The sequence below is a fragment of the Amblyomma americanum genome, chromosome 3 (assembly GCF_052857255.1).
Source record: "Amblyomma americanum isolate KBUSLIRL-KWMA chromosome 3, ASM5285725v1, whole genome shotgun sequence".
NCBI classification, from domain to species: Eukaryota; Metazoa; Arthropoda; class Arachnida; order Ixodida; family Ixodidae; genus Amblyomma; species Amblyomma americanum.
Genome location: NC_135499.1, coordinates 226,413,384 through 226,654,388, shown reverse-complemented (window position 1 = coordinate 226,654,388; position 241,005 = coordinate 226,413,384). Strand labels below are relative to the sequence as shown.

Below are 241,005 nucleotides of genomic sequence, written 5' to 3'. Positions count from 1 at the left end.
GTCAATGCGGCTCTCATTGCTACTTTTACTAAGGACTAGAAGAACTAGGACTAGAAATAAGAACTCCCAGAAAACAACGTTATGCAATTTCTTGACTTTAGCCTTTCTAGGCGCTCACATATGCTGGCGGTACGTTCACGAAGCTAGAAGGGACCGCTCCCCTACACACCTGCGCACTCCACGATCATCAAGCGGGGGTAGAAAAAACAGTGAGAGCCGCATTGCCGAGATCCTGTCATCATGAGGTTCAAAGCAGTTTTGACACCCAGAACCGTCGGCTGAAAGCAGCAGGTTGCCCGACGAGACTGCTATCCAGTGTTGCAGAAGGGATTCTGCAACACAGAGGCAGAAAATATGTCACAACCACACCAGAGTAAAGGAAGCCGTACGCGGTCATTCCTTGCATTAATGGCATTTCCCACAGGCTCAAAACGGTAGGAGCAAGAGCTGGTGTAAAAGTGCTTATTTCGGCACCCAACAAGTTTAGAAGCCTGTGCGCCAAAGTCAACAGCGAGCAAAGGGAAAAAAGATCAATGCAAAAAAAAAACATGTGAAATGTGTGAAAAGCGGGGTTTATGAAATACCTCTGTCATGCGGACGCACCTACATTGGTCAAACAGGGCGCTGTTTGAATAAACGGCTTCGAGAGCACAAAAGTTCCCTAAAGGGCGCCATAAGCAGTGAATTAGCAAAACATTGCAGAGAGCATGAATGCGCTCCGCAGCTTATCAACACAATGGTCATCCCGTCGTATTTTGATCAACGGACCAGGGAGACTGAAGAAGCCTTCAACATCCGACCAAAGAGCGACGTATGTGTCTGCATACCTTCAGTAACGCTTCGTGGCAGAGAAATTGATTATCTGCGTGCGATGTCTTAATATTTGACCACGTGTACATCGTGTGCGTTTTTCATGCTTTTTTCTTTTCCTTCTTATACGAGCGAAATGTATATATTCAACGAACGTGCATTAAAAATATGGTTGTTATTCAGCGTCGTGTCCCGCCTCTCTTTTGTTTCGTGCTGCGCTGCTCCTGTCACAAGATCATGCACCAACCAGCCCAAATTTTCACCTTGTTAAAGCGCATTTCATGTAAACAGGTAAGTCTGAATGGCCTAGCCAGCAAGCATATTCACGCGAGTGGACTGATGTATTACACCACCTGTAACGTAAGCATGTGCCTGAAATTTGGCACATATGTGCGCTTAGATGCCTGAAGTCTGCATGAAAAAGAATAATTTTATTGAGCCAGAGCCGAGAAATCTAGAATTAACCTTTTGCGGCCGTCCCTGGCACGCACAACTTTTTTACACGGCTAGTTGTGGGGACGTTTTTTGGATGTCTTCGGGAAAAATGACCTCCTGGGGACATTCCAAATGCCTTTACGGGATATTTCTGGGAGATTTTGAGGAGGTTTTGTGTTTGTTGGGTTAGGTGTCGCTGTAATCAGTTGCGAGCTACTGCGAGCAGCGATATTATAGGGTTCACGCAGGACTTTTAAATTTGACTCGAATACTCGCAAAGCCCACCTCTACAGATCTGCTGCATTAGAATTGATCATCTAATTTCAGGGTCCCTTTGAGGAGCTTGCGTCGAAGAAAATCCGGCGTCGTCGTTGTTGACCGTGAGCAAAGAATTCACGAAAAATGCCGAGACAAGCAGCCTAGGACGCAGATGGGCTACTTCGGTCACGTGACCTTGTGGCGTCGTCACAACCTGCGCAGGTGGCAGTTAAAAGTGATGATTGGCCATGTGAAGTTGCTTGGTCTCCGCAACCTGGGTCGCACAAGCCCTACGGGTGGCAGCGCCTGCCATCGCGGGGCATCGCTTAACCGCTGCACGAGGAAGTGGTACGTATGGGAACCCCCGGGAATCTATGAATGTTAGAGCATGTCTATTTCTGCATATATGGAATTAACGCTATCGTGCAATATAGCGACCGGCACCTCCAGGTGACGGGTGAGAACGCACAGAGTGTTCTAGTTCACAGACCTGGAAGGGTCCACACGGAGCGCTGCGACGTAATCCTTCCCCTAGAGTGGAGGGCTTTCGTTTGGGGAGGCTAGTCACCCGAAGTGCGAGGAAAATCGTATCGGAGGGGCTCGCCTCAGAGATACGTGCCTAAACATTACTTGCTAACTCCGCTATTAATGCATGCAAAAAAAATAACCCGGAAGATGTGCAGTGACTAAACCGTCGGAGTAATTATTTCCAACATTGGGCGGTCAGGCGTCCTTCGGGAAGGAAATTCATGACTGTTCCCTACGATTTTTTTTTACCGGATCGAGTACTGCTGTGGGCCGATGAAGATCTTCCTTATGAAAACCGATGGCTACAGCTGAATCGCGGCGTTTTATAATTCTCCACGCCGCCATTCCTACTGCTAGTTCGATGACGTCTTCGTCTGGGATGTCCCTCGGGATTGCCATAGAATCGCTGCGGGTCACCTTGATGATGGGGCTCTCCAAGGAAACTGTTCTGCTCCTCCTGTCATTTAACCATGCCAAAAGCGCAGTCTGGAGCGTCGTATTATGGCGTAACCGAAACATCCTGTGTTCACCTTCTGGCCGGGGGGGGGGGGGGGGGGTGCTATCCGGGTGGGTCTGAGCCACGTAGAAACGTGATGTATACCAGGAAGGGGACACAGTCGCGAATAGGCTATCCGCGTAGTCGCATGCTCCACACAAGTCGGTGGGTGGGAGAGAAGGACGGGTGCGGCAAAGCTTTTGATACCATTTCTTCGCCGTTCGTAGTAATCATCAGCCCGACTTCATTCAACTGCAGGACAAAGGTCTTTCTGCTGCGGCCACCTTATCCCCGCCAACTTCCTAATCTCATCGGCTCACCTGACCTCTGCTGTCCCCTGCCCCGCTTGCTTTCTGTACGTTGCCCTCCGGCTGTTACCCTCTAAGGGACCATTAGTTGTCTCTCCGAGACCTGCCTATATTTATTTTCTCATCTTGATTTCGGCTCGATATCAATAACTAGCGTTTGCGCGACCGGAAGAGAGCAAAGTGGGTCAGCTGACCCACTTTGCTTTTCCTGTTTCTGCTCCCTGTCTTCGCCTTCGGCGAGGGAAAAAGTTGGGCGTTTTCCCTTTAGCTGCTTTGCGGTATACTAAGCTTCACCATGATCTCATGCTTGCTCGTCTTCCAACGAAATGGTGAACTTGAAGAGCTGTTTGGCGCGGTACTTCCCTCGGTCGCGCGCCAGATATGATTGCTCAGGCCAACAGATGAAACCTTTATGCCAGCAGCCAATGGCATATGCATGGCAATCAAAGACCGAAGAAGTGGCGTACACCTCCGCGCGCTGTTTGCTCTGGTGTTCCTGCGTATTCAATTCCTCCTATTTCCTTAAATACATTTTCCTTCATTGTCAATCTCGAGGTAGCCTTAGCGGCTTCTACTCCGTCTCTCAAATATCTTGAGCCTTCCTCACGGGCAGTTGTTCCCACTGTGCCTCGAAGAAGTCTCGGACATCTTCCACGTGGTGTGGGCGGGCTCATCCAACTCGGCTATTCCCCCTCGCCCCAAACCCACTCTGGAGGACTGGGAGGCGACCGTGCTCGGCTGCTATGACCTGCAGACCCAAAAGGTCCTGGTCGAGTGGGCCCGGGCAGCTGCCGACGCCAGTGGCGTCCCGTATTAGGGTCCCCTCTTGGTATTGGTGCATACCTCCATGTACATCTCTTTTGAGAACAATAAAAGTTTTTCACCACCACCTGCAGCGCGCCAGGTGAGCGGAAAGCCGTACTGGTTTCAATTTCGGCGTGGTGACTCGGTAACACGCCGCTCCTAAATTTTACTCTGGCGCCACGAACTGGTTGGGTCGTGAAGTAAACTGCGTTGGTGGCAGAACAAGTCCATGCATACTGGCGGCAATGTTGCGGTTTGAGTTATGCGAACGTTTGGATTCGGTGAGGTTTAAACAAATTACTATCTGTCAACACATTCACCGTATGCAACTGTAAGCTGAATCTTGCACGATTGCGTAATACATAACACTGCTGCAGTGATTTGTTATAACGTATACTACTTGGCCTATTGGAATTTCTGCCAGATGAAAAATCTGGTGTTCCTGGTCGTTGATCATGTAAGTTTGTGAAGAACAGGGGCTAAAACAATGCTTAATAAAGCAGTCGTCACATGTACTCAGCTTGTTATGTTAATCGCATCTGCGCCCACTCTGGATAGCCTTTGATAGGCACAGCAAACAACTACGTGGTGTGAAGCAAGGTATAGTACACTATTAGTCGTTGAGAGCAAGGAATACTATACTCACTTTGGAAAACTGGCTTTTGAGGAAATAAAATGGCGCAGTAATTGTCACGCATCTCAGCAGTCGAATATTAGTCAAATGGAAATTTGGAGCTGATAGGAACTGCGAGTTTAAACTCAGAAAACAAAAAGAGTAAAGCATCCCCTGGCCAAACCCGACCTGTAGACTAGATCCACGCGTTTAAAAATACAAAATTATGAATGAAGCCCTTGAAAGAGGCTAGCTCGAAGCCTCGATCTCCCAAGCGTCGTCATCACTCAGCGTTAAGTCACCCGCAGCTTCTCCATGTGTTACAGCTACTCTATCATGCTGCCGAGAGATCCGTGAGCGGGCTTGGGGGTATAGAGCCTCTCGATAATTCGAAAGTACCGCCACGCTTTGAACTCGTTCGCTGCTGTGCAACCTCCTCGCCTCCTTTTCGCCTCGCGCGCGCCCTTTCCGCGCGGTTTCTTGCGTTGGTTTCTTGCTCGTTTTTCTGGACGATGATTGGTTCTCCCCCTCCATTGCCCTTGAAAACGCGCGGGACTTGCGTTTTAATTCGTTTTCCTTTTCGTTGGCGCCATTTTTCTCAACTGCGCCGCAGCGAACGTTCCGCCCGTAAAGCCCGCCCGCGCGGTGCTTTTTGGCTGTGCGCTACCACTATGCCGTGTTTTTGCGCGTTTAACTGCAGCAAATGGTCTGACAATGGCTACACAGGTCTTATGACAGCACAAAGAAAGCGTGGCAGCTTGAGCAAGAAGCAGTGGCTCCGCAACATTGGAAGCAAGAATTTTGTTCCGACCAGCAAAAGGTGGTTGGCGAGGTAATGCACGCGTATTGTTCGTGTTTAACGTATCGCAATTTAACGTTTTTCGTACTTCCTGCTAGCTCCTCATTCTTTCTGTGTTGTCGCTGGTGCCCGCTGTGCCAGCTGGCGGTGCGGGCAGGACACTTTCTGTTAATCTAACGTGTGTTTTGTTGCTGGGGTAAAGTGTACATTGCGTATAAAAGATCTCTTGCGCTCAGCGGGCCAAGTCTCATACTGGACTGCCCCACTTCGCAAGTTGTAGACTTTTGATAAATTCTGCCTTCTAATTTACGCGCAGATGCCTCATGTCGATCGCACCTTTCATGATTTGGAGAAGATTCGTTGCAAAGAAGCTCTTCTTTCCAGCTTGCGCTGCGATGCGCTCACTGGTAAACGTTGCCCAAGAAACTCGGGCTCTGAGAAAGCGTTTCTCTGCGGGGGTGTATTGGCACAAGGGACAAGTTTTTGCATCGTTGTGATATGAAGCGAGATCCTTACAGCAATACGATATGATTACAAAGCCTAAGCAGTGGATAATGATTGTGTAGATGAATTCCAAATCCTGGGGTTTAACGTACCAAAGTGACACACGGCTTATAAGAGACACCATTGAGGGGAACTTCGGGATAATTTAGACCACTTGGTATTCTTTGATGTGCGCTGGGATCGCAGAGCCTAGAGGAGTTTATATATTTCGCCTCCACCGAAATATAGCCGTCGCGACCGGGATCGAACCCGCTACTTAGAGATCAGCAGTCTAACGACAAAGCCACTCAGCACCGCGGCGGCCCTGTATTGATTATGGTGTAAAAATGCAAGGATTTTGTGCAGGTAATACATTCTGAGCATCTTGTGTATATGCATGCAACACATTAGCGACTTGTCATTATATGCAAGATTTTTTTATTCATCGCGATATAGAATGGCGGCTTCTCCCGTAGGTCTTCACTGTATTTTGTTTAAAAAGCTTCCTTCACACCAATGTCTGAACGAATATTAACCAAATCCCGTGTTTCAGTTGTGACCAATGTGTGGTTGCAGGTACTGCTGGGTCGTCCTGAAATTACGGAGCTATCCTAGTCGCTTCAGATACAATTTCAGCGCAAAAATCACCTTCACACCAGGAAGCCACACTCGCGAACAGACGTTGCACTCACAGGGAATGTATTGCAAGAACTCATGCTGCAAAAAAATCTACGTAGCATATGCGCGGACAGCCTAAGCAAAGCAAAACGCAGTTGAACTTGTGGCCAATACAACAATAGATCCGATACACGCCGTAAAACATCTTGCGACGGAGAAAGGGGTAGAAGTATCAAAGCAGCTCGGTCAAAAGCTTTTACTTGTGGGGTTTCTTGAGCGACTATAGCAACTCGCTTTCAGGGCCAAAACTGCCCCGCTACCTCAAACTACAGTTGTGGCTGTGAACAACAGCACACTGAGGAATAGTCCGCAGGCAAACTGTTTAGGGATCTCGCAAATAGTCGTTGGCCTCCCTCGCTCGCTCGCTCGCGCACAGGCAGGCCGGCAGGCACGAGACAGGCTCATGTGACCTGGGGCAAGCAGTCGTTCTTCGCGTGGCTCCGTTCACTCGCTTCGGCGTCTCTCTCCAGACTCTGCGGTAGGGTGAGCCGTTCTTCGTGAGTTAGCCTCGTCAACTGGACTTCCAGAGGGGCCCCACGTTGAGCGCCAAAATGTGGGGTCTCTACTGCGGTTAGCGACAAGACAGCTTCACTATCTCCGCCCAAACCTGTGGCCGCGAAGAGCAGTACACGGAGGAGTAGCCAGCAGGCAGAACTGGGATCTCCCAAATGTCGGCCTCCTTCGATGACGCAACGATGGCGATACATGCAGAAGGACATGGACCACGATGGGAGCCACAGCTATCGAGGTGACGTCACTCCATTTACGTAGCTCGCCGGCAGGTCTTCCGAACGAGACCAGCATTTGGGACATCCCAAGAAACCTCCTGGCTCTTCCTCTGAGTATTTTTTCTTCACGGCCACAGGTGTGGTCGGAGCTAGCGGAGCGGTTCGTCGCTGAACCGCACACAGTGCTTCATTATCTCCTATTCAGACGGCCTAAGAAAAAATGTACGCATAAACGTTACCTTCAGTGTTCTTGATACTGTTATCGCCCTCTTTTAAAATCTTATACACTGTCGAGGCGCTGAACTGGCCCAAAAACGCCCCATCCACTGACTGCTGCGGCTGGCTATAGCGGGCACTTAGCAGAAAATGCGCGCTGTGTGTATCGCTGGCAGCCGGCAGGCTAGGAGAATCTGGGAGGGAAGCGCTGTGGGGTGGGCTGTGTAGCTGCTTTAAAGTGATGCAGGGGCTTTATGCAGGCTCCAATAATAGCACGGGCTCTCGAAACCTTCCCGAGCATATGTGGTGGACAGGTCACCCACTTCGCATGCACTGTTGGCTAGGTAAATAGTGACGACGGTCGTGAGGCTTTTCACTGAAATTTACAGCGCAGCTGTTAAGTGCCCGTTCTCTTGGTTTCGGGGCGTTGTCGTCGTCGTTACCTGCTAGATGATAAAATTTCAAAGGGGAGGACATGGAGAGAGTGAAAGAGTTTCGAAGGTGGAGGAGCAGTCGAGAAGAGGTCACGGGGCGCTGCGGGTATGTGCTGTAAGATGAGAAGGAGAGATCAAAGGGGGAGGGCGTGGAGAGAGTGATGGCGTTTCGAATGAGAAGGAGGAGGAGCAGGTGAGAACAGGCGAGAAGAGGTCCATGGGGCGCAACGAGCAAGTCTTTTAAGATAATGAGGAAGGGTCTAAGCGGGAGCGCGATGGCGTCTTCTGGAAAAGATGGTTTTGATGGAAGGATATGTGTTGCTGCTATCTCACTTCTCGATGGACACCTCAACGGCGCCATAAGGAAAGGGAGGCAGCGGAAGAAGGAAGCGAGGAATGCGCCGTAGTGGAGGACTCCAGATAAATTTAATCCACCTGGGGTTCTTTAACGTGCTCTGACGTCGCACAGTACACGGTCGTCAGAAGGTCAAATTGGGTGATTGTTGGATCAGTGTAATGTTTGCATTGTATTGTTGAGAACCCTCTGTCTTGAATAAAATAAATATTTTGCTGACAATGTATAAATAATTTAGCTATCCGCCTTTGATTGTAAGCTCAGTCGCAGAAGTCTTACTTAAAAGTGAAAAAAAAGGACTAGAAAAGGCACACAAGGTGATGTTACCAAAAAAAAAGAAAGAAAATTAAGCCACTTGCGATTCCTCATATCGGTAAGGTAGATCATAATTTGAAGCATGTGGCAGCGAAGTACGAAGTACCTATGGTTCCCCCACTCCCCTTAAAAAAAAAGAAAATCTTTCTTCCTTGTGCTGCAAAACTGATCCCACCAAGTCAAAGAAAATAGACAGCTTAGACAACTTAACCCGTGCGTAAGGTGTGCCGTGGGCGTCGTTTGTCATAACATCGCGCTGACGTGTGGAAAATCACGCATTGGTCAAACTGGACGTGTATTAGTGATCGTCCAGCAGACCATATATAATCTCGCGTTAAAAAACAGCACGGGTTCTCGTACCACATCATTGTAAAAGCCTGCGATGAAGAAGAAGAAAAGAAAATATTGTGAAGCGAGACTGGTAATTCATATTTCTTTATTTCATTCACTGTTCCAATTTTTATATTGATTTAGTCTTCTAACGCCTATTTTTCCCCGCGCAAATACCTCATTGGTATTATCTACTGAACCTTGGCCAATCCCCCTGCGTGGGTATGTGCCATGCTTACTAAGGAGGAGAAGAAGAAGAAGAAGCGAGACTGCAAGAAACAATGATCTTAAACTAGAGCAAAATCAGGACAGCTCGTGAGCTGGTCGAAGCATTCCACGTCAAAAGAAGTGGGAGTGATTGTATTATTTCCGTTTTCAAATTATGAATATACGTTTTTAGAAAAAATGTGGTGATACACGTATTTGGATGCCCTTTCAGATTTGTTTGCATTCTTGTTGCGTGACTCCCAGGGTTCTATGAATGTAAAGCAGAGAGCGACCTTCTGCATATATGAGAATTAACCCATTGCGCTATCGTGTCATACCCCTCAAATTTTTGCTATATATTCATTCACTCGCATCTGCTGTGAATAAACTGCTGCAAGTTGCGCACGTGTGGTCTCTCTTCCTTGTGTGCTCTTTTTCGTGCTCCGCCTTTTTCGAAAACCCGCCGCGGTGGCTCAGTGGTTAGGGTTCTCGACTACTGATCCGGAGTTCCCGGGTTCGAACCCGGCCGCGGCGGCTGCGTTTTTATGGAGGAAAAACGCTAAGACGCCCGTGTGCTGTGCGATGTCAGTGCACGTTAAAGATCCCCAGGAGGTCGAAATTATTCCGGAGCCCTCCACTACGGCACCTCTTTCTTCCTTTCTTCTTTCACTCCCTCCTTTATCCCTTCCCTTACGGCGCGGTTCAGGTGTCCAACGATATATGAGACAGATACTGCGCCATTTTCTTTCCCCCAAAAACCAAAAACCAAACCCCCCCCCCCCCTCCCCTCCGCGTTTATTACTAAGCCTAGACGAGCTAACTGGGCTGGTTAACTAATGCTGAATAATTAACTTTTTAACCATTATTTGGCTCCTTATTCATTGAGAGGCTTGTAGCCCGCCGTAAGTAATATCCATATCAGTTTTGGGAATTCCGAGAATGCCATTCTCGTCGCTGCTACAGCCGCCGCAGTGGCTTAGGGGTTATGGCGCTGGGCTGCCGACCCGCAGGATGCGGGTTCGATCCCAGCCGCGACGGTCGCACTTGGATGGAAGCGAAAAGATAGAGGCCTGATTACTGTGCGATGTCAGTGCATGTTGAAGAACCCCTGGTGGTTGTAATTACCTGGAGCTCTCCACTACGGCGTCCCTCATAACCTGAGTCGCTTTGGGACTTTAAACCCCATAGCCGAAATCAAACCGTCGCCGCTGCAGCGCAAGGAATTTTGGGCCGCACGCTGGCGGAAGCGAAACCGCGTGGCCAGAAAGAGTACTGGAGAGCGCTAGGCTAGGCACGCCTACGAGCTCGTGTCACACAGCGGTGTCACGTGCTCCTTTCGCAGTGCTCGATTGGGCAGAGAGCACGTGACGCACGCTCGTAAGCGCCGTTTTAATCGTTGACTCAAAACCGAGAAAAGCGTTTAAATTTTCTATTCACAGTAGCGCATTGGAAACTGTAAGATGGTACGCTTTAAAATGCAAGTGAAATGGCCCGTTTAATTTTAATATATTTTTTTTCAAAGGAAAGATTTATAGGCGAACCTACAATTTCAGCTGAATTCGGCTGATTTCGAAAAAAAAAGTCCTCACTTGCGGTGAGCTACAAGCCTATCAAAAGGAACCTAAAAGTAACAGTTTACTATTATATGTTAGTTAACCATCCTTCTAGTTAGCACGCCTCAGCTGCAGTCTGGTGAACTAAGCCGCTGACAATGCTATGCCTATAAATACGGTCTTCTAACTGAAAAAAGCCCATTAAAAAAATTGCTGAGAGACTTAGGTGAAGCACCCTGTATACGTGCGCCATCTTTCTATCGCACTTAGGCCACATGAAACAATCTTTTGACGGCGTATGTGCTATACATACGACAACGTGAGTGTAATTTGGTCTGTTGATGTCATTGATTATAAACTCCTATGTAGAACGAACACTTCAGAATACCGGGTGTTTCAGCTACGATATTGTGCAGTTTTTAAAAATTAAATTAAAAATTTTTTTTTGTGCATAGCATTGTCAGCGGTGTAGCGCATCAGAATACAGCTAAGGAATGTTACTAGTAGGCACTGTGGCCCAGCAAATTTTGCCTACATCATGCCAAAATGCATGCGCTTTCGAGAAGCATGCGGGCAAAGCAATGCCTCCTGTCCGTGTAAATCGTCCCAGATGGCAAAATTCGTTGGGCCAGAGCGCAGACGGTAACTCCGTTTTCAGAATTATAAAAAGTGACATGGATATTGCTCACAGTGGGCTACACGCCTCTCATAAGTAAGGATACTAACAGCAATGCTTAAAATGCTAACTATTCAGTATCAGTTTACCAGCTTACTATAAGGACACTAACAGCACTACTTAAAATGTTAACTATTCAATATCAGTTTACCAGCTTACTAGTTAGCATGTCTTAGCTGTATTCTGCTTGATGCGCTATGCCGCTGACAACGCTATACCAGAACTGCTCGCCTAACTCAAATATCCAGTCCAAAAAAAAAAAAAAAGCGGAACATCTTAGGTGAAACACCCGGTATACTTGAGGAACCATCGTCCAGTGAATTGTACGAAATAAAGGAGCTATAATATTATCGATCACTATGAAAATAACTGATTGTATTTGAGAGGGCACAAGCCAACAATCCAGTTAAGACTATATATCTCGGTCAGAAATAGTTGACGCTGTAACACAAGTAAAACAGGTAAAAAAAAATAGTGCCTGCTCCATTCATTGAAAAAAATTACAATCGACTGGCTAGCTATGCGACGCGTGAATTCTTTTCCGCGAATCCCCATAATTTTGTCCATGACTGTGAATGGGCATTCAGCATTGTAGATAACAAAACACGACGCTGCTATGAGACTTTCAAGGTAGCGGTGTTGTAATGAACGGCAATTGAGAGCGGAGCCCTTATATTCGACGCTAAGTGATCGAAACCGTTCTGACTCGAGCAAATTTCGCTTTTCTCATTTGTAACGGAACGAAAAAGTTAGTTTTTCCCTTTCCCTTCTGCGTTTCTTCACACGTTTGCACGAGCCGTTTATGTATAACGCACAATCACCTGTACTCCGAACCCCAACGCAAACGTGCCATAATTTTGTGCGCACTATAACACGAAAACTGCAGTGCTTTAAATACGTTCGGCCAGCATAAATCGGCTCAGGGACAGACGAAGCTAGTGCGCAAGGCACGCCGCTCTTTGAGCCCTGTGCGTCAACCGGCGCTCACCTGCTGAGGCAGACAGCTTACGCATAGAAGCGCCTCCCGCGGGAAGCCCGGGAGATGGGAGAGAAGGACGAGACACCGGAGGGTCGTGTGGGGGGGCGGCTGCCACATTTGCGGCCAACGGGTTGCTCACGGAACACCGCATCCCGCTGGCGCTTGTACACCGTTCGCTGGGCGAGAGACAGCGGCTGACGGGCTCGCGCTAACTGCGGAGAGCTCCCTCGACAACGTAAGACGCTGCGTACAGAGTGGCGAGACTTTCTGTTGCTCGGCAGCGCGCGTGTGGTGCCTGACCCCCTCTAACCGCGTGCAATAAATGCTTCAGTCTTTGACGTGTGTGTGCGCGCATAAACGCTTCAAAAATAACACAGTAGCAACGCATCGGTGACGCGCAGTCAGCGCGAGGCTTGGCGGGGCCCAAAATAGGACTGCTCCAGACGCCGTCTGACGTTGCCCGCAGCATTTGCGCGGCGGCGGCGATGGCGGTGGCTTTTCTGCGCGACATATTGCTCGCGACTGCTGGCTGTTTCTTCTGTCCGTCTGACCTAACCACGTTATTTTCACGGACTCCGGACAGGTCTAACGAGCGTGTCGCGAGCGGCGATCGCGTGTGCGTCACAAGCGGAGGAAAATGGATCTGCCCGCATCGCTCCGCCTGCTTCGCTGCCTGCATGAACGACTGGGAGAGTTGAAGAGTACACGCTGTGCTGTTTCACCCCGTGTGCAGCTGTGGTGAATTTATTTCCCCCTTTTTCTTCGAGAACCTCACAATTCTGCTGTTTTCTCCGCTCGAAACACCAGTCATCTGGTTTTCTATGCACATACAACACGAATGGCTTATGCACACAAATTATTTGCACGGCGGCGAGTCCTGTTCTATTCTTTGCTCGTTGCGAGTTTTTGGCTAGCGATTCAATTGTTTTCTTTTATATTTATCCACAGAATGGCCTTTATCTGTTTTGAACGAATTTCAATGTAATGAATTGCGCCAAGGCTATTTCGCATACATCGACGTTCAATGCATAACATCGTCTGCATGTTACCGCATGTCCGTTCGCCACTCATAACGGACCTGTTTGCTGGTCGCACTAAGACAAGCACCTTCTGAACCGTTAAAACCCTGCAACACCGTTTTGCAGTGATACGGTGAAAAGGCAGTGCAAGGCTGCGTCTTCGAAGAATGAAGGGTATTGCATGCTTTATTAACAACGTTGTTTTTTTGATGCACCGTAGCACGTCCAAGCAAGTACTCCCAAGCATGCCATTTTTGAGGAGCAAGTATAATAAGTCTTCTGTCACGCATTTTCTGCATCGCTTCTTATTTACTTGTATAATGCAGTTATGCATGGATATGAAGTGTACGTGTATTGATACTGTCCATGCTGTTATAAATAATTGCAATAAGCGGCCAGAGACCCCATGACGCCTGAACACGGGTTTGAATCGAGGCCGGCCATCTCCGCACTTTACAAGTCTGCATGTTGAAGTGGTTCGCAATGAAGAGAAAATTCTGGCGAAATGAAAATAAGCTCGTTTAACTGGCGTAAAATTTGGACAGCAGATAACTCTGTCAATGTCCACGTTTAACTGAGCATCAGCGAAAATTACACTTAACGTCATCGGAATCGACAGCCTATGAAAAATAACCCGTGAAAAATGGGCAATGTCCGCAAGACGTTAGCGCTGATGAGCGGTGCTCGTCTGGCGGGAGTTTGCAGGGCGCTCTTGGAATTTTTGTGAAAAGGGGGGAAAAGCTAGTCAGCTAGTAACGATTGAAGAAGCCATTTAAGAGAATGAAGCCTCCACTTCGTCGTGTTATCTTATGTTCTTGCAGCTATAAAAAATGTTTGCTTTCTGTTACGGCACTAAACAAACAATTTTAGTCTGCGTTTGCAAAAATAGATCAATGCATACTCGGTGCCTTCGACGACAAGTCGACTTGGCAAACTGGCCATTTAAACTCGTTTTCCTGGCTAGAATAAAAAAAGAGAACTGGGACGTTTAGAGCTAAACAGAATAGCAATATCGCAGCGGCTTGGCAGTGCGGCACTTTATAGTTTGTAGCTTTTTTGAACAGAGGCACTTTCGTGGTGAGGTTTCGAGTGGTTAACGTCCCCTCACGAGTTCGAGCCGTCGAAATCCGCAGACACTGCATGTTTAGCAGCCGTCAGTTAATTGCATCGGCCTTCGGGCAGTCTATTATATATGCCTTGTTTAGACTATACGTATATGTGGATCTCTGTGAAGCTGACGTCGGCATATAGCTGCTGGCTTATAGCTTCAGAGCGTGGCGGAAATTCTTCAAGCGCCGACCAATCGTTAAAAAGGATGACGTTTCGGCCCCGGCTTACGGGGGCCTTGTTTTTAACGTAAACGCAATTTTTAAACGATTGGTCGGCGCTTGAAGAATTTCCGCCATGAACATACCCGACCAGACGGGTTTCCGTCGAACCCTGGATTTTAGCCTCAGAGCGTATGTGGTGAGTATCGAAAGCTGTTCTAGCCATACTAAATTGGCCATGGAAAAGCAGTGACATTACTAGGGAAGCGTTACCAGACGTAGAGTGGCAACTGGAACAACACTGTGGAATTAGGACAGTGGAGACGACAGTTTTCACGCTGGACGAAGGAACAGGCTCGTTTCTCTCTTTCTGGTGATTCGCCCGAAAACGATTCTGAACTAGTCTGGGAAATGCCCTCTGCAGCTGCTGAGTTTCTCGGTTAGTTACGTAACCTCTGTAAGCACGGGAGCAAAAACCGGTGGGAAAGCGCGAAAACTAGCGAAAAACGAGAAAATGTTACGCCGCCGTCTGCGTGAACACGAAGGGCCCGTCAAGTGGATGCTGGATTCTTTCCAGAAGCTCCGTTTTGAAACTGAAGGGACAGGGTTAGCCATATATTGCACGCCTTGAAATAGCGAACGGTATTACTAAGGCAAGCGGCATGCGCTTATTTTTTTTTCTATTTCCTCATGGATGGCGTTGCAGTGCTTTCGATTCTAAATTAGGCGATGTATGGATAGACATAATTGCACCCCTTTTGAACCGGGGTAGTGCCAAGCACCACCCTGCCTAGAGAATTAAAGCGGCTGTTTTATATATTTTTACTGCTTTCCCCATTTTTTTTTGTACTCTGATTTCCATCCTTTTTTTTTCACACTATGCTATTTTGTAAATTCTAAGTTATATTATTTTATTTCTGTGACGGTTCGTGCAATTTCTCCATTCTGCTTTTACGCCACCAGTGCTTTTGTCTTCCCTTGCTCGTCTCAACCGCTGACGTGTTAATCTTGCTTTCACTATCACTAAAACCCAAAGGTACTGAAATTCTTACCATGGCGTCCTTGATATGTGGACATTTTTAGCTTGACAGTCTATCGTAACATGTTCAGTGTTTTCTACACTGCTTCCGCATGCTATACGAATATCATTTCCCTGTTCATACTTGGTTCTTTCGTCCCCATTTTTTGCTTGTCTCCAATCACCAGTCTTGATTTCGCAAACTTTCTTCTTGATGTTCGTAATAATTTCCATGTTGCCGCTTGTGTAGTCTGTCGTAAGCTTTGTAGTCTTTTTTTTTCTTCCATCGCGTGTCTGTACTTTTACTGTACCACTACCTGAACACTCTGGTTGGCCAACTTTTCTCATACATTTTTTTTAGTCTCTTCTCAAACGATTTTCACAAAATCAATGCTGCACATTAGTCCGAGAAGGATCGGTACGCGCGGAGTTCTCTGAGTGGCTTGCTAACACTCTCAGTCGCAGTCGTCAGAGTTTTGCTGTAAAAATATATCTCAGGAACGCTGGTACATGGATGCTCGTACTCTGTAACGAGATAATCGCTAAGCCTCACTCCGTGAGTTTTTCTACGCCAGCAATGGAGGAGCATGAAAGCAGGATGTTTCCACGCTGCAGTGGAACGCTTGCAGGACCCTGACAGCGCAGTTCTTATCGGGCACCGCGCCTATATTTCTAAAAAAAAAAAGATGATTTCCCTTGACTAGAAGGGCTTATGCAAATGCGCGGCGCTGTCTGTGTGTTATGAAACATCGTTGAATACACATGACTAAAACCACATTTCAAAGGTGATTAGTTTTGTACTCGACAGTTCTCTGTAATTGGGGCCTTATTATGGCATGCCTGCATGGTGATATGTTGCTTTGTTATTCACGAATAAGGTGGGAGGGGGGTGATGTATTATATCATTATAATTCTGATTATTTTTCTGATCCTCGCTGTTGCTGGAATCAGGCATACGAGTGGATGCCAAGATGAGAATGGAACTGGAGGAAAAGAATTGCATCATAGTGGCATTACATTCATCGCATGCCCTCCGTACACTGCTTACGAACACATTCACACTACAAGACACGGTTAGTTGTATCGAGAAGGCAGTGCGCGGAAAGTGTAGCCGTTATTGTTTTCACTTTCCGCCTCTACACATGATTGTGAATATGTATTTATATTCGAAGTAGCAAATGATTAGTAAAATTTATGAGCATGCAACGCACAAAAGGCGCGGCGCTGTCAGTTAAAGCTCTAGCAACAGTTACTGGCAAACTTCTTTCGCTTGTTTTTTTGTGCAAGGAACATGACAAATTGTCAATCGGCGGGTCTTGCTTACCTCGCCTTCCGGTTTCGTCATTCACGTGTTGTGCAAGAGGGTTTTTTTTAAAGCGATGTTTATTGCATCGGGGCATAAAAACTATGAAGTGAGAGATGAGTAAGATGATTAAATAAATGAAAAAAAAGTGGGCTGATTTGATGAAATGGAGAAGTGAACGATGATATGGACCCTGTGTGGTTCATTGTCGATGTCGTGAATTTTCAGTTTTCTCCAAAGCGGTAGTCGACCGCATACTGCACCGCTTTTAAGCCGCCTGTTCTCAAACGCGAGAGAGCGATTTTGTCCCCGGTATCTCGTAATTTCTTTTTCACTCTCGAGAAAGGAGACCGTTTGGCTCATGTGACGATGCCACCATCGACAAACATGCGCGAGTGTATAGTAAAAATTTCAAACAACCGCGATACTACCTATGCTGTTTCCGGAAGTAGTCCTCCGTAACGCCGCCATATTGATTAGTTGAGGCGGCCCCGATATATGTTGTGAAAATGGCCAATACCCTGCGGCAGGGCAGACCGCATTTCGTCTCTCCTCTTCCTCCCACTGTGCAGGAGGTTACGAAAGATGTCCAGTCTGTGTGTTCAGCGACAGGTTCCATCATCTGGCACGAAGGGAAGGGGAAATTTTAAACCTCTTTTGCAGGAACGTGACCCGCACTTAACTGCTGCCGTCGCCTATAGCAAGGCTGCTTCCTTCCTTCCTTCTCCGTGATCATTGCGGTCGGATGAAGGGCGCTACGAAGACCTACGGGGCAGAGACCTGGGGGTTTGAGCCGTGGAAGGGAGAACGGTTGGGGGCAGAGGGGGAACGATAGCGGCGTCGGCCAGAGAACAAACTGAAGCTCATGGTATATGCCTTGGCAGAAATAAAGAGTAGGAGACGGCGTATAAATGCGGGAAGCAGATTACCCATGGGGAAAGTTGATCCCGCTGGAAAGGAGATTTAACCAAGGTCGGCAGACACTCAGGTGGGGAGAAATGATATTAGATCTGCAGGGATACGAGGGCTGAGGCTGACGCAGGACAGGAAAGATCCGACATGTGTGGAAAAAGTCGACCTTTGTCGTGCTGATGGCGACGATGATGATAGTGGTGGTGACCGGATGGATGTGCAGGAATATGTCAGAGCATACTGAAGAAGTTGGCGCGGAACAACGAGGACAAGCGAGACAAACAAAGACGAGCGCTACTCACAACTGAAGGTTTATTCCAGACTATGCTCGAAGAAATGGTGAAACCATCAAGAACAAAAACAAACAAACGTCATGAACACCACAAGTTACCCCGTGAATCCCAATGATTTGGTTAGGAACAGATACTCCCTATCAGATAAGCGGACGGAAGTCTGACTAATGCACTTATCGCCACTGATGCGCATATGAAAGGCTTCCATGAGCTCACGCGTGAGTTGCTCCCTGTGCCTGAATAGGATCGCCGTTTTTTCAAAAAGCGGTTTACACTGGATTTTCTTTTCCTTGTCGTTTGTAATGCACGTGCGGCAATGTTTAGGGAGGTTATCAAGAGAATCTCCCTCGAGCAATCTTCGGTGTTCTCCTAATCTCTCGTTGACGCATCGTCCAGTTTGGCCGATGTATAGTGCGCCACACGACAACGGCAATCTGCACACAACCCCCCTGGCACAGGTAACGAACGGGGCCTTGTGTTTGATGCTGCATTCGTTTCTTGTTTTTCGTACCGTTCTTTCGCCCCCTTCTTCCACCCGGTGGTGCACCTGTGAACAGATTGCTCCCAACTTCCGAGAGGCGGAAAACACAATCGGAATTCGATAACGCCCGGCAACTTTTTTCAGTCCATGCGCCAATCTGTGCACGTATGGTATGAATTTCGACGCTCTGTTTCCCGGAGTTTAGATTGCGACCTACCCTTGATCCACCTTACCATTCTTCCACAAGCTTCCACGATTATATGCGGAGGGTACGCGCGCTTTCTTTCAGCCTCTTCACCTGGGACTCGACGCTTTCCTTGATGGCATGTGAGCAAGCCTTGGTGATGGCCGCTTTCAGGCAGTAAGTCTGAAAGCGTCTGAAGTCTAGCGGCCATCACAAAGTCTTGCTCACATGCTAATAATAATAATAATAATAATAATAATAATAATAATAATAATAATAATAATAATAATAATAATAATAATAATAATAATAATAATAATAATAATAATAATAATAATAATAATAATAACAACAACAACAATAATAATAAATTGTTTTTTTGGGGAAGGAAATGGCGCAGTATCTCGTATATCGTTGGACACCTGAACCGCGTCATAAGGGAAGGAATAAAGGAGGGGGTGAAAGAAGAAAGGAATAGGTGCCGTAGTGGAGGACTCCGGAATAATTTCGACCACCTGGGGATCTTTAACGTGCACTGACATCGCACAGCACACGGGCGCATTAGCGTTTTCCCTTCGTAAAAACGCAGCCGCCGCGTTCTTCTTCTATGATACTTCTATGTATCATAAGCATTTTACGCATTATAAGCGTTCAACTCAAGATCGCTGGCCGTCTTTTGCATGCGACATTCTGCTCTTATTTTTCATAGCGTATATAAGAAATTGGAGGATGCTTAAACTTCGCCCTTAAGAGTGGATCGCGACAGCGTGCTGCAGCACTGCCAGGGAGTCTACGGAACGCCATCGCCCGTTCGGCTCGACGCCTTGCCCGTTCGACAAATCGCTCTGTTACGCACGGTGAAACGGACGCGCGGAGCGGCAAACCACGTAGAAGCGCTGCCAGGCGCCTTGCCGAAACGCGCGGGACTCAAGTTGCAGTCGTAGTTCGTCAGCACATCGTTCTCGACAAACCAGATGCCATGAACCAGATGCGCCGAACGAACGAGCAGCAAGCCGCAAGCTTAATAATAATATAATAATAATAATTGGTTTTGGGGGAAAGGAAACGGCGCAGTATCTGTCTCATATATCGTTAGACACCTGAACCGCGCCGTAAGGGAAGGGCTATAGGGGGGAGTGAAAGAAGAAAGGAAGAAAGAGGTGCCGTAGTGGAGGGCTCCGGAATAATTTCGACCACCTGGAGATCTTCAACGTGCACTGACATCGCACAACACAAGGGTACCTTAGCGTTTTGCCTCCATAAAAACGCAGCCGCCGCGTTCGGGTTCGAACCCGGGAACTCCGGACCAGTCGCCGAGCGCCCTAAACGCGCTTTGGATGTCCGCTGCGTTGTTCGCCGCTCCCCGTGTGATTCTCGCGTGCCCGCGCGGCCCCACTGCGCCCGAACTAGAGATATTTATTTATTTATTTATTTATTTATTTATTTATTTATTTATTTATTTATTTATTTATTTATTTATTACAACCTCAAAGGCCCCATTAAAGGGGCATTACATGAGGGAGTGGAATTCAGGGCACATGGTTGATTCGATGGATTTTTTGAATGATGATGGGTCGGAGTGAAGTACGACGGTGTTGGGCGGTATGTCAGACGCGTTACTTCCTTTCCTTAAAATCAATTGTCATTTCATTTTCCTTTCCTTACGGCGCGCTTCGAGTGCCCACAGATATATGTGAGACAGGCCGCACTTCGTTTCCATAAAACCAATTTTGATTTCATTTTCCTTTCCTTGCGGCGCGCTTCGAGTGCCCACAGATATATGTGAGACAGGCCGCACTTCCTTTCCATAAAACCAATTTTGATTTCATTTTCCTTTCCTTGCGGCGCGCTTCGAGTGCCCACAGATATATGTGAGACAGGCCGCACTTCCTTTCCATAAAACCAATTTTGATTTCATTTTCCTTTCCTTACGGCGCGCTTCGAGTGCCCACAGATATATGTGAGACAGGCCGCACTTCCTTTCCATAAAACCAATTTTGATTTCATTTTCCTTTCCTTGCGGCGCGGTCCGGGTTGCCCACCGAGATATGTGACAGGCGTCCCTTTCTTTCCTTGCGCTGCCGTCGCGCGCTATCTGCTGGGGCAGTGGCGTACATTGCGAGGAAGAGGGATTTTTCGCTCACGGCCGACGACACCGACTTTTCTGCGACACGAGCTCCTTAACGCTGTCGTGTGAAAACAGGCAAAAAAAAAGAAAGCCTAAATACGATCCTCAAGTGCAGAATCTCTCGTCATTCCCGAGCCACACGGGCAGCCATTGACGTCCGGTATGTGTTCGCGATCTACAAGTGCTTCCCATGCTTGAAACACGGGGAAAACTGCCTCTCACTGCAACACGCACTAATCTGCCAGGCAAAGCGATACGGGAGTTCTTATTCCAATGTGGTCGCAACGACATGAAGGTATATACGAGGTTGCAACTCCTTGCGTCTAACTTTAATCTTTTTTAAATTCAAGTTTTCCTCGCCTCTTTCTAATAAAGCTTATGGTGAATTCCAACCGCAGGCCCGGAGCGGCCTGCACGCTCTGTGACAGCGCACCTGAATCCGGCGCAGAGCGCGCGACCTGAAATTGCGATTGGAGTACACTTGCCCCGCCGCGGTGGCTCAGTGGTTAGGGCGCTCGACTACTGATCCGGAGTTCCCGGGTTCGAACCCGACCGCGGCGGCTGCGTTTTTATGGAGGAAAAACGCTAAAGCGCCCGTGTGCTGTGCGATGTCAGTGCACGTTAAAGATCCCCAGGTGGTTGAAATTATTCCGGAGCCCTCCACTACGACACCTCATTCTTCCTTTCTTCTTTCACTCCCTCCCTTATCCCTTCCATTACGGCGCGGTTCAGGTGTCCAAAGATATATGAGACAAATACTGCGCCATTTCCTTTCCCGCAAAAACCAATTACACTTGCTCTGGCCAGAGCATGTAGGCGGCGCTCGCGAACTGCTGGAGGAGGAAACGGCTGAACACTTGATACTTTCCTGTAAAGGGCTTCACCCTACAGTGGAAAGCAGCGGGGCTGACTTACCCAACACATTGGGGTTTAGGGATAGTGAAGGGAAAGTGGATTTTAAGAGGTTAGAAGTAATCAAGCGAAGGTTATCTAATTGGTGGCTAAAAGCAAGACAGGAGTAAAATTTCACAAGACATGGCTAGGTGGCTTGAGCCACCGCCCGATGTAAAGGGTTCAGCCGTATCCATCCATCCATCCATCCAGGAAGTACCCGTCATTCCGTGCGCTTGCCCGCGCTTTTCGCGCGCGTCGTCGTCTGCTTTTCCACCGTTGCTGCAAGAGGTGAAGACTACACCCGCTGCCTTTTAGATGGAGATGACGCCTGAAGTTTATGACAAGCTACCGCTTTCCGACTCGCTGTCGTCAAGCAAAGCGAGCGCTAGTGCGCGATTCACTTTCGAGTCCATAGCGGCGGGCGAAGGTGATCGTCTGCTACGCAGCGCGGAGAGGAGCCGGCGCGGCGGACGCGACAAGCCGCCGGAAATGGGGGCGCTTCTAGGGCCGCTGAAAAAGTACGTCACGCAAACTTCCGGTCGGATCCGCCGATTTCGGCGGAGCAGTCCCGACTGCTCCGCGGAGCAATCCCGGCTCGGCAACCGCTCCCTGTCTACGATTGGAAGACTCGATCCGTGGCTCAGATCTGCGCTTGGAATACAGTTGCTCCGAAAAGAGCAGAAAGCGTTGCTCTCGAAGTGCTCCAACTCTGCGATTGGAAGTCACCGTTAGTCTTTTGTGGAGCGAGAGAGGAGGCTTTAAGGAAAGGGTGAAGTCCCGCCGGAAGAATGTGTCTCCGACCTTGTGCTGTGAGATGTAAGCGCACGTTAAAGATCCCCAAATGGTCTAAATTATTCTGGAGCCCTCCACTACGCACTTCTTTCTTCCTTTCTTCTTTCGCTCCCCCTTTATCCCTTCCCTTATGGCGCGGTTCAGGTGTCCACCGAGATGTGACACATGCTGCGCCATTTCCTTTCCATAAAAACCGCTAATGACTTAGTGGTAATTGTAATCCACACTAGGGAAAAAAGGGGAAATTAAGGAAAGAAAGTAATAAGGAGTACAGATAGGACATGATGATAAACAAGCTGGTGTCAGTTGTACAACGTTTATGGCCTATTCTTGGCACTGCCCTGCAAGCTCTCTGTTGGCGTAGGCTGGCCCACATATGCACTTTGATTGCTATGCATTGAAATTAACGTTATAATTACTAATGATATTATGCGGTGAGCTCCATGCAGCGTCCAAGACGTACCACATGTCCACATACAAGTAGTCTAAAACGTTTATAAAGGGTACACGTCACGTCCTGGTGGTGTTTCACTCGTCCGCTGTGGAACGTCCGGCACTTTCACAGTAACTCTATTCGGATGTGATGACACCTTCCTCTTTGTGATCGCTTGCACTTTTCATGATGCCGTTAGTGCGCTCGTGCTTTTCTGTCCATCCTCAAATATGTACTCTTTTTTGTTTGCTAGCGTGACTACGGCAATCAGGCACTCATATCGCACTGATCTTCTAGCAAAATGGGGGGCACTGTCGTACCTTGCTCGATGCTCATATGGTCGTTGCTATATTTCTAACTCTATGCTTTGGTGAACTGAGTGTTTCGAATGATATTTTTCAATGATGAATTATTGTCACATGTTCTGTCAGCTCCGAACCGGGGATGACCGAACCCCGATGCCACCAGCAGTCAACACCGGCACCGCAGGAGTATAATACTGTGCAGGATGTCAGGGTAGCGGCACAACTGCATTCGTCATGTGCATTCTTACATTGCAGGTGAAATTGGGTGTCGTCGCAGAGAAGGAAAAAAATTCGGGCGGCCTTTACACTAAGCCGATCAGTAGAACACAAATTGCTGTAGCATTTATATGCAGGGAAGTTTCTTCTCTGTACCGCGTGAGAGCCCTGCGTAACAAGGACCGTTCTCTTTTTAGCTTACTACCTCTCCAGTCTTGAAGACGTGCATTACTCATTGCTAGCTCTCAAACAATATACTTCTGAGACACTACTCATCACTAGCACCGGACTGTACTTGCTGACTGCTCGAAACGCGAAATTATAGTAACTGGTGCGAAATGTGAAGTTTAGGCTTACGTCGTTTCTTTTTTCTTTTTTTTCTTTTTTGTGGAGTTTGACGTGCAGAAAGCATCCAGGTCCCAAACCTGGCACTCGGGAAAGCTGATACGCTCAGCGGGAGGCCTTGGGCGTTCGCACGGGGAGTCAGACGTGCTGGTCGTCGGCTTCGGCGATTTTCAGCCGGAGCAGCGGAAGTTTCCGCCTGACCCTAGCAAGATCATCCCCAACGTGCACCGAAAGCTGTCGGGAACATCTGGACACCAGTTTTTTCCAAGGTGGGCCCGGTTAAACCCCCTTTTCGGGCAACACATGGCCCGATCGGGCCGGTGGCGCGGCTAGGCCTAACAGCCGAACCGGTACCCGGCACATCGGGGCCTCTGGCCACTGACGCCAGTATGGCTGCTACGCAAATCTCCTGCCGAGGCTACGACCCCGAGAACATGCACTGGACGACGGTTCACCCAGCGGAAACCGCAGGCCCAGTTTCGGCAACGGTTACCCCAGCGGCAACCGGAGGCCCAGATTCGGCAAGATTTCGCAGCGCCGCGTTGAACGCCGCAGTGCTGCGCCGAGCGCAAGACCAAGCCTTAAAGCCGGCGTCCGTAGACGCGGCCGGCGTTCACGCCGGAAACCAGCAGTCACCCGCCCCGCGCGCGGCGGGCCGCAGTCGGCGACTGCTCACGAAGTGGAAACCGCCTGTTATTCCCAAGCCTGCTCCAGACGACTACGTCGTCGTCATCAAGCCCCGGACCCGCGTCTCGTTGTACGAGACTTTCCAGGAGACCGGCTACGGCCGGGCGTTCACGGCTCTCCTGGGCGCGCAACCCGCAACAGATCTTACCATAATACCGGTAAGAGAACAAAACCTCATTATTGTTCACACTGCGAAACCTGAGCTAGCCGACCGTATCATCGGCGAATTTGAACTTAATGGACCCGACGGGAAGGTCCCCCTTGTGGGGCACCTGCGCCAAGACGACAAGGACGTCTGCTACGGCGTCATTACCGTCCGTAACTCTGAAACTACGGACTCGCTCCGTACTAGGCTCCAATGGCGCTTCGGCACCATCGTGGAAGTGCGAAAATTTGGGACATCCAACAAAGCGAGACTGACTTTCGCCGGAACAGAGAAGCCACGTTTCGTGCACTACGACTCGGAGCTTGTACAAGTTAGGCCTTACCAGCGAACCATTCAGCCTGCCGACATTGCGGTGTGGTCGGCCACCGCGTGGACGCCTGCCCCGGCCAGAGGCTGGACCGGTGCGGCCTGTGCGGACAGCAGGCTCTACTCGTTGAGGGGGAGCGGGCCCCTCACCAGTGCAACCCAAAGTGTTCAGTGTGCGGCGCGGCCCATGCCACGGGGGGCCCAGCGTGTACTGCTAAATATCGCGCTATCCAGCCCACGCAGGCGGAGCGCGGGCGTAAATCGAAGCGAAACCGACGCAAGCGTGGGCAGCGTCGCCCGGACAAGCTGAAGGCCAAGGCTGCCGACCAAGCCATGGACCAGCCTGTGAATTCCTCTACTGGGAGCCAAGGGAAACCTCCAGCTGCGCCACCGCCGCCTCAAGCCGGTGCAGCGAAGCCCCTCGGACCTCCACAAAACGGCGGCTCCAAGACGTGGGCAACCGTTGTCAAGCAACACTCCCAGGTGAGCGGCGCCGGCAGGGCAGCTTCTCCCTTCGCTCCCCCTTCCCAATCCCAACAACGGCAGATCTCTGCCGAACAAAAAGAAATATCTGCTCTCCGCGAGCAGGTTGCAAATTTTCAAAAGCGCCTCGCAATAGCGGAGGCCCGCCAAAATTCCCCCAACCACACCTCTGCCTCACCCGCCGCAGAGGCAATGGAAAGCGACGCAACCCCTTCAGGACAGGCTGCGCATGCCCTCACGGCACTCGAGGCGAGAGTGAGCGCGCTCGAAACTCAAGTTAACAACAGAATATCCGCATTGGAAACGCAAATCAATGCCACACTTACGGCGGCACTCAACAAAATTAGCCACCTTGCGGCATCTATCCCGATTCATCTATCCCGCGGATTCAAGGCACGCACAAAGCGAGCCGATCTACGCCTTTTCCTTACAACGTTCCCAGAATTACCTGCTGTGGTGGCCCTTCAGGAGCCAGGAAATGGCGCCACCCTTGCCAGTTACACGGTGTACCAGCAGGATGCGCATAGCTGCCTCTGCGTACATAAAAATTACACGGCCTCCCAGGTTGACCTGGATCTTAGCGCTACTTTCTCCTATGTAATGGTGACGATCCTTCCGCTACGCAAACAGGACCCCCCATTGCACATACTCAACATTTACTGTCCCCCAAAGCTACCAAATGTTACATTCGCAGATATCTTCAGCCGGGCTTTGAAGGTCGCGAGTCGGGATCCCCTCATAATCGTTGGGGACTTTAATGCTCCCAGCACCTTATGGGGGTACACACGTGAAGAGAAACGCGGACGCAAGTTGGCGGAGCTTGTTTCCACACTGGGCCTTACTCTTCACACGGATCCCGCGCAACCCACTCGTATAGGTAACTCCGTTACACGCGATACGTGTCCGGACCTCACCTTTACGAAAAATATTCGCTATGCAGATTGGAGGAACACCGAGGAATCCCTCGGTAGTGACCACTGCATAATTACCACTACAATCCATACCAAGCCACTCACAAGACCACAGGCCAATGCAAAACTACCAGACTGGACCAATTTAGGAACAGTTACACCAATCCTCAATCGATAATGGACCAAGGATACTCAACGTGGTCCCAACACCTAGTATCCCACTTGAAATCAGTCGAGCAAAATGTTCAACTCTCAGAGGCGAGCCCGGCGGTGGATAACCACCTCCTCCACCTCTGGGAGGCACGACACAGCCTAGTCCGCCGCTGGCGTCGTCAAAAACACAATCGGAAACTCAAAATTCGAATTGCGGATATCACCCAACAGGCGGCACAATACGCGGCCCAACTCGCCGACTCCAATTGGGTGCACCGATGCAACACTGCAGCTCGGCAAATGTCGAGTCGGAGTACGTGGCGCCTCTTCCGCGCTCTTATTGATCCGGCACAAACCCGTACTGAGACACAAAAACAGCTTCAAAGGGCTATACATAACTTCACTGGAGACACGGCCAAACTGGCCGATGCGCTCCGCGACCAATATTTGAGTATACACCAGGATCCCCGTGGTCAGGCGTACTCGTATGCAGGTTCCGAGAACGCGGATTTGGATCAACCGTTCCAGCTCCATGACCTAAAAGCGGCCCTGGCTAAAATGAAGCGAGGTACAGCACCAGGCCGGGACAAGGTGACGGTAAAGCTTATTGCCAACCTCCCAGATCCCGCCTACGAAACTCTCCTCGATTACTTCAACACTATCTGGATTGGAGGCACACCACTCCCCATAGATTGGAAAACGGCACTAGTAACTTTCATTCCCAAGCCAGGTAAAGCCATTAACACCGACAACCTCCGGCCCATCTCCCTCACTTCGTGTGTGGGGAAGCTGATGGAGACTATGGTCCGCGACAGATTGTCGGCTTTCCTGGAACAACAAAACATTTTCGCAGACACCATGTACGGTTTCCGCCCACACCGGTCCGCACAAGATGTCCTGTTGCAACTTCACAAGGAGATTCTCGACCCCGTCGAGCACCCCAGCAATGATGAAGTAGTCGTCGCACTTGACCTGCGGGGGGCTTTCGACAATGTGACCCACGAGATCATCCTATCCCACTTGTCGCAAACACATTGTGGGCGCAATACTTTCAATTATATCAAACAATTCCTTACAGATCGCCAATCCTATATCCGGCTACAAGACACAGAATATGGCCCATATCAACTTGGTACACGAGGGACCCCACAGGGAGCTGTCCTCTCGCCATTACTATTTAATCTGGCCATGATGAAGCTCCCTACCCAGCTGGCGGAGGTCGCCGGTGTGCAGCACGCTCTGTATGCGGACGACATCACCCTCTGGGCAACACAACAATCGGTTGGAGACATCGAGACCAACCTGCAACAAGCGGCAGCTATAGTGGACGAATACGCTCGTCGCTGTGGTCTTGAATGCTCCCCGAGCAAATCTGAATTTGTGCACATACGCCCCAACTCAAAGTGCACAACCAAAATTGCCCTTTCCCTACTTAGCGGACCGATACCTGAACACGCGGAGATCCGGGTACTGGGGCTTTTCATTCATCATAGGCGCAAGATAGACACTACCCTAAACAAGTTACGTAAGGTGGGGGACCAGGTGGGTCGGATGCTCCGCCGGGTGTCCAATAAAAGGGGGGGACTACGATGCAAAGATGCCCTGCGGCTGGCCAATGCATTCGTGACCAGCCGGATTTTATATTCGGCTCCCTACCTCCACCTACGCAAATGCGATGAGAATGCCTTAGAGGTAGTTCTCCGCAAGATTTATAAGAGAGCGCTCGACCTCCCCATAACGACGTCCAACAAGCGTCTCCTCGGTCTGGGGATGACCAACACCTTTGGGGAGTTACGAGAAGCTCATCTTAACAATCAATACTTGCGCCTAAGCAAAACACCTGCGGGGAGCCGCCTTCTAACCCGCTTACACATTTCCTACGCAACACATACAGAAGAACGGGTCCGCATCCCTGAAGCCTGGCGCTTTGCACTCCAGGTGCGACCCCTTCCGAAGAACATGACTGCAGACACCCATGATGGTCGCCGTCTCGCGCGGGCGGAGGCTATTTCTCAACAATATGGCCACAAGCCAGGTGTCTTCTATGTGGATGCGGCCGGCCCGCACCATGGGGGTTGGTACACGGCGGCCGTCATCCACCAAAACACTACAGTTCAGGGCCTTACTTTCCGTGCCCCAAACATTACATTTGCGGAAGAGATCGCCATTGCACTGGCCGCCGCAGATCCAGAGTCCCGAGTCATTATTACGGACTCCAGGGGCGCCTGCCGCAATATTGAGCAAGGGTACATTCCAGACCGTGCTTTCAAAATTCTCCACGCATGCGATTACACAGGGTTTCCGACCCATCGTACCATCGTGTGGGCTCCGGCTCATGCGGGTCTTGAGGGGAACGAGGCAGCCGACGCTGCCGCCCGCGCGCTTACTCACCGGGCGTCGCCTCATCCGCAGCCTGATCCGGAATTCAATTTCAATCCGGCCATCACCTTTAAAGAGATCACCTCTCTTTATCAAAATTTTCATGGTCTCTATCCCCCTCCCTGTAAAGGCCTCACCAGGGTGGAGGAGCGCTGGCTTCTCCGCCTCTATACCAATACTGTACTGTGCCCGGCAGTACTTAAGCACTTCAATTCTTCTTTCTCGGGCGCGTGCCCACACTGTGAGGAGGAGTTTTCGGACACCTACCACATGGTGTGGGCATGCCCTTCCAATCCTGCCTACCCACCCCACCTCCACCCCACTTGAGAGGCCTGGGAAGCTGCCCTGCGCGGCTGCTCCGAACTCCATGCCCAACAGGCATTGGTAGCTAGAGCCCGAGCCGCTGCGGAAGCTACAGGGATCCCGGACTAGGGCTCCCTCCTAGTGTTTGTAAGGGACGGGCCCTTCCGGCTCGCCCCATCGACCTCTCACTGCAAATAGAAATAAAAGTTTTTCTCCTCCTCCTCCAGCGGGAGTGCGACGGGGAGCTGACGATAGCTTCATATTTATGGTTTCCTGCTTTTCTTGAGCGCCTCTCTTTTGGGCGAAGTGCTCTTAAAATAGGCGCCGAAGGACAGTTCTTCGCAGGCAAAGTAGGGCGAACTCTGTGGTCTGCCCATAGAGTTCGGAACTGGCGCACTAGAAGAGGAAGAGCGGCTCCTGTGAGATGAGAGTGGCGAAATATGCCGGTGTGCAGAGTCAAGAACACGGAAGCACTGCGTTTTACGACGGTGTCGCGCTAGAGAATGGAATAAAAGAGCAGGCGGTGCCAGACTAGCGAACAGGTTCCGCCTTTAAATAAGTGCCACCCGATGTGCGTTCGACGGCGTAAGCATAAAAGAAAGAATATGCTACAGACACACTACTTCAATGTTTATTACTTATTATCTATGCAATGCGTAACCCTATAGTAACCAGGGAGAATGTATAGTACAAACGGAACAAGGCACAAGTGAACAGGACAAAATCGCCATGGACACTAATAATCACCACAGTACACTCTGTAGCTGCAGAAAATCAGGTGGAATGTGGAAGGTGGAATCGAGTCAGTGACGCGTAACCGGCTAAGGTAGTAAAATTTGAGAAAGTGCGGTCAATATATACGTGGGACACGCTCTGTCTTTTTTTTTCAATTATTATTGGGGCGCATTGTGCTTGAGTTTTCTACTCTGTCCACTTCGGCCCCAGTTACCCTCCTCCTAGTATCCAGCTGTAAATTATGCCTAGTTCACCTCTTCGTCTTATCTGCTGTTCACGTGCGACGAGAGAAACCAAACTGAAGCTGCCTTCGACATGGCTCAGTTGCAACGCGACCATGTTTCGCGACGCCCGAATGACGCTGGATGTCGTCACAAAAGAAAATAAAAGGAAAACGCTGTGAGCATTGATTCACGCAACTCGCGACCCTGGCATGATGTCATGGCTTCCTTTACCTTGTTTCCCACGAAGGACCGCTTGAGGAGAACCGGCGGCACCACGCATCACGATAGAGAGCTGCAACTTTGACCCGCTGCTGGGGGACAATTACGCCTTATCTGGTGAGCAAAGCAGCAATCGGAAAACCCAGAGGTGCGCCTACAGAGGAGATTCAAACGGAAGTTTATAAACTCGGTAGCATCCAGTTGTGCTTCTGTATTCGAGGCTGGCTGTTTCCTGGGGGTAGATGGCAACACCGCGGACGACCGCTTCAGCCCGACTCTACCGGGGCGACGAAGCAGCTGACGCGACAGCCTTAATGAAGTCCTTTCCTCGACGGTTCTGCTCGACTCTGCGGTCACGGGTTGGTGCAGCGGGTGACGGTAGCGCCGTGCTCGGCCTACGCTTGCGATAGGACGAGGGGGGGGGGGGGGGGTGCTGTTAAGCGTTCACACGTGACAATGGGCGGAGGGCGGTTAGGTGCCCCGGCTCAGAGTTTTCCAGCCCTGATCATTACAGTCGGCGGCTGCAGCCTATTCGACAGCAGTAAGGAGGCCATGCACGTGCTTTTTAATCCAGTCCGTACCAGAAACCCTGCACATGGCTTTATATTAGTTCTGAAGCGCGTAACTGTGCGTACTTCCAGTGGCTGCTTAGTGTGAGGATTTAGATGAGCGCTCGGGGATGTGTTAACTGCGTTTCTTTCTTGTGCTTGCAGTAGCGATAAAGTGGTGTGTTTTGCGCACGCGGCCTGTGCTTATTCCTTGTCGCGGCCTGCAAGATAAGGTCGAGTGTAAATGATAAGGCTACGTAGTTCCTTCAGCATTTAACAACTCTTTGTTCAGCGACGTATTTGCGCCGTTCTGCTTGAGGCGTTCGTCTGCGACCGTTTCTCTGCTTTATTTTGTGCTTTATTTTAAAACATTTTTTTGCTAACAAGCCTGCTTTACACGCTTCTGTAACACTAATTGCCTCATCATTCTGATACAACGGACGCGAAGGCCACGTGTAAAAATTTCATTGATCTATGTGCAAGTCCGTGCGCCGCTTTTGTGACGCGTAACGTTTGAAAGATTTGCTTCGAAGATCACAATGACGGCCGCAAAACTTAAAGAAACCTCTGCGGTGTCTACGACTTGATTGCCACTCAGTTTTCTTTCCCATGGAAAAACTTAATTTCTTGCCCTGGAGAAGACCGCTTACTCTTTACTTGCGGTCCCATGCTGGTTCCATGCGTCCTCTCCGCAGAGCGCGGCGGCAGCATGGCGGACCAGGAGGAACCCAAGAAGGAGGTGCGCGTGTTCGGCCGTCCCGAGCTGGCCTCCAAGGTGGCCATGTTCCAGAAGAAGGCCGAGGAGCACGACCGCCGCCAGAAGGACAACCCTTTCTCGGCGCGCTGGGACGGCGCCGCCTCAGCCGCGATGTCCAAGGATGACCCCAGGTGAGACCGCGACTGGATGCAGAAAGAAAGCTTTTTATACACCTCGTATGGTTGCGGCGTCCTAGTCGCAATGTATATTGAAGGCGGTGTGGCAACGTCTCCACCTGAACGCGCCCTCATCCCCGGATATTCGTCCTATTTTGGCCATCGTGGTTTCGTCGTCAGTTCGCGGAATTAGCAAGGAGCTCTATCTCTGGAGGCTCATGAGAACACGCAGTAGCAACATCCTCGCGACTTTCATGAACGACGCATCCCCCTCCCCGAGCCCACACACACGCGTGGATTCCATTCGTGGCACGCAGGTACGGCCACCCCGAGGAAGGCTCCAAGACCGACAAGCGGGGAAAGCAGGCCGGCAATCTCATCAGCAGCGAGGTGCGCGTGCTGTGCGAGAACCTGCACGAGTTCGGCGTCGAGTTGCCGGACGGCACGCGCGCCATCACCTTCGGGGAGCTCTTCCAGGTGTGCTCTTCTCTGTTCCTTTGCTGCACGCGCGAGCGACAGCGCTTCTCTGCTGTATCGACCAGCATAGCGCATGCGTGCGCCGCGGTTATGTTCAGTGCAGAAATAGTCACTCTTCCTCATGCTGGAACACAGAAACCCCCTGGAATTGCAGCTGTTTGTGTACAGGTTCAAGCAGTATGAAAACAGGGCGCACTTAACTCGTTGCACAAGGGCCTGCAAATGCAATAATGGCTTTGCGGAGCGAAAGAAAGCTGCCTAGAGGAAAAAAAAAGTGCACTTTTCACTCAAACTAATTGCGGAGTACAACCATTGAGTAAAGTTACTGTTCTTACTTGTACCCGCGCAAATGTCGCCAGAGCGACCAGTCCCATCTCTGGTCACACTCGTCCCATTACCTGTGCACAGCTGTACACGAGCATCTCCAACAAGGTGGTGGGCATCCTCCTGCGTGCGCGCAAGCACGGCCTGGTGGACTTCGAGGGCGAGATGCTGTACCAGCGGCGGGACGACGGCGTCGTCATCCGACTGCTGCGCCCCATCGCGGACATCCACCGCGAGATGGGCTACGACCCGGCGCTGGCCCAGCTGCCCAAAAGCACGCCCGTGCTGCTCAGTGGCAAAAAGGAATAGCCGCTGCGGCCGCGGCTGGTATACGCACGGGGCCGACTGCTTTTTACGGCGCGCTATGTTCGGAGAAGACTGGCCGTGAATTTTCTTCGAGCAGTAAAATAAAAGGTGAAGCGCGCTCTGCGAGCTCCCCACGCTGAGTTTTCACATTGCCACCGTGTTTTGTCAGTTGAACACAAAAAGTGCTTTCCTGTCGCGGTAGTCTTTGATGCACTTGGCGTGACTGTCATGCAAGGGCATTTTAGCTTCTCTACTCAGGCTGCATTTGGGTAGAATCATCTTCTTCGCAAAGCAGTAGAAGAGAGAGTGGGGGCAGGGAAAAGGTGGGGAAGTCGGCGATAAGAAGGTTCCGATTGGCTGCCCTACTTTGAATGAAGGAAAATGGGTGTGCAAAGAGGAAAAAACACAGGAAACATTAGAATGAAGTAAGGACGTACTTACCTAACTGACGGAAGCAGAAAGCGCGCGGTGCCCTGCCGTGGAAATGCTAGCCCTATATGGAAGCGATGTAGTTCTTGGCAATTTTTCAGCGCTTACTGTCACTGGGGCCAACATACGAGGATTTTTAATACTCCTCGGGGGGCGAGAATCAAGGTGGTCATTGAATAACACTTAGGTTGCCTTTCCACATTAAAGGGACAATTAAAATTGATGGGTAATACTAACTCGGGCTAGACTGATAGAGTAGGCTTACCTGATACCAGATGTGTTATCTTCACCGAAAGCTTCGCTTTTATAACCTAGTAAATTGCATAAAAGCGAGGTACATGTGGCAACGCCACTGGAACATTCGTGCAGCAGCGGCGAGTGACGTATTCATGAGCGAAACTATTTCACCGTCTCGATGGGCTATTACCGTCGAGATACGAGGAAAGCAGCACGGCGAGCTTTGCCGACCGAGTGCGAAGGGTCTCGTGATTAAAAGCGCGAAACAGCCGCCGGAGAGAAGGTCGGTCGCAAACACGAGCGCTGAAGCTTATGCCTTGCATTCTGTGCACTCAGGCTGCGTGTGGCCGTTGCGCGCAGCAAGTTCAGAACCGCGAACTCATTACGGCATTCATGCTGCGTGTGCTTGCTACGCGGGCGGCGAAGCGGTTTCGTACGCACTTCAGCCATCGAATCGGCTACTGTGCAGGCGTTACAAAATTGCAAAGTCTTCATCTTTAGTACGCGCGCATGCATGTCGTGAAGCGCTGTCGCCGCGTGGTCTTGCATGCTTTCTGCGCAGTGGAAAGGAGAATATGCTTTTAGATGCGGTGAAAAATGCCTGAGAAGTATGCCACACGCATGCACCATCATCACGTCATTTGGTTCATTAAAGAAAAAGGCTTCTCAGCGCGGTACGGGAGGCGCCGACACGCGAGGCAGGGCTTTCAGCGAGAAAAATTAGCTTACGATTACTCTTCTCGGTAGTGCGATTTGTGAGCGCAGCTGCTGCGGTGCTCGAACCGTATTCGAGCGCATACGAAACACGCTGTTCCGATAGGAGGGGGCTGTGGGTTTAGACTCGGGTAGCCTCGGGCGAACGGCCAGCGCGTTTACAGCGACCGCTGCGGTGGCTCAGTGCTTATAGCGCTCGGCTGCTGACCCGAAGAACGCGGGTTCGATCCCGGCCGTGGTGGTTGCATTTCGACGGAGGCGAAATGCTAGGGGCCCGTCTACTGTGCGCATGTCAAATAACCCCAGGCGGTCGAAAAAGTTGCGGAGCCCTCCACTCTATTACGTTTCGGTAAAGATTATGCGTGTACACCCTGCCGACAGCGTGTCAACCTGCAATGACGTTTACTAAGTCGATCGTAGCGCTGTAGCACACAGCCCAGCGAGGCGTGCTTTTCCACACCCTTGCCTGCGCTTACAGGCATGCGCTTCCGCGCTCTGTCGAAGGCGTGGGTGAGCTATCTGCAACGCCGAGATAACCTAAACAAGGAGTGTTATCAGCCAAACGCGTCCCTCCAGTCGTTCCAAACGTGATCTCGCGTCATTTTCGGCACCAGCGGCTGACGGCAGCAGTTTTTTGGCGCGCATTGGAACAATTGCAGCGCCGCCTGGGCACTGCAGGTTGCTTACAGTGCAAGGCGACAGACTGCAGCTGGGCGCAACGTACCCTGATTCACTTCTGCTTACAGCTCGAAGGAAGCAATTCACGAACGTAGAAATCGCAACTACAGCAGAGTAAATCGCAAGTTTTGTCTGCAGTCATACTTACTGCGTAGTTAGTCAAAAAACGCGCGGTAATCTACAGCACAGTGCGCCGTTTGGGGAGTAATGCGCGTTCAATTTTTCACTCAGATGTGGTTTTCAACGGATGTGTTACAGCGCGTCTGCTGCTAGCATTCTTTTGAGGACCTCTCGAAGCAAACGTGTACACTTCAGGACGGCACACAACGCACCCACATGTTCTGCTGTCGTTATCACCGTGATCAGCAGTCCTGCAGCTGCTGCCCTCTGTTTTGCACCCACGGAGCGTACAACGAGACGCTGCCGAAAGCTCTTTTGAAATAGTGCACTTGCACGTCGCCGCCATGAACACTGGTTATTTAACGTTGGGCTTTTTGCTTTCCAGCCGAGTTTTCCGGTATTTGAAACTCGCACCTCTTCGGGTTGCAAAGACGTCGCAAGGTATACTTTATTTTTCTCAGGCGTTTTGAATCTGGAAAGATTTTGACACATTTATTTGCGTTTTTTTTTTTAGAAACGCAGCCGCCCTTCCGCGTAGAAAAAAAAAAACGTTAATAGTGTTATCGAAGAATAATCTATCCGTCTTGCTTAGTTTGATAGTTCCCTTTAGTGTCCCTTTAAACACAAGACATAACACACATGTTTTGCCGTCTAATCATAGCCACAAGTGCCAAAACCAGGGTTCTTGTGTTGGCAACGGTCTTCTGAAATCTCTGTGGACCAAAGCATCGCCAAAAAAAAAAGGGAGACTGCAGGTTCCCAATCGGTTTAGCGCTAACAAGTGTGGCTCCTAACTGCTAAGGCTCTAAGTTGGGCTAGTTGGTTGTCGTAATCACACGCGTTAACTATCGCATATACACAGACGTGGACAGAGAGAGGGAACAGGACGCACGCACGCTATACTTTAAACTGAAACTTTACTGACCGAATGAAGTAGTTATACATTCTTTTTTTTTCCTGCACCGCTGGTACCACGTACCGCTTTCACCGGCCCCTATTCTCTTCATAAGACGCGATAGCAGCGGGTAAGTGGCACCAGCGGACAAGAGACGAAAAAAAAATAAGAAAAAAATGTATAAATACATACTTCGGTCAGTACAATTTCAGTTATAGCGAGCGTCCTCTTCCCTCTCTCTGTCCGTGTCTGTGCATATGCACTAGTTAACATGTGTGATGGTTCCTAATCTTGTTTGTGTGCTTGCGTTCTTCTGAATCACCGAAATGCGAAACTGTGTGGGCCTCCGAATTTATTGCGGCATTTCGGTGCTTGATTGGTACGTTGAGAGAGGATTGCTGCTGCCTGAATGCCTTTGAACGCGGCTGGATTGAAGTTATTGACAAATTTTAATGCAGATGTTCAGATGAGGCTGACTTTCCCTAATGCCCGGTCTGAAAGTACTTTTGAAGCCTAATTCCAGCTTGAAGTGTAAATAAAAAAAAGTGCGAGTAAACTGGACTTTTATTAACGAAATTTGAAGCATACTGCTGTGTCGGGGAGGGAGTGCTGAATAAGCCTTTTGTAAGCAGCTCATTGTCGGTTTGTAGAGTAAATTTTATGAGGTTTTTGAAGAATTTTTCTAAGCCGCCTGGAAGAATTGATAGTGCACATAAAGTTTGAATCGTCATTGATAGACTGAGTCGCTTTGGGACGTTAAACCTTATAAACCAAGCAAATTTTGAATCTAATTCTTTAGTTTGACGCTGTATAGCAGCTAAAGTAGACTAAACTGGGCAATGCATCAGCCTTGTGTTTCGGGGTACATTGTACGAGGTCAAAGAGAAAATAACGAAACGATCCCTAACCCACGCCTAACACGATTTGGTAGCACTTTGAATAATCAAAATTTGTTGTTTTTTTTTCTCTGCAACTGCCGGTTATTTTCCAGAATGATTTTCATGACACTCAGTAAGTGAGATGGCAGTATAGCTCTTGAAATCTTAGAACTGACCAAGTTCCTGAATATCACCCAGACCGAGTAAGTTGGGACGACAGCGTTTGCTGATGTGAAACCTAAACTTGGCAGCAGATCGACGTGATTTATCTTTTACTTACTTTGCGAATGTGTTTTCTGGAGTGCTGTATTGCTTTCAGTAAGACAGTCCGTTCGCTTATCCTTGGCCCGCATCCTCCACCATAGTCGAATTCCGGGCAGAGCCGTTCTCACTGCTTCAGCTTGAGACCGAGGCGAGAAAGTCCCTTCCGCTATTTTTAGCTGACCGATGCCCCCACCAGCTTGTATTTCCGCTCTGAATGATGACCTCGGCGCTAGTGGAAACGTGGCCTCAATGGCCACGCTTTATGGTGTCAATGAGTGGAAGCGTGGTGGAACCGAGGGCTGGCCATCGCTGCAAATACGTGGCTCAGGAGCACGAAAACACGTTCTAGAGCTCCAGGGATTTCTGTGAGCTACACTCTTTGCGATCAGCACGGCGTCGTCTACGAAGTTTCGGCGCTAATGCAGGAAGCGCACGTATTTGAAATCAATCTCAGAATGTTGTCTACTGCGGCATCGATCCGATGGTGAAGTTCCAGATGCTTCTTTCAGAAATAGAGCCCCGAATAATTTCAATTATAATGTTTGGTTAATGAATTAATTGACTGACTAACAATTTTATAGACTGGTTGACCGGCCGATCTTGTCCCGACATAGTTTTTCGATTTATGGCTTTGCTGCAGTGCAACGTTGCACATAATGGTGCACCCTTTACAGGGAAGAAAGGCGTGGTTAGATGGTTTATGGTGGCAAGAACGAAGACGGAAGAAAAAAAAATGACAGAGAAATAGGAACGACGCTTTATGCGGTCGTGTCGCTAAAGAGAAATTTCGCGCGTTAAATAAATTATTGTAACAAAGTGATGAAGATGAAAGGTGAGACATTCACATAGAGTAAATCAACTGCAGAGTTGCAGACAAAGGAAGGGAAAAGAGGGGCTCTTTCTGGCATAGATGCAGGAAGCCAACAGTCACTGAAAGCGAGGGGCATAGGGGATGTTTCTTTTTTTAAATTTGTGGTTTTGATGGCTGGGAGAGTAATAGCGTAATTATTTTATCGCTTAAAACTAATTGATAAGAAAACAGAATTAAAAAAAACACATGCACCCGGTGGGATCCGAACCCACGAGTTTCGAATTTCGCGTCCGGTGCTTTGCGTGTGAAATGGCACGTAGCATGAGCTTGTTACTTGAAACAGGTTCCATATTTGACCATGACACGGGGGGCGTAATGAAGATGACGTTTGAATCTTCGGCCTCCAATGCTCCGTATCAATTTCTCCCAGTGAAGTGAGAGTTACCAGCGCGAGGCGATGCCTTTGAGAAGTACGCGGAGAAACTGCAATATCCAGGCATCGCCATAACATCGAAGACGTGAGCCCCTGTAATGAGTATCCCTCGACTGGCGGCACGTGTTTGGTTGCCCCTGCCGTGGCGCTTTCCTGCAGTGAGAGCTGGCAGCGACTGCAATTTGTGGCGCTTGCGGGGCTTCGCGTTATTTGTTGAATGGGCGAAAAAAAGTTCACAAATTACGTGGTAACTTGGCGGAAATTGCATTGTTTAGCATTTATTTTAACGCTGTAAGATTCTTCGCATTATTATACGACGGCACGCAGATACTAATGCACTGGCGGTGCAAACGCATGAGCGCTGATGGAAAATTGACCAGCCGCTGGGAACGATAAATTACGGAGTTTAATTTAAATGTAACATCTTTCAATTCTATGAGCAATTAAAACTGCTACAGTACGATGCAAAGATTATTCAACACGCCTCGTAACATGCTTTGTTATACCTCCAAGGGTTCACAAGTTTGTTAGCCAATTTTACGTTAACATTTACTTCATACGGAAATTAAATGGGATTCTAAGTGCTCAACGTTCTCGCTGAGGGTATCGTAGTTTCATGTTCTTAAAATGAGCCGGTATACTTTCGAACTTAAGTTTATGTAAGGGAAAGCTTTGGAAAAGATGTTTCGCCATGATGATTCGCATGTATGCCGCTGTTGAAGGACCGGAGTCCTCACAAACGAAGTATGCCCTTAAGCCGAAGCCTACAACAGCCAATGGCGCAGAACTGACTCAATGTCCTCGTTGGTCGTTTCCGACGGAGCCTGTTGCCTCGCGACGCTTCAGCAGCCATGGAAATTGTTGCCATGGCTACCGAGCTGCCTCTGACAAAAAGCATGCGCTTTTTAACAACGCGAAGCTCTTCCTTTTCTGCTGTTTCGGAAAAGAAAAAATATGCAGTAAGGGGAGGGGGGGGGGGGCGTAATGGTCGATGTCCTGAAAGGACCGACTCTTTTTTCTGGGCTGAGTGCGGACGCAACAGTAGCTTCAGACGGCGCCCGCTTCCAAAGAACCAACACAGACAGTCCTCTTTAGAAACGCCGCGTGGGTGTGCGCGTTTGTGTCCGAATTTTCGTGCGACAATAGTGACGTCAGACCACGGCAGAGAGCAAACTCTCGTTACATGCGCTCTGCCCCGATGTCAAATCGGTGGCCCACCCTCTAGCGGTCATCACGGAGACAATAAAGCGAGCCCTTCTTTTGTGCACAACACCGCGTTGTATGCATTCGCCACAGCGTACGCGATTTTGTGGTTGCTAGCAGCGGCGCCACGAGGCGAACGCTCGTGGTCATTGCGACACAAGAGCAGGGAGAAAACCATTTGCAGCCACGAAGGGGCCGAGCGCCAAAAAGCTCGGCCGCGGCGCAGTGCGGGCACCAAGCGGGCGTTCAGCGACGAATCCTGCTGCCGGGAGGAGGGCGTGAGTCGGGACGAAAAAAAGACACATATGCGCGTTGATGCTCAATGCTGGCTGGAACGAGTAGAAGCGAAAGTCCAAAGACGACCGCCAAGACAAAAACATTGGATTGAAGGCGAGGAAGCTTAAAAGAAATTAGAGAAAAGCAAGTGGAGGAAGTGGAGTCATCAAGTTTTTATCTTTGTTTTGTACTGGCTGGTGCAAAAAAAAAAAAATGAAGACACTACCCCGACATGCTGGGTGAAACTCGACCAGGGATGTATTCTCATCTATAGCGTTGCTGGCCTCTTTTGAGATGGCGCATATCCACGACGGGGTTTGGTGATGAGAGTAAAACAAAATTATTGCCGAGAAGTTAAAGGGGAGGCTGTACGAATACATGCACAAAATAAAAAAAATAATGGAATGCCAGAAGATATAGAGAATGAAGAGAATTGTTTGGCCAGAAATTGCTGATAGTCTGCTAGTTTTGCTTCCTCAACTCCAGCTTTTTCTTTCGTCTTGCCTTCTTTTTATTGCGGTTGAAAATAAAACCACGAGCAGGAAGGATTACCATATACCTCTCATCTGCTTTTCTTCTAATCCAGGCTATATTTTCCTTCGTGTGCCACTCTTTTTTTCTAAGCTTACCTCACTAACACGGACAACTTACAACCTGCACGGCCATGCACGCAGTTAACGCTCACTAAGCCGTGAATGCTGTTTATTGTTATCTGGGTCATCTCGGACCCGGGTTGCCCATTTTTCGTGGGCTTAGTGCTGAAAAAGTGGACCTGCGATAGATCTGACGGCCGGTCGTTGAAATACATTTCTGTGTTAAAAAGAAGCCCAGTGTGTTCCAGTGCTCAGGGAATTCGAGTGTCAAGGTATAGTGGCAGGCTGAACGGGCTCGCCGGAACTTGGAGGGATGCACCCGAAACGGGCGACGACCCCGTCCACAACGGCTGGCGACGGAGTTAATCTTGAGGAGTGGTGCCGTGCGTTTGTACACGTAGCCTGAGCACTTGTTTCACCATAAATACTGTGCGTATTGTACAGCCTACGATGGCTTTGCCAATTTCACTTGTGGATATTTCTCACCTGTTCTGTTAAAGCCAGATATTTTGCTGATTATTACACGTATACTCAGTGGCACCTTGTTGCGCGAGCTTAAGTCTGTTTGTGGTATTTTAATAATGGCAACAATCAAGACGAGAGTCAAACTGGAGACAAGCACAATATTTGCGATTTGTCTTGAACACATTTACTGTTTCACGACTAATTTCCGCCAGCTTGTCCAACTAGCGATTTTGGTGGCATTGTCTCAGAAAGTGTAGTTACTCCCAAGCTGACCACGCAAGCTCGGCATGTACTCATTACTAGCTGCTGGCTATGAGTACAGTCAGTGTTTGCGTAAGTCCTGTAGCGCAATCCTGCAGTAATTTTGCTGCGGCTCTTGTTTGGTCACTAAATGCCGTTTTCATTCAAGAACAAAGCACTATGTGAATAAAAGGGAGTACCATTGGAAAGAGCGCACCACTCTTTCATGTCTGTTTTCCCCTCAGCTGAAAACAAAAAAAAAAGAGGAAATACAGGGAGTTGTGTAAAAAACAGGAGGCGTTCCGAAAGACCTCGCAGGCTGCGACAACTTCGTGGTGCAGCCACAGTTTCCGTGTCGGCTCTGTGAGGGCGCCGTTTCGATCCCAGCGGCCAACTACATAGAGCGGATTGCGAAATCGGATGGCGCCGGAATAAACGGAAAACGGATGAAGCAGCACGTGCGTTTATACAAAGATAACAGCTTCCCCCGAAGACTTCGTAAGTAATTCATCCCAATGTAATATCTCGGGGCTGACGACGGGGGTGTGGAGCATTTCTTCCGTGCTCAGAGTGACAGGTCGGCGACGATCAAAGACAACTGGTCAGTGTGGTCCGACCACACCTACACAATAGAGCAAGCATGCCTGGAAACTCTGCGGGGCTACGGTGCGCTGTCATATGGCGCCGTCGTGAGCTTCGGAGCATGTCGAGTCGCTCCTGCACCTGCGGCGCACACTCTCTGTTCGCGAAGAGCCGTGGACGGGGATAGCAGGAGCGCGCGTCATAGCGCATTCATGACGCTCCGCAAACTGCGGCCAGTGGTCGCGAGGCAGCGGACGACGAAATGAAAGACCTAGGGTGCGAACCACGCTTTCTTGCATAAGGAATCAGCTGTCGACGTGGCTGACGCTGATGCGAGCGCGCATTTGTTGCATTGGGCGCAATGAGGCAGGCAATGCGACAAGAAAAAAAGCAGGAAACAAAATGAAGAAGAAAATAAAGCAATCGAGAAAGGAAGAAAAGAGAATAAGAGAGATAGAAAGCAAAAAAGGAGAGGCGGGAACGAGGGGAGTGGGCAAGAAAATTGCAAAGTAATGACAGCGGCTTCGCTTGCGACTATACATGTTGCTACCGAGTGAATATGTCTAGAGAGGCGAGTTCGCAGATGACGATGCTTGCCGAGACAAGACTCGAATTTACAAAGAAGGAAACGGCTCGGGGATGTCGAGGAACCTCGGTGCCAAGCAGAACAATGTCTTATGGTGTCTTCGGCTGAGCCGCACTGCCTCCGTGCCGGTGCTTAGGAAGTGACGTCAAATACTGCACGAGTGGCACGTCCACTTGCACCTCAGCCGAACGTGCAAAACATTCTCATCGTGCTGTTGCTCTTTCTGCCCTCTGTTCACGATGGCCTCCGAAATTCTCAAAAATCTCAGAGGCCATTCTTACGAGCGGCCGACGCCAACGACTGCAGTCAGCAATTTGTACAGCTAGCAACAACCTCTTCAGTAACAGTGCGCAGGACCGGCGTTCATAGCGACGGTGGACAATGCGGGAACCACGATCATGCTCATGAAATACTGTGACTGTGCTTGTGCAGGTTTGTCAGACACACCGCGGCGTTATGCTTGCCGGTTTTGATGCATACACTTTAGAGCAGCTAGAGGGACTTCCGAAAATATCTGCCGACGATTCTCAATCCAATCTCAGCTCCCCACATTGTCACTGTACTGATATATCTTTTATCCTATGCTCACGTTGACAAAAAGTATGATGTCATAAAGTGCAGGCGTGCCAGATGAACCGCATTTGCCGTCCGCCGCACTAAAAATATTGACGAACCTTTTATTTTTTCAAACGGTCAAGGCACAGCGCTCACCGGCCGTTGGCTGCATGATTGCAGCGCGAATAAATGCATTGCAGCCGCTACAATATTCAACATTTCTTTAAAGTATGCCCACTTGTAATGCTTCGTGTTTTTTCCTCTTCGTCGATGCTTCCTATTGGCCACTGTGTAGTGATATTGTCTGCGCCAACAGCGTCGTCTGCCCGCGACGTCTGCTAGCGCGAGCTGCACGACGGGATTGCACCGCGCTCCACGGTGGCGCGGTGGCGCGCACTCGTGTAGTGCTCGTCCCAGCCGAACGTACGGCACTACACGAGTGGCATCCAGCCGAACGTGGGGCACCGCACGAGTGCGCGGAAAACTCCACGAGTGCCGTCAGCCGAAGACACCATTAGAATCAGACTCGCCGAAATGCTTTCTCATTGGTTGGAAGTGCGAGATCGCAGTTTTTTTTTTTGTAGCGGTGAACACCAAGCGAGTTAGTGAAGAGTACAGGTGATAACATTTTTTTTGCCACTGCGGGAATTGGCATGGCCCTGATATCTCGCCGGAAACAACTCGTCGTCGCGTGGTGCATTGTCAGACCGACGTAAACGCCGCAGCGTCTAGTGACGCGCTTGAGGTGGTCAGTGAACGCTATTCGGACATACGTGAACATTTGTCTTTCCGGGATGAACGACGTGTGACATCATCTCGTTGAAGTTGTGCGTTGCAGTTGTATAGCCAACCTGCTGGGAGATAGCTCGTATGCATTACTTATATTTTTCTACGTGATTGCATTAGACTGGGGCTGATGTTTGAAGGTTTCAGTCCGAAAATTGGCTTGGTGCAATATTGCGTAATTATTACACTACTTAAGTGATTTCCTAAGGAGTAATGTGTAAATTATTGTTTTCCAAACGGAAAAAGTGCATTCGGCGTCGCCGGTGCGAACTACGTACAGTTCACGCAACATTGGTTTTCTTTTAAAAAAAGAAACGAATTGCTGGCATTTTTCATCGTTTGCGTGCATTTTTCTTAATTTATCTAAAGCCGTTCATTGTAAGAGATTTTTCTTTCCACTTTTTCGACTACGAGCTGCACACGAAAATGGAAGCTTATGCAGGCAGACAGACATTCGCTTTGTTTCTTTTTTATATATTACGAGTAAGCAGTGAGTGAGAGCGGAGCGTATGCACCAGAGCATGCTCGACGGCAGCGAAGGCAGAAAAAACGCCCTATTTTTGCAGGTTTACGACATATTGCTAGGGCACTCTATCGACTAAATCAATATCTTCGGCATCATGCTTGTCGCATTCACGCTGTGGCTGGCGCCAGTTGTGGCGCAATGTGCATGTGTGTGTAAATGTGGGTCTGAACCCTCATTTGTGCTTCAGATAGCAACAGGACAGACGTAGTCTCGCATGTTGCTGGAAATAGCCTCGACTAAGCGACGATTTCCATTCACAGAGCGCTTGTTGCTGCTACCTCTTTACAGCAGTGCCACCGCGTTTAGAGCAACCTCGCTTCCTCCCATCGAGACTCAAAGTGAGCGAATGATAGTTTACAGCTTGCGTCAGGGTACGCTCATTTCCTTAGGAATAGCGCGATGCCATAGGGGGCATTGCGCAACGCCTCATTTCTTTGAACCAAGCACAGCTGATCTCGGGCAGCGAATAGTGGAGACCGAGAAGCACGGACCAAAGAAGAAAAAAGGCCGGGATGGATGAGATAGCGCGTAAACATCAACTAGGAGCTTTCTCTTAAGAAACTACAACTGGAAACCGCTTTGTGCGCATGCGCGTACTCTCGTCCGTTTCGCCACTGTGATCCTGCGTGGGAGTCTGAACGACCGTCTGGTCGACACTGCCGTGATATTACTAAAAAAAAATGGAGCTGCACTTTCGTGCTACATCGCGAGCAACCCATCTTTCCCATTTATGCTGCACTTTCTTAAGAGAAATCTTCCAGCTGACATTTTCTGGACACCGGCGTCACAGTGGGCCCAAAAGTCGCCAGTTAACTACTCCGGAAACTTGCTGATATCAGGCGACCAGTGCGAGGTAAATGTCTTAGCCGTAAAGTCCACCTCACCGAAGAGGAAATAAATAGGAGCAAATAGGAGAAAAGCGCGTCTGCTGAGATTTTTTCACGAATTCACTCACTCACTGAGAATGCGGAAAAGGAAGGTGGCTGCAAATGACAAAAAAGTGTGGTAAGAAGACATTTGGCATGCGGCAGGTCCTAACGCGCGTGAGTTGATTCGTTTATTATTTCTCGCTGATGCATGTAGCATCTCGAAGCGCGGATGACCAGAGTGATCTTGTAGTGCAGAGGCGAGAGATGGTTTGGACGACTCCGTTTTCTGACGAAGCCTGGACCAATAAGCTCACGTGCAGAAGAAAATAGTTTAAACGGTGTGGTTGGCCCTAATCACTACTGTCACTATGACTGTCGTCATCTGCCTAAATAGATCAGCTGTGGGGCACATGTGCCTTCCCAAAGTTGTGCAGCTACAGCTTCTGGCGTCTACTGTAGGCTTTTCTTCCATTAGCATCGATTTTGCAACTTTAGCATAGTGACGTGACCTGGCCAACTATGCCCCTTTTAGCTGCATCATAGCTTTGCGCTCGTCTAGCCCTCTCTTTTAATCTCTAAGCGTTAGTTTTCTGCGCTTTTGTTTTGTTCTAAATTTCTATTCCCTCACGATTCGCGTTTTGATCCCTTGGGCGAGTGTTTCAACAATAGACTGAGCGCATCATTTTCTTTTACCCCACATCCGCGTCTGTTCATAGTTCGCTAAGGAAAAGCGAGCAGGTCACTGGTTTGGCCAAAAGTAAATTAGCAGCACGGGAAATACTGCCTGTGAGTTCGACTTCTCCCCACATGGAAACACGGGAAATGAGAATTTATATGTATATAATAAATAAAAAGCTTGTTACTTGATCCTCATCGCCAATTCGGATTGTAGCCGTGCCGTAATGACGCTACATGGCGGATACCTTCGACATTTCGCCCCTCGAGAACAAAGCACGGCAGAAATAACTCAAGCGAAACAAACTCAAGATTTGCGTAATGAGTTGGTTTCTAGCCACTCGAGCATCATACATTCACCTTCACGTACATTCACAAAGATCAATTACGAATTTCCCGAAGAAAAAAAAAAGAAAAACGAAAGAGAATAGGACGATGCACACTGAACTTTTCCTTTCCGCGTAATCACGATGGCGTTGTTTTACCTGCGGTTACGTCTTGTGTAGCGTAGAGGCAAAGTCACGCTTCCTTTGTCACCGCCTGTCATTATGCAAGCAAACGTCGCTTCAAGGGGGACTTGGGGCGGAATGATCAGTTGTTACTCCCTTTGAGGTTCGCGCCCCCGGGCGGCACTCGTTAACGACACGGCAGCCACACCATCGAAAATTCTTTATCTAATTATGTCTGCGCGTGGACAGGCGTCACAAGAGGAATACAGCGCGTGACCATATATGTGGAATGAAGGCAACGAGTGATATTAAGTTTGGCAGTATAAGCACCCTAAGGCCGCCCTCAACGAAAGTGTATTTGCTGAATTTCAAAACACCGGCGTGTGAAGACGTACAGAGCAGGCTGCGCGATCCCAAACGAGGTGGCGAAACACGACAATTTACTGTTTATTTTAAACGTTTGTAACCTATCAGTTTTTGCATCACGCGAATTTCTAGTGAAGTCGCTCGTCTTTACTTAGGTGAGCGCTCAAGAGTTTAGAGCATTATTGTTGTTGTTGTTGTTGACCTCACACAATGGCACATACCCACAAGGGGGATTGGCCATAACCGGACGGTGACTATTTAAATGACCTCTTGCATGTGGCAAGCATGGGATGACCTACCAAAATTTGGATTGCACAGTTTTCGTAGCCGAGGTGGTTGCAGGAGGTTAGGGGGCTCATACAAACTAAAATTTAGGCAAAGAAGGGGTAGGGATTACTATAAGTGGTTGTAAAAACCGAAATACAGAAGCTGATAATGGGATGGGCAGGACAAAAGCTCATGAAGGTAGACGTTTTGATTCTAGGAGATAATTTTGAACGGCAGAGCAAACATTCCCATTGGTATGGCCAAGCATAGAAGCGCCAAGAGACAGAACAACCGCAGAAGACAGGCGCAAACTGAGATTCTGTATTGGAACTTCTAATAGTCGCCTCCTAATCGATGAGTAGCGACGGCAAAAAAGAAGAAAGTGCTCTATTGTTTCCGGCTCCGCACAATACGGACACAATGGGGAGATCGCCAGACCAGGCCTGTATAGGTAAAAATTTAGTTGCGGCACTCGGCAACGAAGCCTCGTGAAGGAAACTTCAAGATTGCGCGATCGCCAGGCTGAGCTTCTCCATGGGAACAGTAGGTGCTGGAAGTCGTCCAAGGAAGTCAGCGCTGATGCGCCCAATTCGTTCATTACAGTGTACCGTCGAAAGCGTGCCGCCGTGATATAAGCAGTTGTTGGAAGCGGGTCAACGGTCCACTCAGGGCTGTCTTCGCTAAAGCATCAGCTGATTCATTTAATAGAAGACCCCTGTGCCCAGGAACCCAAAGAAATTGAATTGATGTGATGTGTGGAGGGATCAGGAATTTTAGAATCCGAAAGAGCTGCGATTCAGTGGACGCCGAGAGGGAAGTGCATAAAGATAACGAGTCTGTAATTATTATTACTGCTGATAAAGAAATTGGTACCTTGCGCAGAGCGAGAACCACTGCTAGAAACTCAGCCAGATAGATAGGAGTGAAATCTTGGAGACGGATCGAGAAAAAGACCAGTCAAGGGACTGGGAGTAAATACCTACACCTGCCTTTTCTGCACACACCGAGCCATCAGTCGCAATTGCAACATATGAGCTGAAGGTCGACAAATAATCCTGCAACATACCATTTAACCATGAGAAAGGCAGTAATTTTGAATTACGTGGATAAATGTCATCGTAGATGATAGACACATTTGCAGGGATGGACCGCACCGGGACAATTTCAGGTATTCTCACGTTGAGTGGGCCCAGCAAAGATTCAACGAAACAGATTTGGGGAGTTTGAAGGCGAGACCATCCGACACCCAAGAACTCCGCTCGCTGCCCTAGGAAGATCAACTCGGATGCATGCTGCTCCAAGTCGCAAAATTCTGAAAACGTCTGTACCGTCAACAGGCGAAACCTTGCAGTAAGAGACGGCACCCGCGCTTCCAGATACAAAACATTGTTTGCCACGTATTTAGGGAGACCCAAACACAGGCGCAGAGCTTCTCGCTCTAAGAGCAGAAGTGGGCGCAGTTTGTATGCAGCTGCTCCAGAAAACAAAACGCAACCGAATTCCAAGATTGGCCGGTTATAAATTTTATAAATCAGCAGCAGAGCATGTCTGCGCATACCGCAGCGAGGGCTACTCATCCTTCGCAGAAGGCCTACCGCCCGAATCCCTTTCGCAGCAACCTGATCTATATGTGACCGCCAAGAGAGAGAGGAGTCATAAGTTACCCCGAGATACTTTAGGGAACATACCTGAGGAATGACATGATGACGATAAGACAATGAAATGTGTACCTGTTGAGTAACCGGAAAAGGTAGCAAAGCGCACTTGTTTACATTAAGACTTAAGTGTAATTCAGATAACCATCGGTCAAGGGAATTTAAATATGACTGTAAAACCATATACACAGAATGTAAATCACTCGCAGCAGCAAAGAAAGCTATATCGTCTGCATACACGTACGTAGTCACGTCAGGGGAAGTTGGAATCGAACTGAGTAAGAGGTTGAATAGAACAGGGGAGAGAACTGCACCTTGAGGCACACCTCTAGATTGATGAAATTTCCGTGTAGAAATTCCGCGTTGACAACAATAAAATTCTCTGTCAGCCAGGAAAGCTGACACCCATTCCACAAAATAACTTGGCAAGCCCAGAGCACGTAGTCTGTACATCAGAGGCCCATGTTCGACACTGTCATATGCTTTCGAGATGTCTAGAGTTACCAGCGCAGCATACTGTCGACGCCGACGCGCTAGGCGGACACGGCTTTCGAGGTCAGTATGCGCACACCATATAGAGCACCCAGGCTTGAAACCAATCTGACAGGGATTAAGTAGTCCCTTTTCAGTAATAATGGGCATTATTCGTCCATACAGCACGCGTTCAACCAATTTCACCAAATTCGATGTCAATGAAATTGGTCGAATGTTGCCTAAGACCAACCCTTCGCCTGGGTTTTTAAGCACCGGAATAATTTTGGAAACACGCCATACATCCGGGATCCATGGGGTTCTAATAGAGTAATTTACCAGCTCCAATATAGCATTGGGGGATTCGTCGAACAGTATTTTAATCATCGCAGAGGTGACACGGTCAGGACCAGGAGCTGCAGAAGGTAACCGATTTATCACCTGGGAGAGCTCAGAAGCCGAGACATTAAGGAAATCATCATAGTGATTCCCAAGCAGTTGTGGGCGAGAGAGCGCAGCCGAAAAACGGTGTTCCAAGCCTTTGCCAATTTCTTCTAATGACCTGGCAAGCTCTACTGGAGTCAGCATATTAGAGGAAATGTTTTTAGGCGGTGGCAGCCTGTTCCTTGACCTCAGAAAGCGAAACAAGGCTTGTCTGTTATTAGATTTTGATAGATGGTCATAATTCTCTTCATCATATTTTTCTTTTGCCCTAGCGACTGTGCGCTTGAAGGTAGCTGCAAGAAACTTATAATCGATCCAATTCGGGGACATTGATTGCTGTTTACTACCAGTTACGTATTTCCTGTCTCCCATAAGGCCCTAGTGTACAAGAGCAGTGCAACAGAAATTGATGGCAGCGTAATGCGATAAAGTGAGTGAAAGCGCTCCGGATGCCGTCGAGATGATGGCGCTGTTTGTTTAGTTGTGGCAGATGCGCCGGGATTGGTGGCTTAGTGTACCCGTCGGACGGGACAGGTGCAGCACCTTGACGTTCCGCACATTTGTTGGCCGTGGTACGCAGCTTAAACGCGTTCAAATCCGCCGTCAGCAAATGCTGAGAACGGACAGGGGCACCAAATCTGGCTATAGCTACGGTATGTCGCATCCTGAGCACGACTGACCGAAAGAATTCGCGCGCGTCTCAAATTCGCATTCACATGTCGCGCTGTGTTGCACTGCACACCTTGGCTTATTTACCGACGGCATCGTTGGCGGCGGCGCGTCGCTCGTTCCACCATCTTTCGTCAACGGCGCTTCTTGCTGTCGCCTTCGACGCTCCCGCGAAGTCTTGAGGTGACGCGGCCTGCGCTTACCAGGCTACTCGGCATCAGTCGTCGAGGGTCCGAGCATGGCAAGCGACGAAGTCTTCCGCTATCGCTTTCGACGGTCACGCGCAGCGGCAACTAGCGACGACGCTCTGTCTTACCCCCAAGTCGGTCATCGTTACGTTCTCGAGCGCCCTCAATGGAATCTTCCCCATGCCGACGCGGTGAGTGTCGCTGTTGGCCTCTGGTGAAGTGGCACATACACGCTGTTGACGGCGGCGATGATGATGATGTCATCAGGCTTAATGACACGCAGGGCAGGGAGAGCCGCTGCTGCTGCTTCTTCCTTTTTCTTCAGTTGCTCCAGCTGCGCCTGTGCGTCTGCCATAGCACTGTTGGAAAAAAACTTATGCTTGCATCTGTTTTGAGGTCTACGGACACAAGGCCCCTCTCGGAGGATTTGATCCTCGGCGCTTGGCCAGATAGTTTGAAAACTGTACAGGCAACGCGAGCGCTCTCACGCTTTTTAAGAGACACGGACCTTGCCTCGCGTTTGTGATGTTAGAAAGTGTGCATTTTTAATGTATTTTTTCATCTGCCTCCTCCCATCATCACTCCCCCCCCATCGTGACCCTCTTTTTTCTCTTCTTCCCGTTCCCCTGTGCAGAGTAGCAGGCCAGATATCTTTCAGGCCAACCTCTCTGCCTTTCGAGTCAATAAGCCCTCTCTCTGTCGCTACAACCGACAGCGCATCGCTCTACCTTCGTGGATCGCGTGCTCACGAGTGATAACGCGCGCACACGCACCACCCGTGGTTTTAAGTATGCGAGAGAGTGTGATGGAGATGCACGCTTCTCCATCGCGGAATGCGTTCCTAAAAGAGCTATCGCTCTGAAACATATAGGCACTGATACGACTCGCCGTGCTAGCAGCGTGTTTCGTCAGTCATCGGGTTCAGGAACACCACCGCTGTGTCGAAAGAGGAAGGAAGAGGGGGGTAGAGGACACAACGGCACGAACAAGACATCGCGGACTTGGCGCCATTCAAGCTTGTCCAGAATTCGAAGCGTAACCGGTGGCCTATCTCGTAATCGTACTCGTCCGGCAGCACTAATGTTCGGTGCTTGAAGCCACCGGTACAAGGCCTTATCTCTTTGTCAGTCACGCGAGAGGCGACCAGATTTTCCTGCAATAACTGCAGCCGTGCGAAGCTGTTTCTACGATGTGCGAGATTGTCGCAGGCCCTTTGGGCGCCTTGCCTTGAAAGTTCGTCGTCACCTCGAAACTAAGCGTGGTATCGTCGTCAGCTTTAAACTGAGCACGTCCGGTAGCGATCATCATTCTGTACTTCGACGCCGCTGTATGCATTTGCTCCATGTCGAGCTTCTGAATTTGTTGTTGGCACGTTCAGTGGCTGCAGCGGAAGCTACGTGCGCAAGGCAGCGGCTTCCAAAAGTGCTCCCTTCACTTTATCGCCAGTCAGTCACACAGATGCGGGCGCCATCGGCGAGCATGAGGAAGAGGCGCGGTCACTGTCTCGCTCTATAGGCGGGAACCTAAACCGTGCTACGTGGAAAAGGCTCTTCTATACGGGTGTGTACCTACACGGGTAATAGACTCGAGGAGGAAGGGGGTCAGAAAAGGGGGTCTGAATGTACTGAGGAGAGGGGAGGTTCTGCCGAGAGGAATGTCGCCGTAAGAGCGGCAATCCAAGTCCGAACCACACAACGGAAGATGGGGTGATCGGGATGAAAGGAAAGAGACAAAGAAGCGTGCGCTGTGTTCTCTTTCTTCAACATTGCTGTTTTGGAGTGCGAGACATGAAGAGTGGTGGTTAGAGGCCAATCAAGGCCCACGGCTTGCATGAGTTGGTTTGCCCCCCATGTCTTCCAGTCCATGGCTCATGAGCCCACCAAGCGCCTTGGCGTCGCTGCAGGCGCCCTTGCTGTGGTATTCGGTTCGGCGCTGAAGAACAGCCTCGCATCGAAGAGGTGAGTTGCGAAATCTACCTTCGTTGAAACGGGAATAGTGAAAAAGTTACGCGTCTCTTAAGCAGAAAAAGTTAATCGACTGGAAGCTCGTCGAGATGGGGCAAAGCTGCGCACTGTCGCTCAAGGAGCGAAGTTTCGTTGGTTGTTGGGGAGAGGAAATGGCGCAGTGTCTGTCTCACATCTCGGCGGAAACCTGAACCGCGCCGCACGGGAAGGGATAAAGGAGGGACTGAGAGAAGAAAGGAAGGAAGAGGCCGTAGTGGAGGGCTCCGGAATAATTTAGACCACCCGGGGATCTTTAACGAGCGAAGGCTCGTGAACTGGACAGTGGTCACAAATTGAAACGTAGCCGAAATATGAGACAAGAAAGACGCATAGTGGCCATTGCCGCATTTGATGCGCAGTTCGCGAATATCTAGAAAGATGCCAACTTGGTGGTGCTGTTACATTCGGTAATAATTTTCAATTTCTCTATTTTTTTGTAACTCTCGGGTCTTCATCTTTTTTTGACGAAAAATTATAGCAAAATATTCAGTACGAATTCATGTAATGACCTTTTTTTTATGCATGGTCGTCGAAAATTGTGAGCGATCGCGCTTCTGATGGCCCCGGCGCATCGCGAATTCCGCGGGTTTTCGATGATCTGCGAGAGCAGAGGTCAGGAGATCAGAGCTTTAATTGATTACGCTCATGCGTTTATAATTATTTAACGCCCTGGCAATGACTTTACGGGGGTGTCAATTCTAGTTATTCAACAATTATATGATCTAGCTTAAAATACAATGAAATTCTGAAATCAGCCTAAAAAGTGACATCTCTGCCAGATGTGGTTGCCTTTCATGTTTAATCGTCCTTTTTTCATTGCTATTTTTATATGGGGCTCCTCCATGGAAGCGTATAAAAATCTGGCTTGCATTATAGAAATCAAGGTCTGCATTGCATGGAATTCTGACAGTGAGCAACGACCCTCAGCGAGACCCAAAATGTGTAACAAATCAACGCTAATTTCTGTAGTTGGCGTGGGGCATCTTTGCTGTTAGACGCAGGAGACCCCGAGCTCTGTACACATTGTGTAAGAAACGGGGAAGCATTTCGAAAAAAAAAAAAGAATGACGCCTTCAGTTTTTTTCACTGTTACGTGGCGCCAAGGCGTTGAAGACAAAATCACTCGACGGGTGATGATGGAATGATTAAATGGTTTCTGGACTAGAGTGAGCGCTCCATCCTGCGCCGCAGCTCGCTTAATCGTCGGCGACTCCGACAAAATACGTGGCATTTTCCGACATTGTTTAGGCTTGGTGCACAAGCGCGAGGCAGAGAGCGGAGGAAGAAGAAAAACGCGCCGCATCTGGTCTTTAACCTGGGCCGCCACTCAGTACGTGGAATAGGGGCCAGCGTGGCCGCTGCAAGTCTTCCAAAGCGCCTTCCTTCGCGCAGGTCCTCAACCGTCCTGCAAACGCGTACCGTTGCACTCTCCCACCCGAGGCCCCGTGCTCGGCATTCCGATGGCCAACAGCTTACCACCACGTTTGCGGGAGAACGTGCACGCTGTTAAAAAGCGGCCAGCGCAGCCGATTTGTAGAATGAGTGAAGCACGCGTGCTTCCAGTCCTGAAGGGAGAGATTGAACATGGTTCCCAACCACTCTTGGACGACGAGTGTTCGACTGGTAACTGCTCAAGATGTTCTGACGGTAGCCACGCTTCCCAGACCGACGTGACGGCCGCCACGCTACCAACCGAGAGCGCAAGTCGTGGTGCAACCAGCAAGAGGGAGCTGCGCGGCCAGAAGGCAGACGCTGTGCCGCATCCTGTGATTGAAGAGACCAAGAGGACAACTCTCCTCTCCAGCAACCCGACGGAGTCAACTGACAGATCCCGCAGCCCGGTCCATAGGTCGGGTGTCTCAAAACCAAAGCCGCCTGCCGAGTTCGCGGAACGCACACCCTCTAAGCGGCAGAGCCGCGATGCCAGGTGCGCGTTTAGGGCACGAAGCGTGTCTTCCGGACTCTGCGGCGCACGCCTTCGCAGCCCGAGTGCTCATCGCAAACGCCACCTCCAAGAGTCTTACAGCACGGTTAGCTGTGGTACCCTGAGCCGCACCGAAGACTTTTCTTCTTCCAACAGTGGATCGGAATCCACAGAAGCGATAAACACTTCGCGAAACACGCTTCGATATTTGCGAAGAACGTCGTCGACGCCTCTGGAGACATCTCTAGGAATCGAGGAGTGCGAATCTACACACAAAGATGTGCATTTGCAGAGCCGCAGCAATCTCCAGAGTGCGTCGGGATCTAGTCCGGGCTCCACGCATGCCGAGAGCATAGTTGACGCGGCGTCATTGTGCGCAGGTTTCACGGACGAGCTTTCAGCGCAGCTCCTCGATATCGGTGACCCATGGGAATCCACCAGCACGCAGCAGTGTGCTGGGGGCACGAAACTCTGTCAGATCTGGCCGACCCTCGAACTGGGCGACAAGCAGTCAAGGACAGAAACGAGAGGTGAGTCCGATTTGGACGAAAGGGTATCCGCCTGGGATCCTTCGCAGGAGGACAGCTACGCACTCTCCGCTCCTGGACAGCTGGAGTTGCTCGAGCTGGAGCCGTTCGATCCGCGGTGTCCACCGATCCCGTCCTCACCCGAGAGCAAGCCGTCGTCGGCCTACGATCCAACTGACACTGGAACGCGCTCCAACCTACCTCGCTTCAGGAGAGCCCTGCCCGCGGTCAGTCCGGACCCCAGCTGGTACGAAGACCTGGAGTGGATCACCGAAGTCTCCGGGAAGCACACTTCAGGATGGGTGGCGTCAGTTGGAGACACCGTTGCCGACAGGACCTCCACTGGCCCGCTGCCGACGGTGGACGCTGAGGCGCGACAACCCGGTGCGACGCAAGCGGGTCGACCAGCGCCCGCGGCGTTCGGTGCGAGCGGAACGCCTGGAGCTGAAAATGGCGCCGGGATTCTACTGACCCAGAACACCGAAACGCCGTCGCTCGCTACAGGCGCATTAATTGAACACGTCCCTCTGACAGGGTGCAAGTGCGAAGATGCACTCACTGAGCTCAGCACCAGCATGTCGCTGGGTGCCCCAGAGATGAGGAAGACGTCACAGTTGCAGTGCGAGAGCTTCGCTCTCGAAGATGACGTCTCATGTGACAGCGCTGGGTTGCAGTCTTGTGGCGACGACAGCCGCGGTCCACACTGCACAGACAACTCGCGCTCTCCCGGTAGCCGGCTGCAGTTGATGGCAGTTCTGGACGACGTGGCAGACGATAAAAATGCCGGCAGATGTCGTCGTCGAAGCGAATCTGCGCACTGGAAGGCGCCTTGAGAATTCGCTCGTCGTGATCGAGAATGCCTGGCTAAGGCAGGCCAAGTGCCAATGGTGGACGGCGTTTCGGGTAGCTCCAACCATGCTCCTGAGTCCAAAGAGTGCCAGGATGGGAAGGATGACGCGTAAGACTTGGTCCCGCTTCTAGCGTCTGCGCCCACACTTGAAATGTCTCAATTGCCGTAGAGTGGCCGATAGACCTAGGTCTAGATGGCTTTGTGGACGAACTCTCAGCACACTGCTAGCCGTGAACCGCACTTTTTGGTCTCAAAACGTTGTATCTTTTCAAAGCGTAAGATCTTCAAATCTTCAGTGAGATCACATCCGTCAATAGCTCTTCCGATATGAATCTAACAATTATTCGACGCCGTAATGCGTCGAGCTGCTTCAGCCATGTTGCATCTGTTACGGCGCTCTTCCAGAGAGTAAAACGAACGCTTTTTCGCCTACTTCGTTACATTCGGGAACTAGGCTGAACCAATGCCGCTGCTTTTGTCGCCGTAGTATCCTTATAAAATATTGTGCTGCTAGCTCTTCTCATCGACAGATTAAGTAGCCGTCACTGATGGCTTCTTTTTGAAACTATTGCGTAGGCGACTAAGGCGAGGTGGCATCTGAGGATAGTGGCACTTTCCCACTGCGGCAGGTGAATGTCCTCGAAATTCGTCGCTGAAGGGGCTCAACGTGACGGAGGCCTTTCCGAGCTCTCAGTTCTTTGCCTAGGCTGCTTGTAAATCTCAACCCACGAACGACGTTTCCCGTTCCGAAAAAGTATTTGGGGGTGAATCCACCGATAGCTGTGTCGTTCGTTTGACTTGGAGGAGGTCAGCAGCGCAGCACCAGAATTTTTCTCGTAATGGTTCTGCTGCACGAAACGTTGCCGTTAGACGACACTGTGCAGCAGTGTCTCCTGTATAGATGAGCAGCGACCCTGAATGCAGAGTAAAGTTCTTATGTCATTATGTACGACCGGACAGGGTTTAAACCAGAACATGTTTCTCCTCTACGCGGAGCGTCCTCGATGTGCAACGGGTTGATGATTAAACAGTCTACAGGAGCCGTTGCGTAATAGACGTGGACCGTACTAGTTACTCACTACACTGCTTTGTGTCAGCAGGCGAAATATACTTTTGAATGCACTGTTCGCATTGGATTGCGAGATTTTTCAGCACATTATACCGCACGCTTGCAAATGAAAATAATAGGAGTAACTTTAAGAGACGAGAGGAGAGCAGAGTGGGTCAGTAAATAAACGTGTGTTAATGATATTCTAGTCGAAATCAAGAAGAAATGGGCATGGCCAGAGCATGCAATGCGAAGCAAGATATCCGGTGGTTCCTTAGGGTAACGGAATGGACTAGAAACGAGGGAAGGCGTAGAAAGGGGCGGAATAAATTCATGTAGACGGATGGAAGTTTTCGCAGAAAAGGTCTGGCACAGAACGAGGTTAATTGACGGGGTGTGGGAGAAGCCTTTGTCCTGCAGTGGACGTATTTAGGCTGATGCTGGCGATGCTGCGTGCTGCGAGTGGCGCTGTAAGCTCGCTTCACTGCTCTGCAGGAGACTTGCTTCTGCACGCTTTGCCTTGCGGGAGGAGTCAACCTTTAGCAAGCAGGCAAGACTTCTTTAGGTGTCCACGAGGCGTGGCCCGCGTGGCAAAACCGTTTAAAGGAGAGTGCGCCGCTGCGCGCGTTGCAACTACGCTGAGGTGGTGGGATCAGGAATTCTCGCGACAACTTCTTCACGGCATGGCTTTGACAAACCTAACGTGTATCCCTAAAAACAAGAAGCCTCTTTTTGGAGTTAACTTTATTAGACCTTGAGAAAAGCTTTCTTCGTCTTGCCCGGTGGGTCTTGCTTTGTTCCACCATTCCTCTCCCTACCCGTTGAGGAAGAGCCGCACCTGTTGTAAATCGACGAGGGGAGTGAGCAACTAAATATATCAAGTTATGGTTGATAATATTGGTGATAGAGAGTTTCTCGACGGTGGTTTGCACAGCGACATAATTACAAGGTGTGCAACATCAGTTACACTGCGGCATTTGCTAATTTCGCGTATATCTCGGCCGTATGGAATGGGTGCTGTCGAGGACCGAGACGCGTACGAGAAAAGAATTTCCACACTCCCACGTCCACAGGATCCTCTTGAGGGATGGCATGGCGTGCATACCAGGAGTACGGCGTCGTCTCTAAGTTTGATTAACATCCGCTTGTTTTTTGCAGAAAATCCGGCGTCGGCGTTGCGAGCGAAAAAGCATGTAGCTCTCTGCCACATAGGTCACGTCACAGTTTGGCGTCATCACAAACTGCCAACCAGCCGCCGCGGTGGCTGAGTGGTTATGGCGCTCGGCTGCTGGCCCGAAAGACTCGGGTTCGATCCCGGCCGCGGTGGTCGAATTTAGATGGAGGCGAAATTCTAGAGGCCCGTGTGCTGTGCGATGTCAGTGCATGTTAAAGAACCTTAGGTGGTCGAAATTTCCGGAGCCCTTCACTACGGCGTCTCTCATAGCCTGAGTAGCTTTGGGACGTTAAATTCCCATAAACCATAAACCAAACAAACTGCCAACCGTGGCAGGTGGTAACCCGCCGACCTGATTGTGAGCAAATTGCCCGCCGGGGCAGGTGGCAATTAAATTAATGTTTGGTAGAGAGAGATTGCTCGAGGGCAGTAACCTGGGTCTCACAAGCACCAGCGGAGGCTGTGTTTGAAAGAGCCACGTGTGGGGGCCGTGGCGTATCGCTTAACCCTGAACCACTGCGCCAGGAGTGGTATTAGAGCTCCCGCAATCTATGAATGTAGAGTAGGGAATGACCAATACCGCATATATGCTCATGAATGCAAAATATGGGCGAAGTGATATGAAAAGAGGACCCCGGGATGCTGAACACACCCATTAACGTGATCACGTCATACCCTTAAGGAGGAGTTTGAGTGGCCGCTCAAGTTTTTGTCTTATCGAAGGCCTTGCGCTGCTGTTTATGAGCCTGCCCATAGCGGGACTAGGGTGGAACTTGGACGTTGCAGAGGGCGTGCGTCCTGAGCTTAAGCTATGCCCTGCCGACCACGGCTACCCGGAGTATTGCAAACGTAAATTTGGGGCGTTTCGGTGTAAGGTCTTCTAGTGAGCGGAACTCCGAGTTAAATGCACTGCACAAAAACATTCTTTGACGCCTGACCAAGTGGTTATGCAACATAGGTCAACGACGTAACCTCGCAGACTGCGCAGCTTGCTGGCACGTTGCTGACGCAGTTTACTGCTAATAGCGCATACTGCAGACAGTGCGCCCGCGTGGGAGGCTCGTTCCGAGCAGCGTATAGCACACTTTTTCTGACAGCGTTAAGAAACAGAAACTGAGGAGGCCGGGAGCAGAGGGCTGCCCGGATTCCCTTCTTTAGTTTCAATAAGATGTGCCGGCCACATTATCGGCTGCGACTGCGTCACGCGGGCGACGGTCGTCTGTTTGACAAAGTGCGCGCGACCATCTTCGCGGAAAAAGACGACGTCCCCTGACGAGGCTTTGTTTATCGTCCCTTCTGCGAGACATCGGCAGCGCGCGCTTTGGCAAACAGCGCCCTGTGTTTCGAGCTCGCAAACAGCCTCGCGCCGTCGCGTTCTCTCTCTGCTTTCGCGCGTTCGCGCGCTACCGTGATTGGATTACAGCCGTGCACTGCCGTCATCGAACACGCCCTTCTTAACTCGCGTCCAAACAGCGCGCCGGCACGCCTTGTGTCGTCCATCTGGCACCACGGTCTTCGTCCTCGTCGGCGAAAAACGTGAAAAACTCTTGCTCACTGCCGCTGCGGGATCTTGGACACCCGCCAGTGTCTGGACGCCACGTTGTGGACTCGGACATGAATCTCTCGAGTAAAGTTCCTTTCGAGGGTGGCCTGTACAATGCGTCAATACTTTCCGAAGGATTCGCGGTGCGCGTCGTTTCTAGGCGTCGCATCGGTGAATAGCCGGACAGTAGAGCTGGAAAGCTGTCCTCGTAACGGCAGCCAGCATACGTGCTGAAGGCAACCTCGCATGGATGCATGGTATGGGATAGGCAACACGCAGACGGAGGCCTATCTTGAGCTCCGGCGTCATCGTTAGATGGCTTCTGGGACTTTTAAGCAACTCTGGGCAGCTTGCTGTATTGCCCCACAGGTGGTGGATCAAAAACTGGAGGAGACACTTAAGCTCCGCCTTAACGGTTTGACGCGATAGCATTAATTCCTCTAGTCATGACGTCTACGCCGAATAGGACACCGTGATCATCATTTTGAAGTCAATGGAGGTTTAGCCTAGCCTCTGAGATCCACACAAAAACTGTCTCCACGCACCGCTGTGCGCTTGCGAAATCGGCCGCTGGTGGCGACACCTGCATTTGATTTTTTTTTTACTTTTCGATAGCTTGAGAAATCTGCGTTTTAATTTCATTTTTCTTGATTGTGTTAGGATATGATAACCTGTCGATACAGGCCAACTTTAATTAGTCCTCAGTGCATCGTAGCGCTTTGGTGTAAAAGCAAACTGTAGCCTTAAACTGCGCACCTAATGAAGTTGCCTTGCCAGACTTCTGAGAAGCAGTTAAGGCTACCGTCAGGGAAGGTTCACGGTGGCTTGTCGGGAGGAAACCTCAGCCATGTATTCCGAGAGCTGCGGATGCATAGAGGTCATTTTTTTTATTCTACAAATGTATCAGAAGACACAGTAAGTCACAAAGACGGATGGACTCCGCCAAATCCCCTGGGAGCTCTGCTCCGTTAGGGACGGCATGATCACCTTCCATATAATGTCACCCAGTACTATCGCCTGTCGAAAACGGTGTTCCCTCCGGGACAAAATCCCTCGCCTGCTAACAGGAGGTCCTATGAAGGCAGTCACAGATCTACTCACCTCTTTAACCTCGCCCAGTGTGCAGCCATGTATACCCAGCTACACATTCTACCCTGCGCAAACGGTGTGGCGCCCTAGCCACCATACCACATTATGCCACAGCATATTAGCACTACTCCAGACGCACAACCACGACCGACAATCCTGTCTTGTTTGAAGAAGCATTGGAGTAACTCGGGTAAGCTCGGGTTGGTTCGGAGGAGCGTGGCGCCAGCTGCCTCCGAGTGGAGAGAGGGTGTGGCGATGAAGAGCGAGAAACATGGATGCGTGCACACGCAGACGCCGGAAAGAAGAGGGGAAGAATGAACGCATGCTTGCGCATATATATTCGGTTTCACTACGTTAAAGCTCTATACCAGGCGATAGATTTAAAGGCCCCTTTCTCCAGAAAATCTGGTGTCGGCCTTGACGGCGTCGGCGCTGTGAGCAAAAAATCACGAGCATGGCTCTGCCAGGTAGTCGCCAGCGAGCAACCTGGGAGGCAGGTGGGCCGCCTTGTCACGTGACCTTGCGGCGTCATCACAACCTTCCCCCCGTGGCAAGTGGCAGTTAATGACCGGTCGCTCGGGAAGAGCAACCTGGGCCGCACAAGCCCCACCGCTGAACGGAGCACTTGCCATCGCAGCTGGGCAGTGGCGCATCGCTTAACCGCTGCGCCGGGAGGGTGGTGAGTGCTCCCAGGGATCTGTGAATATGAAGTAGAGAGTGACCTTCTGCATATATGGCAATTAACCCATTAACGCTATCGCGTCGTACTCTTAAGGCGGAGCTTAGGCGTCCTCTGCAATCTTTTCGCGGTCCTGCCCGGCATATCCCGCACTTGAAGTGAAGTGAGACTCCGCGTAGCTTAGCTCGATCAGATCCGATCGTGCAACGCCGGCCCACGGAGTGAGCCACTGAGGTCGTCAAGGCCCAAGAGGTCCGACCACCTCACGCCACGAGGACCTCCTTTCCTGAACAAAAGTTCAACCATCCATTAGAGCCCAGGATGGTTTGCTTTTGAGCCACAGTGTTGCCTGTAATGAATCCTTAGCTTTCCAAATCTCTGGAAGGTGACAGCAACTGCCGACCTCACCCTTCCAAAGGTTTTTACTTTCATGGATGCTACCACATTCCTAACGCATGGCTTAGAACCCCTGGCCTTCACATTTCTTACAAAGGTTGTGCCTTCAACGTTCTCCACACCATTAGCATAGAGTGGAGCAAAACGCGACATCGGTCACCACGCGACATTTTGTTACTTAGCGCCTACTTACTCTTAAATGGGCTGTCATACTAGTTTTTGCCTGCCACATGTGCACTATGGGTGAGTTGAAAGTTGACTGGATTGAGCCTGTGTAATAATAATAATAATAATAATAATAATAATAATAATAATAATAATAATAATAATAATAATGGGTTTTTTGGGGAAAGGAAATGGCGCAGTATCTGTCTCATATATCTTTGGACACCTGAACCGCGCCGTAAGGGAAGGGATAAAGGAGGGAGTGAAAGAAGAAAGGAAGAATAGGTGCCGTAGTGGAGGGCTCCGGCATAATTTAGACCACCTGGGGATCTTTAACGTGCACTGACATCGCACAGCACACGGGCGCCTTAGCATTTTTCCTCCATAAAAACGCAGCCGCCGCGGTCGGGTTCGAACCCGGGAACTCCGGATCAGTAGTCGAGCGCCCTAACCACTGAGCCACCGCGGCGGGGCAACCTGTGTAAGCAGAGAAAAGAATTTGGAGGGCGCTTAAGCTTCTTACCCGCCGCGGTGGCTTAGTGGTTAGGGCGCTCGACTACTGATCCGGAGTTCCCGGGTTCGAACCCGACCGCGGCGGCTGCGTTTTTATGGAGGAAAAACGCTAAGGCGCCCGTGTGCTGTGCGATGTCAGTGCACGTTAAAGATCCCCAGGTGGTCGAAATTATTCCGGAGCCCTCCACTACGGCACCTCTCTTCCTTTCTCCTTTCACTCCCTCCTTTATCCCTTCCCTTACGGCGCGGTTCAGGTGTCCAAAGATATATGAGACAAATACTGCGCCATTTCCTTTCCCCAAAAAACCAATTATTATTATTATTATTATTAAGCTTCTTCTTTAAGAGTGAGACGCGACAGCGTGTTGCAGCATTGCCAAGGAGTCCACGGAAAGCCTTCGCTCGTTCGGCGCGACGCGTGGCCCGTTGGAAAATTGAAGGAAAGGACGCCTGTCTCGCATATCTCGGTGGACACCCTAACCGGGCCGTAAGGAAAGGAAAGTAAAATGAAAATTGGTTTTAAGGAAAGGAAATGACGCCTGTCTCACAATTCTCACTGGAAAAAAAAAATGAAAAACCCAATTTTTCGACGGCAGCTGTTAAAGCTACACTCTTAAAGAGGATTCTCTCTTATAAAAACTTCTTTAGACAGTCTATAGACTGTCCATACACTTCAGTCTATAAAGTCTGTAGACTTTCTATAGACGAACCCTAAAGAACAATACAAATCCTATAGACAGTCTACAGACAATCTACAGATTTATGGTCATACACTTTTAGTAGACTTAAGTCTATAGACAGTCTACAGACTATGAGTAGACAAAAAGAAATCTCTATAGGAAGGCAATACAGTCTTTGAGAAGTCTATAGACTGTCTATAGACCATTTGTATAGGGGCTTAGCTCGTCTTTTTACCGCGGGAACTCAATCTGCGCGCTTCGAGTATTCTTAGAAACTTGGAACTATTGTCCTGTGCGGCAGATATCCCTATTAAGTCGAATTAAATGTCCCGACTCCCGACTTTTCTTTAACTGACCACCGAAAAGAGGAGCAGTCAGCCAACGTGCTCTGCCATTGGCGGAGTGATACGTAACGATCGACGAAAGCAAAGAGTCTACGCGTATTTTTATTTCCGTGGGCCTAATTTGCAGCTATATAGTCTGCGACTGATATTATTTACGCACGGAAACCTAAAAAAAAAAAACCGAAGCGAAAGTGAAGCTGCCATGCGATTGGCTGAAAGTAACTCCACGCGTTGGTTGACTCCTCCTACTCTTAGAGGTCGGTTCAAAAAAGAAAAAAAAATGCGGGGGCCATGACGCTTAATTTGATTTAATTATGGCAATCGGCCACACAGAATAATAATTACAAGTTTCTAAGAATGTCCGGAACGTGTAGATAGAGTTCCTGCAGTAAAAAGACGATTACAGATTTCTCTTTAGTGCGCCTTTAAGGGCACGTTTCCCCATTTCTGCTGCGTTCGCGTTAGTGCTTGTCTCAGCATCAGCAAAATACCACACCTTCCTCACTCATTGGTCAGCATGCAATGACGCCACGCATGACGTCGCTGCAACGTACCAACAGGCCATGCTGAGTAGTCCAAGCACAGTGACGTCACAATCGAGTAACAACATTCTGATATCACGCGCACTCACCTAGGTAAGAGGGTCGCAAGGAAACTGTTGAGTAACGGTGGGCTAAATGCAATGTGGAACAAACGTATGGTCGTTTTTTACAACCATCGTCATCACGAATGCGGTTATTTTCAGTGCGGGGGACATGAATCTCCAATTATTCACTAAATTACCCTCTCCTGAGCCAGCTTCGACCACCCTATGCACCCGAAAAATGACCAATCTCACCTCCCCACCTTGCTGACTGCCATCCCCTGCTAGGCATTCCTCTCGGAATCCACCCCGCTGCCGTAACTGGTGTCCTCTGCTTAACTTTGCTCCTCTCAGATTCCAATCCACTGCCGTAACCAATCTCTGTTGCTAAACTTTCCTTCTCTAGGAATCCACTCCACGACTGTAACGGTTATTCGTTCTCCGGAGTACCACAATACATTCTGAACTATGTTCACTTTCTTGCTTTCATCTAGTAAATCCTTGACTATGATTTGTTCTCAAACCCGCGCTACTCTCTTCCAATCTCTCAACACTGCCTCGGTCATTTTTTTGCGTCGCTCAACTTAATTCCAAGTCTTATCGTTAGCCACAAAATTTCAGCCGCTTTGGGGAATACTGGCATAGTCGTTCGATGCTTTGAAGGAAAAGCATTCAAGGACTTTGGTAATGGTGATATGCAGCTATTGCGTGTTTTACTTTTGAGAGATATACTGGGAAGCTGCTATTCACGGTCTGAGAGTGCCGGCCAAATGCAGTCCGCCCCATCCTTGTTTTTGCCTCGTTATTCTTGCGATAGCTTGGTATTTCGTTGGAACAAGGGCTTGAACAAGCATGGTAACTATAAGCTGAAAAGTAATGTGTGCCTGTGACATACTGCTGTGCGTTAATACATATCTGTGGAATAAAGATTGCACTTGCGACCTCTCGTTACCTTACTTTCTGAACCATCCTAGTATATTGAAAGTAGTGGACAGTAAACTAATCGATCTCGGCAGTGGTACCTACATCACTTCAAACCTGGATTTCTAAAAAAAATTTGAAAAATTTTGGAGTATTAACTCTGCCGGTGTATTGGATGCTCCACAATCCTGCTTTGAAGCCCGGCTCTTTGTGCATGCATGACGAGTCAGGAAGTTTGAGAGAAGTGGAAACCTGCTTCCGCCTGCATTGCGCATCCCGTGACTATCGATGACGTCACGGACGAAGAAGGGCATACGGACGGTGCTTATCAGCCGAATTCACACTGCGCGTCGCCATTGCTAGCAGGGCATGGACTCTCTCACTTTCCCTCTCCGAAGTGCCGGAAGAGTGCGGCAGTGAAGAAAAACACGAAGCGAAGAAGGCGGGGGACTCGGAGGCCGGTGTTTGCTCCGACAGCATGTCCTTCGCGTGTGTGTGGACCGGGGGTCGCACGGGTAGAAAATCCTCAAGGCGCCGCCTGTTTAACTTCTGGGAGCAAACAGCTTTTGGGTGCTGGCGAACGCTGCTCGACCAGTGATCAACAGCGTCCTCTGCTGGGGCACCACGCAACACAAGCAAGGGCCGGGAAGTAAGGGAGCAGTTTCTTGGAGGGAAAGGGCAGGGGACAAGGCTCGTCCATTGGAGCGAACAAGCAGCGCTAAGAGCGCGATCGCGAGCTAATTCCCCGGAGCTCGGTTATGTATGCGAGCGACGAACACGATAGCCTGAACTGAGCGTAGATGGTGCAGCGCGTTTCTTTGCTTGTCCTTTATTTATTAGGGTGATGCCCAAGCCAAGTGGAGCGTTAGTTTGCTTCGAGAAAAGAGAGAAGCCTTAGAAAGTGAAGCAAGAGCACATTATTTTTTTAGCGGTTTAACCTACTTAAGAAAGTTTAGGGTTGTCAGAGTCACGAAACGCTTGGTATGCAGTAATGAAACGAGTAGAAAAGTTTTGTTTTTGTTTTTAATATGGAGAACAGGGGGCCAGGCGAATACGTGTCTAAACTTCCATTACGGTGTCGGCGACTGTATATATATATACTATTTTTTTTTGAAAGGCACCTATTTTCCTGGACATACATGGAGGTAGTGAGGGCGTGTTGCATATTTCAGAGAAAAAGGCGAGCACTCACGGACATAAAAACGAACAGGGATTGAGCTATACTTGGCCCCATAATATTAAAACAGCGCTGAGCAACAAGGACGAAGAACGAAGGGAACACACACACAGGCGCTGATTTTACAACTAAATTTTACTTGAAGTAAGCAGGTCAATTTATACACACACAAGAACTACGCACATACGCATGGTCAAACATAGATGTACTCATTTAAAAATGCAAATTTGTTTTTGCGGTTGGGTACTTCCATCCGTGGGCCACACCAAGATAATGTGCAAAATCCTAAAAAGCGAATGGTGGCGTCAGGCGAGATTCTTCAAGGACATGCTGCGGACAAGATGCGGCGGCGTAAACCATCGCCTTAACCAACGAGTCTTTCGCGAACGGTGTAAGACTACAGACCAGCTCACCGAATTCCTGTGGAGCAAGGTGCGCCCATCTCTTCCAACGTCCAAGAGACATCCTGTCTCAGAAGGAAAGCTTCTAGTCTTAGGTGACATCGATGTCGATCCGAAGCAACTGAGGACTTTACGTCTAGGACCCAAGTTTTGCCTCGAACCATGTATGAAAACTGTGGAAAAGTTGGCATTGGCCCGTGATGTTTCCTTCAAAGCCCCAACTGAAGTTCGACCAAGATGTGAGTCTCAATGCGTTGACACGGTTGCTAACAGCAGTATTTCGAAAGGAGAGCATAATCAGTTTCGTTCCCTAATCATCTATTTGTCTGAAAATCACCTGCGGGTTGTACAGTCGGATAAAGAAGGGATTTTTGTTCTACTGTCTGACAAGAAGTTCGCCAAAAAAGCCCGTGATGCGCTTCAAAAAAATTTCAGAAGTGTTAAGAGAATTCCTGCACGATCTAAGGGGAAGGCAGCTGCTTTACTGGAGAGTCTCAGTCTAGAACATTTAGCGAAAAAGGTTAATGAAGCTGAGCTTTCAGTGCTTGAAGTGTTTTTTGCGGAAAAAAACCACAAACCCGGTATTCCGTTTAGAGCAATAGTTTCTGAGCGCAACTCTTGGCAGTTAGTTGTATCTACTTACCTGTGCAGACATCTTTCTGCACTTGATGTGGTGGATCCTTTCATGGTTCCCAACTCGGAAACTGTTGCAAGGTTCCTCAAGGGTGAAAATCCCGGCCCTTGCGCTGGCTTCAGCGTGGATGTGGTTGATTTGTACTATTCACTTCCACATATCCAACTCATGAAGTACCTGCAGCTATGTATTACTGAAGACAACGATGAATGCCTCTTCCAGAATTCCTGTGGTATTCCAACCGCGTACTTTCTAGAACTGTTGTCATTCTCCCTCAATAACACGTATATTATGTGGGAAGGCAAAGTACTTATGCAAAAGTCGGGTGTCTGTATAGGTGCTAGGGTAGCCCCTATCCTGAGCAATATCTTTCTGAGCCGCGCTGGTAGACAAGTGTCGAATGAATTATCAGGAACAGTCATTCACATTTTCCGTTACATGGATGATTTCCTGGTGTTTGGAAGGCCCCTAGATCTTGAATATATGTGTCACGAGTTCTTGATGTTTTTACACAAAATGGCTCGGGACTGACGTTTACGCATGAAGTCCCCCAGCAAAATGGCTTGCAATTTCTTGATTTAAAACTGACTTTTGAACCAGACCATGTGTGTTGGCAATATTCCCCCCGAAGCGAGAAGCCCCTGCTGAACTACAAGTCGTTCCATTCAAAACTGGTAAAAGCTGGAATTGTTACTATGTTTAAGTATGGCAGTAAACAAATCTTGTCCTCATCAAATGAGCAGCAGTCTCCTAGCCCAAGTGCGCAAGTGCAGGGAAGCAGGACACCCGGACTCGGTTACTGTGTCAAGTGCTGATAAAGTATTAAAAGCGGTGAAGTCCTGTGTGCGCACCTCAGATGTGCAGTCTAGTCAAAAATAAAGGAAGAGAGTGACTGTCATGCCATATGTTCACAACCTGTCGCACCGGTTTAAAAAAGTGGGGGCTAAGTACGGAGTTAATGTTCTTTTTTCAGCCCCTAATAAACTAAGTAAAGTAGGGGCCGCAGTACAAAGAAAAATCGAAGGACATAGAAAGAGGAAAGTGCGTAACATCAATCATGTCAATCAATATGTCCAGTGCAGGACTGGCATTGTCTACCAGATCCAATTGTCATGTGGTTCTACGTACATAGGTCAGTCCGGCCGATGTATTAATGTACGCCTCATGGAGCACGCCAATTCCTTGGGAAAAAAAGAGACTAACCCAGCCAAGCATCTTCACGTGTAAATGCGCACCGTATTTCGTCGACTCGGAAGTGTCGTTTGTGCACAATGATCGGCGCACAACAGAGATAGCAGAGGCCTTCCATATCATAAGAAAGACAAGCTGTTGCGTCAGCACACCTTCAGTAACCCTAACCTCCAAGGAAATGAGCCTGTTGCACAGGAGCTAGCATATCGGCGATAACTGCACGAGCCTTTGATGCGGTGTTATTTTTATTTGCGTTTTTAAATGAGTACATCTGTGCGCGACCATGCGCATGTGCGTAGTTCTTGTGTACGTATAAATTGACCTGCTTACTTCAAATAAAATTTAGTTGTAAGATCAGCGCCTTTGTGTGGGTGTTACCTTCATTCATCGTCCTTGTTGCTTAGCGCTGTTTTAATATTACGGAGCATTTCCAACTCGCCCAATCTGCCGTTCTTCTATACTTGGCTACGGAGGCGGGTGTTGGACGCACGCGCAGGCAAGCGCGTGCAGACGCACCCAAGGGAACACATTAGCGAATGGTCTTTTGCGGGTGTCTAGGAGCATGCCACCTCGTAAGGAATGCCAAATGCTCTTCGCTATCCTCATAAAAATCGTTGAGATCACCATATAAGAAATGAAAAAAAGAAACCGTGCCGACTTGCAAAAGCTTCTGGCAGGATTGGTTGCTGTGCGCGACACAAGCAGTTGTTATTGTCGCGCCTCCACCTCCGCCATCACCAGACCAACCGATCTCCAAAAAGCGGCACAGAGTTTTGCGGACGGATGCATTGCTCACGCGTGGTTCTTGTTATGCTGGCAGTTTTCCAGATTCAAGCAGTCCAACTACCTTCAAGTGCAGCTCTAAAGCTGGAGTGCGAGAGATAAGCCTCTCCCGGTTGTTCAGAGCCCCCGAAGAAGGAAAATTAACTGCAGTTCTTTTTTTTTCCTCATGCAGCTTCATCTGCGCCGCTTGGGTCTTCGAGGCGAACAAGCAGCAATAGCCGTGATTACCGCCTAACGGCCGCCACTGACTTTTTTTTTCTTCCTTTAATGGCCTCTCAAGTGCATGAGCCGGTGCTGGAGAGCATCGGGACGATGCGCCTATCAAGCGACGCAACCCCTCGTTCCCTGCCTTATTATCATTTTTTTTTCTTGCAATGAATCTTAATTACGGAGAAGGCGACACGTGACAGGCAAAAGGGTCGTTCGCCGTCCGACGAGGAATGGACGGTTCAGGCGAGGCACGTATAAACGTCGATATGGAGGGAGCTGCTACGCTATATTCGCGTTAAGGCCTCGGGTTCACGCCGTGTCCGGAGAATATCAGGGGGAGTTTTAGACTGGGCGAGCCTCGCGTTTTTTTCCCGCGCAATTTATCACCGCACAACAAATTCGAAAACATTGGAGACGTCTCACGTGTTTTCTTGCAAAGTGAAGTGGAGTATGAGTGAGGGAGAGGCATCAGAGAACTGGATTGGGGAGAGTTGGGAGAATACCTTAGTAATCTCCGATTTGCTGATGACATTGGAATAGCTCAGGGGACAAACTGCAAAGCATGACCGAGGACCTAGACTGAAAAAGCAGAATGATGGGCCTAGAAATTGATATGAAGATATATAAAGTAATGTTCAATAGTCTCAGCAGAGCGCAACATTTCACGATAGACACCGAAGCCTTAGAAGTAGCCAGGGAATGCATCTACCTAGTGCAGATAGCACCCGCTGACCTGGACCACGAGAATGAAACAATCGGGAAAATAAGAGCGGGGTGGAGTGCATTTAATAGGCACTCTCAGGTCATGAAGGGCAGCTTACCAGTATTCCTCTTGAAGAAAGTACACGACAGTTGTATCATGCCAGCATTCATCTATGGAGGTTCACGAAAAGGCTTGAAATTAAGTTGAGGACAGCGTATCGAGCTATGGAAGAGAAATTGATGGGTTTAAAGTTAAGAGACAGGGAAAGCGCAGAGTGGGTGAGGGAACAACGCAGGCTAATGACGGCATAGTGGAAATGAAGAAAAGAGATGGGCTTGGGCAGGGCATGTAATGCGGAGGTTTGATAACCTAAGGTCTTTAAACGAAGTGGGTTCCAAGAGAAGGCAAGCGTAGCAGGGGCCGACAGAAAGTTAGGTGAACGGATGAGATTAGGAAGTTTGCGGGTATACGGTGGCCGCAGCTGGCATAGGACAGGATTAATTGGAGGGATACGGACGTAGCTAGGTTGTTGTTGCTGTTGATGATGGTTTATGGTTTAAGGAGGTTTAACGTCCCAAAGAGACTCGGGCTATGAGGGACGCCGTAGTGAAGGGCTCCGGGAACCTGGGGTTATTTAACGTGCACTGACATCGCACAGTACACGGGCCTCTAGAATTTTGCCCCTCCATCGAAATGCGACCGCCGCGGCCGGGATCGAGCCCGCGTCTTTTGGGTCAGTAGCCGAGCGCCATAACCACTGAGCCACCGCGGCGGCTGGCGGTTGATGATGATGAACTATATATTGGTTACGACTGAGCAGTCAATCAGCTCACCAGCTAACCAACGAACTGGCGGGGCGACATATCTTACCTCATGCAAGCCTGTCTGTCACATGACTTGATTTCTGAATAAACAGTGCAGGAAACAGACCAGCCGTGCTCGTGGGAAAATCTTCTGCGAGGACCAACACGGCGTGTTTTTAGAGCAATGGTTAACTGACTAAGTAGTATAAAATGCTTCTGCTCGTTTCGAAACTTCCTGTATGCGAATGCCTTACGAACTGGAGGTGAGCACCAGGGCCACACATGCTGTATATTTTGCTGCAAAATTAAGGCGGTTTCGGGGTGAGATTTGGGTCTGAAACCGCGGGAGAGCACGTTTGAATTGCGTGTTGATCATTTGTGCGTTTCCAGCTTCTTTTTCTACTCTTTGGGCTACAGCTGTTGCCGAGTCCATCCACACAGCTAATTTTTTTTCTTTCTTATTCTGGCGTATTTGACGGCACGCGAGTTCCTTTCAAAGAATGAAAAATCAGGCGACGCTCGTGTTGATACGAAGTTAGCGTGCTAAAATTTCCGTCTCTCTCGGGTGGCCGCTGGCTGCCATAAACAGTGAGGGTCGAGGACAGCTGTCATCACGCCATAAACCGCTCAGAGGTTCAGATCTATACCACTCCAAACAGAAAGGAGTAAAAAGGAAGTAAGCTACCCTCTGGTGCACTCCCTTTTGTGAACGGGTGTGCACTAGGGGACAGTTTACTCCCATAGGTGCGCATTAGTGTCCAGAGCTCGACCGCACGGCTTGGCGACCACTCTATCGAAAGCAAGCGGACACGAGAAGTTGTGAAGAACAATGTGTCTATTGTGAAACCACGTGCCCTTTCTTCTCGCTGGCAGTGGAGTAGAATGGGCAGTTAGGCAAATCGGTAATGAACCATTATGGACAGTGAATTAACAATGAATGAAAGGAATCGTAATGAATCAATCGACTGCGCTGTTGGTTCATCATGATTTATCCTGAAAGCTCCGTTTGTGACGAAGCTATTCGTGTCGGGACAAAGTTCGGGAAGACACACGTTCAACGGCGGGTCCTACTTTTCTCATAGTTTTTCGAAAAAATAGCGACTCCCTAGGAGAAAAAAAAAGAGAGGAGAGTCCCAGGACAGTACTGACGAACCCCACCTTCCTTAAGTAAAAATTCGTCACGCAACGGTTAGGAGAAGGCGTGTTCACAGCATGGTGGCGAGTGATTCCACTGCTGGCAACGGGCGGCTAAGATGATGTTTGCGGTCACGTTTTTACTGTGTAGAAAATAGAATATAAAAAATGCGGGGGGGCTCATAATCTTTAGCGCAGACGTCGAGCGCGTACGTCCACTAAACAGCGAAAAATGCCAGCTGTGAGCGCTCCTTGACGACGAACTTACCTTCACGCTTACAACGCTCGCGACGGAGGCGAGTATAATGACCGGAGAGGAACTGTCACCCATGATTACAAGGTGGACGCCTAATTTCATCCGTAGTTTCAGATCTCGGCACTCCACGCCCAGCGATTTTATCCTGCATACCGCTTCATAATTAAGTATATTTACCTCGGTGCTTTAAGCACCTGACATCACGGCGGAACTTTCGTCTCCCGAAAGGAAAAATAAAACAGTGAAGAAAATTGAAGTACTTTTCTGCAGCTAGTGCATGCTGCGAAACTCGCCCTTGTTTGGATTTGGTAAGCAAGCTCGGCGTCCAGAGGTGCAAGCAGAGGAGTTTGCGTGCATCTTTCACGTGAGAACAGATAAACACGTATGTGGTATAATGAGCACAGAACGTAATAGCGAAATGTGACACAATATTATTCTTGGAAATAGGGGTCAAGATACAGGGTGTTTCTCCTAAGACTTTACACAATGTTTAAAAATAGGCTTTATCAGTTACAAGAGCGCTTTCTTCGGCATAGCACTGTCAGCGGTGTAGTACATCAGAATGCAACTAAGACATGCTAACTAGCAGGCTGGTTAGCTAGTATTGAGCATTTAAGTTTTCGACTATTACTGTTAGGCTCCTTAATTATTAAGAGGCGTGAAGCCCACCGTAGGTAATATCTATATAAATTTTTAGAGCTTCGAAAACGCTGTTACCCTCGGCGCTGTGGCCCAACAAATTTCGGCTATTTCGATGAGTTACGTGCACTGGAGAGAATGCTTTGCCTGCAGATTTTCCGAAAGCGCATGTATTTTGGCGCGATGAAGCCAAAATTTGTTGGGCCACAGCGCCGAGGGTAACAGCGTTTTCGAAATTCTAAAAACTGATATGCATATTAATTACGGTGGGCTACACTCCTCTTAGTAATTAAGGAGCCTAACAGTAATAAGTAAAAAGTTTACAATGCAACATTAGTCAACCAGCCTGCTAGTTAGCATGTCTTAGCTCTATTCTGATGTACTGCACCGCTGACAGTGCTATGCCGAAAAGAGCGCTCTTTTCATTCAAAAAGCCTATTTTTTTTAGATTGTGTGAAGCCTTGGGTGAAACGTCCTGTGTAACAAAACACTGAAATAGAACAAGGTTGTGAAAATGAAAAAAAAAGGTAAATAAAAAAAGTAAAAAATAACGAGCCCGAAAGTTCTTTTTACTTCTGGAAAAGTCTGCTGCTATTTTGCATTTCTTACTTTCTTTACACTCTAAAGAAAAAAAAAACGATGCAATTCTACATATCGAGGTAGACTCAGCGCAAAGGCTTGATGTTGAAACTTTGTCTTGTTTTGGACTTGATGAGGAGGAGGACAGCTTATAACTCTCCTCCCTCAGCCATTTGCATATGTGCAGCTCCTTCGTAAAGTGCATGTGATGGGCTCTTACTAGATGATACCAAGATAAACAAAAAAAAACACCAGTAAATTCGACAAGAGCGCCGCGTTCCTGTTTTAGAAAGCCCCATTATCATACGTAGGCAACAAATGCACCATCAGCTGACGTTCTGCGCTGCCAAGGGTAATGAAAGCAATCTGATGACTCACTTTTCTTTCCCATACAGCTTCTTAGACACGTCGACGCTCTTCTTGAAACGCACCCGACTTTGAGCTAGCGCAACGCACGCTTTTTGCCTTAACCTGTTAACTGAAAGTTAAGCATACAGTGAACAAATTGTCCGAAGTAGAAAGCTAAGCTCAGGCCGTCTCGACTTTTTAGTGATCGGCTCTGTTCGCGAAAGATAGAGCTGAGGGCAGCGACTGAAAGATTTAGTTTTCGGGATAAATCAAGAAAAGGAAGGCGCCTCAGAGATGCTGACATACGCTTCTGCGTTTAACAAGAAGGCAGAGATAAGGGAGAAGAGCCCGCGCGTTTCCGTCCAGCTCGAACTTACGCGAGTGATGCGATTTGGCAAGGCTGGCCAGGAGAGATTCGGGTAGCTTCGGTGTGCAATGTCAGCCGAAGACGCACTGCCTCTTAGTTTCGGGCGAGGGAAGTTCGACAGTCAGGAGTCCCTTTGCGGGCTGGCGATCTTCCAGCACCACCTGCTTCGAAGCCACTACTGTATGTGGAGAGCTCCTCTCCGTGACCGGTCGATCGATACAGTACACGGTTCGGAGCACTGCCGAAAGGGTCGAACCGCGCATTCGGCGAGAAGGAAAGGAGCGGTTCGACGGGATCCGGATGTGTAAGAGGCTTACAGAATGAACCGAGACTTTGGCTTCTCTCACTTGTATTTCTTTATTGCTTCTCTAAGGTTCTGTCGGCCACAGATGACATAAACTCGTCAATTTTTTCTTTCAAGGCGACGACATCAGCTTCAGCATTTTGTCGTAGCGCATCGCGCAAGCTGGAACGCTATACTCGACAAAAAAGAAATGAAGATGATCGGAGTTGGGGTCGTGCTGGGCTGAGTGAGAATTCAAGACGGGTGTTGAGAATATGGGGAGAATGAACTGTGCACACGCACAGTGTTTCCTTTGAGTAGATCGGCTTAACAGCAAGAAAAGAAGCATTGTTTCTTTTTTTTTTGCTGCGCGACCAAACACAGCATTTCCGGCGTCCAAAGCCGTCGCTACCCGAGTCCGCAGTATAAATCACCACGCGTTGACCCCAGAATTACTTTCAGCAACGAACGAGAGGGTGTGACTTCTTTCTGCGCTACGCGCTGAATTATAAAAGAACATGTCGCGACCTTAAATAAATATCAAACCGAGCAAGCGCATCTGCGAGTCGAGGACGCTTCTCATGACCGAAATTTTACCGCGGCTTCAACTGAACAGCACTTTTTTTCTTTTTATGTTGATTTTGTTTTCGACATTTTCGAAGCTGGCGCTCTTTGGACGCTGTAGAAGTAAAGGCAATGATGTGAGTTCGGCCGAGGCCAGATATTGAATGAACAAGAGCGTGCCCAGCAGCACTTGCCTGTTTTCCTTCGTAGCCGCTCCCTTCTGGCGGTGATCAAGGACCCGACTGCGGCGAGTACCGGGGAGAGCGGACGTCTTCCTCGGAGGAGAACGCGACCCACTCCGTTGCTTCACTGGGCACCAAATCGGATTTGCCCAGCCAAGATGTGTCGGCGCTTAGAAAATAGCGCAACGGTTTACGAAGTATTTTAAGAGTAGACCGCGAAAAAAAAACACAATTTGAACCAAAACAATGTAATCGGGCGCTACATATGCAGAAGTGTGCTCGAGTTAAGAGAACGCTATACGTATACACTGTGAACTTGTTACCGCAAGTTTTGGTCAGGCTGAGAAATAGTAATTACCCTACAAGAACGCATTTGAGCCCCTAGTTGAGCTCTAAGCTTCGTACAATGTTAGACCTTTGACGTCAGGTCTGACGTCAATATTATAGCAATGTACTCGCTCCTCGCGGGACATTGCAATAAGCAACGCATTAGCGGCAGGGCGCTAACAGATCAGCGCTCCTCTCTGACATTTCACTCCCCTTAAATGGTTAGTAGCATCGAACTTGGTTTTATGCTCTGCAAACTTTACTCTCTGCAAACTCTACTTACCTATCTCTGGTGGTGCTCTAGTTTTTCCCGTTCTTACCTCTCGCATATCCACGAACTTTGCATTTTGCCCCGCAGTGGTGTGCACACCTCCTGCGACCAATTGTCGTAGAGCTGGAGGGAGCAGTGCACAGGCCAGCTGATATATCAGAGATCGATCACGATTCTCACGTAGACATTCGCATTAGCGTTTCGGCGGCAGGACTGTGATTAGAATAAACTTAGTTCTGTCGTCAAGGCCAGCGCACAACGAACGTGTCACACAGATAGCTGATTTTGCCTGAGTTATTTCGCAAATGCTCTAAATGTCACACGCAGCCGTTGTGCATCGCCAGCAGCGCCCCTGAGAGCAGCGCCGCCAGCGGCTGGAATTAGGTTTGGAAGGCGACGCGCCTGTCCATGCATTTGCGGGTGCTCTGTCGCTGATGCTCTTAGGACCTCATACAGTCAAAGCTACGCTTTTAAATATACATTGTAGATGGCAGCAGATTTTGGTGTGAATTTAGGCGCGCCTAGTTTTGATTTTAAGGTGTTCCGCAAGAATGGTTCATTGCGTTCGGTTATGATAGGAATGTAAAAGGGAGTAAACGTTCTTAGTTCAAATGATTAATTAGTTATTCATGAGTTATTCATAATTAGTTATTCAGGAATAGATTATTTTTAAATTTTTGATGCCAACGTACGTATCTCGCACGACGCCTTGATATTCTTTCCCTGGCAGTCTCACGCAGCGGTTAATGCACGAAATACAGCTTAGTGCAGCAGATGATTGAGCCGTCCGCGCTCGGTTTAAACTGCATTCCAGAATACAACTGTCGGCCATTAAAATCAGACCAACGCATTTTTAACTTCCACCAGAGAACTCCGATCCTAGCAGCTCTGGCGGTTATCCAAAGAAGCTGTTTTCGAGCGCACTTATGAAAAAAGAAAATGAAAGAATAGCGCTGTATTGTAGCTTGAGCTCAAAACCCCCCTGTCGCTTTCTTGTTCAAAAGACGATGCACAGACGGCAAACTGGTAAATGAACATTTGCGTCCGGCTCGTTGCTGCCGTTGGTTCTGGATCGGTCATTAACGCAGCCTACCGTGTAGAGCACCGATCTGCCTCGATCCTTGGGTCACTTTCAGTGCAACAGCAACGGCTATATAGTCCCAAGCGGAACGCGTGCACCGCGCACCCACCACGGCTGCTGCACTGCTGTTTGTCACGTAGCTGGAAGCCGCGCGACGGCGCCATACACTTCAGCTATAGTTCGGAGTGGATACGCTACCGACATCTCGACTGTTCGCGAACTAAGGAAGACTTTCCGTTCTTCCAAGTGGGAAATAATCGAATGGGATCGATCCCACTACTCCACTTCGCGCCCTCCTTCTTGCATCCACTCCTACGTTCCCCACGAAGCACTCTCGGGAGTACTTCCATCCCCATGTGTTCCCATGGTCGAAGGTGCACCGTGACAAGGTTCTCTTTGGCCAAGAGACGAACGAGAACGGCCAGCGATGTGTTTTCGTGTCTGTGTTCGAAAACAGCTCAACTCACCCGGCAGGCGCCAAGTTCTTTCCTTTTTCTGCCCAGACTTCCCCTCGACACTGCGTGCGGTCAAAGCTCTGCGTATCCACGCGTGCAATCCAGCTGGTCGGAACTGCGCAGGTAGCACGTGGTCGTCTCTTGAAACGTCTCAGGGAGCCGAGGATTAACGGCGCCATTGTGTCTCTGCGTGCTTTGTAGCGCACCGAGGCAGTGTGCGGACACCAGAGCAACGTCGGCTCCCCTTCGCGGCCAGTCATGCCCGGCAACTGCTTCGCTGTCACGGAAGGCCGCCGTCCACGGACGCCGCTGCCGGCGCTCGTGCGTTACCCAGGTGAGGCTGGCCGAGGTAGCCAGGCTGGCTGGCGTTCCGGAACCACTAACGGCAATGCGATACAATGAGCAGTAGAGTGGGAGACAGCAGAGTGGGTTAGGGAACGAACTGTCCTAGCTGAAATCAAGCAGAAACGGGCACGGGCATGTAACGTGAAGAGGAGAGGACCATTGGTGCCTTAGGGTAGACTCCGAGAGCAAGAAAACTTAGCAGGGCGCGGCAGAAAGTCAGGTGGACGGATAAGTTCAGGAAGTTTGCGGGGATAAGGCGGCGGCCGCCGCTGGCTCAGGTCAGGGTTAAATGGACGTCGTTGGAAGAGGCTGTCGTTCAGCGGTGGACGTAGTTGGGCTAATGATGATGGCCAGAGTAAAATAGAATAATGTAACGAACAGATATCCTAGCTGAATTTGAGAAGCGGAACTGGACGTAGGTAATAATGTAATAAGCAGAACAGATACCTTCATTTTTGAATATGATACAGAGAAGCTCCCTATTTAAATTGCTTATGTCCAGGAAGGCTAAATACAGAGGCCTCTTCTCCGCTCTAGCGGTTTTTTTTTACATTCCGTAAGCAAAAACAGCCTATCAGCCAAGCCCCTACCACTTCTGAACCTGTTCTGAAGTTTTACCGTTATCTTACTACTTTATATCCACGTCTGCATTTTAAGTTTCACTGCCTGCATTGTCGGCCTCTATGTCACCGAGGTTATTGTATTTGGTCTGAAATTTTTATTTCGTTTTTTACGTTCTCGAGGCGCACAGAGGCGCCACTAAGCGGCGCCAAATAACGCCAACGAGCAGAGGTTCAAAGCTGCTGTGAATGCAGCAAGAGGGACCTAAACTTCCACTTAAGACAGTAGGCACTGGACAGATACACTAACACAACTGGCTAGTAGTCTGACGCATTAAACCACTATGGTTAAAAGAGAAGAGATTTATATCATCTAGAGTTATATTCACAGTTTCGCTCAGTCAAAAAATGATCACGTTTTTAGTGAAATGTGTTCACTTCAAGTTGACACATCTATATGGTATAAATAAAAAGGCTTGACTTGAGCAAGAAGAGCTGAGTGCCTAAGGTTTTTTTTTTTTTAGTAAGGGCGGTCGTAAAGCCTCTCGTATTTTAGAAAGTGCATTTCCTCCGGCCTACGCGCATAATTCACGCGTCCCGACGCATCTTTCTGTGTTTCATCACCGCCTTTTACATGAACACGGACCAGCCAGCGGGAACTGTTGCTTCATTTATTCTTTCTCTTCTTGGCGCCTTGTTGTTACCTCAACTGGGTCCTTACAAGTCGCTTCCCTTCTCTACAATAACAGCTTTAACTATTTTTGCTACTCGAATAAAAATGCTCTGCCTTAGTTCGCAAAGCTCTGACATGCTGGCGCAAGGCGACCAGGAAGAACTCTTTCAAGAAAAGCGACGTTTATATTGCAGGAATGCATGCAACAAATACGTTTAACCTTCCCCTTCTCCTCAAATTTCATCCGTTCGTTCGCGCCATGATAAAACACGCGGTTTCAGTGAGATTCGAGCCCCCGCCTCATAGGTACCAGTCAATGCCTCTAACCACTTGGCTATCTCTACATTTTTATTTATTTATTGCCATCAATATCATACAATATGTACACAAGAACTGTCAGCGACATCGTGACTGACTTACAGAGGCTAAAAATGTTTAGTTCACTTTAGGGTTACAGTGTACGGCAGCCAATCACGTGATGAATTTTCATGTTTGATTATTTCAAATTATTTTTAATCACTTCTTTAAAATACTGACTGTGTGTGTGCGTAAAAGTGTGTGTGACACAGCGCCGTCCTGCTCCTCTTCAGGCCCAAAACTCTAACGAGGCCGTACGGCACACCATCCTCTTTCTCACTCTCGGCAATCCAAGACAATCGCTCCGCAAGGCTGCCGGGGATATTTATAGTTGGTGTTTGTGCTTAACTAAACCATTTGCAGTTCAGCGGGAATATGTAGTACATTTTCAATTTAAAAGTGTTTGTTATATTTCATCATGGTTTACGCGTCCTCCAAGGCATCTTTTGGAGGTGAAAAAAAAAAAACCCCTTCTCGCCGCCAAGTTAATGTGCTTTGCATATTAGATAGTGGATGGCGCCACAGTGTTCTGCTTTTGTCATTTCATCAGTGACGACCACTTGCCCATACCACTGGCGGTTCAGCAAACGTCCTAAATTCGTTTTAAAACTTCCTCAGCACATTCCACTATTCATGTTCTCCCCAGTGTGTCTTTGAATGTAAAAAATGTCTTCGCATCGGCAAATTGAAGTGCTTTGCACATTTGTTATTAGATGCGACCGCACTAAGCGTGAAAAAAGAACAGCCGAAATATGCAGACGATAAAGAGGAAAAACGCGAACGCCGCCTTGCAACTAAAAATTTTAGTTAGCGTTCGTGTTTGCTGTCGTATGCGTCCCTAGAGGTTGCTTTTACTTTGATGTCATGGTGGAGAGAAACGCGCATTGTGAAACACGCAACGGGCCGAACAGAAACGTGGAGACATATGACGACATATCACCCGCCAAAATCCTTTAGAGTATGGAAGACATAGGCACTCCATTACATGTTACGAAAGTTGTACATAGGCTGCTTTAGGACCGGTCATTCCCTGTCTTCCTCCATGTAGAACAAATCTGTGACTGCATCTCGAATAGTGAGTGCAGAAGGTTCAGTTTTAACTCCGCATATGGTTTTTATAGCTTTCATACTAATGGCGTCAAAATTAGTGGAAATATCACATATACAGTTTATGATTTACGCATATGAGGTCACGATAGGGTTAACTCATAAACACTTGGAGACGCAGAACTTTCATTCACAAGAGGACCTAAATGCACTGGATGAGTACGTCCGCGAATCAGGATTAGAAACTGCAGCCACACAACTCCAGCTACATTAGCGTGAGTAACAAAAAAGGAAGAAAGCGATTAGCAACTAAAAGAGTCACGCTCAAAACAGGAAACTAGACATTACAACAAGTGAATGAGCTGAAAGCCCTTGGGCTTGACATTCATAATCCTGGCAAAGGAACACAATGGCTCCGCAGGACAAAGAAGGCAGCAGCGACTACGATACATTTGATCAAATGCATTCATATGTGGGAGGAGGAGCCCGCACTGAGAAGGCCAGACGTCTTGTACGTTGAGTAGTTCAACCTCGGATAGCTCAATTTAATCGACTAACGACCCGACAGTGGGCGGCGCTGGAAACGATAAATAGGAGCGCAGTGCGCACTCTCGCGGCACTGCAAAGGCTGCCACCCATCCTAAATCTTCAGGAATATGCGCAGCTGAATACACTGACTGCACTTGTTGAATAGCGAGAGGCAGAAAGACAGAGAAAGTACGTTATACCCGTCGCAACCGTGTTCAGTGACGTGACGGTACAAACACCAAAAGTGACAGACCCCCCATTGTGGACACACACGACAATTACGACAAGCAATTTAAGAGAGTTACAAAGGCGCAAAGCATCATTCAAGTAATAAGTCTTCTCAGTAATAGCATAACTAAAAGCATACAGGCACATTGGACAAAGGAAAGTTCACCAGTGGAGAGCGTACGTTCTTACCAACAGAGCTTGAACCCCGAAACTAGCCTTTCTTTCGACTCCCACCCCGCTGTTCCCATCATAAGTACACGCGCCCTGATTCCCCCGTGCGCTTGCCCCCTTCGTCATAATTTATCTTGATTGTAGGAGGCGCCCTTAGAATGATTAGGGCTGGAGCAGCCCTTATCCTGTTGGTGACCTGCCAATGGGGCCCTCAAGAAGAAGCAGTGTCCAGGACATGTTCTGAATATTGCACGCCAGCCGCTGACGCGGATGTTCGCCACCATGCTGAGGACGTTTCTGAGAACAATAGCTTCGAGAACAAGACGAATGTAGGAAGTTAGTCTAACGGCTACTTTGGGAGCAATACTTCACCCAGTCGCTGACAACCGCAGTCAGAGCCGAAGCCTGCTCAGGTTTCTGAGTGAAAACAGTCTCCCCGACCTTCCGTAGTTTATCTATAGTATATTGGGAGCGCCATCTTATGCCATATGGCAAGCCGTCGAAAAAAAAAATACCTTAGGCGATCCTCGGTGGATCGTTTGAATGCGTTAGCATTTTCTGTTGCTGCTGGTTCTGTGTTAGCTCTGCACTAAGACAGTAAGTTCTGCATTAAGGGCGCAAGTGGTTATTCTCTCCTTCACATTCATCGATCACCGAGCATCCTCATGCCATTGCTGGCCCAGCGATGCGCCACTGCCCCGGCAGGTGGCGCTTTCAAACACAGCCACGCACGTTGCTCGTCCCGAGTGACCAATTATTAATTTAACTGCCATGCTGGGCAGTTTGCTCACAATGCGGTGGACAGGCTGCAATGACGTCACAAAGCAGAAAAACAGCATAACGGCAGAGAAGCAGCGCTCAAAAACGAGAAACGCGTATCCAGGAAAAACGTGTAAACTTGCAGCATGATCGCTTTCTCAAGCAGCGCCCAAGGAAAGAAAAGCAAGGAACGAATTATACTAAACAGTACCTTCTCTACCATGAAGTGCAGCCAGACCAGTACACCTTTGAGCGTTGTGCAGCTGAAGAAACTTTACCGGTGCAGGAGATGTTGATGTTGATCACTTGGTCGCTGTCCTAGGCGACGGCACAAAAGACAAATGCAGCGAAACGATGACCAAAAGTTTATTGGCAATGCTCGCTGCCTATACATGGCAACAAAACGCGGCGCAATGTGCGGCAGGGTATAGAGTAGGCTTACCATGGACTAGAGCGCGATTCTATTCTTTTGTGGACTCACCCCGTGATCTCTGCCTGACCCTTTCTGCGTTTCTCTCGCTTTTCAAGAAAGAATAATGTCGTTTCGTGGCATCCCGCATTGGCTACTTCGTCTGTTTCTTTTTTAATTGCATACTTCGGTCTTGACACACATTTCCTCGTTTTGCGGAAATTATCCGCGCCCCTATCTGAAAAAAGTGTGCCAGCTGTTCTGAGATCGGTGTCGTCGTGGAACCACCGTCGAAGAGGTAAATGTGACCGCAGAGATTTTTCTTTTTTTTTGCACACGTAAGCATAAATGAAATGCCATGCGATACATTCACCCTTGTTCACCTGAACCATATCTGACATTCACACACAGTCGTTCGTGTGCACGCCGAAAGTAAGCCACTGTTTCTGTTTTTTTTTTGTATAGCCGCGAGAGAATAGGCGTTCAAACAAAATGACTCAAATGATACCGGTGTGCACTTGGAAGATACTCCGCAAACCCCGCTGACCCCTTTCGAGGGGAAACCCAGTTTCGAACACCCCTAGCGAAAAGAAAAACAATGTGCAGTTAGTTGCGGAAGCTACAGTTCACTGAGTACTGCGGCGAGCTAGCCAAATTTGCACGAAGTGCGCGCTTAAAATTACAGCTTCCCGTGTTCTTGGAGCACTCAAAGTGATAGGATTATATCTGACTTCAATCCTTTCGCCCTTAAACACACTTTCCGGACGCAGGAAATGCTCCTGACATCGAGCGTATCTACATCTACACTGACAAGGGTAGCTTTATCGCTGCTTTGAGAATTAAGAGTGGCGCGCTTTCTTACATTGTCTGTTGTCCGTCTCGCGTGTGTACAACGTTAGTTCCGAAACGCGATTAGTTTAACCACGGTTTCGCGGTGTGCGTCCGCGTGTCCCTGGCGCTTAGACTGAAGCCGAGATTGCTGCAGAGATGAGGAAGAAACTCAAAACTCCACGTTTCCGCACACACAAAAAATGCTGCTTGTGTAAATGATTGGTTAGGTCCGTTTTATTGAATTACAGCCGCCATAACCGCTGTTACGTTAAGCGTGGTCACCTCTGTACTCCAGAGCTGCGCTTCTTAGCGGCGAATGTTGGAAAGAGAAAAGGAAAGATAAAGAGCTTTACGGAAATGCACAGATTGTGCCTGGCCGGTCAAAACCTCTGACTGCACGGTATTCTATGTATGGCAGGAGGCTTTGGAAGGAAAAAATCCTTTTGGAAGAGCAAAGGAGGAGATATGAAAGGATTAAAAATAAAAACTGATAGGATTATTACGACACTCGTCCAAATGTAGGTATAGCGCAGATATTTTGATATTGAAGTGTTTTGATTGTTTAGATATTTCTTGGATCTTCGCGACTTCCGCGCTTCGCCTTTCACGGCGGGATCGTGGTGGCCCAAGCAATTTTGTTTTAGGGCGAAAGCACTAATTAGCACGGTTCCAACTAGGAATCTTGTGTGAAACTGGACCTTGAGCGCGATCTTGGCCAACCTGTGGAAAGAAAATAAGTACTGCCACGACTGGGCTTCGAACCCAGGGCAGCGCGAACAGATCAGCTTCATGGCCACTGCATGACAGCCCTATGTTATAACTGCAGCCAATCGCGCCTCGTGTTGAACCAGGCTAAACACATGCTTTTGCAGGTCTACTCAGCTTAACCACGTTAAAGCCGTACCACTTCTTTTTTTGTTTTGCGTAAATCAGCAGCGCTCTATGTACGCATCGCAGAATATCGCAGTCGCCGTGTGTTTTCCCCTTTTTGCGTTCTAGGTGGGGTCTAACGCCCACATTTTATAGCTTATTTCATTCGGCGATCTAGAGCAGTTCTCCGAATCCGCCATGAAGCAAGATACTGTCGCAGTCCAATCAGAGCTCGGGATCGGAATCCAAATTGCCAGTTTAAACCCATTCTTCGGTTTCGTGGAAGAAGAAAACTTTCTCGGAATCGCCGATTAATTGGAATACATCATCAATTGTAAGTGAAGCGGCTATGTACAGTCAGGCCGAAATGAAACGCAAGTACGCATATGCAGTACTTTCTCACTTTGCAGCGAGATATTCCTCTACAACCGGTTTATCAGTATACACTTCGGTAGACCTTCTATACTCAATGCGGCTAGTTACGCACTGCAGCTGAAAGCACATAGGCAGTATATTTTGTTTTGTTGCTAGGCATTGTTCGCATTTAGTTCCGGCCTGACTGTTCGTTTGTCAGCTATCGCAGTGTCCGTTGTTTCGCATCTGCAGGGTGAAAGAAGGCTCGCTTAGAGAGTTCCCGTCTTTTTCTAATCGAAAACATGGCACGCTGTGCAGCACCAGGGGAGAGCAAAAAGAAACCTGGGATAATCTTTGCTTTGTAATAGAAACAGAAGGCTGGAAGTCGTGATTAGTGAATGCAGGATTAGAGTGTTTAGAAAAGCGGCGCCAATGTGATCGAGTAAAATACATGTACTTGCTGTACCACGATAGACTTGGTATGAGCAAACTCGAGTACATTCAGCCAGTGTGCAGGCGAACCACTCGATCACACCATAATAAAATTTAAAAGATTATTCCTCTGATAGAAACACATTCGTAAGCTCATTCTTTCCGAAGACGATACGTGAGTGGAATCGGCTGCCAGCCTGTGCTGTGGAAAGCCCAACTACTGAATAATTCGTTGAAAGCGTTCAGTTGTACTTGTAAGCACTTTGAACTCAGCCACGTGCAACTTGTTCCGCTATTTTTTTATACTATTTTGTCAATCCGCGCGTGCATTTCCTCGGTTTTTTTTTTGTGTGTCGATTTGTGGAGGCAGTCTTGTTGTGCCTTGGTTTGTTTTTCGCATGTATCACTTGTGTCTGTACTTCCACCCCCTACTCCTGCTTACAGCCCCACCTTGATGCTAGCAGAATTGTATAAATAAATAAAACAAATAAATGAAAAAGCCAGTAAGTCACTTCAATTAGCGCGCATTTGCAATGAAAGCTCTAAGACGCTACTTCTGTGCGGCGGCAACACACTTGCGAAGTCGAAATTTCACAGTTTTTGTTTTTAGAGAGAAGCACATTCAATTACAGCACAAGTTATTTCTTCTTCAAAAGAAGGTGTCGATATTGAAAGGTAGTGTTAACTTCCAGGGTACCAGACGGATATTGTCGTATACTGCACTGAGCTCAAGAGTCTTACTTTACCTACTTCCTAATAAGTAAAATTAAAATGAAATTAGTAGTAAAGTCAAAGTATGCCAAAAATAGGCACAGATGTTGCTCCCGCAGGTAACATGCCCATTACGAAGTGTTGACTATACGAGCTTACATTGCCAAAAAAAAAAACAAAAAAAAAGATAGCTTGCTGCCGCAATGATTGTTGGCGGGCAAAGTTTTTCAACATTGCTTTAATTCTGCGCATATTTCGGTAGCAGAAGCGTCTCTAAAACAAGTTTCTCTTTTTTGTGCAGTGTCTACTGAAAATGCATATGCGAGAATAATAATAATTCAACCTTTCCACACATTTCAACAAACTTTTTTCGCTTCAGGATAAAAAGAAAGATTCTGATCAGCTCAAACTCCCGAATTTTCATTTAGTTCTCCAATCCTGTTAAGCAAAATTGACGCGTGGCAGATCATTAAGTTCTAACCCCGTAAACTGTCAACGAAGTTCACAAAAAAACGTAAAAAAGCTAAAGAAATAGCCGATGTTACAGTAAAACCATTCTTCCCGTCAAAACTTGGGTACTTAGTGATTTTTTTTAATTACCTTCTGCCTGACGCGATTCAATTAAACAGAGCAGCAGCAGGTCATTTCGGTGGGTGCTTAAGTACCGTTTGTTGCAAGCGATATCGTAGCCACTGAGACGCAGTAGCTTCAGAAAGGGAAAAAACAAACAAGCTGGACTCCAGAAAGACCACGATGTGGTCTTCCATGTGCTTTCTGGCTCCGTGTTTATTATCTTTTTTTTTGTTTCGCGGTATATAGACTACGCCGCGGCCTGCCCTCGCATCTATCCATTCGACGCAGTACTCGAAGCACAGCGCGTCAGTGAGACAGATTGCGGAGCTACCGGAATGCCGAGGCGCTCTCGTCCCTTCCGAGCAGCCCTCTCGACAATGTATACACGCCCGATGGAGCGGCTCGTGACGCGGTCCGCTTGCATTGCATGCGGCACCGGACATGCGACAAAGTGAACGATGGTGTCCGGTGCTTGCTTTCAACGACTGCGCTATTTAACGACGTCGGAGCCCAAGGGCAAGGGCTCTCAGACTTTTTTTTTTATGTCGTCCTAGAGATGGAGGGCGCTTGCCGGAAGTCGTCAAAATGGTGCTCTGCGGAAACAGCCTTTCTGTATTAGGATAAGTAGAACACGTCTATGGCTCAGTGCATACGTCGGAGCTCAGAAGTTGGGGTATTCGTTGTATACAGCCATGGACAAAATGTTTTTTTCCGCAATTCCGGGAAAAAATACTTCTCCGCTGCCTATCTACTGCAGTCGGAATTTCTTACAGAGCATGGAGAACGCATGTCCCATCCCGCTTGCAAGTTTTCCGGTGGCCTCGTTTCATTGAGCTTGAAAGTGTCAATTCAGTGCGCTCATTGGAAGCCCCATGGAGACAAAAGGGGTCGACAATCGTAAAACTCAAGCATCGGCTGTAGGGAAATGACGTCACCAGACAGAAAGTGTCATCACTTCCCGCAAAGGCATCAACATGCAACATGCTGTCAACATGCATCAACATCCGATGCTATCGCGTCGCAAACACACGATGGAATTAGGTATCAGTGAATTTTATATTTTCCTCAAACGCGCATCGTAAACTTCTGTCGACAAATGTACACGGCTTTAGACATACCTGGCGTGAAAACACACGTACTGCTCCTGTAACTCTTCGAGCAATTATATTATTTTATATCGTGCGAGCTTTCTACGGAGGCCATGCTTTTTGTTAGCGAATAGGTGTTATCATAAGACATACAGAGATGCTACCAGCAATACTATATGAAGTATGACGACAAGAATGATTTCAAAAGTGCAATGCGATTTCTTTCCCCTTTGGCACCGAACTTCGTCAAGCGAGTGAGAAAGCAAGTGCGTGTGTGAATAAGCGAATCAGTGTAGAAATGAATTAATGAGCAAGAGAGTAAAAGAGGGTTTGACTAAGTTACTGAATCCCTGGGGTTATGAGTAAGTGAGTAATATAGCAACTGAGTGCTCGAGTGAGCTGGTAAGCAAATGAAAGATTGTTTGAGTGAGCCAGCGAATGGTCGAACAAGTGAGCAAGTAAGCAAGCAAGAGGAAGGTTACGAATGTTTTGTACGCGTCGAACTCGACTAGAGAATACCGGTTTGCGCAGAACACGTAACACAGTGAACATACAGCCGGTGGCATGCTAGGACAACAATGAGAAGGCCAAGGAAAAAAAAAGACGTGGTCCGAGGCGGACAAGGGTCAGGTTGGGAGGTTAGATTAGGGAATTTGCTGTAAAATAGGGACTACGGTTTGCTCAGGAAAGTGCTAATTGAAGTCAGTTCGAAGAGGTCTTTGTTCTGGAGAGGACGCAGCCTGTCTGATGATGATGATAATAATGACTGTGGGGACGATGATGATGACGATAACCGTGAGTAAGCGCTGGCGTTTTCCGTCTTCCTACAGCCATGGCCGCCAACTGCGTCGCACTGTCCCGCTCGTCAGCGGGGCCTCGACACTGCGCCGCCGCCGCCGAAACTGCGGCGGCCCTGTTGCGCCCAGCAAAACTCGATCGAATCGCGCGCGGTTCTCGGACGTTTGTCTTTCTTGCCTCACAGAAAAGGCGGCTGCTTGTCGCGTGGGTGCCACAGAGCAGCACACACTCTCTCCCTGTCTTTGGACCTCCGCAGAGTGAACTGATGACTCACAAGCCCACGACTTTCCTTCCTTCTTTTTTTTCTTCCTCGTTCACTCTTACTGGGACACTGAACGGAGCTTTCTGCTCGGCGAGAACGACAGAATAAATTTTCTTCCTACATGCGCCTGAAACGTTCGCCTAGGATTAGTTGCTACCCCACTGGTATTCATATTAGACACTTTGAAGAGGCCGAATGTGGCTTACGGTCGCAGTATATGGGCTATTAGACATCTTAGAGAGAGCCAGTCCATTCCTGAGTTTCGTTGCAGGTGGTTGGGAAGGAACGACAGACTGGAGAGTGAGTCGGCTACGGAACGCCTCTTCCAGGCAGTGCTCTAGACAGGGCGCGGCTCACTGTCGTCCCGGATGCCGTTGCACAAACTGGCGCAAAAGGCGAGTCCCTATAATAGTCAGCAGCCGTCAGAGAGTTGCGCTGTCCTTTCGCGAAAGCGAAGACAGAACGGTGACATGAGTGAAGACGGCCTTCACGATGCAGACGCGCGAAGTATAGCGCGTAGTGGTTCCATGCGCCACAATGCTGTGCGAGAACAGAGCAAGGGGACTTTTCCGTGCACGGGTACCTTCGCCCTTTTCGAGAACAATAATGTCGCAGGCTAGGCGCATTATTCACGGACTACCTTTCTCCCCACTGCGCACCAAGCTTTTGCTGAGCGGCCTATGGAGGAAGCAGAAAATCTTGAAACTTTTATTGGCCTAAGCCGACTGATTTTGAGCAGGAAGCGAGATTTTGCCAAGCCTGTATTTCGTCAGTGCCTTTCGGGGATCGCTTTCCGCCTGTCATGACTGGAGCTTCGCCATGTTGATTAACGGGAGTGGCCGGCTCTTCTACGCTCACATATACCACATGGCAATATTACGCGAGATAGCTGTCGTGAGTCTGGCAACTTGGCTAATCGATGTTCTTAAATTCCCCCATATAACTGCCCATTTTATGAAAATAAATCATTCATTCATGTCATTTCCTGCCCTGATTGAGCGAATTCAGCTCCATGATCTGAAGGGGGCATGATGGTCGGCGATCGCACACAAGAAGAAAAGGAACGTCGGGCTGATGCCCATAATCACCTCAGGCGTCGATGATGCTCACGCAAGGGAATCGGCACACTTTCACGCATTCGTAATGAACACGGTTTCGGCAGCGATGCATCTTCGTCAAGCATGTGTACAAAGCCATTTCGAGGGAGTCCGAACATCTCCTCCGTCAAGCCGAACGCGCTTCCACAGACTTCGCGCTGTCATTATGTTTGAACACGCTTCGCCTATTAAGTGAAGTGCGAAACCTCTGCGTCCTTAACCAGACGGGCTTTTCATTCTTCTGTCTCCTCTTACGAGTTGAGCACTAAACATTGCAACAGGCCCAATCATGTCCAACATTCCAACAAAAAATTTTAATATTGAAAAAATGTAACGTACTGGTACAGAAATATTAAAGCTAGTGGTCCGTTCTTCCGATAAGTAGCAAAACCTTTCTTTTATAGTGTTTACATCGCTCGTATCGAGCACTGCCATAAAAAAGAAATGGGAACGCTTTTGAAGGTAGCAGAATCGTTAATAGCAAAAAAATGCAAGCCTGCCGAAGGGAGATCTGCTGACATATTGATTTTTATGGAGAAATCTTACAATATATGAAAAAATTGCGCTCATAAACTATTTCGTGTTCAAAACTACTTTTGTCCAGAAATGTTGGGCATGCAAAAACGGAGACCCTTGCAGCTTGCAAATTTGTGACAAACATACAGCGCACACACTTTCGCGTTCAGAGCTTGTTTACAAGGTCTCATTGGGTTCTGCGACCGTAAGAAAGGTCAGAAACGCCCGAAAGCAAGGTTACGGCCGTTGATGAACACGCCACCGTCTCGGAAGTATCGAACGCGCGACGATTCCAAATTGTATCCGCTTTCGAGAATTTCCTCCCTTTTCCTCGGCGGCGTAATGAATGTCTCCCCAAGAGAACGGATGCGTAGATGGGGAGTGGAAGTACACGAAGAGGCCTAGGAGAGGAGGGTAAAAAGGAGCTGGGGAGAGCGGGAGAAGGGGGAACAACTGTCGTCGCGCTTTCTCAAGAATGCGTTGGAGTCGCCGGCATCGGCTCTCGCTCCCGGACGGGACGGACGGGGGGTCGGGAAGAGGGGAGCGAGCCGGAGGCTCGGGCTTCGAGTGGCGCAGTGGGTCAGGAGGGAGGGCTCCCGTGACGTCAGCGAGTCACGTGTCGGGCTCGCGGGCGGGCCGTCCCGTCGCCGATATAAGGAGGGCCGCCGCGGGAAGTTTCCCCCACGTCGATCCTCGGACGGGACGCTTGACTGGACGACAATGGGTGAGTCCCGCTGTTGCTGATCCGGGATCCCATCGGGAAATTCGAATCTGTCTGCGCGAGCCCGAAAGGTTTTCAGTGGGAAAACAGCCCGCGCCAGAGGATGATCAATCAGATGACGGCTGGGGGGTAACCGATAAGGAGCTGGCGAGGTGAAAAGAGACGAACCTCGCGTTGGCGGAAAATCAAATATTTTCGGGGCGTTGTTATTGATAGAAAATAATAATATTAAGACTAGACGCTCATCTTCCGTTTTGGTGCACCTTCGAAGGCCGCCTCGGTGAACCATGAACGTGGCCTGCCGGCGGGTTTGGGGCCTCGTGCGCTGTCGACGCAGGGCGCTGTTCAAAGAAGGCAAAATTTACCGCGTTGAGATTTCCTCAATAGCTAAGGTCGGCGCTGATTTGCAGGCTCCCTCGAACGTGGCAAGCTGTGCTGTTTTCCTTTTCGTGCACTGCATCTTTTTCGTGGCATACGAAAGAAAGCCGAATGTGCAATGGAATCACGCTGAATCGTTTTACCAGTGGCGCCCTTCGACCGCATGCATCCACCGTTGGGTATGACGATTGTCTCGGGTTAATCACGGCTTAGCAAGGTTAAGGAGGCGATGTCCTAGAGCTGCAAGCGATGAGGCGTGGCAGGCTGACGTACACAAAAAAATGCAGGCAAGGTAGCGCAACACGTGATGCCTCAGTAAGTGTTAGGTAACAAGTGTCTGTCTCACTTCGTGGCACGCAAACAGGTGGCGACTTGCAGTAACCGTGTGGGCGGAAACCACTTCGATAGTACTGCTAACGTGAACCCTAGTTTAAGGCTGTTAAGTCGGATTTCAGCGCGGCTATGGAGTGTCTCAAAACGAAAAAAAAAGTCAGGTACCTTAGCACTTCCACTACCTCTCGCACCCTATCGACTGTTGTAACTGGACTCTGAGGGAGCAACCAACGGTTTCGACTGTGGGCCCAACGTCCCAACGTAATCACTCTACGCACGACCGCAAGCTGATAACAAGGTAAGTAGGCCGCGAAAACCGGACACCAAGACAGAGGAAGGCTTTTCTTAATTTTCCCGCTCTAGTGCCACTTTTCTGAGCTCTTTCTTTGTGTTTCCGTATTTCGGGTATGTCGCCTTCTTTCATCTTTAAGACTTGATCTGAACTTTCCGTGTGGTCAACAAGGAGTGCTTGGCTAATAACTTTTACTAGTTAGCCCGCACGTCGGTGGTGGCCCAGACATTTTAGGGTTTTTTGGCCCCCTCTTACTCGGCTTTCACCGCCCACATCTTCGATGTGTAGCGAAGCCAATGGCACGAAAGCGTTAATTTCGAGCTACCCGCATTCGGCAGACCTTCCGAGTTTTTTGCAGCAGCTTATCGATGTCCCTGAAAAGGAAAGTATACAACCAATATATTCTTCCAGTACTCACCTGTAGGGCCAGCGCCTGTCGGCTAACGAATGAACTGGAACTCGAAGGACCACCCAGTGGGCAACGGAAACGAAATTCCAGGTGTGCTAAACTTAATCAAGAGCCGCTCCTTAGCTGCCCTCTTTAAATGCGAATTTGCTCTAAGCATCTCAATGTGGGCGTGGCTTCACTCCGGTCATGGCGGTCCAGGAAGATTTTTTTTTTTTTTTACCGCGGTCATCTTCACGGCGCTCGGGCCGCACGGCGCTCGAGCCGTCTCGGACTAGCATTACGAGCATATATCCAAAGCTGTACAGGTAATATCAGGAAACCTGCACAAACAGAGCTGGCCGCAGCTGGCCTGATAAAGGGCTGATGCAATCCTGTCCTGTAGTGTATTTGAATTGGCTGGTGATGCTGATAGCTACAGGAGAATTTATTCCGTCGGATCTAATGCAGCCACCATGAGCCACGGAACGTTGGCGTAGCATGCAAAATGCATTATTGCGCACTAGGCTGGTCCCATAGCATTGTGAGTCTCTATTTCACAACCAGCCAGCAGGTGTCTTTTGTTGGCTCTTCAACTCTCGGTTCTGAGGCCGTGGAAGGCAAAAAGCGTCTGCTGATGTTGCGCTTTCATCCTTATCTTATGTCTTTTAATAATTTTTAGTTTAAAAACGTTCGCCTCCAATAATGTCGTCGTCCTTCTTTCCTTTTCGTAGCCACACCATCTTCGATTTGGGCCAAAATAAGTCGATTAACATGGTTCCTGGCTCTTGTAATCTCGCCTGACTCAGCGGCATAGCACTCGGAGAACGCAGCTATACTGCTCCGTAGCAGTTGGCTACTTAAACTGCAAGCTGTAGGAGTCAATTATCACCGGGTTCAGTGAGATTCGAACGAGGCAAAACAAGTTGCCGTTTTTCTTAATTTAGCACAATCTGCAGCTCTTGGAAACGTGGAGGAGTTTGCGCTAGTAGCGCCATATGGGTACAAGATATCGAGAACGTGTCCGTCTACCCTTTACGGCAACATCATGAAGATCGCTTCATTTGAAGAAAATGCAGGAAAAGAAGGGACGAACTTGTTGATTAGAGAGAAATTTATTACGAAACTTCAGAGTTAGATTATTCCCAGCCCATCCCCTTTTAGCCAATCCCCGCCCCTTCTTTCAAATGTATATACTGCATACGGCCACTAGGGGCGTCTTGCTCCGAAAAAAGAAAACAGACGGAGTAAAGCGCGAGTGGTTTCATTGGTGGGTGAAGTGATGACGCAAGCTGACACACATCCGACTGCAGCGGCAACCATGGCAACAGAGCTCGTCAGAGTGACGTCATGAAAACCCGCCGCTACGCCTCAACGAAGAATATGGCCATGTTGATGACGTCATCACCACTGCATTTCAGTTAATTGCCAATTTCAAATTTCCCGCTGAGTGAAATACGGCCGGCATCTGGGTACCTATGCAGTCTAAGGCGATAACACAGTGCGCAGTCCTTTTTGATGGCAGTCATTTCAGTATTGTTCACCTTACAGTCATCCGCGTTTTATCTGTTGACGACAGCGGAACGTTCCGGCTACTCGAACGGCACCGCCATTGACAAGCACTCATCATTCATCGACTTCAACAGCGACTTGGCACTTTGCCCTTCCTTGTAGCATGCCTTTCGTGGCGCTTTGGTACAATCTGCCTCAGCTACAAAAACAGAGTGCTTGACCTTTTGTGCGCCATTCGGGAACGCTTGCGCCAACATTTCTCGGCAGAGTACTGCGCAAGAGGGAAGGCCTCATGAATGCCCAGATTGAAATGAAATGTCCGCATGCGTTCACACGACTGAAACTCTACATTCGCGCTGCGGCCAGGCCGTACTTGCCAACACGGTTTTGTTCAAGCATGACTCGAGGCCATCCTTTCCCTCGAGGGCAGAAATGCATCAGCGCGCATTTCGAAACTTGGTCGTCGCGCCACACAGTGCCACGAGTTCACTTTTGGTAGCCGTAGGCATCACTTCTAAACGCAGCATCCCTCTTTCATGCAGTCTTGTTTTGAAGGACCATGTTTCGCCATCCTGCCACAGTCCCGCTTCGCTGAGCGTTGTTGAGCGACGCACTGCATTTGCATCTTGAGGCCATATATACGCCCTCCATCTTTTACTGCTGACGTCGCGACGCGACTGTCTTTTCTCCCCTGTGGCACCACTCGTTAACGGTCAGCAGTTTGGTGCTTGCGCTAGAGCACTGTCCACATCTTCCTTCTAATTATTCTCTCTGCCTTCACCCGGACGCTTCGAGTCGTCCTTTGCATGCTGTATCTTTTTGAGTGCCCTGATGAGTGCTGCCACAGCTTGGCCGTGGATTAGTGCTTACTCCCTGCGGAGCGCCAACGAGCCATCACGATGTTCCGCTCAGAAGTTCCTTCGTTTCCTATGTCCTTCGCCTCATCAGCAAGCAAGCTTTTATTGCTCCGGAAGGAACCGTTGCCTCTTCGTCGTTTCTGTTCTTCCTGTCACCCATCGCCTGGCACGGCATTGCACCCGCAAAGCCGCTTTATTGCTGATGAAACACAAGTGTTGCGTGACGGGCACAGCTCTCCAATTTTTTAGTAATGCCACAGGATCGTCGGACAAACGGTTGTGTGTGTGTGTCACATAAGCAGAACAGCCGAGCAGACGACGCTATCTATGCGCATGCGCGTACTATCATCCGGCTCACCACTGCGGTTCTGCATGGGGCGCTGAACGACTGTCTGCTCGACGCTCCCGTGATATTATTAAAGAAACTAGAGAGCCGTACGTCACCAACGCAGGTGTGGTAAGAAGCGATCAGGCAAGGTGGCATATGACGTGACGGTGGCGCCATCGTGCATTATTTCGTTGCGTCCGCTCTTAAGCCACCCTGTTTAACACCCACCAATCAGGCTGCAGTTTATTTCCCTCTTCGTCGGGACTTGCTCCCATTCCACCCTCTCCGCCCTTCCTCGGCACTATTCGCATCCTGGAATCGTAAGGGTGAGCCCGGCTCAACACAACTTCCCATCGGCCAGCTTGTTTGCGTAAGCGTGCTGCGTCATATATGCTGTTTGTTTTACATTCTGTTTGAATATACGCTCATGATGAGGGTCCTCCCTTCCGGTCTCACAGAGGTACGAAACAGCAGCTACCCCATTTGCACAGTGCATTCCTTTCTTTGTAGAAATAATTGGGGAGAATTCGCGTATTCCCAGATAAAGCCCAGCGATGTACCGGAAGTCTTGCGTACTGACGCCTGTCGAGGACGCAGTTCTGCAACCAGCTGCGGGTGGTGGCAACTATAGTGTACTAGATAGTGGCAACAGCGGGTGGTGGCAAGGCCTGGCGAGGTTGCTTGCGTTTACATAACTGTTCAGAGGCGCTTTCAAAGAAGACGCGTGTTTGTAGTGCTTGAACCGCTCAAAGCAAGGCTATCGTACGTTTCACTGCCAGAACAATATGCGCCCGTGCGTGCCGCACCAAGTTCGCAGACGGCGCAGAGAGGTTGCTTTCGCCTTCTGGCAAGCGAGACGAAAGGACAAAAGCGGTGGCAGAGGAAGAACGGGACGGGACCAGCAAAGTTGCTTTCTATGCAGAAGGAAGACGGCCTGCAGCCGTATGCCGAATAGATTGCGTCAGACATCTGCAGCGTCGTGTGATCCCTTCTTTCATCTTACTCGATTGGTACTTGAGGCCGGCTCCCGAGCAATCATTCTTCCGGCGGTGGTCGATTGCCACCCCTTGAAAGCGAGGTGCTGGGACAAGTGGCTTTTGTTGTGCATCGGAGCAGTAAGGCACACCCGAAAAGGAAAGGCGCGTTTTTCTTGTCACGTGTGTGATGACGCTGTGGAAATGTAGGAAGCGTTGTCGAACACGATAGCACAGAAGGATTTCACGAAAGTTGCGTGCCAAATCAGAGGCGACGCCAATTGGATGAAAGAGCGTCAGATGCGAATCGAGTGAATAAAATACACACTACGTACGAGAAAGCCAACTAGATTCTTTCGTATGTGCATCCTAACGGACTCAGCATACATTTGTCTGCACTATATGGGTTGTGGGCTATTTACACTATTTATGCATATTATTTACACTCGCCACTTAGCATTACTAAGGCAGCCTGTAGTCCGATGCTGACCCTATTCTTAGATAGCTGTTATGACCGCGGTGATAGCATTGCAAGCTCTCGCCTTGTCCAGCTACTGTACAAAAGCTAAAGAATCTCTTTCACCACTTGACTGTTTGCAACAAGTGCGAGCGGCGACCTGCTTCATTACAAGCATGATCTCGATGCGCTGGACAGAAGACCTGCTCGACTGACTCTACCTACCCTGCGCATTTCACATCATAGGCAGTGTTCGCCAAAAAGCGCTTATTTCATTTTCGGTTTTTAGCAGCTGACAGACAAAATGCAGGTCGAAATAGTAACCAGTGGCTTCTGCGAGCAATATGGCGGCATAAAGCATTCCAGACATTACATGGATTATCAGCGTCACATCGGTGCGGGAGGTACTGCGTAGGTCTCTATAGCCTATTCAACTGATTCGCACTCAGATAACTCGTAAAGATGTCTTCGCAACGTGACTACCGGGCTATCGACGGATTTCTCTCTACGGACTGCAAGCATCGGGCTTGAAGACCAGCCGGTGTTGAGGACTCCAGTGTCGCTGCAGCAGAATATCCAAATTCCCTGATAATGTGTACACGAGCTGCAGCACGGTGAAGCCAATGGTGCAGTCCAAGAAAGTTTTTACGTTGATCTGATTCACACTGTCATGAACAGCTTACGTTTGAAATAAAAAGGAGGGGGGGGGGGGGCAGAAGTGTGCTTTACCGCACGAGGAAATTGTTTCACGACGGAATGAATCACGGACGCGTCAACGCACTGGCTTGGTTCTCCACCCTTTTCCCAAGCATTTCACCCCAGAAGAACCGAGCACCAGGGCGGTGCAGATCTTGTAGCCGTTAAAAAACCGGTGAGTACCCGGCGGCACTGTGGGAATCAAATCCAGCACCTCCCGAGCCCGAATGCGAGCCGGATGCTCTACCACATCGCTATCGACTCAGAGTCCTGCAAATAAACTGAATCTAGTCTGGACAGCAGACCGGAGCCTTGGTGCAGCCAGTTTGAGAAATCGGGAAGCTTTCGGCCAAGTGCTTTCATCCCTCACCACCAGGGGAACAGAGGCAGCCCACTCTCAATATCGCGGCGTGGCCCTTGCCAACAAGAGCCAGGGAGCAAAAAAAGAGAGCACTCGGAAACAACCACAAAAGAAAAAACTTCAAGGAAGAAAAACTTCAGCAGCTGGGCTCAATTGAGGACATCGTTTTAGAAGTAGGCTAATGACCAACTTCGTTCCAAATCAGTGACAGCTTGTCTGGAGAGCGCCAGCTGCGGCGCTTGCCTTTTCTAGAGCAGCGTCTGGGGCAGCTAGCTTTCGGCCTGCAGCTACCCAAATTTCGTTTCACGATTGGCCTACAGCATGACGTCATATTATTGCAGACGAGGACGCAATATGCAAAGAAGCAGCGGGAACACAATGCTAGAACCGATACTGTATAAATGTTAATCTTTTACGTACTTATTACAGCCTTTGCTTTCCACTTCATCCGTGTCTTGCTCGAAAGTCGGGCTCTCTTGCCGTTCTCAAGGAGCCGCAACATGTTTCACCAACGAGGCGCATAAATGAGGTCTAAATGACTTTCGAAGGGAATATGGCGGAGACAGATGGCGAATACCAATCGCGCACTGGAAGCAGGCACTGCATACGCGGTGCCCCTTAAGCCTGGCGCCACCCGACTTCGCCTCGAAAAAAATCGCGTGCAGATCGTGATGGGCGAGCCGTGAGGCGGCGTCTCTTCCCGGCATTATTACTCGAGTCGAAGGAAAAAATTAAAACGAAACGTCTTACTTCGCGGTTTGAAAGCGTAATCCGGAAAGAAGCTTATCAGCGAAGAGTGGCGCTGGGGGATGACGACGGTGGGAAAGCAGGGTGTGGTAAGCTGCTTTTACGGCTGCATGCTTGTTTTTCTAGTATCTTCCTCAGAGCTATCGAGAGTAACGCAAGCGAACGCTATACTAAATGGGCTGCGCTGCGCTGCGCTGCGCTGTGAACAGCGATGAAGCAGGAGCAATGCATTGCTTCGCTTTAGTCTCGAGTGTGCAAGGAGCCGCTACAGCGTTGCTCGCATCTGCCCTAAGCTTTGGTGAAGGATGCCTGCGATGTCGGTAGAAAATAAGGTTACGAAAAAAGAACGTCGCCGTGGGCACTGTCAGTGGTGCATTCACTTCTTTTCAATGGCTTTCACATTCGGATACATTGGATAGGATTGGATTGATCTGTACGAGCTTATGTGTAGCAACTCTGTAGGTTACCACGGAGAAATAAAAGGCGCTAGAGGGCGGTTCTTTCCGAGCACATCACCAATCCTGCAAACGGGCCGGAAAGAGTAACGTCCTGGATACTACAATATGGAAGCTAGGGAAACAGCGTGGTCACAGAAGCCAAACACACATTCATTCGGAGTAGAGAGAGTAGCGAAAATTCTCTGGCAAAATCTAAATATGAGGGAAGAAAAAATCCTAGGCCCCAAAAAAAATCATAATCATCTTTCCGCTGACACTACTCGTGCAAGTTGGGCCTTTCTTCTCACGGAGCGAGAATAGACTATAAAACCGGCCGTACCTTTAGCGGCAGGCTCGTAGCAAATTTGCATTCATTTATCCATTGGGAAATTGGGAAAGCAAAGGGGGCGGCTCACTCTTTCATCTCCCTATGCCAACTTCCTGGTTTCGCTGCAAAAACTCCCGGCTTCAGCTTCAACAACTTCCTTCCGAGCTTAGCTAATTGCCCTTCACCGTGCATTGTCTCATGTTCTCCGCTAGGGCCGTGAGTTTAATTCGTCTTATTGGGCTCGCCACTGTTTTTTATGCAGGGCGATCAATAGGTCACTAACGCACGCGTGCTTTTTCTTATAGATACGATAGGTCTTAAAAACTTACAGAGAAAACTGATAAGGATGCCTAAACAATTGAAAAAAAAAAGGCTTACACCCGCGGAATTCATTACAGCCGTATGTGGGAAACCAGCGAAAAGGACGCAATCACAAGGAGGAGAAGTACACAGGACAACGCTGGAACACAACTGAAAATTCTTTACTTCGCCAACATCAGAACAGGGCGCACATGCGCGTGAGCACCACAAACGCTATCAAAACAGCAAACACAAAACTGATTAAGCGAGCGAAGAAACATGTGGCAACCTATGTCCCATTCATGAAAGTGTATTCTTTTGCCGTGAACCTGACAGAGCTGTCGCTGACGCATTCAGTTCCTAACTGCTTGATTTTAAAAGCTTCTAAGATTTCTCGTTCTATCTGTGTTTTGCCGCGGCCGATGATGTTGACATTATGGAACAGAGGGGTGCAGTCTTTGCAGTGGTTGCAATGTCTTTGAAGATTTGCTGTGTTGCCTGGCTGCAGCGAAGTGCGGTGCTGCCTCATACGGTCGTTGACGCATTGACCCGTTTGACCTATGTAGGCCTTGCCACAGGACAGTGGGAGCGAGTAAACAACATCGGTTGTGCATTTGGTGAACATGCTCTGGTGTTTAACATTACATTTCTTTTTTGTGCTGATTTTTGAGATACGTGAACAAAGCGACGACAGTTTGGTGGGCGCAGAAAAGACTACCTTAACACCGTATTTCATGGCTACCTTTTTAACGTTATGTGAGATTTTATGCAGGTATGGCATTACAGCAGGTCTGGATTCCTCACTAGGCGTTTCATCTCTTTTGTACTGTGACTTAAATTTACTGGTCAAGGTCTCAGCAATAGAAACGAGGACGTCCTCAGGGTTCTTCAATTCATTACAGCCGTTGTCTTGACTTAAGGATGGCGTTTTGTCCCAAGACCACCTGTTCTCCTGCATGAAAAAAGGCTGGCATATACATCTTGGCATGTCTGAATGATTTATTCGGTTTTGCTGCTATTTTCTGTGCGATATTCATGGCGTTACATACACACATAGTCTACGTTTGCGTTTCAAGCGCTCAGTCGCCAGTCAGCGCTCGTAGTGCTTGTTCTGTGCTTCGTCTGTTTTCGCTGTTGCTTTCCCCGATAGGAGGAGGAGGCGCGCTTTTGCGGTTCACACAGCGGATCCAGGCAGACCCGTAAACATCGCTGGTGAGAAAAAGCCACTGCACGCTACGAAATGCAACAGTTCGGCGTCGGTGCAAATTAACTTTCAACTTTTCATGAGCATATGCACATTTTTGAGACTAAATGCGCACAAATTCGTACAGGAAAGGAGCAGACAAAGGAGAGCCAAGCTCGGTAACCGAATTCGAGACCACTGTTTTCTGCCGTACTCAGCCGCCGCAGTGGCTCAGTGGTTACGGCAGTCGGCTGCTGACCCGAAAGTCGCGGGTTCGATCCCGCCGCGGCGGTCGAATTTCGATGGAGGCGAAACGCTAAGACGCCCGTGTACTTTGCGATGTCAGCGCACGTTAAAAAACCCCAGGTGGTCGAAATTTGCGGAACCCTTCACTGCGGCCTCCCTCATAGCCTGAGTCACTTTGGGACGTTGAACCCCATAGCACAAACTGAACCAAACATAGCTAAGGGAGAGGTGAAAAGAAAGAGGGGAAATGAAATAGCACGCATGCAAAAAACACATCTGACCACTTTCTGTTTTTCTTAACCTCATTAGGAAAAGGGCGGTGCCCGTTTTAACGAAGTTTCTTTTTCACAATTTAGGTGCACTCCATTTCAGAATCAGAATCAGAATATATTTATTTAACATCATGGCGATGTTGGGTGCACCGGCAAAAAGCCAGTGGCAAGGCTTGACGAGGCCGGCGCACCCTACAGAAGCTTGGCAGTGATATACTTGTTCACGTTAATAAAACAAACGAAAGAAACAATACGAGGGCACTTTCAACAAAAAAAATGTACAAACATACAGGACATATAACAGTTTTTGGCATTATTTAGCTATATATTTATAAGGATTTCTTATTTAATAAATGTGGGAGAGTGAAGTTCAACATTTGATACCCGTAATTTGTGCGGGTCTTAGGTACAAACCAATTCAAAACTATTCGAGTAGAGTATTTAGACTCTTTGTATTTCAGTCCAGACAGCTGTAACATAAAGCAATTGTTTTTAACTACACTTGTTTCATACCGTCTTAAGAGCAACGTTTCATACAACTGGGGAAGGGGGGTGATGCCGAGTGCCTGAAATATCGGGCCACTATGCTCTAGTCGCGGAGCATTCACAATGCTACGAACAGCTTTTTTTTGAAGAAGGTGCAAACGATTAATGTTGGTAAAAGACGTAGTGCCCCAGACCAAAAAGCAATAGTTAAGAACAGAAGAAAAAAGTGCGTTATACAGCATTTGCTTAATACGCTTCGGCATAAAGTACCTTAGTCGACATAAAATACCGACAACCTTGGACTGTTTGTTTATTACCATTTCGACATGATCATTCCATAATAAGTTCTCATGAAAAATCACACCTAAACTTTTGATGACTGGAACAATCTGGATGAGTGACGAGCCCAATCTTAAAGAAAGTGGCGATCCGTTAATAGGCTTACTGCGAGGTCTGAAGAGCACAGCTTTTGTTTTCTGGGTATTAATGCTTAACAAATTGCATTTAGACCATTCTAAAAGCGAGTGTAGACAATGTGATGCTTGTTGCTGAAGATCTTGTAAATGTGAGGCTCTAAAAAATAAGGTGGTGTCATCTGCGTAAATAATGAAAGTTGGCAGCTTACTAATGCAGACGACGTCATTAACATAAAGGAGGAATAGGAGTGGTCCCAAGATACTGCCTTGCGGAACGCCTGAAGTGATATGCCTAAAATCTGAGGAGTCATTGTGTATGTTTACCTGTTGTACTCGAGAACCTAAATAAGACTGAATTATTTGAAGAAACTTTCCGCGAAAACCATAGTGCTCGAGCTTAGCTATCATTATTCTGTGATTCATGCGGTCAAATGCTTTGGAAAAATCAATGAAAATGCCAAGAGTGAGAAGTTTCTGTTCAAAGGACTCTAAGGTTAGTTCTTTCTGAGTTAGAAGCGCGGTTTCCGTCGAGAAGTGTTTTCTGAAACCATGCTGACTGGGCGTTATTATGTTATGTTTGTCACAGAAACCAGATATTCGTCTAGACAGGATTTTTTCAAAACACTTTGAAAAAACAGGAAGAATGGGTATTGGTCGATAATTTGACAGAATGTTTTTGTCTCCGCCTTTATGTATAACCGTGACTCTGGCAATCTGCATTCTTTTGGGGAATACTGCATGTTCAATGCAACAAATAAAGATATATTCTAACACTGGGCTAATTACATCGGCTACATACTTTACTGGGGAAATTCTGAAACCATCAATGTCAAGTGCCTTGCTGTTGCGTAAAGACAAGAGGCAATTTTTAATTTCAATAGCATCTGTTGGCGATAGGAATGCACTGGAAACAATCCGTACGTCAAGATACTTCACATCCGTGAGATCGTCATTCCCATCCGCCTGAGACACAAAATGATTATTGAAATTATCTGCTAGCTTTTTCCCACTCACTAGCTCATTATCAACAAAAAGTTCAAGTACATCAGTGGCAGCAGAACCTCGGTTTAAAATTCTTTTAATGTTTTGCCACACAAGATCGCTCCTTTTTAGTAAGTCTTGGTTGAATAGTTTTTCCATGTACTGTTTTTTTGCCTGACGGAGAGTAGACGTAACTTGGTTGCGATATGTTTTAAATCGTACAAGATCATCGGGTAACTTTGTTTGAATGAAGGGGTTGTAAAGGTGCGTCTTCTTTTTTATCATTTTAAGACATTCTGCAGTTATCCATGGTTTTCTGGCTTTTCGAGGTTTTTTGAAAGCGACAAAAGGAAAGCTTTGCTCATATATAGTCCTGAATATGGCGATGAAGGCATTGTAGGCATCCTCTGGAGCATTTTTGTTTCGCACAACGTTCCAGTCAACATTTGCAAGTGCGCCTCGAAAGAAATTCAGTGTTTCATTATTAATGCGCCGGTATTCTATCGCAGAAGGTACGCATTGTTTCCTAGATGTTTCACACTCAACAATCAGGTATATTGGAAGATGGTCACTGATATGGACATTAATTATTCCTGATTTAAGATGATCAGCTGGAGAATTAGTAAAAAACACATCAATTGACGTTGCAGCCTGTAATCGTGTTGGTTCATTTATGACATTAATAAAACCGTTGAATTGCAGTATAGACTCAACTTCTAGTTTGTTAGCAGAATGTGAAAGAAAATCTATGTTAACGTCACCACCTAATACTAGGTTAAGGTTGTTATCTGAGACCCATTGGAGATATTCATCAAGAAAGCAAGCAAAATTTGAGAAGTTGCTTTTAGGAGGCCGGTATATAACAGAGAAGACATTTTTACCACTTTGTAAGGACAGTGCTTCGTAGTCATCATGAATTTGAGTGAAATCAGCGAGAATACTGCATTTAAAACATTTTTATATTGCTATCAAGACACCTCCGCCTCGTTTGTCATTGCGATTTTGTACATGCGTGTTGTAGTTCGGCAACTGCAGTATTTCACAACTATTTTGATACCACGTTTCAGTGACCATGACAACGTTGAAACGGAAGTTAAGTGTGGAAAAAAACGCCTCAAATTCGTCGCCTTTATTTCGCAAGGATTGTGCGTTGATATGAAAGCAAGAGATAGTTTTTGTTTTCTGCGAGGATGCAGCGTATATATCTGATGGCAGGAAGGAATGACGCGCTGTCTGATTGAAAATGTTATTTAACGTGTTAGCTGTCATGTTCATGCAATCTTAGCTAGGTCCTCTTCTTTATCTATGCGTATTACTGTTCCCCCTTCCATCTTCCTCATGTATATCCTTCCATTGCGCACCCAGACAAAACGGTACTGTTTTTCTTTGGCGGCACACTTTGTCAACCAGTGCAGCTTTTTCACAGAGTATGTGAGATTCTCATTGATGAAAATGTCTTCATCTCTTAGGGCTGTCCTTTTCTCGATCCATTTTTCTCTTGTTGCTCTCTTGAAAAATTTGACCAGTATTGGTGGTTCCTTGCTCGGTTTACCTTTGATTCTATGCACCGCGTCGACTTCATTTTCATCAGGAACGGGAAGTTGGAGTTTGTCAGCAATAGATGCCAAAACTACATTCAGGTCTTCATTAGCACTTTGTTTTATTCCATGGATTTCTATATTGTTTCTACGGGAGTAAGTCTCCAGTTTATCCACCTCCGTTTCCAACTGCTGAAGCCGCGCGTTTGACGTTGCTAGTTGATCTGCTAGGTCGCAAGTCTCTTTTCTTATGTCTTTCAGCTCGGTTTTCTCTATTTCTAGCGACTGCAGGACAGTGTCGTATTGGGAAGAAAGTAGGTCTAGCGATGCTTCCATACCTTGCATTGTCTGATTTTGACACTTACGCAAAATTTAAAAAAAAATTCGCGTTTTCATTCATACCACATCTTGTGATACCACACAGTGTATAATATTTCTTGTCGCACCACAGATGGGTCGCTGAATGAAAGAAAATTGTGACGCCGTTTCAACCGGTCGCCGCGATCAGCTTTATTTCTTTCTGTTTTCTTTAGAGTCTGCCGCATCTGAACGCACCCCATCCTTTGCCCCGCCGCAGAACCAATTAAAGCGGATCACCGCGCGTCTGGCCGCGACAAATTCGCAGTGTAAGCACTTCTGCTTGGCAGCTCTGATCTTCTTACGTTGATCCCCTCGCTTCGCAAGCGGAGGGGTAGGGCGCGAACAGGGGCCGCTCTGTTGTTTTGATAATGCTTTCGCCGCTGCCCTCCAATCACAGCGTCAGAATGTCAAGGGACTCCGGGGGCAGTTCGGCTTATTATCATTCGATCACCTTGCGACGGAACAGGCTTTTCACTCTCTTCTTTTCCTTCCTCCCCGTGCCGGTCCGTTGCACAATGGGCACGATCAGAACTTGCGTTGAGAGAAATTCAGCACGCGCACCAGCCGCTGTGCGTGCAACTCGCTCCGTCGTGACTCACCCCTTCCAACGCAATAACTTGAGGGTTGATAAAAAAGTGGATATAAGAAAGCTTCGAGCTCAGCTGTGAGAAGTAAGCCGAAATTTCGTAGATCAAATGCACACATACTATCACTTCGTCGCTAGAGCTGTCAGTGATAGATGTATATTTCGTGCGCAACACTTTGGAACCCATCAATTCATGTTCTGCGCTTTGGGAACGAAGCCACTTGTCGGGAAACTTCTAGAGGCCGCGACTGCGTTGTCCGCTTTTCTGTGGACAACGCTCTCTGTTTCTCCTTACTTCACGGCGAGTTAGTGCTACGGGTATTGCGAGTTTCCCGCATACTATGGGCAGCCTGCTTACTGCCCACGCCGCCATCCGAGCTTTATGGCGGCCTCAAAGTTGCCGCTGGCAGGCAGTTTGTGTTTTTCTAACCGGCCTCTTCTGATATTGCACGTACTACGAAATGTTAAGCCAAAGTTCGGCGATGAGTGGCAATAAAAGTCACTGTAGAGATTAAAATAAAAGGGAAATCTAAGAGCAGTTTTGCGCAAAATTTGAAGAAAAAAAATATTGGTGAAGATATGAAGAACACTGAATAAGTTTTAAAACAGGCAAAATATTTTAAAACAAATCGACGCGAGCAACACTTTTTTCACCCACCTCTTTTTTCCCGACAAGTATGTCCGCAAATAAGGAATAAAGTAATGTAGCGAGGTAATACATCCCTTTTTTATGGACTTCTAGAAGATAATTAATTAACTAATGGCTCTTTGGCCTCTTGTGCAGAGATAAATTGTTTTTGCGTCTTCTCTCTAGTCACCCTCCTTTCCCTTCACCAAGAAAGGGCAAAGCGAAAGAAACAAGTGGGACTTATTTCGGGAGAACATGAGATTTTGTTATCCTCGTGATTTCTTGGGTGCAAGAGTTGGGAAAAAGGGTGCATGTGACGTACGTGGCGCCAGGCTCCCACGAAACAGCGTTGGAAGGACTGGCACTAGGGGTTCGTGCGACATCGTCAAGAGTTCTAACCAACAGCGTGGCTATGGAAGAAGTTCTAGGATTAAAAAAGAGCGAGAAAGACGAACAGAAGAAGCTGCGGATGGGGTAATGCGGATCGTGCAGTCGGGTGGAACGGCCAGTCTTTACGACTCAGAGACAGTAGTGCGGAATAAATCCTGGCTCTCGGGTAGTGGCATTCGGTCAACACCATTTCCTTCGACCTCTCTCGAAAGTATAGATGAAAGACGAGAAAAAAAGAAGAAATAAAAACAGCTCAACGCTATTTGACAGGCTGTCACGGGGCTTTTACCCGTCTATAGCTCTGGCCTTTTGTTTCGACACAGACTGGTGATATTTCAGGGCCCCGAACTGGTCGTTGTTTTTCTTTACGCTCATATTCTTTCTTGTCGCAGACGAAATATTCTTCAAAGAGCGCACAGCGCCTCCGCATCTGGAGCGCTGTCCTGCATAACGCATTTTACTGTATTTCTTAGCCAACACCGCGCAGTGGACATGTGTCAGCATCCTAGATTACAGTTACAAGAGCTGCTGCTGCTGCACTCGCAGACATCTGCAGCGTCATCGCCATCGCTGCGCGCCCCCTTTTCTCGCATATGCCTAGGACGTGACGCCGAAAGCAGTAGTGTTCAGCGACGCTGCGCTTTTTCTTTAACTGGTACATTAGGCGTGTGAGATCCTCGCTGCTCGTCTGTCTTGCCTCAGCCATTGTTCTTTTCGAAACTCGTGCTATTGTTTCTTTGCTCCGTTCTCTCCTTGCTGAAGGCACGTGGCACCCAGTCGCGATGGCGTGCGGCAAGAGTAATGGACGTAATCTCGGAAAAGGGGTGCGCAGCAGGGGACCACGCGCACGAATATCTTTTGCGTAACGGACGAACAAGAATGACAGGGGGGTCACCATTAAAAAATGGGGGAAGTGTAGAGGAAAGTTTCACCCATTCCCTCATTTTGCTCCCCCCCCCCCCCCCCCCTTCGCGCGCCAAAGGATACGATCTACACATGTTCACAGGCGACATTCGCTGGACGTCTGATACTCTCGTCCGCATTCTCAGACACAGCCGTGTATAGGTCGTGTCAGACCTCACGATGCGTTGCCGCAAGACGCAGATGCGTCGTTCTCGCTTCGGCTCATTGCTCTCCCGCAACACATTTATTTATTTATTTATTTATTTATTTATTTATTTATTTATTTATTTATTTATTTATTTATTTATTTATTTATTAATACTGCAGGCCAACATACTGGCCCATGCAGGAGGGGCAATACAGTTGACAAGGTAAGGACAATGCAAAAAAGGTGACAAAAAAATGCATATATAAACAGTGCATGAAAATGATGCAGCCCATAGCCACGTTACAAAAATCTAAATGCTTGCCTCAGCACAGTAATTACAACAAAAAGAATCGCACATTTGAATTTATATATGGATAAAGACGCTGTGCCAAACAACAATCGGGCACTAAACATAACAAAATACAGGAAATTTCACATAAAATTGAGACAAATAGTGAAAATACTCCTTATGGTTGTGTTATTTTATGTGACAAATAGTTTTCCAACGCTTTTGTGAAGTTCCCTGATTGAAGTACATCAACAGGGAGAGAATTCCATTCGTTTATAGTACGTGGATAAAAACTATTCAAGTGAGATTTTGTTTTAGTAAATAATGGCGTTAGCGAAAAGTTGTCTATGTCTTGTTTTTCGTGCATTAAGAGCCGCTACATAATGAGGCATTTGAAGCCCGATTTTTCCATTTATGATGTTATGTAAAAACTGGAGACGACTAACTTTACGCCTGTGTTCTATTGAAGTGATTTTATTTCTAAGCATTAGTAAGGACAAGGAATCCTATCTTTTATATTTTGCGCAATGAGTCCAGTGGGGTCACGGAGGAAGACTATAAGGAGTGGAAACTCCGCCGTCTGCGGCGACCAGAAAAGGTCACAAGCCCGCGGCGCCACTATCCTGCTGGCGGCGCCTGGCGGCCTGGAAAGAAACTACTGAAATACAACGTCACGGCGTGCCCGCTGAAGCAAACACCCGTGTCGTCTGCTTATCGTCTGTTTTGAGCGCGCGCCGCCTGCCCGGGCGCTGCATTTTTTTTTTTCCCCTGCTGCTTCTACGAGGCGCCGCAAGGCGTCGCCACTTCAAGCTCCCCCGTCGGCGCATACAACTGTGACTTTTATCTGGTCGCCTGCGCTCGCTCGTGCAGACGGGAGTTTCACCTCCTGTATAGTCTTGCTCCGTGAGTGGGGTGGAAGGGGAGCTCGACATCCCGCCGTCGCTGAGTAGTGGCGCAGGGCCAGATTTGTTTCGCGGTGTTAACCGCGGAAGAGCGGGGGCTGTCCGGGATACCGCGGTCATCGATAAGTCTGGCCGTCACTGGCTACCGGTACGAGACCATGATTGAAATCAGAGCTTGACTACACCCGACTGTGACCCCCCTTGAGTTTTGTTTTCTTTTCTGACGTGGAACCGCACTTTCTTCTGTAACCCCACTCCCCCCCCCCCCCCCCCCCCAAAAAAAAAAAGCAAGCAAAAGAAAGTCGAGACGGTTTCTTCGAGGAGGCTTAGTTTGTGCTCAAGGCACGTTACGACCAACAGCGCACTTCATTCTAGGTTACACTTTTAATACACTGAAACGATCCCGTTATTGTGTAGTACATTTGGGGTGAGCTGAAAAATAACGGTTATAGATAGCGCCCCATTGATCATCGTCGTCGATGCGGGACTTAAAAACGCGAACTGTAACTTTGGAGGCAAGAGACTTTGGAAGCGGACGCAAGAGTACTTTGAGAAGAAGCAAGGTTAGCGTGAGTGCGGTGGGAGATACGATGTGCTGTTTGAACAAAACGGTTGTGTACTGCTAAAGCATAAAATGACCAGTGCTAAGAAAAGATGAAGCAACATTTTTGAAGCAGGTGCGCCAATGTTATGGAGCAGTCAGAAAAAACACAACCTCCATGCCTTTATGTTCTTCTCCCTCTTCCTTTCTCGCTCAGAAAAACGGATCTGGTGATATGATAACTGTGTAGTTACGTAACTTTTGATTCATTGGAGCGCATCAAATATCACTAGCGCACACTAGCTCAGGCGACATGAACAGCGACGTATCCAGGGGGGGGGGGGGGGGGGGGTGGGGGGGGGCGATGCCCCCTCTCCTGACATTAAGTTCAACCCCCTCTCCCCTTTTTTCACTTGGCAGTGCTAAGCACCCCCCCCCCCCCCCTTCCGGCCAAGCTAGAATAAGTTACCTCGGGCCCCTCCTGAAAAAAATTCCTGGCTGCGCGCCTGGACACAATTATAGTTAAGCGAGTAGTTAAATAGGTGACGACCCCAAGGTGAAATCACGACGTTGATATTCAAGCACACCGCCATAAATGAGTTATTAAAGTCATTAACCTGCCGCAGATCCTGCCATAAAAAACATGACCACCAAAATACTCAAACCAGCCTGCAAAGATGATGTAACAAATGAAGAGACAGTAAATGGGGCTACAGCGACGGTTGAAAAATGGATCGATGGGGTTACGGCGAAGGGGTAGAAAGTTTCCAAACTCCATTACAAACTTTCTGCTATAGAAGCCAACCGATATATCGGACATCTTGGCATATATCGGATGGCTTTTGTAGCGGAAAGTTTGTTACAAAAGTTCCGAAGTTCTGCCCGTGGTGATTCCAGGAAAAGACGTACAGAGGCCAAAGAGGTGGGATCAAGTGCCTGAGTGAATGGTGTCCTTTCAGCGCCCGACCATCTCTCAAAGCTTTTTCAATGTGTGTATAACTATGGCAACGCAAAAAAAAAAAACATTCTACATGAAGAAACACTAAGAGCGCTCCGCGAACTGCGATTTTAGTGTCCTGTAATCAAAACCTTTGTCATGCGAAAGTCTACACCAGGCAAACGGGAACATGTGAATAATCGACTGTAAGGGCATATGTACAAAGTAAGCGATGCGGTAACTAGCCATTTGGGCGCCCACTGCAGTGGTTGGATTACTTTGTTCATAACCTACAAAATGCTTGGCCAAGTGATTATGTAAAGGGTGCTCCAAGAACCTTGATGCGGTGAAGCTCTTGCCAAGTCGAATGAAGAGACAGCAGTCAGCCTTTGTAAAGGGTGCTCTGCTACAAACATAGACTTACTGCGAAGAAACTATTACCAAATAAACCAATGACCTGCCCTGTAAAGGTTGCTTCGCTATGAACAAATCCTCACTGCGGCGAAGCTGTTTACAAATCAAATCAACAGTATTTACCTGTAAAGGATACTCTGTTACGCACTTAGCCTTGCTGCGGAGAAGCTGTTGCAAAATCGAATAACCGTGTCTGTTGCTCACGGGATAGCATTGACGCTCGTGTTCCACCATTTGCGCCAGCTTCGAAGATGGTTGTCTGCTTCCTGAAGTCCAAATATGAAACCTGATTTGCGCGTTTTTGGGCGGCTTCTTGTGTCGAGCTGCATTTTTGGCGTCGAAGTAAGACGAGCGACTTGAAGCGATATCGACGAAGTCTCTAATTATTCGAAGGTCCCTAAAAAGTACGCCATTCGTGCACTTCATGCTTAGCATTACTATCACCAAAGTATCCTCAGTCGCAAAGCATATTTTAGAGCGAAAACAGTAATCCGGAGGTTCAGAGCCTAGCAAAATCGTCTAGCGTTTTTCTGTCTGAGAGCAACGTGGCTGCAGCACCTGCCAACTCAGGGCAGTGACGCATCGCATGACCGCTGCACCACAGCGCCAGAAGTGGTATGAGGCCGCCAGGGATCTGTGAATATCAAGTAAAGAAAGACTTATTCTGCATATATGGATACGCCGTGCCGTACATGTTTGTTGTTCTTGGCTAGCTGGCCTGTCGTCACCGAGCTTGAGGCCGGCAAATTACGCTTTCGAGTACGCTTTGCACCCTCTCAAGCTCACTCTACTAAATCGCTACACCCTTTGTACTTCAGTGCGATCCCCTGTGTTTACCTTGGCGTGTGGGAATACCTCCCACCTCATTAATTTCCACCTAAGGAACGGCGACTCCGTTTCACTCTCAGACTGTACACGCGAGCGGTCCGTTACAAAACTGCATTGCGCTACTCAAGTGTGCGTCTTGTGTACGCTCGAAAATTCTGAATGCCACGTGTACAACAAACTTGATTTTCTTTCGCGGTGAACAATGGGCAAGATCAGGTTGCTATTGCCAACACCTCGGTTTCCAATATCTTTCGAGAGTTCAATTTTGTGCTGAAACCACAGCAGCAGCAATAACAAGGAGAGCGGACGGATCTGGCTGTTTAGCGATGCAGTCGCGTATGACGTGCCAGGCTTCCCTGGACATTCGAGCACCTACCGGCATCTGTTGACCGCCGGTAGTTAGCACCGCACAACTCAGTGGAGATATGTTAAACTTGTCAATATGAGAAAACTAGAGACTCATGAAAGATCGTGCGTGAACATAGCTATTATCATGGCCGACTCTTCCCCTTGATGCAATACCTGCGCTCACACCAACTATTTACGATGGCCATAGAATATCAATGGGATGTATCAGATGTTCGGAATTTCCGCGGTGATTCTGAGTGTTCAGCGCCACGCGCGCGCGAGGTGGCAGCCGAGCAGACTAGAAGCGCTTGTACAGATTTCCTGGGCGTGAGGTTTCTTCTACGCTTCTTCTCCTCGACCATGTCGCCTCGACTTGAAAGTGATTTTTTTCATTTCTCTGTTCTCATTTTTGTTTCATACTGTCATGGTAAAACGGGAAAAAATGAATGCATTTCGACATTTCGCCTTTATTCCACACGAATTAACCATTTAATCAAGCATTGTAATAACAGTGTACCACACATGTGCAGGTTAAAATATGCACCCAAAAAGTCTGCCTCCGGATAGCTTTTGTAAGCGTGAAGCAGTTTTATGTGACGTCTAACCGAGGCTTCTTCACTGTTCTGTGTCTCCATATTCAGGAGGCACTGCTCCTTCATTATCTCATCTCCCTCTTCGTGATGTTCGTTGAACATCTTTTATTTAGTTGTGTTTAAGGACCATCAACACAAAATTCAGCACCAGTGCGGCAGTACGCAGGTGCAACAAAAACGCCAGTCGTTCAGGGGGGTGGTCAAGTGTTTTCTTTTAATAGTTTACTGAGCCCCTCTTTTTTAAAACCTGCGTATAAACGGCAATGTGCGCTGGGGCCAATACGAAGGAACGTTTCAGTCGTGGGACTGAGAAAAACCAAAGTGCGCGAGTAAAACCTGCGAGCACTGACGCTGGCCTCAGTATTTGGACCTATTCACACATTAAAAAAAAAAACTCGCTGCGTGAACATACACGCGCCAATTGAAAAATAAAAAATCGTGCCTTCCGTGCATGACGGTTAAGTGATGATGCATGCCAGTTTCCACAACGCGAACATCGTTGGCGTAGAACTTTCCTTGCCACCGGTGATGCCTTCCATCGCAACGTTGTTCCCGACGGCCCGAGCGAAACATTGGTTAGCGAATATACGTACCTTCTAAACAGGCGAAGCCTGCATGCTCGATAAGCGTGCATAGGCTTATCGAGCGCTCTCTACTGTTACAGTGCTCTGTTGCTGCCGAGGTACCGGTATATTGAAGCGGCGTCTGAGGCTTTGAAGGTATATACACCTTCGTTCAAAAAAAGAAACCCTATTAGATCAGCATATTAAACTCACCTCGAGCGAAAGCAGGGAATGCAATTTGTAACATTTTATTTTCGCATTAAAAAAGAAGCGAGGCGAGCCAGTAAGACCATGCGCGCTGCCCAGCTCGAAGAGCACAAGCAGGCGGAGGCGCATTTAATATAGAAAACACTTCACCTGATCAATACCAAACTCTGGTTATCATCTATAAGCCGTCCTACAATGTGCTACGCGTTTCCAGCAAAGCATTTCATGCATTTCATGCTGATGCATGCTGACGTCTATTTTCGACGAAGATATATATACTGTCGGTTTCGTTTTCGCTAACCCACGTTGCGTTCTTTCGGTCTGTTAACGTTACTCTTATCGGGTTTTTGGGAAGCAAAATGGCAGAGAAAGCCGAGCTCAACCGAGACTCCTTGACCCGGCAAACACTCCGCTCTTTTCAAAGCATCAACGAGCTTGAAAAAAGGAAGAAGAAAAGAAGCTGCCGAGGCAGCGTGTGCTTCGCTAGGCTCTGCGTGTGCACAGTTATTTTAAGGGGCCGGGTGTAGACTGGCCACATTTTCTGCGATAGGCTAAATTTCCTTGGGAAGTCTTTTGCAAATACAAGCGCCGTAGAAGCGAATAGAAGAAAACATTGCGCCGGAAGGAAAAGGAGCGACGGGCCTAACTACAGCAGCAATATACAGAGATCATAAAGCGCAAGTGTATTTTTTCTTTACTGCTGATATGCCATATTTAGACGTGTTGTAGAATCTACGTGTTTACATCAATTTGAAAAGAAAAAAATGCTCCAGGAAGTTCCCTGCGGGGAACCACTTCATTGGGTCGTTTTCTTTCTCCAGTTTTTTTTATTGTACCATACGAGTTTAGCAAAGAGGTTTTCAAAAACTCAATTTTCTTAGACGCGCACGCACACGAACAGAAAGAAAGATATCCCAGCTGCTCTCACCTCATCTCTGCTTTTCGGCAAAGCGAAGTCACACTTCGTTTAGCCTCGAACTCCAACCCCGTCCTCATGAAGTCGTATCAGGGCGAGCAACACAATCCCCGACCCGTTCCTCGGCTGCCTGTCGCATCATGCGGATTTCAGCTCTTTTTTCTTTCACAAACGACCTCGCTTTGCCGTCGCGCACATCAAGGCCTCCTGAGTGAAACCTATTTTTACATGAGCTGTTCGCGTCAGTGCCACAACTGATTCTTCCCAACGCACAAGCCGAGAGGGACGGCATTCGAGTACTTCGTCTCAATAGATTGCGCGCAGAAACGACGTCACACATACCGAGGCAACAGCCACGACAGGCTTCTCGCGTTATTATGTTTCAAAATACACGGTAAGGACTTGGCGCTTACCATTGTTTTACCATTTCTGCGTGCATACTCCGTCTTCGCGATATTTCCACATCACTCGCGGCATCTCGACAAGGGCAATGAAAACGCCCGTTGAATAGCTTTCCATGCAAGCTTCATTCCCTCTTCCTTCATCTTATTTTCTTAATCTTCTTAAGAAATGAAACAAGTAGCCCCAACTTGCCACTCTTCATCGGTTGTGCTCGTTTCCCCCGCAGTTCAACCAAACTCACTGACCCACTATTCATAAGTGCATTCATTACCACGAATTGGGGACAGCGCCCACCCAGTGCTGCTAAGCCTAGCGGCCTATCACTTTCCCGTCTGCAGCCACTCGGTCATTCTCTTCATTTGTTACGTCACGGACGATGTCAGCGCGCTACTTTTGAATGTTCAAAGCCATGCACCACATGGTGGCAACTAAGGGAACTAGAAGTGTTTCTCCCAAATTCCAGGCATTGCTTTCGTTCCTGAAAAAGTTTTTCGTTCTACGCCTTGGCTTGCTCTTCTGTTTTTCCTCAAGCCATCTCCTCCAGGCTGCCGTTTGTAATATTACTAATTTTATTTCTTATTATCACTCTTATTTATTGGCCAGTGTGTTTGTTTTGCTGTGGGTGTCTTGCTGGTACACATTTCTACAACTCGAGATCTTGATGTGGTGAGTGCACACGTGCGCCGTCTGCAGGAACTTAAGTTGTTCCTCTCTTTTCCTTCCTTCTCGCTTGCTTTTTCTGTTCCTGCTCCTTCCCTGGAGGTTCATTTCTCAAGTTTTCCTTGTGTGCCTGTACCCTTAGCTGTAACAATAAACAAGCTAAAACGAATGCCGCCGGGATAGCCATACAACTCGATGCTTTTTGTTGCACAAGTATTGTTCTTCTTGTCTGTCTTCGCTTTTGGGCTGCATCAAAATGGTTGTCTCAAAACCAACTAGCCCATCTGTCGCTCTGATTGGTGTCACCACACGCAAGTGAACCCTGTAGTCACTTGCTCTGAACCCACTTAGCTCTTTGAAGCGTGCATTTTGAACCGCGACCGCGGAAGTTGGATAACCGGACACTCGTTCTGCTGGTTGCGTCTAAGAGCAGCGCCATAAATGCGGAAGCTGAGGAAGACACGCACACATTGCAAGATGGACTGAAGGCGCGCTTAGGGTGGAAAATATAGACGTCAATTTTGGAGAGGGAGCCCTGCGGACCTCTTCTTTCCACAAGTTGTATACTGCTCTCGTTCGAAGTACCCGAATCCTTCGGTTATCGCTTTTTTTTTTTTTGCGAGTGTTGCGCGAGCGAGAAGCGCTTCGAGATCGTCGCGTTCGCGGCTGCGTAGAAGACGTGCGGTTGGCCGCCGTCCAGGCGCCGTTTTTCGGGTCAAGGCGTCCGGCCGGCGCCGCCGGTTCAGCCTTTATCCACCCGCGGTACTGCCGGAAGCCAACGAAAGCTCCGCGCGAAAACTGTGGTCGAGCTCACGAGTTCGCCACGGACGGAGCGCTCGCATCGGCTCTGCGCATTTGGAGCGCGCTTGAATAGCCGGAGAGAAGAGGGAGAGATGTCTGAGGGAAGAAAGGACGGAGGAAAGGCAGCCAGGGAAGAGCTCACGCGCAGTCGGGAAAGAGGGAAGAAATGCTGCGGAGGCAAAGACGCAGGGAAAGTGGACAGAGTGGTGCTGGCGATGTTGATGCCGATGACAACATGCTGTGGACTATGTATGCCATGTCTGGAGAAGCGAAGAAATCAAACTCCTCCTCGCGACACATAAGCTGGGAAGGAGGAGAGACAAGAGCCGGCGGAAGCTCTTGGCACGCTTTCATGTGTCCCTGCGGGAACGGGCGACCGACCGCGCTTTCGCGCGCGGGCACCATTTCAGGCTCATTAGCCACGCGCTCCATGCGAAAGAAGAGGCCGACGATCTGTGCATCCATACAGCTCGTTTGGCGCCGTTCCCGCAACATGACAACCAACGAGAAAAAACGGCTTCTCGTCCTTTAGGCTCGTAAGTTGCAGAGCTTCGCCGCGTTGCATTTTCTTTCTATTGCACTGCCCGCTTGAAAAATTTTCTGCGGGGTGTATGGCCTCTGTTGTCGACGTCCTCTATTGGTGTAATATGTCTCAAATAAAAAATTCCTCGTCCGGCTAGACGCGCTGTTTGTAAAGTCCCAAAGCTATCCGAGAAGCCGCAGTAGAGGGCTCCAGGTTAACTTCGGCAACCTGGAGTTTTTTTTTTTTTTAACATGCACTCATATCGCACAACACAAGGGCGCCTTTTGCGTTTAGCCTACCTCCAAATGCGGCCGCCGCAGCCGGCATTCGGTCCCACGACTTTGGGCTCAGCAGCCGAACGCCTTAGCCGCTGCACCGCAGCGACAGGTCCGATCCAAGTGAGCCAATGGGCGCTCTTCTTCGTGGGGTGCTTCACAACTAGTGCTATCACTTCTACCCCTCGTGAAAAAGCAGCGGGTTTTATTCGTTGCAGCCAGTTACAGGGAGCTCAATATAAAGAGGAGAAGTTGGTTAGACACACTGTATTCTGCCAAAAGCTCGAGCTCCATTAACGTGGCCTGAATAAGCCGGCGCATGAGTTACGACCGGCGCGTTCATCGTCTCTTTTTATTGATATGTTGGCTCTTTTCTTGTTCACCCGACGTTACCGTACGATTAGCGGCCATAATCTGGCCCGCTACTGAAGCACCAATTTCCATCGATCGCTCCATTACTGGCTACAAGGGGTGACACCCGCTCTGCGTCGTGCTGCGAATAAAAGAAAACCGTTCCTGACCATGCTGGACCCCGAAGGAGAGCGGGGTGTTGGGAGGCGCACACAAACGGTGGGCCAAAGTTCGGGGATCTTAGAGGGGCGCCTTCACACCCGTGCGCTCTGACTCCTCTGGATCCGCGTGACGTCTCCCATCACGCAAGAAGCCACGCCGCCGTGGACACAAAGCCCGCTCCACGCACTCCGGGCGGAGGATATCCGGCCACGAAGAGGTGGGCTGTAAATCAGGGCCGGCCGGGGAGGCAGGCCGCCAGTCGTAAAGCGAAGCCGCCGACGAAGAGTGGCCGGCTAGCCACCGTCACTGGCTTCGTGGCCCCCTGCTCAGCGCTCGGACACACGCACCTTAACGGAGAGGTCGCGGTGGTGGCTGCATTGCCTTCGCGCTGACAGCACCATCAGCGTGGCAGAAGCGAAGTGCCTGACGCGAGGGACCCGTGCTCTCCCCGGGGAATTTCCCCGGCGTTCGTAGCTGGGAGGCTTAAAAGGGACTGCCGCACAAGCTGACATACACTTCGCGCTGGCTGAGGGAAGTGCGAGCCTCTCGGGAGAGAGAGGGGCGAAAAAGAAGTGGTGTTTTCATCGTTTTTATTTTGCTCTTTCACCCTGCAGAACAACAACGAATAAGAGCGGAGTGCCTGAGAAAAGTACCAAGTTCATGTGTTCCCCCGCCAAGTAGCTAGAATGCAGGCCCGACTAAAAGCAAAAAATAAACAAACCTTACTATATAAACAAGGTCTTGAATTAGCGCGAGTCAACAGTACTTGCATCCCTACCCTGGCACAGTGTAACACGCTTGTTAGGGCTTCGCCACTGATTCAACTAAACACATTGTTTGTCCGTGAAATGTGAGGCGCAGCGAGTTGGGAGGAACAGGTCAGAGGGTACACACCTTTCGTTGTTAACCAATAAAAGTATACACGATGCGCGCCAAAGTGCACCAAAGCAATCGATGTTCAAACAAGAGCAACGCAACAAAGAGCGCCAACAGAAAGCGAGTCTTCTGTGCTCGGCTGCAAAAACAAACGTGGCTCAACTCGAATCGTAACTCGACGCCATAGCTGATCGCCCGGGAAATGTGCCGTTGGCGTTCCCTTGCTTTCGACTGCGGCAGTAGCGGCGACGCATCGCCCACGCCAGCTTGGAGATTGGTGCGGAGTACGTGTCTCGCGCTCATCTTCTCGTTGTCTCATAAGCTGCGACCTTACCGCAGATCGGGCCTTAACTTAATTTAATTTCAATCAGGGAAACAGCGTTGCCAGCAGCATCGTTTGTGAACCGTGGCGAACCCCGAGGGAAGATCAATCTAATTTGCTCTGGCCTGTCTCGACCGAAAGGCGGAACGCGGACGAGTGTTTTTCTCGCATTAAGCGGCCGCACCAGACAGCGCCTGCCATTAACTACGCTGAGTAGTTGCGGTCGTTACGCTCATCAGAGCGTTTAATTTAATGTCGTGGGCGCAGCGAAGAAGAAAAAAGGTGACCTTGTTAGGGTTCCAGATACACGTATACTTGGTTTCGAAGCGCGTGGCTTCTTCCCTCATCGCAGCAACAGAGACGCCCGCTGTTCTCGTAAAAGTGGTCGAAAAGCAGACACGAAAACGAACGTATACCGCGTTAAGCTGTGGGCTCAGTCGACCTTCCACGCACAGAAAAGTTTCCGAAAGACGGTAGAACGTACTTGGATATTAAAACGAGATCGAGCACTAATGAACGAAAAATCGTCATTCTTTCCGAAGACCCGCACGACTGAAATAATCTCTCATCGCAGATAACTAATGTAGATAATGAAATCTTTTCCAGCAGATTTGTAATGTCTTCCGAGTTTGATCTGTGTGTTGACCGTGGACTTGTGTTGTATTTCTTGCTGTACTTTTTAGCCCCCCCCCCCCTCCCCTCCTCCGCTGTATTGTCAGAAATGGCGCTGTCGGTGCATAAATAATGGTGTCTTCGACTGGTCGCTTTAGATCGCTTTAGAGCGCTCCGAGAGGCGACCGCACATTCGGCTGGCCGAAACCGGGCGCTCTGACTACACTCGGCTGGTTCTTTCTGAGCGCTCGCCTCCAGCTCAGAGCGCTCTGACGCGCTCCGAGAAGAAAGTCGGAGCGGCTCCAAGATGTGTTCACGTGACAGAGCCACTTCCTCTAGGTCGCGAAAGCGGTGCGAGTTAACCGCGGCGTCCCCTACTCGTAGGCAGAAGCAAGTGTCGGCTTGTGGTGTAGTCACGCAGTTGTAGCGTCCTTGCTGTGTTGTGTTCTGCGTGGGCCGCGCTGTGTGAAACAAAAAATGTCCAAGAGGCGCCGGTTAACTACGCTTGGAATGCCGTCTGTGTTGCTGTCGCACGACAACAGTGATTCCAGCAGCAGCTCAGACGAGGACGACAGTGCTATCCACAAGGCTGTGTTCGAAAAATGAGCGTCCCGTGGGACGGAAACCCGGGGTAGCGATCGATACAGGCTAAGCGGCGACCGCGATGCAAACTGTGTGCGGCCACGTGTGGCTAAAGGTAATCAAGGGACCTTACGTGCAGCTACTGTTGACATCAGCAGCGGTGCCGCGTAGTGGTTCCGGAACTTACGTCCCCCTTCTGCCTCCTGCGTTTCCGCTCTAAAAACTCGCTCACCATTCGGCTTGACTAGTCTGGCTATGCGCTCAGAGCGAGAGTGGCTCCCACTCTGACAGATCCTTACCGGATCGCGGGAGCGACCAGTCGAAGACACCATAAGTAAACGAACACAAATAACTAAAGGACTAACCCTTCCATTCGTTCCTAATAAGAAGTTATGAGTCTGCTCTTCAGCTACTCGCTTTCCGTCTATTTTCGGGGGATCATTGTCTAAAAGAAATAAGCGATCGCTGTTACGGTTGCGCTCGCGGATATTCTCGTATTTTTCGTGCGTTCTCGTATATGTGGTTGGAGCATCATACACTTTTTCTCATAGCGATCTGACGACGAATAACTTGATAGGTTCAGCCTCGCAAACTGTTCGCAGAAATTACGACTCGTAGAGCATGCTGAAGCGGGATTGGATCGTGACTTGAAGGTGTTTTTATTGAGATAGCATTAGAAGCCTCAAGGCGTTCGCCAGACTGGATATGACGTCACTTGCGGCAAAAGCATCAACAGCTTCTAATGCTATCTCATTGTCAACTCATAAGACAATTAATTAGGTGCATCTGCTAATTTTTCTTTATTTTTTGATGGAGTCACGCGAAAGCATAAGGACATTATGCTTTACATCAACGTTTACATCAATCTCGAACACCGTACAAACGGCTGCGCGGCTACAATAATTCCAGAGAAACATGGTCGCCTCTCGCGTGATAAACAAAATGACAAAGCCGCGTGTCGGTGGCTTCGAGCAAAGAACACGAACAAACATAACTGCAATGCTACGCTGCACTACTTTCTACATCGTTTTTAGATACTGCTTAGGTGCAGCCACGAGAATCTTATCACATGAGAACATTTATCGTGCAATAAGTGTTCTGACTTAAAGAATACTACTGTCACCGGTATTAGTAGACCCGTGAACAAGCGGAAGCATATATTACATTAAGAATTCCAAAAATGTATGTTAGCAAGCCATCTTTGCGTTTCGCGGATTTGATCTCGTGCCTCTGGTTGTTTCTTCTGCGACATGCGCGACCAATTGCATTTATTTCAATTTTTTTTCAATATGGTTACACCGCTGTGCCGTCTACTTAGCGTTATTTATGCTCTCGTTGTTTGTGCGCTGTTTACCCGTCAGAATGAACCACGATCAGCTAGCCCAACTTGCCGTTCTCGTTCACGAACACTCGCTGCGCAGATGCTCGTCACATACCCGTTAGGTGCTTTTTAGTCATAGTGCTTAGATGTGATAAACGTTCACACGTGCTGTCCGGCTCGTGTAGTCCGTAGAGTGTGCCGCAACCTGACGAGGCGGGGTGTTCGGCACCCCAGCGCGCTCCTCTCTCCTGTGCGCAGTGGTGGCCCGGCTGCTGAGCCTGGTGGCGCTGTGGGCGCTGGTGTTCGTGGTTGCCGAGGGACGCTACCTGCCCACCAGGTCGGACGACCTGCGCGGCGAGCGCCTGCGAGATCTCATACGGACGGTACGTACGCGCACAGCGCCTAATTCTAGCCCTCAATCAGCAACATTTGCACCTCTTTCCACACCACGTTGTCCACCGCGGCACACAGCGAACCTCTCGAATTTGTGCCGCTCTCAAAACTCCCTTAACGCGCAACACCTGAAAAATTGGCGCCAATTTTTCAACATTCTCTGATCAGCGGATTATCCTACGCGTCATGACTGTAGTGTAGTGACGTCAAACGGAATAGCCTGCATGTCTATCTCAGCTACATTGACACATGTGGCTGTCGAAGAAGCTGTTGAAGGCCGTTCAAAAGCAATCAATTTTATCGATGGTCAATATCAACATCAAAAAGCGGCGCATCCGCATTACGATTACCCGTGTTCTACCGCATTGTGCCTCAGGCCCAACAGCTCATTCCAATAAAAATACTGCATTTTCTTCGTACCCGTTGCAAAACGCCGACAGAAAATGCATCAATTGCATGTGCCTAATTCTCGAAGTGTAGCTAGGCAGATGATGAGGATGAGCTGACGAAGGCGCCGTACGCCTGCCTTGCATGGAGCCATTTACCAGGGGTTCCCAAAAACTTTTCAGCTCCTACAGCTTCTGGCGTGAAAACTACAAGTTTCAGGACGCTCAAGGTGCTGCTTCGCGAGACGGGGAATTTGTTGAGAGCATCGCAGCTGGCATGATACAAACCGCTCGGCTGTGAGCTGACGAGGCCCTTTGCACGCACGCAGCTGTTCGAGAGGGCCGAGCTGGAGAAAGCGGCAGGCCTCTACCCGTACGCCGGAGACGGCCGGAGCGGCCTGATCGGCGGACAGGACTGAGGAACGCTGTCGCGGTAAGCAAACTGGGCGGGCCCTCCATCGCTTCCAGGGCGAATGGTCCCTGCGCCGAGCCTTATCATGGTGTCCGTTATTACGCGGCGTTTTGTGAAGACGTTTCTAACGTATCCATTTCGACACATGACAGAATGCCCGCGGCGCCGGAGTGTGATGCGCCCAGAGGCGACAAATGATTGCTCTGCAGACACTGTGCACGTGTTGGACGTAACAGACTCTCTTCGCATTTGAGGCTTCATCCGGTTTGCTTCATTTCTGTACGCATGTTGCATCTTGGTACTGGCGAGTTTCGCACCATTCTCGGCCAGCGACCTTCAGCGAACATTTTCTCCTTATCTTGTAACGCACTCTCTCACCTCCAACTTTTTCAGCAAAATGCTTATATTCCTTGTGTTTTAGTCTCTCAGTCTAGCTAAGCCATTGTACTCTGCATATGTACTTTTTGGCACTCCAGCGACTTTATTTTTCAAGAATTTTGTTCTAGCAAGTGTGGTGCGTGTATTGCTTTGGTACTGCCGAGTTGCAAGCAATGCGTGTTTTTTTTTTTTTGGGTGGGGGGGGGGGGGGGGTTACAGTCATCCGCATTTTCTTTTTTTTTTCTTGCCCTTCAGCCTCTCATGCAACCTGTGAAGAGTGCTTCACCTTACGTAGGGTATCCATGTGGTGAAGTCCATTGTACGAGAGAGAGAGGGAGAGAGAGAGAGAGAGAGAGAGAGAGAGAGAGAGAAAGAAAGGTTTGACAGTTTATCGACTATCTGCATCGCCTAAAAAAGTCGTTCGTCCGCGTGGTGTATACCCCCAAAGAACCTGGTGAAAATCATAGGCCAAGAGTTTACCGCTTGACATACAACAGAATGTACCGTTAGTGATGTAAACTAGCGCAGGATAGCTTGGCCTTGCAGACAGTGCAGAGAGGAAAAACACAAAAATGTTTGATGTGGAAAGGTACGACCCTATGAAGAAAAAGACACATCTTAGTTCACTTAGGTAACTCAGTGAAGTTACAGGGCTAAGCTTACGAAGACGGCGTGACGAACCCACTAATGGAGCCTACGGGCAGGACGTCCAAGCCTAAACAACGATATAACGAGGCGGGCCGTAAAAAGCCCATCAGTCTGCATTAACCATCGATCAGGCAACAGTCCGCGAGACATTGCGGTCGCATAGTGTAGACGTGGTCTATCACCGGTGTCTTGTTACGGCAAATCATCGCTGGGAGAGCACAGGTATGTGCTTCAGATAGTTACGATGCCATTGGTTCTTACCCCTTCACGATGGACGAGCGAATAGATGCAGTCGGACACTCGGCGAGCGTAATAAAAGGGTTGTCTTGCTGTCGCACGTCTTAATGGTCGATACTGTCTTGGGGTGGGCTTATTCTAGGCGACATTAGTTGAGCCAGAGAGAGGAAGGCCGGTTCACGGTTCTCTGTTCCCCTTGTTGATCGTGTGCTGGGATTGAGTTGCTTCTTCCTACTATTGAAATTGGACGCGCGTGGGTTTCCGCTTCCCATACAGCTCTTCGATTTCGCATGCGGAAAAGAAGCAGATGCTTATTGCGCGTTGTTCGCGGTTTTTCTCGCCACCTTTTTCTACAGCAATGGCTCCTTTTTCGGCCAGGCATAGCGCCACTATTTCACATGCATTACTGTTGCAAAATAGACAATCATTTGAGCGCATGGAGTTTTCTGTACACCCTTTTGGTTCATGGCTAGTTCTTCGAGTTCACCTCTCTGCTTTTAAGCGATACTGGAACGAATGATGTGCCTCATATCTTCCACTATTAATCGGACCTAGCAGACTTACCTCGAGGAAGCAGCTAATAAGTTAATTCGGAGCTGATCAAGGCACGACTGACATTGCTGTCTTGGTTCAGACGACGGAGAGTTGCGGTATTTTCGTGCAAGTTGCGTCACAAGTAAGCGGAGCCATAAAGTTTCGATGTGAAAGTGCATTGACTCGCGACTTGGAATTCTGCAGGTGTACAGGTATTGTGGGCGACTGCTTTAGTGCCACCCCTGCCGACCAACGTACCACTCAGCCCCGAATTTTCCCCCCTACCATATTCGGCATATGCAGTCCAACTTTCCGCTGTGCTACACGCCGTACGTACTCCGCACTATGTCCGCGAATTTCAAATGCGCAACTCCAACGCTAGCGCAATAAGGTCAAATAATCAGGCCTCGTTTACTTCCGATATAAAGACTGAAGTTATGTCTCTGGCTGGCTTTCGCCATGCTGATGAATGCAATAGGTGAATAAAATGAACTAAATGAAATGAGACCATGACCGAAGCTGTTCGCAATTGGGAACCAACTCAACCTCGCAACGATCATCGCAGGAAGTCGGCCTCTGATAGCGGCACCGCAAAACTCCGCAAAACGAAAAAAACATTTTGTGCCCTTTGGTGCTTTTGTCTTGTTGTGACTTGGTGTTGTGTGGAGTCTACAGATCGTTCAGCGGTTCTGTAAGCAGTTTTCTTCTCGTCGACATCTACACTAAAGCATTGCTTTAAGCACAAAGGTTTCGTAAAAGAGAGGTTAACTCGGGCACCTGGCGTCCCAGATGCACTCTGAGGCAGGCACAAGGAAACTTGTTTCGTTCGCATACATCGAGAAGAATGACAGTGCGCAGGCCGGTCTAGTGTGCCGCAATATGTCGCCGCCGTACCAAGCCGGCAGGCATCGCAAACTCTCCCACAAGCAAGGAAAGTTCTGTTGTGTACAGAAGCCTTACTTCGCAGCTACAGGTAAACTAATATACGAGCTGTATAAGGCTACAAGGTATGCACTGACGACTCGCGCAGTACAAGTTCATTAACGGCGACAGCCTCATAAAATCTGCCGCTGAATTATTTCAACCTAGCCAAAAGCAGATGCTGAAAGCAATCTGTCGACATCGATAGCTGGTTGACCAATGATGCAGGCCAAACTCGGGTGCTTAAGCAGTCTGCTCCAACACAACACTAACTTCCTAGAGATTGACAAGATATGCACGTGGTGAGAAGTTAGCGTTCGTTTTCCCTTACACAAGGTGGGTGCGGAAATTGGATTTAATTTATTTAGAGGCAATAGATAACATATGTTCAACCATATAAGCGACCGAAAATGCGTCATTGTCTACGTGCACGTGAACCACCATGATCAAGGCAGGCGCACGAGGGGGACCTTTAATTAGGTGGCCTGCGGGAGAAAGCGTCGAATGATGTGTCGTGACACGCAGGTGACTCACAGCCTGTGCGCAGGAGCGGCGGAGAGGGCACCCTTTGCAAAAAAGACGAGGTCAAATCTCGTTGAGTTGAATACATGTCTCAAATTGAGGAATAAACTGAAAGTGTACAATGCCGGAAGAGCAGAGACGAATGTCGCACATATCGAACCAAACGCATTAAATTCCCCAGGCTACTAGGGACGGAATGTTGCGTCTAGGCAGGGTGCACAGTGTTTCTGAGGGCCAGCTACAGACTTTCCTAACAAAGTGGGGTCGTGGTTAATTCCTGGCTGCAGCCGCCATTTTGCTAATTAGGGATCGGGGTGGTGGTACACTGCTTATCCCGCTCCGAGAGGAAAGCTGTTCCAAGAATACCCGACGGTCAGCCTCGCGTTCGTTTTTTTCCCGTTGCGGCTTCGCGTCCAGATTGGACCGCTATACCAATGGCATCCTGGGGTGTTGTTTCGCGACCGGCAAATGGACAGGGGAGGTGCCGAGCGACCCACCCGAGCAACAGCGCAAAGAGCGTCGCATTTTGCTCCCGGTATATAGGCCTCTGTCATGTAAGCCGCTCGGTGGGTGGCGAATGCGAGAACATTATATGTGTGGTCGAGTGATGGCCCGGAGTCCTGTCGCTCGCCTGCGCTGTGCAGACAGCTGCGCCCGATATGAGTTTCGCGCATCCCCCCCCCCCTTTTTTTTTTTACAGCGACCGCTGTTAAAGGGCCGTTCCTTAGGTGGTTAAGCGTCGTAGTAGAAGGCGCCACCGGAAGCTGGAAGGAGGCGGGCATGGCGTGAGCGAAGGATTGCACAACCCGAGGGTTCACGCACGCTCCCGCGGAAGGGCACATCGAGAACAGACGAATGCGCAACAAGGTGGTGGTCACCGTTGTACGGCAAGAGCGGAGGAATGTGGTACGCTCCGCCTACAGCGGCTGCTGCCGGAGGAGAGGCTGAGCGGAACAGCGCCGTACGCTTGGAGTGGCCAGTATGCGTGGAAAAATAGCTCAACAGCCGTTCTATTCGCAGAGAGAATGCTCTCACCGAAAACGGAGCTTTTGTAAGCGACAAAAGAACGAAAGATGCAGGTGTCGCCACCGCCGGCCGATTTCGCAAGTTAAATGCGTGCGTCAACACACTTTTTTAGCGGATCTCACAAGCCACGCTACACCGCCATTCACGGCGGCAACCCGTCTTAACTCGGCAACGACGTCTCGAGTTTGAATTGACTGGAAGGATGGTTTTTAAATCAAATTATCTCGGCGATAAATGCGATCTTTGCTGCCGGACAAATGACAACACGGACAGAGAGAGCCCGACGATCAGTTTTTACTGAGAACAATGGAGTTGTCCTCATCCCTTTAGGACAGCAGATACCATTTGCCGCGGCCGCAAACATCTTTTCCTGCCATTTTTTTTTATTTAATTAGTAAATCATTGTTACTACTGACCGTGCAGACCACGAGTGCCCTTAGCTCCTTCCACAGGCGCATAGCTATGCTACCTAGCTTGCTTCCGACTGCTGTGTTGCCCAGGGGTCTGGGGATAAACGTATTTCTAACTCCCTCTGGAGTGTGCAAGCTTGCGATGAAGGCTGGCTCAGCCTTCGACTTTTTATGGCGCGAACACGCGCCAACAAGTAACAAATACTAGCGCAACACACGGCAGTACAGGAAAGCCACTGAATTTCTGTATATTTCTTTCACTTTGACCAATGTTTAGCGTTCTCAACTTCGCCGACAGAGATTGGCAGTGCACTAATACTCACTCCAAATGTGCATGTTTCATGCAGGTCGCTGCCGGTGGTCTGGAATGTCCGGAGAAACCCTGGTCATTGACTGAGAATAAACACTCTGCAGCCGCCTTCTATGGGCGGCGATTGACATTTTATCTGTGTGCCGTGTGTGCATACTGCCTCAAATGCACATGCAGTCAATCATTATGAAGGTGAACAGTTTCATTTCGACCAAACTGCCCAACATGAAGGTCAATAATTTTCCAGCAAAAGTGACAGTGAAGCAAAGAAGAACCAAGGAGTTAGCTACGGCCAAATAGCTTGCTCAACCTTTTCGGAAAAAGAAAGTCTGCAGAGCGCTTCAATCTGGCCAGTTTAAGCACAGAGTGAACACCTTCATATTGGCTCGGACTGCACAACAGGGAGGGCTCATGGAGCCTCACACCACACTCTCCTTCCTTTAAATCTAAGGACCCTCATTTGAACAGCTCCACTGCACAGCCACACCAGTACTTTGAAAAGAACACCATACATTCTAAAAACAAATATGCTTGTATGGGAGTAAAAAAGGAGTAAGCTGTCCTCTGGCAGAGTGCACTAGAAAATATCACTCTCTTTTTACTCCTTTCTGTTTAGGCTGGCTTTACTGTCACTATATGTCAGATGGCCAGGTGATTAAGGTAAAATAGCCTTGTCCAGCGCACATGTACAAACATCCATGTTTTCGGCATTCGAGGCTCCAAGAGAACAGATATAGAGGGTCGACAGAACCACACTGCACATAATGTGTGTCAACAGATGAAAACTAACAAAGAGAAATTGCTGTCAAAGAAAGTCAACCTCTGGAACCAGAAATTAACTCTAAAGCTGACAAAAACAAATCCTCTGGATATGTGACTAGTGTCTGCTATTTTACAGAAACACTAAAAGGTTCACAGAAAAAAATATATGTACTCAACACCTGCATTTCTTCCTACTCCCATATGCTATTCAAGCAGACTCGCAAACAATTACTCTACATTCATGCCCCTTCTTGCAGCTACCTTCACTGCAGCACCACAATTTAACAACTTTACAGACTACTTCAGGTAACAGCCATGAGGCCAGCGCATTGGCACTGTAAACAATCAACTGCTGTGAGCATGGGCTGGCATGCATGAAGGTAGCCACAGCAAGAGCTCTCTCCACAAGTGTGAAACAGTACAAGGGACAGATGTGACGATTGTACTTGTTTTAAACAAACAAGGAAAAGAATAGGTTTCTCATGCAGCATTATAATGTTCCGAACTACCCATGTTCTTTGTCATGGTAAACACCAAGAGAGCATTAAAACACTCAAGTCTTGACACTATCTGCAAAGATATTCCATTTTTTAGAGAACCAGAAGGCAATGCTTATTTTCACAAACTTTATTCCTTTTGTTTTGTCATGGCGCTGCTAAGGCAAGCCATCACATGATGGTATGGCTGGTGCAAAAAACACTTAATGCCTGAAACACTTAAAAAAAAAACACTTATTAATACAAACAGCATTAACACCAAACTGAATCAGAGATCGAGAGCTCTCAAGGTAATTCACACAGCAGGGCAAAAAAAGTTAATTAGGCCATGATTCATGGAAACAAGCATTCCGGCAGCAGCAGTTAAAAGCAAATTAACTCCACAACAAGACTGATCTTCTTTCAGTACATTGATACAAACAAAAAGGCAGCACCTTTACCAGACATTGGTGACATTCAATGTATTTGCTCTACATGTACTGATGAGCAGAAACTAGTAATATCACTGTTAAATGCACAGGCAACACAGAGAATGGCTTCCAGCATGATGGCCATATACTTGGACTGAGCGACCAGCCCTCACACAGCGAAGTCGTTCAGGTGTCCCACTACGTCGAATGCAACAGTCCTGCAGGAAACAAAAAAATGGCATGAGTTGAAAGCACATATTGGAAAACATGCAGGCAAGTGCTGCGCATGTGAATCACAGCATAAACGGCAGAGTCAGGAATTATCTAGCACACACCTGGCCACAGCACGGATAAAGTCCAGGTCAACAAGGCACTTGTACCGAGGCGTGCTCAGCTGCTCCTCCCGGCTCACTCGAGCCAGCAAGCGCAGTGACACCAAGCTTTCAACCTGGGGAACAAATGCAAAGCAACATGCATCTAAACAAAGTTGAACAAGTGCATCATCTAACCAAGAACGTTCCAACCAAGAATTACAGGGTAAAAACAAGAGAAATATGTTTTCATTTCTTATATAATTATTAAATCGGCAGCTGTTACGGGCACATTACCCTGCTCTGTGGTGTCATTGCCATTGGCATAACACAGAAAAGAAACGAAGAAAAGTGAAGGAAGTGGGGCAGTGGCATGACCTAGCGCTTGTGCTGTTTACCATGCCACAGATTGGTGGCGTCCTCTATGCCCAAGGTAGCGAACCAGAACTTCCCCCGTTCACGCTTCTGCGCAGAGAGGGCGCCACCCTGTTGCACGACAAATGACGTATTCAGCACTGCAAATAACTGCTGCTGAATTTCGCATTACAGAGACGTAGTAATTGTTAGCGATTTAGTTTTTCTTGAAACCTTACAATCAAAATTAAATCATTTCGTCCGCATTTAAATTACCCAAGGACATGTGTGCCCCTTACAGAAGGCAAGAAAAGTTTTTCGACAAAGTGCTGCAACAAACATGCAAATACCAAAACTTCAAAAAGAGTCAAATGGCATTGACTCTGCAAGATGTTGAAGGACTACAGTCGAACCTCGATATATCGAACAGTGCGGTGATCGCAAAATAGTTTGATATAGCCAGAATTCTAAATATAAAATCACGTAGAAAACACGTAAAAAACTAGTACAAATCAATCAATGAACCAATCGTGGCGCAATAAATACATGAAGCTTCAAACAAAGTATTTATTTCTCTGGCTGAAAGCACTGTAGCAGCGTAGCCTGCTTCATATTTGCAACCACGTGCTTAACCACGGCCTCCTCAACATAGTCTAAATGAGCCACAAGCGATAGTCCGGTGCCTTCTATTGCGCCGCAACAGCAGCATACAAGGGCCAAAGCAACTACAGCCTCAGTTGCAGTCGGAAGCGGGGCAACATCAACGCTTGCAGAATCAACCTCGGCAGCGTCTTTGTTTGGCCGCTCAGCAGTAACTTCCGCTGTGATCTCCACGCCTGTCAACTCTGCCACTGTTCTGGTGCTGTCGTCACCGCCAACGAAGTTGTCAATGCGCATGCTCTGTGGCTCAGCACCGACAACACCAACCACGCCACGACAGGCCTCAGCCATAGAATAAAGAACCAACTAAGCGATCACACCAATCTCACACGATAACATCGACTGGAGTAGCACAAGCGGCGGCGCGAGGAGTCAGTGCGGCAAATGCAATGTGTCATTGACATTTTCCTATGGCGCCACTACGTTCAAATGGCGCCCTCAGCGCTATCGATGTGTGCAGCTATCGTGCACAGCAGTCGGGAACGCCCATCGCACCGCCGTTATCCTCGAGGGTGTTGCGGGAAAGCTCGCCTCTTGTCAGCAAAGCGCACGTGGTCTTCTGGGGTGGCGGAGTTCGATATACCCATTTTACATCTGGCCCCGTTCGAAATAAAAAATTTAAAATAGGTAGTGTTTGATATACGCAATAATTCGATATATCCGTGTTCGAAATATCGAGGTTTGACTTTATATGAATGGAAAGGTGTTGATCACATGTGCTAGTGGTAAGTCTATGTTTGCCAAGCAGTGCAATGCAAGCCTGATACCAAAAATGTTTTCAAGACTTCATCCCTCTCTGTGCTGTGTTTTCAGTGCACTGCTTTCAGTGAGGTTGCCAAGTGTTTAAACATTGGCTCATCAAGGCCATACCGGGGACCACACAAACTGACAGACAACTTTTTCGGCTGAGTGGAAGAGCCTTAGTGCTGGCACACTAAAATAAAGCGTACTTTTTGGACAGCTTTTTTTAAACATATGCCGAGTACAACCACTAGCCTCCTTGCTCCCATGTCTTTATGCATTCCAGACTTGACTTTGTTCGCGAGCATTTCCACAAGAGATGCAATGGTTTCGTGTGAAAAACGTGTCTTTCACAGGTGCTTTACCTGATGGCGCTCACTAGTGTAAACCTGGTATTCACACGAATTGTTGAGGGCCGTGTGTAGGCAATTAGGAGTAGGCCCCTTTTTGACTACAGTAAAAGTTCATTAATTCTAACTTCAAGAGACCAGAAAAAAACGTTTGAATTATCAAATGATCTCGAAAAAGCTGCGAAGAAGAACTGCTTGCATTACGAAAAGTCTTCAACCTTTGTGATGATCTTGAAAACAACCTTTAGTCTCACTCAACACAATACAAAATAGAGACTGTGAACTAATAGCAATCCCTGCTGCAAGCGTCAAGGTACAGCTACATAGCTGCTGTACAAGTAGGGGTGTAATGCATATATTATGGCCACCTTTGAAAGTAGAAGAGGTCACATTCCTGAGCCTTGTATTACCAGAGCCTGACACCTGGTTTCAAATGCAGCTTCCCTACTCAGATGCCTTGGATAAATTATCATCAGCACTTATAAAAAGCAAACGGGACATTGAGGACAAACCGAAGTTGATTTGTATCAAGATTCCAATGACAAAGACACTACTTTCACTAAAAACGCAACTTTTGTACATGAGGAACGATCGAAAAATGGAATACATACAGGTATTGCCATCAATGGCCATTTTCGCAATAAAAACTGCGATGTGATGAGACAGTATAAGATCAAAGACTTAGGTGTGCACAGGTTGCTCTCTGACACGAGACTGCAAGCTGAGCCCTTCACTGTCAGAGGACGTTCAGCATACAACCAACCTGGGCGAGAGTGACTGCAGAGGGAGCCACCTGTTCATCAACAATGGCATGGAAGATGGCCACCAACCGGTTCAGAGGGAACTGCTTGGGGCCCAGAAGGTGCTGACTCAGGTGGTTTGCCTGCAGGAGAGGGCATCAGCCAGCTGCACAGCACTGCACTTGAGCACAGATACAAAACAAAGTAGTAATCACTGGTGCGCTTCTTAACAGGAAGAACTGGAACATATAAGAATAAAAAAATGGCCTGGCTTAGCTAAGGTTAAGCCTAGGATGTGAAGCATAATAGATTTGTGAAAGGGATTCGGTATCGCCTGCCCGTAAGTCAGGCTAGTCTCTTCGTTGTTTAGCAATCTCCTGGAGGAGCAGGAGTTAGCCTTGGTGGTCGCGACCGCGCGAGTTGAGCCCCGTTTCTCCACAGCTGGCGTGATGTCAGACCACGTGCTCGGCTGCAGCGCCCCTAGCGGGAGGAGCGGGAGTTAGCCTTGGTGGTCGCGGCCGCGCGGTGACCGCGCGAGTTGAGCCCCGTCTCTCCTCAGCGAGAGTACGCGTCATAGAGAGAGCGGTGCTCAACCCTGAGGTTGCTCTCTTGACAGAGCGGTTAGATCGCTTAGAACAGCTGCTATCTCAGCAGGTGGAACGCCAGGTGGAACCGCGCGCTCAACAGCGCCCATTCGCTGGAAACCGGAGACCGCCACAAAGCTACAGGAGCGGTATGCGAGATTTTGAAGAAATCGTATGCTTCGCTTGCCAGGGTCGCGGACACATCGCCAGGTTCTGCCAAAACGAGCGCCGTAGGGAGCCACAAAGAGAAGCAGGCGAGACACGCCCTAAGCAAGCCTACAGCGGGGCTCCAGATACCGAGACAAAAAACTAGATAGTCCTCCCCATCCTGAGGAGCGTGGGGAGGGAGCAGTGGATGATGAGGTGGTGGTGATTTGTGTGGCCAACGAGGCATGCCCTGTTGTGCGTTGCAAGTTAAATGGTTGTTGCATGGAATTGTTGATAGATACGGGGTCAAAGGTGACATTGCTTAAGGAGAGCAGTGTTAACACGCTTCGAAGGAAGGGGGACCGCGAGGTGTTGGAAGCGTCTGGTGGTATGGCAACCAAATTTGTAGGCATAACGGGGGATCCTCTTGGCATAAGTGGACTCTACCGGTTACACTTCTCTCTCGGCGGAATTGCATTGGAGCGCCCCTGCTACGTATGCCCGGACACGGTGTCTCTGCCAAACGGAGTGTCAGGTATATTAGGGCAGAATTTTTTTAGAAAACGGAAGGTAGTAGTCCCATTCTCTGAGGAAGAGGTTAATGCGGGCGGCTCAAAAGTTCCGTTTTTGAACAGGAGAGGGGCTGAGATTCGCATTACCGATATTGACACCCGTCAAACAGTGGGATCATTGGAGAAGGTATATTCGCGGGTTGCCGTCAGGCTGGTCGATGAGGCGGTCGTCCTTCCTTGGTCGGAGCACATTTTGTACGCGTGTGTGCCTTCAGATGTAGAGAGCGGTGCCGTGGGAGTGCTCGAGCCGGTCGACTCTCTCAGCAATGGCCTGAAGGCAGCCGCGTGCCTCGTGACAGTTAATGACACCCACAGAGTGCCCCTACGGGTGGTTAACTGTAGCCAGCAGCCACTGAGCCTTCCCAAGAACAAAACATTGGCTTTCTTCACCTCTGCAATAGAGAAACGTGAGCCCACCGATACGGTACTCGCAACTGTAGAGCATGCTAGTCCTTCGGCTGCTCCAAAGGCATCGTTCGATCTTTCTCACGTAAAATCCAGGGAGAGGGAGGCTCTGGCTGGTTTGCTGAACGACTACTCGGAGGTATTCCCCGCATCCAACCTGGATTTGGGCTGCTGTGGCGTTATAAAGCACAGGATAGAAAACGGCACTTCATCGCCCGTTTACCAGCGTGCGTACAGGATTCCTTACTCCCAACGTGAGGAGATGGAGCGGCAGGTGCAGGACCTGATTGATCGCGGCATTGTCGAACACTCAAAGTCACCCTGGGGAGCACCAGCACTATTGGTGGAAAAGCCAGATGGCTCGTATCGATTGGTAGTGGACTACCGCAAACTAAATGCCGTAACTCGCGTCGATCCATACCCCATCCCCAATATACAGGAGACGCTTTCTCAGCTGGGCTCTGCCAGGTACTTCACGGTAGTGGACATGGCGGCGGGATTCTGGCAGATAGCAATGGATCCGGCAGATGCCGAGAAAACGGCGTTCAACACGCCCTCAGGGCACAATGAATGGAAAAGAATGCCGATGGGTCTGGCCAACAGCCCTGCTGTCTGGCAGAGAATCGCTGATGTTATCCTGGCAGGTCTTCTGGGGAGGCTGTGCTTCGTGTATATGGATGACATAATCATATACAGTGACAGTTTTGAGAACCATTTGCGCGATATTGAGCAGGTTTTGGTGCGACTAAGAGGAGCGGGTTTCAAGCTGAAGCCCTCTAAATGCCAATTCCTCAAAAACGAGGTGAAATACCTTGGGCACATTGTTTCAGCTGACGGCGTGCGACCGGACCCCGAGAAACTAAGGTGTGTCTCGGATTTTCCATCCCCGACTTGCGTCCGCCAGGTCCGGCAGTTTCTCGGCCTGATCGGTTACTACCGAAGGCACATAGAGGAGTTCGCCAAGCTCGCTAAGCCGCTCACCGCCTTAACAGCCAAAAATGTCGCCTTTCGCTGGGACGAAAACGCGGAGGATGCTTTTGGGGCCCTGAAAAGGAAGCTAATGAGTGCACTGCTGTTGCGCCACCCGGATTTTAATTTGCCCTTCGTTATGGCCACAGATGCGTCAAAGTTCGCAGTTGGTGCCGTGCTATCTCAGGTTATCGAGGGCAAAGAACATCCCGTTGCTTTTGCTAGCCGATAGCTGAGCCCCACAGAGCAAAAGTACGGAGCTACGGAAAGGGAGTGCCTCGCCGTTGTCTGGGCAGTAAAGCACTTCAGATGCTACCTTTACGGCCGCAAATTCAAGCTAGTCACAGACTGCCATCCTCTGAAATGGGTGATGAGTGTCAGGGACCCTAGCTCGCGACTCGCTAGATGGAATCTACACCTGCAGGAATACTGCTTTGAAGTGGAGCACAAGTCAGGAAAGACACATCTGAATGCTGATGCACTCAGCCGCACAGCTGCCGTGGCAGCTATAGATGAGTTTGTCCCCGTAGTCGACCCCGCCGAATTACGCACAGAGCAGTGCAAAGATCCTGACCTGAAGCGAATAATCGAAAGCTTAGAGGGCGCACCGTCTCACCCCGAACAGCTAGGTTATTTCATTGGCAAAGACGGCACCCTGTGTCGGCGCACGAGGCCAACCAGGAAAGGGAGACCAGAGAAAACCGCTTGGGAGAGAGTCGTCATACCTTGGTCGTGGACAGAAAGGGTTCTTCGCGCGTTTCACGATGCGCCATGCGCCGGTCATTTTGGCGTAGCGAAGACACGCAGGCGTGTGGAGCGTTTGTACTTTTGGAGTGGCATGCGACAGGATGTTAGAGACTACTGTGCGAAGTGTCATTCCTGTCTCGAAAGAAAAACACCCAAGGGATGAAGACCAGCTCCAATTCAGCCGTTCCCTGAGGTTTCGGCTCCCTTCGAGCGGACAGGTATGGACATAATGGGCCCATTGCCCACGACCACTTCCGGAAACAGGTACATTTTAGTATTTGTCGATCACCTTTCAAAATACGCGGAAGCGGTAGCACTCCCAGATCAGAAGGCAGACACAGTTGCAAGAGCATTTGTCGAACAGATCGTGCTCCAACATGGACCCCCGAGGCAACTCTTGACAGATCGGGGAACGAACTTTGTGTCGCAGCTAATGAGGAGAGTTTGCGAGCTGCTTAAGATCACTAAGAAGCAGACAACACCGTACCATCCGGTTTGCAACGTCGCGGTGGAGCGACTGAACCAAACCGTGGCCGGGTTCCTGTCGCATTTTGTTTCGCGCGACCAGCGGGACTGGGACTTGTGGCTCCCGTATGCAATGTTTGCCTACAATTCCGCAGCACACGAGAGCATGGGCGAATCGCCATTCTTTCTTCTCTACGGCCGAGACCCGGACCAGCCTAGTGAAGTGCCAGAGGGCCCCTGTTGTGTCCCATACGCTTCACTGGACGACTATACGGTTGAGCTAGAATCGCGCTTGCAAGTGGCGAGGGACATCGCAAAGGAGGCCTTAAAGAAAGCGGCGAAGCGCAGGAAGGAGGTGCACGATCGCAGTGCTAGAGATGCGCCGTTTGATGTGGGGGACAGCGTGTACATTGAAAACTCCCAAAGGCAGATTGGGCTAGCTCGTAAGTTCCAGACGAAGTGGAGAGGACTGTGCGAGGTTGTCGAGAAGCTTTCTCCGGTAAACTTCAGAGTCCGAGACGTGAACCGGCGCTTGATAAGGATACACGCAAATCGCCTCAAGTTGGCACCGGTTCAGTATTCACGAAATGAGGAAAGGGAAAGCGCGGATTTTGATGGGGACAGAAGTGAAGCGGAGCGCGCAGATAGTTCGCAAGAAACGCCCTCTCCTGCATTTGTTCGGCAGGCGCCCGAGGTGACGGCCGGAATGCCACCGGATTTACTTCATGCATTGCTAGAAGAAGAAGAAGCGCGCGAGGTTGCCGCGTGGATAACGCCAGGAGAGGCTCCTGCCACGAGCCCTCGCGAGTCTCAAAGCAGACAAAGGGTCACAGACTTACTTGGTATGACTCATGAAGGCCGATATCCGCTGCGAAATCGGAAAGCTAAGTCGGACTAATGGCGTAAACAGAGCGGAGTTGTGAACTGGTTAGAATTGTGTAATGCCGCAGCTCATAACATTGCTATGTGCTTATGTGTTAAGATATCGGAGTTGGTAGTTAAACCTTTCTGTCATTAAGTAACACTTTCACAGGAGAGCATGCGGAGCGCATGCAGAACCTGCCCTACTTCCTTTCGTTATCTACATTTTTGTCTGTGCCGTGATCGTGCTAGAAGTGGGAGCTCCTTTGTAACTGTGGTAAATTTATTTCGTCCAGTTTGGACTAGAAAGGAGAGGCTTGGGTGCTGAGTTTCATGTTTATCTGTAAAAGAAGATCAGTGCTGCCCCTGGAGACGCCAGTTATGACAGCTGAGGCATACGGTGTTGTGCAGTGGTGTTGAGTGCAGCGAAAAGTGTTTTGTCGGACGCACTGTGCGAGGCAATTCAGAAAGGTTTGGTTTTATGGGGGTTTAACGTCCCAAAGCGACTCAGGCTATGAGGGACGCCGTAGTGAAGGGCTCCGGAAATTTCGACCATCTGGGGTTCTTTAACGTGCACTGACATCGCACAGTACACAGGCCTCTAGAATTTCGCCTCCATCGAAATTCGACCGCCGCGGCCGGGATCGAACCCGCGTCTTTCGGGCCAGCAGCCGAGCGCCGTAACCACTCAGCCACCGCGGCGGCCGCAATTCAGAAAGAGAAGGAGAGCTGCATGGACTCAAATGTTCGGAGAACATTCTTCTGGAGGGTGAGCGAGTGTGACGTTCCTTGTGTGTGCTACGAGGGTCCGCGTTCGACGGCGCGGCGTAGACGGAGCCCCCAGTGGCGGCAAAAGCACTCAAGGGAAAGCAATTCAGCTGGAAGAGAGGAGATCGGCGACAGCCGGTCTCGTTTTGGAAGCAGCCAGCACACATGTTTCTACTGTATATGGCTGCAAGCAACTTGAGTGGGATTGCTTTCGGGCCTGCCGCCATGGACCGCACGGAGAAGACCCAGGTAACAGCTGCGTCCAATTACCGAGCCATACTCGTTGAGAGTGAACGACCAAAACGAAGGGGTTTAAGCACAACCGGACCCCCTTTCCATAGTGTCGGCACGTGTCGAACGCCGCCGCCGCGGGGAGACGGGCGTTATCTTCCCCAATTGCCGTGACCGTGCCGGGGACAAAGGGCCTCGTTTCGGCGGGCCTGGCCCCGTGACAAGACGGCGGGCATCATCACCAACACTCCCGAGCACATCCAAGGACAAGGGACCACTTTCCCGGCCTTTTAGTGACCTCGCGTTCCAGCCTTGAGTGGCGAGTGTCATTTGATGGAGAACGGAGGTCGGTGACCCGTGGGAACCGTCAGTGGGCCAGAGACCGTCTACCACAGCCGACGCTACCTCGACGACAACCTTCTTTCCCTCAAACTCAACACGTGACGGGGGCGAGACCATAAGTGCGGTGGTGTGTTTGTGCGCCCAAGTGAAAGCCCTAGGCCCTTCCCACTCCGGCGTGGGCGTCCTCAACCTAGGGAATGTGGGGAATAAGAAGGATATAAAAATCGACAAGGAGTACGGAAAAAAGAAAGCTCAGGACGACATCGTTCGCCAAGGGGGCCTTCAGCGCCGAAGCGCGACGGCGTGCAGCTTCTGCCAGCAACCGTTCGAGCTCAACTCCGGAGCCCCTCCATCGTGCCCATGAAGTCGTCGGCACGTAAGCTCGGACACCCCAGCCTCTGAAGTATAATCATAATCATGTATAATTATTGAATATAACTTTGTTTAAACTGAGCCATACGGTGTCTCTTTGCTTCTCCGTCCCGTGTGGACCTGCGCATTATGGGGGGTCATCACATTTCCAAAAACTTAAAACCTGCAAGATTAAAAAAATTGGCACATGACTTGTGCTTCTGCGTTGCTATGCTCGCACTCCAAACGCGCTCAGATTCAACAAACTCGGTTGGGGAAAGCCAGGATGAATAAACAGGCAGCCATTTTCACAGCGACTCTTCCAAGGTGAGCGCAGCCACACTGCTTCGTTAAGAGTTATAGGGCTGCAGCAGGAGAACAACTGCACTGTCTCCATTTCATGGCACAGCACAGGTTTCTTGCAGTCTGACATCGCTGCACTGCTCGCGGCGGTTCGGACTTTCTCGCAGTGAAACTAAAGTGCTAGCAACGACATCCAGCAATGACAAAATCTTTAAATCACGCTTGCACAATGTGGTAACCCATATGCCAACCCACGAAGAATGCCGCCCCATCGCTGGAAGCGGCTCAATTTAATTAGAACCCCCCCCCTCCCCCCCTTATACAAATCATGAAAGTTCGAATTAAAGTGATTCTACTGTACGGACAAACCGGAAGCTGGGATGTTGACGGTGCTGTTACAGCCAGAGTGAATGAAGTGCGTGGAATAAAACTATCGCCTGGAGCCCGTCTAAAACCTTTCTCGCGGTCTCACATTGACCTTCTGGGACATATTACGGTGCTGCGCAAAAGCCCAATATATTCAGCAAGATCCATATTTTGCACCACATGAGCCACAATTTTTTCTTTTCATGTGCATTTGCCATGATGATTTGCAACAGTGCTGGTAGTGCTGCCAAAGTAGAATCACGAAAAACAGGCATGCTGCGTTCTAGTAGTCGGTGGCAAAGGGCCAGAAAGTGAAACGAGACCAGTTGGATTCCACATCGGGAGAAGGAACCAGAGACATGCTTCTGCACATTAAGCAGTAGCCTCAGCCGGCTCTTGGTTGCTAGAAGACAATTTTGGTGCAGCCTTGGTGCAATGCAATAGAAAACTGCCAATTTGTAGCAGAATGGCGCAGGTTAGTGCAATTGGAGCAGCATTCCCACCACTACATGTGCCATCCAGTGCCAGGCCATTGTATATCTCGATGCTGCCTCCTCAAAGAAAACCTGTTTGACAGAGTGACGAGTACAGAATGGAAGGTTGTCCGGGACGCACCTTTTTTGGTCGTTTGCCTCTTGGACCCCTAGCCTGCACAAGAAAGAAGCACTGGTGTGAAACACACGATTTTCACAGCACAGAAAACTTGAGAAAATAGCTCTTCACGGAGGTGGTGACTCACACTCAGGTCTCCTGCTTGAAACCTGCAGTCATTTTCCAGTACAAAAATCCTGTCATAATCTATTTCCTACAGGCAATGATGCCAGTGTAGTTTTGCTAATGCTGATTTTATGCACATGTTGCAGTTACAGTTCCAGCCTCATATTTTAGTATAAAATTTGCACTTGTATCCATGTGTGCAAGTGAAAGAGTGGGCGCTCAACTAACTGTAGTGCTTTACATGTGAGGCCTCACTAGTTGGCCGCACTTAACTCAACCCTACTCCCCCTCTCGCTAGGCCTAACTTTTTCAGTAAATGCTTCTAACTTTGGTGAGTGTGCGAAAGGGTAAGATTGTATACCACAGTTTGCTATGTTTGTCCAATGCAGCAATCTAGCACCGATACAAGCAATGCTAGTTTGCTAGTGTGAGCAAGGATCTAATGGCTTCCAACAAAGATGTCACTTCTGTGAAACTAGGTTGGCAACAACATAATACAACCAAATAACTATAAAACACACCTATCTTTTATTTTTTCTGTTCAGCAGTCTAGAGCAAAACAAAACAGATGATTTTGGTATGACACATATCACTCGAGTGAAGTAGAACTGAAGTAAAGCTGAAGCTCCACACGCGAAGAATTTTTTTACACAACAAGAGTGATGGTTATGCTAGCTATAATTGTATAATGATGTTTTTCTTTTCTCAGGTGTATTCTGCTGGTCTTGATGTGATGGGGATATCTTATTGTTGTGTAAAATGCAATTTTTTCTTTTCAGACAAGTAGGTCTTGACTCACTTTCTATGTGTGTATGTCCTCGTGACTATGCTGCTATACATGTAAATGTGCAACTGCTGTATGCCTTGTAAATGGGGGCTCGAACCACGTCAAGTGATATGTTTTCACTTTTGTTCGAGTCCCTTTCTGCCTCGACGGAATAAAGTTCAATTTCAATTTCAATTTCTACACCACATAACTAAGCCTTGGTCTCAGTGTAAAATGATGGCCAAAAGAACCAATTTTGAGGAAAACAGATCCACAACATGCGAAATGTCTCAAGAGAAAGACATTATATTCTCAACATAACATCACCCTCACCTTTACGAAAAACTTGCGATCCGTGCCTGGTGGGTTGTATGAAGCCAGGTAAGCTGCCAGCAGCAAGAAGCGTGCATGGAAGGGCAGTTCGATTCGAAGGGCCTGCTGGCTTCCACTGCACACATGTGCAAAACAAACACACTTATCTCACGCAATGTACAAAGCTGCGGTAGTAATTTATTCGCTTGTGCTATATTTTTATTTGCATATTTCTACGCAATGTATACCATGATAGGTAGCTGCAGCGCCACTGGCAGTACAATAATATCTGCGATAACTGCAACATCCACACTGAACATATAGGACTGAATAACCAGAACCCCTTATTTATTTCTGTGGAGCTTTTATGTCATGGGCTTTGTGATAGGAAAGGGATAAAAAGGCACCATGTAAATACTAAGCCGCTAGTTTAACAAGTTTTTTTTTTCTATAGTTCGGAAACTCGGGGCATAAGCACCACATATGATTTCTCAACCTTATATTTAGAGAGAAATAAAGTTTTACTAAGAACCATTTCAAGGTCTTGAATTATTCAGGTTAGTACTTCTTCAATTGCAAGATAAGAGTGCCAATGAATTTATTTTACTGGAAAACACAAGCAGGAATAATTATGCAACGGAAAATACAAAAAAGAAGCACTGCTTCTAAGCTGGGTGAATCTAACACATTTAAAGAGAACTCCAGCTTATAAGTATGACCTCTTCTATTCAGAAATACTTTACAATCATTCCATACATGTAGGAAACATCAACACTCTTTGCCTAAAAAAATGGCCTCTCAAGAGGGCAGTTTCTACGAAAGTAGGTATGGAAGTCAAGTTGGCATGAAAACAAAAACAGACAAAGAAACACGTTCTACATAAACAGGTGCAGTTGGCTACTGTGGCTAGATTACGTCATGTGTGTTCCTTTTTTGCTGACATCACCTCCCACATAGTTTGAATTTTGTGCAGGAATAAGCGAAGTGGCTCAAGAAGTCTTGCAGAAGTGCCAGATCATATAAATCTCGCATCTGATATATGGAATGGGGTGACTGTCTGGTACTACAAGTATACAAGTACAGTAAACAGTCATAAATACTAAGTTGTTGGAATAACAAATTTTAGTAAATGGAATTTCAACATATGTAATGTATTGAAAAATTAAGCCATATATATCTAGCATTGCACTCCAATGCAAATTTCAAGAAGCAAACCAAGCACCCAGTTATAACAAAACGAGTCTCATCTAGCAGCACAGCAGTGCAACACGGCAAGAGCACACAAACTTTTAGTGCACGAATCTGATGATAACACCATAAAAAAAAATGACCAGTAATACGAATGCGCCGACTGCTTATGGTGACTATGAGTCACGGACTTGTACGTGCAAACACGTTTAGCCAATGTGACGATAATGCCGTCGTTCTTCCGCTCTTCTACAAAAGCTGCAGCTATAGATTTGGCTTCTAGAATTACTTCACTAAAGGCAACTGGAATAAAAAAACATCATTCCTGATTGAAAGCTTTCAGAAATATGCCGCCACCAAAAATGATGATTTTGATTAATTTTAATAGCGCAGGGGCAGCTTTGGCCAAGGAGTGACATGGCACAAGGTCTTTTTTGTCTACACAAGGCAGAATCGAAGGCCCATTTCTCAGCATTTCTCCCCGGAGAAGCTCAGCACCAGGCCAGGGGAAAGCTTGCACCATATGGATAACCCGTGGGTACACGGTGGCATTGGGGATCGAACTCTGCATTTCCCGCATATGAGGTGGATGCTCGGACCACTGCGCCACCGATGCAGTTCCGCCTCCAAGGATGTTTAACTTGTCGCAACCAAATCAAATAAATAAAATCAGCGCTCAGCCCGGCTCCGCTGCACTGATTATGTCACATCCTGTTTCACTGCAGCAGTGCTTTGCCGTATGCTCAAGTGCAATGACCCCTACCTGGTCTCTCGAATGTAGACAGACCGGAGACCCTGACGGAGGCGTGATGTCACCTCCTTCCGCCAAGAGGTGCCCTCGCCCTCAGTTGTGGCAGCCATGCTAACTGCAGCATGCTGCAGCTCCCGCAAACTTAGAGTGGTCCCTGACAGCACAGTGGGGAGCAGTGACTCGCCGCCCAGCAGTCGGCCGAGTTCTGAAGTAGTGTATTGCGGAAAGTGGATACGGTACGGAGAGGTGCTGCCTGCTCCCCTGAACTTTTCCCATGGAGCCCGCGACAGCAGCACACAGCACAGCAGCCGGCCAGTCAACTCACGCAAACGCATGAGTGCTCCCAGCAGGCCCAAGCTACGCAGACGCTCAGCCTGGTCCAGAACCTGCAAGAATTGACACATTTTATGAGAAATCGATTAGATCCACTGGGGCCATGTTTGGTTCATTTCCTTGTTTTCATTCCACATGGACCCCATTAGTAATGCATGCAGAAATGAATGCAAAGGGGTGGATGATATGAGTCATTGCTCTCAATACAAAAAACGCACAAACATAGTGAAGGCAAAGAAATGTAAGAAATGTAGAGCGGTTTATTAGCACGTTGGAAGCGCCGGCGATGAAGACTTAGTACACGTAATCTACGCGCCAGCGAGGCGAGAGACTGGGACACAAGCGACAGCGTTCCAGCACGAGCATCGAACGGACTTCTTCTTCTTCTTTATCTCAGTAAACGAGGGCGCAAGCGCTTCGTTGCCATTGGCGTCGGTGCTGAATCATGTTCTTCGTTCCAACTGCTCCGGCGGAAAAAGGGAGCCATCCTGGCGACTCAAGGCAAGGAGACGACGAGGGGGCTGTAATAAGCCTTCAAGCAGCTGACATGAACGACGTCGCGGCCACGGCGGCGATGGTCCGAAGAAGGTGTCACCGGTTCGATAACGTAGTTGACCGGTGACGTACGCTCTAAGATGCGGTAAGGGCCGATGTGCTTGGCCGAAAATTTGGACGTAGCCGGAACGGAGAGCCAGACCAGTGAGCCAGTGGAGAAATGAACAGCGGGCGTGTCAAGATCAGAATCATGGTGGCGGAGGCCTTGACGGTCTGCGGTGAAGGAGCGAGCCAACTGGCGGCACTGCTCAGCGTGGCGGGTAATGTCAGAAAGGGAAGTATATTCCGAGTTGTCGGAGTTGTAGGGAAGGATTGTATCCAGCATACAAGAAGGTTCGCGCCCGAATAAAAGAAAGAAAGGGGAAAAGCCGGTGGCTGCTTGAGAGGCGGTGTTATATGCATAGGTGACGAACGAAAGAACCTGATCCCAATTAGAGTTGTCGGAGCGAATGTACATGGCGATCATGTCCCCAAGAGTCCGGTTGAATCATTCGGTGAGGCCGTTGGTTTGAGGGTGGTAAGCAGTAGTGGTGCGGTGAACTGTGTGGCACGCAGCGAGAAGCTCGCGAAGAACTTCAGACAAGAAAACGTGGCTGCGGAGGCCCCAGTAGGAGCACTGGGGTCGTAGTGTCAAAGGATAGGTGGTGAGGTTAGAAAACGACGGAGCGCAGCAAAAGCGTCGTCGCAGGCCGAGCCCCACGTAGACAGATCGGCGGAACCATTAAGAAGTTTCGTAAGGGGCGCGACGATAGAGGCGAAATTGGGGACAAATCGCCGAAAGTAGGAGCAGAGACCCACAAATCGGCGCACCTGTTCTGTAAAAGTCGGTAGAAGTCGGTTTAGGGAAGTCAGCCACAGCACGGAGTTTGTCAGGATCTGGCAGGACGCCGTCTTTGGAGACGAGGTGACCGAGTACTGTCAGCTGCTGGGCGCCAAAGTGACATTTTTTTAGATTAAGTTGAAGACCAGCACTGGTGAGGCAGCTCAGTACCTGGCGGAAACGCTTGAGATACGTAGGAAAATCGGGCGGAAACATAACAACGTCATCTAAATAGCAGAGACAAAAGTTGCACTTGAGGCCGCGCAAGATGTTGCCCATCAGTCGTTCAAACGTTGCGGGAGCGTTACATAGGCCGAATGGCATCACGTTGAACTCATACAGTCTGTCAGGGGTGACGAACGCCGTTTTAGGACGGTCGGACTCAGCCATCGGGACTTGCCAATAGCCGGACCGGAGATCTAGGGAGGAGAAGAACTCGGCGCCTTGCAAGCAGTCAAGGGCGTCATCAATACGTGGTAGCGGGTAGACGTCTCTGCGCGTAATTTTTTTAAGCCGGCGATAGTCCACGCGAAATCGTATCGAGCCATCCTTCTTTTTCACCAGGACGACTGGCGATGACCAAGGACTAGAGGATGGTTGAATAATGCTGCGTTGTAGCATGTCGTCAACTTGCTCAGTTATGGCACGGCGCTCAGGAGGCGACACACGGTAGGGGTGCCGGCGGAGAGGAGCATGGGTGCCGGTGTCAATGTGGTGCTCGACAATGGTCGCACGGCCCAATGAAGTGGACTGGTAGTCAAACGATGAGCGAAACTGGTTGAGCAGGGCAAGGAGCTGCGCGCGGTGAGCCGTGTCGAGAGCGCGGTCGAAAATGTCCGAAGACGGCAGGTGATCTGGAGTAGCGCGACATGGGGTGAGGGCAGCGACGTCGGCACTGGAGGAGGTCACATCAGTGTCCAAGGAAGAGATCAAGTCGGCGGTTTCAAAATGGCCGAGGCACTCGCCACGGAGCAGGGAGAGCGCGGAGAATGAGGTGTTAGAGACGAGGATGGCGGTAGCACCGTGGTGAATGTCGATGACGGCGAAGAGAGGAGATATGTGTCGGCGAGAGGCAAGGATGGGTGAAGGCGTGAAGAGAACAGTGGCGTCAGAAACAGAGGCGGCGCAAACAGGGACGAGCACGGCACTGTGGGGGGGGGTGTGTCAGTGTCCTCAGCGACAACAAGCTTAGCAGCACGGCGAATCGGAGGCTCGTCGAAGGGCGCATCGCAGAGCGGAGAGAAGACGACGTGCGCACGGGCACGGTCAATAACGGCACTGTGGAGGGATAGAAAATCCCATCCAGGGATGACGTCATGGGAGCTTGCAGGGAGGACTAAAATTCGACAACATATAAAACATCGGCGATGACGACGCGTGCTGTGCAAGCGGCAGAAGGATGAACGGGCTCGGCGCTGGCTGTACGGAGTGAGAGTCCAGAAGATGGGGTGGCGACTTTGCGAAGCGAGTGGCAGAAGTTTTCGTGAATTACAGAAACGGTGGCCCCAATGTCCACAAGCACAAGTGTCTTGACACCGTCTACAAACACATCAACAAGATTCGGCGGAGAAAGGCGAGGACTTAAGCAAGGCGAGGAGTGCGCAGTTCGTGCCCCAGGAACTGCGACTCCTAGTTTTCCGAATCGGTGGGGACGTTGCGACACCTCATGGGTGACAGTGAGCGGCGGCGAGGGGAAGGCGAGCGGTGGGAAACGGAGGGCTGGCGACCGAGCTCTCGGTCAGGAGAGATCCCCTGAGGTGGTGGTCCGAAAGGTGGGCGAAAGGTGCGGTCTACACCAGGGTAGTCCAGCAGAGGGTGGACAGGCGCATGAAGAGTGCGTCGACAGAGGCGCGCTACGTGGCCCGGAGGCCCGCAGGCGTAGCATATCGGTCTATTTGTCAGCTGTGCGCCAAGGGTTGTAGGTAGCGGGCGTGAAGCGGTTTCGTGGAGTAACAGGCGCAGGCACCGCTGGAGGAACGTACGCATAAGCTTGTGGTCACGGTGGTCTCGTGACAGCTTCGGCATACGTGAGAGGGGTGGGAGCGGGGGCAGGCGGCACGGCAACAGGAGGACCGTAGCTCAACGGGGCAGCAACAGGGGTTGGCGGGATCGGAGCCTGTGGAGCCAAGGAAGCTGGTTGCCGAAGAGTAGGGAGTGCATCGGCGACCTCCTGCGTGATGGCGTGCCAGATCTCAGCGCTGAGGGCGGGCGGTGACTGGTGTTGGAGAGATAGGAGCGAGAGCTGCCGGGCGACCTCGTCCCGCACGAAGTCTTTGATGGTAGCGAGTAAATCAGGGTCAATGGCCAGGCCGGAGATGTCGGCAGGCAGGGGAAGCCGACAAGCGCAAAGACGTTGCTTGTGCGACTCGTCGAAACTTTGGCACAGGGTATGCACCGAGGCAACGGTGGTGGGACTCTTCGCCAATAACATCTGAAAAGCATCGTCGTCGATACCCTTTAAGATGTGCTTTATCTTGTCAGCCTCTGACATAGCCGGATCAACACGCTTGCAGAGGTCAACTACATCTTCAATGTACCTGGTAAAAGTCTCGTCCGTGTGCTGAGCTCGGACGTGCAAGCTTTGCTCAGCACGCAGTTTGCGCACGGCGGGACGGCCAAAAACCTCCGAAAGTGTGCTCTTAAGAACGGCCCAAGTGGGGATGTCGGCCTCGTGGTTGCGGAACCTGAGGTTCGCGACATCGCTGAGGTAGAAGATGACATTGGTAAGCTTGACGCGGTCGTCCCTGTTGTTATGACGGCTCACTTGTTCGTAGGATTCCAGTTAATCTTCCACATCCTGGTCGCTGTGGCCACTGAAAACAGCGGGGTCCCGCTGCCGGATGGCACCGGAGCAGGCGACTGGCTGCGGCGGGCTGTTGACTTGCCTTGGTCGTTGACATCGGGATGGTGCGGCTGTGGAGGTCCACGGTGATGGGGAAAAGGGGAACGCAGCAGCCTCCACCAAATGTAGAGCGGTTTATTGGCACGTTGGAAGCGCCGGCGACGAAGACTTAGTACACGTAATCTACGAGCCAGCGAGACTGGGACACAAGCGGCAGCGTTCCAGCACGAGCATCCGACGGACTTCTTCTATATCTCAGTAAACGAGGGCGCAAGCGCTTCGTCGTCGTTGGCGTCGGTGCTGAATCATGTTCTTCGTTCCAGAAAGAACAAACGCTTCCTGAAATTAGCACTATGTTTAGCACTGTGTCAACCTACCTAAAACAGGGAGGAGTGAAAAACACAAGGACACATGAGTGAAAAATATGGCACAAGTGGTAAACAGTACGACATCAAAGGCCTACTGAAAGATAGTGGCTGAGAACTGGAAATGTGCAGCATGAACTTTTCTACCATATGCTCGAGAGTTTACCTTTAATATTCAACTTGTGAAAGCCCCTGGCAGCAACATTATATAAATATTACTCCTTTGTTTGAGTCAAATGTTATTACATTGTTGTTAATGTCATGTTATCAACTTTACTGAAACATTACAAAACTTGGTATAATATTTTCAAACATTACTGAAACATTTATACAGCAAATAAACAATCTTAAAATAATGATTTTGAAGGACAGGACCAAGCAGATCTAATACTACGCCCGTGCACACCAACAGCCTCAATTAACTCTGCATGAAGAATGCTATAAGGGCGACAATAGAGAAGTATAACCAGTGCCCATGGTGTAATACACCACAACTATAAGGTATGCCACACTCATGCACTCATCTCATCTGTGTTGCTACCTCGATACAATACTCATGAGCAGTTCCTCCAAAATTGTTAGTGTTATTCAGCAAAGTTTTCCGGAAGAATTTTGGCATCATATATATAATCTATGGCTGGCATAGGCCAAGAGGTTTAGTTACTCTTCCAGTAAGGAGGTATTTGGGCACCTTACACTGCTTCACGACAGCATGTTCAGTAAGCTCCTTTGTCATGTGAACATTATGTCAAACTGTGTCATATTAGACCTTTTTTTTTTTTTTCACTGAATGCAATATTAAAAGAAAAGTAAACATGGTATTGAAGCTCCATTCACATTGAGGACCGCTGCACAGAATCCCTCCACAACAAAAAAGTAGTCCATTGTTAAAACTTTTCTTGTTAACTAAACAAGAAGCTAATCACAAGAAAAAAGTTACAAGCTCTAAAATTTTGATACCTGGCTTGTTTAATACACTCAAACATTCAAAAGCTGACTTCATTTACTGTTGTGATTGGCTAGCAGAGTAATATACGATGCCACGGACCGTGGCCCAGTGTTAACAACTGCTGTTTTCTTAAGTTGTATCTTACTAACATGATTTCCCCCCATTTCACGCATGGTAGGCCTTGCATATAATAAATTAAGCTGGTGAAGGGTGAAAAAAAATTTGTTTACAATACCTATTTCTTTTCATAGCCACATTTTGTGGGAAAATGTTTGTCTTTAATTTGAGCTATTTGTACTTACATTCGAAAGTATTCAAAAATATTAAATTCGATTTGTGACCAATCTTTACAATCCGTATTCACTTTGCAACCAAAAATTTGATATTCACGCACCTCTACTAGAAAGCTAAACTCACATCTCTTGATGTACCCTGACCTTAGTTCAATGCAGCACCAGCAGTCACAGCCCACAACTGTTATCAAAGAAATTACATGCACCCCATACTTTCCAACTTATATGCACTTTGCATTACATGGCAGCATCTGTAAAGTTCAAAACAATGTATTTCATCAGAGGAAGCGAAGAAGATACAAATAATAAGAAAAATACCGAATGCACACAAAGCAAAGTAAAACTGTTGCCAAAACATTCAGGCCAATTTGCTACTGGTCTGGACAGTTTCTGGACCTTGCTCTGAGTTTCCTGTGAGTGATGTCGCCAACATTCTATAGAAAAAGACAAGAAGAGTTTTTGTCACTGTGCAAAGGCATGGGGCATGAAAAATGTCACAAAAGTGCTAGAACACTGCCCAGAAACATTGTCCAGAAGCCAGCTACAAACTGGGCTACAAGTTTGTGAGAAAGGGCAAACACTGTTTCACAGCACTGCCTGCATTTGCTGCACAAGTTATTGCCACCCACAGGCATGCAGAATTCCACCCAGCACCAAATATGCAGCACTTTGTAAAAATCCCACGAAGAAGCTGTAGCTTGCTCAGGCAGGATTTAGTCTTAACCCTGAGATGAGCATACTGCTCCAACAGTGCTGCTTTCTCAAGCTGTGTTCTGTGCAGTTGGTCTTACTACTATTACCACCAGCCTAGTAAGAGACCTGAATTTATTTAATTTAATTCTAATGCACATGCCAGGCAAGCAGGTAAGCAAAATAGCTCAGACTATGGCCAAGGGATATTTCTTCCATCTCATGAAGGGTGGTAATTTGGGCCTATTGGTTCATCACAGAAAAGGAAAATATGCAGCGCAAAAAACGCATGGACGACAAAAGAAAGACAAACACAGCGCTAACACTGTCAGCACTGTGTTTGTCTTTCTTTTGTCGTCCATGCGTTTTTTGCGCTGCATATTATCCTTTTCTTCCATCTCAATTGTTTCTTGTTAGGAAAGAAAAAGCTTGGCCATTTCAACGATGCAATCAAACATAAAAACATAATAATAGCTTCCCGTAATAACTCACAATATAGGCAGGCACAGCCGCTGGCAGTCCCTCAGAAAGGTGCCTGACAAAGTCACATAAGTTGTCGCAGCTGTCAGTGTTGCCAGTTAGCTGGCTCAGCACAGCACCAAACAGCAGCCGAGGTGTATATGCCTCCAGAGCATTAACAAAGGCATGCCGCAACTGCACAAGGAAAGCCAGCCAACAGTACATGCTATCAGAACACTTTTAGCAGAGAGTTGCCACCTGCTACAGAATTCCATTGTAACAGAGCTCGTGAAAACCAATCCCAAAGCTAAATTAAAATATTACATGACACTGCAAGGCTTGATGTTGCATTTTTAGTGTTCATAAATCAACTGCTCTTCCCTCCTCCTCGGTGAACGCAAAGTCGCAAATCGCAGGTTTAATTCTAGTGAGCTCAATAAACACCTCTGTAACTTTACCATATCTTTACTGAATTCTCAGAATATTTATCAGCTGTCACTATAGTCATGCGTGCAATCTTGAGCATCAAATGAACCGAAAAGATTTTAACAAGGGAAGTAACATAGCAATCTATAATGTGGAGAAAGTTTCATGAAATCGCAATTATACTACCAAGCGTGAATTCTGCTTCTGAAATTGTTATCTGGTAACAAACTAGAGCACCTCGTGCTTGGCCATTTCCCTCCATCAACCCCTCCATCTTGCAAACCCCATTCCTGCGTACTGGAATCAAAGGATAACAGCAAAATAATGGTCACAAAAATGTTTCAACTAATCAATCATCTGCTTTTACGGATTAAACTGACTTGCTCTGCGCACATGTACTACATCAGGTCAAAGCAAGTTTTCCATTCATTAAGCACTTCTGCAGAACTTAATTAGGCTACACATTCTTTCAAATCAAAGCATGAGTGGGAAATGAATTGGTCTCGTGTTGCCGTCTGCTAGCCTGCTGGCTAACCTGGCTGGTTGCATAACCGCACTTGTCCTGCAGGGCTGCTAAATCTGATCCTCAGAGCAATATGAAATTTTTTTCAACTATGAAGCTTGCTTTTGTGGAACAGAGCTCGCTCCCTTTCTGGCCACACAGCAACAATAAATTGAGAGGCTTTCTTTTTTTAAAACTTTTTTAGTAACATACACCGCGAAAGATCTTTATGTGGACAGCGAAAGCATCACTGTAATTCCTTACTTCATATTAAGGAAAAATATAAGAGGAGAACACATGCAATGGCAGGAAAACAGACCTTTGTTCGGTCTTACATTAATCAATTTATGCTTCAAATAAATATCGCTACTGCTCTAATTATTTTAATGTGCAAAATATCTGCCTGTTATGACGCAGCACCCCAACAATTTTGTCAAGTAGAAAGCTGTTATCAAGCACAAGGCAGCAATCTGTGCCTGCTGCAATCAAAACTCCGATCTGCTCAGCAAATTATGACAATTACAAGAGCTGCCCAGAGTTTGAACTACAGCAGAGCGCAAGTAACTGCAATGGCCAATCTGTGAGAAGCATCCTAAGGAGCTTCAAAGAATGCGACAGCAAAGAAACCAATGTTCGTTTTATTTTTGGAATCGAATAAACCAACAACACAAGGCACTATGCAGGAGTCATCAAATATGTGCCGTATTGTGTGTCCTGTTCCTTTCTAGTGTTTTTGTAGTTTAGAACTTTATTAATTTCAAGACAATTAAGTAGTAGTGTTAATTATCTGAAAACAAAAGAAGAAAGGCAGCAACATATCTCACTCGCATATTGCACACCTGAACATCGCACACACAAAAATATATACACGTGCACACAAGCTAACGAACAAACAAATATGTACAAAATAGAGACGCATTACTACCACTGTGAAACACGCGATAGTTCACTGTCTAAACTGCATACATAAACATGCACGGGTCACACGCGTGTTAATGTCCTATCACACTGAACACGCGGTGGCTCGTGGCCATTGATAAATTAACCTCCCCGACTATTACTTTTGATGTATTAATTCTGAAAGACTTAAAAAAAACAAAAAAAAAACCAGGAGAACCAGTTGTTCCCTGCTTGCTGCGATTGCTCTCTTGCTATTTTATTAAATTCTGCACCAATAACTCACGGACCTGCCTCAAGCAGGTACAGGCCGTTATTTACGAGGAGCAAGCTGAAGAAGCAGGTCGAACAACCTCCTTAATGACGAATTTAGTACAAGCAAGAGAAGAAACAAACTCACATTTAGTGTTTTCATGAGACAGCTCACGGTGCGCGTTTTGCCCGTGGATGCATGGCCGTAAACGAAGATGCATTGGCTGGGTCCGCCGTGAGGCTGCAAGAAAAGTCCATTTTAGAAACGTGACTGTAAACGCTCCAGCATCACCTACATGTCCCATCGCTGTGAGGAGCGTCTCCACCTGTTTCTCCCTGCAGGGATTTTGAGCTAGCACCGATTGCACACACTCGTCATCCATCCCCTTGTTTCGTTTCTGGCGGGCGCAGACCACGGAGCAGCCATGGAATTAGCCGACTCGGGTCAACCTCGTCGAAAGGTGGCTACAAACTAAAAGCTTTAGGAAAAGTATAGTAAAAAAATACTGCAAAAGTTCTTTTTTACAATTTTTACTTCCATGAATAAAGCATGCTTGTCATTCGATTCAATGGTGATGATGTTTAAGTGTAATAAGTAACTGCTTGTTTTCGCCAAACTGACGGCTACTGTACTTCTACCGCTTCCACCTGTACCCGTGTTTCCGCGGATCGGCGCAACCCGAGCCGCCGATATCAAAGGTGTGTGCGCGCTTACGCATTCGACAAGGTATGTGTACTCGATGCGGAACACTGCAACTTGTTCGATAACGTGGAAGTGTATCAGCTGTCTTGCTTATCGTTTGGGAAATGCAAGTCACGGGCATATTGCTGTATCAGCGGGGTTGTATAAACCGTTGAGCACCGCCCCTTTGCTTATCACCTGTCTCCTGGCTTTTAAAAAGGGAATGAGTGCAGCACTGAAGCTCTAAAGGAGCTAAACGACGTCTGCTGACAGAAGGATTGTGCCGTTGAAGTACTGGGTACGCTTTATGCATTGCTGTGCGCTTCTGAGATTTCGCCTCGCCTTGCACTTGAGGCGCACGCCGCTGAACTAAACTTTCACTTGCGAGAAAGAAAGTTAGATTGTGTTTTTTGCAGGGAGATGGAAATAGCACCTAAGTTACTTTGGCTCAATGAACTAGCCATAATTTAAAAACTAGCCAGAGCAGTCTAGTGGGTAAACGTAGGGCATTTGTTGCGAGGATATCGGTACGCAAAACTTTCGTCATCGTTTTGGCGCGTCGTCGTCACCCGTAGCTCCTTCCCAGATTTACCTTATGCGATCTAGCTGGTGCAGATATACCTTGCTTTCCTCATATGTGTATACCCGACAGTCTGCAGCCTGTGCTACTAGATGAATTCCTAAAAAAGGAATACCGAAAGAATACGTCGCCCGAACTGCTTTTTTCCAACACACAGTCTAGCTTTATTTAATTTAATTTCAGTGAAATAAAATAAAGGCATGCGGATTTGCAGCACATTAGTGAGTGAAATGCTAGACTGCCTGTGTAGTTTTGAAGCTTCAGCCCACATTTTATGCCAAATGGCCGAAATTCACTTGCATTCCCACACTGTAGCGTTTTACTATTTTATGCTGATGGTTTGGTGCATAGAAATTCCCACTCATTATTCTAGTTTTCACACAGCTTCCTACGACCCTAACGTGTTGTTGATGCTTGTGCTTTGCAGGAATATGGGCTGCCTGCCATTGCTGTTTGCAGCTGTGCTGTGCTTCAGTGCTGTCACAGCATTCAAGGCTGCCGTTTATGAGCATGTGCAAGTGGTTGACCCATCTAATGACAGGAACAAAACAGTTGAAGCCAACTTGAGAGCCTATGCAAATGCAACTCTGAATGCAGCTAAAGAGGTGAGGTCCCTCATATTTCATTTCCTATTAAGGTAAAATCATGTGTGTGTGAAATCACTAATCCACTGTACCAAGTCTTTTTTTTTTTTCTCTTTAATTCGAGGAATGTGTGGTAAGGCATAGTGAGAAAATGGGAAGGGAATGTATGAAAACTGAGCGAAGACATGATGATGATAATTAGTTTTGAAGTCAAAGTTCTCTTTGCAGTATGCGACATCACATTCATTCACATACATATGGACTGACTTCATATTCTCAAAAGCGTTGAGTAGACAAACGTACAAGCACGACAGTTAATGGATGCTCATGAACAAAAATCATTTCCCACCCCCACCCCCATTTTTCAGTATTGAGCTGCGTCTGTGTTCCAAGTTAACTTTGTTTGCATGGGCATTTTCGAAGTGCAAATACCATTGGTGCCCCAAAAAGTAGTTCGCCATACAATTAAAGCGAACAGAGGCACATTTTGTTATGACAAAACTTAATTACCATAACTGGCAGCCTCCTGGACTTCGTTTTACTCCTGCCACAATTTCGTCCTGTGGCTCATAGAGACTTCGAGAAGTATGACATGTAGGAGTATGATGAGCAGCAGGTAGGTTGAATCGTTCCAACTCCATCTGCACCTAAAAAGTAGCTCACACTCTGCGAAAATTACAGCCAGAAGACCCAAACATTGAGCACCTCACAGCTTCTGCCATGATTTTTAATGCTGGCACTTTGTTTTGTGCCGCTCTTTGTTTTCATCTGAACACTCACCGGGGCTTCGAGAAGAACGAATGATACACGGCAGAGCAATACAGTTTCATGGATGCACTACCTCCGCAACGTAGATTGCTATCTATGAAACTTTCGCAGTCCTGACATCCCGAAAGTCAGCGTGTTGAGATGTTGTAATTGCAACAGCCAATCGACGCCACCGCTATATAGCACTTCCTCTTGCTGGGTAACTAAACTGGATCTGTGGATTTGGGCAGAAAATTTCTGGATTTGCATCTGATACGAGGCAGAAACTTGACATGCTAAATCTGGTAAAAAAAAAAAAAAAACTCCTTTTTATTTGCAGGTTTTTACATCACATTTTATCTATTGTGAAAGTGACAAAATGTGACTGCCCAGGATAGGGCTTAGTTTCCTGAATTTCAATATTTTCACTTCTGCCATGTTAGTAGAGATGATAAAGGAAATTGTCTGTTTTTATTTATTTTTTTTTTGCAGTGGAAGTAACCTTTTCTTGTCAGCTATAGCAAGACAGGGCATATAAGCTTGAGGTTTTTCTAAGTGAGTTTTTTTATATGGATTTAGTAAGAATACTGTGGTCCTCATAAGCATATTTATCATAATTTCTGAAGTCGAGCAACAGCATAGTTTACAAAGATAAGATCTGAGCCACTCGTAAGGGCCCAGTGGCTTAAACGTCCAAAACAAACCTAAGATTGTCCCTGTTGCACAGCAGAGCCTGAATTGTTGCTTTCCTCTTTCGCCTCCTCAGGCACAGCACTGGTTGTGGGAGTAGCCTGTGACCTACTGACTTGTACGGGAGCACCACTTGAGGAAGACTCTTTTGCTCCTGGGCTTGTAACAAGCACATCTCTCTGGCCAGACTGCGCGGTCTGCAATGAACTAGAAGCGCCAGATTCTTGTGCTGGGGAAGCATTGCCATCTTTCAAAGGGCTAAAGTATGTCGGCTGCCTTTCCGCTGTCGCTCCAGCACACTGGATCACTGCATACTGGCCTGTTACCATCCAGTCTGGCGACCGCTGTGCCACCTCATTGGCGATTACTGGCTCGATACCTGCTACAGTGTCTGCCTTCAACGTGCGCAGCGCGCAAAGGAAGGTTGGCTCAAAGCCCCTGAGGGCATGCTTGAAGGAAACTGTGGGGTCCCAATCCAAGTCACCCACAAGTTTTCGGTAGTTCAAATCACCTTTGAAGAGTACCAGATCTGAAGACTGTAGGAGCTTGTAAAGGTCCGGTCGCCTGGTTGCCATCTCAGCATAGTCAAACGACTGTGTCCAAAAGACATCGTCCATCACGAACCAAGTGCCGTCCATGATTCGACGCTGGCACCGCTCACTTAGGCTCTGTGTGGCTGAGTGATCACTGTCCTGCATTTCACGAAGAGTCCAAAACAGGTCACGCCGCATCACATCCGACACATACCAAGGTATAGCCTTGACGTGGATTGTCACACTGGCCACATAGCCAGTTTCGTGAAGGAAGTCCAGGAGAGCCAAATCAGTGGCTAGCTCATAGCCTGCATTGTCCACCACACAATGCAGCCGAGTGGGCTCTCCGTCGTGGTTGCGTTCATGGAGCTTGCATAGGTGCTGCCACAGTTTGTCTGCATGGTTGGAGATAATGTACGGCCGGAGCCCATCAGTCTGCTGCAACATACTTGCCTGGCCCGAGCTGTCAGCACCACAAGACAGCGAGAGGTCACACCGGTTTCCCCAGAGTGATACTTCAATCAACCTGCAGAGTTCAATCGGAAGGTATAGGCTATCAGTACAAACACAGATCCTGTTGAGCATTTTGAAATTTAGTTATACACATGCATTATGACTGCAATATGCCCATGCAGTTTAGTCGGTTTCACATTTTCTGGTTGGGCCACCATGTGCAGACCTGGCATAAAATTAGGCTTGGCATATAATTTGTTCGCTTTTTTAAATGTACTGCACAATGGCCATCCAGGGAACGAGACAGGTGCTCACCTGTATGTACTCTGTTTAAGAGTCTCCAGTGTGGCTTCCCGATGAGTGTTCTGGTGCACAAAGTCGCACAGGATGCGGACTGCATTGAAAGAACCGTAGAGAGCATCCTGCTTAAGTTTCCTGAAGGGGTCATAGTCTTTCAGCCTCGACGTCACCTGAAATGCCTCAAATATGCGCCGATAGTAGTACGTCTCTATATAGAGCCAGGATGCCTCGTACCAGCGAGGTGGACAACCCTTGTCAGCCGTGTAGCTGTCCAGCACGCGGTTCCACACTTGCGCATCTTCAAAGTTGTCCTCTATGCGCACCATTGGCTTGTTGGTGACCATCTCGTTGCGCAGCTTGGCAAGGCGTCCGACCACGAGTTTGGTCTCCTCACGTGCCTCGGCACCCATCAGTCTCTCTATCTCCATCCGGTCCCTGAACACGGTGTCAATCACTTTGGTCAAGATGACCGGCAGCCTGTCACGTACCGTCTTGTAGGCAAAGCCCTTGGTGTTCTTTGCGCTGAGGGGCGGCGGATTCGGCAACGCTTCTGGAGGCAATACCGCGGGCTTCCTGCCTTCTTTCTGCGTTACGCGCCAAATCGTTGGTGCAGGCAGAGACTGCTTCCATAGAGGAACCCTAGCCGGCTGCTGCTGAGCATCAGGTTGAGTCGGCTCTGTCTCTTTCTGCTGTGCTGCGGTGGCCGTTGCTTCCACCGGTAACTCGGGCGCCCGCTTCGGAGTTGCCTGCTTGCTCCTCGCTTCGGGCGTCTCCTCCTTGTTGTCCGGCACACCAAGCTCGGACGGCTCGCTAGGCGTCGAGACGAACGGGCCTCCGTCGATGTCCGTGTGCCAGGCGGGCACTACTGCAGCGTCCGAATCGGTGTGCCGCAGCTCTGCGCTGCCTGTCTGCATCTGCACCGGTGTCGCAGCAGTCGGAGTTTGCTGATCAACAGATCGCCGGGACGTTGGGGTTGATTTTTCGGAAGCGCTGTGCCTTTGCTCCCTGACTGGCTCGTAAGTCGGTGGTGTCGTCGACGGAGTGTGCTGGTGCGCTTGACGTGACGTCGCGGCAGGCTCTTTCGAAGTTGGCGTTTCCGGTTCTCCGACAGAGTGGCGGGACGACGATTTTTCTGAAGCTTCGCGAGAATGGGCTTGCATGGATGACCTAGCTGCGGAGTTCTCGTGTTCGATCCCCGCCGGCTGTCTCTCTGCAGATTGCGACAGGTTGTCGAGGGCGTTTGCGTGCGATTTCGACCTTTCCAGCGAACCGCTAGCAGACGCCGAATGTTGCTGACTCGCGGTAGTGCTTTGATGAACATTCTCAGATGCGTCTGCAGTTTTTGGTTGCCGCGATTTCGGCGACGGAGTTGCCATCGCTGCGTAGCCTGCGGTATGCAGTGAAAGCTTACAAAAATGGACGTACGGTGGCGTTAGCTTCGGTGGTGACAATGGCGATGCGACTGCCATCCCTAGGAGGACCGAATGGGGAATGAAAAAGAAAAGTGCTCATGCGCAGGCCTCGGTTATCATTTGTTCTAGCCGACAAAACGGAGAGAGAGGGGGCAATACGGACAAAAGTGTTTTTCTTAGAAATAATACCACCCCGTAAAACCAACAACTGTGAAACCGTAATCGGGAACCCTGGACCGTGCCCGGGACAGATAAGATAATGAATCGCTACCGTGTATTTTAGTTCCCTGCAGGCCTCGTCTATCTGTGAAGAGCCTGCCTTTTCGTCCGCGACGGTTACACATATGGAGGGGGCGCTGTTGAATGAGCGGCATCCATTATGAGCAGCTATGACTCACTCGCAACTGGATAGAAAATGCAACTTTAAAAAACGAGCGGTTCTTGTATTACTCCGCTTACCAGTCTCAATAGCAAACGAAATCTGCTTTGTAATGCTTGCCTATATCAAACAAGCCAGAAGAATAAAAATTCTTGCTCATGTCGTGAGAAAAGCTTTATCAACGGGCTACTTTTGGTTGGGGAGGGATTCTGTGTGGAGGGCAGGGAGGTTATATTATTATAACCTCTTTGGTGGAGGTCATGAATGTGGGCAGAGACTGTAGGAGTCCCACCAGCTAGCCCATATCTGTATGTCTGCCTTCCCTTTAATAGTACAGCCTTTCAGCTCTATTTTAGTTTAAAAGTCCTGTCTTACTTTTTTAAAAGTCTGAGCGTAGTAAGGATCTTGGAACCTGTACTCTAGGGGATACAAGTGCTCAGTATGACGAGCGCCCGTAAGAAAATGTATCAGTGACATATTGTAATGCAGTGTCCATTCATGCTAGGAGGTAAGGGTTAGGGGTGGGGGGACATTTTAGAATGTCCTCGGAATGGTGTTTGAATGTTTGCCTTGATGTGTGCATGCACCAAGCTGCTGGTAAAGTCAAAAAAGAAATTGCGCCTTATCAGAGTGGCAATGTGCACCGGGAAGCATGCCATCTTGTCGACTCATCATGTGGGCTGCGTCTCCCATGAAGCCTAAATCAAGCAGAGTAGATGCTTACATATGAGCACCCCTTTGGCACAAGAAATGGACGCGCCATTGTCAGACCTGTACGGGACACTAGTGAAGCTGCCTTGCATTTGAGCCAGCAGCTGCGTGGCCTGGGCACTTTTGTTCCCGATAGTACTTTAAAACTGCTGCACTGCTATATTAAAGGGCTGACAGAATGGGTAGATCAGTGTGCCTTCCCAGTGTTGAAAATCAGTTGTGCCATGCATAATACAGAACACATTACAGCAAGCTTATTGCTTGGTATCAGCCTGCACTCTGATATCTGAAAACATACTGTAGTCAATTCAAACAGACATGTGTTCTCCCCCACCCCCCCCCCCCCCCCCCCCCAAAAAAAAATGTAAAGACAGCTTGGTGCTCAGGCCGATTTTCGGAGTTTGCAAAACGTAAAATTTCTGCCACTATAAAATTCTCTTCTGCCTGGCATCCAGATATGACTCTTGTAGCAGTGAATGCAAACTCACTCACAAGTAGAGGTGCTTGTAAGGTGAAGTTAGAAAAAAAGAAAAGTACTTGACCTACAAACAAGGCATGAAAAGTAGTTATGCAATAAACATGGCAAAAGCGTCGCAAATAATGCCTCCCCACATTCCATGGAATGCAGGTTGCTCACTCATTATATTCCTACACTGCAAACATATCCAAAAATTTCGGCAGTCATGATACGTCATCATGCACAACTGCGACAGCATGCACACACTGCATCATCTCACCTAAGTGCTGCAACTGCAGAATAAGGCACTAGCAGCCTTGTGAATATAAAATCAAAATTCCGGACCAAAGAACATGCAACACCTTGACCAGAGGTTTAACAACAGCATCGCTGAAAGTCGTGTACCAACAAAGGCAATGCATTTGGCATGTCTTGCAGGTAGAAATGTCTTAACTGTTAAGTTGGCCACTTCTCTTACTGCAGTTGCACCGTGTCTGATGAGAAGTATTATTGAGGTCTTGCATTTCAGACCTTGCCATATCGTGGACAGACCGCTTCGGAGAAGAACAAAAAAACTTCAGTGGAGGCACTGTGGGATCCTATATGTCAGTGTCTTTGTACTGTGAGCTTTTCTCTTCTTGTAGTCGCTGTGCAAGCGCGTCACCTCCAACACTGTGTGTCTGGGTACATCCTTCCTATGCCGTCGTTTACATGAAAACCCTTCTATTTCAAATTGAATTGAATATTAATGGATTATTTTAACAGGGTAAATGCCGTCTCATGCTGAGAGAGACCTTCTGCATGCACTGCTGCTTCGTCATTTTACGTTACAGCTAGAAGCTGTTTGCTTATCTCTTTTATGGCGACCAGAGTTCTCCTAGGAGAGTCTCATTCAGCCTTCTTCTACTTGAGAACTGCAAAAATATCGCAACATGTTTTTGAAGTGCATGCTAGGGCAAGTTGTAGCTTGGTACTGGAAAGTCTTTTTTTTTTTTTTTAATCTTAATATGCTGCTGACTGCGTCTTTATGGGAACATTTTAATAATGCACCATCCAGCTTGCTTTTGTGGTAGCGAAGGGAAGGCAGTTTGCAGAAGCGGACTTCAAATTTCATTACGACTTTGTGCAGAATGCAGATATCATCGTTTTCCCGGAAGATGGCATCCTGTTTGGCTTCAAAGACCGGGAGGAAGTAAGCAAGTGGGCGGAGAACATTCCAGACCCTGGCGTACTGCCATGCAGCAGTAACCATACCACTCTGTTGGCCAATCTGAGCTGTTTGGCACTTAATAACAAAATATACCTGGTGGCCAATATCATTGACAAGAAGCCCTGTAATGAGAGTGACCATGGCTGCCCCCGTGACAAGACCAGGTTTTTCAACACAAATGTTGCTTTTGACCGCAATGGGACGCTTGTCTCAAGGTTAGTGCTTTGCTCCTCACTACGCCAGGTTTTCAAGTGGGTACCATCAGTGTACCACCCTTAAACAACTTGAGTCGCACAATCCCTATGGTTGGCTGTGATGGGAGCAGCCACCAGTCAGTGCAGTGGCACATCACTTAACCGCTGCCCCACTGTGTTGGTAGTGGTATGAGGACTCTCCGCCATTTTTTTTGTTCCTCCACGTATTGCAATCAAGGGTTAGGTAGCACCTTATTGGTCCTATTGCTTATTTGTTGGCTCCTATACATACTACTGCATGCCATCTGACCCGTTCAGGAATGTATTGGCATACGGGGATATAGTGTATACATTTTTTAGATGGCACAAACTGAGCCAGGTATATGTTAAATTGCTTAGTCCAGTTTGATTCCTATTGGACTTGCAAACCGTAAAGCCAGCTCCATGTCTACGTCAGGTTGATTGTGATATCTGATACAGGTGAACTTGATGACAGCACTGAATGTGCACTCGCAACTTAAATTGAACAATCTCTTGCATATCTACATAATTATAGCCATTACAAAAATATACAATGCCAGAAACATTTTTCTTCAGAATTTCGCAACACTGCTGTGCATTTATCATTTCGGAGCAAAAAGATAGGCAGCTATAAAGGCTGTTTCTACTAAGAGTTAGTAATTTTTTAATTTAGGCTTTTTGCTTTGAGTTAAAAGAGCACTTTCTAGTGTACTGAGTGCAATACCCAGGATAAAATAACATGCCAGCAACAATACCTGTCAACTCGTGTTGGAAGGATGCACTGATGCACAGCTCCTGCCGCTCGCCGCTCCCACCCAGGCAGTGCGAAAGGAGCAAGTGACACGACGCGCGCCGCTGCGTGACGTGCACTCATTGGCGTGGCTCGTGTGCTGTTCACCCGTGTAGTTTTGGTTTCTCCCGTGTGTGGACCCAAAATTGTTTGTGCTGCAGCTGCGACGATAATCATATTTTCTAAAATCTAAAAATGATATGGGTATTACTACAGTGAGCTACATACCTGTGTCAATGAGGAGCCCAATTGTAATATTTAAAATTTAAATGTTGGCTGTTAATTAACTAGCATTCTAGTTAAGTCTGATATGTATTGTGATGCAGAATACTGTCAACACCCTACTGAAGAAAGCATACTTTTAACTCAAAAAACGTATTTTAAAAAATTGTGTTAACAGTCCTTGGTCAAAATGCCCTGTATACATAGGCACAAAGCTGTCGGCTCAGGCATGGACCACTCTTTCCAGGACTCCACCCTCTGGCGAAGACCAACTTCGTCAACCGAATTCGAACCCGGGGCTCTAGCCCCAGCTGTGGTGCGGGGTATAGCTTCCCTCAGCCATTCATAGGATACTGTGGCTATTTGTGTTTGTTCAGTGGCAGTCATGCATGGCCCGCATTAATCATTTCAGGAACCAGCTAGCACTGATAGCTCATCATACCCTGAGAGTGAGCGGCTGAAATTTTTTTTGCCAAAGGCTATTCCTGAAGCACCCTGCTGGCTGTGTGTCTTCTACCAGGTACCACAAGAATCATCTCTTTGTCGAGCCCCTCATGAGCCCTGCAGACCCACCCGAGTTTGCTGTTTTCGACACAGACTTTGCCCGCGTTGGCATGTTCATCTGCTTTGACGTCTTCTTTGCTGAGTCGTCCCAACTGGTGGATAAGCACAATGTGACTCTGGCTATCATGAGCAGCTGGTGGTTTGATGGACTTCCTGGCTGGTATTCGGTGGCTGTGCAACAGGCCTGGTCACTTCACAATCGCATCCCCTTGCTGGCTGCTGGCATCCAGAATTTTGAAAGGTAAGCGGTTGATTTTCCTGAGATGCCCTTCATGTAAATGGAGTCTCTTGGCTGACTGTAAAGGTCTCTGAGCTATGCACTGTGATTCGTATGGTGCTCTCGGGGAGCAGGATGCTTAAGAAAGTGAAGACTACTGCTCACCAAGAGCGCCTAGGTAGCTGCAGGGAGGCCGTTGGTGGCCACGCGGGGGCTGGGGCTCGTTGGTAAGCTATGTCGGTTGCATGGGAAGCAGCTTTGGATTTCTGAAAAGCAAAGCGGGATAAAGACAGCTTTATCCTCTTAGGACTTTGACTGCCAGTACATCTGCTTCGGTTTATGAGCAGTCTTTGTGTCTGACTTGCAACTTATGTTCTCATCTGTGTGCGTCACATTTCTGAAATTGCAAGTTTTGATACTTTAAAGATGAAGATTACAATCCCTGTCACCAGGAAGTTATGCAGTTTTATTTTGCTCCTTTTTAGATAAAATTACTCAGGCTCAGCATCCACTAATTGCAGTTTCTGCATGTAATGCGGGAACATTGGTGCATATGCCGCTCAGTTTCTGTTTTTGCCACAATGAATTCAATTGTGGCTTGTAGTTCGTGACTTTTATCAGGAAGAAATGCCATTTTTCACGTTATGATACGGAAGTACATTTGCACAAAAGTAGTTCAGTCTTGCGTATGTGGTATGCAAGTAAATGTGAATGCTTCAACTGATAAATTTTATAGTGCTTATTTTTTCTTTAGATACGAAGAAACATAAACTAAAGGAAGTGCATTTAGAGTCCGTGAAGTGTTATCACTTCATTGCAACTGACTTTTATTTGCGGTGTAATAATATTGCTTGAATATTTCATCTCAATGATATTAGGTGAAGTTTGTGGCATCTAAGGGCTAGTTAACTTTCCTTGCCTTTCTTTTATGTTACTCTCTCTCTCTGTTTCTTTCTGTGTAGCACCTGAAATAAAAAAAAGTAGCTGTTTGCTTGTTACCTCATTAAATTGTGTTCTTAGCATGATCAGGATCAGAATGTTATTTGTTCCATAAAGTGCAGTGCCTGAAGTGTTGTGCAGATTATTACACAAAATGTAGACAGAGACTAGAGTGGAAATCTGATGGGGGGGGGGGAGTCTATCACCAGCCACAGTGGCTCTGTGGCTTTGATGCTCGGCTGCTTATCTCAAGGTTACGGGTTCGATTGCGACCGCAGAGGCCATGTCTCTATGGAGGTGAAAAGCAAAAGGCACCAGTGTGCTGTGTGGTGTCTGGGCACGTTAAAGATTCCCAGGTGGTCCAAACTGACCCGCGGCCCTCTACTACAGTGTTTCTCGGAGCCTACATATTGCCATGGGCTGTTAAGCTCCATCATTTACAATTTACGAGGTCTAGGAGCCTCAGAGGGTGAAGCCTCCACTCTCCAGAAGTACCACCCACCATTCGCCTTCCCACTGTACTCCCCTTGCTAGGTGCCCACCCGTCTACAGCCATTCTTGATTCAACTCCCCATCCGACCCCTATCCACCTTCACCAACTCGTATACCTCCACTTCACCTCCTCCACCTGCTAGAAGCCTATGCAGCAGAGGAAAGGAAAAGCGATGGGGAAATCAAGCTGAAAGCTTGTTTTGTAGCCAACGCGACCTTTGTCCATCTTGGTGACCTTTTTTCATTTAGGTAGCAAGTTCAGTTTATGTCAAAATTTATTCATAAGCATGCTGGTTCCATACACTATTTGAACTTAAGTTTGAAGAAAAGGCCTTATCCAATTTCATTCCAGCTTTTATAAATGAAGGTGTACAATCTGTTCAGTGATATACTTTGAGACAGTGTTGTAATATTCTCTTGTGGGGGCTACAAAATAATGAATAAGGCCTTGTTAGCACAGGTGGCATTAGCATGGCATGGCACGGCATGTGGGGTTTAATGCATTAAACCTGCATGTGGCCTCTGAGAAAGTCATAGTGGAAGAATCCAGATTCGATTTGATTTTGCGCAGCGCATGGCTGTTTTTGTATTTCACTTCCATCGTATTGTAGCTATTCTGAGTAGTTATAGGTAAGCTGACAGCAAGAAAAATCTTGAAGGTTGTTTAAATATTTTGCAGTGTAATTGAAGGACTGATTTACCGAAGTGGCCTTGTCAGAACTAAGAGTGTAAAAAATTGTGCCGCCACTGTCTAGAAGACGTCGAAGTAACGAGCGTTAGCTGTTTGGTAGTGCAATCTATTGTCCATGCGATGTATTACCACGTGATTAAGCTACTTTCCATGCCTCACGGCGAGCGGGCGCCTACCGCCTTGTGAGCTGCCGAGTGCCTAGCTACGTCACGGCCGCCATGTTAAGCTTAATCGTAACTAAATATTAACCTAATTATGCTATATTTGTGTCTAACATGTTCTACTCATCGAGTCCGTTATGAATATGCCATTAGTTAGATCTTGACATAATGGGTTAATTAATTACAAGCAATTAAATATAAGCCAAGCCATAACTAGATATGAACTTCATTAGTTAAAATTGGTGTGGTACATGTTCTATTCATGTAGAGGACTCCAAATATCTAATTCTTTTTATGATCTCATTAATTCCTGTGTTGTAAGCTATTAAACATTGTCACATGACTAGTTATTTATGATGTCACAAAATCTGTGACCTCACCAATCGATCACCAGTTTGATATACTAATGACGTCGCCAATCACACACCAATTGGGTTGCTATATCTGTTTACTATGGGGGCCGCCATCTTGAATTTCTCGGAATTTGAAAATTTCACGCAGAAGGGAGGTGGTGGCAGACCCCAAGAAATCGAGAAATGTGGTGAATAAGAGCTAACGCTCTTAAAAGGGCTGCCAAACACTGCTTGAACAGATGCTGGCTATACTTCAGATGGATTCCTTGTCACACAGATGCTGACTCAAAAAGAATTACAGGAATCGATGCACAGGAACGGGAGTTATTCATGAAGAAATTTAAAAATACAAGCGAACAAAGTGCTGCCCTTAACTCTACTTTCGTGCGGCTTCCCATTCGCATTTCACTTTCCCAATGACGACACGGGGCGGGACCAATCAAAACAGCCTATCTGAGCACATTGTGGAAGTTTGCACACCATGGTTGCCCAATTGCTGTAACTCGTTCTTGCCAAGGCTGGTAGCGCCATTTTCATGGTTACAACAACCATGTGAATGCCCAGCTGCCCCTTTGCCCAAAATTTAAGGTAAAACCTGTTCACACGTGAAGTGCTGGAATTCTTGTGCTCCCTTCAACTGTATCCTTCACTCCCTGTAGTGGTTTCTCTGTTTGCATCTTTCTTCTCTCCTTGGCAGAGTATTGTTTCAGTTGCACCACAGTTGATGGTCCCGTTTCTTTTCCCCTTGATTTTTACTTGTTTTTCTTTGTTTTTGTTTTTTTTTTTTTGACAGAGCTAAGACTCTGTTCCTCTCAAAGAGCATAGGTACACAGCTCTTTACATTGCATTGATGATATGTGTGCTGTTCCACTGTACAGGGGATCCCTTGGGAGTGGCATCTATGCAGGAGTTCGTGGTCCCCTCAATTACACCTACAGCCCAGATAGCAAGAGCAAACTGTTGTTCGCTGACCTTGCTGCGGGCACCCCCACCGAGCCCAGGCAAGGATTGCATGCTCACTGCTAATACTTTTTACGCACTCGTGTAGCAACAAAACCTTGCATCCAGATCAGCACAAAATTCTGACGCTAAATGGTGAGAACGAAACAAGAGACGGTTACTAAGGTTGTATTGTTTTAATTTCTTGCTTCCTTTATGTAGCTTTGACGGGCCCATGAAAGAGTTTTGAAGGTGGCTGTAAAATGTGTGCATTACGTAGAGTAAAGATTATTGAGTGTTGATGCCACTTACAAGTCCATGAAAGCAAGCTGATAATTTACATTTTTTTTTTTTCATATTACCATTTCCACGCCTCGAATGATGACATGGTATGATGAAATGTAGTTTTCAAGGTCACACTCGCTTCAAAGAAAGTTTTTTTTTTTTTTTTTTTCACAGCCTTGCGTGTAATGTGGTAAATGGTAAGGTGCGTCGAGTGGGCATCATGCCATTGTAAAACATGAAACCACACACATAAACAAAGGTCATCACTAAGGCATTTGCACTTTTATGCTACCTTTCTCTGGTGCCTTGCACTCAGAATACAATGAGTGGAACATCTTTTAGGGAAAGTTGCAGCATTCTGCAGCCGGCAGTTTTCATGCTCCCTCATGAAGTCTAAATGCAAAGAATGGTCTTTCCCGCGTTACTTATTACTGCATGATTTCCCATCCTTAATTTAATAATGTCCGATTAGCTTTACGTGTTCACTAAATTATAATGAGGGTGGGTGAAAAGTCGGTTTGTTTGTCGTACATATATTATTGTCCAAGTTGTGCAGTACACATTTGTATTGCCTAAATTAGCTGCACTGACATTCGACACTATTCAGAAACATTTAATTCTGTTTGCAACTAATTCTTATTATTTGTACTATTCGCTCTGCAACCAAGATTTTGATATTTGCATTCCTCTAAAAAAATCCCACTTGTAGCATAAAATTCATAAATATTGCGAGGTATTGAGTTGTGTAACTGTTGCCCCTTTTAAATAGAGGTGCAGTGTCTACAAACCTGAAAAGCTGGATCACATTTTTCATGGGTTTGTGCACTTTGGTTTAAAGCAGACCATGAGTAACTTTTACTGGAGATGTCAGTTTACAACATTTACGACATAGTAGATATTTTGACACAGGTACCATGGTGACGACGTGCACCCTCCCAAGCGCCATGTCAATACTGAGGACATGAGCGGCCATGCATCTCAGGAGCTTTCAGCTCCCAGCGGCGATAGCCGTGTATGCCATGGGGACTTCTGCTGCTCACTCTCGTACGAGACGTCCGGCTTGAATGACAAGTTTGTGCTCCTTGCTAAGCACGGATTACAGCGCCTTGCCAATTACATGGACTTTGGTTTGCAGGTAATGTCTTAACTGAAGCTGTAGGCATATTATGTACCTTTAAGTAAGGGGGGGGGGGGGGGGGGGGGGGGGGGGGGGGGGGGGCATGATGACGTCATCTACGGTGCCGGTACATTTTCAACACATAAACACTTGCTTTGTGGAAAGAAAACTAACGCCACTGAAAGCAAAGGCCACAGAGCGCTGTGTGGTAGCATCCAGCAATACACAGCACGGTGTGGTTGGCGGCAGCGGAAGTTTGAAATATTGCTATCCACGACGTCGCACTGATCTTCTCCACACTCCTCTGGTGCTGCGAGTAGAAGCAAAATTTAATCGATTTCGTCACCATTTTAAATGCTAGCGTAAAAAAACTTGGCATGCTTTACCTACACCCTCTCACCCTATATAGATTTGAATCCTCGAATATTGTGGAATCCTCAAAGTGGTGTTGTTACCCTTTCAAGGGACCCATCTGACTCTATTTTAAAGGGACATAGTACAACATACAACAGTTACCTTATTTCTGGAACTGTTTGTGCTACCACACATGCCACTCCCAGTTTCAGCTCCTGCTTTGTCCTGTGAACTAGTCTCTTCTCTTCATGCTGCTTTCACTGCTCAACCTCCTTGCATGCCACTTTTGCATTTCACCGCATCTTTAGCTTCTCATTGTTGCCACTGTCCTTCATTGTGGGCTGGTCGCTTCCATCTTCCATATTCTTACCCAGCACCGCACTCTTCTAGCTGCACTTCATTTACTACAAAGGGTTTCTTATGCACCTGTCTCAGACCTGCAAAATGTCCCGTGTCTTCTTATGGAACATCATACCAACACTTATAGCCGCATGCATCACCTGGCCAGCTGGGACTCTGCTGTGGTCTGGACAATACATGATCTCATCTTCACCTCCTGTTGTGTCTGTTTTCTGCTGCACTCTTTAATACATGCAGACTCAAATCCAAGCATTTTTGAAATAGTTTAACTATGCCCATTAATGCTATTGGCTCTAATTTGGGACAGTCAAGGCACCGTGCATGTTCACAAGTGCAAAATCGTTGGTTCATCGAGATATGTGAAGGTCCGCAATTTTGCGAACGCCCAAGTAATATTTACTCAAACTAAAGGAGTGTAATGGGTTCGTGCGCCTGTCTGACATTTAAAAGAAAGAAAAAGGCATGAATCTAACATCACTCCAGCATGAAACTGAAAGCTTTTTGAAGCATGGTTATCTTCATGGCAATTTTTGCCTGATCCTTCATGTTTTCATATGCTGTTTTGTGTTCAGGTTTTCCTGCTTTTAATCAAGATACACTGTGATATCAGAAAGATGAGTTAGTGGTTTTACATAAATTTTGACCTACGGGCTCCTGGTATAAAACATAATGAAGTTTCTTTGAATGATCTCTTTGCTCGCTACAAGGCCTGCTTCAAAGCATTCGCTATTGGGTAATCCATTCACCTTAATTAATGAAATGGAAATGAGATAAGCACAATCGAGGGGGACTTCATAAGTTAGTTTTATAAGCTCTATCAATGAAAACCGCTTTTAGAAAGCCCATATAACTCCTTCCATCATCCCTTGAGCTGTTATCAGCTTTAGCTTTCATTACAACAGCTGCTTCTTTCGTGATGCCTTTGTGAGTGTGGCATCAAAGGTGTAGCGGTTAAAGGTCATAGCAGAGTCTGCATACTAACCTCTAAAGTTCACAGGGCATGGGAGCTGTGAAAGAAAATTTCCTCACTGCCAGATCTTGCACCCAAGTGTTGAAAGGTTGTGAAGGAATCCACTCTTCTTGCAGCGTCTTTTGAAATGTTTATGTAAACTGCGGGGTTTTAAAGGGGGAGAAAACCACATCCTTTGCTCATCCACTGCTGAGAGACGGGGCCCCTGCCTCACCCTATGATTGCAAGGGCAGCAGAGCACAAGCTAATCATGGCGGGCTGGCTCTTGGAAACAAAGGAACATGACACATGTTGACACAAATGCATTTATTGCTGTTGTTCACCTATTGTCAGTGCAAGGAAGGCGCTTTATGTTTGGATAGGACGAGCTCGCAGGATACTTTCTTACCATCTGTGGCTCTTGTGCTATGATGGCCTTCATAGCTAACATAAATTAACAAGAACCAGGATGTGCCATTGCAGGAAGGTCATTTGGGGAAGCTGCATTAGGGGACATGCCAGTGGTGAGTCCTCACAAAACTTGTCCATTTTCTCTTTACAATAACTGTTATATCTCCACACCTAGGTATGCATTCTGGCTGTTTGCAACTCGACCGACCATGAAGTCTGCAAATCCTTCCCAACTAAGTCATCGACAAAGTTCTCCAAGCTGCAGCTGACTGGAGAGTTCACAACGTCGGCAGTATTCCCTATACTGGCTTCAAACGAGCTGGCCCTGACCCCCAAGTCAATGTGGCGTTTTGAGTCGACTGCAAACAATGTGAGCACCCTGACTCTGGACCAGGAGAAGGGCAAGGACGAGCCCATTCTGCAAGCTATGGTGTATGCCCGCCTCTACGAAAATGATAGATTTGTCCACTGATCGGCTGCAGGCTGCTCAAGATGGTTAGGGTCCCGGTGCTGTTTGCACTGCCTATGTGCAGCAGTCTGAATGCTCCTTGCTTCCATGTTTAAATTTTTGGCCTTAGGAAAAGTGTTTGTTACATATTTTGTTAAAAGCTTTGGTTGCCATTTGTTTCTTAGAAGTGCATGTGCTAAACCATACTGTTATTTCTTAGCGCAGGCACTCCTGAAGCTTTATTGCTTGTGAATGATATACTGAGGTTGTGGTTGGTATTGACAAGACATTTGCATAGTACAGGCTGGGTATCCGGTTTGTGTTATTCCTACGAGTTGACAAGCAGGTGACACTAAGCACTCCTGGCTCACAGGTACTCGGATACTCTGTGGCTTTGAGTGAATGCTCGGAGGAGGCATCTTCCTTCTCAAACTGTAGGGCTTGTTTTCTACTGATGTTGTACATGCACAGTGGCTATTAGTAATTGCAGTTTATTAATGTGCATCCTACCGCACATCTTAGTGTGAAACAGCGCAGTCATGTTGCATGCTGTGCCAAAGAACGCAAGTTATGCTGTTTAAACAGCTGGGTTCTTTGGTGGGTTTAATTGTTGCTAGCAGCCCAGTCAAATCCTCTGGTCTGATTAGTACATAATGGAACAAATTTTCCAGGGAGTGCAGTTGAATCTTTTTTTGGACTTTTTTATTTCGCAGTCACACTGTTAGTTTATTGGTTGTGTAAACATTGCTGAGTTTGTGTTGGCACCAGTTTGTATTGCTAGCTGATTTTTGCTTTGCAGTGGCTTATATTAGCATATATGTTTTTATTTTTATTTTGTGAAAAGACCATAACATTTGGGTCTGTTTTGTTTTATGTTTTCTGTGCTCCAATTTTTTTTTTAGGCTGAACTCGTAGGTTGGTGTACTGTTTAGTGTTTGAAAGATGGCTTGTCAATATAACTTTATTAAGCCAGTAGGCATTCTTCCCACAGTGTGTTTGGGCATATATCACACTTTTTTGCTGCATTGATATAAACTCATTTTGTTGATTACTAGTTATTGATTTTGTTGATTAACCAAGTAAAATTGACGTTAGGATAAGATTTACTGCTGTGATAGATATACAGTTGTAGAAGTGATTTTGTGTGCGTGTAGATGATCCAATCAATACAAATGACGAACAACGCTAGTACAAAGTATCTTTTTTTTTGCAAGCGTGCAATATTTCAGAATGCTACTTTGCGTATACTCACTGCCTCATCCGGTGAACCGCTTGTATGTACTGCAATTTTTTAAAGAACATAGTGAAGCGTGTGCCTTATTTTCTTTCTGATGTAATTGTCTGACAATAGTTTGTCAGGCTTTGATGAACAATAAAGCCTGTTTAGTGACCTGAAAAAGTTCCCGTTCAGTATCCTCCAGCAAGGTGGCAAATCGAAGCAAAAATAAACAGGGACACGAACTGCATTGTGTTACTGCCTACACGAAAATATGTGCAACAGGAACACATAGGACAGCTTTATTAGTTGGTATGAATAATCTGCTCCTTACTATCAGTTTTCCACTCTTTCAGCATTGCAAATATCCATAGCAAGCATTTATGATGGAAAAACCTTAAGGGTATGATGCAGCAGTAACTTGTGTACTGCTGCTAAGCTTTCGCCTGCCATCTGAGTGGGCACCGCATGATGCTGGGGAGTACGTTATGTCAGTTTCATGTCCAACTGCCTTTGATGTATAAAGTAGAAATTGCATGTGTTTATTTATTAAGAGTTCGATATAGGCAATAATTTGTGATATCAATGTTCGTTATATTAAGGTTTGATTATGTTCATACAGCTTCACAAAACGACAGTAATTGTGAAAAGTGACAGCACATAGTTCCAGCTTTTGTGTGCAACACAAAAATGCAGTAATTTCAGTGCTGTGTTTATTGGCAACAGAGAGCAAATTGTGATGAAAATGGATCAGCCAGAAAGCTGCTAATTGGTCACGTTATCGATGACCAAGTGCTTGGCGGGCTCAAGAAGATGGTGGTAGCACTTCCCACAGGCTGGCGAGAGTGAAACCTTCGGGCAATTTCTCCACAGCAAGTCCCAACTCGGGACTCAGCACAACTTCACGGTCCCGGTCATGCGTACCATCTGCCAAGTAAGCCTGGAACAGTGTGTCATACAGAAGAGCCTTGCTAGTAATGTCTCAAGTTGGCCAGAAGAGTGAATAATAAATGTGATCATGAGTCCTATTTATAGAACATGACTGTCTTTTCTTTTGGCTTTTCAGGATGATTTCAAGACTAGTTGAGCATTTGGTTATAAGGGGACTTTATAGATGCATAATGACAGAGTGTTCCTTTTTAAGTTCATGGCAATGTGCCTTTCTCGGAAGCTACATTCTTAAGTACCAGTTTTTCTCTAATGTATATGGCCTAAGGGATTTTGGTTGCTGCCAAACATGTTAGCCTTAACAGGGAAAAAGAAATGTGGCTGAACTGGTGCTTGTTGCAAATTGGTGCTTTCTCTTAGTGTACTTTGCCCTTGAGACTATGGTGTATGCAGTATGTTAGTGTACTCTTGGGATAGTGCACTCTCCCATTTAAAAGCATGTGGTAAAAAATAATGCTGCAATTTTAAAGCGAAAGCTTTACTGGCTGCGAACTTACGATTTCGCCATGGCAGTGCTCTGAGGAGGCACATGACGTCACAACGCGTGCCTCGCCACAGAGCCAAACCGGTCTGGCCGGGCCGGCAGCGGCTGGCGCACTCGGCGCGATATAGAGACGTGCTCCAAGTCTCCGCCAATGCGGTCAGAGTGCACCGAAGCCGCCGAACACGTCGGAGTTGGAGTATAGTTGGAGCGCAGTTGGAGTATAGAGGGTCTCGCTTTGGCCGACGTGACGTCGCCGTGCAGCGCGGAGTATAAACGCACCTTAATAGAGCCTGCGCTTAACCGCTAACCAACGTATTCGGTGGCGGCATCTATGGGAGCCACTGAAACCCCCGCACACACACTGAATAAAAAAAAAACACCTGTGCCGAGGCTCGGAATTGAACCAGGGCCTTTGGTGTTTGAGGCAGAGACGCTACCACTCCGCCACGACGGCTCGAGCTTTAACCATGAATAAAGGTGCATCTAGTGAATGCACTCTTCCGATGCAGAAGTCTCCGCGCTTTCACTACATATATCCTGGCCTAACAGAGCTAGGCCATCAGCAATTTTTTTTTTGTACTGTCCTTATGCTGTTAAAGGTATGGCCAATATAACTTGGAGCATGTCTGGTGTGAGCCAGCTGAGGTTTTTGCTTTATAGCAAATTAATGGCCCTTCACACATACCACTCAGCTTGCAAAACCATTCAGTGTACTATGTTCTTTACGTCGATGGCTAAATGCATGTTTTCAGCACCATTGAGCTCGCACTGTTCCGTGAACTAAGCTTCTGCCACAGCTCTTGCTTTGTAGCTCATATTGAATGCAATAGTACAATGAGGACAACTCCACTAATCCTCAGCCAAAATTGATTCTCTGGCTTTTTCCGGGTATGGTGACGTTCTGCCAGTTAAAGACGCATTTATGGCTGAGAAAATTGAATTTAAAAATTTTCCCGCCCCACAATTCAAGCTCTTGATGTCTGTACTGAGCGGGACTGGCTGCTGGAGTTTTGAAGTAGCCTCTGCGGTCCACGCACCAAATTTGGTTTTGATGCACGCAGTTTACTTGCAAAATCGGCCGGTGGTGGTGACACCTTTATTTTGTTTTTGGCCTTATCCAGCTCATAATAATAATAATAATTGGTTTTTGGGGAAAGGAAATGGCGCAGTATCTGTCTCATATATCCTTTGACACCTGAACCGAGGGAGCCTAAGGGAAGGGATAAAGGAGGGAGTGAAAGAAGAAAGGAAGAAAGAGGTGCCATAGTGGAGGACTCCGGAATAATTTCGACCACCTGGGGATCTTTAACGTGCACTGACATCGCACAGCACACAGGCGTTTCGCCTCCATTGAAACGCTGCCGCCGCAGTCGGTTTCGAACCTGGGAACTCCGGATCAGTAGCCGAGCGCCCTAACCACTGAGCCTCCATTTACATATAGTATGGTGGAGCTGCCATAAAAAGAATGTAAACCAATAAGCTCCTGCCTGCACCACTGACGTATAACAGAGTGAGAAAGGTCAATTTGTCATTAAAATGACAGTCTATAGATAATGACCAACTTCAGTTTGTCCTCAGTGTCCCTTTAAAATGTGGCGGAAGACTATGAAGCTTGTAATATTCGAGTGCAGCTTCACACTGAGAGCTCTAAAACTGCACTCTCTGTAAAATAGACATTTTATTTTGGGAGAATTCTGAAACCTGTGCAGAATTCTGCATGGGATTAATTTGAGGAGAACTTGATACATTATAAGCTATATGCCTCATCTGCATGATGACTGGACTAAGCCCAGTGCGTGGAGCTGGCCCTCACAAGCACTGGTTTATCTTATGCTCTGCACTGTGCATTTCCAGTCTATTGTTTTGTTAATAATAATAAGTCCATCCCATCCATTATGTATCGAGCCCTACTCGAACACTAATAGTCATCAGTCTCACTCCTATTAAATGTGCTTTCATATTGGACTGCTCTCGAAATGCACATTGCCAGTAATCTTTATTTCTGAAGTGTTTGGCAGTTTATGGCTGATGTATGTAAAAGGCAGTGTATAACAGTTGTGAGAGACTCACAGCAAAGGCATCGTAGTGTGTCCCATCCGCACTATTCACTTCAGGTTCGTCAGGTAGTTCAGGACCTGTGTCTTGGGGCACGGCCTCTTCATCCACCACCTAAGATCTCAATGAAAAGAAGCCTTGCTCAGTGTGTTTTTTCAAAGGCTGAGAGTGACCCCGCATCCATGTGCTTCATACGCTAAACCATTGAGAGCAGTTAGCAGTTCACTGAACAGTTCTCAGATACTAGCTGCCATTAACCTGAAGGATAACATTAGAAAATTGTGATCTTCAGCAACATGTAAAGTTCCAGAGGAAGCGTAAGTTTGAAGAAATAGAAAAAAAAAGCATGATGCATAATAATAATAATAATTGGTTTTTGGTGGAAAGGAAATGGCGCAGTATCTGTCTCATATATCATTGGACACCTGAACCAGGCGGGGGGCGGGCCTGTAAGGGAAGGAATAAAGGAGGGAGTGAAAGAAGAGAGGAACAAATAGGTCCGTAGTGGAGGGCTCCGGAATACTTTCGACCACCTGGGGATCTTTAATGTGCACTGACATCGCACAGCACACGGGTGGCGCCTTAGCGTTTTTCCTCCATAAAAACGCAGCCGCCGCGGTTGGGTTCGAACCCGGGAACTCCGGATCAGTAGTCGAGCGCCCTAACCACTGAGCCACCGCGGCGGGGCATTCAGGAAGTGAAATCATGGTGTCTGCATGGCTCTGCAGCGCTTCTCGTGGTATCTCCCGTGCATATTTTTAATGTTTGTGGTGTGTGACAACATTTCCTGTGCCTTGGGCTACATCTTTGTCTCAAGTTTGCCATTGTCCTCACAAGCCATTTACAATAGCCTTCCTAATGCCACAAACAGGTATGCAAAAATAAGTGACACTCTTGGAAGGATGACATTATATGAACTGGAACATGCATATTAGGCCATGACTACCACACAAAACACGCAAAATTGCGTCAATCATTTCATTCATTACACTCAGGGGAGTGAGTTATTATAGAAAAAATGCATGAACAAACAGAAGTGAAGTTAAATGAAGGTTACAAGGGTAGATGTGCGGGCTAGTTGGTGGTTCATACTTCTTTTAAACAGCGCTGTGTGTGTCCAGTGTGTCCCTTCTGCATCCACGTCTTTTTCACTGTTTAAAAAAGTAGTGAAGTTAAATGAAGTTCAGTTAAAATAGGCTATGCTAGAACGTTGCCCACCAAGGAAAAAAATTCAAGAAAGGAGTCGCACACTCAATGACCAGAAAAAGAAGGGCAGTTTTTTGTAAAAGCTACCCATCGTTCTTGCTTATGTCACTGGTAGTGGTGATTATGAAAGCAAGACTACAACTAAACAAGACAAAAGCAGCGACAGCTCCACTGTAACTTTTTTTTTGTTTTCTTGGAAGTTTAGCTGGTTTTATGAACATTCACTGAAACAACAGACACACTCAGATGTGGGCTTGCTTGCTTGCACCTCTCAGTATTTTTACATTGTGCTCTAGTGAACTAAACAGTCATGAGCACATGTCTGGTCTAAAAGATTCAGATTCCTCAATATTGTGGCATTATTTCTCACCATATCATTGAGAAGAGCAAAAACTTGCACAAAAGTAGAGACTTCGAACACAATGGTTTATTTTGCTTTATATGTTGCAGCCATTTTTTGTTGATTGTGCTTTGGTATTCCCTTTATATTTTTTTTTATTAATGGTCTGATCACTTGGTTAGCCTTTCGAAATAGATAAAATTGTCCAATGAAAAAGCTACAGAATATATTTAAAAAATAACTTTGTGCAGAAGTTTCTTAAACTAAAATGTTGTAATGCTGGCTTTTCCCATACTACAAACTGTGTGACTAGAAAGAGGATGCATGTCGCCAAAAGCAGAGTGCGCCCTAGTGGTAACTGTAGCTGCACATTCTTTGGTGCAAGGTGACTACAGGTAAACATTTGGTGTTGATGTTGTGAATTATTTTAATGTTCTGGTTATTTAGATCCCTCACACTTTTTTATGCAGCCGAGAAAGGAAGCCTCGAAATGACCAAGTATATTTCAAGATTCCTGTTGCCACGAAGCTCTCTTATGATTTTTTTCATATATCTTTAGGAGTAAGAAAAGAATTATTTAGACAGTGAAACATGCTTCTTCTATGAGTGTTGCCCAGCTACCTGCCTAGCTTATTAGTGTACCAGAAGATTTTGAACAATTTGTGAAGGGGATAGAACACAAAAATGTTGCTATATATTTCCAAAGCAACATCACCATTTTCGCCAACTTTAAAATGTGCATACACCCCAAAATTTTAGCTCACTTCAAGCATACCTCCTGATTAATTTTATAGCATGCTCTGCATATATCACATGCAATACAGACTGTATAAATAACTGTTTGTGTTTATGCTTACAAAAAAAAATAAACTCTCGCAGTATTACAGAAAATGCATTTCCCACCTTATTTCCAAAGCCTAGTGGAAGTCAGTTTTCACATATACAGAAGGAAAGCTGTGAAATCACTACTACGGCTATTAACACATCCGGCTCAACAACTTAAAATTTCGCTGGCCATACTGCTATGTCAGGCGGTGATCAAATGGTTTCGAATTCTGCTATTGACTTATTGTACACACGTGAGAAAGTACATATGATTTATCACTTCTAGTTGTTGAGAAATCAGCCTGATTTGCTAATTTTTATTATTCAGTTTAACAATTTCGTCAATATGGCACATTTTACACTTTTGAACTGTAGGGGCCACTACCGATGAATTGATTCAACATTTTCATTGCCTGGGAATTACAGAGTGAAAACCAAAGATTTTGGTATTCACACCATAATGCTCACAGCCGGAAAAAATTTTTTGAAAGAGTCAGCATATAATTCTGCCATCAGTTGTGAAGCTGTTCACCTCATGTGATGCTGTATTGCTTGTTTCCTCTAATGCTTTCACTGGATGCATGAGTGCTCATAAAGCTAATTGGGTTTCTCGGCAGCATTGTGGTTGGATGTGAGAGAGCGAGAGCTAGTGAGCATAACAACAACGTTTTCCACCCTCTGTGAAGGGTGCCACCCCCTTCACAGCTGAAACCTAAAAGAGACAACAAAGACATCTTTGTAATTGCAATAAGCACACTCATGCTAGAGCAGGAAAATGAAATAGAAAAAAAGTTTGAATTTATGATGTTCCCGCATTACAAAAATTTAGAACACTGCCCTACCAGTAGCACCTATGCAGTCTACCTACACACGAACCTGCTTCTGCAGAAAGACATCCACTCCCATAATTGGCTTGGCCTTGTGCACCTTGAGCAAGCTGGACAGCTCCTTGTAGACGTGCTGCAGCCGCTCCAGGGGGTCCACTTTAAAGCCGAGCACGTAGCCACCACTCTGCATCGAGCTCAGCTGTGTGTAAGTCTGCACTTTGATTGGCTGCTGCAGCAGAAGGACACAGCTGCACACTGTGCACCCTCCAGCAGTCACTAGCAACATTAGTGCGGCCTAACAGTGCTGATGGCTGGCTCGCCTGCAGCTACCTCTTATCTTTCACCTCTTGCTATATGTTCCAATAGGGAAAAAAAAAAAACTGGAGCTAGAGATATTGATCTTTATATGATACCAGAAGGCCTGCTTCTTTCAAGGCTTAAAAATATTCATTTATTTACTTTTTCTTTTCATTTCAAACACTAGCCTCCACACATTTGCTTATCTCTACTAGTAATGTATGGACTGTTTGACAGAACTTGCACCTCTGCATTGTAGAGTGCATGTCTAGCAAAAAAATTTGGTATGTATTTACTGCATGCACTTGATATGGAGATAAACCATGAACAAGATGAGCAGTTCCTGCTACTCCCGAGCAGCGGTTTGCTTTTCACTCCTCCTTTTGTCTGTAAATTTTTATTCATGTAAAGAAAAATATGCAGGTGTCATGAAGCACTGAGGTTATTAGTGGCCAGCCTTCCCCACACAAATCACTGGCCAGTTTTGCATACCCACTGTCTCCACTTGCCCACGCAAGAATACCTGGCTTCAGGGAGCAACACAAGGAGCCTATTGTTTCATTTGCACCGTGCCTTTGCACCGTTAACAGATGGCACATTATGCATCACTGCACTCACTCTGTCCGTTGTCTCAATGACGAGTGCTGTGCCAAACTTGGACTCCCGTGTTTTGATGGCAGCCTGCAAAGTATGCATAATACAGCATATCTTCTAGAATATTTTCATTACAGGCATAGCAGTTACCTACCGAGACTAAGAGTTAAAGAGAAAAAGAAGTCAAACGACATGATCACGGAAACTTAAGTCATGTGTGCCTGAAAAGGCATTATTTCTGTTGTAGTGGTTTCATCAGCTTCAAATACTGCAGGTAACATGCTTTTTCAGGTGCTGCCTCATGTAGGATTCCTATTTCTATGTGTGAAAGTACCTGTATCATAGTTAAATAATTAATGCAGCTTAATTACAATCCCAATTTAATTACTATACATGCATAAGGATCATGATTAACCAAGAAGTTGCACAGCGGTCAAAAACTACCATTCAAAAGCACTATTGTATTAACAAACGTTCTAGGTACTATCACCAAAAGCTCTTGAAGCATGAAAATTCACATACACTGTGCACCATGTCTGCTGACACAACATCAGCCATTACCATGTTGAGTGCAGCATTAGATATAATGCTGATCTTTCTCAATGCTCTACTTGGCATGTAGAGCACAGTACCTCTAGGAATGCAGTCACTCGGAAAGGTAGATATACGGCTCGTGATTTCTTCAACTCGTAGCTGACATGCTTTTCTGCATGACAGTTCTAGCTCAGTTTTTCCGCGCAAATGAAAGCTAAGTTACAAGCAAGTGAAATAATAGTGGAAACGAAAGTGAGGTATATATTTGAGACTGGCCAACAGTAAACATCGCATGATTGCCTTAAACAACCAATTCACATAGACAGTAGGGATATGTACACCGCAACCCTTGACTGCACTGACAACAGCCTGCAGCAATCATGGTGGACAGAAAGGGATATGATTCAGTTGTGGCAGCTTGAAACCCTGATGTTGTTCTAAAAGACTCGTGCTTGTATCAAGTATCAAGTGCACATAACTTCAGATTGTGGCGAAATGTCCACAGGAGGCTTGTTGCACACCTTCCATGTGAAGTGCTGATACAGTCTCAACATGATATATGCATACACCATGTACATGGAAAGCACCTTACGTTAAGAATGTCCCAGATATACCATTGTTGAGATTGGAAGCTTTTATTGTTTCATATGAAAAATTTCATCAAGCAGAAATCTGCGACTCTGTTCATGGCAGAAAAAGTGTTGGCGGTAATGCGTTACAAGTAACAGCGTTACCGGTAACGTGTTACTTTTTTCGGTAACTTGATAACATACTCGTTACCATTTCGGAACTGTAACGGGTAACGTACTTACGTTAACATTTTTCTGTAACGTGAGGTGTCACGTAACTAGTTACTTTTTGCTCCAATTGTTACCCACTCTGCCCCCTTTTTTTTTTAAAAAAAAAGCACAGAGCGCCTAAAGTGATGTTGTAAATAAACAAAATGTGCAGGTGCTCTCAACGACCCTTGTTGCGGCTCGCATGCATGCCAGAAAACACCTGCCCTTGACAACGCACCCAACTAAACAAAAAAGAAACAGAATAGCCATAAACCACGAAACGCGTGCACGAGCACGCATTCACATGCTTGCCTTCACCTACCTGCCCTTCCCAAACCACTCACACAGACGCAACTCTCTAAAGAGTGGAAGCATGTGGAGCATTTTGGAACATCACATTTTTCAGAATTACCTTCAATTTGTTGAGAGTTCAGCGATGTTTTTTTTTATGAAGTTAGAATTGATGATGAAATGTCATTTTGTGTTTAATGTCACATTCAGAAAATGGCTTCACCATGTGCCACAGATTTAGAAGCCATCACATGTTAACTCTACAGGCAACTTTAGGCCACTGCCAAGATCCTGCACATTTGTGCAAAGTAGTCTTGTTAAATCAGGATTTCGCGTAAAATCTTGTTTAGGCTAGAAGTTTTGTGCGAAATGTGAGCTTTACGAAATTGTTATCATGAGTTCTTAAGGTGAAGACTAATTAAAATTAATGGCTAGAAGTAATGGCAAAGTAACGTGCGTTACTTTTTTTCGGTAACGGTAATGATAACGCGTTAACTTTTTTTGTAGGTAACGTATGGCGGTAACACGTTCCTTTTTTTTTAGCGTAGCGAGTAACGTATGTAGTTACCTTTTTTCGGTAACGCCTACAACACTGCTGAAAAACAAAGGCATACACTCACCACCTGCAGGTAAGGGAGGCTGATGTTGAATGACTCATTCATGTTAGCGTGCCAGACGACACGCACATTGGTAACATGCAGGGTGCCCAGGTTCCCCTGGTCACTGGATAGGTTCCACACACCATTCACTTGGCTGCACAGCTGCTCCATTGGCAGAAGCCGCAGCTGCTTATTGTTCAGCAGCGCAGCACGCAGGTGCAAGTCACGATACAGCTTGGTGGCACTGTACGCCCTGCATTGAGCACATGTATTGACGTCCATCACTGGCCACCGATTGATGCGCTTATTTGACTGATGCATGTTACTAGGTTAGAAGAATCTGTAGGTTATAGCATATTATAAGCCATAAGTTTGTTTTCAGCGGTAGATTATAGCAAATATAATCACACATATGGCTACATCATATGTGGTTACTTAGCTAAAGCTAGCAGCTAAAAGAAATTGTAAAAAAGGAGTAGTTTTTAATTATGAAATAAATCTTGGTTGTTTCTTGACATTTGTTACTGACAGAGAAACAAAGCCCACTACTAAAGACGAGACCTTTAGGCACTAAAAAAGTTCATTTTAGATTCCAAAAATAGGCACTACTTGGTGCCTAATTTGGGGCACGAAAGAGCCATAAATTGGCACTGTAAACTTAGGGAAAAAAAATCCACAACAGCTATGTCAGTGCTCAGAAAACTATAAAGTGTTAATTTGTGATGTCTGAAGGGAACCAAGAGAACCAACCATTTTTGCAGCTCTGTGTAAGGATTCCCACAACAAGAACTGGTCACACGAGGGACCCCGTTACGGTTGACTGGCGCGTTTTAGCCAGCCTGTTAATGTTAAATGCCCTGAGGTAGTAAGTGTGTAGTCTATATTTGTTAGCTATATATTAAAGCTTAGAAGCTGAAGATGCTCAAGCACGAATTAAGTCCTTGGAAAGCTCCCAAATGTTTACTTGTATGGGACCAGAGTTGTGTCTAGTCGCTACAATAAAAATAAAAGGGTTAATAAAAGGAAAAGGCATGCAAAAATGATTATAATGAGCATTGTTCATCTACAAATCATAGTAGAAGTTAGGAAAATGGTACCACTCTGAAATTTTGCTAACGAAGGTTCCACGAACTCGTGCTTGAAACAACATGTTAATCTGAAAATGAAAGTTAAGGATAAAGAGGTGTTAGCATATTTTTATTTCTGCACATTTGACAGCTTCATGCACTGTGGAGCCCTGGAAACTGACATGCCCATAAAAGCACCTGAAACTAAGCACCTGAAATGCATCTTAGTAAGAAAAAAATTCACAGTTTGTGCATTCAAGGACAGCCCCAGTTAATTTTGCACGCTCTTTTGGGAATGAAACTTTCTGGCATTGCAGTAATTCTTTTCCTGCTTATTCATACTGAGTTCAGTTATTGCAGCGAGAGTCTCGCTGGTAACTGCTGACTTCTTCATAGTGCCCCTGTAAAAAAAAAGTGATGCTTGTACAGAAGTACACGGGACTTCCTTGCAAAGGTCTAGTAATGAGAGCAGTGTGGGCCTTCCTAATTGAACCCTGACCTTCTCCTCAAAACTGTCTCACAATATTTAGTTCAGAAAGGCACCTGCTATAGCATTCGATGGCTCCTTATTGTGTTCTTCAATGTGTGCTGATGTGCACAGGGGTAAAAACACATTGAAAAATGCAGCTGGTAAGCATTTACTCCAATGCATTATACACTAGAATTTCACTACTCAAACGGTGCCAAAATTTTTTTCAAATTTTGTGGAGTTCTTACTCATGGGAGCCCGAAAGGAATTACGAGGGGCTAATGTACTGGGTAATTTGGTTGACCACATTGGAGATGCATCAGTGTTAAGCACGTACACAATGCATGAATATCTGCAGTGGCTGATGCGCACTAGCACCACACCTCCATATACCACTTAGCCGATGTTTCCCCACAGCCATACAAACACTTGGTCCTATAGCTGCAACATTAACCGTTACTAACAGTAGTTTGTTTTAATTACTATTAGCTTGTCCTCATTGAAATACGTGTAGCTCCCGTGAGACCGAAGTATCATTCGAATGAACCGAAAGTTGGAATCAAACAAGTTGAGTGAGGTTCCATTGCGTATATACAGAAAAAAAAAAAAACCTACTACAGCTAGGCGTGTGTGCAACTGAAAACATGTTTTGTCCCTTGCATGCGCACCTAGCTGTAGTAGATTTGGCATATGCTTGGACTTGTTTTGCTTGCTACTTGAAGGTAAAAAGAGACATATGAACCCTGCTTCAGGAGCCATTTTGTGGACATACGTCACAGCCATCATGCATGATATATCTATCAGTGCCCATCATAAAAACCGAACGAAAATCCTAATACAAGTATGTATTGGTGTAATACATTTTTATATTTTCTGCATAGATTCTTTACTAGTCTGACATGCATGTGAGTTAATAAGCAGTTTGCGACAAAAACAGCACTATAATTAATTTCTTGGCTATCAGAAAACTAGTGGTGTTCAATGAACAGAACTTAACAGGCTAGCCTGTTCTGCATAATATATATTTCTATGGTTGTATAATATTTTTGTAGTAGCTTCACTGATCACCTTGCTACCAAGTAAATATATGGCTACACTGTTCAGAGGGGCTATGAAAGCCCAGTGAACGCTGCCTGCTTATATATATAAGTTTGGAGGCTTAAGCTCCACATATATGCATCCTTGTGATCTTGTGTTCGTAAGGGACGTAATGTGCACGTGCTTGAAATGACGTCCTCTTTGATGGTGACAGCCTTGCAAATGCTGCTTTGCAGTGTCAGGAAATCGAATAGCTTACCAAATTTTTTTTTGATGAGTAATTAATTGTCAATATAAGCAATTATGCTCAGGTCTGGTATTCGTGAAGTGCAGGCATTGCCTGCAGTATGGCTGCTTACTTGAAAGTGTTCAGCACAGCTGCAATTAGGCGAGGCTGCTCCATGACCTGGCTCTGTCATAGAGAGATGAGAAATGTAAATTGACAAATGCCATGTTTCTGCATTAGTTGGACGGATCAACTATTACATCCTTACCAGGTTTGTAAATATGAATTCATATCGACTGCTGTTAGCCTTGGTCATAATGTAAAGGGCTTCAGCGATTCCACATAGTTTCTGAAAATAAAATATTGTTAACTGCGCCAGCAAGCGCATGTTTAATCATCACCACTCACAGAGTTGACAGTTCTCGTTGATATCCCTGTCACACAGTTGAATCCTACTGCTGCAGAAAAAAAAAAGGAAATTTAGTTTGATTTAACTGTCGAGTCTTCGAGTTCCCAACTTACACAAGTTCACTCTCGGCCTGGCATGAGACTGCCATATAATCCGGAGGTTGGTGACATATAAGGTTCCTGTAAAGTGAATATGTCAGTCAAGCTACCAAAAACGAATAGTAAATCTTCACCTCTGTCTCCGCTATTCCCTTTGGTGTCTTCCACATTAGTAAGCCTGTCGATTTGATCCTCTCCGGCACCGTAGCGGAGATCCCTGGAGAACGAGCATTAATTATATCTATAATTTGTGACTGCACGTTGGCTAGAGAAAGTTCGTAGCGCAGAAAAAAAATAAAAATATACGCACTGGTTCGAGATGTCAAACCTGATTTCCCGATCTTGCCAGAGTCCTTCGGAATCGGACATAGCGCAGGCGATATATAATCCAGACTAGTAAAGCGAAACGAAGCTAATGCCCATAACGAAACCAAGCCGTTGCTAAGCAACGTCAAAGTTTTCGTGGGTGGACGCTGGGCAGCACTAGCGTCAGCGCCGGTCGAGTGCAGGGTCGAGTACTCTGAGCGCTGAAACTCTTTAATACCTTGTACCTAAACTCACACCTTTTAACTGTGGCACAGCACCACGGTGGCGAATTCACTGTAGCCGTGCTCGTGACCCTGACCGCTCTGGCCCCGGCCTAACCAGCCATGACACCCTGGAATTTTTATACGCTCACAAATTCGAAGACTTAGTTATCTGTGCGAGTTGAGCCGAAATAAACTAACTTTCAGCTTTCTTGCAGATTTGAGCTTTATGTATTCATAAACATGACAAAAATTCACTATCATCATTACCCACTTGTAGTGTTTACATCGGAAGTAGCGAGAAGCGTGAACGAATGGTGGACCTTGAGTACGCGGCAAATACCGTGGCTGGGAATTTATGCTCAGATTTACTCAATTAAGCACGCAATGTAAGTGGAGCTCACGTAATGTTGCTTATATAACTTCTTTTTTGTTCTGATGCGTATACATGTGATACACTGAGACGCGATATCCGTGCTTGATCACCGTGTATTTGACTGTACCGTTGGCTTCCCGACAGAGAGTTCGGTATGGAGCGCGAATTAGTTTTAAGTTTGTTGTAACATGGAATAGCTTTTGTTGTCATCAGACTAGGACATTCCGTGAGTGCCAGCGCTGCCGGTTTGAAGCGGCGGGAGCTGTGATGTGTGATTTTTGCTCCTGAGGATTTTTTTTTTTTTTTTTTCAAATTTAGAATAAAGCCGAGGCGAAGATGACTTCAGACGACGAGGCACGGTTGCAAAAAGGAGTGCCGACCGCCGCGGAACCGAGAAAGGGGGAACGCGGGCGAGACCCCGAGCGTGGACGGGAAAAGCGGCACAGGTAAATAAGTCCGATACTCATCTTGTCAAACTGTTGTTTCTTTTTGCCGGAATCATGTGGCGCTAACTACTCACCCTTACATGTCTAGATTATGATGTCTTGAACGTTTACCTCGTGTTTCATGCTCGTAACTACTCTTAGCCTTCCCGAGCGAGGTTTATGAAGCGAAACTATTGTTGCAGAAATGCGCTTTACAATGCGTTAACGCTACCATTTTTACTACGTTGCTACAGGTCTAGGAGCAAGGAACGAAGGAAGAGGTCAAGGAGTCGAGAGAAAAGGTGAGTGCTAGAGTGATGAACGTTCTGACAGTGTGTGGTATTTAAGAGGATGTTAAATTTGTTTTGAAAAATGTGAATGGAAGAACGTTCACAAGCAGCATTCTTTGTACAGACATCCTAATATTTGTGCAAGTGTTGCTAAGAACCGATTCAAGCTTTCCATCATCCCCAGCATGGTTGAGCACAGTATGCTTAGTAAACGTGTACATAATACACAACATTTTGTAGCAGGTGCTCTATTTTATTTTTGCTGCTTGTACTGAGTTTTCCCACACTGCAACACAGGTCTCGCTCACGTAGCAGAGAGAGGAAGAAGGATCGAGACAGGGACAAGGGTCGTGACAAGGATAGACGCAAAGACAAGGACCGGTCAAGGGATGAGGATGGCAAGGCCAATGATGTTGGTGGCAAAGAGAAGTAAGTTCAAGTTGATTGGTACATCTTGGATGAACATTTCTGCATGGGTAGCAATGAGCTGCTGGGAAAGTGCAGTTTCAGCCTAGTTAGTTCTGCCCTAGTTCAGCCCTCCCGTGTTCACTTTGTGTGTATACCTGGAAGGCAGTAATTTCTTAATTCTGCAATATAATAAGCAGGCGAGGCAGGCTTTTTTATGGACAAGTTGCCAACAAAAACAGTCTGTTAACTTTTGTAAATGGCACTGTTTTTCGCAAACACTTTTGTAACCTATATTAAATATGCACCACCAGGCTTGTATGCTCCATCACCTTGCTTTGGATTGCAGCGGTGGCCTAGTGGTTTGAGCATCCGCATCGCATGTGGGAGGTGTTGATCCCCAGTGCCGCCGGGCACCCACCGGTGATACAACGGGTACAAGATTTTCCGTGCCTGGTGCTAGCTTCTTTAGAGTGAAATGCCTGGGACATGGGTCTTTGACCCCACGTTGTGCAGTGAAAACTACCTTATGCCATGGCACTCTTTGGCCATAGCTGCCCTTGCACCATAAAAAATTCATCATCATCATCATCACCTTGCTTTGGCATTGTCACCATAATGCTCAGTGGCATAGCTGGTAAGGGGGCCGATTGAGTCGTACCCCCTTCCCTCCTGGTCTTCTCTGGAATATGTTAGTACCATACATAAATTAGTGCATTTGCTCCTCTTCTGACGCACTCCCCCATTGTCCAGATGCATCCAACTGCCCTCCAGAAAAGAACTTCTGGCTATGCTATTGGTGTTGACATTTGTGACTAAAGTGCAATAGTGATTTTGGTGCTAGTGTATTTTTTTTTAATGTTTTAATGGCCTTACTATATCCAAGAGATTACTTACCAAGGAGGTTCAAAATGTTGGTGGGAACTGTTTTACACATATAACTTATTATACGCCTAGTGTAAGAGTAGAGTGCGACATGTAACCAGCAGTGCCTTTTTCTTTTTGCATTATGTAATACGCACATTGTTCGACAAGACACGGTTTCTTGTAATGCATTACAAGCTATGGATTGGGCTCTGTAAGTTAACCATTGTTGAAAAGGTTTACGTTTTGAGGTAAGCCAGCAGGCCTTATTACACTCTCTAGCATGCTTTTCTGGTCACCTGCAGGGATGAGGACCAGGAAGAGCACCCAGTGAAAAAGGAACCACTGTCTCTGGAAGAGCTGATGGCCAAGAAGAAGGCTGAAGAAGATGCTCGAAGCAAGGTTCCTAGTGCTTTTTAGACGCTCATAGTGCCTACCCAATGACCACTATGAGTGGATGTAGGCTTTCTCTACTGCTGGCCTTTCCCAGTGAGCTGTGCAGCAAGTTGCAATTTGGATGCTCATTAGCATTTGCTTCTTTGTTCTTTTAGCCACAGAGAAGGGTGCTTGTCGAGTGCTAGCATTTTCGGTAATGTGTCATTGGGTCACGGCTGCCTCGTGTTATCTATAGTAAAATAATAGGCAGGACCATTGTGCATGTTGTCAGATTGTGTTACTGTCATGTTGCAGTAAATGCAGCAGGGAGCAGAGAGGTCTTGCTACTTAAATCTCATTTATTTTGCTTTTCGTTGATTTTTGCAATACTCAGACATACTTGCATGGGGCATGGACACGAAGGCGTGAACATTATGTGGCCTGTACTTCTTGGGAGGCTCATATTTTCTAGTACCACGCATAGTATTCAAAGTACACTCCAGTGCCTGGCATGCTTGCTGTTGTTAGTTTTGTCTGAGATATTGTTATGCAGTGCTGTTGCTATCCCATTATTATTCATGGTATTGTATTTAGGTTCACTGGAAGTGGTGTCTTGTGTGCTTGCATATTGGGAAAACACTGTGGTGCTGTAAACGGCTGCACTGCTTTGGTGGATAGCATGCCAGAGGGCTCTGTCTTGTGGCATGCAGCCAGTGTTCCTGACCAAGGAGGAACGGGCGGCTGAGGCCCTCAAGCGCCGTCAGCTGGAAGTTCAGGAGCAGCGGCAGCGAATGGAAGAAGAACGCAAGAAACGACAGCAGTTCTTCGAGCAAGCAAAACGTGCTGCTGGTGAGCCAATCGACAGAATCTTCTGAGCATTTAAGATATGGGGGCTCTATTCTAGCTTTTATTTCTTATTTATATAGAAGCTATTAGTGTTTACTTTATCGACTCTACCAAGGCTTCTGTTGTCACCTGCATATTCAAGTAATTTTCTGGAGTCATTATGCCATACAGTAAAACCTCATTAATTTGACCCCTGTTAATTAAAAAAACACCCCATTCAGTCCTGCCCAGCGTAAGTACTATTCTATGGCAACTCTAATCTGGAAGAATTTGGTTGGCCGTGCTTCAGTTAATTTACACAGGCACCTAATTTGGCATGTCCACAGCGTGATGGAGATGGGGTGATGATGATGATGGTGAGTGAGTGAGCAACTTGGATGGCTGGCCACTGTAGCACAACTGGCATTGGTGCCCAACTGAAATGTTATGGTGTCAAACTCATCATTACAATCATCAGTCTAGAAGGCATGACAGGTTGCTTTTTTGTTGTTGGGGCTGAGTGCCACCTCTTCCTTCTTTGTTTTTGTAGCGTGTGCATCACAGACCGGGCTGACAGTGCTTTTCGTGTTACTGTGGAGCCTGTAATGGTTTAATATTACGTCATGTGCGTGTAAGCAAGGTGTACATCTTGTAAATGTGTGTGTGGGTGGGGGGAGGTGTGCTATTGATTATCTGAGCGTCCTAGAGGACATATGATACTTTCGTTGAACCAACAGCCAGCACTTTGAAAAATAGTAATTGCCAGGCAAATTTTTTTGCCTGAAGCAATCAAGGTGCCAGATTTGTTTGCTTGTTTCTTTTTTCAAGAAATAAATGTATTTTGATGCGGGGCACTTTGTTACTGTTTGTTTCTTTCTTTGCCTATTGCCTGGATATTTTGACACTGGGGTAATTCGGACATTTTTTCTGGCCTGCAAGATCCGAATGAACGGGGTACTGAACTGCAAGTTTGGACCAGGGACCACAATGTCTGATGGTAGGACAGAGAGACCCAAGGTCGAAAAAACTTTATTTCTTCTCGAGGGGCAAAGAAGGAACAGCAGCTGCCGTGTGGTGCCTGTTCTTTGGAAGTGTAGCAGCATGCGGTGGGCATATTCCGCGAATATCATCCAGTGTCTACACTACTTCTCCGAATAATGACTAGTATTTGGGGAATATGTATACTTCTTATGATTATTCATATGGCTTGAGGGCTTTTTTCCATCATTACAGCTGCACAGTCGTTCGCACATCTATGTGCTGCCGTTGGAAGGTTGCATTGGACATCATGCATCTCACCTTTTTGTTCTGTGCGCCATCGGAATTGGTTGCCTGCCAGAGGTAATAGAGAATAATACCATGGTGACGTCCAATGGCAGGCTTGAAAATTGGTATGAAGTTGGCAGTGTTCAGCACCGTGGCAAATGAGCTATGGTTTGATGGGGTTAGTGAGGAACTGAGGGCTTATATCTGTCTACTTGTTGCAACAGATGAGAATCATTATAGATAAATTACTGGGGCTACGTTACTGGGTTGGAGTGCATTTGGCAGACACTTCCTAGTGTTGAACAGAAGCTCATTGATATTCCTCACATAAAGATTTGCCATAACCATCACATTCTGTCCTAGCATAGATGTAAGGAAGAGCAGTTTAGAGCCCCAAAAACAAAGCTTGAAATTAATTTGAGGCAAGTGCTACAAGTAATGAAAAGGAAAATGACAGATTTTGCTTGCCTCAGTGCTCTGTGCTTTACTGTTTTACTTGTTGAACAGAGGGGACATCAACTGAAGGGAAACATAATCGAAGGCGGTAGGGAATGGGATTGGGCGGTGAGCTTGGCAAATGTGCTAGTATAAGGACTGTGAAGCTGGCACAGGACAGGATCAATTGGTGCTCACCAGAAGAGTGTTTTGTCCTGCAATAAATTAATCTTCTTGGTAGCAGTGAAGGTGATCGCGCCACCCTTTTAATGTAATGTGCTGGGATGCATGCAGCCTTAGCAGATACTTGCTGGCAAACTGAAAACAAAGTGAGGTGGTCTTTTGAGATTTGGAAAGTAACTAGGGGTGTGCGAATATTTGAAATTTCGAATACGAATCGAATATGTTTGATATTCAATGCGTATTCGTATTCGAGAAATTGGTATTCAAAAATTCCCGAATACTCGCCAGCGATCGTATACTGCGCAGACTTTCATAAATTCGACCGCGGCAAAACCACAATATGTGGGCAAATTAGCCGATGATCGAGTTAAAAATTCCAGGAAAACAATACAGAGGTCTTATTCCCTTCCTTCTCAGTCATTTATAACGCGGACCGTTCGCATTCCGATGCCGCTAGGCTTGACCTCGTGAGAAATTCCGCAAGTGGGCTTTCCCACATGTCACACATGCTGCGAACAAGAACAAGATGGCTGACGGCCCAGCTCGAACAATCGCAACGCGAAATCGCGCTTTTTTTTTTAATCCTTCCGTAATGCGTCACACATTTAATGCCCACATCTGAGCAGTGCATCATGTCGCCTTCATAACTCTCCGAGCGTGACCTCCACCATCCTGTTTTGTAAACTACGCTATGCGGGAAAGCCTACTTGCGGAATGTCGCGGGAGTCTCCTGAAGAGGCGCGCAGAGTTGTCACAATAGGGCAAGCGATCCTGTAAAAATCTCGCCTATTGCATAGTGCATTGTAACCCGCGCACCTCTTCAGTGGGGGCCGCCGCGGTGGCTGAGTGGTTACGGCGCTCGTCTGCTGGCCCAAAAGACGCGGGATCGATCCCGGCCTCAGCGGTCGAATTTCGATGGAGGTTAAATTCTAGAGGCCCGTGTACTGTGTGATGTCAGTGCACGTTAAAGAACCCCAGGTGGTCGAAATTTCCAGAGCCCTTCACTACGGCGTCTCTCATAGCCTAAGTCGCTTTGGGGCATTAAACCCCCATAAACAAACAAACATCCCTCTTTAGTGGTCGTAACAACGATCGGAAGGTCCATGGCACTAGGTCAAATAAATAGCCTGGCCGCGTAGTTTTCGGTTTTTGAGCTTTGTGGCTGCTCCGCGGCAACTGCACCTGTCGGGCCGCGCATTCGCCGGTAGTCCAATCCCAGCTCCGTGCGGCTTTTAGACGCCTACTGACGCGTCGCAGGTGATTTCTTTTTACTTTTTAAAAACCGTCTCGCCGTTCCGACGCCAGTGTGTGTTCCCCGGCCCCTTGCTTCCATATGTGTTGTTCTTCAAGCACTCCAAAACGGGCGGCTCATCACGGGCTTACAGGAGTTAGGGCGATGGAGCCGCCTCATAAGGCCTTACTGCATCTTCACATTTTCGGCAGGTTTTTTTTAGGGGGGTGGGGGGATAATTTTATAAACCAAGGCTTTCGAATGAACTGGGCAATTCTTCCGATCCCATGAACTCCGAATGAGTGAGGTTTTACTAGTCATCATGAAATTTTTTTGTTGCCCGTCTTGTCATTTTTTGCATTTTTTTTGCATGGCCTGATTATAGTTTGGATACTGTTATGATGTATAATCAAGTGGTATACATATCTATGTACATCATGTTTTTTTATACGATACATAGGCAGCCTAGTTTTGTTTATTTTAGTTGCAAAGACCATACACTATTTTGAAAAAAATAAGGGCAACATCATTTGTTTGTTTATCATTTTCTGAAAATTATTTTTGTACTGAACAGATATTCGATAGTTGAAGCCATTTTTTCTTCATATTCGTATTCGATTCGTATTCGAAAATTTCAATATTCGCACACCCCTAAAAGTAACCATAGCAAGATTTCTTGAAGCAAGGTTCTTGTGAACCAGGTAGTGCTGCAAAGCCTTGTTTGGTTCTTTATTCTCTTTTAAGACTGCTTTTCTTGCAGATGATATTCCTGACCGTGTGGACAGGCGGAGAAAAGAGCGGGAGCGGTATCGTGATGATGAGGATGACGATGACCGGGACAAGATCAGAGAGCACAAGGACAAGGAAAAGGAGTTTGAAGCCATCAAGGTGTGTGACTCAAACTCTTTGCATTCTGAGGCTTAATGGATGTTATTACCGGGACTGGGATGCTTCCAGGTCACTTTTTCTGATGGGCTGGTGTGTTCTGGCATATTATAAGGCAAGATTGTAGCTTGGGGAAGTGAACGGGGGTCAGTGAGAAATCATATTGCCCGGAAAAAAGGTGCTGTGCTGGTATGCTTTTGTTCTCGTTCTTCTAGCACTGGGCAGGCAGCTTTTGAATTGTCTCCACGCTATGCATATCCTTTTTCTGTGGTGTGTAGTTATGTAAAAACGCAACCTCAGCTCATTTTTAAACCATAGTTTGTAATTTAATGTGCAGGAGCGCTACCTCGGCATCATCAAAAAGAAGCGGCGAGTGCGGCGGCTAAATGACCGGAAGTTTGTCTTCGACTGGGATGCCTCGGAGGACACGGCAGTGGACTACAACCCCATCTATAAGGATAAACACACTGTGCAGTTCTTTGGCAGGGGACACATTGGAGGTATTGACCTCAAGGTAGGCCTCTTCTCCGTAGACCCTTATTGTTGTGAATGCTTTTAGTTCATTTCCACTGTATTAAAAACTTGCCTACCAGTAATCCTATCATTAGGGCTCATTTAAATGCATAGTCTGCATCTCTCATAGCCTGAGTCACTTTGGGCCGTTGTACGCCCTCAAACCAAGCATGGTCTACTGTGTTGTGAAAGAACGCTTTTTTTTTTAATGCTGAAAATCTGGTTGTCTCTTTTGCTTTTATGTGCAGGCGCAAAAGAAGGAACAGTCAAAGTTTTATGGGGAACTCCTTGAACGTAGGAGAACACAGGCTGAAAAAGACCAGGAAGTGTAAGTCTTGTTCTGTGAGTTTGAAATGCATGGGATGATGGGAGAAATCCCCCAAATAAGGTATATGCCCTAGGTTGCTGTTGCTTGCCTTGTAGCTTGTAAAAAAATGGAAAGGAGCAGCACAAAGATTATTTTCGTTATATGTGATTGTGTAATGTCTTTGATGGACAAACTTCTGAGAAAAAAAATTTTTAAAGTAACTTCTCTTTATTTTAATGTGCACTAACTTTGTGCACATCCTTTGCACTGTGCAATTTGTTTGCCAGCTTGCCAAAAAAAACTGTCTGCTGCCTGACCATCTGATTTATGCATTTGCACAGTATCATTGTACCTCAGCTGTATTTAAGCTTACCCTCTGGTAAGAAACGTAACCCTTTCATTGCAGGCATTCTTGTGGTGAGTTATGGGGAAAGTGAATACACAAACACTGACGGGAAGAAAATACAAGTATACTAGTTGTGTACAACTGAGGTTTTCCATAAATGTTCTTATGCTGTATATTTTATTTAGATGGCAAGTGCATTATTTTGGTAACGGAACTGTATGGAGACTGCACGGCACTATGTACCTTCTCATCTTTGTCCTTATTTTTTGCTTTTTCACATATGTTCTTTTGGTGCCAGAAGTGGAGGAAAAGGTAGCAAGGCACAGGGGATGGCAGGGCCATTAAATGGTGATGTCCTTTCAGAGTGCGGCTTAAGAAAATCAAGCGCAAGGAAGAAAAGCAAAAGTGGGATGACCGACACTGGTCGCACAAGTCCCTGGAAGAGATGCAGGAGCGTGACTGGCGCATCTTTCGTGAAGATTTCAGCATTACCATCAAGGGTGGCCGCATCCCCAACCCACTGCGCAAGTGGTCCGAGTCTGGCCTTCCCTCTTCCATATTGGACATCATCAAAGAGCTGGGCTACAAGGTGTGCATGCCTCCTGTAGTTTGTTTGGGGCTTGCTTGGTAACGATGCACCGCGGCGATTTATATTGTTGAGCTTGTACACCTGCTGTGGGTGGCTTGGCTGACTGGGGACATGTACTGCTGAAACAGAAAATGACGAGTGCTGACTTCCTGCAACAAATATTGTGAGCAGTTCTAGCATGCACACGCACGCACGCACACACACGCACCCGCGCGCGCGCGCGCACACACACACACACACACACACACACACACACACACACACACACTGTATTTACTAGTGTAATTTGCCCAGTTTTCTTTAAATTAAGGTTTCAAAAAGGGGGTGCTCAAATTATCCAAATATTTTCTGAACATGCCCTAAAGAACTCTACAAAAGTCATAACGCCCAATATACACTGCATATTGTCGTCGATATGTCAACCCCCAACTCGCACCCCTTGCTGGCTAAAAAAAAAATGCTGCTCAAAGCAATAAATGTGCAACGATACTTTCGCGAAGCCAGCATTGGGCGGTAGAGGAGATAATGAACAACAAAACGGTGCCCTCTGGTGAGGCCCTTCTGACTAGCGGTAAGCTGAACAGCAAGCGGCTCAGTAGTTTCGGATTCGGGAGCGTGCTCAACTGTACGTCTGGGAAAGCGACTGCCAGCGCAAGTGAGCCGGGTAAATTGCGCACAGTTCGTGCCCTCACCACTTGCCTTGCATGCACCAGCATGTACATGCTGGTGCATGCTGGTGGTCTGGCGCAGCAGGGAGTTCAGAATATGTGAGTAAAAGTTTTTTTTTTTTCAAAAATTCGGGTAAAAATTTGGGGGTGTGCAAATTATACACGGCACAAATTACGCAAGTAAACACAGCATATATAACTTGTACGAGGCAAGGGTATGATTATGCGCACAGCTGCCAGCTTCTTATTGAAGAGGCCAATGGAAGCCTTGCTCACACATACCTCGCCAAGTTTAAAGATGCATTCAGATTGTACAGTTCCCCACGTGGCACATTCTTTGCTCCTCTAGACTACAACCATGCTCTCAAGTTCTGGGGTGCAGTTCTTTGCATTGGGACAGGTCGGATAGTGACTTGCGAGAAGGCCGTCAATCTTTTCCTTAGTGTGCATTTTTTACATTCTTGAACGAATAAATGGCAGCGGAAAGTAAACGAAGACATCAAAGAAACACACAGACGAGGACGATGCAGCATCGTCCTCGTCTGTGTGTTTCTTCGATGTCTTCGTTTACTTTCCGCTGCCATTTATTCGATCATGCACCAACTAGCTCAACAATCCACCTTATTTTACATTCTTGTCATGCTTTCTCAAAATTTCATTCATACATCTTCCTGTTTGTTCAGTGTACATCTTTCCGCAACTTGGGAGAGTTTGACGGGCAGTTTGACTTACTTGGAAGAGTTTTCTTAGAATGTTTTCATTGCAGTCATTTTGTGTGGTGTTTACCAACACCCCCTATTTGCCACATTACTGCTGAAGCATGCAGTCTTAATCCAGCCTACGTGCAGAGTTTGCACAAATGGAGTACAGTTGAGTCCAGTTATAATGAGCATGACTGTTGCACGCCCTCAGCAGGCAAGTCTCATAGTGACCTCGAAGCGTATGAAAGCCGTGACATGGTGGCATGGTTGGCTTCCTTCTCTTGTTTTTTCCTTCATGTTCTTGTAACTTGTGCCCTTTTCATAGTTTTGAGAAGAAAAGAGAAAGCTGTCAAGGTTTCAGATGCTTAAGTACGTCCATGATGAGGACGGCGACCGTGCAGTGTGACCCCGTACACAAGTTTGTGGTGCCTGCATGTTCTCTGCAATCATGTCCCATGTACATAGACGTTAGTTCGTTCTTAGACTTGGTGTGTACCCTATTGTGCATTGTTACCATCACGTCATCTTTGTTTGTACTAAGGAAGCATTCAATAGAAGCGGGCTCGACCGTAAGCATAAACTTTCCACTCTGCCGAAGTTATCGAGTGGGGTGTGTAATATCAGAGTTTCATTTTAACTGGGGGCTGCTGTAACATCAGCTTAATTCATCACCTCACCAATAATGGCCGGTGAAATATTATAGTTGTGACCTGGATATAGATCCTTTTTTATCAGGTTGTACCATCCTGTAGTTGTATGTACTATACCAGTCAGTTGTGTGGTGTGTTGGGGTTTTCAGAATGTGTCACTTGCTTCTCTGCGTTAACGTGTTGGTTGATCATTTTCATGATTTTTATGTCTTATCTTCCTTTTCCTTCGTAGTCCACTTCTATAATAGACCCCTTTCATAAATGTTAAATGTCAATGTTGTGTGCCCCTTTAACGGCGGAACTGTGAGTTTTGAAAACAGAACATGTAGGCGTAGTGTGTGTTCTATAAAATGCAGTGTGTCTAGGTGGTCACTGTAACAATATAACATGTGCACCTGTGAGGCACTGATGAGCATGCTTAACTTCTTATCCTCGATGACACCATACTTAGGGCAAAGCGCAGTGAGGTAGAGGTAACTTGACGAATTCTGCAAGGGTCCTATTGATTGAGGGCTGCCATGGTGGCTAAAGCCAGTTCTTTTCTGTAAGCTCTGGCTGAACAAATGAACAGGTTCGCACGATATTTTTCTTTTAGTTAGGCCAAGTTTGTCTCCAATAAAACCAGCCGAGCATTCTTTACGGCTTTCTGCACATGGTGGGTTTTGTGTGTGTGCGTGCATGCATGAAAATGTAAAAAGCTGGAAGCTGACATTTCACGATTAACTGAATGTGAATCGACTCGGTGGTCTGCTACGTGTGTGCCCACAGGACCCGACGCCAATCCAGAGGCAAGCCATTCCCATTGGCCTTCAAAACAGGGACATCATTGGTGTGGCTGAAACTGGCAGTGGCAAGACACTGGCCTTCCTGCTGCCGCTGCTGGTGTGGATCACCTCCCTGCCCAAGATTGAGAGGTGACACACGCCATAGCTGACTTGTAGACCATGCAGTTGCTGGCAACAGCCGTTAGATGGCCGATGGTCTACAGAAGCTTGTTCGTGCCGTTGCAGCTTTTGTTTTCTGAAGAATGCAGTTTTCCTTGTAAGAGGCACCTGTCACACTGATATGAATCGGGGAACTTTTATTGTTGCATTTTATCAGAATAAAAAGAAAGGTGCCTGTAGAAAGAAGGCTGCATATTTGTACCTTCACTTTACTCAAAATACAGTAGAACCCCTCTGTAGTAAAGTAGCACGGATCAGTGAAAATTTAAGAAAGGGTATTTAAGATATCAGTTGTTGGTGATGGCATGGCTCTGACTATGTTCTCTGGCTGCTTACTAAGCAAGAAGTGTTGGTTTATAGAAGAAACAATCAGAAATACCTTGCATCCTGCTTATCGTCTCTTTGTGTGTTGATTATTTATTTTCAGTTTTCTTATGTTATCACATTTTCGACTTAGTTTACATCTTGGAAGTACTGCATCTGCATGAATACAACGTGGCTATAAAAGTAAAGAGAGTTTGATTCCATATGCAAACCAAAGCTTTTCATGATCACGGCATCATCTTCTGTGGCTTCTGCGTCATTTAAAAGGGAGTAGTTTAGAAACAAGCGCGACACAGTCAAGCGTAGCAAAACCGCCTATGCAATGCCACCAAGCCTCCGCTCCATGCCGCTGCTTCCAGGTGCTTCGTGCTGCCATGCCACGAATGCACGGCCTTTCCTTCCCGTTTCTACTCTTCACTGCACTTTTACTGGCTTTCCTTTCTCAGTGACCCGCGCCGCCTTCTTTCTACATTAATAGCCAGCTTTAGTACTTCCTTGCGCACCGCGCGCTTTGTCTCACGGCCTCAAGGTCTGAAAAGTTGGCTTCTCCTCGCGGCTCTTGAGCTTGGTGGTGAGGCCACCTCCAAGAGCTCCGTTTTATCGTATTTGGTATCTATTTGCCTCCTGGTCCTAGAATTCGTGCTTGCCGCGATGTCATCACTCCGCGGGAAGTACATCGCCACGGCCAGACGCTTTTTGCTATAGCCGTTTCATCGAGAAAAATCTTTACTATAACCTAAAAAAAAATGTAGTTGTCCATGGAAGGCGAAAGGGGACTGCACCTTCACTTTACTATATCCGAGTTTTTACTATAACTGAGTTTTCTGTAGCGGGGTTCTACTGTACCCGAGAGCAGCGATTTGATGTACTTCAACAAAACCTTGTTAAATTGAAGTTGTGGGAACCTTAAAAAATATTCTAACTAATGGGCTTTCGAATTAACCGAGTGCAGCTAAAAATTTTGTGGGAACTTCAGTGATTATTGTATACTGCTGTAACTCATCGTGGTGGCTCAGTGGTTAGGACACTCAGCTACTGATCCGGAGTTCCCGGGTTCAGGTTCCCGACAGCAGCGGCTGCGTTTGGGGAAATGCTCAGGCACCCCTGTGCTGTGCACATTAAGGACCCCCGGTGGTCGAAATTATTCCTGAGCCCTCCACTACAGCAGCTCTTTCTTTCTTTCTTCTTTCACTCCCTCCTTTATCCCTTCCCTTATGGGCGCAGGGCGGCTCAGGTGTTGGTCCATATGTGAGACAGATACTGTTTCCTTTCCTTTCCCTAAAAACCAATTTTCTATTTTGTGTACAAGCTGGCCCCCAAACTTGTAGCCTTTGCAGATTAAAAAAAAAGAGTTGTTTCCAAATGCATTAAGTCCTTGCTAATTCAAAGTCATTGTTACCCTCAAAAATACACAAATTTACCGTTTTTTTTTAATTACCTTATTTACTCACGTAATGAGCCCACTTTTTTCTAGAGAAGTTGACATCAGTTTAGAGGAGTGTTCATTACACGGAGAAAAAAGTTTAGACAGAATTTTTTTTTTTTTTCGAGAATTGAAATTTTTTGATTTATGGAGCCTCATGTGTTCGTTTGATACGCACAGACTGCGATTATAGACCTTAGGAAAGAGTATCCATTCTCGCACTTAAGCAGCTTGCTCACATGTGTTGTATATTTTTGGGTTTGAAAAAGGTAAAGTGCCTTTAGTTTCACTTCCTTTGTTTACAAAGTATTTAAGAAAACTGGAAATAAAATTGAGATAAAAAGGGGAAGAAAGGCCTAGTTAGTCTAGCAACAGTAGCAAGGCATGCATGAAGACAGCTTTGCATTTGTTTTATCTTACTTTGTTATGTCCATTTTTTGAGCATTTCATATCTGAGCACCTTGTGGGCAGTTTTCTGGTTTTTCCAATTCCAAGCAGCATTGTATTGAGAAAGACTACAAGAATTCTCAGGTATCTATGCTTATGTCAGTTGGTGAGAGGATGGATGGGAACAAGGGCCATGTCCAGTAGACATAAAAAAAAATCTCTCATGCCGTGCATTGGTTGCTGTTCCCTTCCAGCTTTACTCACAAAAGTCACAAGTATTGGTGCTAGTACTGAATGCTCCTTTTTTTTGTTCTGGTGCCTGTCCCCGTGCCCACAGGCAGGAGGATGCTGACCAGGGACCGTATGCCATCATCATGGCACCTACACGTGAGCTGGCCCAGCAGATTGATGAGGAGACCACCAAGTTTGCCAAGATGCTCGAGATACGATCAGTGGCTGTCATTGGTGGTCTTTCCCGTGAGGAGCAGGGATTCCGGCTGCGCCTCGGTTGTGAGGTACGCTCACTTGCAGACGGAACGTGCGATGACCTGACACTGCATTCGGCAGGCCATTATTCTGATGGTAATCAGCTCTATGGCAGCCTAAGTGGCTTGCGGCGGACTAAACCTGTGCCAGCACGTTTGCGAAGCAATGCTGTCTCTTATTGATAAAAGCTTTGTTCAGCTGTCCTGGACGTATGCACTCCAGGTGCATGCTTTAGAGCAAGCTTCTCAACTATTTTGTCCTCGAGAATCCCCATTTGTTTTCAGAAGGTGCTGAGAAACTTCGCATGTCTTTGCTTCCATTACTTCATGCCTGACATGCATGCAGAAAAGAGTGTGCAGATGAATGGCCCCTCAAATAGTGCCCTATTTAATTAATAATGACCAGCTGTAGAATGAAACAGTCTGCTATTGGCAATTGTAGTTCATTAAGGCTCAAAATAATGTTGATAAAGAAATTATGAGGAGGTGGGTTTAAATACTCAGGGAACCCAAAAAGCATTTCGAGGAACCCAAGGTTTCTATGGAACCGAGTTTGAGAACCCCTTCTCTAGAAATCGGCTAGAGTGTAATCACGGAGCAGTTACTACATTAAGGGGGGACGCGGCCCTTGAAAACCGAAAAATCGCAAAAAAGTCGATTTTTGGAAAAGTGAATATTCTGACAGTTTGTGTCATAAACTACCTGTTCTGCAAATATCAACGCCTAATTCGTCGTGAAAGTACTTCAAATTAAATATCGAACAAGCCGCGCCAGCCGCTTAGCTGCGAGAAAGCGCTGAAAATACCCCAACTTCGAGCGCATGCCGTTTCTCAGCCAGCGAACCGAGTGCTGCCATCTTGGTCTTGTTTTGTTCGTGAATTCTTGCTCTTTTTTATGCCTCCTCTGACGACTGCGGCGGCAGCATGGTGGAAGCGTGGCTCGCTTTTGATTGGGGCTCTCAAAGCGCCTTTCGAGCTTCCTGCGTTTGAAATGCGAGGCTGCGATTGGGCGAAGGGCGCGCTCCTCGAGAACGCGGGGGATCGCGCGGCCGCTATTAGCTGCTGCATGCGCTGACGAGGTGGTCCCCTTTCGGCGGCGGCCGGCGCATCGTCTGCACTGGCCGCCATGGCTCTTTCCTTTTCTCGTTGTTGGTGGTCTTTGTGGTTTGTGCGCTCTCTTCACGTTTCGCCAGGTTTGTGTTCGCTGTTGTCACCATCTTTATGATATCTCGGCGTGCCGTCCGAACAGTTTCCTGCAGACTGTTGTGCGGTCAGTCACGATGCGTCCAACAAAGCGAAATACGCTACACGCGTTCGGTGCGCAGAAGCGTGCTATGAAGTTGGTTCGTGCAGTGAAGCGTGCCACCAACAGCCACTGTGTCGATGCTTCCAGCCGCGTAGCTTCTGCTACATCGCTACCAGACAGTGATTGCGTCGTCGCTTTCAGCGACGTACCAGGAGCTTCTTCAGTGCAAGAAAGCGTTGCTTCGGGCACGCCTTGTGTACCGAGCTCTTCAACCTCGGCGATTGCGGCCTCCAGCTCCGCTCTGGAATCTACCCCGAAGCGTGACAACGCGTCGCGCGCCGTTCACTTGGAAATGCATTTCCTGACGCGCGAGGAGATTGAGGCGGCGAATGCACAACGTGCTGTTGTTCAAGAAAGACTTGGCGCCATGCCAGCGACACAACGGAAGTTTGAAGTGATGACGCCCGATCCCAGATCTGCCACCGCTACAAGTGAAGGTGCGAAATTTTGCCTTGTGCAAATGGATACCCAAAGCAACCTGCTCTCTAGCACCTTGTGCAAGCATTGCCTTGCGCCCGGGTTGACCGTTCAAGAAGGCACCCAGCTTGGACTGGCAACAAAGCTTGAACTGATGTGCCCACATTGTGGGATGGTTGCAAGCTCGTGGAACTCCCAACGCCAGAATGAAGCAATGGCCTTTGAAGTGAACATATGAGCCGTTATGGCAATGAAGCAGATTGGCAAGGGCCAGACAGCTCTCAATGACTTCTGGGAAACGATGAATGTATCTCACAGAGGGCTTCATCGTAGCACATTCTAGAAGCACCTGAAGAAGACATTCAGGGACAGGGAGATCCAGTGCATGGACAAGTTCTACGTCGAATCAGCTGCTGCAGTGAAGGAGGTCTACAAGGAGATGGACCCAAGCTTTTGCAGAGACATCACTGTAGCATATGATGGAACTTGGTATAAGCGTGGCCACACATCCCACATTGGAGTTGGGGCGGTGATTGAGTACCATACAGGCCTCATCATGGATGCTGTGGTTCTGTCTAACCAGTGCCTTGATTGTCAAGTAGGACCAAAACCTGGAGATGCAGATTACTCAAGCTGGCATGAGCGTTATGTTTTCCAGAAAAACACTGATGCTAAATCCGGGAGGATGGAAGTAGAAGCAGCTTTGATTCTTTTCCAACCGTTCAGTCTCAAAGCACAACCTGCGTTACACAACGCTTCTTTCTGATGGAGACAGCGCCACCTTCTCAGCCCTTGTGGAAGAGAACATCTACGGACTAGTCCCCATTGTTAAAGAAGAGTGCCTCAACCACGTCCAAAAGAGGATGGGCATGGCACTGCGGAACCTTGTGCAAAAAAGTGAAAAGTCACTGGGAGGGAAGGGCAGGCTGACAAAGGCTCTCATTGATAAACTGACAGACTATTATGGCTGGGCCCTGAGAAACAACTCCAACGATGTGGCTGCAATGCAGTGTGCAGTGATGGCATCGTACTACCATGTCACATCAACTGAAGAGGAGCCTCGCCATGACTTCTGCCCAGAGGGTGCCAACTCGTGGCGCCGTCATAAGGTTGCCGAGGCAAGTGATTCACCACAGCCAAAGCACAAGTACAGCCTTCCAGGCTATGTCGCTGAGGCTATGCTGCCTGTTTACCAGCGCCTCTCGCAGGCTTCTCTTCTGCAACGCTGCCTGGGTGCAAAGATGCAAAATGCGTCCGAGTCTTTCCACTCTGTCCTATGATCCCTGATGCCAAAGGAGCAGCACGCATCTTTGATTGCTGTGCAGACAGCACTGCATGAAGCAGTGCTGCGATATAATTTTGGTTGTCAAAGGGCCACCAAAGAAATCTCTGTGTCAGTGAAGCTCACACCTGGCGATCCAGCGAGCTGCAGAAAAAGATGCCCTGCGCATGGACAAGGCCGAGAAAAGGAATCGGGTGAAGAATGAGAGGCGACAAAGGAAAAAAGTGTGCAAGGACACCACCAGCTATTCTGCAGGGTCATTTTAGACCTAGGAATAGGTTTGAAACTTTCTCGAGGGCCATGTTTAGAAATGACTTTTTTCCTGGTGTGGCTGCTCATTCTGACTGCATTTTGGGAACCACTTATTGGATTTCCATGGGTTTTTTTTTTATTTCCTACCTGAATAAATTTCTGAGGGCAAGACAAGCCCACTTTTTCAAGTTATTGTATCTGAAATTTGTCATAAGCAATTAAAATTTACCTAATGAAGGTCTAATTAGCAACACTAAATTCAGTGCTGTGCTAAAATTTTTCAACAAGTAAATTCAGCAAAAGGGCCTTGTCTTGCCCTGCAGTACCTACCTAGCAATAACCATAATGAATTTCACAGTGACAGCGCTGTTTTCAATTTCTCCAGGCTTGGAATAAGGGACCTACGTGAACCATTTTGATATACTCCCATAACTTTAGAACCAGTGTGCGCAGCTTCATGAAACTTGGTATTTCTTCAAATGTTTGTGTTCTGAGCCTACCCTAAAGATTTCATTCAGATATCTCAAGAAACAAGAAAGCTGGTGTTCTCGCAACCTTTGAGGGCTGTTTTCTCAGAATGTATTTTTTTCCTGGTGTGGCTGCTCATTCTGACTGCATTTCGGGAACCACTTATCGGATTTCCATGGGTTTTTTTTTATTTCCTACCTGAATAAATTTCTGAGAGCAAGACAAGCCCACTTTTTCAAGTTATTGTGTCTGAAATTTGTCATAAGCAATTAAAATTTGCCTAATGAAGGTCTAATTGGCAACACTAAATTCAGTGCTGTGCTAAACTTTTCCAGCAAGGAAATTTAGAAAAAGGGCTCTGTCTTACCCTGGGGCACCTATCCAGAAATGACCACAATGAATTTCACAGTGCCAACACTATTTTCAAATTTTCCAGGCCTGGAATAAGCGACCTATGTGAACCACATTGATATACTCCTGTAACTTGAGAACCGGTGCCCACAGCTCCATGAAACTTGGTAGTTCTTCAAATGGTTATGCTGTGAGCCTACCCTGAAAATTTCATTCAGATATATCAAGAAACAAAAAAGTTGGTGTTCAAGGGTAGCCTCCCCCCTTAATGCTTGTGTATTCAGTTCTGTTCTCCTACAGCCAGAAAAAGATCTCTCTCGTAAATTTGAGCTTATCAAAGGGTAAACAAAAATGGCACATTAAAAGGAGGTGCTGAGACATCTATTTATTTTAGGAATTGCTGAGTACTTGACACAAGCTTTGTACTAATAAGTGCTCAACTGCCAATGCATGTTAGCAGTGATAAAAAGAAATACTTCATGTTAGTATAAATTGTGCCCCACAACAGGCGTAAAACTGAACGGTTACAACTGAAGTTAAAACTATTACCAAGTGTGCGACAAGGACGATTCCAGGAATTGTGCTTAGTTTCTTAGTGTTACTGGCACAAACCATAGTAGCTACTTTTACGATTCCTCTTGATAACAAGCAAATGACATGCTCACTATTCCAAGAATACCTTGTGCCTCCACCATTCGATGACGTTCCATGGGGCATTTCCAGTAATACAGGACATACTACGTCCACCGCTATTTACGAGGGTGGTGCTGGTGAATGCTCAAAGTTAGATTGCAACACCACAAATTAAAAAATATATATAAACATTCCCTTACACTTTCCGTGTTTTCAGAAACTGTTGGTTCTCTTTGTATATTGTGCCTCCACGTGACTTTTTCAAATGGGCCAATAGTGCTCAATACAAAAAGCGCCTTATATGTGGCTTGGACTGCCAGGCTTAGTGCCCATTTTTGCGGTGGCGTGCTGTTGCTGATTATTTCTAATGCTGTGCCCAGGTGTCTTCGGTCGAACAGATGTTGCCCATTGCATTTCATGCAGATTGTGATTGCCACCCCTGGCCGTCTGATTGACGTCCTGGAGAACAGATACCTGGTGCTGAGTAGGTGTACCTACATTGTGTTGGATGAGGTAGGTACACATCCACATGTGCCTGTGCTTAGCCACTTTCTAGGGTGCATTCAGCCAGGTGACAGTGCCTTTGCACATAATTGAATAGTGGCTCTATTTTGACTGACGTCAGCTATAGTACATAGCCATACCATAGTGCAGCAGTGAGAATATTGCACGATTTGTGTTGAATTATGTCATCACATCAGACAAGCTACGTGGTGATATTGTAAGAGTGTTGCACCAAAATAAAATTCCTGCTGCCAGCATGAGTCATGTCTAATGCCTGAAATGGGGGGCTACTGGTAGATGCAGAGGGCGTGGCTCATGTTATTTAGCTTAAAAAGGGTGTCAAAGGTGACTGGTAGGATTAGATTTCATTTTTGATCTTGCTTACTACTCCACGTGATGTTGGCCCATGCAAGGAATGATAGGATGTGCATGTATTTTGCACTTTGCATCGGAGCCATTACTTCAGCCAAAAAATTCCAACAAAAGGCACCGTATTTGCACGATTCTAAATCGACCTATTTTTTTAAATTTGAAAACCCAAAGTGGCGGGGTGGACTTACAATCGAAATGAAAACATTGCACTATTAGTAAAGGCGAGACAAACGAGATTTCAGGCATGCTACAGCATGATTGCATTTTTGCTGCGTGGCTCCACCGGTGCTGGCCTTGAGCAGCTGCTATGTCAACGCGCAGAACTAGCATCCCCTCCACGTGTGTGTGCGCGCGCGGGCGGCGGGTGATGGCGGCTATCGATAAGCAGCAAACTGGCACCCCACACGTGGCTGCAGCCCAATAACGCAGTCGCATTCTTCGGGAAGCTCAAGCATCCAACAAGTTTTGTTTTTACTTTTGAATGCGTGCTCGGTGCTCAAGGGAGCATTGATAGTTGATGGAAGGGCGCTGTTCCAATCGAGGCGGCACCCCCACTGTGAACGGCAGCGGTGCCGGGGAGTGTCGGTAGCCGAAGGAAAAGCCGACACTATTCACGCGTAGTTTCTTTTTGGCTCTGACGCATTTGAATACTGCCGGCCGTGTTCCACAAGTTTTGAATGTAGTGCTTCGTCAGTCATCATTTGTGCTTCAGGTCCGGCAAGCGACCGGCGCTCGTTCACGGCTACATTCAAGATGGCTGCCATTCTTTACGCCGAAGAAATGAACAGCTGCCCACCGGGCCGCAAGTTCGACGTTCACAACGGGTGATACAGGTGTGGCAGCTGCAGCGAGGCAAAATTTTTTAGCTGTTCCATGCGATGTCGTGATGTGGCTGTTCGCGAAGTACAGGATTTCGCTGGATGACGACATTAGAATGACGTGCTGTGGGACTGCAGCAGCAATCACGACGGCAGCGTTAGTGAGGATGATGGCACAAGTGTGGACGAGTAGTCCAGTGACTAATACATTTTCGCTTTGGAATGTGCCCATGGGCACGCCCACGCGCGGCAGCCGATAGCGGCTGGCGATAAACGGCGGTTGACATTCAATTATTCAAGGCCAAGCTTAAACAACCTCGGAAGTTGTTTTTTTTTTTTTTCGGAAATGTGATTTGGGGGGTCGACTTACAATCGTGTAAATATGGTATGAGCCATGTTGAAAGTAGTTAAAGGGACTATGAAACAATACTTACTGAGGGTAAGTAAAGCAGGCGAGCGATAAGCATTCCATCACTTGTCACTGCACTGAAAAAATTTTTGAGCTAGCTTCATTAATACCGAAGCTTTCGTTGAATAAAACTGATGCTCCTCCTCTTCCCCCTCAGCTACGGTGTGCCCCCAAAAATTATAGAAAATGGGTTGGTCGGGGCTGCACCTTGTCCGCGAATATGTTGTGTCCTCACCTGGTTTGTTTACTTCCGATGGCGGCACCTGTCGATACAATTGCTTGTTTACCTTTTGCCACTTTCATTGCAGTGGAGGGCTTATCTTGGTTTCCAAGTAGGTACTGACATCAAGCACTGCTATAATGCTTTTGAGTAACACTTGCTGTAGGGCCAGTTGGTCTTCCATGATCATTGATGAACCAGCGCTAAAGGACAACGGACAAGTAGAAGTACGACGTGGGCAGAAGCGCTGAACTAACAACTTTTGTTCCAGAAGAAATGGAGACAATATATTTATACAGTTTCTAGTCCAGACCCATGACATAAAAAGCTAGGCACGAACCATTTTGATTTGAAGACATGTCATGAGATACCAGAAAAGACAAAAACTGCGTGACAAGTTGGAAAAATTTTTTTGTGCCAATAAAAGAAATGGACTAATTTGAAGATAAAGCTTTGCAGCATCTTGTGAGTAATTGCACTCAGCCATGCCATAATTTCACTGCCAGAGGTTTGCTTCAGGGGCACTGCCTTTCATTGTAGTTTCTAAAATATTTCTTGCAACCAACAGAGCTCAAGGCATGACTTCTGTGAGTGACCTCCTTGATGGGCTTCGAACCCTACAAGTATGCCCTGTGTAGAAACCTGCTGCTAAGTGCTGGCAACGGCAGCATGACTCATCGGTGGGCTTACGGGCTGACTGGAACTGGTGGAAGATACGCATTGTTCCCTTTGCTCTTCAGTCCGGCCGCTCCTGGCAGCGGCAGCAGCGGAGATGACAGCAGACGATTGTGTTCACACCAGAAATGTAGCCATGACATAATGCACATAGCAAGTGCCAGCCAGGCTCTCGTGGTGTGCACTCCTGTGATGTACACGGATGTACGTGCTCTAGCAAATAGTTCCAAAAATCATCACTATGTGGCAATCATGTGAATGTTAGAAGTCACGGTTTTTAAAGCCGTGATTTCTAGTGTAAATGCTCAAAAAAATTTGTTCTATGCATTGAGCACATTTACCGGCAATGTTTAAAACCGTTTCATAGTCCCTTTAAGTGACCTTCAGACTGTATCCTAAAGGGACCTAATGAAAGCACATTTTTATTCCAGTCACTTTTCTCACTTGTGTGCATGCCACCATTGGTCAGCCTTAGAAGCATGCTTGAATTCTACTCCTGCCTCTGTCATTACTGCTTTGCCTATGTTCTTGTGATAGCTAGGATGAGTTTATCAGTATATTATCATGTTCCTGTACCTCCTTGGCTGGCACTGCCAGAGGTTAGCCTCTGTCATTACTGCTTTGCCTATGTTCTTGTGATAGTTAGGATGAGTTTATCAGTATATTATCATGTTCCTTTACCTCCTTGGCTGGCACTGCCAGAGGTTAGCTTCCGGAGCACTGGCTTTCATTATAGCTACTAAAACATTTCTTGCAACCAACACATTAGGCTTAGGCTTATCACGATTGCTGTTCGTGACAAATGTGGCAGTGCACATAAAGACGCAGCTTGAAGGAAAGAAAGTTAATTCTTGCTGTCTTTAATATTACAACGATTGCTCTGTGGCCTATACTTTAGAGATTTCTGATTGGGCACAGTGCAAAACTGCAGCGGCCCTGGCAGTCATGCTGCGAATGACCAAGCGAAGACAGGCAGCAGAGAGCTTTGAGCAATAGTTAGCATGTTTTTCCTCCCGTAATAACCTTCTGTTTCTTGCTGACCAAACATGACCAAGCTCTAGTGAGCAGTTGCAACTTGGTGCAGTGTTTACCACACATTTCTCTCTCTCGTCATCTTCTCCTCCTTGCAACACGAAGTGCACCCAAACATGAGTGTCTGGAGGTGTTGTAGAGACCTAGGTACCAAATTGGCACTGTTATATGAGACACGCTATTCTGGTGAGGTATACATGGCATGAGCCTTATTGGAAGAGTGGCCTCTAAAAGAGTTCTCACAGCTAATGCTATAGAGCGTCCTATGTGTCACCTAGCTTTCCCTAATTTTTTAATGATCCATGCTTATCATCATCCTTTCTTCCACTTGTGCTGGCTCATCCTGCAGGCTGACCGCATGATTGACATGGGCTTTGAGGGAGAGGTGCAGAAGATCTTGGACTACATGCCAGTCACCAACCAGAAACCAGACACAGATGATGCTGAGGATGAGGAGAAGCTGCTTGCCAACTTTGCTTCCAAGCACAAGTACAGGCAGGTGTGTAGTCTGACTGCCTCCATTGGGTTTGGACATTCCACCCTTGGCTGGGCATGCAAAACAAGAGGAATTAGTGGTTTTTAGGAAAGGAAATGGTGCAATAACTGTCTCACTGCTTGGTGGACACCTCAGGGGAGCCACCGCAGGGGTGTCCCAAGTGGTTGAGCATCTGCCTTGCATGCATGCGGGAGGCACAGGGTTCAATCCCTAGTCCGCAGGGTACCCACCAGTGATACAGTGGGTACAGGCTTTCCCCTGGCCTGGTGCTCGGCTTATGAGGGGTGAAACGCTTGGGAAAATGGGTCTTTGACCCCACTTGAATAATCGAAAAATACCTTGTGCCATGGCGCTCTTTGGCCATAGATGCCTTTGCATCATAAAAATCCATAATCATCATCATCACCATAAAGGAAGGGACATAGGCAGGAGCGAAAGAAGAAAGATGGAAAGGTGTGCCGTAGTGGAGGGCTCCTGAATAATTTCGACCACCTGGGTATCTTTAACGTGCACTGTCTTTATTTTGACCCTTGTGTTGCAGACGGTGATGTTCACGGCTACAATGCCTCCAGCAGTGGAACGCTTGGCACGCTCCTACCTGCGGCGGCCAGCCATCGTGTACATTGGCTCGGTGGGCAAACCTGTTGAGAGGGTTGAACAGGTTGTGCACCTGGTCACCGAGTCTGAGAAGAGGTCAGCCCATCTTTCTGACTGCTCTGCGCTCTTTCTTTGCCTGTGCAGAGGAAGAGTTAGATGATGTGATGAGGAAGACTAAAATCCATCTCTAGCTAGGGAATGCAATCACCTTTAAAGGTTTATCTCATACTACGTAAAAGGATTGCTTTTTCTGGACAGTGCCTTTGTGCCTTTATAAATTGCGCACTAATGCGTTAGTGTCAGGGACCCCAGAACAGGGGGGGGGGCAAGGGGGCAGTCGCCCCCCTAACATTTTTCCAGAGGGGGCAGCACCTCCCCCCCCCCCCCCCCTTCCTTGGAGTTCTTAGTGGGCAGGAGTCAGCCGCTTAAACAGTTCCTTTTGGAAGCCTTTTCTTTCTCTTCCTGACTGCTGGAGTGTCGTCACCACGACATGACAGTTTGCATCAACCTTTGAACATTGGAAAATAAAAAAATAATAAAAATATAAAATTATTATGTAAATGAGCATTAAATAAATCAGTAACAAAATAAGCTCAGAGTAGCACACATTAAAAAAAAAAGTTGCGGAGTCCCTGGTTAGTGTACTAACTATTTTGGTTTCGCTGCTTACAAGTTTGTGTGCACTCGTTGTCTTTGGTCTTTTCTGAGCTTGCAAAGTTACCTATACTGAACTGACATATGTGTATTTATCTATTAATCGTAAAGAAACCTCAAAACTGCTATGCGAACACTTTATGTGGAGTGGAAATTCAGTATAAAATTAAGCTAAGGGGCTCTAAACGGAAAGTGGCACTGAAAAATGCAGGTTACGGCAAGTGCTTCTGCAAAGGAGCGTAATTATTGTAACTTCTCAACCGGTGCCTGAAGGTTACATGATTGTGAGGACACTTATTCCTGTGTGTACAAAAGTGCCCTTCCTCATGCACCTTGGGCTTTTGTGCCCAACAGCCTGACATTGTACTTGTGATGTATGTGAAATAAGCTGCTGCGGCATGCTGTGCTCACAGTGCTCAATAAGAGCAGTAGAATATTTAGTGCATCAGTGTGGTCATGGTGAGACTTCCTTTCTGGAATCACTGCCATTGCTATCTCTTTGTTTACTTGAACTGAACGAACTTGCACCTGGAACCAAGTCTCCTACCATTCATTTTTGTGGCATTTTTAGTTCAAGCATTGCAAGTGCTTTTTGTGCAGTATGCGTGGCAGGTGTGTATCCGTTTGGTAGTTCTAAGCATTCTCTGGGCTGTGCAGGAGGAAGCTAGTGGAGCTTCTGAACCGTGGTGTGGAGCCACCTGTGATCATCTTCGTCAACCAGAAGAAGGGTGCAGATGTGCTGGCCAAGGGACTCGAAAAGATGGGCGTAAGTGCTGTTGAAACCATCCTAAAGTTTCATGAGCTCTACTACTTGGCAAATGGCAGGCATTGCATTGTGAAGAGTTTAGTTGTATGGGTGATTTGGGTTGCCATTTTCTTTGTGTGTTTTCTTTTTATCATTGCTCATTTTGCCTTCCGTTCATGCAATACTTTGACTATCAAGTTGTTAATTACATTCCATTTTACTGCTTAGTGTTAATTGTTCAGATATATGTGAGCCTCGAGATTAATAATAAAAGCACTAGATTTCACATAAGGTTGTGCTAAAGCAGTTATGTTGTGTAGGACATGCATTGATTGTGACAAATACAGTTTATATATTACCTGCGTGCTTGCTTCTTAGTAAGCTGGCTGAACAGCCTAGGCACCACTACAGGAGGGCCCACTTCATGTGAAGTCAACTGACAAGATAATTTAATCTGGTAATTCAGTGTCAGTTTATCATGTACTGTCTGTTGCAAAAAAAGGGGAGGGAGGTACAGGCCTGCTTTAGCTGAGGCAGTAGTGCTTTTAGTGACCTGTTGGTTTTATGATTGTTTTGGCAACTGTAATGTAAAATGTGCTAGCAGATCACCACCTGTAAGATAGCTATTGTTTCAGGTTCAGGCTCTAGATGAGTGCATACCTGCCTTCTGTTTCGAAGGTGTGAGATGCTACACCGTTCATGCTTTCACAGTGTGCTAATCTCATTGATGAGTATTTATTTGTTGAAATATGACCCACTCTAGATCATGTCAAGTACTTATTTTGTTTACGTGCCATACATGTGGTGCAGCTGATCACCTAATCTATGTTTCTCGCATGCAGTTCAATGCCTGTACGCTGCACGGTGGCAAGGGTCAAGAACAGCGTGAGTTTGCCTTGGCCAGCCTCAAAGGGGGCACCAAGGACATCCTGGTAGCCACAGACGTTGCTGGCCGGGGTATCGACATCCGTAATGTTTCCATGGTCATCAACTATGACATGGCAAAGTCCATTGAAGGTCAGTAGAATCACTCCTTGTCAGCATCAAATGGGCTTTAATGATTTATTTTTTCTTTTTAGCTTGCATATTATTGGGCATGCTTTCACTGCCTGTGGAACTGGCCATATTCGCATTTCTTGGAGGAAAATATAGCACAGGGGGCTTTCATGGTTTCAGCGTAATATATTGGTGCACCTGGCCTTGCTTAGGGAGTTCATCAATTGTTGATCACTTGGATAATGTACTGTCAGTTGGATTGTGGTTGAAAAGCTTAGTTGAGCTTGTTATTACTCAGTGACCCTGGGCACAACTGGCTTCAAGGTTGTCATTGGGATTAAAGCTTGTGATGCTAGTACTATACTCCATGACACATTTTTGTCTCAGGTGAAAAAAAAAAAAAATTGTCACTGAATTTACCAAGTTTGGAAAGAGTAGGTTCATATTCTGGGGTTATGAGTCGAAGAAAAGTTTTCTCTGTAGCTCATGGGGCAAATCACCATCTGACCCTCAGTTGGGAAGTACATCATGATGCAAGACAACTATGGTCGGCCATGCTCTTGAGGAACACCACAAATGCTGACGCGCTTGGCATTTATTGCTCTTAAAAGCAGTGTACTGACAATGGGCAGTTCACAGTGAGAAGCTCTTTGGGAAGAATAATTGACATCTGACTCATCAATGGGGACACAACCTAATTTTTCCACACCAAGCGGAAGTGTGGTACATTCGAGGCTGGGTTGGGTGCACTTGTGGCTGACGCTTCCGCAAAGGTGCAATGGGCTGGAGCCACACCAGATGTTTACAGTTGCAGTTCCTGAAGCTGAAGGAAAACCAGTTCCTGATATGTGCCTATCACTCATAGCAGTTGGTGTCATAGCTCCTCTTCCTTGTAGCTAATGTAACTAAGTGCTCATAAAGGCATTCTCATAAAGGCGTGCTGCTACACAGCGTTCATGCAGGGGAAGCTTAACTTCTATAGACTGGTACATCCCCATAATGTTATACTGTAATCCCAATATCAAACCCAGATGTACAGAATTATGCTTTACATCGAACAGTGAGACCATTCGCATGAAAATCCCATTCAAAAATATAGCACTACTGTTCGCATTTATTGAACTCTCATTCAGCGGAACATTGAATATATCAAACGGCACTCCTGCGATCACTTTTCGCACACAGAGCGGGGTCAGCGTGGCAACCTTGGACCCCTGCTGAAGTGCTGTTTTAGCGAAGACGTTTGCTGTGAAACTGCGTGAAGAGGGGAACGTGGGGTGTGGTTGTGCCTATTTTTCAATGTGACGCAGCTGTAATGGGAGGAAGGAAGCATTCAATGCCTCAGGTTGTACTGTGGTAAAGCCACCCTAGCCGACCAAAGGCTCGCGGCGACACATGTGTGGCCTCCTGAAGTTGCTGCGGAATTCAGTCGTACCTTAGTTTTGTTAATATATTATTGTGCCTAAAGTGTACTGGTGGTGATATTAGACCTCTTATAATGGGTGGTGACTGGGTTCCGAAGCCCCGTCCACTGCAGCTTCGATGCAAAATGTGTTGCCAACTGTACACCAGCGGGTGGCACGCCAGTGCAGGAAACACGCCGCTAGGATTGGTGCATTGGATTCCCGCTTCTAGGTTATAGATAAGCTTGTTTCCATTTTTTATATATAGAATATCAAACTATTTCGCGATCCCGTTTCGAGTTGGATCTGTCTGGGATCGACAGCGTAGGTGCACACTATCTTCTTTTCATTTCATACTCCTTTGTGACGCCTCTTTTCTTGCGCTTATAGCAACAAAGTTTTTTTTAATAAGGGAGTAATTACTCATTGCCATCCACTCAAGTGCAGCCATACGGCTACAAAGGAAAGCCACAAGCTTGCTGTCCCGGTTAGCTCAGTTGGTAGAGCGGCAAGCGGTGGTCCCGGGTTCGAACCCTGGACCAGGACGAATTTTCTTTAACTGCGAAGTTTCCAAGAAAGCTGTGTGGCTTTCCTTTATAGCCGTATGGCTGCGATTGGGTGGATGGCAATGAGTAATTACTCCCTTATTACAAATTTACGCCACCTTGGGACATTCCCCTAAAACATTTGACCAAAATTTTTTTTATTGTGTCGCCGCATTCCGAGTTGTGATACAATTAAATCCTCATTAATTTTACCCCCATTGATTTGTAAATCCGGACTACCGGCATGGTCCTGGCCAGCCCCCATGTAAGGCTTGGGCGTTAGATGCACACTGGTTAATTCAGGCGGGCCCCTGGCGGAAGGCCATGTTGAGGTATGACTGGCACAGCAAGCGATCGTCCACATAGCCATCCTTAAGCTTGAACTGCATGATTCACTGTTGGCCGTGCGTTATTCCCGTGCGCACAACAGGTCGCATGACGATGATGGCAGGCTGCTGTTTCTGAAAAATAGTCTGATCGTGTAGTTTTGGTTTCACTTTTCAACTTTGCTCCAGCCCACGATGATGACGGTTATCGGCCGCGCATTGGTCATCTAGCCGAGTGCAGCTGAGCGTCGTTTTTCGTTTTTGGTGTTGCTTGCCGCTGAGGCTGTTTGGCATGTCACTGGTCTTTTTCTTTTTAAAAGGCGTTTCCCTCACTTCTTTCTTCATAAGTAACTGCTGTTCTTCCAGCAGGCTAAAACTGTTCGCTCATCACACCCCACTTTTTTTGTGTTGGAGCCTCCTCACTTGCGATGACACCACTTGGGAGGAGGTTCCACTTCTAACGCGTTGCCTTTATTGTTTTAGAGCAGCCTTGCTTCGATATTACTGACGGTGCACACGCAGCAAAGGATGTGATTGAATTGTGGAAAAATCGTTGTTCTGGCACTTTTTTCATCCCAGAAGCAGGTGATGATTGTCCAGGTGCTTGTCTGATAAATTTTTAATGTCGCAAATAGTTTTTGGCAGTTTTTGGGGGCAATTCAGTGCTTCCACTTTTGGGTAATTGAAACTTTTTTCCAGTCCTTTGAAGTTCGAATTAACAGTTTTACTGCGCAAGATTGTGTAGTCACTTAAGCAGTGAAGCATTGCTCATCTTGTGTGATCAGAAAGAAGCACCCACTTCGTTTAGTGCGCAAATTCTTTTACACTCTTTTGTGACTAAATGCAACCGTCTGTTTTTGCTGCAGATTACACACATCGCATTGGTCGTACGGGACGAGCGGGCTTGCATGGCAAGGCTGTGTCCTTTGTGACCAAGGAAGACTCGCACCTCTTCTACGACCTCAAGCAGCTCATTCTGAGCAGTCCTGTCTCCACATGCCCACCCGAACTGGCCAACCACCCAGATGCACAGCACAAACCTGGGACAGTTGTCACCAAGAAGCGCCGAGAAGAGAAGATCTTTGCGTGAATAGCTTCTCTCATTGTTATTCCAATAAAGCAGGACTGCTGGACAGCCATGTATGGTGACGCCTCTGTACCCTTCATGCTGGCCATGTTTAGGTTCTCACGTAGCACTTGTCCTGCTTGAGCCTTTTCTGCAGCTAACAGAGTGCACCTAGGTCTTAAAGGCAGCAGATGGGCTGCTCTACACTGCTACGTATTGCAAGCTTGTTTCTTAGCAGTGCAGAATAATAAACAAGGGTTACCAATGTTCAGCTGCACTGTGAGAGGATACCATGGAGCAGTTGAGCATTTTAGAGCATATGTAAACAGACAGTGGAATATCAGCACGAGCAGAAGCAGTTATTCATTGTGACAAAAAAAGTTTCTTCCACCCGAAGGTAGTGGTGTACATTTCTGCACCTAAATATTCTACACGCACCACGAGATAATGGAATGTTTCATGCATTCCATTTCTTTCAAAAGATGTTTACATAATGGCCCCACTCGTAAAGAACACTCGGTTAGTTCAAACGAAGGTGATGTGATCGTCACTATACACAGTAGGGCAATGGCATACTCTCGGACAGAATGAAAAGCAGATGTTGGTCTCAGCAGACGCGCAGGTGCGGTAAACTCGTGTGGGAAAGCTGCACGACTGCGGATTTAACTGCTGGCATACTACATAAGCATCGAAATCTTAAGAGTTTCAGTTCTTGCGCGATGAGCGGGTATAGGGTGCGGTTTACGCATACGCATGGGAAGACTGCCAGGCGTGCAAACGCCATCACAGCCAACACATTTGAGGTCCCACATGAGGTCTTGTGACCTTGCAATGTGATGACGTCGTTTCATGCTGACGGCGACCTCGCGGTGTTAGTGTGTATGGGGGCGGGTAGCAGCGGCTGGTGCTGTAAAAATGAGTGGGGCATTTCTTTTTCAAAAGCTGTTTCTTTTTTTGTGATGAGCTGCTGCAGAACTTCTTCCATGCCTCATCTTAACCGCGCGAAGTGTCACGATATCACCCTTCACTAGAGTGCATTCACCTAGTCGCGGTCGGCACCAGTCACTAATTCTCTCGAAGTTGACATCATGCAGGCTTGCAAGTTTGTTAACAGATCTATGCATTTCAATGGCTCTTCATCTAACAGGTGCCTGCGCAGCAGGGGATTAGTGACCGTCGCGTTCACATGATGGGCCCAAGATCGTAGGGTCGAATTCTTACCATGCCCGCATTTCGTTATACAGTCGAACCTTGCTATAATGAAACGTTTTATAACGAAGTAATGACAATTCCCCTAGGAAGCTCGGTTATCAAGGGCTGTAATGATGCTGTGGCTATAATGAAGTAATAGCTGGGCCTTTTAAACTTTGTTATAACAAGGTCCAACTGCTGGCGAAACGCAAAAGGCACCAGTGTGCTGTGCGATGTCATGGCTCGTTGATGAGCTGAATGGGGTTGAAATTATACGCCGTTTCTGATGGCTCATGTGCAGCTTCGGGACGCTAAGCATGACACCACAACCAGCTGCGCTAAATCTGAAAGTGGCTTGTCAGAATTGTAGCGTGATAGGGGTCCTGCGTCGCAGAAAAGCAGGTGTTGGCGACGGCATCGTGGGCCGTGAGCCAAAAATTCCTCATTCTCATTTATGCCCTATTATTGAGTGCAAGGAGTAAAATAGGACATTTATATCATTATTACTCCATATTGATGGAGTAAACTATTTAAACTATTTGGGTTGATTCTTGTTTCCAGTGTTATATGGCGTCCAAAGTTGTGTCGCTGGCTTTTAAACAGCTTTAAAAATAGAGCTTGGATGCTGTGAAACATTTTCTGCACGCGAAAACGCTACTACTATGGCATGGCATGGCATGGCCTGGCCTGGCCTAGCATGACATAGCATGGCATGGAATGGTATGGTATGGTATAGTGGGGTTTAACGTTCCTAAACTACACATGGGCTATGGGAGACGCCGTTTTGGAGGGTTCCTGATTAATTTTGAAAACATTATGTTCCGACAAGTAGCGTTGGCGTGTTCATAACCCGGACCGCGCCTTGAAAAATGAATTTTCACCAAGGTTATAGCAATGTAATGAGGTAATTCAGCGCACCAGCACCAATGGAATAAAGTGAAGTCTGCAGTCGGCAGATAGCCTCTTTCAGCGTAGAGTGACAAGCTGATGGTAATGCCGCGAGTCTTTGTGGGAGCACAGACTTTTGTTTCTCTAAAAAGTCCGCTACGTACGACTTTCTTCAAAGACAACCATATCTCGGCGCTTTTTAAGCCCTCCAGCGTGGGCAAGTGCTTCTTGCGGAGGCCCCTGATGCTTTCGAGCTGCTTTAGGGACGCTAATTGCGGTTGAAGCGTTCATGGCAACTGGTGGGAGCTCCCAAGTCTTCGCAGAGTCATCTCATGGACCAGCGGAGCCAGTCCGGTGTGGTATCCCGGCTCGTCGCCTTCGCTTCCCCACCTTTCTGGACCTGCACCTTCTATCAGTGCTGCTTCGGGTGCGCTCTGTACCTCCGCACCATCTCGTCTTTGATCGTCGACAAAATTGTAAAGATGCCGTGACGAACATAGCGCAGTGCACTTTAACGGATTACATACGTAGTTTACTGTGTTTAAGCCTGTTATACTTAGTGGCACAGGCAGGGGCATATTGGTTTACATTCTTTTTCTGGCTGCCCCACCATACTTTTTGTCTATGTGATGTGTAAGCCTGTTATACGTAGTGGCACAGGCAGGAGCTTATTGGTTTACGTTTTTTTTTATGGCAGCTCCACCATACTTTTTGTCTATGTGATGTATACACGCAGGAGCAGTATAGAAGGTGGACGCCACGTCACCAGCTCGGCCAGCAAGGTATACCACATGTCTGGTATTCAAACCTCAAATCGCTGCCATTCCTTATTATGTGCAGTACGTAGTTTAGCTTTCAACGCTGTAACAGGCTTGGGTCCATCGCGCTTCTCCTTACACTTTTTTTGCTTTGCACAGTCGGCTCCGGCCCACACGAACGACTGATTGAGCTTGCAATTGGTCCGCGAACTCTTGGACAGCGGTTATATCGAATTTGAGTTGTCGATCTTTATTGCTTTTTTGGGGGTTATCGCGTTGTTTCTGGCGTGTAGTCACTGTGACAGAGGAACACTTTTTGGTCTCCGCGGTGACGGGAAGAGCGCTTTCCGACCATTGTGTTATGTGTAGCTTACGTTGCCTCGTTCGCTTTAACCGAGTGGTGGGGGTTCCCTGTATCTGAGCCGCAGTGCCATTTTTCTAATACATGTTGCGGCGGCAGAACCGCCATTGTTTATAATAAGCAAACGTTCGTTGTAACTGTGGCCGTTATAAGTGGGATCGACTGTATTTCTTGGACATTTTTGTAAGCAAATGGGGTTCAGCATGGTTTCGTAAGAAAATGTTTTTTTTTATTAATTGGTTTTGGGGTAAGGAAATGGCGCGGTATCTACCTCATATATCGTTGGACACCTGAACCGCGCCGTAAGGGAAGGGATGAAGGAGGGAGTGAAAAAGAAAGGAAGAAAGAGATGCCGTAGTGGTGGGCTCCGGAATAATTTTGACCACCTGCGGAAAAACGTGCACTGACATCGCACAGCACACGGCCGCCTTAGCGTTTTTCCTCCATAAAAACGCAGCCGCCGCGGTCGGGTTCGCGGCAGCATGGTTTTCCTATGTTGATTGCCAGTTGGCGAAGTGGAGAGGGGAATACCTTCCACTTTCAGAGAAGATGGGAAAGGGGGGGGGGGGGGGGGGGGGCGGGAATACGGGGGGGGGGGGGGGGGGGGGGCGAGGCAAAAAATGGTTGTTGGGGAAAGGAAATGGCGCAGTATCTTTCTCACATCTCGGCAGACAACTGAGCCGTGCCGTAAGGGAAGGGATAAACGAGGGACTGAAAGAAGAAAGGAAGATGGAGGTGCCGTAGTGGAGGGCTCCGGAATAATTTCGACCACCTGGGTATCTTAAACGTCGCATTATGATACATCGTTCTGGCGCACGAAAAACACGGACGAAGGAAGAACAGACACACAATCGCCGGACATCAACTGAAGTTTATTCACAGAAACCAGTCCTATATGTACACATGTGACCACCAGGTAACTGATATCAAAAGCACAAAATCGGGAAAACCAAAAGGCAATCAACCAGAGCCACAGGTTCCATATCGCACACGTGCCTTCATGCAAATCGCCCACAATTTCTGTGCCTAGCTGACACGATCAACACCGTTAGCCTTCAGATAATCTAGTTCCTTTCTTCTAAGCACAATAGAGGGAGTACTGACGCAGTGATCTTTATCATTGGCAATACAGAGGGCTTCAAAAATTTCCCGGCTTTTCTGAGTCCTGAACTTTCTTAACACACTTGTTTCTTCCAAAAACGCCTTGAAGGCTAACGGTGTTGATCGTGTCAGCTAGGCACAGAAATTGTGGGCGATTTGCATGAAGGCACGTGTGCGATATGGAACCTGTGGCTCTGGTTGATTGCCTTTTGGTTTTCCCGATTTTGTGCTTTTGATATCAGTTACCTGGTGGTCACATGTGTACATATAGGACTGGTTTCTGTGAATAAACTTCAGTTGATGTCCGGCGATTGTGTGTCTGTTCTTCCTTCGTCCGTGTTTTTCGTGCGCCAGAACGATGTATCATAATGCGACTGTGAACCAACTAGCCCAGCTATCTACGCTTATCTTCAACGTGCATTGACATTTCAGAGCACACTGGCGCCTTTGAACCCGGGTACTCCGGATAAGTATAGCCGAGCGCCCTAACCACTGAGCCACTGCGGCGACGGTTGCAAAATGAGAGGAAATCCCTCGCTCCAGTTTCGGGAGAGAGAAGGGAGTGAAATGAAAGAGGAAAGACGAAAAAATGAGTAGTTTTTTAAGGAAAGGAAATAGAGCAGTAACTGTCTCACTTCTCGGTGGACGCCTCAACCGCGCTGTGAGGGAAGGGAGGAAGGCGGGAGTGAGAGAAGAGAAAACTGCAGTAGAGGAGGCCTAGAGGGTGGGAGTCGACGGATGGCGGTTGGACCTTCCCCTCCCCCAGCGAATCGAAGCAGTGCCCTCCGACGAGAGGGAGGCAGACAACGAGCCACTTCCCCAATGAAATCTCAATCAAGCAGTAAGTGGACAGAAGGAATCCCCCTCTCCAATTTCAGGGGTGATGAAGAGAGGGTGGAGGTAGTGGAGAAAGGACGGCGTGGATCGCGCCACCCGCGCGCACGGTCTGGACCCGCAGTGGCAGAGGCTGCTCTGTAACGCATGCTCTGCCACATCACTCACACTGATAGACTGTTATTAGTGCGAAGCCACTCATAGCTGCATTAATTCTGGGCGAAAGCCGCGGGGTGAGTGACGCCTCCTGGCGTGTCACGTGGCAGAAAAGCGGCACTGGAGCAATAGGCCTACCCGCGCCGCGGTGGCTCAGTGGTTAGGGCGCTCGTAGGGCGCTGAGCCGGAAAGCCTAGGTTCAAACCCGGCGCCGCGTTTCGATGGAGGCGAAACGCAAAAGCTCCCGTGTGCTGTGCGACGTCAGTGCACGTTAAATATCGAAATTATTCCGGAGCCCTCCACTACGGCACCTCTTTTTTGTCTCTTCTTTCGCTCCCACCTTCCTCTCTGTGTCTGCATGCACAACTTTAAGAACAAGTGATGGCCGGAGGGAGGAAACTTGATTTGACAGTCAATAGCGTGAGAGATCCTGTGCTGAGGATGTGCTCCCGCGTCGACTGTGACCGTCGATTGCCATCTTGCCAGCACATCTTATCAACTGAGACCGGCGACCTCAAATGAAGGGAGTTACCATAAAGAACTAAACGGGATTGTACGCTGGCGTGTTAAGGTGCCGGCCGCTACACACACTGGCAGTTGCATTTCCTGTGCAACGGGGTAGCACCATGCGGAGCCTTGACAAAGCTCTATAGCCTCATGCTTGAGAGATCCTACAAATTCTTTTTCTTTAAGGAGAAAGTTCCTTATGCATAAGCATGTCAAATGATATGTCACGACGACTTATGTACAAACTTGTGTACCATTATTTGCACGCTTGAAAGACGTAGTGTATTTATGTATATTCATGTTATTTATGCTTTCCAGTTTGCATCCCTGGCGTCCGCCATAACAGGCACATTCACGCAGTAAGTTGAATTCCTGCCTTTTTGCAAAACGCCTACTTAGAAAGAGAATGTCTCTACGTTCTGAAAGCTTTGTGCGGAAAAGAAAATTATAATATGAATGACAGTACAGCTACAGCTGCCATCATGTGAAAGTGCACCGGTATTTATTTCGTGAAAGAAAAGGCGGAGTACTAAAGCTTCTACCCGCATGCCTTTATGTACAAAGACAGGAAAAGAGCATAGTCTCTTTAATTTACGCACGGCTTGCGAATTAAAAGCGGGCTTCACCATTTAGCTAGAAACTATATGGACCATGGCGGACTGGTGTAGTGATGACGCAACGCTCGGTACGGCTCACAAGAGTTGGCGCACAGCAGTGGTGAAACATGGCGGCAGTCACACAACACACTTCAGAGGCGGTGCCTTATATAGGGATCTTAGTGGTGGCGTCGCTGCGCAGCAGGTGAAGGCCATTTAATACCGAGTAGCCCTCCACTATATATACTGCGCCTCTATCTCTCTTCGTGCTTTCGCTCCCTCCATCCTTTCTTCCCTAACGGCGTGGTTGGGTTGCCCACCGTGAAGTCAGGTAGTTACTGTGTCCTTTTCTTCCTCTAAACAAATTTTCCGACCTGCAGTTCCCGGGTTTGAACCCGACCGCGGGGGCCGCGTTTCGATGGAGGCGAAGTGCAAAGGCGGCCGTGTGCTGTGCGATGTCAGTGCGCGTCAAAGATACCCAGGTGGTCGAAATTATTCCGGAGCCCTTCACTACGGCACATCTTTCTTCCTTTATTCTTTCACTCCCTCCTTTATCTCTTCCCTTACGGCGTGGTTCAGGTGTCGCCGATATGTGAGACAGATACTGCGCCATTTCCGTTCCCCAAAAGCCAATTTTCAATTTTACGTTGGCAGCGGCCGCTTTTTCCTTAAAACTTAAGTTACATGTCAGTTGTAGCTCCATGCCGCTATTCGCATCGCTCCAACTCCAGCAGTGTTACGTAGCGTGGAAAAGGTCGCGCTTTGTTACAGCGCAGCTTCCATTTTCTCCAAAGATACATGACGTGGGAGAATGGTCACGATGTTGGCTACCTGTACATTGTTTTCATACATATACAAGCGTGCGTAAATGAGTAGTATTAGTATATAGCACTTTATTCAGGCACAAAAAATTAGGTGCCTAGGGTGTCGATGGCCTGCTGCACAAGCAGGCGCTGTTCACCTTCAGCTCCAAGCCAGTCCAGCTAGTATGGGAGGGTGTTGGAGAGCAACAGGGCAGGAGAATAGAAAATGGGAGAGGTTGGCAAAAAGTAGCAGGTCAGTCGGAACATGAGTGATCGCGACGGAATTTGTATACGTAACCTGTTCCTAACCATTTTTTTCCTTTTCTATTATTAACTTGTACCTGCATGGCTTCTTAACTTGTTTATTTCTGTCGTCAGCCGTTTATATTCTTTGTTGTATATTTGTTAAGTTTTCTTTGATGAATCCCCCCCCCCCCTATGTAATGCCCGCATTGGGCCTTTAGGGTAAAATAGATAAATAAATAAAATAAAATTGTGTACACGACAGCCGGGGCATACTGATAGCATGCGGCTGCGGCAGAATACGACTCCAAGGTGAACTTTTCGTTTGTTGACTTCATCGCCGGCGATGCTATTCAGTTTGCTAGATCCTACAAAAAAAAAACCACACTAGCATTAGAACCCTTAAGTTACCTAATCAAAAACATTACATGAGAGTATTTCTCAATGGATTAAGAGTGCCTGTGAACACCATTGCATGTTCAGAAGATGTTTTTTGCGTGCTAATCTGTCAGCGTTCCTTATCTGTGTGTTTACTACCGACTTTTGCCTGGTAATGATGCAATGGAACTAAAAGACAAGGCACATCTAGTCGACATACAAGAACTTTACTGTCGGTAGCGGAGAGTTGGCAATGACATCGCGAGGCAGGCAACTTGTAGCACGGACAACGGACATGCAATGCAGAACGGCAGCCTCCCGTTTTCTCAAAGCACCATCGCTCCGGGGCTTCTTAGCAGATGGCTGCATATACACTGGATAGTTCAGAAACACGGTTCGGGGTCGCACCTCTTTTAAGCTTCCTAGTCTTGAATCCTTCTTCGAAGTCGTCAAGCAGGAAATGTTTGCTGCAAACGACCGAATACCGTGACGTGGTATTCGACACCCAGTCCTTTCTGGATATCACTTGCAGCCACTTCACTCTCAAATCGTTGTCACTAGGAATTTCATGGAATGAAACCCCTGGCACTTTCCGCTTCGCGTTTGATTTGCATCCCGGCGCACAGCAGTATGCCATAGCTCATGGCACACGCGAAACGATCCGTAGACACAACTCAAACTGATACCTACGGTCGCCGCAGCCCGCACATCCGCACGTGCCTTCTCCAGGGCAGGCAGAGAAAAATAGAGGAGGCTATGGGGTGGTGATGCAGATTATAAAGGACAGACTGCAGGCTTGGGTGGAGAACGAGGGGGTGCTAGGGGAGCCAAAAATGGGTTCCGGAAACAAATGAGGTTGGAGGGCAATCTGTTTTCATTGACAGTGTATAGAGATTGCTGAAAAGGAACACAGGCTCCTATGGCTAGCATTTCTGGATATCGGGAGCCTACGAAAACGTTATTCAAGAGGATTTGTGGGACATACTGGGCAAATTGGATGTGGAAGATGAATTAATCTTTTAAAAGACATATATAAAGCTAACAGAGGGCTTATAAAATGGGAAAAATGTATAAGGGCCTATTGAGATACAGTAAGGGCTTAGGCAAGGATGTCAGGAAGGCAGGAAATTGCCAAAGAAAATATCTATGATAATTGTAGGGGAAGCTCTTTGTTGTTTGAGGCCAGGACGGGAGTTTTGCGGACTAAGACAAATAGAGTCAGGTACCACGAGATAGACACATTGTGCGGTGCTTGTGGAGAGGAGGAGGAAACGGCTGAACACTTAAGCGAATAGAAGTAACCAAGCGAAGGTTATCTGATTGGTGGCTAAAATCAAGACAAGAGTAAAATTTCACAAGTCATGGCTAGGTGGTTTGAATCCCCGCCCGATTTAAAGGGTTCACCCTCATCCATCCATCCATCCATCCATCCATCCATCCATCCATCCATCCATCCATCCATCCATCCATCCATCCATCCATCCATCCATCCATCCATCCGTCCGTCCGTCCGTCCGTCCGTCCGTCCATCCATCCATCCATCCATCCATCCATCCATCCATCCATCCATCCATCCATCCATCCATCCATCCATCCATCCATCCATCCATCCATCCGTCCGTCCGTCCGTCCGTCCACCCACCCACCCACCCACACATCCGTCCGTCCGTCCGTCCGTCCGTTTGCTGAGCACACCGATGTAAACACTTGAAGCTCCCGTAGCTAACGCTTTTAAGTCGAACAATGACGCAGTGTTGGCGGATAATTTTTTGATGAAAGCAAATGGCGCAGTAACTGTTTCACTTCTCGGTGGACACACCAAGCGCACCAAGAGGAAGGGCGGAGGGCTCCGGCATAATTTGGACCATCTGCGAATTTTCAACGCTCTGTTGCGATGGGGGCGAAATGCTAAAGCGCCCGTGTGCTGTGCGATGTCAGTGCACGTTTAAGACCCCAGGTGGTCGAAATTATTCCGGAGCCCTCCACTATGGCATTTCTTCCTTTCTTCTTTCACTCCCTCCTTTATTCCTTCCCTTACGGCGCGGTTCGGGTGTCCACTGACATGTGAGACAGATACTGCGCCATTTCCTTCACCCAAGAACAAATTTTCATTTTTCCAATTTTTTCAACGAGCATTGACATCGCACAGCGCACGGGTGCTTTTGCGTTTCGCCTCCATCAAAATGCGGCCGCCACGGACGGGTTCGAACCCGGGTTCTCCGGCTTAGTGGCCGAGCGCCTTAACCACTGAGCCACCGTGGTCATGTGGTCGAAATTACTCCGCAGCCCTCCACTACAGCACCTCTTTCTCTCGTTCTTTCGCTTCGAGAGCCTTGAAGGCTGGCGCTTCTGCCCACTGACGTCATCAGGGTAGGGGACGCGCGGTGAGGTGCGCAGCCCTAATCGGTTGTGAGCTACAGCGAGCAGCGATTTTTAAAATTTATTTTTAAATTATAGGGTGCACGCAGAGCTTTTAAATTTCACTCGAACGCCCACAAAGGCCACCTCTACAGACCTGTTGCACTAGAATATGCATATCCAAATAATTTCAGGGTCCCTTTAGGACTGCTTACGCGTGGGAACGCGAAAACATTACAAATGCTGTCGTGCGTCCAAAGCACACAAGTGAAGATGCATACGTCGTCGGCTCGAATCCCAGTCCCAAGTTAGCCTTCAGCTTGACTAGCATATGTAAGCAACAAGAAATCACATGACACCACTCGCAACGCTAAGCCTTCAACGGCGGGAGGATCCTAACGTGTGAACTCGCAGTGCCTAGATGAGGCAACGGCGCCAGGATCAGCAAGAGCGCCTAGCCGAATCCGTCAGACGCAAGACACGGTGGTGCCACTCGGGCGTTTGAGCGTCGATTCAAACGCAATCCGCTCTGGTTTGCGTGTTCGCTTTGCGAGATACCTTCAAAGATGCTGCAAATGTCAGTGGCAGCGGCGTGCTTAACCATAACTTTGTTATATAGGAGGCTGTGGCTTAACCGTCTCGTTTATCAGTGACGTCACTTGTAGGCGGGGTTATGCTACACTCTAAACATGAGTACCACTATACGGCAGTAAAAAGGTAGTAAGCTGTCTTCTGGTACACTCTCTTTTTATAAAATGGAGTGCGCTAAAGTACAGCTTACTCCTTTTTTACTTCCTTTTGTGTAGAGTGTAGGAGATATACTGCGCAAATTTGCAGCATCTTTGAGGGCCGCCTGTTATTTTTTGTTTTCTAAAGGCGCTATCTCTAGCCTGGGAAGAGCCAGTCTGTTTGCTGCTTCAAGGTTGAAAGTTACCTGTGTAGCGCGTGCTTCGTAGCGACCTAGATGCACGAGATTCATCGTGAATTTTAGATGCCTTGCTCGCCTGTCTTGAGATTGGTGACAAAATCAAGTCACCATGGCGTTGGCTTGCACGCGGGGCGTGTAAGCGGAGCCAAAGTATGGAGCACAACAGGATATACGTGTACTATTGCGTCGAGCCATTTTCGATCCACCAAACGGATCTCTAGCCTCATGCAGAGGGAGGATCATGCTTTTCCCTTTAACACCACCTCTATGGTTACCTCGCCAAAATGTGAAGTGCTTGCTGCGTATAAGTCCAGCCGGGGAGAATACGGTTGCATACGTTTTTCGTGGGACCAGCTGCTCCATTAAGAATGAGCCAAACAGGGTAGGTGATTCTAGAATTAACTTTAATTGCAGTTTTCCTGCATTTTTTAGGCGACAGAATCAAGCTATAATCATGGACAGTGCTGGAAGCACGTAGAAGTCACCTCCAGACCACAATTATAGCCTTCTATTTTTGGACGAAATTAATGTGTTCTACAGCTTTCTGTTGCTAAAACGTAGATTCATTTTATGTCTTCATCGACGAACCAGTTGCTGTGAGACTTAAATTTTCCCGACCCCTTGTTCCCGATCCCGTTTTCTTTCGGTCGCCGCTTAATTAATGCGAAAGCATTAGATGTCTGACTGACACGAAAACCCGGCCTCGCCCTAAAGTGGCGAAGTTACAAAGCTCGCGATTGGCCGAAACGGTGTGACGTCATCAAAGGCAGGAAAATAAGAAATTTTAACCAGTAACAGTCAGTATAGACTACTTACAATTGCACCAACTACAAAGGTATAAAATAGAATGAGAGCAGAATTGTAGTTAGAATGGAATTGGAAGAAAATTGCAATGTGTTCGCATGAGTCACACCCAAGTTCCTGACATCGCAAGAAATGCGCCTTTTAAGGAGATCTTGGGAAACGTAAAAGCGATCCAGACGTGACTGTGAGGCTCCTCTAATATATTGCGAAGGTGGATTACCATCCGACATCAATTAAGCCTGCATTTTCAGTGATAGCTGATAAAATACCAGGGCTCTTATCGGTGTTTTTTGGCTAGGCCCTGTACCGTCGCGTTTGTCGCCCACGCAGTCGAAGTCACTCATGAATGCCACACACCGATCACTGTTTAAAAGAGCTGCCATACCCTGAAAGAAAACTGCTCACTGCACCCGAATATTTCAAGCACACACTTTGATGAACCTCCACTTTTCGCCACGCAGCCGAAAGTCACAACATATCAGGCGCCCTTCTGTGCCAACCTGGTGCATAAAGTCAGAAATAGAGAGACTATTTTCAACGAACAGAAAGCAACCCGCCGGAAGGCCCATCGAGACCCACAGACATTGCGATCTGTTACGAAAGACCGCTTTGTGTCTAGTTATCTTTCTAGCTTACTCACTTGAACATCAACAATATTGTCGCCGAGAGCCGGCAGAAAGGGCAGAAGTGCACCCCAGCAGGGAAGGCACACTCAGTTGCTGCTGTTGTTTGCCCATCAAAAGATGGCACATACCCACACTGGGGGATCGGCCAAGAATCGGGTGGCTATTCACCTGAACGCAGTTAACAAAAAGGAAAAGCACGTGGGAGCGCAACACCGGTGAATTCTTCCTCATGAACAGAAAAGGGATGAGAGTTTTGAATTCAAAATTAAAAGAATAATAGTAAAGAGAGGGATTAAATAATAATGATTAAGTCAAAATGTAATAAATGATAGAAAAGGAAATTTTGGAACACTTAGCAAGGCAGTCGGTGAGATTCTATCAGGAAACCAACACTCAGCCAACCCACGCTCGAGCCGGCGAAGAAGACGACGAACACATGGCGGCGCCAGTAAACGGACAACAGGGTGGCATATCTAGCCGGCTGCCCGAAAACAGTCAGCGCCGGTTTCTGCCTAGACCGGAGCCCACAGATACGTACTCCACTGTAGGAATATGGCTGAAACGCCGACGGTTATCGCACCGAAGAATGCAGCAGTGGCGCCGTATATGCCCAGCCTTGTGGCAATGGAGGCAAGGGTGGCCTTCCTGGAACTAAAACCAGGCACTGTAGACCACGAACTGTAAAACGACGAGACACGTCGTTGAAGTGACGCCATCAGCAAGAGTCAGGGCAATGTCTCTATTCAAAGCACGCATTCCCTTCATTTCTGAAACTCTCCTGTGCTCCACTGTGATGGAAGTAATTGACCTTTCTGTAAGCGCCAAGGGTGTCACGGATGCAAAAATCTCCTAGATGTTCTTGGAGCCATAGAAATTCGAGCTTGGCAGTTTGCTGACGGTAGTGGTGATGTAAATGTACAGGCGGGATTAGCCTTGCAGTGGACTGTCAGGCACCTGCTCCGCCTGAGACAATGATTTAAATGGTTACGACTCTACCACTGTTCCATGTGGCTAGTGTCCTCTAAAACCTATGAGAGTGATTGTGACACTTATCGCCGCTCAGTGCTGGAGCCTTCAGGGCTCATGATGCGTGAGACGTTGTCGAAGGGAACGTTCAGTCTCGTCAGGTTTTCCGGGAGTGTCTCACGCTCGGCACAGAAACTCGGGCACGCTGAAGGGAAATGATTCACATCATCCACAGCATCACAGTGTACCCACATGCGAGTATGTGAGGTGGCGCGGTGAATCTCGTGCATCTAACTGCGTACAGGCAGCGTTCGTACGCAGTCGATACACGAGAGTAGCTCTGTCGCGCGACAAGCCTCGCGTAACGCAAGGGAGGTGAAGAGAGGGCGGAAGAGCAGAAAAGTGTTGCACCGCTAGCTACCTAGCGAAGTTCTCGTGCTCTGGGACAGCCGCTGAAAATGGATAAGGCTTCTTGAGCAAGAAGATCTGCCATCGAGGACTGCAGTGATGCTCTGAACTCTACACGTTTCGAAAGATCGCTTACAGCAGCGACAGTTAACCTATACGTCTATTTAGACACTCCGCTTAGAGCACACGAGCTTGAACCCCTCTATGAGCACGCTAACTCGAACCACCTTTGGAGGCTAAGGCTATCGAAACGGGGTTTGCCCCAGAAAGGGCTCAGCGGGGCTTTCGGATCCTCTTCCAAGCGCACGCCCCTAAAAAGCCTACCGCCGCGCCAAGGGACGTTTGTATCCATCTTTGCCTAGCGGTAGGTTGCGAATAAGCCACTTCCCGAAGCTGAGGTGGAAACCCAAGCCACAAGGCCACCCGTAATTTTCCCTAAAAATGGAAAGGAAACTTTCCAGTCTCCATTGTGTTCCACCCGCCAACTGAGGCAGGTATCGCTACGGACGACAAAAGGGCGGTTCACATGCAAGCGAATTGGCGAACAGAGCGAACAGCGGCGCGGCGCTGCGAAGCGGTTCGCGAGCTTTCGTTTCACATGCATCGCCGCTGCGCGTTTCCCACCGCTGCGAAAACCACGTTGCTGGCAAAAGATATGCGCCTGCAACCGGTTTTGGTGGCCTGCAACCAGTTTTGTTGGCCTGCAAACACAAAAAAGCGTAATATAAAAGCATTGCTTTGTCAATTCTTTTCACAGTTTCTTTAAATAAATATAATTCTTGCGTTTTAAGCATTAAACAGCACTTTACACAATTTATTTTTTAAACAAAAGTTTGTACGTGCGGCGTACAAACTCGCGTGGCAACGCCGGGCTGTCATTGGTTGAGATGCGGTGCTGCCGCGTCGCCGCCGCGAAAATTTCCAACTTGCCCGAACCTCGCCGCTCCAGCCGCTGGGGCTTTCTCCGCCGCTTGAGAGAGGGTGTACTCGCCGCCGCGGCGGAGTTCGCGAGCGGTTCGCTTACATGTGAAACAGGCGAAAGACGGCGGCGCGAAACTGAGGAAAAGGTAGAAAGGGCTAATGCTCTAACAAGAAACAGACTTAATTTAGAATTTGGAAGAAAACGAAGCGGAGGAGCGAGATCGTTGCATCTAGCAGGGAAAACTTCCAGGGGAATAATGAATTTGTTTCCTGAAAGATCACATTTCACTAAATCAGCGCACAGAACTGTACCATTGCTGTAGCCCAGCTGAGCAGCGCCAAACGAGAGTAAATTGGGAACTGACGCCATCCCGTGATCGAGAGCGTTACGAAGCGCAGACCGCACTCATGAGAACATAAGAACAAAATGTGTTTACACAAAATGCATTTATTGCAGCTACGTACAGCGATGACACCAGCTAGCAACAAAAACTGGAAGGGAGGCTTAAGCTCCGCCTTATGGGTATGACGCGATAGCGTTAATGGACTAATGCCCGTACATGCGGAACTCGTCATCCTCTACTTTACATTCATAGATCGCTGAGAGTCCTCATGCCACACCTGGCGAGGCGGTGCAGCGGTTAAGCGATGAGTTATTGCCCCGACAGGTGGCTGTTCCGAACACAGCCACAGGTAGGGCATGCGAGACTCGGGGTGCTCGTCGCGAGCAACCTCTCACTACTAGTCATTAATTTAACTGCCACCGACCATGGTGGGCAGTTTATCCGCAAGCGGTTGGCAGTTTGCCACCTGTCACGGTGGGCAGGTTGTGATGACGTCACAAGGTCACGTCTGGTAATTTCTTTGTGAATTTTTCCTGATGCCGCCGGTTTTTCCGCGGTGGTGCAGCGTTTAAGCGATTAGTTACTGCCCCGACAGGTGACTGTAACCCTGCTCATCAGCAGGGTTACGAGTGAATGTTCGCCCACGATAGGGCTGTGGAGACACTTCCAGGACGACGAGCTGGCTGAATACATTCTTGTATGGCTTCGTCCCGCTGGCGAAGAGCAGAGCGGTGCCGAAACGTCTGCGCGCGAAGACTTCCCGAGACCGAAGAAAGCGAAGCTTGTGTCCTTAATGCCGCTGCGCACGCCGCTCGTGTGGCGTGATGCAGGGACCCTCCGTCAGTGGTTAGGGTAACTGAAAGAACGCGCTCTCACGGAGGAGCCGAATCTACGGGGACGTAATCTTAGAAAAGTCCCCACAATAGGAACTTTTGCTTGGGCTAGTTGGTGCATTGCTAATTGACGGAAACCACAATGCGAAAAGAGCGAATCAGCACCTGTTCTGCCTTGTGTGTTCCTTTTTGTATTTGTTTTTTTCGCGTTGTGGTTTCCGTCAATTAGACCCCACATGTTTGGACGTTGTCATTATCCCAGACTATTTCATTCGGCCGCTTTGCGTTTCGGTGGTGGAAAGAATAATACGGGCTGCCTAAAAAATGGGAACGTTATGAGCGGCGGTGTATAAGCCTCATAGAAGCGCTGCCAGACAGAGGATCTCCAGCCAACATACTTGCAGGTTGAACGTAGCACTTTTATGGAGATTAGAAATGACGTTGAATACGTGTGTTAAGTAATGTGCTGAATTACGTACAACACGCCCTCTTTGCCAATAGAGAAACTGGCCTGGTCGATTCCGATTAGTTGCGCCAAACGACAGCCATCAGTCGTCCGTTTTATGGCCGATTGATCGCAAACTATCCACCGACTGAAACGAGTGAAAATTCATTTCGATGTGCGCGAAAAGTCTGAGGTTGAAATAGGGAGATCAGTATGCTTCCCCGCTTATCAGAGGCTGACAGTTCAAACCGTCGGCTCCACCCCGAATAGCGCGCTCGACCGAGATCACGCCGACGGCGGCGGCCCGTGCGCTGTGGGAACAAGGAAATAACGACGTCGGCTGACACAAAATGGCATTTATTGCTGCTACAACAATAACGACCGCTAGCACCAAAATGCGATAAGGAATCGAGGTCGTCCGACTCACCAGCAGTGGTCGCCCACGCTAGGGCAAGAGAGAATTTCTGAGGCTGGCCGCCACGAGCTAGCGAGAAACGTTCCCGCGAGGCCTCCTCCCGCTGGCAAAGAGCGGAGCCCGCACCGTCACGTCCCGACGCGTAGAGGCCAAAGAGAGAACTGTTTCCCCACAATCGCAACAATCGCCGCCTCTGCAGGCGCTAGTGTCGCTGCGACGCAGGCGCCCTACCTAGTTAGTTAATGTAACCACAGGAGGAAGTTACACTGCAGGAAAACAAATACAAGGAGACGGAACGGGGCGAGTCCCCACCAATGGAAAAACGGCCATGTGCTGTGCAATATCAGCACACGGTAAAGAACTCCAGGAGGTATTAACTATTCAAGAGCTTCCTTCCCCGTTGCGCCTTATAGGCCACAATGATGACTCTCCGCGTAAAAGCCATTTGATCAATGAAACATGCAGGCCAAACAACCTCCTCGCACTGTGCACTACCTTAAGCCGAACGAATAGTCTTTTAAGAAAACACAATTTTTTATGCTTTTCTGGCTAGGCCTGAAAGCCAGGGTAAAAGGAAAAGCGTTCTGAGGCACACCGCGCCACATGACCCATGGTAGTGACGAGTTCGCCTGCGTGTCCTCGCTCTTACCGTCGCAAAAGTTAGTTCGATGGCAGCCGTTGTCACTTTCGAGGCGGGCCGAGCGTCAAAGTAGCTTCGCAGTTGAACGGCAAGACAGATGTGGTTGCTCTCTTAAACGTTTTCTTCGTTAAAGAGAAAACAACGTCAAAGTATTTATTCAGGCAAGTGCAGATGCCTAGGAGGCAAACATAAAGGCCAGTTAGTGTCGGCCCCATAGTGTCGGCCCCTTTTCCCCTCCCCCCTTCCCATACACATCACTCAACAGCAGTCAGTAATATCGTTTTTCGACAATTTTTCTAGCAGTAATCGCCGCCATAAGGGCAACACGTTTGAGCTTTCCGCTGCGTGGTTTTCTAAGTCTTGCCCGGGTTTCGGCGCTCGGTCGCTAAAGGGGCAGATCGATGTCTTTCATTACACTGGCAGTGGCTGACTGTTCCTGTGGTAATTTGTCACGAGTGGCTGTGATTACTCCCTTGGATTTCCGCATTACGCTACACAAGTCTCCGCTGTCATTGGGACTGGGCAAAGACACGGCTTGTTCCATGATGACTGACGACGATGCATTTTATGAGAAAAGTCTTTCGGCCAAGAAGGAGATGGATGCGGATCCAGAGCTAGTACTTCCCTGTTAAGGCGTAGTGCGCAAAGACGGATGTCAAACACCAGATCAGAAGATGAACTCGATGTTGTTGTTTTTTTGCGTACAGTATGCCACAAGGCGCAGAGGTGTTAAAACAACAGGGAGATGTAATCCATTTTGGTGCAAACAGAGAAAAACTGCGATTGTACGCATTGTCTGTCAGCCACTCAAATAAAAGTGGAAATCGCTATTCGAAGAGAGCCCAGCCTCCTGATGAATTCAGGCGGCCCCAGTGATTTTCCTGGGCATGTTCATAATACTTGCCGCACAGGGGCCTGTGACTAGTGCACAGTGGAGGCACTAGTGAGGTGTTGTTAAAGTCTAGCTGCGACACCGGTGCCTAATCACAGAGGTGAGTGCCGCGCCGACCTGCTGACACCTCAGGAAGACCTCCTCCACCCAGATGGTAGGTACAGGGGCGAGCGAGGGCGCGTGCACGCTGCCTGAGGGAGGCAGGAAATGTGAACGCCGTTATAACTAAAGGTTTATGACGCAATAATGGATATAACGAAAAAATTGCGACTCTTCTTTGAAGCTCGGTGAACACGGGCTATAACGAAGGTACGGCTATGAAGTAATTTCTGGGCCCCTTCAATTTCGTTACAACCAGGTTCAAATGTATATGAGTTAGTACGGGGTCTGTCGAGAGGGAGAGGAGTAGAGGTATTTATGTTGCACGGGAAAAAAACATCAGCTCTGAGAATTTGCATACTTGTGTTAGCCCGAAGCCAGTAAATAAATATGGGCACCGGGAATGGGCGGAAAGCAGCGTGTGTGAATTGGACAACCTGAAGGGTACTACAGACTTTATTTAGATGCTAGAGTGCTTCTCGAGAATCAGTGAAAATAGTAACTTGGCGATTAGGAGGGCTGCCAGTTAAAGATGTAATGACATCTAGTACTTCTTGCTATTCCAAGCCAAGGTAAGAGACAGTACCAATGCTGTAAGCTTTGCAGTCGTTGAGGCAAGGGTGCATTGGGTTAACGAAGACAGTAGAGTTGGCTGAAGTGGTTAGAGCGACATCTGTGTAAAGAAGGCAGCTGTCAGGTAACGGACAAGAAGATGCTGAAAACGGAGGTAAGTCAACTTCCTTATTATGACGAGTTGGCTTGTTTGTTGTGAGCTGACAATGTCCCAAGGAGGTGGTTGAGGTTGTAACTCGGAAGGAGGGACGGAGCAGATCTTTTCGGATTCTGTTGATCTCATTTTGGATTATTATTTCTGACAGGACATTTAGTTAGACATACTCCCTGAGCAAAGAAATAGGAGCCGCCCAAGGGAGTCAGGTGAAGACTCGCATGGCCTCGTGGCTCAGGACTTTGACGGTAGACCATTGTCTTTGGATAAGGCGTTGAAATTGAGCTTGATAGGATAGCCGAGGTTGGAAGATGGCCCGAGCAAGTCTTTGAGCGGTATCCGACCAGGCACTGCCAGAGCAGGCGGGCTATACGGCACACGAGGACAGATGAGTAGGCAAGAACAACTGGCAGCCATGTCGTGCCGGTTCCCAAGTTATTGACGTGAGGTCCCAAGACAATGGTATGGTCCACATTCGCAAGCGTGACAGACCGACTTGCGGCAGGACGGCTAGCGGCAGACGGCGGCCACCTTCTGTTCTTAGAGGGTGCTAAACAAGAGTGGCCTGGGTGTCCGAGTGCTCGGGGAGTTAGCCGCTGGTGTGCTCGCAAGAACGCCAAACTTGGATGGCAATGTTATTCAGGTGGTGTTCTCAAGAATGCGCACTGCACGATAAAGTCAACCTTGTGGAGTTTAGTGTGGGACCTTTCATGAGACGGGGTTGAGGGGACGTGGTATAGATACCGCTTTCAGTTTTTTAGTGTGAAAAAGGACCAAATGTATGGCCATTTTGTCTTGTCGTCCCGTAACTTGTGCCTCCCCTACTTCTTTTATTTTTTTGCCTGTGAGCGGTCTCGTGGAGTGGCGGAATCCTCGGCGTGCAATGAGGCCCCTTTTATAGACGGCGGAAATCAGGTGGGCGCGTTACAAGTTTGAGCGCGTGGGAGGGAGCAAGGAGTGCAGAGGCGTTTTCAGAGGCCCCGGACCGAGTGGAATGCACGAGTTTATAGTTGTTCGCGAGGGAGGATGAAGACCTTTGCTCCTAGAGCGCGTTCTGTCTTGGAGAAGGTGGGGAGGGGGGTAGCGGAGCTCAGCAGCAGCCTGGCATATTGCCCTGGTCGATGGGTGGCGGCTTCCGGTGCGCGAAATGCCAGGGTTCGCGCTCGGCGGCGGCGGCGGCAAGGGGGTCCGCGAAGAAAGCGGAGGGGGCGCTGGCCGCGTCCGCCATCGATCCGGCCGGGGGCGTTCGTCGCCGTCGTAGCCGCAACCTCGGTGCCGGGGCACCGGTGCGCGGAAGGCCGCCCCCCTGCGGAAAGGCCTCGACACGGATCCCCCGAGCAGCAGCCCGGCCCTAGCATGCGGCCGACCCTGACGCTGCATCCACCAGCCGCGTTGCCGAGTGCTGCATCGCGACTACTGCCAAGGACGCGCCGTTGCAGCCACCAGCGGGGATGCACGAGGAGGAGTGCGGCGCCGCTGCGACCACGAGCGGCACGTCGTGCGACGCGAGGATGCGGCGAGACGGCGACTCCGGGGATGCGTGGTTGCGTGAGGAGGACGACGACGGGGCGACGCGACTCCCGGGCCGGCCGTCGTGTGACGTGTCGCGTGACGCGGTCCATCCTGCTCCGGCGCTTCCCGATCGACCGGCGGCCGACGTGACGGGCGAGCGACGTCAGCGGCGCATGCGTTGCTGCGAGCCGGCGGCGGTGGCCGATCGCGGCGGCTCGCCGTCGGGTCACGAGGCCGGGGCCGCCGCCGCGGCTGGTCGCAGGGCCATGCCGAGCGGCATCATGAAGCCGCTCGTGGTGCTCGCCTTCCCGGGCATGTACCTCGTCTACAAGATCAGCGAGTTCAAGCGCCAGCAGCAGGAGCACAACCGGCGCAAGGTCACCGAGCGAGAGCTGGCCCACCTCAACCACAAGATCGTGAGTGGCCCCCTGTGTCATACGCGCGAGCACGCGCTGACGAGTCGGCGGCGGCCGTCAGTGGCGCGGTGCCCTTTACAGTCGTGTCTCTTCCTTGAGCGGCTGCGTGCTGTCCGCTGGGCATGTCATGTGGTCACGAAGATTCTTGGGCGGATCTGCGTGTCGTCTTGTTTCTCGAAAGTCGGTCGGCGATGCCCTCATCGATGGGCCTGGCGGCTGTTCAGTGTACAGCTGAGCAGCCGAAAACAACACCTTCGTAGCCACTGGCTAAAAATTTGCATAATTAGCGTCAGTTTGACTCGAGTCTAGAATAATAACGTTTGTTTCCATAGCCGTCCGAAACGTGAAGAGTGCGAAGCGTACTACACTCGCAGTTCTGTGGCTAAAGTGACAAGGTCAATTACGCTGCTTTGTAAACAAGGCCAGGATGAATTATGAACGTCGATATACGAAACGCAGCATGAGACATGACGGGGGTCCTTGGTGGTTCCCTAAACGAACTGCCTAGGTTCGGTACGGCTCGCGAGACGGACGAATGGCGGCAACGGTATGTGTCAGTGGTGGCACCAACCCTCCTCGGAGCAACAACAAAGGCGCCGCCGATCTCCGGCCCCTACTCCTGTGCGGCGTCGGCACGAAACGTGTTCAGTAGCTGCATGAATGACGCTAAGGAACGAAAAACAGTCTAATTGAAACAAGGACAAGGCAATACGGGAGAAATGTCAGTTTTCTATTTTTTTCGTGTACTGTTTAATTGCGCTGTTTTTGTTAGATTTTACGACGAACCGGCTAGAACTCATCGGTATTTTGCTCAAATGAGCCGATAGTGTTCATGGCGCCTTTGTCATTCCTGAGGTGAGGTGATTTGACACAAACTCTCTTTGAAGCCGCCATCGGACTAAAAATGGGCCACAAGGTGGACCTACGCCATGTTTCCACAAGAGGAGCCACTCAGTGCTTCACCCTTGGCCTTTACGGCCAGCCGAAAGAGCTAAGCTCCGACGCTCGGGGCCACCGGATGAGCCTCGTCCTTGGCCCATTCATCGCACGAGATCCCTCGCTTCCTCACCGGGAGCGCTCTTCATCCGCTCTCCTTTGTGCCCGAGCACGTGCGATGAAAAGGCGACCGAGGAGAGCAGTTTGCAGTGGGCGCCGTGATAGCGGGCTGGCCCTTATGAACCGCTCGCGGCTCTGGAAGTTCGCACATAAAGCGACCGCACGGGAGGCGGTCGCAGTGATTGCACATTCGAGCGAGCGCGCTCGGACGCCTTCATTTCCTTCGCCTCGCGCAAACCGCCTAGACATCCCCGTCGTTCGCTGATGGTAGGATATGCCTACCTTTTACTGTTTTGCGCAGCACAGTTTTAACTGCGGAGATAACTTCACGGCCGGTTCTCTTGGTCGTAAGGTCGTAAGGATATGGAAGCCCTACTAGGCCTGTGGGCGTAAGGATTTTGGCGCTGAAAATGATGTCAAGCTCAGAGCAGGAAGCTGTCATAAGCTGACCCAACGGTGCCGTCTCCTGTGTCTCTCCCGTGTTTCCGTATTCTTGTGCGCTTACTTTTTCATCAATATGAGCAACCAACAGGCCTACGAAAGAGCCCTGTTGGTCATCTCCAGCTGCACAGTAACCGCATAGTAATCACACAGTAGCAGCTGCATAGTGGTAGCGATTTTATTTCATTTTTCCTTTTGCGCCCGTCAGCCGAACAGCGACTACTCTGGCAGACAATTGGCACGGAGAACGCGTTACGAGCGAAGACGAATCATTGGGCTACGGCGAAACACGGCGAGGCAGCTCGATCTTGACGAAGGACATCGAGTCTCACTTATTGACGCGCACCAGCTTTGTTTACTCCGTTCGGACGATTCACATCAGCGAGGCGGCGCCGTGAACGTATAGAACCAGTCCCCCCCCCCCCCTTACTCTCCCTCCCCGCCTCCTCTCGTCACGGCTGGCACCGCTTTCCTCCCCGCACCAGCGTCGGGAATAAAGAGCGACGTCCCAGATGTCACTGATGCCCGTCGTCAGGCAACCGTTACGCGTGCGGAAAGTCCCGTTCGCATGGCATTGACGCGGGCTAAATATGGAAAGGCGGCGGCAGAGGGAATGCCCGCGCGAGGCTTCTGTGCAGCCACCGCCCCCGGCACGGCGACGTGGGAGGAGCCCCTGATCTTGTGGGGTCGCTCCCTTTCCTTTCCCCGCTGTCTCTGTAGGCACGCTGCCAGCCTGCCCCAATGCGGCCGCTCATTTTCATTTTCGTCGCTCGTGCCGTGGCTCCCAAGAGCGCTGGGGAATAGCGAGAAATAAGGTTAGGGTTCAGAAGGCCTTGAGAGAGGCGGGGGCAATATGGGAGGCGAAGTTAGCTGTTTTACAAGCTGTTAAGCACATTTTTCGGAGCCTTAAAACCGATATTAGGCGCCCCTCTCCACCTTGCTGTTGCGTCTCCTGGCTGTGCAGAGAGGCGGTGTTGGAGACACTGAGCAGAACACGCTGATGAAATGGCCCATGCTCAGGCAGCGTGGATAGCACGTCGCGGATGTGGAATAAGCCGAGCTCTTTGTTACGTATGTTTTTCTCGTCTTTTTATTTTTTTATTGACTTCGCTTGCTTACTACAATTTTCATTTTTGAGCAGTGGGTTCTCGTCTCTGACATAATTGATATTTGAGGTTAGATGCAAATTGCGAAGAAGGTAACTCACTTTTCATGATGGGCTTCGCTACTAGCCCGGTTCCAAAGAGATATGTCTATGCTCGATCTTTATACGCCTCCCTTTAGGTATGAACGCCGGGACCAGTATTCCAGATTGGACCGTGTTAAACGTGACACGACGGCAAGGAGCACGACAAGCAACTCTTGATGCCGTGCGTGTTGTTGTCGTGTGGCACTGCAACATAAATAAGCGTGCATTACAAAGTCTTGCAGTCTTTGCCCCAGAGACAAAATATGTCTAACTACAGACATCGACGTTTAAGTTAAGTAATACAACTACCCTGCTCTAGATTAATCAGCGTGAAAATCGTCCTGACGGTTAGCATCACTGTTGTTCATCGCTGACTTTTGTAAACGAGCATTCGCGAATGAAAATTTTGTGTAAAATTTTGTGTGAGAAGGAAGGTCAAAAGCAGTGAGGCGGTGGTGAGGAGCACTGTCGAAAGGCAGAGAAACAAAGATGCCCGGGCTATGGGAGATCGGGTCAGCAGAGGACCACAAGCGTAAAAGCTACCAACGAGAAAGTAAAATAGTATTACAGGAAAATGAAGGCGTGGAGGACAACTAAAAAAGAAAAGACATTGTAGAACTGAGCTTACCGGCTTAGCTCATTAATTAGCGAAAGCTGGTTGAATAAGCGACGTTTCTGGTAGGTAAGGCCGGTCTGGCGCATGCATGCAACAAGGAAAGTAGGGCTGGCACAAGCATATTCATTGACATTTTATGCAGACGACGAGCCAACCCGACACACAAATGGCTACTTGGCTTTGCTTTTATGTTTCGCACAAGTTTAGCTGCTTGGTTTCGCTTCTCTTTTCGGGTATGTTTAGCTACTTGGTTTTGGCCTGTTTGTTTCGAGCACGTTGTGGTACTTGGCTTAACCTCTTTGTTTCAAACTAGTTTTGCCACTTGGCTTCGCCGCTTTATGAGTTAGCACCACCGCTAGCGGTGCGGTCTTGCGTTTTCAGCTAAGATTTCAACACGCTTTCGACTTTCCCGTCGGTATTAAGAATATCCATTTCCGCCGGCATGACGAAACTACTACACGGCGAACACTTTTCGCGAACATCCGTCGCGGTATCCGCTTTGTTTCTCGTTGACGCGGCACTGAACTTCATTGCTAACTCCGAAATGGCCTGTATAAAGCTCTGCAACTTTCACTGTAAAATGAAGAGTAGCTGCTTGCAGGACGGCCTGAAAAACACGCACGCAAACAGGCCACACTCCCTTTCTTTTACGTCTCCGCCGAAGCGTGCTTTGCCACATTAACACAATGCTTGTAAAGAACGCATCTTTACAAGCGCGAACAGTGCAACGTTTTAATTTTGCATGCAGTGTGTTGAAGGGAAAGTTGCACGTTCCGGCCCTTCGCTTTGAAGCCCACTTCTCGTGCGACCGATGGGTGCTCCGATAATGGGAACAAGCGGGTATACTTACACGCTCGTTCTCGCCCCCCCCCCCCCCCCCCCTTCTCGCGCCCGGGAGGCGGCGGTTGTGCAGATTGCGGATGGGTTCGCTCTTTGCGTTTCGTTTATCTCACGTCGAGCGCTGGAACGCGGAACGTTGTGACGGTATTTGAGGTTATTGTTAACAGCGACTGCAATTAGCCGCGGTGGGGACAAGCTCGAGCTGCAAGATGAAAAAAAAAACAATTGGGGACGCTGGAGAGGCGAGGAGACGGGGTGGGGGTATGCGATGAACGCAACAACAGTAAATGAGCAAACTTGTAGCTAGCACCGAGTGAGTCACGACAGCGCACGAGCGACCGCGGTCGTCTGAAGAGACAGAGGAGAAGAGAGAACTAGAGAGCGCCTAGCCCGATAAGCGCGGACAAAGGGAAGAAACAATGAAAGAGCGAAATGGCGACACAGCTTTTTGCGCACGCAAAACGAGAACGCTTGGGCAGAGTTTGTTCTCGGTAGGAGCACAATGTCATGCACGTAACGGTATGGTAGTTGTTTTTCCTTTAAGCTTTAAATCGTCGACTGCAGACAATGGGCGCCTGTGCTCTCTTTTTGCTAGTGATATATGGTGCGCGGCTTTTGCCGGGTGATAACTTGTTTGGGTTGCTTCAACGCAGTTGAAAGATAAAGCGGAAAACTTTATGGCGAGAGAAGACCCTCCCGGGAACCTTACTTTTTGTTCACTTTTTTTGGGGAAGCGGGTGGTTTGTGGAACACAATGCCACATGGCCTGATATTCTTGCATCCAGTTACTGCAGTTGGTTGTTAGCAGTTGTAATGACCGCTCTTCAT

General features: G+C 47.7%; 8 protein-coding genes and 1 pseudogene across 16 annotated transcripts in view; 6 read left to right on the top strand and 3 right to left on the bottom strand.

The window, feature by feature from the left end:
* The first annotated feature begins 12,090 nt into the window (after positions 1 to 12,090).
* On the top strand, positions 12,091 to 32,841 carry LOC144126274 (actin-binding Rho-activating protein-like). Of its 2 annotated transcripts, none has more exons than XM_077660361.1 (4): positions 12,091 to 12,240; positions 31,406 to 31,598; positions 31,901 to 32,060; positions 32,469 to 32,841. In XM_077660361.1, the coding sequence occupies exons 2-4, from the start codon at positions 31,420 to 31,422 to the stop codon at positions 32,691 to 32,693; spliced, it is 564 nt and encodes a 187-aa protein (XP_077516487.1). In that variant the 5' UTR covers positions 12,091 to 12,240; positions 31,406 to 31,419; the 3' UTR covers positions 32,694 to 32,841. The 2 variants fall into 2 exon arrangements, with proteins under 2 accessions (XP_077516487.1, XP_077516488.1); XM_077660362.1 differs by lacking the exon at positions 12,091 to 12,240 and adding an exon at positions 12,725 to 12,743.
* Positions 32,842 to 77,044: 44,203 nt separating this feature from the next.
* On the top strand, positions 77,045 to 126,423 carry LOC144126272 (uncharacterized). 2 transcript variants are annotated; one of them, XM_077660356.1, is made up of 4 exons: positions 77,045 to 77,175; positions 120,353 to 120,501; positions 121,227 to 121,330; positions 126,333 to 126,423. In XM_077660356.1, exons 1-3 carry the CDS (start codon positions 77,100 to 77,102, stop codon positions 121,314 to 121,316), a joined length of 315 nt encoding a protein of 104 aa, XP_077516482.1. In that variant the 5' UTR covers positions 77,045 to 77,099; the 3' UTR covers positions 121,317 to 121,330; positions 126,333 to 126,423. The 2 variants fall into 2 exon arrangements, with proteins under 2 accessions (XP_077516482.1, XP_077516483.1); XM_077660357.1 differs by lacking the exon at positions 77,045 to 77,175 and adding an exon at positions 90,100 to 90,174.
* Positions 126,424 to 127,995: 1,572 nt separating this feature from the next.
* On the bottom strand, positions 127,996 to 151,853 carry Orc5 (origin recognition complex subunit 5). Of its 3 annotated transcripts, none has more exons than XM_077660349.1 (9): positions 151,645 to 151,849; positions 151,497 to 151,589; positions 149,305 to 149,466; positions 141,978 to 142,351; positions 140,048 to 140,162; positions 138,847 to 138,879; positions 131,144 to 131,263; positions 128,300 to 128,412; positions 127,996 to 128,182 (listed from the first exon to the last, which is right to left on the bottom strand). In XM_077660349.1, exons 1-9 carry the CDS (start codon positions 151,729 to 151,731, stop codon positions 128,134 to 128,136), a joined length of 1,146 nt encoding a protein of 381 aa, XP_077516475.1. In that variant the 5' UTR covers positions 151,732 to 151,849; the 3' UTR covers positions 127,996 to 128,133. The 3 variants fall into 3 exon arrangements, with proteins under 3 accessions (XP_077516475.1, XP_077516476.1, XP_077516477.1); XM_077660350.1 differs by having other exon boundaries at positions 151,641 to 151,773; XM_077660351.1 differs by lacking the exon at positions 127,996 to 128,182 and having other exon boundaries at positions 131,144 to 131,265; positions 138,848 to 138,879; positions 151,645 to 151,853.
* Positions 151,854 to 151,938: 85 nt separating this feature from the next.
* Positions 151,939 to 170,992, top strand: LOC144126268 (pantetheinase-like). 2 transcript variants are annotated; one of them, XM_077660347.1, is made up of 7 exons: positions 151,939 to 152,075; positions 153,038 to 153,215; positions 160,006 to 160,301; positions 161,834 to 162,118; positions 165,609 to 165,731; positions 166,864 to 167,089; positions 169,321 to 170,992. In XM_077660347.1, exons 2-7 carry the CDS (start codon positions 153,042 to 153,044, stop codon positions 169,615 to 169,617), a joined length of 1,401 nt encoding a protein of 466 aa, XP_077516473.1. In that variant the 5' UTR covers positions 151,939 to 152,075; positions 153,038 to 153,041; the 3' UTR covers positions 169,618 to 170,992. The 2 variants fall into 2 exon arrangements, with proteins under 2 accessions (XP_077516473.1, XP_077516474.1); XM_077660348.1 differs by having other exon boundaries at positions 152,066 to 152,328.
* On the bottom strand, positions 153,311 to 157,504 carry LOC144126266 (damage-control phosphatase ARMT1-like). Its single transcript, XM_077660345.1, has 2 exons — positions 155,933 to 157,504; positions 153,311 to 155,690 (listed from the first exon to the last, which is right to left on the bottom strand). The coding sequence occupies exons 1-2, from the start codon at positions 157,384 to 157,386 to the stop codon at positions 154,646 to 154,648; spliced, it is 2,499 nt and encodes an 832-aa protein (XP_077516471.1). The 5' UTR covers positions 157,387 to 157,504; the 3' UTR covers positions 153,311 to 154,645.
* Positions 170,993 to 171,500: 508 nt separating the features above from the next.
* Positions 171,501 to 184,550, bottom strand: BBS5 (Bardet-Biedl syndrome 5 protein). 4 transcript variants are annotated; one of them, XM_077660352.1, is made up of 11 exons: positions 184,206 to 184,550; positions 184,030 to 184,112; positions 183,911 to 183,976; positions 183,797 to 183,846; positions 183,657 to 183,737; positions 183,522 to 183,574; positions 180,610 to 180,841; positions 178,410 to 178,472; positions 177,544 to 177,723; positions 174,312 to 174,410; positions 171,501 to 171,749 (listed from the first exon to the last, which is right to left on the bottom strand). In XM_077660352.1, exons 1-11 carry the CDS (start codon positions 184,262 to 184,264, stop codon positions 171,615 to 171,617), a joined length of 1,101 nt encoding a protein of 366 aa, XP_077516478.1. In that variant the 5' UTR covers positions 184,265 to 184,550; the 3' UTR covers positions 171,501 to 171,614. The 4 variants fall into 4 exon arrangements, with proteins under 4 accessions (XP_077516478.1, XP_077516479.1, XP_077516480.1 ...); XM_077660353.1 differs by having other exon boundaries at positions 177,544 to 177,678; XM_077660354.1 differs by lacking the exon at positions 174,312 to 174,410.
* Positions 184,551 to 184,695: 145 nt separating this feature from the next.
* On the top strand, positions 184,696 to 214,962 carry LOC144126267 (putative ATP-dependent RNA helicase DDX23). Its single transcript, XM_077660346.1, has 18 exons — positions 184,696 to 184,811; positions 185,117 to 185,244; positions 185,478 to 185,525; positions 185,811 to 185,942; positions 187,088 to 187,184; positions 187,868 to 188,006; positions 191,858 to 191,985; positions 192,320 to 192,496; positions 192,744 to 192,823; positions 193,512 to 193,737; positions 196,525 to 196,670; positions 199,172 to 199,349; positions 204,451 to 204,540; positions 208,407 to 208,556; positions 209,095 to 209,246; positions 210,462 to 210,570; positions 211,392 to 211,566; positions 214,686 to 214,962. The coding sequence occupies exons 2-18, from the start codon at positions 185,135 to 185,137 to the stop codon at positions 214,907 to 214,909; spliced, it is 2,361 nt and encodes a 786-aa protein (XP_077516472.1). The 5' UTR covers positions 184,696 to 184,811; positions 185,117 to 185,134; the 3' UTR covers positions 214,910 to 214,962.
* On the top strand, positions 200,750 to 202,779 carry LOC144123662 (uncharacterized; annotated as a pseudogene).
* A 20,311-nt stretch (positions 214,963 to 235,273) lies between the features above and the next one.
* Positions 235,274 to 241,005, top strand: part of LOC144123661 (uncharacterized) — a 25,460-nt gene continuing 19,728 nt past the window's right edge. Inside the window, exon 1 of the mRNA XM_077656456.1 lies at positions 235,274 to 236,035. Coding sequence (XP_077512582.1) covers positions 235,559 to 236,035 — 477 coding nt within the window. The 5' untranslated portion in view covers positions 235,274 to 235,558. The remainder of the gene's footprint in view (positions 236,036 to 241,005) is intronic.

Bases quoted from the DNA above. Each gene is read 5' to 3' on its own strand.
- LOC144126274 (XM_077660361.1), top strand. From the start codon at position 31,420: ATGGCGGACCAGGAGGAACCCAAGAAGGAGGTGCGCGTGTTCGGCCGT. The intron at 31,599-31,900 runs GTGAGACCGCGA...CGTGGCACGCAG, and splicing joins ATGTCCAAGGATGACCCCAG to GTACGGCCACCCCGAGGAAG. The intron at 32,061-32,468 runs GTGTGCTCTTCT...ACCTGTGCACAG, and splicing joins CCTTCGGGGAGCTCTTCCAG to CTGTACACGAGCATCTCCAA.
- LOC144126272 (XM_077660356.1), top strand. From the start codon at position 77,100: ATGCCCGGCAACTGCTTCGCTGTCACGGAAGGCCGCCGTCCACGGACG. The intron at 77,176-120,352 runs GTGAGGCTGGCC...TCGGCACCCCAG, and splicing joins GGCGCTCGTGCGTTACCCAG to CGCGCTCCTCTCTCCTGTGC. The intron at 120,502-121,226 runs GTACGTACGCGC...GCACGCACGCAG, and splicing joins TGCGAGATCTCATACGGACG to CTGTTCGAGAGGGCCGAGCT.
- Orc5 (XM_077660349.1), bottom strand. From the start codon at position 151,731: ATGGATGACGAGTGTGTGCAATCGGTGCTAGCTCAAAATCCCTGCAGG. The intron at 142,352-149,304 runs GTGAGTTATTAC...CAATTCTTGCAG, and splicing joins CGGCTGTGCCTGCCTATATT to GTTCTGGACCAGGCTGAGCG. The intron at 140,163-141,977 runs GTAGGGGTCATT...ACATGTGTGCAG, and splicing joins GTCTACATTCGAGAGACCAG to TGGAAGCCAGCAGGCCCTTC.
- LOC144126268 (XM_077660347.1), top strand. From the start codon at position 153,042: ATGGGCTGCCTGCCATTGCTGTTTGCAGCTGTGCTGTGCTTCAGTGCT. The intron at 162,119-165,608 runs GTAAGCGGTTGA...TCCACTGTACAG, and splicing joins GGCATCCAGAATTTTGAAAG to GGGATCCCTTGGGAGTGGCA. The intron at 167,090-169,320 runs GTAATGTCTTAA...CTCCACACCTAG, and splicing joins ACATGGACTTTGGTTTGCAG to GTATGCATTCTGGCTGTTTG.
- LOC144126266 (XM_077660345.1), bottom strand. From the start codon at position 157,386: ATGGCAGTCGCATCGCCATTGTCACCACCGAAGCTAACGCCACCGTAC. The intron at 155,691-155,932 runs GTGAGCACCTGT...TGAACTCTGCAG, and splicing joins CTTAAACAGAGTACATACAG to GTTGATTGAAGTATCACTCT.
- BBS5 (XM_077660352.1), bottom strand. From the start codon at position 184,264: ATGTCCGATTCCGAAGGACTCTGGCAAGATCGGGAAATCAGGTTTGAC. The intron at 183,847-183,910 runs GTAAGTTGGGAA...TTTTTTCTGCAG, and splicing joins CAGGCCGAGAGTGAACTTGT to CAGTAGGATTCAACTGTGTG. The intron at 183,575-183,656 runs GTAAGGATGTAA...TCTCTATGACAG, and splicing joins AATTCATATTTACAAACCTG to AGCCAGGTCATGGAGCAGCC.
- LOC144126267 (XM_077660346.1), top strand. From the start codon at position 185,135: ATGACTTCAGACGACGAGGCACGGTTGCAAAAAGGAGTGCCGACCGCC. The intron at 185,245-185,477 runs GTAAATAAGTCC...ACGTTGCTACAG, and splicing joins GGACGGGAAAAGCGGCACAG to GTCTAGGAGCAAGGAACGAA. The intron at 185,943-187,087 runs GTAAGTTCAAGT...GGTCACCTGCAG, and splicing joins GATGTTGGTGGCAAAGAGAA to GGATGAGGACCAGGAAGAGC.